This window comes from Equus caballus, chromosome 1 (assembly GCF_041296265.1).
Source record: "Equus caballus isolate H_3958 breed thoroughbred chromosome 1, TB-T2T, whole genome shotgun sequence".
Lineage (NCBI taxonomy): Eukaryota > Metazoa > Chordata > Mammalia > Perissodactyla > Equidae > Equus > Equus caballus.
The window spans coordinates 179,729,688-180,018,045 of record NC_091684.1 but is presented as its reverse complement, the minus strand read 5'-3'; the positions used below and the strand labels follow the sequence as shown (position 1 = coordinate 180,018,045).

The 288,358-nt window shown below is 34.7% G+C and overlaps 1 long non-coding RNA gene across 1 annotated transcript; it reads left to right on the top strand.

The window, feature by feature from the left end:
* Window positions 1–74,130: 74,130 nt before the first annotated feature.
* Window positions 74,131–249,780, top strand: LOC138925124 (uncharacterized). Its single transcript, XR_011440913.1, has 3 exons — window positions 74,131–74,235; window positions 212,087–212,152; window positions 249,481–249,780. It is a non-coding gene; the product is annotated as an uncharacterized lncRNA (long non-coding RNA).
* The last annotated feature ends 38,578 nt before the right edge of the window (window positions 249,781–288,358 follow it).

The window sequence follows — 288,358 nt, the reverse complement described above, 5'->3', positions numbered from 1 at the left end:
TGCTGCTTCTCTCTCTTGGAATCAATTACCTCTGCTCAAATAACTTACTTCAGGAAGCTTTAGGGCATCTGGTAAATTCATTTACATACTCTCAAGAAATGATTAGCATCCTGGTGGAGTAATGGAGCACAGATGACTGATTTACCTCACTGTTTCTTTCCTTGTGGCTATTTGACCAAATATAAGAGTTCATATATGTCGAACTGGGACCACTGGTCTCTTGCGGTATGTGGAAAGAAAACTTGCTGAGTTAATGAACTGTGGCTAAGCAGCAAAGACAATAAGGCTGGCATAATGAATGAAGCTACGAATCTTTATTCCTCTCTTTAAGTCACCTCTTTACCCTGAGACCACTCAGACTCATCTAGGCCAGGACCCAGAGAGAGTACACTGCTTCTGTTTAATTAGTATAGGTCAGGCTCATAGTATTTTCTTTTGAACCTGTGGCTCCTCATGAAAAGATGAGCTGACCACAGTGTAGCCCTCTGGATATGAAATAGAGCATAATTATTTCAGATATTCCAAACATGTGCAACTTCTGCTTTGATTTTACACTTACTTTGTCCTTTTTTTCCACTTAATTTTCTAGTACACTGCACAGCTATGCTAATTTGGCACGGATGCTAAATATAAGGTCAGAGCATCTCACTTTGGTCTTTACTTGATTGCTTATCACCTTTCCTGAATGCCATTTCTATTTACTCTGTGCATCTGATCTCATGTCGGCACTGCATCCCCTTGGCAGGCTGGTGTTCTTGTTTTTCTCTCTTTCCAAGCAGCTGTTCAATAATTTCACATGACATAATGTAAATGTATTTTCTATTCATGAGGGAAGAAAGTGAGTCCCCATAATCTCAGACCATCTTCCATCACAGATTTCTTTTATCCAATGATCAGAACAGGTTCTGTAGTTTTTGCATTTATAATCACTGTTGTATAAGCATTTTGAGGAGAATTATGCAAATATTTATATTCTCTTTTTTTCATCACATGGTAAACTCACAATATATTTTACAAGTCATTTCAATATTTATTATAAACCAATGGACCCATTCCCTGGCTTCTCATTCATTGACACCTGCAAATAATCAGTGAAGATAATTAGGCACATGAATAGACATAGTGCCACAGAAATTAGTTTGGAAGCATCCTTCTATGGGGTAGACTTGGAATAATTATGTTTCTATGTGTAACTTTTATGTGAAGGGAAAAAACCTCCCTGGCTCTTAATACAATTCTTGGTTTGTGCAGTTGATTAAAAAAAATAGAGTAAAAGTCAACTATTAAGATGCTTTGGCTTCAGTTTTTGGCACACAAAGAAATCTCCATGGTCCCCGAATGGAGAACAACATTAACCAGCATGCTCTGATTCTGTCTATACAATTTCTAACACTACTTTGACTTGAGGTTTTAAATACCATATGGCAAATTCATAAACACTCTGAGTGAGCAGGTTTTTCTGAGAAATAATATGAGATTACCACCTACCTGAGACTTAGGGAAATAAAAAAAAACATGCATTTTCTGGATGCCTGGATTCTGTTCGTGATTTTAGGAAATTCTGCCAGGAGCTATTTAAGAATTCTCACATTGGTGCCTGGTAAACAAGAACCATACAGAATGTGGGCAATATATGTTTCCTAAAGAAGTAATATATAATTCTAAGGATGGATTTGATAATTTTATTTATTACTTTCTATTAAGTTAAGAAAAAATATCATAAATCTATTGAAATGATAATCAATTAATTGTACTATTTTCATAGTTGTATTTCTAGAATAAAATTATGATCTGGTAACATCTCTGATTAAAACATAATTTCCTACACAGAAAATTCTAATCTCTTTTCTTGCCATCCAGTTCTTAATGTCCTGGTCCCAAACCATTTTAGAATTTTGTTTTCTATATTTTATCTGGTTTTGGTCATATATCTTATATTACAAATTATTTTCTAGTCCCTAAGGTGGCCATTATCATTGTGGTTTCTTTTCTCTTTCCTCAATCTGGATCTCATATTTATAATTATAGCCCAGTTAAAAACAAGACAACAAAAACTATCGAAATATCTTTCATCCACCTCCTAAACTATGAGTTATACACTTAAAGATAATTAATATATTATGTCTTTAAATCCATCTACCAGTGCTCTCCAAGATTCAGGCACATAGTAGAATCTCAATATACGGCTGCTTGAAAAAGAATAAATGGATGAATTAATGGTATTTAGCCTAGTCTTCATGTGTAGACATTTCATTTCCAGAGTAAAGTTTGTCAAACGCTAAATAATTTCCAAATACAGTAACTTCTGACTTACTCAGAGGTCAGATTTTGAGTAATCCCCCAGGAGCATCTAACATTATGAAACTATTTTTGCACTAGCATTATCTTATATGCTTTAAAAGAAACCCTTATACTTTTAACCCAGAGCTAAATTTACTTTTATTTAGTATACATGACATCAAACATTTGGATGTAGTTTTCATAGTCCAACGTATATACAAAGCCAGCAAACTTGAATGACAGAGCAGGGACAAATGAAGAGGGATTAAAAAATGACAGCTGAGACTATTAAAACAAAGCATGCTTTGTTTAAAATACACATTTTAGAGCAATAATTAAAATTCACAATGGATGTTCTGAGTCATCGAGAAAAACCTTGTGTAGATCCTACATTTAGGGAGGAAAGAAACAAATACATTATAAAACTGTACCATAATAATGGTTAAGGTAAGCAAAGTCGGCACGCCTGAATTTTAAATTTTAAATGCTTTTCTAGACAATTTATGTGAAATATCTCATTGTTCAAAGATACCAGAGATGTTGGGAAAATATAAACTGGGAGTTGCAGAAATGACTAACCAGGTATTGCTGGAATGTCCTGAAGCACAGATGCTTCTGAACTTTTATTGGATTCAAGAAGCCACAGGAACTCTGAACTTATAATGGATCCAGAAAGGTGGTAAGGCAGATTTGTGAAAGTTTTCAACTCAGAACCAGGTTTAACTACTGCGTGAGCTACTAAGGTCAACATGGAAAAAATCCTAGCTCTGGCCATGATATGACAGAAAAAACAATTACGTGAATGCAGATGGCTCCGTCAATAGGACTATGGCACAAAGCTCTGTAACAGTGAAGCAATGGAAATATCTTTATGAATAACTACATACATAACTTGAAATGCGCATTTTTGTGTTCTCTAACTGGATCTGAGGCACTTTAGGGGCAAGACTTCTGTACCATTTGTTCAGTGCAATGCAGACCTAATGCCAAGCACAGGACCTTGCACAAGGTAGGTTCTAAGTAAATATCTGTTGAGTGAATAAATAAATGAATGACTTATACAAATATGTTAAAGTTATACATTGTTTTTACTGTAAACTGTTTTATCACTGATGGTATTATAAACTCAAAACACATTGTTCAAAGACAATTTTACTCTTTTAGACTAATGAAAGATAAGTATAAAGATGAGAAGAGTTTGTGAGCTTAATTGGAGCTCACATTTGTTTAAGTTATTTCCATAAGCAATCTTTTCTTTTTTCTTAATAAGATAACTTTAAAAAAGGAGAAATAGCCATTTACATCTTTTTTTTTTACATCTGTATAATAATACAAATAGCAAAAGGCATATTTAGAGATGTTTGTAGGGTTATAGAAGCCAAAATGGCAAAGACTGAAGGTAGTAATTTACTCCATTACTGGAGGAGTAATTTGCTCCAGGGTTACTATCAGAACTATTACAGAGCTTTTGCTGCATTAGCGCAACATTTCCCTAATAAAGAACCCTTTTACAGAAGCTGAAGTTTCAAAGCATTCTGTTAGCAAATCCAATTACTTTATTCAAAAGAGAAGCTCACTGTACACTTAAAAAATTAGTCATTCGTGTTTCTCAGAGAAAATTTTGAAAATGATGAAAAACGGGAGACATTACCATAAACCTGCTACTTAAACACTACTATTATCACATTGCGGTATATTTTCTTTCTTATCTTTATCTTTGTCTATCCGTATGTAAGCATGTGTTTCTTGATTTTTGTACTTTTTAGTACAGTCATGCATTGCTTAATGATAGGAATACGTTCTGAGAAATGTGTCATTAGGCAATTTCATCATTGTACGAACATCATGCAGTGTACTTACACAAACTTAGATGGTATAGTCTAGTATACACCTAGGCTATATGGTGCTAATCTTATGGGACCACTGTTGTATAGGCAGTCTGTCATTGACTGAGACCTCATTATGTGATGCATGACTGTATATTAACAGATTTTTTCTTGCCTGTATATAATCAGTTACTTAAAGAGTTGTTTAACAGTAACTCTGCTTCTGGCCAAAATGGAGTAACAGGACTAGATACACCATCCCTCCCAAAACAATAAAAAAAAGGACACAATGTATTGAACAGTGATTTTCAAGACACGGGACTTAGGCAATAAAAGACAGTTATTTGTGAGAGACTGGAAACAAATGAGATAATCTCTAAGATTTCTTTACCTTACTGCCTTGAGAAAACTTCCTGTCTGTGGCACAGGGAGGGAGAAACACACAGATCCTGGCTGACTCCCTGACTTGAGGAGATGGACCACAGAGACTGGGAAGACCAAATGCAGCTAGAGTTCTCAGGCAAAAGTAGCAGATAGGAAAGAGCTTCAGAGATAGCACTGCAGAGTGCAGAGAGCTACAGAGTATTCTTGTTAAATATTTAACTAAGTGCTGATCAGTACATGTGTGAGGGACATGTGTTAGGAGATCACATGTGTGAGCTTAGAGAAAGAACCACCCAAAAGCTTTAGAGGAGAAAAATCAACCAATTAAAACTGACCCAGAACTGAAAGAAATGTTAGAATTAGCAACATATTGACCCCTTTATTATGTTCTAGCATATTCCTTTTGTTCTAAAAATTGAGGGACATATATATATATATAATCTCTGTCTATATATACAACTGAATAGACCTCTAAAGATGAAAACATCAAAGTCTGAGGTGAAAAAATACAGTGGATGAATAACAGCAGATCAGACAAGGCAGAAGAAAATATTAGTGAATTTGAAGACATAGTAATAGAAACTACCCAAAATGAAACACCAAAGGGAAAAGATTGAAAAAATAAAGAGAAGATTGGTAAGCTGAGGAGACAACTCTAAGTAACCCAGTATACATGGAATTGGAGTCCCAAATGAACAAAAAACAGAGAGGAGGTCATAAAAATATATTTAAAGACATAATGGCTAAAAAAAATTTCCAAATTTGATTAAAAGTATACCCCAGTTCTAAGATGGCTAATAAACCCCAATCATAAGAAAAATAAAGAAAACTAGATCGTCACATTATAATCAATATATCCACAATGAGTAATAAGGAAAAATTTTTAATAAGAGACAGAGAAAAAACAATTTATGTTACACACAAAGGAGCAAAGATAGGTCTCTCAGCAGATATCTCATTGAAAAGAATGGAGCAAACAGCATCTTTAAATTACTAGGAAAAATTGTTATTGTAGAGTTCTTTAATCAGCAAAAATGGAGAGAAAATAAATATGTTTTCAGATACACAAAAGGCAAGAAAATTGATACTCAAAGACCACACTATAAGATATATTAAGAACGTTCATCAGGCAATAGAAAAATAATTCTAGATGGAAATATGGACCATCATAAAGAACAAAGAGTCTCAGAAACGGTAACTACATATGTAAATATGAAGGATATATTTATTATTTTTTAAAGTTTTTTAAAAGATAATGGACTATTTAGAGTGATACCCTCAATAAAAGTACACTCAACAAAAGGAAAAAATAGGTAAATTGAGATATATGCATAATAGGATTAGTGTCCTTATGAGAAGAGGAAGAGAGACCAGAGACGTATCTCTCTCTCCATGCAAGCACAGAGGAAAGGCCATGTGAGGATATGGAAAGAAGCTGTCTGCAAGCCAGGAAGAGAATCTTCACTAGATACTGAGTTTGCTACCACCTTGATTGAGGACTTATAGCCTCCAGAACTGTGAGGACATAAACATCTGTTGTTTAACCCACCCAGGCTGTGGTATTTGTAATGGCTGCCTTAGCAGAATAATACACTCCCTAAAATCAAGAACAATACCAGAATGTCTGCTCTTGCCACTTCTATTCAAGATTATACTGGAAGTTTTAGCCAGAAAAATTAGGCAAGAAAAGAAATAAAAGGCATCTGGATTGAACAGGAAGAAGCAAAACTATCTCTATTCACAGATGACACGATCTCATAGATAGAAAACCCTAAAAAGAAATGCCAAAAATCCTATTAGAGCTAATAAACAACATCAGCAAGATTGCAGGATACAATATCAAACTAGAAAAATCAATCGAATTTCTGTACATTTTCAATGAACAATCCTAAAATGAAACTGAGAGCCACTAAAATTAATGAAACATTTCTAACAGCATCAAAAAGAATAAAATAATTAACAATTTAACCAATCAAGTGCAAGACTTGCACACTGAGCACTACAAAATATTGTTGTGTGAAATTAAAGAAGATCTAAACGAATAGAAACACATACAGTGTTCATGGACCGGAAGACAAAATTGTTAAGATGGCAAGACTACCCAATGCAATGTGAAGATTCAATGCAGTCTCTATGCAAATTCCAACTGTCTTTTTTTGGAGAAGTGAACAAGCCGATTCCAAAATTTATATAAAATGACAAGGGAGCATGAACAGTAAAACAACCTTGGAAAAGGAGAGCAAATGTGGAATAGTCAAACTTCCTGATTTTAAACTGACTACAGATCTACAGTAATCAACACATTGTGGTACTGGTATAAGATAGACATAGAGATCAATGGAATAGAATTAGAGTACAGTATAAATCCATATATAATAATTATATATATTATATACTATATATAGCCTGCTTTTTCAGTTTAGAAAGCACAAGAAGATGATAAATAAAAGGTAAATGAGGGGCTGGCCCCATGGCCTATTGGTTAAGGTCAGCATGCTCTGCTTCAGTGGCCTGGGTTCATGGGTTCAGATCCCAGGTGTGGACCTACACCACGCATCAGCCATGCTGTGGCAGTGACCCATATATAAAATAGAGGATTGGCACAGATGTTGGCTCAAGGCTAATCTTCCTCAGCAAAAGCAAAATGCAATTAACTCATGTCTGGGAGCACTGTGAAAGTGGAAGGGCTGACAACAAAAAGTAAAGAAGTAGAGAAGCTTAGAGATATAACACTATTCTTATAAATTCCACAGAGTATTTAACCATGCAGCATATTTCTAAGGAACCTGTTCCATTTTATGCTTAGAATATTTTGTGGTAGCAGGATGCAGCAATCGAACATCTATCTTACGAAAGTGGCATGCCTGCTAGGTGGTGAGACAGTGGTAGCTCATTTAAAAAAAGAAAAGAAAAGTAGGAGAAAACTGACTTTTCTACAGGAATATAGATATTTGAAAGCTATCAAAACAGCTAAGATTTTAATGTGGGTGGGAATAAGGAGATAAAATAGTTGGTCTGAGATACTTCCACTCCCTTTACTGGAGGCATGCCTCAGGGGAAAGAAAAGAAGGTAAGTGACCTAGCAATTTTTCTTGTCAATTGGATGTCTGGGTAAATAGATGGCTGATATTTTGAAGAAGCAAGAGAGCTTATCTCTGAATGCCCCTAGAAATATGTGTAATAAATAGAACCAAGGATCTGTGATGCATAGCTATGTGGAGAATGTTTAAGCTTTATAGCATTCTGGGGGTATAGAATGAGGAAGCTGCTTATGCAACTGCTCCCACTGAGTTAGGCAGTTCCATGAAGATGTGTGTCTGACAATGGAAGATGGGACCTGGGATGTTCTCTTCAGTGGTCTAGACCTTTCTCTGTTTTGTCAGTGCCTACGGACTGTCTGTATTCTTGAAATTATTAGTAGAGCTTGATACTGGGTCAGAACTCTGATTCATGTGAGTCTGACACGCCAATTCGATCCTGGGGTAGGTCAGGTGAAAGAACAACAAAAATGTATAATTGGACTTTTAATTCTATGTACTGTAGGTTTATTTTCAAGGTCATTTTCTCATAGGAAAATCACATTAGATTAGTTGAACTTCAGAAACATCTTTTTATTTTAACTTTTTCCTAAATTTTTACTTATTTATTTATTCACTCATTATTTCAAAAAAATAACAAACAAAAAATGACACTAATTTCTCCTTCAAGGATCTCATAAGTGTGAAAAATAAATTAATGAACAATTTTATATTTTGATAAGTTCTTGATTGTGAGGTATGTATTGTACAAACTATTATTCACATGTAGTTATCCACTCTTCAGAGTGGTAATCATCAAAAAGAATTGCCTAGCCGCTTCTGTATCCAACAGGCAATCTTAATTCTTGGAGAAATTAAGAATTCATTCAGAAAAACAAAAATGAAGACTGCTTTTTCAAAATATCTGTAGATCGCATGATTATAACTAATCATTGAAACATGCTCTCAAAAAAGTTGAAGATTTTCAATGTGTTTTAACATGTTGTCATTAGAAAATAGCATCCAGGGAGATCTCGTCAAGATGGCGCTGTGAGCAGATGTTGAACTTGCCTCCTCCCATGAACACAACCAGGTTACAACAATTTTGGGAAGAATCACCCTGGATTGAAAACTGAAAACTGGATAAAAAGAACCCCCACGACAAGGGACAATCCTGATGAAAGCAGAAGAGGCAGTAAGTCCAGCTGGAGAGGAAAAAAGCCACCTTTGAAAGCAGTGGAGCTACTCAGCTGGCCAGGCGGGAGCCACCCTAAGGTACGAGCCCTCCCTGGAGGAGTGAGGTCCGGAGCAGGGGCAATACTGCTATAGCCATCCTTCGGACTCAGCCCAACTTAGGTGTGGGTCTTACTGTCTGGCTTTGCTGGCTATTAACTGCAGTGAGGACGCCCCCAGAAAAGCTATTGGCAGAAAGCCGAAAAGATCCGTGTCTTAAAGGGCCCACGCACAAACTCACTCATTGCAGCAACCTAAAATCACCAGAGAGAAGGCTGACTGTCCTTTGGTGAAACAAGACTCACCTGGTGGGCTGTGGGGGCATCTTGGTGAGAGGAGGCTCCTCCCCAGAGACTGAGACATTGGTGGGGGCCATTGTTCTGAGCTGGTCCAGGTGTGCTGATATGGACACCCAAGGGTGGAGGCCATTGAGGTGCATCCCTTGGGCTGTTAGCCCAGGGGTCTGCTACACCCACTAGAGCACAGATTTAATCCAGTTCAGCCAGGGCAAGCAACCCTCCCTAGGGACTGGCCCCACCTAATAGCAAGCCCTCAGGCTACTTTTCAGCCTGCATTGACTGAGTGCCTTGATCCTCTACAGGCAGGCAAGGGTGTCTGCCTCTGTAGCGCAGGGCCTGTGTGAGGAGCAGGTGAACTGTGGGGGGCATTGGGGCAGAGGTGGAGGCCTCTGCAGTGTGGTGTTGGGGTATACTCCAGGGGGTTGAGAAGTGTGACGGACCAGGACTATGTTGACAGTGTATGTGTTCTAGTGGGGAGTGAGGCTTATCAGCGGCAGAAGACTTGTGCTTCACAAATAGCCATAAAAAGGGTCAGCCCCACCTTCCAAAGCCTGAAACAATTGAGTGCCCCCATGCCAAGGACTAGCCTCACTCAGCTGCACTCCTAAGAGAACTGAAAACAGCCTTGTTGGCCTCAGGCCTATCACAACTGTATGCCCCTGAGCCTAGCAACCAGCTACACTGGGAACCAACCCAATTAAGAGGACAATTGCAATAAGAGTGTGTTGATAGACTTTGTAGCCAACACTGCTGAGGCCCCACCAAACCGGATTTACAAACAGCTGGCCAGGGAAGGAAAGATCAGACTCCCTGTGTACCTGCAGTGGGAGCAACCCTGCCACAGCAGAAGAACACAAGTAGCCCACAAAGGGGTCACTCCTGGTTCTTATGGTCTGGTGATGAGAGGGAGCACACTGCTGGGCCTCATAAGGCATCTCATACATAAGGCCACTTCTCCAAGATCAGGAGACATAGCCGACTCACCTAGTACAGAGAAAATAGCACAGAGAAAGAGCCATAATGAGGAGGCAAAGGAATATTTTTCAAGTAAGGGAATAGTACAAAACCCCAGAAAAAGAACCAAGTGAAACAGAAACGAGCGACTTCCTCGACAAAGAATTCAAACAAAATATAATGAGGATGCTCACAGATATGCAGAGAAGAATGGATGAACACAGTGAGCACATCAGCAAAGAACTGGAAGATATAAAAAAGAACCAATCAGAAATGAAGAATACAATACTCGAAATGAGAAATTCACTATAGGGACTCAATAGCAGAGTAGAGGAAGCAGAAGAACGGATCAGCGAGCTAGACGAAAGACTAGAGGAAATCACCCAAGCAGAACAGAAAAGAGAAAAAAGAATTAGACAGAATGAGAACAGTGTAAGGGAACTCTGGGACAATATCAAGCATGCTAACATTCGGATTATAGGGGTCCCAGAAGGAGAAGAGAGAGACAAAAGGGCAGAAAATTTATTTGTCAAAATAATAAAGGAAAATTTTTCTAACCTGGGGAAGGAAACAGACATCCGAGTTCAGGAAGCACAGAGAGCTCCAAACAAGAGAAGCCCAAAGAGGCCCACACCAAGACATATTATAATCAAAATGTCTAAAATTAAAGACAAAGAGAGAATCCTAAAAGCAGCAAGAGAAAGGCCACAAGTGACAGATAAAGGGAAGCCCATCAGGCTATCAGCGGACTTCTCAGTCGAGACTCTACAGGCGAGAAGAGAATGGCATGACATATTTAAAGTGCTAAAAGGAAAAAAACCTACAACCAAGAATACTCTATCCATCAAGGCTGTCATTCAGAATGGAAGGAAAGATAAAGAGCTTCCCAGACAAGCAAAAATTACAGGAGTTTATCACCAAGAAACCAGTTCTACAAGAAATGCTGAAGGGACTTAAGTGGGAAAGCAATGACCACAAATAGAGATAAAAAAAATTATCAAAAAACCCCCAAACAACAACAACAACAAAAAAACAGGCAATAAAATCACTTGTAAGGTAAAAGTATAATAAAGGCAGCAGATCAACTACCTGTGAAAATAATATGAAGGTTAAAAGACAGATGTACTAAAATCACCTATTTCAATGATAAGAGGATAATGGATAGACACACACTAAACAAAAGACTATATATGATGTGACAAACATATAATGTGGGAGGAGGGGAGTGATAAAGTAGAGCTTTTAGAAAGAGGTCAAGCTAAAGAGTCTATCTACTCAGTATAGACTGTTATATGCATAGTATATTAAACAGGATCCTCATGGTAACCACAAACCAGAAACCTATAACAAGCAGGAAAAAAAGTAAGACAAAAGAAATCAAACATATTACTAAAGATAGCCATCAAACCACAAGGGAAGAGAGCAAGAGAAAAAGAAAGGAACTGAGAAGAACTACTAAAACACCCCCAAAAAAGAAAAAGTGACAAAATGCCAATAAGTACATATTTATCAATAGCTACTTTAAATGTCAATGGACTAAATGCTCCAATCAAATGCCGTAGGGTGGCCAACTGGATAAAAAAACAAGATCCATGTATATGCTGCATGCAAGAGACACACTTCAGACCTACAGACACTCACAAACTGAAAGTGAAAGTATGGAAAAAGATATTCCATGGAAATGGCAAAGAAAAGAAAGCGGGGGTAGCAATACTTATATCAGACGAAATAGACTTTAAATCAAAAACTGTAATAAGAGACAAAGACGGGCACTACATAATGATAAAGGGAACAATCCAACAAGAAAATATAACACTTGTAAATATCTATGCACCCAACATAGGAGCACCTAAATATATAAAGCAATTATTAACAGACATAGGAGGAGAAATAGACAGGAACACAATAATAGTCGGGGACTTTAACACTCCACTTACACCAATGGATAGATGATCCAAACAGAAGATCAATAAGGAAACACTCACCTTAAAGGACACATTAGACCAGATGGACTTGATAGATATATACAGAACATTCCATCCAAAAACCACAGAATACACATTCTTTTCAAATGCCTGTGGAACATTCTCCAGGGATTGATCCCACATTAGGCCACAAAACAAGTCTCAATAAATTTAAGAAATGGAAATAATACCATGCATCTTTTCTGACCACAAAGGTATGAAACTGGAAATCAACTACAGAAAGAAAACCAGAAAAGCCACAAAAATGTGGAGATTGAACAAAATACTACTGAACAATGATTGGGTCAATGAAGAAATCAAAGAAGAAATAAAAAAATTTCTGGAGACAAATGAAAATGAAAACACGACATGCCAAAATCTGTGGGATACAGTAAAGCGGTTCAACGAGGGAAGTTTATAGCAATTCAGGCCTACCTCAACAAAGAAGAAAAATCCCAAATAGACAATCTAAAAGTGCACCTAAAGGTAGTGGAAAAAGAACAACAAACAAAGCCCCAAATCAGCAGAAGGAAGGAAGTAATAAAAATCAGAGCAGAAATAAACGAAATCGAGACTAAAAAAAAATAGAAAAAATTAACGAAACCAAGAGCTGGTTCTTCGAAAAGATAAACAAAATTGACAAACCCTTAGCTAGACGCACCAAGAAAAAAAAGACAGAAGGCTCAAAGAAATAAAATCAGAAATGAAAGAGGAGAGATTACAACAGACACCTCAGAAATACAAAAGATAATAAGAGAATACTATGAAAAGCTATATGCCAACAAATTGGATAATCTAGAAGAAATGGATAAATTCTTAGAAACATACAACCTTCCAAAACTGGACCAAGAAGATGTAGAAAGTTTGAATAGACCGATCACCAGTAAGGAGATCAAAACAGCAATCAAAAACCTCCCAAAAAATACAAGTCCAGGACCAGATGGCTTCCCTGGTGAATTCTACCAAACATTCAAAGAAGACTTAATAGCTATCCTTCTCAAACTCTTCCAAAAAAATTGAAGAGGAGGGGAGGCTTCCTAACTCCTTCTACGAAGCAAACATTATCCTGATACCAAAACCAGACAAGGACAACACAAAAAAAGAAAATTACAAGCCAATATCACTGATGAACATCGATGCAAAAATTCTCAACAAAATGCTAGCAAATCGAATACAACAATACATTAAAAAGACCATACAACATGATCAAATAGGTTTCAATCTGGGGATACGGGGATGGTTCAACATCTGCAAATCTATCAATGTGATACACCACATTAACCAAATGAAGAATAAAAACCACATGATCATCTCAACAGATGCAGAGAAAGCATTTGACAAGATACAGCATCCATTTATGAGAAAAACTCTAAAAAAAATGGGTATAGAAGGAAAATACCTCAACATAATAAAGGCCATATATGACAAACCCACAGCAAATATCATTTTCAATGGAGAAAAACTGAAAGCTATCCCTGTAAGAACAGGAACCAGACAAGGATGCCCACTGTCACCACTCTTATTTAACATAGTATTGGAAGTCCTAGCCAGAGCAATCAGGCAAGAAAAAGAAATAAAAGGTATCCACATTGGAAAAGAAGTGAAACTGTCACTCTTTGCAGACGACATGATTTTATATCTAGAAAACCCTAAAGAGTCCACTAAAAGACTTTTAGAACTAATAAAGGAATACAGTCAAGTCGCGGGATACAAAATCAATGTACAAAAATCGGTTGCGTTTCTATACACTAACAACGAAGTAGCAGAAAGAGAAATTAAGAATACAATCCCATTTATCATTGCAACAAAAGGAATAAAATACCTAGGAATAAACTTAATGAAAGAGGTGAAAGATCTGTACACTGAAAACTATAAAACATTGTTGAAAGAAATCGAAGAAGACACAAAGAAATGGAAAGATATTCTGTGCTCTTGGATTGGAAGAATTAACATTGTTAAAATGTCCATACTTCCTAAAGCACTCTATAGATTCAACGCAATCCCTATCAAAGTTCCAACAACATTTTTTACAGAAATAGAAGAAAGAATCCTAAAATTTATATGGAACAGCAAAAGACCCCAAATAGCCAAAGGATTCCTGAGAAAAAGAACAAAGCTGGAGTTATCACACTCCCTGATTTCAAATTATACTACAAAGCCATAGTAACCAAAACAGCGTGGTACTGGCACAAAAACAGACACACAGATCAATGGAACAAAATTGAGAGCTGAGAAGAAAACCCACATGTTTATGGACAGCTAATACTCGACACGGGAGCCAAGAGCATACGATGGAAAAAGGAGAGTCTCTTCAATAAATGGGGTTGGGAAAACTGGACAGCCACATGCAAAAGAATGAAAGTAGACCATTCCCTTACACCATGCTCAAAAATCAACTCAAAATAGATTAAAGACTTGAATGTAAGACCTGAAACCATGAGACTTCTCGAAGAAAACATAGGCAGTATGCTCTATGACATCAGTCTGAGCAGCATATTTTCAAGTCCCATGTCTGACCGGGCAAGGGAAACAAAAGAAAAAATGAACAAATGGGACTACGTCAAACTAAAAAGCTTCCGCACAGCAAAGGAAACCATCAACAAAATGATAAGAAAACCTAACAATTGGGAGAAGATATTTGCAAACCACATGTCAGATAAGGGGTTAATATCCAAAATATACAAAGAACTCATACAGCTCAACAACAAAAAAACCAACAATCCAATTAGAAAATGAGCAAAAGATCTGAACAGAGGTTTCTCCAAAGAAGATATACAGATGACCAACAGGGATATGAAAAGATGCTCTACATCATTAGCTATCAGGGAAATGCAAATCAAAACTACAATGAGGTATCACCTCACTCCGGTTTGATTGGCTATAATTAACAAAACAGGAAACAATAAATGTTGGAGAGGGTGTGGAGAGAAGGGAACCCTTGTTCACTGCTGGTGGCAGTGCAAACTGGTGCAGCCATTATGTAAAGCAGTATGGAGTATCCTCAGAAAATTAAGGATAGATCTACCATATGATCCAGCTATTCTACTGCTGGGTATTTATCCAAAGACGTTGAAAACACAAAGGCATAAAGATATTTGCACCCCTATGTTCATTGTGGCATTATACACAATAGCCAAGACTTGGAATCAACTTTGGTGCCCATCAAGGGACGAATGGATAAAGAAGATGTGGTGTTTATACACCATGGACTGCTACTCAGCCATAAGAAATGACGAAATCCGGCCATTTGTGACTACATGGATGGACCTTGAGGGTATTATGCTGAGTCAAATAAGTCAGAGGGAGAAAGTCAAATACCGTATGTTCTCACTCATAAGTAGAAGATAAAAATGACAAAAAAAAACCCCACATAGCATTGGAGATTGGACTGGTGGTTACCACTGGGGAAGGAGGAAGAGGGGAGGGCAAAAGGGGTGATTAGGATCACATGCGAGGAGATGCACTATAATTAGTGTTCGGGTGGTGAACGTGATGTAATGTATACAGAATTGGAAATATGATGTACATCCGAAAAAAATAACAATTTAGAAAAGAAATAATAATAAATAAATAAAAAAGAAAATAGCATCCAGTTTGTTTATCTCTTCAATAAATATTTATTGAGGAGCTACATATGTGCAGTGATTCACTAAACAAATGCAGTCATTCACTAAAGGAGAAATGATAGATACATTGCACTCAAATTGTAACTATTCTCCTGAGAAGTAAAGTTGGAAGGTAAAGCAGACTATGGGTGGTTCTTAATCTAAGGTTTAACCATTGAAATTAATGTTTGCTATTTTACTTTTCTTTTACATGTACGGTATGATATTCAGTTATGTATAACTGAATTATGAAGTCAAATATATTCAAAGGGCCTGGCTCATATTTACAGTATTCTTAGATTGTTTTCATTATTAAGAAACATTAATTTCCCCAAGACTGATTTATGATAAAAAGAAAAACATTATGTAAAATTACACTTGAGATTTTTCAAATATCATCTTGTATGGTCTCAGAACCTCACTGAATCCACGGATTAATCATAAATTTTTATATTTCTCTATTAATTTATCACTCTTTTTACTGATTCTTACATGCAGCATTTTCCATAGTGCCCTTGTATTTTTGTTCAGGCTGTCCCTCTCATCTTCATAGTTGCTCAGCAGATCGAGAGATCATCTATTCTTTCAGGTTGAGGGCATAGATGCCACATGGTTTACAAATATTGCTTTAAAATCCAGCCCATATTGATCAATTTGTATCTTGAACTCCCGTTTTTACAGTGAAAATCATGGTCAAACAATTAATAATCTTCTAATAATTTTACATTAAAGATTGGATAACTCAACCACATTGTAAATATTGATTTATCCACAGAACAGTAAAAAAATATTATTACTTATTAAATATGTATTAACTTATTTCCATGTCAATTTATACTTCAGTTTTCTTTATTGATACTAATGATGATCTTTTGGATTTTTCTGTATTCCAAGAAAGAGCACAATTATTTTAAAATTATTTTAACTCCTTCAGTTTTACTTTGAAAAATGATAATAAATCTCAGTATTATTCCTTTAGCAGTAAACAACAAATGTCTACAATATATGATTATTAATGACAGGTTTCAGATCGTAGCTTGTGTTAATCCAGCAACATGACTAATGAAACTGTCAACTTCTAATGTTAAAAGTTTGTGAGCCAGTCGAACTATTGGTGGTTGAATTGAAAGCTGATTTAGTACAATCTTGGTACAGGAAAAAGGAATATAAATGCAAATTCAAAATATGAACTTCACATGTATGCACATTTACATATAGAGTGTAAATACAATTACACACGTATATCAAATCAAGCTTCAACACGCCCGACTGACTCAAAGACATACCAAGTATGGATAAATTGCAAAGGATTAGTAAGTATATTGATCTTTTATTATAAAAGTGAATATGTTAATACTTATATCCTTATAAATTCAAAATCGCATGGGAATTTATTCCACAGTTATATACCACTTATAACAGAATAGTCTCTCATGGATGGATCTTTCTGGGAAATACTTCTCAGAATGTATGTATATTATCTCAGAAAAATTTATATTATTTATATCATATTAATTATAATGTTTTAATAGAAAGTTATAAAAATCCTCATCTTTTACATATGGATAAAAATTCCATATTTATTTTATAGCATATTGATAATATTTTATTATTAACAATCTTGTCCATAACTTGTGTTGGAAATATTTTTTTGTTCAAGCATCATTGTTCATGCAATAATATAGCAAATATTTATTCAGCACACAATGTGTACAAGAAACTCTGGTATAATAGAAATATAAGAAAATTATACACTTTGAGGGAAGATGAATATATTTTGGAAATCCAAGTAACACTACAAAATGAATTAAAACATAAATTTTCCCTAGTTCTGTTTATAACAATGTCTCCAGACTCAGACTGAAGTATTGTACTATTTCCATCATGTAAACATAAGCTTTCCAAATATAATAGAAAGCAGAAGATTTTACAATTAGTCTCAACAACTTCATACTTAAATATAATATTATCTTAATATAAGTTAAGCACAGTCTATGATATACTTTTAAAAAATTCTTCAAAAATTCTACATTTAAAGCATAAAAAACTGACTAATAAAATCAGTAGCTATTAAACTATAGTGCACATTGGTTCTCTATATTCTTAAATATTTAATACTGACAGTTATGTTTAGCAACAAGAAATCAAACTTGAGTTGCACTAAATATTTAGATTTCATCTCCACCAAATCATTTTTGAAAGTGAATGCAGAACTCTTTTGCAAAACATGGAGTGCTGTAAGACTTCAAAGGTATTTGAAAGTGAAAGAGACATTGAGAACAGCAGTTCAGCAATGAGTACATGATATGCTGTTCCCTGTGGTTCAATCAAATACTGGAGAAAGGCTGAAAGGCTGAGGTAAGATGTTTACTGCCTGGAGAACACTGATATTAAGCCCAATTATCAGCCTAGTTCTGTATTTTCTGCCTTCTTGCAAAGCTTGTGCAGTGCCAGTCACCATTAATCCTTTTGGAAACTCTGCGGAATCTGCTGAAAAATCCCAAAGAACATAAATTTCTTTGAAGAGATTGACAAGGCCATATCACATTATGATTTAGAGCCAAATGATTTAAACCTTTGCATTTTCATGAACTTCTAGTGGTTGATGATGACACACTGAAATGATTGAAGTGTTGTGAGGGAAATAAAAATCTTGCAGTGCTAGAGGAGGAGTGATGTATGTATTAACTATTTCTTGGCTCTTACTACTGTTGTAAAGATTTTGATCAACTTTAAAAAATAAATGAAGGCTGCTGATTTTCTTATCAGCAGCTCCTTTGACACCACTGCTCTTCTAGAAGTTGAAGGAGCAGTTTAGCCAGGCTCTTGATAATTGTGACTATTGGCTGGGGTGGGAGCACACATTTGACAATTTCTATGGAAATATTGAAGCAATGAATGGTGAAAACCTATGTAATTTCATCTAGTCATTACACAAGGTGGATAGAGTGTTTATAAGGTTGCTCTTCTGTTTCAGTATCAAAAAGAGCTAAGGTTGACTAGATGTCTTGTCCAGGACCAAAAGGTAGAATTTGTGCTTTGCCACCCTGTGACTATTAGATGACTAAGCATAAAGTAAATTTATGCCTCTTTCAGTTAATGCCTAAAATCCTTTAGACCACAATAGACTTGGACTTCAACTACTTTTCTATAAACACAGCATGATGTCTTGAAACAATTTTCCTCCCCAAATGTGAGCGGAACTCTAGACTTGACTGAGGTTAATTCTCAATCTTTTGTCTGACATTCATGTAAAATATTTTAATATTAGCATACTGGAAGTGTATCCATCAAATTTACTCAAAAAGCATCATTAAGAAATGATCATATGACAAATACTATGCTAAATACCAGAAATTCCAAGAAGTTATAGTGATGCCTCTGGAGGGTTCTATCTAATAAGAGAGAGAGAGAGATGCAATGATGTAAAGTATGAGAAAAGCACCTTGACAGATGCCAGCTAGGGGAGTATGATAAAGCATCACACAGCGGGGCTATCTGAGTTAAGTCTTAAGGAATAATTAGAAATATATTTGATGAAAGAGTTTCAAATGCATTTGCCAAAACACAGATACAACTTATAATTTAGTATACTCACTTATATAGCATATGTATAACATAGCAGGTGATTCCTGATCCTAGCTACAATTCTTACTGACAGATGTCATTCAAATTTGTCTGTGATAATGATAAATTAAGGATCACATTCCATCCGGATAACATTACTACTAGATTATAAGCAAGTTAAGAAGAATTATTATACAATTTTCAATATGAATTAATGTCATACATTGGATAATGAATTTGGGAGAAGTAAATGGAAAATCTAGATAAAGATATGTTTTTTGGAAATTGAATCACTACGTATTACCTATTATTACTGACTGACATATAGCTTTGAAACCACATTACTACCAATATGTTCATAGAATTATGTTCACATTCATGAGTGTGTGTATGTATAAGCACACAAATGTATATTTACCATTTCACTATCTTTGACTTGAACATTAAGTTATTTGTTGTCCTTGGCATTTAAATTGAAGAAGCAGTCATTTTATTTTTGAGACATTTCATAATGAACTGTTAAAATGTCGATTTCTTTAATAACACAAGGCTAATGACAGAGCTTATTACAGCGTATGCTTGGGCCTATAGTTATTCTGGAATTATTCCATTCAAAGCTATCTCTAGTTAAGAATTCTTAGAAGGTGTATGTCTGATATAAAATTCTCCAGTGAATTCTAGTTCAGCCATGGTAAACATAGAGACTTCCAAAGCTTCAGGGCAAACATGAGATTCATGTGTTGATCAAAATTTACTGAATGTATATTTATATTTCCTATTTTTTTCAGATTCCCTCTCTCTCTTCCTTGCTTCATTATATTCCAGTGCAGCACTTAATATTTAATTTTACAATCATATATTGAATGCCTATTCTTTGCTGGGCACTTTTTTGATGCTAGGAAACAATGTGAAAAGATATACCGGCCCCCTTTCCTTGGGAAACTTTAAGTTGCTCATGCTTTCAATGATAAGCACTCAAAAGAATAAGGTATTTAAGAATTAAAAAGTACGATATATGGAAAGATTGAACCATAGTGCCCCCAAAATACCCGTTTTTGAATATTTTCATTTCCTTTTTTATTTTCCATTCCTTGATGTTATGTTAAGGCTTAGAAAAAAATTATTCCCAGTTTTTAAGGAGGCCTTCTATCATCTGCTCAGGTAAATAACATTATGAGTATTTGCATGGAAATGGGCAGGCACATGTTGAAGAAGCCCGAATTTTTTAACTGTAATAATTTGGATCTACACCTTATTATTTCTTGGAAACTAGCTCATCTTAGTACCAGCACCTCTACATCTGGATAATTTAGCAAATTACAGATTTACAAGGGTAATAGGCCTGCAGTTCTGGTTTGCAAGAGAACAGAAGGAAACTAAAAAAAAAAAAGAACTTAGCACAGCCCAGATTCTTCCATGTAGCTCTTTTATTTAATGTGGTAAAAAAACACATAACATGAGATCTACTCTCTTAAAAAATATTTAAGTATATGCTACAGTATTGTTAACTATAAGCATAGTGTTCTACAGCAGATTATAACTTCTTCAACTTGCATGACTAAAACTCTATACCCACTGAATAGCAACACACCATATCTCCCTCTCCCCACAGTGCATTGCAACTATCATCCTACTTTCTGTTTCTGAGTTTGAGCACTTTACATGGCTAATATAAGTGGGATCATGCTATATTAGTCCTTCTGTGACTGGCTTATTTCACTTTAGCACAGTATCTTGAAGGATCATCTATGACATATGGATCATTTTCAGATGACAGGATTTCCCTTTTTTTATGGCTGAATAATATTCTGTTGTATGTATCTACCACATTTTCTTTATCCATTCATTCCTTGATGGACATTTAGGTTGTTTCCATTTCTTCCCTAACATGAATAATGTTGCAATGAACATAGGAGTACAAATATCTCTTTGACATCCTGATTTCAATTCTTTTGGATAAAGACACAAAAGTGGGATGCTGGGATCATATGGTAGTTCTATTTTTAATTTTTTGAATAATTTCCATAGGGTTTTCTGTAGTGGCTGCACCATTTTCATTCCCACCTACAGTGCATGAGAATTCCAATTTCTCAGTGCCAGCCCAATGGCGCAGCAGTTAAGTGCGCATGTTCTGCTTCTCAGCGGCCCGGGGTTTGCCAGTTCCGATCCCGGATGTGGACATGGCACCACTTGGCACGTCATGCTGTGGTAGGCACCCCACATATAAAGTAGAGGGAGATAGGTACAGATGTTAGCTCAGGGCCAGTCTTCCTCTGCAAAAAGTGGAGGATTGGCAGCAGTTAGCTCAGGGCTAATCTTCCTCAAAAGAAAAAAAATAAAGAATTCCAATTTCCTTACAACCTCATCAACATTTGCTATTTCCTGTTTTTTGGGTTTTTAAATTATAACATACATCCTAACAAGTGTGAGTTGATACTTCATTGTGGCTTTGATTTGCATTTCATTTATGATTGGTGATTTTGACTACTTTTTCACATATCTGCTGGCCATTTAGATGTCTTTAGAGAAATGTCTATTGCAGATCTTTGCCTAGTTCTAAACCAGGTTATTTGATTTTTGCTACTGAGTTGCAGGGGTTCCTTATTTTTTTGTATGTTAACCCCTTATCAGATACATGGTTTGCAAATATTTTCTTGCATCCAGTAGGTTGCCTTTAACACTGTTGATTGTTTCCTTTGCTGTGAAGAAGCTTTTTAGTTTGATATAGTCCCACTTATATATTTTTGTTTTTGTTGCCTGTGTTTTTGAGTCATATCCAAGGAATCATTGTCAACTCCAATGTTATGCATCTTTCCCCTATATTTTCTTCTAAGAGCTTTATATTTTTGAGTCTTATGTTTAAGTAATCTATTTTGAGTTGATTTTTGTGTATGGTGTAAGAGAGGGTCCCATTTAATTCTTCTGCATGTGAATATCCAGTTTTCCTAATACTATATGTTGAAGATACTATCCTTTGCCGTTGTGTAGTTTTGGCACCCTTGTCAAAATTCATTTGACTATATATTTAAAGATTTTATATCTAGGTTTTCTATTCTGTTCCACTGGTCTATATGTCTCCCTTAGTGCCATTAGTATGCTGTTTCGATTACTGTAACTTTGTAATATGTTTTGAAATCAGAAAATGTGAGGCCTCCAGCTTGGTTCTTCTTTTTCAAGATTATTTCAGCTATTTGGGATCCTTCATGGTTTCATGTCAATTTTAGGATTATTGTTTTTATTTTTGTAGGAAAAATGCCATTGGAATTTTGATAGGATTGCATTGAATCTGTAGGTCATTTTGGGTAGTGTGAACATTTTAAGAATAAGTCTTCCCATTCGTGAACATGGAGCGTCTTTCCATTCATTTATGTTTTCTTTAGTTTCTTTGATGAATGTTTTCATTGTACAAGGCTTCCATCTCTTTAGTTAAATTTATTCCAAGTATTTTATTCTCCTCGATACTACTCTACAGGAGATTGTTTTCTTAATTTCCTTTTTGGATTGTTCATTTTTAATGTGTAGAAATGCAACTGATTTTTGTATGTTAATTTTGTATCCTGTAACTTTACTGAACTCATTTATTAGTTCTAACAGTTGTATGTGTGTGTGTGTGGAATCTAGGGTTTTCTAAATATAACATCATGTCATCTGCAAACAGAGACAATTTTAATTCTTCCTTTCCAATTTGGATGCCTTTTATTTCTTTGTCTTGCCTAATTTCTCCAGCTAAGACTCCTGGTATTATGCTAAATATAAAAGATGAGGTCATTCTTGTCTTGTTTCTGATCTGAGAGGAAAAGCTTTCAGTTTTTCACTGAGGAGTATAATATTAGCTATGGGCATGTTATAAATGGCCTTTATTATGCTGAGGTAATTTCATTCTATCCCTAGTTTGTTGAGTGCTTTTATCATGAAAGTCTTTAATTTTGTCAACTTTTTCTGCATCTATTGATATGAGTATGTGATTTTTATTTTTTATTCTGTAAATTCTGTTAATAATCAATCACAATGATTAATTTTCATATATTGAAAACACATTGCTTCCCAGGGAAACATCTCATTTGATCATGGGGTATCATCCTTTAACATGCTGTTAAATTTGTTTTGCTAGTATTTTGTGGAGGGTTTTTGTATCTATATTTATCAGGGATATTGGCCTGTAGTTGTCTTTTCCTGCAATATCTTATTCTAGCTTTGATATCAATGTAATGCTGGCCTCATAGAATGAGTTTGGAAGTATTCCCTCTGTCGGTGTCGCAATCCAATGTACACATCAGGATAGATGTGGAGAGGGCTGATGGCCACTCTGAGTTTATTATAACCAGCGTTTCAATATATACATAGCTTACGTCTGTTAAACATACACAGGTGTTCTGGACAATGTAATTAGCGAATGCCAAGAATTCTTAGTGATTTCTCAAGGAACCTTCCCTTGGCCTCTGTTTTGATATTATCATGTTATTGCTGTGCTGGCACATTTTATCTCGGAGCAAGCAAGGCCTCCTAGGCAACGGCTCCTCCTGCTCCCGATATCCTGTCTCCACCTGTAGCACCGGGCGAGCGATCCCTGGCTTAGGTTGCCTCCCCTTGGAGGTCTTACCAGTCATTGGCTAACCGGCCTTCTCACCTCCGGGTCAGGTCACAGTTTGCTGGCAAGCCTTTTCCCATGATTATTAACCCTTCCTGTGTCAGGGGCGGCTACACCCTCCTCTTCAATTTTTTTGGAAAAGTTTGAGAAAGAATTGGTGTTAATTCTTCTTTACATGTTTTGTAGATTTCAATGAAGCCATCATCCTGGGTTTTTATTTTGGGGGAGGTTTTTGATTACTGCTTCAATCTCTTTACTTATTATTGATCTGTTCAGATTTTCTGTTTCTTCATGATTCAGTCTTGGTTGATTATATGTTTCTAGGATTTTATCCTTTTTTTCTAGGTTATCCTTTGTTGGCATCTAATTGTTAATATTAGTCTCATTTTATAATCCTTTATATTTCTGTAGCATCATTTGTAATGTCTCCTCTTTCATTTCTGATTTTATCTATTTGAATCTTCTCTCTTTTTTCTTAGTTAGTCCAGCTAACATTTTGTCAATTTGTTGATCTTTTCAAAACATAGCTCTCAGTTTGTTGATTTTTTCCTATTGTTTTCTCTTTTCTATTTTATTTCTTCTCTAACCTTTGTTACTTTCTACCTTCTGCTAACTTTTGTCTTAGTTTCTTCTTTTCTACTTGCTTGAGGTATAAAGTTAGTTTTTTACTTGAGATCTTCCTTCTTTTCTAATGTAAGAGTTTATCCTTATAAATCTCCCTCTTAGTATTGATTTTGCTGTATCCCATAAGTTTTGCTAAGTTATGTTTTTGCCTTTCTCAAAATATTTTCGAATTCTATTTTAGATTTCTTCTTTGTCCTTTGGGTTGTTCAAGAATGTTTTGTTTAATTTCCACCTTTGTGAATTTTCCAGTTTTCCTTCTGCCAATAATTTTGTGTTTCGTTCCATTGTTTTTCGAAAATATACTTAGTATGATTTCAATCTTTTTAAGTGTTTTCAGAGGTTTTTTGTGACTTTTCATGTGATCTATACTGGAGAATGTTCCATGTGTGCTTGAGAAGAATGGATATTCTGTTGCTGTTCTGTGGAATGATCTGTATATGTCTAAGTCCATTTAGTCTACAGTGCTGTTCAAGTCTACTATTTCCTATTGATCACCTATATGAATGTTCTATCCATTATTGAAAGTAAGGGTTAAAATCCCCTACTATCATTTTATTTCTGTCTATTCTCTCATCAGTTATGTCAATATTTGCTTCATATATTTGGGTGTTGTGATGTTGAGTGCATATGTAGTTATAATTGTTAAATTCTCCTGTTATACTGACAGTTTTCTAAGTATGTAATGACTTTCTTCATCTTTTGTGGCAGTGTTTGACATAAAGTCTATTTTGTCTGATATAAGTATAGTTACCTGTACTTTTCTTTGGTTACCACTTGCATGGAATACTTTGTCCTATCCTTTGCTTTCAGCTTATGTATGTCCTTAAATTTAAAATCCTTAAATTTAAGGTGAGTCTTTTGTAGACAGCATGTGGTTGGATCTTATTTTTTCTTTCACATTAAGCCACTTTATGCCTTTAACTGAGGAATTTAATTTATTTACATTTAAAGTAATTATTGATAGGTAAGGACTTACTGTTGGCATTTTGCTAATTGCTTTTTCTTGTGGTTTTTGTAGTTATTTTTTCCTTCTTTTCTTCTCTTGCATTATTCCTTTCTGGTTTTTGTAGTGCCATGCTTTGCTTCCTCTCTCATTTTCTTTGTGTCTCTTCTATAGGCATTTTCTTTGGAGTTACCACAGGGCTTACTTAAAACATCTTATAGTTATTGCAATCTATCTTAAGCTGATAGAAACTTAACGTTATTCACATACAAATATTGTGCACTTTTATTCCTCCCACCACACTTTGTTGTTGATGTGGCCAATTCCATTTTTATATTTTGTGTATCTATTAACATGTTTTTATAGTTATAGCTATGTATATGCTTTTGCCTTTTAACTTATGTACCAGATTTAAAAGTTAATTGTACACCATCATTGCAGTATTGCTAATTTGTATTTGCCTATGTATTCACTTTACCAGCAAGGTTTATACTTTCATGTGCTTTTGTTTTTTTGTTCAGTGTCCTTTTTTTCAACTTCAAGGACTCCTTTTAGCATTTCTTCTAAGGCAAGTCTACTTGTGAACTCTCTCAGCTTTTGCCTGGGAAAGTCTTTACTTCAATTTAGAAAGATCATTTTGCCAGATATAGTCTTCTTGGCAGATTTTTTCTTCCAGCACTTTGGATGTATCAGTTTTCTTCCTGCTAGACTGCAAGATTTCTGTGGGGAAATATGTTTATAGTCTTAGGCTTCCCTTGTATGTGACAAGGCACTTTTCTCTTGCTGCATTCAAAATTCTCTGTTTTTCTTCAAGTTCTGATGATTATTTCTTTAAGTAAGCTTTCTGTCATTTTTCTTTCTTCTCTCCTTCCAGAACTCTCATAATGTGAGTACTGATCTGTTCAATGGTGTTCCATAAGTTCGTTGGGGTTTTTCACTCTTTTTGTTACTTACACTAGCTAATTCCTAATGACCTGTCTTCGAATTTGCTGATTTTATCTTCTGCTTAATCAAGTCTGCTCTTGAACTCCTTTGATGAATGTTTTGGTTCAGTTAGCATATTCTTTAGCTCAAAAATTTCTGTTTGGTTCATTTCTATATTTTCTATCTCTTTGTTTATATTCTTATTTTTGTTCATGAATCCTCTTCTTGAGTTTGTTGAACATCTTTTGATGGTGTTTTTGAATTGTTTGTCAGGTAGTTCACATACCTCCATGTCTTTAGGATCAATTTTTGCATATTTTTTTTGTTCCTTTTTTGGGCCATGTTTCTTAACGTGTCTCAAAATTACATGTTGGCTTCCATTCATTTGATGAAAAACCCACCTCTCCCAGTCTTTATGGATTGGCTTTGTACAGGGGAAGACCCTCACCAACCATCCTACCTCAAGATTTTTTGGGTCTCCGAAACGTTTCTTTCCAGGATGGGGGGGAATGCAACTTCTCTTGGCCTGTGAATGCAATTTCTCAATTAGAGAGGCTTACATGTCTCTTTTTCCAAGAGCTTGTAATCCTTGCTCCCTCTGGTGCCTGTCTTCAGCTCTGAAAGTTCTTTAGTTCTACAGCACTAAGCCACCACACTTTCCCTTGCTTCAGCGACTACCAACCATCCAAAATATGTTGACTTCTCATCAACACTCTGAATCAAGTAAGATAGACACCAATTCCTCAGGCAACTCTCTAAAAACCTGGAAGCGGGGCACTACTCCAGCCCCAAGCCTTCTCCCCTGAGGGAGGGGCCTCAAAAGTGTGCTCCTTATCTTGATTGTGCCAAGGCTTGGTGGCCACAGCAACCTTCCCCCAATATTCTTTTTTTCTCCAGACAGTCAAAGTATACTTGTTCCATCAGCACTATGAGTGGGGCAAGAGAGAATCCAGGCCCGCAGGCAGCCCTCTAAAAAGCCCAAATATTGGATGCACTTTCTACTCTTCTCTTTTCCCCCAGGGAGAAGTGAAGAGCTGAGTGTTCTCTCTTGGCATTGAACTGTGCTGGCTTGGGGGAGGGATGGATGTGTGTAAAGTGAAATTGCATTTCTTAGAAATTTCAATGTGACTTTTCCTGGCTTCTGCTTGCCTGGAGTACCGTAACTTCTTAATTGGATTCTAGAATTCTCTTAAAGGTATTTTGATCTTTATGTTGTTGTTAAATCAATATTTTTATGGAGGAGAAAGATCCTGGACATCTTATTCTGGTATCTTGTTGATGTCACTTCTGCTTAGTTCTTAAATCTTGGTAATGACTATGGCATTTAGATACTCTTTAGGAGATGACAAATTAAGATTGCCATACTATTGATTTATTTAAGCTTTTCTTGTTGAGGTGATTACAAACGTGATAAGGGCAAAATTTTAGATTATAAATATGCCAAATCACTACAAGAAAAAACGGTTGCATAAGTTTAGGTTAAAAAAAACAAAGCAAAGCAAATCTTCTATACTATAAACTGTCCCAAATAAATAGCAAATAAATAAATTGTAGAGAAAATGCCATTGCCCAATGAGAAGCATTGAAACTTTATGCTTCAGATGTTGAAAAGTACCGTGCACATATCAAATAATTGGAACAAAATGAATTAACAGGCCTTTAGAGTGTAATACACACATTCTCTTCTCGATAAAGTAGTGCAAATTAGGGGAAAATAGTAAAAGATAATATGAAAATCACCATTACTCTGATACGGAGAGAGTAGAACTACAGATTTATGCAAATCAGAGAAAAGATTCAGAATGTCTCTGTCCCATAGATTTCTTTCAAAACGTACAACACCCCTACAAAGAAAAATTATTCACCCACATTTTCTTTCCTTTGGTAGCAAAGGAGGAAAATCACATGGCTATGTAAAGCAAGGTTTAGCAGTAGCAAACAAAGTCTACTGAGTAAAGGGAAAATTACACACTGGTACAGCAACCCAAAAGCTTATGGTTTAAAGGACCACACTTTAAGATGGTTTCTCACTGCAGTGATGATTTACCCTAAAAAAGGAGAAGAAAACTCAATCTTTGAACTCCACAAGAAAGTATAGGTCTCTAGTTGGTAATGCTAGACCCATTACAGAGGGGTTTATTAATTTATAAATTGAGTAGACCTGAAGTCCCTGTTTGTAGATGATGCTGTCTCTTTTCTAACCATACCAGCAGATAATAGCTGAAAAGAGAATTTAAAGCACCCAAATCCTATGTTCTAAATTGGAATTCATTTATTGCCTAGGTAAATATTAAATAGGTCAGTAAGAATTCACTCATCCTATTTTCAGTAAATGGCATGTGTTGAACTTAAATGAGACAAAACACTTTCTTCAAACCGATGAGTGCTATAACACGCTATTAGCAGATAGTTAAATATTGCTTCCTATGAGTCAGACATTGTTTTGCGCTGTTTTACATTTATGAACTCCCATAATCCTCAAAACAAGCTTGAGATAGGGAGTATTGTTAACATCCCCTTTCAAAGATGAGGATAAGAATAACAGTGTTGTTCGTGAACATACTTTAAAGCCACAGAGCTACAAAGTGACAAGACCACAATTTGAAAGCACTTAGTCTGGCTTAAAAGCAGCTTTATTATTATTAGTTTCCTTAGCTTAAGTATCTTAAAGTGATTGCAAATATCATAACATCTGATCCCTAAATCATTTAGTATTTATTTTCTAAAATATAGAGCCATTTCCTTCTTAGACAAAATGATATAATCACACCTACTTAGCAATAATTCCTTGATGTTATCTAGAAGCTAGTTCATGTCTCTAGTTATCTCCAAAATGTCCTTTACAGTGGGTTTTGCCAATCCAGCAGCATGAATTGTGCCTGGTTGTTATATTATTTAGATGTCTTTTAATTTAGAAAAGTCATTTATTAATGGCACTGATAAACTGTGGAGACCAGTTTAACAGAAAATCCATTTTTTTTATTTCTATAATTCTTTCCTCCTGAGATCATTTATCTTATCCCCTAAACCTCTACTATTTCCTGAAAACAGGAAGCTATACCTAAGACTTGGAAAGATTCAAGTTAAAATTGTTTGGCAACATTAAGTAATTAATGATATTGTACAGTTCACATTGTATAGTTTATATCAGGAAACTCATTCCATCTGGTTGTCTTACCATCAATAGTACTAAAGATTAACCAGTGATTCCAGGTAGGACCAATACCATCCTTCTTTTGTTATTGAATTGTTTATTTGAATATCCAATTCCACATCAACCATTCTCCTAATGATTTTAACATCAACTAATGAAACTTGTCTGAATGAATTTTCTTAGAGTTGTATATTAATAATTTTCTACTTTGATTGTTTCTTGCACATTTATTAGCTAGCAATTTTTATGTTTAAGTCTATTTTTCCTTTAACAGATTGAAAAATATGATCACCATGAAGCACGATTCCTACTAGAAAGGAGATTATGTTAAATTTTTTCCCTTTTCTACTTTTCGAAATGAAACATTGGATATAAACATTTTATGTGATGAGAAAGATATTTTTCTGATTTTCTCTTTTTGGAATATCATTTGAAACTTCTGGATATTCATAGAATTTAAAATTTTTCAATCAATTAAAATCCTTGTTCTTTTCTTTTTCAATTATTTTATTGAGGTCGTAATGGTTTATAACACTGTGTAATTTCAGGTGTACATTACTATTTATCAATTTCTGTATAGACTGCATCTTGCTCACCACCAGTAGTCTAATTTTTATCCATCACCATACATGTGTGCCCCTTTACTCCCTCCAGCCACCCCCCAAGCCCCTTCCCCTCTGGCAACCACTAATCTGTTCTCTTTATCCATGTGTTTGTTTATCTTCCACATATAAGTGAAATCATGCAGTATTTGTCTTTCTTTGCCTGGTTTATTTCACTTATCATACCCTCAAGGTCCATCCATGTTGTTGCAAATGGGACGATTTTGTCTTTTTTAAGGCTGAGTAGTAGTCCATTGTATACATATACCACATCTTCTTTACCCATTCATCATCTAATGGGCACTTGAGTTATTTCCATGTCTTGGCTATTGTGAATAATGCTGAAATGAACATAGGGGTGCATAAATCTCTTTGAATTGTTGATTTCAAGTTCTTTGCATAAATACCCAGTAGTGGGATAGCTGGATTGTATGGTACTTCTATTCTTAATTTTTTGAGAAAACTACATATTATTTTCCATAGTGGCTGCATCAGTTTGCATTCCCACCAGCAGTGTATGAAGGTTCCCTTTTCTCCACATCATCTACAGCATTTGTTATTTTTTGTCTTGGTAATTATAGCTATTCTGACAGGTGTAGGTGATATCTCATTATAGTTTTGATTTGCATTTCCCTCATAATTAGTGATGTTGAACATCTCTTCATGTGCCTGTTGGCCATCTGTATATCTTCTTTGGAAAAATGTTTGCTTATATCCTCTGCCCATTTTTTGACCAGGTTTTTTGTTTTGTTGTTGTTGAGTTGTATGAGTTCTTTATAGATTTTGGAAATTAATCCCTTGTCAGATATATGATTTGCAAATATTTTCTCCCAGTTAGTAGGTTCCCTTTTCATTTTGTTCATGGTTTCCTTAGCCTTGCAGAAGCTTTGTAGACTGAAGCAGTTCCATTTGTTTATTTTTTCTCTTGTTTCCCTTGCCTGAGTAGCCATGGTATTTGAAAAGATGCTGCTAAGACCAATGTCAAAGAGTGTACTGTGTATATTTTCTTCTAGGAGTTTCATGGTTTCAAGTCTTACATTCAAGTCTTTAATCGATTTTGAGTTAAATTTTGTGTATGGTGAAAGACAATAATCTACTTTCATTCTTTTTCTTTGGCTGTTCAGTTTTCCCAATACCATTTATTGAAGAGATTTCCCTTTCTCCATTGTATATTCTTGGCTCCTTTGTCAAAGATTAACTGTCCGTAGATGCATGGTTTTATTTCTAGGTTTTCAATTCTGTTCCATTGATCTGTGTGTCTGCTTTTGTGCCAGTACCATGCTGTTTTGATTACTATAGCTTTGCAGTATATTTTGAAGTCAGGGATTGTGATGCCTCCAGCTTTGTTCTTTTTTCTCAGGAATCCTTTGGCTATTCGAGGTCTTTTGTTGTTCCATGTAAACTTTAGGATTTTTTGTTCTATTTCCATGAAGAACGTCATTGGGATTCTGATTGAGATTTCATTGAGTTTGTAGTTTGCTTTAGGTAGTATGGACATTTTAACTATGTTTATTCTTTCAATCCATGAGCATGGAATATCTTTCCATTTCTTTATGTCTTCTTCAATTTCTTTCAATAATGTCTTACAGTTTTCAAGGTATAGGTCTTTCACTTTTTTGGTTAAATTTATTCTTAGATATTTTATTCTTTTAGTTGTGATTGTAAATGGGATTGTATTCTTGACTTCCCTTTCTGCTAGTTCGTTATTGATGTACAAAAATGCAACTTATTTTTGTAAGTTGATTTTGTACCCTGAAAATTTTCTATAGTTGTTGATTATTTCTAGTAGGTTTCTGATGTATTCTTTAGGGTTTTCTACATATATAATTATGTCATCAGCAAAGAGCAAGTGTTTAATTTCTTCCTTTCTAATTTGAAATCATTTATTTCTTTTTCTTGTCTAATTGTTCTGGCCAAAGCTTCCAGTATGATGTTGAATAGGAGTGGTGAGAGTGGGAACCTTTGTCTTATTTCTGTTCTCAGAAGGATAAATTTTAGTTTTTCACCATTAAGTATGATGTCGACTAGGGGTGTGTCACATATGGCCTTTATTATGTTGAGGTATTTTCCTTCTTTATACCAATTTTATTGAGAGTTTTTATCATAAATGGATGTTAAATCTTGCCAAATGCTTTTTCTTCATCTATTGAGATGATCATGTGATTTTTATTCCTCATTTTGTTAATGTGGTGTGTCACATTGATTTATTTGCAGATGGTGAACCATCCCGAAGTCCCTAGTATAAATCCCTCTTGATCATGATGTGATCTTTTACTGTATTCCTGTATATGGCTTGCCAATATTTTGTTGAGGAATTTTGCATCTGCATTCATCTGCAATATTGGCCTGTCATTTTCCTTCTTCATGTTATCTTTGCCTGGTTCTGGTATCAGGGTAATGGTGGCCTCATAGAATGAGTTAGGAAACATTCCTTCTTCTTCTATTTTTTGGTATAGTCTGAGAAGAATAGATATTAAATCTTCTTTGAATGTTTGTTAGAATTCTCCAGAGAAGCCATCTGGTCCTGGACTTTTGTATATTTGATTACCGTTTCAATCTCTTTACTTATGATGGGTCTATTCAGATTCTCTATTTCTTCTTGATTCAGTTTTGGGAGGTTTTATGAATCTAAGAATTTATCCATTTCTTGTAGCATATCCACTTTGTGGGCATATAATTTTTCATAGTATTCTCATATAATCTTTGGTATTTCTGTGGTATCCATTATAATTTCTCCTCTTTCATTTCTAATTTTATTTATTTGAACCTTCTCTATTTTTTTCTTAGTGAGTTTGGTGAAGGGTTTTTCAATTTTGTTTATCTTCTGAAAGAAACAGCTTTCAATTTCATTGATCCTTTCTCCTGTATTTTTAGTCTCTATTTCATTTACTTCTGCCCAATTTTTACTATTTCCTTCCTTCTGCTGACTTTTTTTCTGCTGGGCTTTTTTGGTTCTTCTTTTTTCAGGTTCTCTTAGATGTAGCTTAAGATTACTTATTTGAGATTTTTCTTGTTTGTTGAGGTCGTCCTGTATTGCTATGAATTTCCCTCTTATAACCACTTTTGCTGCATCCTGTAAGAGTTAGTATGGTGCATTTTCATTTTAATTTGTCTCCAGGTATTTTTTAATTTCTCCTTTGGTTTCTTCTTGATCCAATTGTTGTTCAGTAGCATGTTGTTTAGTCTCCACATATTTGTGAACTTCCTAGCTTTTTTCTTTGAGTTGATTTCTAGTTTCATAGCACTGTGGACAGAAAATATACTTGAGATGATTTCAATATTCTTAAATTTATTGAAACTTGCCTTGTTTCCAACATATGGTCTATCTTTGAGAATGTTCCATGTGCACTTGAGAAAAATGTATACTCTGCTGTTTTTGGATGGAATGTTATTTATCTATTTAGTCCATCTCGTCAACAGTTTCATTTAAATGTACTTTTTTCTTGTTGACTTTCTGTCTAGATGATCTATCTATTGATGTAAATAGGGTATTGATGACCCCTACCATTATTGTGTTGCTGTTAATTTCTCCCTTTAGGTCTGTTAATAGTTGCTTTATATAATTTGTTGTTCCTGTTTCAGTAGTAAATATATTCATAAGCGTTATGTCCTCTTGATGGAAAGTCCCTTCACTTATTATATTCCACCCCTCTTTGTCTCTCCTTGTTTTTTTTATCCTGAAGTCTACTTTGTCTGGTATGAGTATGACAACGCCTGCTTTCTTTTGTTTGCTGTTTGCTTGGAGTGTCATCTTCCATCCCTTCACTCTGAGCCTATGTTTGTCTTTAGAGCTGAGATGTGTTTCTGGAGGTGGCATATTGTTGGTTTTTGTTTTTTAATCCCTCCAGCAACTCTGTCTTTTGATTGGAAGTATCAATCCATTTACATTTAGAGTGATTATTGATATATGAGAGCTTAATACTGCCATTTTATCTCTTGTTTTCTGGTTGTTCTATATTTCCAATGTTTCTCCTCCTTTATATATATGACTGCCATTTCATTTTAGTGGTTTTCTGTGATGGTTTTCTCATTTTTTTATGAACTGTGGCTCTGCAATGATTTTTTCTTAGTGGTTACTGTGAGGTTTGTAAAAAAGATCACAGAGATGATATAGTCCATTTGCTGATAGCCTCTTATCTCCATTAGCCTAAGGAAGTTCCATCCCCTCTCTCTTTCTCTTCTGAGTTATTGTTATCATAAATTATTCTATTTTTTGTTGTGAGGTTTGTGACTAAGTTGAAGTGCTTATAGTTACTTTTGATGCTTTCCTTCCTTTTATCTTTTAAGTTATAATTAAGTATTTGCTGCCCTGTTCTGAAAGACAGATGCAGTTTTCTGATTTTGTCTGTCTATTTATCTCCTTGCTCAAAGCTTTGTAGACCTTTGTCTTTTTGTTTCAAGTATGAGGGCATCTTTGATCCTTTCCTGTAGGTGAGGTCTAGTCATGAGAAACTCTCTCATCTTTGGTTATCTAGGAAAGCTTTTATTTCTCCATTGTACTGGAAGGATAGTTTTGCTGGACAGTATTCTTGACTGAAAATTTTGGTCTTTCAGTATTTTAAATGTATCATTCAATTTTCTCCTCACCTGTAAAGTTTCTGCTGAGAAATCTTCTGAAAGCCTGACAGGGGTTTCTTTGTAGATTATTTTCTTCTGCCTTGCTGCCCTTAATATTTTTCTTTATTTTTGGCTTTTGCCAGTTTTACTATTGTATGCCTTGGAGATAGTCTTTTAGCATTAATGTAATTAGGAGTTCTATTGGCTTCGTGTATTCGTAAGTCTGGTTCTATCCGCAGGTTTGGGAAGTTCTCAGCTATTATATTTTTGAACAAGCTCTCTGCTCCTTTCTACCTCTCTTCTCCCTCTGTGATACCAATAATCCTTATGTTGCTTTTCCTAATTGATTCAAATATGTCTCAAAGGCTTCTTTCATTTTTAAAAAATCCTAGTTCTCTCTCCTCATGCACCTGAATCATTTCTATGTTTCTATCCTCTAAATAACTAATTATTTCCTCCATATTGTCAGCTCTATTTTTTAAGGATTCTAAATTATTTTTTATCTCATTAATTGTGTTGTTCATATTCAGAAGTTCTGCTTGGTTTTTATTTATAGTTTCAATCTCTTTGGTGAAGTAGTCCTTCTGCTCATCAATTTTATTCCTGAGCTCATTGAACTGTCTTTTTGAGTTTTCTTGTAACTCTTTGAGTTTCTTTATGACAGCTATTTTGGATTCTCTGTTGTTTAGATTGTAAATTTCTGTGACTTCAGGATTGGTTTTTGGAGACATGTCATTTTCCTTCTGCTCTGAATTGTTGCTGTAGTTTCTCATGGCGTTTGATGAATTAATCCTTTGCTGTTCATTTGTGATAGTATCAGTTCACAGATTCCACCTGCTACTGCTGGCAGGAAGCAGGAGATGTGTTTCTGATCCTGCCTCATGTGCTGGAAGTTGTGGAGTTATGGTGGGCGTTCCCACCAGCAGGAAAGCATTCACATGTGAGCTCAGGGCTACCACTGCCTCTTCTTACAGTCAGGCTCAAGCACATTCCCACTTGTGGGGCTGCAGCAATATGATGGTTGCTCCTGCTGCCTGGGAAATTGTTCACTCATGCACATAGATCTGCTGCCACCTCTTAAGGTTGCACCAGATGCTGTGTTTTGTGGGCATGGCTTCTTCTCAGGGTCCAAGCCTAGGCCACTTTTTGGGACTGCAGAGGCATAATGAGCTCTCTTGATGGCTGAGAAATTGTTTACACATGGGCTCAGGGCTGCTGCTACCTTTTCTTACAGTTGCACTGAGGTATATTCTCACTTGCAGGACCACGGTGGCACTATAGGTGCTCCCACTGGCTGGAAAAAAGTATTTGCATGTACCCACAGGGCTGCCAGGGAAGGGTAAGGAGTACTCATCTATCCCCACTACTTCCCAGGGGCCCAGTTCATCCACCTTCAGATGTATAGCTGTGTGGGTCTCTCAGGCATCCTGTTGTGCTGTGTGGGGATCCTCCACTGGTCAATGAATGTCTATTTAGTTGTAGTTCAAAGGGGGAAGAGATAAAGGGAACAGTTCACTTCACTATGCTGCTGACATCACTCCCCAATCCTTGTTCTTTTGATGATCAAATTGTCACATCTTTCTTCACTCTGGGTCCCTTGAAGTTGGCTTATGGATCCTTTTATCATGGTCCCATTAATCTTTAAAAGGTCCCTTGTTTTCTGTGACAATAAGATATCCCAAGCTGTTGTTCTTTTCCTTACAAAAACCTGCTTATTTTTATCTGTAAATGGTTTTGAGGTCCAAAATATGACATTTCAGGTACTAATTCCAAGGGAATGTAGTTTCTAAGCCACTTTAATGTTCAAAGTAAGAAATATGTATAGTTAGAAATTATGTTTTTAATAATATTTTCAGTTTAATTTTAGCACCCAGCATAACTACTTTGATTGCATATTTTTTTCTATTACTGAAAATATTGATTGACAGCATTAGCTTATTTATTTTTTCCTAAAATGTAGAAAACGTATCAATTCCTACATACAAATAAACTGGAAGTTAGAAATGTAGAATGACGTTTAAAAATTTTTGAAGATCGTTTTTGTCCTTAGAATATATCTACATAAATATATACAACTATAGTACTGCCTCATTTACAAAGACTACTTTCTCTGGTTTAGTTTCTAATTTGATGCATAGTTAGCTTCAGATTTGGGGGAATTCTTTTGTGCTTAAGGGATTTCTTTATGTTTGGATTTTTGCCAGTTGAATAGTTGAGAAATGTTATCTTAGTGCTTTTAATCTGTATTTCTCATGTGATGACTGAGTTTGAGCAGCTTTTCATATGTTTAATATCATTTGTATCTCTTTCAATGAATTTCTGTAAATATCAATTATCTATATTTGTATTGGGCTATTCAGAATTTCTGGCTTTTTTATTTTGGGGTGATTACCTTTGTCTGTGATGTAAACGGTAAATTGTTTCCAAGTTACCATGTATCTTTTGACATGTTAATATTTCATGCTTTTGGCAATGTAGAAATTTTGATTTTAGCTAGTCAAATTAATTTTTTTTCTCTTAATACCTTCTGAACTTCAAGTTAGAGAGACCATATACACTTCCAGGGTTTAAAGCAATTTATCTGTACTTTGTTTTACTAATGGTATGATTTTATTTATTTATTTACTTATTTTACTTTTTTTGGATCTGTATGGAATTTATCTTGTTATACATTATGTGGATCAAAATTTACGTTTTTTGAGATGGCTATTAAAGGTTGCAAAATTTTTTATTAAAAAGTTCGTCTTTAACCCAGTGATTTGAGATGCATTGACCATGATCTTGACCAATATTCCATACTGACTATCATAATGAAGATACGCTAGCCGTAAACTTTAATACTTGAAATTAAAATCCATTACCATTTGTAAGTCAAATTTCAGAATTACACCTGCAAATGGACAGATTCCCAACCATAGTGGGAGATTTTTGACCGCCTTCTTTCAGTCTTTAGATTTTCCAGTACACACACACTTAAGAACCTGAAAAATTTAAAACATAAAAAATATGTTCTAGAAGTGGAATACTTTGGATTAATTTTTTTCTCCATTATATATTTCTGGGCATAGTTTTATTCTTACAAAAACAGGCAAGCATTTATATTTATATATTCACAAAATAAAGCTATTTATATTTAATATTATACACACGTAACTTCTGATTTTAAATTATTATTATTATTATTATTATTTTGAGGAAGATTAGCGCTGAGCTAACTACTGCCAGTCCTCCTCTTTTTGCTGTGGAAGCCTGGCCCTGAGCTAACGTCCGTGCCCATCTTCTTCTACCTTCTATGTGGGATGCCTACCACAGCATGGCTTGACAAGTCATGCCATGTCCACACCTGGGATCTGAACCGGTGAACCCCAGGCCGCCAAAGCAGAATGTGCGCACTTAACCAATGCTCCACCGGGCCGGCCCCTGATTTTAAATTATTTTATTGTCTAAAACCTTGGATCAAATATATAAAATTTTTCTTCTATGTGAACATGACTAAGTAATTTTAATAGTAAATTGGAATCTGTGCCATACTTTGGTAAGCCAAAAACAAATGTTTCACTTCCAGAAAAGTGTTAATTGAAAATATTTTAGTTTTAAGGAATAAATATAGATTAAAAATAAGATGCTCACACTTCATTAACTTGGACTGAACCAAGTTAAATTAGCCAAACACCTCAAGGACTTTATGAAAGTCAAGTAATTCTTAGTCACCAATTGCTAAAATTAGGATTTAAAGTAAATCATTTAAAACAGGGAACCTATATTCCCCCAAAGTCTTATCAATGAAGAACTAGGTGACCTTGATGTCCAGTTTTCTTGTTTTTAATCAGTCAGTATTATATCTGGTGTTATGGGATAACTATTTTAACTTGTTCTTTTAGGTTTAGTATTTATAGTCTTAGTGAAATAGATCTCAATAGGAATGTAATCAAGTGTACCTTTTATTATTAAGGAATTAGTTCAGGAGGAGTTATAAATTTTTTTCTTGAGATTTAACAGAAAATGGTCAATTTCCAAAAGAACAAAGAGAAAAGAGCAGGCTGGAATGCAATGTGAATGCTATGCTTATTTGCATACTGGAATAATAGAAATAAGTAGTATCTGTTTGCAAAAGGATGCAGTGGAAGAATGCCCCTCTGAATTTTGCACTCAAGTTCATAGGAAATTTATGAGTAATAATTCTAAGTTGAAAAACTTATTAAAGAAAAAATTAAATCTATTTCTGTCATTTGAACAAGTATTCTGATAGAAAATCTAACACACATAGGAAATTGTGGGATTTATAGGGCATATTCACAAGTATAAGAAAATACTTGATCTTTGTTTTCTCTCATTCTGTAACTTTAAAAAGTAAAGATGAATTTTTTCTGTCTTCAAATATTAAATAAATAAATGATTTGTAGGTTCATGTGAGGTATAGCCCTGTAGGTTCATGAGAGATACAGTTTATCATTTCAAGTTTTAGAAGGTAAGGCAAGATTATAATGCAATTATTAAAAATCTTGTTTATTATGGTGAGTCAAAGGCAAATGTTATTATAAATATTTGCTAAGTTTTCTGACTTGGAGGCAATTTGAGGCAACAAGATAGATATGTACATAAATAATTGTAATTCATTGCAGAAAAAGAGAAAAACAATGGAATTGTGATCACCAAAAATGGAATATTTGATAATTATTGTTGAATATAAGGAACATTTCTTAGAAATGACCTTTTACTTTGTCTGTGATGCATAAGTTGGATTTCAAAGCTGAAAATGAGACAGTGTGTATATTTATGAGAAAGGGGAAGAGTTGGGTTCTAGCATCAGAGATAAAGAGGATGTGTAGGAAAGGGAGAGTATTTCAATCTTAAAAACAGGTCAAGTAAATATATAGAGACAGGAAAGTTGAGGATGTAATTCCAAGAACGTATGCTGTGCTTGTTATGACCATGAAACAGAGGTATGGGGAAATCTTAGAGAATCTTTCAAGGCTGAAAATGAGGGTTAAATGGTCTTGAAAGTTGACTTTATTGTTATTAGATTATTATCGCAAATGAAAGATCTCAGAGTGTGTTAGTCATGGTTCTCCAGAGAAACAGAACCAATAAGATATATATAGAAAGAGACATTATAGGAGATTGGCTCACATGATTGTGAAGGCTTAGAAGTCCCACCATTGGCTGTTTCCAAGCTGGAGCCCCAGGAAAGCTGGTGGTGTAGTCTAGTCCAAACCCAAAGGCCTGTGGACAAGGGCAGCCAGTGGTGTAAGTCCCAGTTTGAGTCTGAAGGCCTGAGAACCAAGAGTGCCGATAGCCAAGGGCAAAAGAAAGTCAGTGCCCCATCTCAATCAGAGAGCAAATATGTCCTTCCTCCACCTTTGTCTTTTATTTGGGCCCTCCATGGATTGGATGATGCCCACCAGCATTGGTGAGGGCGGTCTTCTTTACTCAGTCTACCAATTCAAATGTTGATCTCTTCCAAAAAGACTCTTACAGACACACCCAGAAATAATGTTTTACCAGCTATCCTGGCTTTACTTAGACTAGTCAAGTTAACATAAAATTAACCATCACACAGAGGTTTTTTTTTTTAAAATTGTAGTAAAATATACATAACATAAAATTTACCATTTTCACCATTTTTAAGTGAAAAATTCAGTGGCATTAAGTACATTCATGACGTTGTACAATCATTACACAATCCATTAGGTGAATAATTAATAGTGCTATTGTATATTTTAGATATTATTTATAATCTTTCAAAACACTTTGATTATGTTTCTTATTCTCTCTCTACGTATGAAATTTATTTAGCTTATGGGATGTCTTCACATATATTTTAAGAAAAAGCAACACCAGATTTATTTTGAAGGCTGGAACCTAGGATGTTCCACATCCTCATACCTTCTGTGATCATGGATGAGCCATTTAACTTCTCTGGGTTCGTGCTTCCCCATTTGTAAACTGGGAATATTAAAGTACGTAATCGATAAAATTCTGTATATATACAAACAGAGTGTATGACCTGTGCAGTCACAAAAGGCTCCAAGCTTAGAAGGACCTTGCAGTTGGATTAATGCCACCTTAAAATTTTTAATAATTTTGAATAAGAGGTCTTGCATTTTTATTTTGCACTGGGTCCTGCAAATTCTGCAGTCAGTTCTTTATGAAAATAGGTATGAATTTTAGGATTAAATGAGATCCTTAACCTGGGTGAGATCTTTAAACATATCCTCCCTATTATCTTTACCATATAGAAAGTAAATTTTCTGAGGAAAGAAGTGAAAAGAAATAAAAATCTGAAAAATTCAGCTCCTGCACCTCTATTTCTACACACACAGCACTGTATTTAGGACTGAAATTATATCACTTTGATTGGCTGCCGAAAAAAGTGAAGCATTTTGATTTACCAGCCCAAGAGCTTTCTAAATGTTCTTTTCAAGCAGTATCTTTAAAAAGCAATACAGTTATGACAGGTTGGATTACAACATTTAGCACTTTTCCAGGAGTTTTTAGATTTTACATGCTTTCTGCCTTTCAGAAAGGTCTGTGCCAGACATCTCAGATATGAAATAAATATATTTTATTGTGTATTCTGGAGTGTGTGATGTCACCCAAGCATTGACGGCAAATCTATTTTCTCCTAGCAAGAAAACTTGAGTAGTCAAGTGATCTCAAAACATTCAATTCTCTCTACACATGAAAGTGTAAAATAATCAGTCTGAGAATGTATATTCATTGGCAGAATATGAGCATATACATAGTCTGTATTTTGAAAGTTAGATTGAAATAAGGCTTGTGATAATTTATATCTTGGAATTTGGTAATTAAAGGAACAGTGCTAAACTAATGTGCTAATGAGTAAATAATAGCTTTTGCATGCCTTAGTGAACAGGGAATTATCACGAGTTTCTGCTTACGATATGAAAGCTGCAGATGGTTAATTACTATTAATACAGAAAGACTTGTTATAATAAATCTGTTATTTTAAATTTCACAAACTTCTTCCCACATTGCTATAGTCACAATGTTTTGAAATAAGTGAGATCTAAGAACATTCACAAACATGTTTCTACCAACTCATTTTGCCTCTTGATATTTCCACCATTTTGAGCAATTTCTTCCCTCCCTCTCTTTCAAGACTACCAGAAATATAGAATAATCCAATATTATTACCACAACTCTTTAAATCACATCCTCCTCCTTAGAAAGCATGATCTCCTTAATGTTTGCAATCTAGCTTAACTATGATTTTCTCTATGACAAGAATGTTCTTTCATTATTTCTATAAAAATTTACTAGGCACTGACCATATGCCATATTTCATGCTAGATGTCAGAAAAATAATGTTGTACATTGTAATCATAGTCTCTGCTCTCAGGGAGCTCACAGTCTAGTTTAAGCACATACAAATCTTTCAAATAGTCCATGACATAATTGCCCTTTTGAAGACACTGTGCAAAAGTTCATGGTAAAATTCCATGTCTTACAAAAACTTTGTGCATGAAATATTAATGTTCTTCCTAATTATTTTGTACATTCATAAGGATGTGCATTCTCTGAATTTAAAATCTTGTCCACTACATTAAATATACTTATTGGTTGACTGATTAAAAATACATACAGGTTCAATATGGCAGAAAACAAGTACTTTGTGATATTTTCAGGTCAGTCTCACTTTAAATAGCTTCCCGCTGTGATGGCAAAGTTAATTTATGACCAGTGCAGTATGACCTAGGCATGTCATAACTTCTTAAGACATGTTATACCTTCTCTTCTAAAAGAGTTTAATGGTTGCTGCTGGTCATGTGATCAGAGGGAAATTTTATAGTTTTCCCACAAATTAGATAATCTTGCTGATAGTATATTCTCTAAGGATATTTATTAATAAAATACGTACATTATTCAGATATACCAGACATATTGTAATGAAAGAGTTAGAATGTAGATTTAAAACAGAACCAGTAAGTGAAAATGTATATATTGAATTATGTAAAACCTCAGCTCTACTTTTCTTCCCTGATCCCATCACATAACTTGCCAAGCATATGCTCCATTTTCTCCCACCTTCAGTTAAAGTATAGAATGATTCTCTTCTGGAGAAGTAGAATGACCTCAAAGAAAACTTATACACATCCTGTTAGCTAAGAGGGCTCTAATGAGAAAGTACATGATTACCCTATAATAAATCCCAGGAGTTGTCAAGCCTTACCGTGTATCTAGAACTCCCAATTATCTTTTTAATTCCCAACCACATTGGTGGAATTACCTCAAAATTTGTGATAGAAAAAGCTATTGTGAAATATTCAAAACTCAATTGTATATCATTTTATATATGTATAAAATTTGTATCAGTCAAAGAATATTAAAAGACTATTTGATTCCATCAAGTTAAATAGAAAATTAATTTACATATTTTAGGATATCATAGCATGCACAATTTTTTGCATCATTTGAAAAATATTTTATGTACCTAAAGAGCTGAAGAAATGCAAAAATCTAGTAAAGTAATCAGTCCGAGTGAGAACTTCAGGCTTCTTAAGTGGACAGAAGAATTACGTATACAGTCATGCACTGCATAACGTATTTTGGCCAATGATGGACCACATATATGATGGTGGTCTTATTAGATTTGTACCATGTAACTTAGGTGTGTAGTAGGCCATACCATCTAGTTTGTGTAAGTACACTCTATGATGTTCGCACAAGGACAAAATCACCAAATGATGCATTTCTCACAATCTATTCCATCATTAAACAATGCATGACTGTATATGAATGTAAAATTGCCTAATAACTATAGGGACACCGATTTTATAAACTCCAAGACCAATCCCTCTTGAAATTTGGAAGCCTGAAACAAAGCAACCACAATTTAGAAAGCAATTTCAATTAACTGAGAACTGTTTTTGTTAGTATATAAAACCATGGTAAAGATACATTTGTGTTAATAAGGAAACTGTGCATTGATATTATTACTAAAGCCAATAAGGTTTATTGGAGTATTGTTTACATGCAGAGAACTCTGTAGCAAAGTGCACATGATTCTTTGAGTTCTCATTATCCCACAGAAAACCTTGCCTAAGCCTGTCAGAGAACGAATATGGAAGAGAAGCAATAAAGGGAGCCCATTCCTGTGTCCATGTGTATAATCCTAAGGGGACTGAAAAGGGCAGGGAACACCTAATTGGCTATACAAAAATAGGAGCTCCTTGATGGAGGAAATATCCTTGTTGGAAAGGTGGACATCTAAGGAAACTTGAGTTTTTCTACTGTGCTGCTTTAGACCTGCTGAGCTTTGTATTTGCAAAGATGCAGAAAGGGGAAAGGAAATGAGTCTCCTAGGCTATTTTGGTTTTAACTACATTTATGGTATTTTATACACTTGTAATCATTAAGAGAATTTGGCCTAGTAGAGTGACAGCCTTCTAATTACTATTAAATAACTGATTTAATTTTTTTGATTTAAAGATGTAATCTTATTAAGTGTATACTCAGTATTAAACTCTGAGATAATTTTAGATTAATCATATTCATAAGTTTACTTTATTAGATTTACGAATCATTTAAATACACACAGAGATTTTGTTGGAATCAGACACTTGAAGTAAATTAGAAGGAAATTGAAAATATTACATGTATAAATGCAATTTAAAGTTTACAATTAACTTCATTTGAAATTGAACACATTATTCAAAGATTCCTTCTAAATTTATAATTGATCTATAAAATGTATTTAAAAACTTAAAGAAATTAAAATAACATTAATAAATTGAATATTAATTCTTAAAAATAAAATATTTTCCTTAATAGGCTTTTATGAATATAAAATAACCTCTAGGTCATAAAATCCTCATGACCAGAAACATGGATAACAAGATATTTGAGGGACCCCTCCAACATGAAAATAGGCACAAAACAAGCAAGAAAACAAACAGAAAAAAAGAAAAGAGAGAGAAAAGACAAGTAGCAGAATCACACCTTAAAGAAACCATAAATGAAATCATCATAAAGAAGAACAAGGTATTATGGGAAAGGAAAAAATAATGAATAGAATATGAGAGATCCTTGTGAATTTAAATATAATAGTCAAATTTTTTTACATACAGTTAAAATATAAAGCAGGACAATTAGACATAGAGATGAAAAACATGAGAAAAGCAGAAGCAAATCAAGGGAGTAATTATGAAAATATAAAAATTATATCCATAAGACTTCTACTTCTGGCAGACCTGTGGGTTCAGCACAAGAAGGAAGCAAAGGCTAAAGCAGACTTGTAAATGGCCTGGCTAAGCACTGAAGGATGCTCCAATGTAGAACCAATCTGCAAAGACAAGAAGAGACTTTTTTTTTTACTGTTTTTTAATTTTTGACTCCAGACATTCAAGAAAATCTCTCTCAAAACATTGGCTGACCACAAGCTAAAGGAACAAAGACTTCAGTGACAACTCATCACAATGAATACAGATTTCACAAAATAGTTTAGAAAAGTCATTAAACAAACCACTACAATCACAGCAAGCAACAAAACAAACCCTAAGGGGGGGGGGAAGAATCTGATTTCTCTAGTTAGCATATTGTAATATTAAAACTGTTCAGTTTTCAACAAAAAATTAAAAAGCATGCAAAAAAACAAGAATGTAGGGGCTGGCCCCGTGGCCGAGTGGTTAAGTTCGCGCGCTCCGCTGCAGGCGGCCCAGTGTTTCGTTGGTTCGAATCCTGGGCGCGGACATGGCACTGCTCGTCAAACCACGCTGAGGCAGCGTCCCACATGCCACAACTAGAAGGACCCACAACGAAGAATATACAACCATGTACGGGGGGGGCTTTGGGGAGAAAAAGGAAATAAAATAAAATCTTAAAAAAAAAAAAACCAAGAATGTATAGCCAACTTATAAACATCTTTATTGAGATATAATTGGCATATAACATTGTGTAAGTTTAAGGTGTGCAATGTGATGATTTGATACAGGTTTCTATTGCAAGATGCCTTGACTTCTGAAGGGATATAAATGCAGTTTTGCAAGCAAGATGCTAGTTGCATGTTAATTTCTCCAAGATCACAGGTATGACAGTACCTTGATAAGATCCTCCTCTGAAGAGTTTCAATTCACACACTTATTCAGAACATATGAATACTCACAAAGGAGCTCACAAAAAAGGAGATGCGCCATTGGCTCACACATAATGCAAGCCTCTATCATCTAGGTTAAGTTTCTGAAAATTATTTGATAAACTGAGGGCATCTTCATCTCTGACACCATCAAGAAACAGTTTTGACCCTCTCAGCACGCACAACATCTTTTAAGCCTTTCTGGGTTTTGGAGGCAACATTTTCCACAATTATGTTTTACTTAAGCCATCTATGCTGTTGAGCCCAACTTGAATGGAACCCTCCAATAAAAGGCTCTAGAATCTGTCCAAATTGAAATACAACAGGCACACCTGATAGTGCCTGAAGGAATCCCAGATACTCCTTCATTTTAGAAGATTTAGTAACAACCTCTCATGCCTCCTGTAATCTCTGGACTTCTCATTATGACCGTAATTTGCCCATGGTTTTCTGAGGAAAGAAACTGTCCACATTTGTCCCATGCTATGTGCCATTAGAGTGGTAATTGCTGTGCATATAGTAGACTTTCCTGGAAATAGAAGCTCTCATAGATTCTAAGCCTGTGACTGTCCCCACCTAGCTGCCTATTACATGTTGGGTCATAGAAGCAGCACTCTATAAGCTCAGCATGGCTACCAAGGCCTCTTCACTACATGATGGAGCCAAACCTGGGTGCTCTAGCATATCCCACCTGCAGGAGGGGACAGCTTCCCCTGTATTCAGTCCTTTGCCAGAAGCATTAGCATTGGAGGACTCTTTAGCTAAACAGACAACTCCTTGGGATTTACTGAGTAACTAGCAAGGGGAGTTCATGTACTTATACGTAGCATCATCACATGTGATGGAACTCAGTAGAGAGTTGCTGTTTTTCATCCCTAGGAAGTCCCTGATAAAGGATGAGACTCAAGGGGCAGTACGAATGGCCTAACTTCAGGCAATCATCTCAGCACTGGGACGTTACAAATAGTTTAGCTGTTGGGTCCAGCCAAATGCAGTAAAACAAATTCTTGTCTAAATTTTCCCTCTTTGGGGTAAAGAGTTTGGGAATTCCTTGCCTCACAGATACTCCAAATGTAAATCAAGGTCACACATGCCTCTCTATATATTAAAGCCATAATACAAGCTCTCACTAAGACATTCCTTATCCCCTTCGGGATTTCAGACATTAAGATCATGACCAAGGCACTCATTTCACTTCTCAGAATACATAATGTTGGGTGCTTGAACAAAACCTTCAATGGAACTTTCACCTACTTTATAGGCTTCAGGCTGAAAGCCTCATAGAGCACCATAATGGCTTAAACAAGTTCAAATTTAATTAAATAAAACATGGCATATCTGGTCATCAGTAAACATCAGCAGTGTAATAAAGAATCTGACTCCATAATTTAATGTTTGACTGCTGACAGCTTTACTCTTCCCTCTTCACATTCTGCCCCACATCTAGACAAGATGATAAGAAAGGCTGCATGCTCACTCTTTTGGTATGAGCAGGAGATTCAAGCCATGCAAGCCCCTGCCCGCATGTGGGAACACTCACCCTGGCCTCACCCCCTAACTCAATAAAAACCCCAAGCAAGTCTCATTTCCTCACTCCCTCAAGCCATTATGGACGTGCTTGGGAAACCTGATCTGATCTTCTCAGAAAGCATCATTATGCAAGTAATAAACATTTTCATACACTCTTGTTATGTGTGTGACATCATAAGTGTTGCATGCAAAACCAAATTTTGGGTGTGGGTCCATTCTGCTTCTGCAGAGTGGCCCAAATACTTACCAACTATAAAGTTGTAGTATTTAAGTCAATGGCATTGGCAAACAGATGCAAAATTAGAGCAAATGAAATAATAGGAGACCTAGAAAGAGATCCACGTAGACATGAATACCTAACACCTCAGAGAGATAGTGCTGCAGATCAACGTGGACAGGACAACGTTTTCAATAAATTTTTTTATTAAAAAAATAAAACCTGCCCTAAACCTCTTATCATAAATCAAAATCAATTTCAAGTAGATTGAAAATCTTAATTGTGAATGGAAAAACTAGAAAGCATTTAGAATGTGATATGGTTGAATAAATATATGAGAAGATGCTCAATTCATTTATAATCAGGTAAATGGAAATTAAAACACAATGAGATAGCATTACATACCCACCAGATTGGCAAAAATTAAAATATCTAAGAAAATTTAGTGTTGGCAAGATTGTGGAACATTGGATACTCAAACAGTTGACTTTAACACATCATTAAGATACACTTTGGCACTAGCTGGAAAAATTGAAGATTCACATCCTCAACACCCAGCAATTCCACTCCAAAGTTCTGCATATATTTAAGAGGATATATAACAAAATTATGTATAAAATCTTCTATCTAAAAATATATGTTTATGTGTATATATATTATATATAAAATATGTGTGTGTGTATATATATATACAAGAATATTTCTTCTATCACTATTTTTATATGGAAAAAATAAAATCCCATCAGTAGTAGAATGAATAAAGAAATTGTGATATATTAAAACATGTAATAATAAATAGCAATTAAAATGAACAGATTACAAGTACATCCTTCAACATAGATAAATCTCCAAAACAAAACAATTTTGAGCAAAAGAGTAAAATATTCAAGTCACAAAAGACTAACATACTTTATGATTCCATTTTCAAAATGTGATAAAAAATTAAACTATAACTATAATGATTAGCAATACATACACGGATTGTAAGACAAAAGAAAATCAAGAAAGTGATTATGAAAAAATTTTATATAATGGTTACCTCCGGGGAAGGACTATACAGTAATTAGGGAAGGGCACATCACGATTTCTGGAGTGCCTGGTATTGAAGGGAGTGTATAGGACGTGGCTCAGAGTAGGAACTCAACGAGCATTAAATGAATGAAACTGACTAGAAAGCTAAAGTGAAGGATGAGTTTAAAAGTGAGGAAAAAACAGACATTTAAAATGAAAACTTAGATTTTATTCGTCAGGAAAACAAATTGTGCAAAGATATTTCAAATCTTGATTTACATTTATAGAAAGATAGATGTCCTGCATCATAGGAATTCTACTGATTGTTTCTACTTCTTAACTATGATGACCTAAAACAAAGCTAAATGATGTTGAGTGTACTCCTGTTAACTCTAGATAAGAGGCAGTATGATGAAAAAGAATATCCTAAGTAACACCGAACCTCAGTTAAAATTCACTGAGATCTTAAAAACTTATTAACCGTGGCTAGGGCAGGGATTGTTCAAGGATATGGTCAAGATAAGGACATATTTTAGAAGGGTCCACTAATTATATAAAAGATAATTACTACTTATTTCTTGTCATACTTCCTAAAGGAGAAAAGTCATCTTTGAGTAGGGCAATAAGCAGAATATCAGGCAAATATTAATCAAGATATTTTCATAATATCTTGTTTCCTATCAAAGCAGGAAGACTTATTTGTTAGTACTTGTTTCTTTCTATTGGCTAATCAACATACAGGTGTAAGTTTGATTTAGTAATTTGAAAATAAAATTTATACAGAGTCACACTTTAAAATAGGGAAATATTAATTCGGCTTCAAGCCTGATTACAAACCTTACTCAAATTATATAGATTATGGTGTACCTTGGCCTTGACAGCTATTTTCAGGTATTCTAACATGTTTGTCTTTAATATTTTTATTCTCTAATAGGCTATCCCTACTGTGATTTTGTTGACAGAATAAATCAACATTATTTTTTTCTTCTCAATGGTTGGGAAATACACAACTTATTATGCATGATTGGTTCATTTATAGTTTTTGGGAACTCTGATTAAAGGAAACAACTTGCACTTGATTGAAAATGTAAATATACGTAGGAAGCGTGTCCTTTGCAGAAAAGGTGGAAGGGCATTTTATGATGGAATGGATGCAAAACTCTGAGAAGCCCTGTGGTGGCACACGTTTATCCAGTTGATAGAAATCACACACGGGAAATATTGGATTAAAGTATAAATTCAACATGTGGCCTAGGCCATTCCTTTTATAAGCAGATATCTTTGGCTTTTCGCTTTTTCCTTTATTTTAATGTCAATATTTCAAAGTCTCAAAGTTCAACTCAAGTTATACGATAACTTTTAGGTATATTTAGGGAACTAAATAACAAAAGACTTGAATTTTCATGCAGAAATTGAAAGAGTCTATATTTTAAATAAAACACAGTCAAATCAATGGCACAGCAAGTCTGCAGTACAAATCATCCATTATCTTGTCTTTTTCTTCTCCCATAAGGCTCCCTATCAACTCTAATTCTTTATCGAAGCCTATGCTTGAAAACTAAATACTATCTTGGGCCCTAAAAGCCACTAAGTGGAAAAAATGTCTTGGAAGAGTGACAAGGTGATTGGCTACCTCGGATCCAAATTTTTGCCCATTAGAATCCTATTTCACCCTGTCTAGACCTTGCAATCTTGCTTCTAAAATAAACCTAAATACAGTCTATATATTTTCAGGATCTTGAAATTTGTATTATAAGATCTCCTGTCTATGGCAGCTTGCAATTTACCCAGCAATATAAAGTGTTGGAAATCCATTTCCTAACATATTATTGTAATGAAATATAAAAAGTAACCAATAAATACATAACAAGTTGAACACATTCTAACCATCCTACAAAAACACATTCAGTAGCAATTGTAAAAACCTTGATGAATAAACCTTCTTAAAGCTGCAAATCAGAAATATATCTTTTTTACGTTGTCCTTGCCTTTTCTTTTTATGGACTCTTGGGTTACATATAAAATCTGTCTTCAGGTTTCAACCTATTCTGCATTCATATGACTGTTTTGATATAGTTCATGCTTAATCAAAATTATAAAATATTTAACTTGAGTTTCTTAAGTAGAAATCTTAGTTCATGTTTTGATTAATTTTATGCCTCCCCATACTCTTTCATTATCTATTGTCTTGTTTTACTTTTTACTCTGACTTTTAAAAATTCCATTATTTTGACTTGCTTTTCTAGCAGCTGACATCTGGCGCTGTCAGTATATCTGGAAATGGCCCAGAAAATATAGCTGCTAGAAAAAATGGTATATAAGAACATTGTCTCTCTTTTGTAAAGGTTAGGTTCTGATCCTTTCCAAAACTAACTAACCTTTCTACTAGTCCCTTCTTAATAAAGTCATTTTATTGATAAAAATGGCCTTCCTTTAGGCTCCTGTAACTCTTAAAAAAATTGATAGAACATGCGTTTATTATCATTTATTTAATGTTATTAAGATTTAAAACATTATATATTGTTACATAAAAATCTATCCATATCTACGAATTTTATATTTAATGTCTGTTAAATTATGCACAACTAGTATATCCATCAGTAATGTCTGACTTCAGATTCTACGACACCTGCGATGATAGAAATAAAGAGGAATCTACGGTAATTTCTTGCTATAATGACCCATCCATGACATTTCACTTTCAAAGCCAAAGTACTGAATAAAAAATGATTCTTTTAGGCCTTTCATAATAGTACTAAAATATATAAAAAATGAAAATACTTTAGAAAATGTCTTTAATTCTGCATAATCAGCAGAGACTCAAGAATTAAACTTGAGAAACTCTATAGCTGTCAGGGATCATTTCAGGAATCATTTTATGAATTGCTACCATTTTAAACAGAAAGTTATTTAATATAAAGAATTGAATGACTATAAAATAACTGGAGGAGTGGGAGGAGGCTCTAGATTGGTCCCCAAGAACATTCAGAAATGTATGCTGCATCTACCATAGGAAGTGGAATCTGAGGCTAGTACTGGAACCGATCAGTTCAAGAGTATCCCACCATAGCTACAATCCAAGTATTAGAAACCACCACCACCCCTGCTGCAACTTCCTCTTGATACCTACATGGCCACTGACCGTTCATTAGGAGGCTGAATCCTGTCATCACTGCTGTTATACGTGCCTTTATTACCCATGAAGCTGAACACTGGAACATTGCAACACAACTGAACACATCCATGAACTAATTTAGTAATAGCAGTAGACGAAGTGGCAGGAAGTTAGCTCCCAACTTATTTTTACCTTCCAAATATTGTGTTCAGCTATTTAATTGGTGGGAACTAATTAGAATCCAGAAGTCTGTCTGAAGAGGGTCTCAGAATTCCAAGCTTTCTAATGTTGGAACCACAGAAATTCAAACCGAAAGAAATCTGGGGTGAGAACTTGCAGAAGGACTGAAACGTGTTTCTGAGGTTCCAAGAAGGCAAATGGCAGGTTCCCAGAGGATCTTGCTGTAGAGCTAATTGATACAGATTGTTTACAATTGCACCTTACAATTAACCGAAAGAAATTCTGTTATAAAGCATGTCAATAGATTGAAAGATCTTTCCATGTTAGATAAACATTGTGAGAACAAATCAAAGGTGTGATGTTCAAGCAAACTTGATTAGCCAGCCATTTGAAACAGAACTTTTTTCCTGTACTAAAATGATGTGTTTTATACCTGTAATGGAAAAAAGTAAATTTATTTAACACCAGTTATGCAACAGGAACTGAAGTTGTTTTTGCCTTACTTCTCAGTACAGTGAGAAACAAGGCAGATTTCTAAATAAGCCAAAAAAAAAAAAGAGACTCAATTACATTTGTCATATGACAGCTACTGAAGTAGAAATATAAGCATCTAAAATAGATTTTTTTAAACCACAAATGTGGGGACAAAAAGTATTCTTAAAAATTCTTAAAAAGTTAGGGGCTGGCCCCGTGGCCGAGTGGCTAAGTTCGCGCGCTCCGCTGCAGGCGGCCCAGTGTTTCGTTGGTTCGAATCCTGGGCGCGGACATGGCACTGCTCATCAGACCACGCTGAGGCAGCATCCCACATGCCACAACTAGAAGAACCCACAACGAAGAATACACAACTATGTACCGGGGGGCTTTGGGGAGAAAAAGGAAAAAGAAAAAATTCTTAAAAGTTAGATGTGGATTTTGGGGGGAATGGTTAGAAATTTAATACTTAACCATCCTGTTTACCCATCTGGAGTTTAGAACAAACTGACAGAATTAGGAGTCAGGCAAATAGAGATCAAATATACCTTTCTTATCAAAACTGTTTCTGGTGAACATGATTCAGGTTTGAATTTTTGTTTTTTTCTTTTTAACACCATGAGGGATCCCCATGGGCTTGCCGGGTGCCTGGTCGGGTTGATGGAGTGCGGGGTTTCCTAGGAAGGTAAATAGGGCCCAGGTGGAACCCATAGGGTGTGCTGTGTGACTTTGGGTGTGTTGGGGGAGCAGGTGCAGGTCCTGATGGAGTGGCAGTGTTACAGGCGCTTAGTTAATATCAGCCTTGATATTGGTTTCCCCAGAGTGAACCTGGCATGTATGGGGTTAAAACTAAAAGCATACATTCCCAGTTCCCTGGGTCTTTAGTTACAGTCATATGTAAATATTTGTTTCTTTAACCTCTGGCTCCCTGAGCTTTTCAACCAAATAGAAGTTACAAACTGTTAAAGCCTAGATGGCCTCAAACTGGGCTCCCACTAAAGTTATAGCTAGTCCCAGGACCTTGAAGTTCTTTTACAGAGAAACTAATGTCCAGAGAATATCAAGAAACTGAAGCTTTCCAGGCCCAACTCCTTGGCTTCCTTACATCAGAGTCTACCTTCCATCATGGAGATAAACAGCCCAGGACACTCATCTGAGAAATCCTTTGTCTCTTCCACTGGAAGCAGCCCCAGACACAGGCCGATGGGAAAATGCTGACCAAGAAAGCCCTGGCCCCCCTGCCCTACCTAAAACCCCAAATAAAAACACCTACCCATTTCTCAGTGGGGAACAAGCAATTTGGGGGGTACTGGCCCTTGCTTTGCTCCCTCTGCCTGGCAAAGTAAAGCCCTTCCTTTGCACCAAGACTCTGTTCTCGTTGTTTGGATTGGCATTGGGATCAGAGACCGAACTTTCAGTAACAGCAGGAAGGGTAGGAGCTGGGAAGCACTGAGTGTCAAGGGTGGCTCAGAAAAGGGCAGAATCCGGCCTGAGGTGCTGTAGCTGTGACCTCTATTGCCAGAGGAAGCCTGATCTTGCAGGATCTTGGAAGATTACTCAGCCAGCAAGGGAGTCCAGGGATCAGAAACATTTGGGTGCTCTGGGTGTTGGAAGCCCCTGTCACAGACTTGTCAGTAAGGAGAATGGCTCACACCATCTATCATGCAAACCCCAATTTTTGTGGATGCCTCGTCTCCCGTCACAATAGTCAGAGTAACAATGCAGATGGCAGAGGCACCTCAACCAAAGGCCATGCCAGGTGCTAGCTCTGGCCCAAAGCTATGCAGAGGAGGAACTGCCTGAGGCCGTGAATCGTGGACACCAAATGGGTTTGCTAATCTTTCTGTCCCACAAATTTAGACCTTAAGGCAGCCAACCAAATGGAAAGATTGAGTGTGATACGTTATTGGTATAGTGGAAGAAATGGGTACTAAGCAAATCAAGAAGCACTCAGATCTCACCAATCAGTCAGAAGGCAATAGAGAAATGAATTGAAGATAAGTTCCACTGGGAGTGGCTAAATTAAGTGGGATGTGTACTATATGAATTATGGTTTTCATCCATATTGAAATTGAATGTATCAATTAACTATGTAGGAAAAGAAGGCTATAGTGTATAGGAAACACCCCTTAAGACAAGAGAGTAGATGAGTGAATTTTAAATTGTGTAGTTTAAACCATGAAATACATGAAATTTCAAATATAGGAGACATCACTTAAAGTATAATAATATTGGATTATAATAGAGATAATTCAGTGACTATGTTAGATGCTTTCTACACCTTTTTCCTGTCATTAAAAACTACAGTAGTATTTTTAATTCTCATAATAATGCAGCTGTGAAGGAGTTTTTCTATCCTCATTTTTCAGGTGAAGAAACAGTACTAGAAATTGTAAATGAATTAGGAAATAATTTAAAGTGGTGATTAAAATCTCGTATGTAGAGTCAGACCACCTGGATTCACATCCCAGCTTTGTTATGGACTAATTGTGTCACATTGGGAGACTTATTCACCTCTTTAGATCGCAGTTTCCTCATTTGTACAAGAGAGATCATAATCATAGTACCTATCTCATTAGTTTATTATGAGAATTAAATGATATAACCCTTAGCACATTGTCTGGTAATTAGTAAACCTTCAACAAATATTCATTATTATTCTTATTATTAGCAGAGCTCATGTAGCTAATGTGTTGAGGCATGGATTGAAGCCAAAATTTGTATCTACTACTTATGACCACATTGCTGTTATACAAACTTGCTTCAGTGTATGCCAGGTGATAGATGACCAATAAGTATTTCTTGAACTGTATTAAACTCTGGAGTTGCTGAGAACATCAGTTGAATGAGTCATTTCATTGCAGCACCTTTCCATACACTGTCAACGTAACTGAGGATACCCTCCATGTTAGGATGTCTTGCTCTGACGAGTAGTAGCTTTTTCTGAGTTGCATTATCTGTCACAAAATATATAACCCCATGTATGAGGGCAAAGAGGGCACAGAGGAACGATGTCTGATTTGCAGCAAATCTATGGACCATCCTCTTCCATCATCAACTCTATAGCAGTTTCTGTGGAGAAAAGTCTGTTATAAAACTTAGTTTTATCCAATTGTGCATTTTTGCACTTTTTGGGACTTTTTCTTAAATATGAACCTTTGTTAAGCACGCCTTTCTTTTATCCCTAAGTTTTGCCCTGAGGCTGGTTTAAATTGCAGCTGTCACATTTACTTCCTTAAATGCCACAGCTCTATTAATACGTCTAGCAGTCTCATTGTCCTACTGCCACAGCCTCAGAGAATTTTGAAGAAAATGCCGAGGAGCTGCATTCTACTTAGACAGCGGCCCTTAGATACTGTCACTCTGTGACTTTGACCATATGTTCTGCCTCTAGCTATTGGTCCTTCTTCAAGACCCTGATGTCTTTACTACTCAAGGTCAATAGCCCTGTTTTATTGAATAAAAACATAGATTTATATTTGGTCAAATTATCAATTACTATGATTATTTTACATTTACATCTAGTGAAATTATTTATTTTTATTTCTCTTTCCATGCACAAAAATCTTTGAACATCCACCAGATAGAAGATACTGAGTTAGGCTTGGAGAGATGCACAGATTAATTTAAGACCCAGTTCCTGGTCCAGTGAAATCACAGAATTGTAGGGGAGGCTGAGAAGATGCTTGGATACCTTACTTTGCACCATAAAATTTTCTCACCAAGTGTTTATTTAGTGCTAGCTTTACTGTAAGAAAGGAATTTAATGTAAGAAAAGTATTGAACATTCTCAGTGCATGCCAAAAAGTATTTAAAAAATGTTGCAAAGGCTAACACTAGAAAGACAAGTTGTGCAAAGTTTTGAAGGGCTATATTCCAAAGATATTGCTATAGAGAGTTGTAAAAGAGAGTTGCCAAGAATTGTTCCGGAAAATTCAAGAAAATAAGAGCAGGTTCATTTTTTTTTTAATTCAACAGCAGCAACATTTATCCATGTGTTCATGCACTTACCATTCCATAAACATGGGATGAGCACCTACAAGCTGATGGGTATATAATGGTGGATATAATAGATCTGACTCTGCACTTGTGGAATTTGTAATGTGATGACAGAGAAGAAAAAAAAAGTGAGATGAAGCAGAAAAGTTTTATCTCATCTACAAGTTGAATATCATTTTTGACTCCTTGTCAATTTAATCATCAAAAATTTAGGAGGAATGTTTTAATTTTGAGGCCTTGATATTTTATGAGAGTGTTTGTAGTGAAATTCTTCCTGATAGAGGCTGAGAGGTAAGCCTTGGGAAAGTCTGAAGGTTATCGTAAGAAACTGTTAGTTCTAGTCATGGTACCTGCTGCTTGGTGTCAGATGGGACAGGGGAATACTGACAGTTTAGAGTGCTCTGGACAACTGGATGAGAGCCCACTGTTCATCCCAGACTTCTTCAGTTGTATGTATTAAAGTCCTTCTTTGAGAAGCTTCAGCCCACCCAGTGCCTGGGTTAATGTAAACCAAATTCATACTATATCTGGACTTTCATACAGCGTTTGTAGGCATCACATGTACTTTGGAATTTGGTTTCTCAACCACACCAGTATTTCTGCACAGGCTCCTTGGAGCTGAGTACCTGTTTCCCAGTTCTGGATTTGCATCTAACTTACTGCTAAGCTAGAAGCTGTGCCATGAACTTTAGCCACATCTCTAAGACACTGACCACCAGCCAATTCCTTACTAGCTAACCTACAGGATTTAATTTTTTTGCTAAATGACCTATTTGGGTGTACATCTACTTCAACTTGGAAGAATTCCTTAAAGCTGAAACAATCCCAGCCACCTGTGAGTGCTTACCTCCACTTCAGAGAGATTCTCTTTCCATGTCCCCATCCCACAGATTAGACCCTTTAGACATGAATTCTATCCCTGGTCATATACTCTCTTTACTTGGATATTGTAATGTGAACTGACCATGTCCTTGAGAATACATTACTCGTGGCTAGTGAATCTTGCACCAATTTTCCCAGTTTTTTCATGATTGCCAATTGAGTTTTCATGAAGTTATCTGAACACCAATGAAGCTAAGGATTTGTATTTAGGAAACAAATAGGTCAGGCAATTTGTGGACTTTTATGTCAACCTTTGAGCCTTCTCAAAATTCTGGAGAAAATAATTAACATTTATTGAGCACAAGTGTGCCATTTACTTTGTCATTGGACTGAATTACCTCTTTTAATTTCCCTCAGATTTTTTTTTTTGCAAGGCAGATAAACAAATGTAAAACAATGAAATCATCATAGGCATTTGAAACAACTTCTGAAGGTCATCTATCCCTTTTTACTCTATCTTTAAATAGTATGTTACTGAAGCCATTTGAAAAAAATGTGGGTTTCTTTGAACCGCTGCAAAGTCTGATGTTTGAATATCAAGTTTAGTAAGCTATTTCAAATCAGCAAACATGTGATGTTTTGACCATGATTCCTCTTTGAAATAACTGCACTTGGTTCATTACCAGCAGATTTCAATTGACACTGTTTAAAAATTCAATTTTATATAAGAATATATATAATTCATGGAGATTTAATTTTGAAGTTATTTTCTCTGCTCAAGTCTCAAGGTTAAAGCTGCTGTTCCCAAGCAGTCTGATTCAATGAATACTGCTGTGTATAGTGTATGGTACGCAGTAGACCAATAAAAACAATCTGATTGATCTATCTCGTTATGGACTTGATGGCTTCCAAAGCACTAGCTATAAAATAAGCTAACTGGAAAATCAAAGCTTTAGTGACCTCAGAGGACTCTTCATCACGTAGCGCAGTTTAAATCATGTTACTTTAAATTTAGATATCACATGCACAACACATTTTATGTAACAAACCAGAGAAAACTTGTAAACAGCATTTTATTTTCCACCTTTCCAGGCTGGAACACTTGCACTAGTAAATAGCTTTCCAAGTACCAATCTTCTCTATGTGTTTAAACTTTAGTTTTGGCTGGATTTTCAGACTCTTGAGCCCAATTTTCCAGTACTTCTACTCTGCTTTAAATGCGTCACTCCAAAGAGAACCACTAGTCCTCTCTATATAGTGAGCTCTCTAGTCAATTTATTTAAATCTAAAAATCATTAGTCTAATTCCCAGATTCCAATTTGGCAAACGTGACTGACAGATTTCTTTTCTTTACTATTTGTAACTGACTATCCATAGGCTAGCGGAACAAAGAAAACAGTTTAGTGTAGTGAGATGGCAGTGACCAGTTGGTTTCATTTCCCAGGAAAGGTAGTTATTATTGTAACAACAATAGATAGTTATTAAGTTCTTAGTTGAATCCATTTGATCCTATCAGACAAAACCGTGAAATTTACATCATCTCTTAGCATCTGATTTTTAAGGTATCTTTTTTGTCTCTCATAGTGTTCTCACCTCCATCTCCCTCCTCTGATATCCAGTGTCCTAATGGTGTTCTCTACATATCTAAGAACTGCCTTTGCCTATATTTCAACAACTGGGTAGATTCCCTACGCTTAGTGACTTTCTCATACTTCTCTTATTTTCAAAATTCCTCTATTATGTACCCCATTTTTAAGGACCACCTTATCTGCTAGATGGCCATGAAACTGAGTTGTAATGAAATAGCAATGAGTGATGGTGGTATTTATTCATTAATTTATTCTTTTAAATGATGTATTATGAACCAATTGTTACATGAGGCACTGGGATATAGAGATGAAAGACAGATTTCCTCCTTTTAAGGAATTCTTAATGTTAAGGGGGATATAAACAAGGGAACGTGATGATATAGAGGGAATTATTTTAATAGAGGAAGTCACAGACTGATAAGGCACTAATAGACACCAACATCAATTGGGAGATTTCCTAGAGGTAGACAAAATGGACTTTGACAGTCTTGAAGGGCAAATAAGCTGTAACTGGCTGACAAAGGGTAAGAGAGACATTACTGCTAGAGGGACCTCATGAAAACGGCATGAAAGATGAGCGCAAGATGTCAGCAAGAGACCTAAAATATATTTAACATAACCTGAGAGTGTGATATAAGAGAAATGTTTGAGAAATGAAGGCTGGGAAGATTTCAAGGGGCAAGACATGCAGAGACTCGTATGTTGTACTAATAAATTTGAATTTAGTGAGTGTTGACTCTGGAGTCAGATTAAATTTAAATCCTATCTCTGCCACATACTGGCTGTATACTTTGGGGCAAGTTACTCAAGCTCTCTGTGCACCAGTTATCTCATCTGTAAAGTGGAAGTAATATAACTTACCTCTTATAGTCAATATGAGAAATGGTTTAATGCATACACAACTCTTAGATCAGGAACCATCCTATAGCAATCATTCAATAAATCACCATCATCGACATGACAATTATTGCTATTACTATTATTAATCAACTTGGCAATGGAGACACATTGAAGAGAATTCCCCATAATAAAATATGTCTAAGCATGAATCCTTTTTGATCAGATATGTTTTTGAAAGTTCATTGTGGCAGCAGTAAGGAAAATGGACTGTATGTGGCAGAGCGGAAACTAGAAATAGGAAAATCAGGGGCATTTGCAGTGTATCAGTTGAGAGATGATGATGGAAAGAGAGCCTGACCCAATGGTATAACAGTACAGGGAGAGGAAAGAGATGAATACAAGAGATTTTAATGAGGAAACTTTACGTGGTACAGTTACTGATTCAGGATATAGAGTAAGCAAGGCTACCTACAAGGTTTCTGACTAGATGGCGTATCATTCATTAAATCAGGGAATGTAGGAGGGGGAGTAGGTCTGAAGGAGAAGATAATGAGCTGAGTCTATGCAGATATATAGTGACCGCTAGATAATGGGTTTGGAGCTCAGAAGAGATCCTCGGGAGTCATCAGTAAATATATGTTAGATGAAATCATAGGAATGGATTATTAAAGGAGAGCGTGTACTGCAAGAAGATTAGAGGGTCTACAATGGAAACCTTATGAAGCACCAGTAATGAAGACAAGGGCAAATAAATGCTAAAATAATCATAATGTTAGGCCCATTTTCTAAAGGGACATGGAGAAGAGGAAGTGCCAGTTTCACCTTAAAAATGTGAATTAGAAAACCCCACTGGCTTTGATCAGGACACTCCAATAGCTTTCTATTATAATTGGCATAAAATCCACACTCTTTATGTTATCTTGCTTTCACCAAGCTACTCCTTGATCACTCTGCTTCAGTCACTCCATTCTTCTTTCTCTTCTCCAAACACATCATGTTTGTTCGAAGTCGGGGCATTTGACATTGTTGCTCCCTTTGCCAGAAGTGTCTTCTACTAGACTTTCTGCCATTTCTTAGTTCAATAGAATTAGAATAGAATAGAATAGAATAGCAAATAGAACCTTCTCAGAGCGGCCTTCTCTGACCTACCTATCTAAAATAACCCATACCATACTGGGAAATAGTCTTTCCCAGTCATTCTCTGTCAAGCTGCCCTGTTGTGTTATCGTCATATTATTCAACACTTCCTGAAACTGATTTTTTCGCTTATCTGTTGCTTCATTGTTGTCTGTTTTCCCACACTTGAATGCAACCTTCATGAAAACAAGGACCTGCTCTATCTTGCTCACCACTGGATCTTCTGCACCCTAGAAAGTATCTGGTGCACAAAAGAAATTCATTAAATATTTGATGAATAAATGTATGTTTGAAGTAGTGGGAAGGGTAGGCAGTAGATAGAGGAAAGCCAGGAAAAAGCTATATTACAACATTCAGAAGGGAGACTAATGGTGCAAAAAAACCATAGAAACAATAGTTTTTATTGAATTTAGCAAAAGGAGTCACAGGCAACACTTGTAGGAGTAGTTTCAGTAGAATATTAGAAGCAGAATTCAAATACATAGGCTTGAGGAATAATAGAAAACAGATGAGTGAAGAAAACAGATGGATTCTATCCTTTCAAGAAGTTGGACTGTACAAAAAGGAAGGAGATGAAGAAATATTTAGAAGGGTAGCTGTTTAGAAGTAAATACAAATAAGCAAACAATCCAAAAACGACTGTCATAGTGTTAGAGGCACATTCTGAAAGGTATAAGGTCAATGTTTTTGTTTTGTTTTCTTTGAAACATTTTTGAACTTCAAAAATTGCAAGAATGTTTCAAAGAACTCCCATATATTCTTCAATTAGCATCCTCATTCAAGTTTCACCAATTATCCCACATAGTCTTTACAGCAAAAGGATCCAATCCAGGATTTCATGTTATACACAGTTGTCTTGTAATGCTAGACTTTTTTTTTATGAAATAGTTCCTCAGTCTTTCCTTGACTTTTATCACTTTGGTATTTCTGAAGACTGCAGAACAGTCATTTTGTAGAATGTCCCACAAATTGGTTTATCTGCTGTTTCTTCATGACTAGACCCACACAGTACCATTTGGCTGGAATATCACAGAAGTGATGCTGTCTTTTTCTCATTGCCTCCTATTGAGGGATACATGATATTGATTTAGCCAATTACCGGTGATTTTAACTTTCATCATTTGACTTTGTAACTATAAAGTCACTTTTTACCCACTTTTGTGTCATGTTTAATTAGAAAACATTTCGTGGGAAGGATCTTTGTAATTGTACAAAATTCTATTTCTCTTCCTACGTTCACCCACTATTCTTAACATTTATTGGAATTTATTTCTTGAATTAATCATTATTTCAATGGTTGCCAAAAGGTGATTTTTCTAATTCAAACTTTCCTTCCTCATTTGTTAGCTGTCATTCTACTGTAAGGAAGAGCAGACTTCCTCCCATTTCTTTCTTTCTTTATATCAATGCACACTCATTAATTGCTATTTCATTTGGTTGTAAATATTACTATCATTATTTATTTTGATGGTTAAATTGTCACAGATTTGGGCATTGGGGTGATTTTTTAAAATAAATAGAGGAATAATTTTGAATGCTTTGTGTTTTGGGAAAATGAGCCAATTAGAGCAGTGGTTTCAAATCTTGACTGCACATCAAAATCACCTGAAGAGCTTTTAAATATTCTGGTGTCCAGGAACATTTCCTACCAATTACATAAGCATTTTTGAAAGTGAAACCTAGCAATAACCGTCTCTTAAGCTCTCCAAGTGATTCCAATTGTAAGCCAAGTTTGAGAGCCACTGCAGGAGAAAGTGGCATCTTAGGAATTCGGGAGAGATAAGAGATAACTGATAAATGAAATGTCTGTGAAGATTGGAGAAAACGAAATTCATATGACAGGAGGAAAAATTTGCCCTGAAAAAGAGGCTATAAGGACATAAATATAAGAGAAGTTTCCAATTGGTTTTCAGTAGAGCGACATTAGGAAGTTGAGGGATATCCCACCTAGTAGCTTCTATTTTCCTGAAGAAGCAGGTGAAATTGTATGATAAGATTTAAAGTTAATGATGATGGAGACTGGTGAGGCTTGAAATAGCTGTTGTGAGGAATTAGAAAATAACATGACCACACCACGGTGGGATCCTATTGAGATGTTGGAGAGCCTTTCTTGGGAGCTAACACAAAATTACTGATACTTTTGCCTTGAATTTGCATTTAGTTAAGTAGATGCAGAATGATAAGAGATCCAGAAACCAAAGGGCTATGTTGACTTACAGGCACTAAGATTCACAGAGAGGAAGTGAGTATAGGAGACTCAGTGTGGGAATATAGGCAATGTCAAGAACATGGACATCTAAACGTCTTTAACAAGAATGGTTGGATTTTCACGCATTGTGACAGGAATTGGATTTTGGGCTACAAGAGTTATTTTCAGCAGCTTTGAGTCACCTTTCTCTTCAATAGACTGAAAGTGGAAAAGAGGTCAGTGTTATCCCATTTGCATATGCTGTGTTCAGGGATCTGCCATGTTTAGAACATCTGAGGTATGCCATAGGCTTTACCTGGCCTTCTGCCTGTATGACTTGTGATTTCATATTTTTGACATCTAAGATTTCTTAGCTTTATCCTTTTATAGTTCCAGCTGGCCCTAATCTGGTTATTCAGCTTTTTGAATTCAGTGTGTCTTTGTTTTTATCATGAGTGGGTATATACTGCCTAAACCTTTCCTGGTAGGTAAACTCCATGGGTAGGCTATTTTAGGAAAACTGCTATGCAACCAACTCTAATGACAATCCAATTGAACAAAAAATATTCTTTTTAATTATTCTTTTTTTAATAAGCTTGTCATGAGAAGACTGATTTTATTTTCTTAGTAGAAAATAAACATTACAGTCCAGGTCTGGGCCACAGTCTGCAGATATAAGATTTCCAGTGTGAGTAGAGCCATCACACTAGAGTTTTTCAATATTTCTTTACAATTTTGTATTATTTATGGATGTCTTGTAAAAAGATAACAGTTCTATTCTGGCTAAATAGAATTGTTTTATGGTCAAAACAAAATCACTTTTTAGCTGCTTTTTAAAAATTTTAAAGCAATTGGTGAGAAGAAATAAAAATGAATAATCACATATATAACTATTTAAACAAAGGAAAATTTATTAAGATCGATATTGGAGAAAACTTCTAAAACTTAGTATCCAAGAATGTGATGAAAAATTACTGTGGCAATGAAGCCACAATATTACTACTGTAGGTAGTTATAGTGCTTCTGTACTACACATAGCTCTGGCTGCTTTGACTTGAGAGGGCAAAGGTACAAACCAAGCTGGACTCTTGAGAGTTTAAAGGATGGAGAATTGCAGAAAGACATGAGCAGCCAGAAAAGACATTGTCCAACTAATGAGGTTGTACAATTAAAGCAGCTGGTTGCCCCAGGGCAAAGAGTCTAGAAATGCTACTATTGATCTGTACACATAAATCTTTTAGAGTGAGTTTTTTTTAAATAATGCCATTTTTCTATTCTCCTTACATTTGACTCTTTTCTTTGGCATTTCATCTGTCAAACATCAAGCAGACTTATCTCAGGAAAATTATAACTGTCATTGGTGAAAATCCAACCTGACCAGATTTTGTAAATTTCTTTTCTGGGTATACGTGGAGTGGTAATTGGGAAGGTAAGAGTATCAGTTATTCTGTAACCATTTTCTGTATTTTGGAAGTAGGACAATGGATAGTCAAGTGTACTCCTATTTTAACATAGTAATGCAAATATCAAATGATGATAAATAGTGGTAGGGCATTTTTCCCTACTAGAGATTTAATCATATATAAACAAAAATTTTGGAGAAAAGATCTTGCTCTGTTGCCCAATTTTTCTCCTTTGTAACCCATCATTTTAATGAACTTCATAGAAATGTCTTTATTATTTTATCCTTTGATCAATAACATCAATAATGGATATGGAAAAAATTTTACCTCCTTAATGTACCAGATCTTATAATAGTAGCTAATACTAATATCATTTACTATGTGATATGCAGTATTCTAAGTGTTTGACGTATGTTCACTCACTTAATCCTCACTAGAATCCAACAAATTATTATTATCTCCATTTTACAAATGAAGAAATTGAAGAATAGAGAGGTTAAGTAATTTTCTTATGATCACAGAGCCCAGACTATATTTTATATGAGATTCTACCAATGGGCTACACGTTGAGTAGGATTAACCAATATTGAAAAAGTATCAGATCATATTTTCATTCTATGATGTAAGAGATGTGCTTGATTTTGATTAATTGGTATTTAATGATGTGTAACTTAGACACAGAGCTTTGAATTGGTGCTTAAATTATTAACTGACGTAAAATATAATATTCATATCCACTTAATATAGTGTGCACAGCTTTCCTCAACGCCTTTTTTTTTTTTGCCAAGGAATATTCACCCTGACCTAACATCCACTGCCAATCTTCCTCTTTTCGTATGTGAGGTGCTGCCACATATGGCCACTGACAGATGAGCAGCGTAGGTCCGTGCTCAGGAACCACACCTGGGCTGCTGAAGTGGAGAAGCCTGAACTCAATCACGAGGCCACTGGGGCTGGTCCCTCAAGGCCTTTTCCTTCTCCCTTTATTCCCTTCAATCCAGTTATTGCTATAAATTGTACCCCTCATCCAAATAGAACAGATAATAGTTGATTTGAACTCAGCATATGGAGAACAAGACCTTTACCTAGTTCCAAGATTAGTTCCCACAAAGAATAAAATGAGCTAACCAGCTTCACAATGATAGAAGACTTCTGAATAAAGAAAGCAGCATGTACAGCTGTAGCTAATTACAAATTTGGGCTTCACTTTTGTTAACAGCAGACTAATGTTTGCATACAAAGCACTTGTTGTAAATAAATAGCTTTAATAAGAGGGGAAAAAAGACAGTAAGCAATACAATGCCAGGGGTAATTACAGCTATGTTTGCAAAAGCCACAAATGCAGTATATAATTATCTTAGTAAGAAAAATGGAGATTATTTCATATTTTAAGCTCTTTATTAGCAATAATTCTAACATTTGAATATTTTAGTATTTGAGCAGTTGTCTGATCCTGACAATTTTCTTGATATGCTACTTTATGTAACACCTAGGAACACAAAATAACATAGCTTTAATGAATAAATCCTTATTTATGAAATATGATATTTCAAAGCACATTTGATTGCATATTTACAGCTTTTAGTTTGATATGATTTAGTTTGCTATGATTTACACTTAACCCAATTAAGTGTAGTATTGAAAGGCTGTAGAGAGGTCATATAGCTCATCTCAAGTATCCCCTCCATTATTCTCCCCTCCCAAATAAAGGTAATGAACACTTTTTATTCTGTCATAATAATAGCAGTGTAGAGCTATTGCATTTCATGGCAAGACTGATAGGGAAACCAAAGACCGCACAATACCTGTGGAGTCAGAGAAAGGGATTCTGTAATCCTCTGAGTTAGCCTCTATCCTGAGAGGCAAACTAGAATTAATACAGAAGATAATTATACATTGACCATCATGTAATAGTAATCATAACTGAATTCGACATTCTGGTAAAAGAAGGAAAAACAAATAAATCCAAAATTATTGGTAAAATCTTATGATTATCCACACAACAACCTCCACAGGAATATTTATAGCAGCTCTATTCATAATTTCCAAAATTTGGAAGCAACCAAGATGTCTCAAGAGGTGAAAGTGATAAAGAAATTTTGATACATCCTTACAATGGAAAACTATTCAACAATAAAAAGAAATGAGCTACTATCTAGCCAAGAAAAGACCTAGAGGAACCTTAAATTCACGCTGCTAAGTCAAAGAAGTCAATAGGAGAAGGCTACATAATGTATGATTCCAACTTACATGACATTTTGGAAAAGACAAAATTATGTAGACAGAGAAAGGTCACTGGTTGCCAGGGGTTCATGGAGAGGGAAAAAGGGATGAACAGATGAAGCACAGATGACTTTTAGGAAAATAAAACTATTCCGTATGATACTGTAATATTGGATACACATCATCCTATGTTTGTCAAAGTCCGATAGAACATTCAACACAAAGAGTGAACCCTAATGTATTCTATGGATTTTAGTCAATAATAGTATATCAGTCTTGGCTCATCAGTCGTAACAAATGTGCCACACTAATGCAAGATGTTAATAATAGGGGAATCTGTGTGTGTGTGCAGGGGTGGGGAGGGTAAGTGTGTAAATATGAGAACTCGCTGTATTTCCACTCCACTTTTCTGTAAACCTAAAACTTCTCTAAAAAAATTGTCTATCAATTTAAAAAACTGTGACTAATATTTTAAAAGATGGAAAGAGATTGTTTAAAGCTCAACAACAGGAAGTCTGAAGTTACCTTATTATGTAAGGTAAAATTAATTTAAAATCATTTCTAGTGACAGTGCCTAACGTTTTCTCCTAAACTCACACTAAAATATTTTCAATAGAAAAAATATTAATGTATAAAACACTGAAAATGAGTATTGACTTCAATCAATGCTCTATTGATTCTGTTAATACTCATCTATTACCGGAAACTGTTATTACTTTTTGTCAGGTATAAGTTCCATGGAACTGGAATGAGAAAAAATTGTACATTTATTATTTTTGCCTGGAAGCAGAGAGGCAAAGGGAAGAGGACACTACTGATAAAACTAACGGATATATTTCAAATTAGACACATAAATCAAATAGTATTAAACAATGCCTTTAAACAACAACAATTACATAAAAAACTAGATAATAAAGAGGAGAAAATTTAGACTTAGGGAAACAGAAATACCATTAAACAGAACTAAAGGTTTGCCTTAATTTTTAATAGGAATATGGTAAAGAAAAATTTCAGTTCAAAAGCAGCCTTTGAAACAAATAGGGTTGCAGCATTAGATCACAAATTAGTATACAGACTTGCTGTTCTAGGCCTAATTAGTAAACTAAATGAAGACAGATTACCTGAGCTGTATGATACCTTTCTCAAAGCTTTAAAGGAAATCTTTTGCTTGATAATATAACATTATTCTCTAAAACAGCAAGAAGCACACTGGGCTACAGAATACCAATTTGTAGGGCTGCTAGATAAAATTCAGGATGACCAGCGAGATCTAATTTCAGATAAACACCATATATTTCTTTTTAATATAAATATATCTCATGAAATATTTAGGGGATTTTTATGCTAAAATTTATTCTTTACTTAAATTAAAATTTAGATGGACTTATTTTTATTTGTTAAATCTGACAACCCAATACTTTGCCAACCTTATACATTTGCAGTTCTTGAAGAAGGTACAATTTTACCATTTAGTCTCATTTGCGCACGTATTCATTTTTGGAATTGTCAAAAATAACGATAATGAAATACTTAAGCACTGATTTTTTGAATGCTTACTTGTTGTAAGATTGTGCATTAAGCTAGGTTGGTAAACAAAGATTCTGTCTCCATAGAGGATGTAAAGATGAAACACAGGAAGATGATTATAACAGACCTATTATTTTTAACTTGATGTAAAATTGCATATAAAGAGGAAACTATTGCATATGATTGATACAGACTTTCAAGAAATCTTTGATAAATGTCTATAGCAAAGGCTATTTAAATAAAAATAGCTGTCAGAAGCTAGGGGAGAAAATCTCACCAAAAAGAATCAAATAGGATAAATAGACACTTCTCTGGCAGGAGCAACATAAATATCAACAGAGACATTCACCAGAGATAAGGATTTGGCCAGTTCCATTTAGCATTTATAGGCACTATTTGTTAGAGGAAATGCACAGTGAAATTCCCAACTTTGATTGAAACGCCAAGCTGAGTAGGATGAACAAGGTATTTTCAGGATACTGTTGAGTATAGTCAAAACATGTGGTAACTGAATTCCAGTGTTGGATATTTCAGTGCAATGCCTTATATAAACACAGATTTAAGTTGTATTTTTAGGTTGGTGCTCTCCAAATTATTTGTTTTGCAAGGTTGCTGGGGAAGAGTCATTGTGATTTCCTGAAAAAAATCAGACCTCTATGTCGCTGTGAACAGAAATGCCCAAGAAAATTCTTAATACCATAAGGTGAGTTATTATAAAGAAAATTAAAAATATTATTCTACACTTACATTAATTCATAGTACATTTATCTCTGGATTTTGATTTAGACTAATGCATCCAAAGAAAGATTTAATAAGATTGGAGTTTGTCCAACAAATTGGGGATGGTCCAAGAACAGGATATTGTTGTCACAAATGACAGGATTTCCTTCTTTTTCCAGGCTAATATTCCATTCCATTTTCTTTATCCATTCATCCCTTGATGGACAGTTAGGTGCTTCTGCGTCTTGGCTTTTATGAATAATGCTACAATGAACATGAGCGTTTGGATATCTTTTAAAAACCTTGATTTCAATTCTTCTGGATATACCAAGAAGTGAGATTGCTAGATGACATGGTAGTTCTGTTTTTAAATTTTTGAGGAACTTTCATACTGTTTTTCATACACACCAATTTACACTCCCCCCAACAGTGTATAAGGGTTCTCTTTAGTCCACATTCTTGCCAACACTTATCTCTTTTATCTATTTTTTTACAATAGCCATACCAATAGATGTAAGGTGATATCTCACTGTGGTTTTGATTTGCATTTCCGTGAAGATAAGTGACATTGAGCATGTTTACAAACTCCTGTTGACCGTTTGTATGTCTTCGTTGGAAATGTCTATTCAGGTCCTTTGCCCATTTTTTTTGAGTTATTGGGTGTTTTTTTTGCTATTAAGTTGTGAGAGTTAATATAATATCTGTTGGATATTAACCTCTTATCATATATATGGTTTGCAAATATACTTGGGAGAAATCCCATTCCATAGGTTGCTTTTTAATTTTGTTGATTTTGTCCAAAAGCTTTTTAGATTTATATAATCCCATTTTTCTAGTTTTGCTTGTGTTGCCTGTACTTTTGGTGTCATATCCAAGAAATCATTGCCAAACCAATCTCAAGAAGCTTGTTCCCTATGTTTTCTTCTAGGAGTTTTACAGTTTCAGGTCTTACATCTAAGACTTTACTTCATTTGAGTTGATTTTTGCGTATGGTGTAAGATAAAGGTCCAATTTAATTCTTTTGCAAGTAGATATCCACTTTTCCCAACACCATTTTTTTGTTTGTTTGTTGGTGAGAAAGATTCGCCCTGAGCTAACATCCATTGCCAATCTTCCTTTTTTTTGGTTTGGGGAAGATTAGCCTTGCACTATCATCTGTGCCCATCTTCCTCTACCTTGCAAGTGGGATACTTCCACAGAATGGCTGAGTAGTAGAGTAGGTCCACACCTGGGATCTGAACCCATGAACCCAGGCCACCAAAGCAGAGCGCATGGAACTTTAACCACTCAGCAATGGGGCCGGCCCCTCTAAACACCATTTTTTGAAAATACTATCCTTTCCCGATATGTAGTCTTGCATCATCATCAAAATTCATTTGACCATGTATTTCGAAGTTTACTTATGGGTTCTTTATTCTGTTCCGTTGGTCTATATGTTTGCTTTTATTCTAGTACCATACTGTTTTGATTACTGTAGCTTTGTAACATGTTTTAAATCCGTAAGTGTGAGGCTTCCAGCTTTGTTCTTCTTTCTCAAGATTGTTTTGACTATTCAGGGTTCTTTGTGGTTTCACATAAATTTTAGAATTGTTTTTTTCTATTTCTGTGAAAAATAACAGGGATTTTGACAGAGATTGTACTGAATCTGTAAATGACTTTGGGTAGTGTGGACATTTTAACATTATTAAATGTTTCAATCATGGACATGAGATGTTTTTCTATTTATTTTTATCTTTTTAAATTTCTTTGGTGATTGTTTTCTAGTTTCCAGTGTATAAGCCTTTCACCTCCTTGGTTAAGTTTATTCCTGTTTTATTTTTTATAATACTATTGTAAGTGGAAGTATTTTCCTAATTTCCTTTTCAGATTGTTTTTTATTTAGTACTGACTTTTGTATATTGATTTTGAAACTGCAACTTTACTGAATTCATTTATTAGTTCTAACAGTTTTTTTAGTGGAATCTTTAGAGTTTTCTGTATATAACATCATGTAATCTGCAAACAGATAATTTAAATTTTTTCTTTGGATTTAGATGTCTTCACATCTTTTTCTTGCTTAATTTCTCTGACTAGGACCTCCATTACTATGTTGAATAGATGTGACAAGAGGGGCATTCTTGTCTTGTTCATGAATGTAAAGGAAATATTTCAACTTTTCACTGGTGAATATGATGTTACCTGAGAGCATGTTATTTGTGGTCTTTATTATGTTAAGGTAATTTCCTTCTGTTCCTAGTTTGTTGAGTGTTTATAATGAGTATTTAATTTTTTCAATTGCTTTTCAAAAAACAACTCCCAGTTTTGTTATTTTTCCATTCTTTGTTTGATTTATTTCTGCTTTAATGTTTATCACTTCCTCTGTTCTGCTGAGTTTGGACTTTTTGTTTTTTTCCTATTTCCTTGAGGTGTAAAGTTAGGTTTGTATTTGAGGTCTTTCTTCTTTTTTAATATAGGCATTATAGACATTTATTGCAATAAACATCACTCAATAATGCTTTCACTGTATCCAATAAGTTTTGGTACATTATGTTTTCATTTTTGCCCCAAGATATTTTCTAATTTCCATGTATATGTGAATTTTCCCATTTTCCCTATATTATTGATTTGAAATTTCATTCTTTTGTTGTTGGAAAAGATGCTTGAGATAGTTTCAATCTTCTTGAATTTACTAAGACTTCTTTTGTGACCTGATAGATGATCTATCCTGTAGAATGTTCCAGGTGTGCTTTAGAAGAAAGTGTTCTGGAGCTCTGGGGTGGAATATTCTGGTAAGTCTGTTAGGTCCATTTGCTCTATACTGTTGGTCAAACCTATTGTTTCCTGATTGATTTTCTCTGTGGTTGTTCTATCCACTATTGCAAGTGGGGTGTTGAAATCTCCCACTCTTACTGTGTTGCTATGTATTTCTCCCTTCAGATCTGTCAATGTTGTTTTATATACTTAGATACTCTGATGTTGGGTGCATATGTGCTCATAATTGTTGTATCTTTCTGTTGAATTCACCCTTTTACCATTATATAATGACCTTCTTTCTCTCTTGGGACATTTTTTACTTAAACTCTATTTTGTCTGATATAAGTATAGCCACTCCTGCTCCCTTTTGGTTACCATTTGCATGAAATAACTTTTTCTCTCTCTTCACTTTTAGACTATGGTGTCCTTAAATCTAAAGTGAGTCTCTTGTAGACAACATATAGGTGGATCTTATAGTTTTATCCATTCAGCCATTCTATTTCTTTTGATTGTGGAGTTTAATCCATTTATATTTAAAGTAATTATTGATAGGTAAGAATTTGTTATTGCCGTTTTGTTATTTTCTGTCTGTTTTGTGGTTCTTTTGTCCCTCTTTTCTTCTTTTGCTGTCTTTTGTGATTTGGTGATTTTTTTATAATGATATGATTTGATGGCTTTCTAGTTTTCTTTTGTGTATCTTCTTTGGATATTTTCTTTGTGGTTCCTCTGAGACTTACATAAACTATCTTATAATTATAACAGTCTATTTCAAGCTAATTATAACTTCAATTACAAACAAAAATGTTACACTTTTACTTCTCCCCTCTCATACACACTTTGTTGATGTCACAATTTTCAGTTTTTGTATTTCATATCCATTAACGCATTTTCATAATTATAGTTATTATTAATATTTTTGTCTTCTCTTATGCTTGGATTAAAAGTGGTTACAAACCACGTGTACAGTGTTACTTTATTCCGTATTTGTCTATATCTGTGCCTTTAACAGTGAGATTTATACTTTCGTATGCTATTGCATTGCTATTTAGGATCCTTTTGTTTCAACTTGAAGAACTCTCTCTAGAACTTCTTGTAAAACAGGTCTAGTGGTTACAAACTCTCAGTTTTTATTTCTCTGGAAAAGTTTATTTCTCCTTGATTTTTAGAGGACAATTTTTACTGAGTATAGTATTCTTGGTTGGCAGCTTTTTTTCTTTCAACACCTTGAATATATTATCCATTGTTTCCCGGTCTGAGAGGTTTCTGCTGAGAAATATGGTAATATGAGTATGAGCCATACGAGGGTTTCTTTGTATATAACCAGTCTCTTTTCTCTTGTTGCTTTCAAAATTCTCTCTTTGTCTTTGATTTTGACAATTTGATTATTATGTATCTCAGTATGGATTTCTTTAGATTCAACGTATTTTGAATCTTTTGCACTTCATAAATCTGTATATCTATTTCTCTCGCCAGATTTGGGAAGTTTCCAGCTCTTATTTTTTAATAAGCTTTCTGCTTCTTCCTCTTTCTCTTCTTCTCCTGGGACTCATAATATGTATGTTAGTTCACCTCTGATGTGCTGTAAGTCTCATAGGCCTTCTTCACTTGTTTAATTTGTTTTTCTTTTTGCTCTTCTAACTGGATCATTTCTAACGATGTATCTTATAGTTCACTGATTCCTTCTTCTGATTGATCAAGTCTGTGGTTGAATCTCTCTGTTGAATTTTTCCATTCAGTCATTGTACTTTTCAGTTTCAGAATTTCTGTTTGGTTCTTTTTTTATGGTTTCTATCTCATTGTTGAACTTATTTTGTTAACGTATTGTTCTTCTGATTTTATTTAGTTGTCTCTCTGTTCTCTTGTAGCTCACTGAGCTTCTTTAAGACCACTATTTTGAATTCTTTGTCAGGCAATTTGTAGATCTCCATTTTTGGGGGGGTCAGTTGCTGGAGTTTATTTTATTCCTTTGATAGAGTCATGTTTCCCTGCTTCTTCATGTTCCTTGTAGCTTTGCATTGGTGTCTATGCATTTGAAGAAGTAGTCACCTCTTCCATTCTATATGGACTGGCTTCAGGAAAGAAAGACTTTCACCAGACAGCTTGACTAGATATCCTGGGGGGGGGGGGGTCTCTCAAACCTTCTGTATGGATATAACCTCTCCACTCCTCTCACTGCCTCCTGGGGGACAAGTCTTAGGACTATGTGCCTTCTCTCAATCCCACAGAGCTGTGCTGACTCCTGAGATCCACCAGCTCTTTTTCCCTAGGGCAGTGCTCTGAAATGCCAAGATGTGGGTAAAAGCTCCATTTCTCTCCTTTCTTTTGAAGGAGATATCTTAGGAATGTACATCTTCTCCCTATCCTGTAGAGCTGTGCTCAATGTTGAGAGTCACCTGCTCCTTTTCCTTAGGGCAGTGCAGCCAAATGCCAAGATGATGGACTCAAGCACCACTACTCTCCCTCCCTCCTGAAAGAGCTTTTTCAGAGTTGTGCTCCTTCTGCCAGTTCTACAGAAGTTAAGCTGACTGCAGAAAGCCATACTGGCTGCTGAGATGCACATGCCATCTGTGGGAGTACACACATGCCAACTGTAGGGGCACATTCAGTCTGGTTACTGGGGTCCATGGGTGGGCTACCTTCTGTGGTACTCAGGCTATCCAGCTGGTGGAGTCCACAGGTGGTCTGGCAGGGTCCACAGGCTGGTTGTTGAGATCTGTACAGTATTTCCTGTGAGTTCTCACCTCTTTTCTTTGTTCTTGGCTCCTCTAGATGACCCCACCATGTCTATTTCCTTGGCATTCTGGATGAGGTGAGACAGAAGAGGACCTCTCAGGCAATACCCTGAAAGACTGGGGAAATTGAATACTCACCTCACTGTCTTTCTCCCCTGCAGGTAAAATCACTGGATAAGCAGGTCAGTCTGAGCCTTGTCCTGTGCTAGCTTGAGGGAGGCTTGATATGGGTAAAGTGAAACTGTTCTTCTTACCCTTTTCAGTGTGGCTGTTTTTGGATTATGTGTTCCACAAGCATGTTGCAACTTCTAAACTATACTTCAGAACTCTCAGAAAGCTATTTTCATCTGTGGGAGTTGTTAAATTGGGTTCCTGTGGGAGAATAAGTGCTGGGACCTCTTACTGATTTTATTCCCTTGCCTGCTTTTCAATTGGGTTGTATTTATGCTTAGCATATTTCAGTGATAATCATTTGCCAAAATATATATATATGTTCTCTTAAATCTATCATTTGTCTTAATAATTCATTTATAATTTCTTTTGTTTATTGAAATTTTGAACTTATTAAAATCAAATTTATCAAACTTTCTTTCTTATCACTTTTTTTTTTTTTTTTGCTGCTTGTGTTCTGTTGAAACCTTTCACCATCCTAAGATATCAATTTATAAATTGGTTCTAATTTCTGTCACAAGTTTGAAAATTTTAGGTCTTTATTCACCTAGATTTTATCTTTGTGAATGTGTATGGAAAGCTACACAACATAATGCATCCAAACAGGATGGCTAAGACTTCCTAGTAAACTATGTCTTTTTATATTATCATTTCTTAAGCCTAAAACTGCTTTTGTACCTTAAATCTGCATCGTCATCTGTGAATGCTGTAAATGTGCTTATAACTATTTTCTTCTACTTAATGTTTGCCTCATATATCTTTTATATAGCTCATAACTGGATTCTTCCCCTAGCAAATCTTCTATGTTTTTAGGCTTCAGTAAATAATAATATAATCTGGAAATATGGATCTTTTAAGAGGTGAGCTTAATCTATTTTCATTTATTGTGATTATAGATAATTTTATTTTATTCTTTACTTTCTTTGTGTCTTTTTTCCTTTTTTTCCAATGAATTAATCAAGTTTTCTTTATTTCTCACCTTTGCCTGCAGATAGATTGGAATATATGTATTTTATTGGTACTTTAAAAAAAAACTGGTTATCCATAATTTTAACTCAAATTTGGCTGAAAATAAATTAATATTGTTGACTCCCAAATGATATAAAGTCTTTGGAACTTTTTAATTCCAATCTTCTGTTACATTGTCACTGTAATCTTATTTGTTATTGTTTTCTAGCATTTTGTTTCCAATTTTTTTCAAATTGCTCAAGATATTTACTATTATTATTTTATAGAATCAATTTTTAGTTATAACAACTCAACTCATACTTACTGATTTCTTTACTCAATATTGCATTTTTGGCCTCATTTTTTCCTTTTGAGTTGAAATTCCTTCTTACTGAAGTTTATCCGTTAGCAATTTTTCCAGTGACAGTTTGTTAGTGTCAAAATCTTTCTTCTTTTGATTGTCTAAACATGTCTCTCATTTGCTGTCTCTATTGAATTATTGTTTACCTCAACTTAGAATTTGGGTTAACATTCATTTTCTGTCATTACTTTGTTAATTTTATTCCATTGTCTTCTCACTTATGCTTTTGCTGATGAGTTTTTTTGTTTGGGTAATTTTATTTTTAAGGTACAGTGATTTTTAACTCCATTTCCCTGAAGATATTCTCTTTGTGGTTTGTATTCTAAAGTTTTGCTGTGATCATCTAGTCATGGATTTATTCTGTGCATCCTATTCAAAATGCCTTGTAAATCCTTAATATGAAAAGTCTCTGCTTGTTCTCTTCAAATATTACCTTTTCTTTCTCTATTATTTGTTTTCAATTCCTTCTATCATCTATTTAATCATTTCATGCATGACAGATAATTTACTATCTAATGATCATGGTAGTTTAATATTAATGTTATTTGTATCTTAGAACTCTCACTCAAGGTTGACAGTTTCACTGTGTGTTTTGAAATTATAGATGGCATCATCTTATTGGGAATTGAAGTGAGAATACCAGGCAACTGGTGGGGAGGGTGCTTCCTTTCACAATAGTTATGCATTTGCTTCTATTCCAAATACTTTAAATTTTTCAAGGGCCTGAGTCTGCTATTTTTGTTCATTTCTTTGCCTGGAGGGTCGCAGACCATGTAGTGTTTAAAATTTAACCCCAGATCTGTTATGGTCAAGTGTATGGTTTTAAAATCTCAGGAGAAGTGTGTCAGAGCACAGCCAAAACAGGCTACCTTCCTGGTCCTTATTTTACCAGAGCGCAGATATTTTTCAGTCTTTCATTAAAGTTGCACCCCTTTGAGGATCCTGCTTTATATGAGAATCTCAGTCTTAATTCCTTGTCTTAACTTGCTCCAATGTTTCATCTCCTGTCCACATCTTGGCATTAAAACATAAGCTCCTGGGTTACTTGGGATAGTGATTCTCAAGCACATTTGTTACCACCCTCTAAGCAAGGTTTGGTTGTCACAATGACTGAGGCCATGGCAGGTGTTCTGAAATTGGGAGACAGAGATGTTAATCATCCTAAAGTCCAATGACACATGACACAGAACCACAAATTGAAGAATTGACCTGCCCTAAATATCACTAGCACCTCATTGAGAAATATTGACCTTAAACCAACAAGTCTTCCAGGATAATCACTGTGTCAGCTCATACTCTTAACACCTTCATTTTTAGTTCTGTCTTCATTTCTGGTCTTTAGTAATATCTAGTAATATCCCTTACTTTCTTGTAAGCTCATCTAGTCACATAAATCATATAAGAAAAAAATTTATAGTGTAATACTTATTATACAACTTGAGCTTTTTCCAACTTGTCTAATCTGGTAGATACCAAAATCAGATTTATGAATGTATACACACACACACACACACACACACACATATGTAGAAATACAGATGAATGAATGCAAACATACATATGAATATACACATATATAGTGTATGCGTGTGTGTTTATCTACTTATATTTTTATCTGTCTATATATCTACATATTTACCTATTTATGTCATCTTGTCTTCCTATTTTTCTGCTTTTAACTATGCATTGAAAAATACTTGTACTTATATTGACCTAATGCTAATAATGGTTATTTATGAGTTGTAAGTTTTCTTGTGATTTCCTTGAGAATTTTGGAGTTTTTTACAATGCTTAAATTCTTTATAATATTTACACATTTTTTTCTTTTAAGACTTAACACTAGTCATGCTGAATGAATATATTGGTTATAATTGAAGACTATAAAATCAGGAAAAGATATGGTGAGCACGGCTATTCATTAAATTCCAGAAACCCAACATTAAAGATATAGAGAAATGCAGTGTGTCCTTTGGAAATGGACAGGGAACAAATAATGGCTCTATCTTTAACTCAAAAAGGCAGTCTTCAAATTTGCCCACCAAAACATCGTTCACAACCACTTCTTTTCCTTGCCTTCCACTCTAGATAGGCCAGGAAACTGAAATCTCAACTTTCTATCATCTCTCACAACTAGGGGATCTCATATGATCTGATTCTGGCCAAAGAGATTTATGTGAAAAATTTCCTGGTAGAATTGAGGGGAGTATACAGAAGTCTGTACTTAAAAGCTAAAGATTGCCAGGCTTAAAGGTATGCCTAGATGATCAGTTTGACTGTGTTTACATGTAAAATGAATTGACCAAAAGCATAAAGACTGCAACCTGGCTATATTTTCGACAGCAGAATTTTTGAAGAAACTCCAGGCCTGGCCAGCTTCAGACTCTGGTTGTTCAATCCCTAATATGAATACTGTATCACTGAATTTACACAAATTGGGAAAAAGCTGATGTAGCGAGTCAGGTCGCAGGAAGGCTATCTCCATCCCCTTTGCCCAAGGTGTTACCTTGAAGGATAACGTAAAAGGAAGACTTTTGCACAGAGGAGACGTGAAAGCTTCTAGTATGTCTCATCAGAAAAATTTTCCATTATAGACCAGAGAGTCTCAATAATCCTATCAGCTAGTTCTGATACATGTTGATTTTTATATGTGATATAGATTGAATACTGTATGTTTTTCATGCTTCCTTTTTTCAAATGGAATTTTTTATTATAGTTACTTGCTTTTCAACTATTGTATATTGTGGATGCTGTGGGCAGATAAGTTATCTTTTAAGCATGCAATCTAGATTCAGTGACTGGATGAAGTTTTAGCTGTCTATCTTGAATAGTGGATGAGAGTGTTCTATGTGATGGGGAAAAGGATATATATGAATTTTGAATAAACAGGATGTAAATAGGTGATCAGCCTCCTGTGAAGTCAGAATTGGGTAGACTTGTTCCAAGTTTGGGTGAAGTGGATGTATCCTGAGTGTAGCTTCTTTGAAAACTTGCTTGATGTAAAAGGATAGACTCAATAGACAGGGTCTCATATACCCTTTGGCTTTTATTTATTCTTTCCTTTAGTTAAGATATGTTATCTGGATATGCAGTAGTCTTGCTGTGAATTTTAGGTAATTAGCACAAGGATAACATCATGGTCTCTTGATGCCATCATTGCACCACTGAACCAATTCTAGTCTCTCTACCTCTGGACTATTAGTTAGGTGTTCTATTACATGCAGATAAAAGTATTCCTCATTGAAACATCCTAAATGGAAAGTTTTATTAACTTAATATTATTACTTTTTATTTTGGTGAGGAAGATTGGCCCTAAGCTAACATCTGTTGCCAATCTTCCTATTTTTGCTTGAGGAAGATTATCCCTGAGCTAACATCTATGCCAATCTTCATCTGTCTTGTATATGGGACACTGCCTCAGCATGGCTTGATGAGCAGTAAGTAGATCCATGCCCTGGGCCGCCGAAGTAGCCCCTATCTTAACTTCTTTAGGAGCTCATAGCATGAAGATGGAAAGTATTCTTGGATTCCCAAGACCTATGTCCAATATTCACCTGAAGTTTGAATAGGACAATCACTGAGTAGTGATTGATGCCACTTCTATCCCTTTTGTCTTTCTTCCTTCTTTGTGCATTTCTTTCTTACCCAGTTGAAATATTTATTCACTTAATGATCATCTGTTATCATCCATTATATTAAAATGGTATTTTATAAAAGCATTTTGCTATGGACCTACTTTATCACATCTAGCTCAGATTTGTTGTGAGGATATACATATAACATAATGTATTCTGTTACTTTGCACTTACTTTTGTGTTCCAATTGTAGTCATAATTATTTTTATTGTTAGAGTTTCAAGGGTTATATAGTACCCTTCTTTAATGTATGCCTAACAAATTTGTAAATGAATGATACTCTGAAAATATCATGTATTCCAACTTTAACTAACACTTATTGAATGCTACTTATATGCTACATACTATGACAGAGATTTTTTGCATGTACATTTCATTTAATCTGTGCAACATTCTGAAGGCTGATCTCTCTTGTATATATTATGAAAATAAAATTCAGGAAAGCTGTGACTTAATCAAGATTCTATTCTCTGTTATTGTCAATGTACTAATCACTGTGGGAACAGAAAAAGATTTTGTCCCTGCTCTGTGACCTCATAGTTTAAAAGGGAAATTTGTAGGCAACATGAGGGGTGCAATGGAATCCAAGAGGAGGAGGATCTAATTAGTCTACTTGGAGGAGACTCAGGAAAGGCTCTTCAATGGAGGCAATATTAGAGCTTAATTTTAAAGATGGTGCTACAATTTTACCAGATAGAGGAAGGACAAGCCCTCTCTACAGAAAGAGAGCCATTCACATGCATGACATATTCAGTGAATGGGTAGTGTTTCCATGTAATTAGAGCACGAATGCCAGGGAGGCAGAATGGAGGCAGGGTGGTAACAGAGTACTATAAACTAAGCAGAATGGTATTTTGAACTCCATTCTAAAAGATTTCTATTTGACTGTGTAAAAAAATGTGGTAGTATTGAAAGCTTTTAAAATGAAGGTTGGGAAAGGTACATGATGAAATTTACATTTTAGAAAGAGTCTGGTAATGGTGCAAATATTGAATAGAATATGGAAGAAATGAGAAATTTGAAGACTAGATAAGCTGTTGCATTACTTCACAGAGACCTTTGCAGAGGTACAGTCAATAGGACTGAGAGTGAATGCTTGAGGAAAGTGAGAAATCCAAGATGACCTGAGGAATCCAGAGAGAAAAGCATTTTTAGAATAGAGATGGAAGAAAATGGAACACCTAGATATTTACTACACAGATCAGAATAGGTTCTTTTTTAAGTTTCTACTTTAGAAATAGCTTCTAAATTACCTGCCTTGAACACTACTAGGATTTTACATTTGTAAAATAATATATTCAATTACGTTATGCTTTCTTTTGTGTTTCAATTTTAATCATAATGTATTTTTGTTCTTTGAGTTTTGAGGGGATTTTAAATATACCAAAAATGCATGAGTTCTGACCCAATTGAATAATAAGACACGTGCTTGTGATATTAAAAACAAAATATCACTTCATTACACCTAAAGGCAAACAGAGAATGCAATACAGCGTCAAAATTCGCTTGTAAACACTTCTTCAGTTGAGAGCTACCAACAGTCTTCTAAGGGTAAACTGTCTATAGATGAGAAACTCTTTGCCAGATGGCTGAGACCACTGGTCTTTTGGCAAAAGAAGGAGGAAAAAGCCCAATCTTGTCATGCTCTGGGCCTCTGTTAGATTAATTCTATCCACTAGAAAACCATGGGCTAATTGCTATATGCCAACTAAGTAGGAGATTAGTCGCACTTCTTGGAGAAATAAGAGGAGTAGGATTTTTTGGGGGAAATTAATCCTCATAGAACAAAACAGGTGTGAGGCAGGAGCATTCCCTCCTAATGGTTCTCCTGTGGTACTTTCTACTATTTTTAAAAATCTTGGCACATATTGGTGAGCATTCAAATGAAAGCTGTGGTTCAGGAACTTGCTGGATCACCAGGATTACCTGAGGAAAAAATTTAGATATCCTACCCCAGACTTAATGAATCAGAATTTTAAGTGGTACTCGGAAGATCTATAGTTTTAAAAGCTCCTCAGAGACTTCTGTTTTGGATAATCATCAATTTCATATATCAATCTCCAGTCATACAAGAAGAGTGAAAACCTTTGCCTCTCATTATCATTGCAATCATTGGTTCTGCCTGTAATTGTCACAATCACTATTGTTCTATAATTCACCTTCTGCCCATTGATAAGAAGTATTGGAATTTCCTCTCTCAGAGTTCTCCTAAGAGTGGACAGAGGAAGCCCAATTCCAAAGAAATGCTTTGAAATTTGAGCATTTGCACATATGTCACCGAATGTGCCTAGTAGGGCTTCAAGTAGAAATGATATTATTCTGGAAGAAAGAAAAACAATAAGTAGAAAACTCAGCATTCCTAAAATTTCAATTGTTTGACCAGTTTTCCATACTATCTCAGCAATAAATTAATCAAGTTTAATTTTATGGATCAATTCTTGAATACGAATTTAAATTAAAGACAATTTCACATGAAATTTCCCTATTTGTTATCCTAAACTATATTTCCAAGATAATTAACATATGTTGAAAGGAATGATTGTTGATACATTTTAACCTAATACTGTGTTTAATCTTGGAGCTTCAAATTTGAGATATTGACTACATCATTAAAACAATGTATTTTAAAGAAAAATAAATATTAAGGATGTTGTTGGAAATAACATTAAAGATTCATATGGCATTCTTTAATTCCCTTTTTGTTTAACATAATGATATGAGTTTGTCAAGATCAGTGTTTTCTCAAAAAGATGTCCTTTCTGCTATATTTTTCCTGTCCATACTATATCGTAAAATGTCTATGTTATGAAAAGAAAAATTCTACTTACAAGCTAATGCAAACTAAAGAAAGGTTCACTTTAGGTCTTTCCTGACATAAAGAGAGAAAAAAGCAATCTAAAAATCATCAGTCTGAATATAAAATTCTAAGAAGAAATGTACAGTCAAGTAATTATGAGTGGAATTTGAGTACTTGCTCTGCTTAAGTTCCAGGCAAGAATCTGTTTTTAAAAATTTCATTTGGAATCAAACTATCTATTAGAAAGCTAATTCTTCCTAGGTAAGCAAAATTTTTTAAATACAAATAATCTTTTGAGTACTAAAATAAATTCAACTATAGTAGGTAGTAAAAATTTACTAATACTGGCTTTGGCTTCATCTTGGCAATAAGCCCATAGGATAAGATAAACTGTACATCTGAAAAAAAGGTAATATGTTATCTTCTCTAAAGCTAGTAAATTATGAGGATAAGGTACTGATTTGAGTGAAAGGGAGAGGGGAGGGCAACCAAGAACAAACCATAAGAAATTAAAGCCTCGGGAGAATTTAATATACAACTTTCATTGAAATAAAGATATAACTTTTTAAAAGCCAACAAACTCAGAATTTAGGTGTAATTTAATATTCCTCTTTGCATTTGTTCAAGGAGTTGAGACTCTGGAATTGCACTTTGGTCCTTTTTATTGGTTTTTGAATTTTCTAAGATTTTAAGGAAGGGTGCATCATAAAATGGTGACATTCCATGATTTAAATGTTCTCTGCTCTCTGAGGGGACTCAGGTACCTATCTTAGAGAACTTGTCTATTATTCTGGACCAGGGTGTCCATTCCTGAGGCCAAAGAAAGAATGTGGGAGTCTCACAGGAAGTCCTAGCCCTTTCCTTATTTCATCCAGGATTCTTGAATGCCTATATTCCTTAATTTTTAGTAAATCTGGATATCTGGTAAGTTCTCTGACCTATGGGAGTCTGATTTAACAAGCTGATTGTTTGTGTTAGCTCAACTGTCAAGAGCAAAATGACAAGGAGCAAGTCTTGGAGCATAATTTGTATTGATATTTCTACTGATGCAACATTAGGTTTGTTAGCAATAATAGAACTTATTTAGAACCAATAAGGGAGCACAAGATTCGCAACTAATGATATAGCATAGTTGACATTTCTAGACTTATTAATAGAACATAGAAACAACCTTGAAAAATCTATATCCTCTTGCTGATTAAAATTTAGTGAGAAGCATATTATGGTTGCAGATGTATGGTCCTTCAAATTTAGCGTTTTTATTTCTTGATGTTGAGTGTTACAGTACTTTTGAGGAGGAGATAAAAGAGTTCAAATTCTCTTACAGGGAGAAGGGCTATTGCTCCCCCCGCAAAAAAAGAAAAATAATTCCAAACTTTCTTTTCAAAATCTTATTCATTTTCTTCTTCCTTTTTTTTCTTTCAAATTCTACAACCATCAGAAGCGTAATTCCTTGAGTAAGATATTCTGAAATCTGCACTCCGGCACCACAAGGTGAGGCAGGTGTCAACAGTACAGGCACCATGCCTCGACTGGGGACTCATTTATAATGTTTGCCAATCCTTGATTTAAGCTGGTCGACACACCGCAAGGTCAGCTGGAATTAGATAAGCCTGTTTCTGAAAAAAACGTGGTGATCTACCTTCAAAGATAATCTATAAGTTGTTAAGCAATTCTTATTCTGACTTTCAAAGGCATAGACCTTTCAAAGAGTTAGAGAGGAAAGTGAAATAACAACTCCGACAGTAGAATTTTCAAAATAATTTACACAAAATGATTGGAAACTGCAAAAGACTTCTTTTTTTTCTGTTCTCACATGTTAGATATTTATACAGCAAATCAAAAGAAACATCTTGGGAAAGAAAAAGGGCATATTATTGAAAAGGCTTTTCCCTCAGCCTCAAGAGTCTGCTCAGAGGAGGCCTGTGTTAGAAATTCCTCAAGAGGAGAGTCCTTTTGAGGTTGGTCTCATCTTCTTAATTCATTTACAGCAAACCTCTTGGAACTTTGGTAAGTAACAGGGTGAGTAACTTCATCGATAGGTCCTGAAATTGTCTACAGGCTGCTGAATATGTGCTTAAGCGGTTTCATCAGAAATTACTTCCTTGGAAAATACTGAGGCGCTTGACTGGAAATCTTTGATATGTTTTTTCCCATTCTGAGAGAGTAGGAAAAGTAACACTGTATTCATAATTGAATATTCTGTTTTAAACATTTGTTTTAAGAGTTTTCTATTTAAGAATTCTGTTTAATATCAGAATAAGACAGATTTGGTTTGAATCCCAATTTGACTGTATGACTTAGAGTAAATGATCTTTCTAGGATTAATTTTCCTCTTCTGAAAATATAGGCAGTTGAAAGACTACCTCATAGGTTTGTTTTGAGATTATAAGAGAAAAATTAATGAAAATAATGTATCAACTACCTTAGCACATGGTAAGAACTCAGTAAACATTAACAATTAAAATTACCATGAAAAATGCCTCCTTGGTTAGGGTTAACATGTTTAATACAGAGTAGAAACCCTGTATTAATTCAGAGTATTCTTATCTTGGAAAGCCAACATGTGCTGATCACCTTGATTTCAGGGAGGCAGTTTAACACAACATAGATATCATTTATTTTATTTTCACTTTTGAATAGTGTTAATAATCCATTGATTATCCCAGTTACCAATAGTATACAACATGAATGTGTATAAATATAGCAATGTATATCATATACAGCAACAACAATCCTTTATTAATGGAAATTGTTTTTTCCTCATCTGGGCTAAAGGATCTTGACCTGATATAGGTACAGACCATACCTAAAGGGACTTATTATAAGGAATTTATTTCAGCAACCTAGTTATTCATTTCTTTTTTCAATCAAATATACTTATCCTGTACCTATTGTTAGTCATATATTGGGGAGGCAATGATTGGCAAAACATGAGAATAATTTGTTAAGGATAAAAAAAACCCCAAAACATCCAGACCATCTTATTATATACATATACAATATACATAAAAAATGTGGTGGTCTGGCATCAATTCTTGTACATACTCATAAAGAATTAATAACGATCTTCACCAGTGTGTTAGGGAATGGCGTTATGATGTTCAATATGTATTCTCTTCTGTATCATTTTTTGTTATGGCTTGAAGTGATACAGTCTCAATTTGTATGTAGCCTGTCTATATTACCACCCTTTGTTTCAATTCCAAAGAGTTAGTTTTGTTTGCCAACCAGAAAAGGCTGCGTAATTGGGTACTTCTGACTCTAACCTACGATTTCTGTCTCTGGCAATTGTGTTCTCTTAGTCATGGGAATGTTTTTGGGTCAGAAAACTGTTATATGATTATAGTCATCTTGATTATAGTTTTAAAGTCATGTGTATTGGGAAGGGATTATTCATTCTTCGTGTCTGAGCCAAAAATGAATTTCACCTTTATGAACACCTTAAGACGACCAACAGTCCTGATTTTCCCAGGACTAAGGAAGTTCCTGTGATGTAGGACTTTTAGTTTTAAAACTGGGAAAATTTGGGGCAAACTGGGATGATTTAATCTTCCCAGAATCACTGTGATACTTTTTGTGTAACATTAAACGTCCTTCTGGATATGAAAGATGTACCCTATATGATAAGTACTTTTCTGCTATATTCATAAAAACTTGAAATAACCCTGTGAAGTAAGTGTTAGAATATTTTAAAAGTGAGAAACCTAAGCTTTGAGAGGTTAAATAACTATCTGAGATCTATCTTTATATATCTAACTACTGTCATGCTGTATATGTTTTTCCTTCCGTAAAGTCTTATTATTCATATTGAAATTATATGTTTTCAAGTTTGGCTGTTGCTTTTTCATAAAGTCATGGTTTTAGAGTTTTAAACGTTCTTCTTGCCTGAGTACCTCAGTTAACAGAATAGAAAATGCATTATATATACAAATTGAGACTGGATTACTTCAAGCCACAACAACAACAAAAAAAGAAGAGAATACAGACTGAACATCATAACACCATTCCCTAACACACTGATGAAGATCATTATTAACTCTTTATGAGGATATACAAGAACTGATGCCAGCTATTTATATAGGGTTATAAAATTACTAAATAGCATAGCTGGGACCCATATTGTCTTAGCCTAGTTTCCCCAGAAGAAAGGCCAGAGAAAGAGGCTTGATGAGGGTAGTTTATTTGGGAGGTGATTCTAGGGAGGGGGAGAAAGAATTGGGGAGTGAAAGATTGAAGGGTAGAAAGCCACGCTACATTTCATTACCCACTTGGCCACTGCTACGGATCACTGATTCTTGAGCCCAACTGTCTACTCAGGGGCAAATGGGGCACGTATTTATCCATTGGCCTTTATACCCCAATGGTCAAATGTGGCCCTAAGAATTTAACTCCCTCTTATTTCTGTGATGCATATCATGAATGCCAAATATTTTCCCACTGATGTCTCATGCCAGTGTGTCAGAGATTCCTGAGAAAAATGTGCAAAGTAGGTGGCTCATGCAGACGTGAAGCATAGACTTGATCTATCACTCAGAAGCTGATTAAAACGTATGCATAACTGGTGACTATAAACCATGGTTTGGAGAAAGAGGTAAGGCTGAGAAGATTTTAAGTGGTATGTAGAAGCATCTGATCATCATCATGGGTGATTTAATATAAATATAAATCTATATATATGAGTAATCTACTTGTCAATTAAAACTCTTCTCTAGTATATCATGCTGCATCTACTGGATTCCCCAAAATCATTTTCATTTCGCATATTGACAATTCAGCCCATTTTCATTTTGAAATTTGGAGTAGAAATTGCAGTAGTTTTAATGGAAGTCCTGAAATCCATGATGGAAGTCCATGAAATCATAGAATGTTTTGGAATTTTCATTGTGTATTTTTCCTAGATTTCAAAATTTGTATCAAATATGGCTGCACACACTTTTAAATATCCAGTGAAATACTTCACTTATTTTTAACTTACATTGCATTTGTTTTGCCAATCATCCCAAACATTTAACATTTCTTTGTTTCTCACTGACTTCTGCATATGCTTTACTTTTGCACAGGAGAGAAAATGCTAAATTAGTACAGTCCTTCTAAACAACAGAAACTGAAGATCTTTATCTATTCCAATTACAAATGCTTTATCTGTCTAGAGATTCAAATTGTTCAAACAGACAAAGAAAATTTTCTGATCAAATTCCATATGCAAAGGGTAACCAAGAGCACTATGCTCTATTAGAAATGCAGGTGCTTGACACTGTTTAATGGAACACAGTGGTGTCCCACAACGTCTTGACAACCTGAAGTGTGCCTCCTGAATAGACTTGTGAAAGTTTAATTGGATAGGAGACTACTCCATGAGGGACTGCTAGCACTTTAATAGCTAGCTGCAGACCCCTAGTGAGGTTGAATAATTACAATCAAGGAGCTATAGCCGTTTCCATGACTGCACTTATACTTCTGCGGAAAGGCCCATTTTCCCCTACATGACAGTTCACTTTGTATTAATTATAGATTACATGCTTCAGTCCTCTATCATTATGCTAGCATATTCTCATAAATGATGGTACATTAACCATGAAATACTGTGTTCATTGCATGTATGACTGTTCAACTCCCTGCACTGGGTGTGTGTATGTGGAAAAAAGGGAAAAAGAGGTTACTATATAAATGTCAATGGCACCAGATGTGCAAATAACAAATCAAAAGGTAGCGAAAGAGAGGATGACACACTCTCAAACTAAAACGGAGCTATCACGTGTACTTTACCCTCTATTTCCATTTTCCAACACATGTTGATTCAGAATGCAGCAGGCTTGAAATACAGTTAACATTAGATAATTGAATTATTCCAATTCATTGGGAGTTAAGAATTATCTACAAAGTTACTCCTAACTGTCATCTTCAAACGTCTCTTTCTGTGAACAGTGACCATAGATCTTGGTCTGGGGAAGGAAACTCACGGAGACAATTTACTCTGAGCCCATCACTGAGATAAAGGCTGAGCCTACATAATTTCATTATGAACAACTCTCTCTAAACGGGGAATTATTATACTCACTATACAGTAGGACTAAAGGGAAGCACATCTGAGTTAAACTACATTCTATGTCAGGGGTGAGGAGAACTGGATTCAGTTTCCAGGCCATGTAATGGCAGCATCTGTGCCCATTTTACTGCACCATCATTTGTCCAGGAATAATAAGATTGAGGGACGTAGAGCAGTGTTGACAAATTTTCCCTTAAGTTAGTAAAACAGGCTCTATGCATGATAAAATTGCATCATGATTTCTAAAAATGGAACTCAGTAGATCAATTGGGTTTTAATACGAATGTTTTAAATGTACTGTGTCACAAGTATTTCAAATGTATCTTAGCTATCTCAGTGTAAAAAGTATTAACATTTCCTCAAACTTTTCAAAAAAGTTTACCCTAATGCTGTTTTCCTCTAATAACATATCATGTTGAGGGTTAGGCAGGTTGCTAGGTATTTTCTATCAAGTTTTCTATATCTGTCTTTATCTTTCTTATTTCTGAATAACCATTTTCCAGAGAGGTGTCAAAATCAGATATTGTAGCTTTTGAGCAAAATATAGTTTGGTCAGCCAGCCATTATAATTTTATAACAAGATCTTGTTTTCTACATCCAGAAAATTTCTGTAACTTTTTATTATAAAAAATTTCAAAAGCAGAGAGAATATTTCAATGCTGATTTTCCCATTTACCAATTTTACCAGTTGTAGAATAACAAATTGATTCATTAATGTTTGAAAGTAATACTATAAACCCATAGATTTATAATTATAGATAGATTTCAATACGTTATAGCTATGTCTTTAATGATGCTTGAAATGTTCTAACTTTGGCCTGTGGAAGCTCCTCAAGTTATATCAAAAGCCCCCTGGCCATAAAATCAGTACTCTTTTATAATTTCCTTGGTTTCTGGAATAAAAACAGAGTCCAAGCTTGTACTGTAGATTCTTGCCACAGACCTGGGTCAACCATTTCCCCCAGAAAGCCCTGGCAGAGAATGGTATTTGGAGACTACAACCCTGGCCATAGAGATGATGTTTGCTCATGAATTTATTATTATTTCTTCATCTTTTGAGTTGCCAGCAATAAGAAATCTGTATTATTTAAAGGAAAATGTATCATGAGTTCCTACAGATATTTTCAGTTCAAATTTACATTTATGGAGCTTTTGCTTAATTTTGTTGAGTTTTTCAATTGTATTTCTTGTCCCATATCTGAAAATTTTTGTTTCTAAGGGCATTGGTGTAATTCTTTATCACAATACAATATCATTATCAGTATTAATGATATAATTACTGAAAAAAATGTAAGGAATTTGAAGTTTTTGAACTTTAAAAATCTCACCATGTGGCCACAACTCCTCTCTGTGTGATTTGCTACCAACTCTGTACACTATAAGGCTCATTTGTTTCATTTTTCTTTAATTTTATTGTATTTTATGGATAGACATATGTGTGTGTGTATGTATATATTTCATATATACGTTTATATTTCACAAAATGTAGACATTTATAGGTTCCGAATTTAAACCTACAATATAAGTTAAAATTAAAAAGAAGTCTCACTTTTTATACTCATCCCCCTTCACTTGTACCTATTTATTCCCAACTCCAAGGTAACTTTTTTTTACAGTTCTTATGTATCTCCACACTTTCTTAGAAAAATAGTAGCTTACTTGAACTTACTACACACATTTTCCTCCACCTTGATGTTTTTCACGTGTATATCAGGGAGGATCTGTATAGCAGTAACTAGAGATGTTTCTTATTTCTTTTTACAGCTGCAGAATACTTTATTGTGTAAATATTTCATAGTTTACTCAATTAGCCTCTTATTGATGAGCTTCTGGGTTGCTTTTAATTTTATCTGTAATGGTTAGTTATTCTAGCAAATTTTAAACATCAACTTCTTGACTCAAACTCATCTAGTTGTTTGTAAAGGCAATGGTTGGATGAGGTCATCTATAACAGATTTGTTAGATAGTTCAGCTCATCCTGGATTGATGACTGATGAAATTCAGCAAAACATGTTTCTGTAATAGTTGTTTGTTTTTACATTTATATATTTAGTATACCTGATGGGCAAGTAATGCAGAAATAAAAGCTACAGAATTTGTTGGACGGTCTGTCTTTATCACGATCAGATTTGCATAGATGATTGCTAAAAGAGTGTCTTTCCTTTGTTTAATTTTATAAAGCAAAAGAACGTGAATGTTAGGAAGGGCAACTATATTTTTCCTTGATTCTGACACTGTTTCTATCTCCTGAGGGAAGAGTAAAGGGATATTAAAAAAATCAAATTCCTCCTGTCTTGAAGAAAGGTTAGGCAAAGTGTTTCTTGCAGCAATGGATAACCAAACACTAGGGAATCTCTTCTTTCTTTTTGGGGGGCGGGGATAGGGGCTGAGGAAGATTGGCCCTGAGACAACATCCATTGCCAATCTTCCTCTTTTTGCTCGAGGAAGATTCTCACTGACCTAAAATCTGTGCCAATCTTCCTCTATCCTGTATGTGGGATGCTGCCACAGCAAGGCTTAATGAGTAGAGTGTAGGTCTCTGCCTGGAATCTGAACTGGCAAACCTCAGGACACCAAAACAGAGCATATGAACCCAACTACTATGCCACTGGGCTGGCCCCAAGTTCTTCTTTCTTGAGATGAAGTTTTTCACTAATGGGGTTGCAAACTGATCATCTGATTGCCAAATTCAGCCTGCAGACATGATTTGTGCAGCCAAATCCCGTTGTTTTCATTTCTCTTCATTTTTACCCACAGCCCTCACCCTTCCCTATTACTTGCATTCTTGCTGCTTCATGTGTTTATTATAAGTATCTGTCCTTTACAGGCATTTGAGTTTATAAAGTATGCTTGAAAGAATTAGAGTTTCCCTCAGAAAGTGTGAAGTTAAGAAATTATAAATTTAGATTCTACTTTTGAAAACTTGATGCAACTTATGACACAGGATTTAGTGGTGGAACTTAGTGTATAACTGACATAGTACTTCATAGAATTAGATCCTGAGGGTGATTCTCATTAAGCATGATGTATGGACATTTAGAAAATTCTCTAGGTATTTGGTTATTGGAATAATTTGAAGATTTACTAATTAGGTAAATGTTATTTGTGAAACTTTTTTTTATAATAATAGCTCAATATAATTTTATATGTAAGCCACCATTCTAAGAGCTTTACCTAAAATAGTATTCAATTCTTTCAACAACCCTATGGGGTACTATTATATTCCTTATTTTATAGCTGAGGAAAATAAAGTATAGAGAAGTTAATTAACTAGCTCTCAGTTGACACAGCTACATAAAAAGGGATTTGAACTCAGGCATATTTGATTGAGAGTCCATGCTCTTAGCACATCACTATGCTGCCTCTTCATTTATTTCATAGTCTCAAGTTGAAACAATTCTGGTTAATTCTCCAAACATGCCAGTATTCTCTTTTTATGGCTCTGCTTGTGAAAACATTGCTATAGCAACTGTGAGGTATGTGATAGGAGAAACTTCACAGATTTGACTCCGTTAATCCCTTCCTTCTGTTCATGGCGTTAACATTTTAAAAATATTTCCATTAAGAAAACTTAAGTGTTAGCAAGATCAAAGAATAAGAATTAGTCACTGCCCTTTCAGGAATTGAGTTATTTTACACAAGCTTCTTGGAAGAAGCAAATTTTATTATGGCTCTCCTCAGAGTGCTTTCAAGACTTTCTAATCCAGGGAACTCAATGTAACTTCCCAACATGAGCCTTCTATCTGAGAAGGCTGGCTCCTTATTTCTCTTTTGACTCACTTTCTCACCATGTCTCCGTGCCATCCACCAGACACTGCCTCAACCTGAAGTGCCCTTTCTCTCATTTATATGCTTATCAATATCTAAAACCATGTTTTTAAGTTCAGGAAAGTCTGAACTTTATTCTTCTTAAGTCTACATTATTTTTCCTCTTCAAAATATTAGGATACATATTGTTTATTTTATTCGATTATTCTGTGTCTTACAAACATGCTTCTCACATTTTTATTTAACTACTCTCTGGATGAATGTCTCATCTCCTTTGTAGGCATCTTCAGGTGATTAGATATATCTTATTCTTTTATCTGTGCCTTACCCCATAACTAGTGTAGTTACCGTGATGAGGATACATTCGCTAAAACATTAACTTTAATTGAAAGGAAGATTATTTCTCAGTGAGTTGAATTAATTCCATTTCCAGGCCATATGTGGAGCAGATATGAAAGTCATGACCGTAAACACCAGAAGATTTGCTTTTCAGAAGGTGTAGTGTGTGAGTATGGAATTATTTGGCTATTATTTATATATATTATATATAAATTCACTTTTCAGAAAACATGTATTATGTATATCTACCACACACTCCCTCAGCATCCACTCCTTCAGAAAAGGTATTTACACATATATCTACCATACACTGTGTGTGTGTTTATACACATGTGCACATACACACACACACACATATTCAAAGAGTAGTAAAGCAGAGTAGGGATTATGCCAGAACAAAGCCCGAGCAACTAAAAACAAAAAAGAGCTTTCATAACCTCTTATGTTGGCTATCTGAAAATACCACTCTTTCCACTCACAGCTGCATTGCTAATTAAATTGAATGGGTTCAATTTTAGCTGAACATTAATGGTATAATTGCATTGCTGTAAGTAATTAAAACCTTATCCTACTTATCCTGACAGATGGTTTGGTTGAAAGTTTCAATTGCAAAGGATGAAATTTATATAAGTGGATTCTAGAGAATAGAATCATTTGCTCATATTTTGATTGCCTGGGAAACAATTCCATAGACTTTCATCCCACTGAACTTTGCTATAGGAGGTAGTTAGATTAAAACTCCTCAACCAGTAAGACTCTACGGATAATCGTTTCTTTACATGAATTGATTTTACCTGTTTTGATAGCTTCACTTATTGTGATGGCTCAAGAATTAATTTACCATGACACTAAATTTGAATCTTAGAACTCAGTCTAAGGGAAATGTTCTTGTTTAGAGGAACAAGCATTTTATTTCACATTACAAACACCTCTTTGACTCAACTGTTCTTCCAAACTTGTTTATTTTAAACATGTTAAATGGATTAAAGGAAAATTAGCCCTGTATTATATTAATGGAATGTTCCAGTCTCTGTGGAATTTATTCATCAATTGCACATGGTACCAAATTTGCACCATCTTATTAAAAATGTTCTACTCTATCACACAGTTATTTTACAAAAATCTTGTTATTTTTGAACGGGAGATTTATTTTCCTATTATATTGAAAATGAGAGCTAATAATTAGATTGAAGTATATAAAACCTTAGAATTACTTTATTCAGTGTGTTGTGCGGGACGCGTGTAATACAGCCCATGGCGACTTCTCGCTCTATCCTTCTTCTCCTTCCCCTGTCTTTCTCTCTCTCTCCTTCCCTCCTCTTTCTTTCTTTTTTTTGATTTACTTTAATGTACTGCATCAGTATAAATGCTGAGAGACAAATCACATCTACCCAGAGGTTTCCAGATCTGTCCTGGAATTTGAAGTGTGTGAGAAAGGGTCTGAAACACAAAGAAACCCATAGCAGAAAGATAGCCAAACTGAATAAGCACAAAAACTATCGAGTTCTCTTCCAGGTCATTTCACATTTTTGTCTAGTGAAATCTCCTCTAGATCTGGATCTTGTTTTTTAAAATTTGGTAAAACTTTCTTCTTCTCCTTTAGATACCTTTTAGAAATCTATTATAAAAATTCTGAATAACATTGCTGATTTTTAGTCATCACCAGGAACATAAAGTTTAAAATCAACTATGAAAAAATGGGGTGATTTTAAAATATATATAATATTTTTCTCTTAGTAATCGTATTGTAAATGAGTCTTTTATAATTAACTTCCTCAATTTCTGTATAGACAAAAACTGCAAAATTTTTCGCTATTTTGCTAGAATTATAGGGATTAATATAGTTTCTGGGTATATTTTCTTGTGATTGTCATCTGAAACATTTGAAAAAACACTAGCAGATATCATCAAGAGCTTTGGAAAAACTAGCACATTCTTAGATGTTAGCTCAGCAACAAGCTTCCTCAAGCAAAAAGAGGAAGATTGGCAATGGATGTTAGCTCAGGGTCAATCTTACACACACACACACACACAAACAAAAAAATTAGTGCATTCTTTCCAAAGTATTTCAAAAATGAACTTTGGAATACCCGTAGTATAGCTAATAATATCTAATTTGCTCTTCTTGGAATTGTGCATAAAGTAATTGAATTTAAGCTTTTTCTGTTTTGTTTTTCTGACAAGTTGCCAAACTATTCCATGTAACCAGATGATAACTGCAAGAGAGACTTTAGTAATGGGGAATCATTCACATTTAATATTCTGATAAGGGCACAAAAAGTGTGTAAATTGTCCCTGCTATAGTAAAGCATCTCAATTAAGTCCAAGAACAGAAATTCAGGCATACTTTTATGATGAAATTATACTAGCATCTGAAAGACCTCCAATCACCTATTAATTATTGCAATTATACATGAACTGTTAAAATAGTCTTTCTGACAGGCACAAATAATATGCATGCATGTATTCTTTTTTCTAGAAATATAAATTTCTTGACTGCCTGTCATGATTTGTAATCTTTCCATGAGCAGGTTTACTATTTTAACTATGTCCATTTACTTAACTGTTGGGCACTCAAAACTTTTACTCCCATACAAATATGAAGATCAAAAATATCAGAGGCTGGCCTGGTGGTGTAGTGATTAAATTCATGGGTTCTGTTTTGGCGTCCGGGATTTGCAGGTTCCGATCCCAGGTGCAGACCTACACACCACTCATCAAGGCACGCTGCGGTGGCATCCTACATACAGACTAGAGGAAGATTAGCACAGACATAACCTCAGGGACCCTCTTCCTCCAGCAAAAAGAGGAAGATTGGCAGCAGATGTTAGCTCAGGGCCAATCTTCCTCACCAAAACTAATGTATATAAAGATATATCGGAATGTTAGTGTTTGTTCTTCGTTCCAAACAATTGTGCTACACTTATTATTAAGGCAAAATAGGAAGTTTTCTTTTAACCCTTTTATTCTTGAGTTGAACTGGATTTATCACAGTGACTACCCTACTTTCCTCCAAAAATGATTTGTAATAAATGTAAGAGTCAGTTTAAGGAAACATTATCGTCTTAAGATTATTTACTATCCATCATGAAATAAGTCTTTTTTTTGAGTACCTACTGTGTGAAAACCACTGGTATTTAACTGAATAATATGAAGATCAAGGCTTGGACTATTGCTTTTAGAAGAATTATATACTTCATTTGAAACGAGTTGATCAAAATTCTATCCCCACATGAATTTCACACATACATATATGACTACTTGATATTTGTGCTTTAAAAATATGTCATTTGAAATTCATGGTGCAACCACAGGATATGATCAATTATAAGAGGGTAGTGTTATCTTACTACTGCCCACATTCACTGACCCATATAACTAATATTTACTAAACACTTACTATATGCCATATAACTAATATTTACTAAACACTTACTATATGCCAGGAACCTGGATGCCAAGAATAAAATGAGAACAAAACATCCAAGGTCACTGCCATAATAAAACTTACCTTCTAGTGGAGAAGACAAGTACTAGATGTAAGCAAACAAGAGCTTAAGATAGAAAATAATGAGGGAAGAGTTCCCTTAGATGTCTATATGGTAATGAAGGAGTTCTTTCAGGGTGTTTGGTAAGATGAGTGACATGTACCAGTACTAATAATGTCTGTGGGCAACTATCTACAAGAAGTTTGAAAAAGTTGCTTGCTCTGAGTAGGTGAAGTAAAATGCAGTTCTCACTCTGAAAATGCCTACTAGAGCCCGAATATTTTTACTCAAATGCTAAAAGTAATGGTTAGGAAATAAGGTGGATATAGGGGAAAGTAATTTGATAGAGTGTGGAAAGACTGACTAGGGAGTTTGAAAACTGTTTTCAGAGACACTATTGATTTGTTTCACAAAGGAAAAGAGTAAAACCAAACACAATCATTTGAGGAACAAACGAATCAAGAAAATAGTGGGAAATGAAAAGACAGCTATTATCAGCGTATAATTCTCCTTCAATAATACAAAAACCTAATCTTTCTTTTTTAAACATGATTGGATGGGTAATTCTATTTGTGATTCTTTCTCTCAAAGAGTGCTCCTCCAAATCCCAGAAATAAATGTCTTTAAAGAAATTTCGATATCTATAATACCTTATTTGCAAGTTGGGATAAATTAACTTAAATTAGCCTACATATAATAAACCTATTGTAATGCAAGTTGCCCTAAATATCTTGTTGCAAAGATATTTATGTATGCTGACCAGTAAATTATTTAAAATTGTTTAAATGTGAGCATAATAATCAGAAATAAAATGGAAGAATATTTTAATTGGGCGGACAAACTGAGAGAAATCTACACCTGGAAGTCATCACATTTACTAGATACGGAAAGACAATTCACTTTTACAGCCAGAGTTTTTACCCATATTGAAATGGCAGCGGTAGGATCAGTTAGACACGTGTTTAATAATAGAAGTACATAATGTGACCATAGGAGATCCTAAGAGGAGACAACAGAGCAATTATTATATGGGTCACTCAAATTAAAAATTGAGCTAATTAGGCTCTCTTCATCAGGAAAGCCTGTCTACAGGTATTGGGGCTCCAAATACCACAACAGAGATCAGAGATAAGATTTCTATCCCTTAGAGAGAAACTGGCAAGAAAATCAGAGGGGCTGTTTCAACATTTTGTGCCCTCAGGAACAGGAGTCTGGGTATGAAACTTGGACCATAAACAGAACTATTAGCAGAACTAGATTAAGTGCTGTGCCAAAAGTGGTAGTGATCTTAGAATACTAAAGAAAGTTACAAATTAAACCAAAAGCAGAAAACAAATTATTGAGATTTGGATTCAAGTTTGGGAGTAGGTTAACATTTGACACTAATTCCTAGAATGTGTAGCTAAAGGATCTTAAATACCTGTGCTTTCAGGTCAGGACTGGTCCTAGGAAGTTGTCATAGAATACTCACTCTACATAGTCTCACCCAGCAACTTTCATCTGCTGTGCAATACTCTTGGTAATAAGGATGCAGAGATAAAATAAGTTGGTCTCTACAGACTAACAGCCTATACATAATAAAATACAAAACCGGCTCTTATTTTGTGTAATAACCATTTTTGTTCGTGTGTCCTGGTTATTACTTATCTTAGTAGCTTGGGCTGCTATAACAAAATGCCACAGACTAGTTGACTAAAACAACAGACATTCATTTCTCACAGTTCTACAGGCTGAGAAGACCGTGATCAAAGTTTCTGTGGATTAGGTTCTTGGTGAGGGCCCTCTTCCTGGCTTGTACACACTGCCTTCTTTCAGTGTCCACACATGACACAGAGAAAAAGCTCCAATGTCTCTTTCTCTTCTCTTGAGGGCAGTAATCTCTTCAGGGAGGTTCCACTCTCATGACCTCATCTGAACTTTATTAACTCCCAAAGGCCCCATGTGCTAATACTATCACATTAGGGGCTAGGGTTTCAACATATGATTTTTGGGGGGATGCAAACATTCAGTTCATCACATTACTGGAAACCCACATGGTAGACAAAGACATTATACATCACCAAAATTCAGTACAAAAGGACCAACTCAATGCATACATAGAAAAAATACTCCACTTATTAATTCTCACCATACTGTGTTTAAAAAACAAGAGTTCTCTTGCTTTGATTGATCAGCACTGCGTTTTGGGGGAGATGGTTTCTACATCTTATGTAACTTGACATGGTAGCTAAAATATCATGTTGCACTCAGTTGGAGCTCTGTAAATCCCTGAATAATTATAACTTTTATATCCTTTGATTTCCTAGCAAATATGCATCTATGTGCGTAATAGTTCCTGGGTAATTTCATAGCATTTATACAGCTTCAAATACTTAGGAAGAAAGTCAAAAGAAATATTCTCTAGGAAAAGTTCCTCTAAAGAAAAATATTTTCTCTCCTGGAAATAGAGAATTCTCTTAGACAGGATTGGCTCAGAATTTTGTGTAGGGAAAAAAATGAATACTGAGATAATGATTCTTTTTCTGCCAATAAGATTTTACAGAGTACAAGGTAATGCTATACTTTTTCTGACTTCTCTGATTCCTCAATACACAGAGTGCAAGAGTGCATTTGGTTTCTTAAAAAAAATGTTAAGAGGCTGGCCTGGTGGTGCAGTGGTTAAGTTCCCACGCTCCACTTTGGCAGCCTAGGGTTTGCCACTTTGGATGTTGGGTGCGGACCTACGCACTGCTTGTCAAGCCATGCTGTGGCAGGCATCCCACATATAAAGTAGAGGAAGATGGGCACAGATGTTAACTCAGGGCCAATCTTCCTCAGCAAAAAGAGGAGGATTGGCAGTAGATGATAACTCACGGCTAATCTTCCTCAAAAAAAAAAAGTTAATTCACATTAGGTTCAGGATCTGAACAAATGCAGTCTTAATTATAAGTCCCAGGGATACGTTAGAAGGTGAGCTTACTTGATATACAGTGTAAGAAATGGGCAATCACAGAAGGGAGTCTTTTTTATCCCCTCTGACTCAGGAAAAGGGGAGAAAATCCTTTAAACATATCCTTTAACTGTGATGAGGGTACCAACTGTTCAGATTTGCCTGAGACTGAGTGAGGAAGAGTGTTTTTGTGAAAACGATGACTGGATCAATTGCCTATTGTTGCAGTGATTCTGCATAACAAACATCGACAACATTTTAGTGGCATTTAACATTACACACTTATTCCTTAATCACAGGTCTGCTAGTCAGCTGGAGTGACTGTCTCAAACTGTGGGTCTCTCGGCTTAGCTCTACCTGTTTCATTGCACAGGAACATATTCTTTTCCTAGCAGAGGGTGGATTCTCCCAAAAGGATAAGTAAAGGCATTCTCAACTTCTTAAGACCTAGGCTTTGTCACAGTGGAACTTGCACACATATGGCATCAACCAAAGAAAGTTAACTGCTCAAGTCCAACTTCAAAGAAATGGAGCTGTGAATATCTGCTAAACAACTATCTAATTTACAACAATGACAAAACAGATATCCTAATTCAAAAGGAGATATCTTTGTTGTTTTATTCCCTAGTAGATTAGTATACCAAAAAGTTTTGTGCTTCTTTAAGCAGTAATTCATTTTTTAATTTACAAGATTTCGCTACTCCTTACATGTATTATTTCTAACTAATGTATTATTTCTGAGTTTAAATGATTTCTTGATGTAGTTATCTGAATTCAATTGCCTTGAAGCTATCTAAAATTTTTCCCTCTCAGTTAGCATTGCCAGATAAAATATAGGACACCCTAGTTAAATTTGAATTTCAGATAAATAAGGAATAAATTTTTCATATAAATTATGTACTGAATTTGTGGTGTATACCTCAGATTCAAATTTAACTGGACATCCTGTATTTTTATTTGCTAAATGGGGCAGCATACTCTCATTTAACCAATGTATTTGACCAACATCCTTTCGATTACTTAAGTTCTCACAAAAAGTCAGATACTTCCAAGGATACAGAGAGTACAAATTTCTGACCTCAAGAAACTTAAACTGAGAAATCCACGATTACACTACTATGCTTGTGATAAAGTCTGTGAATGGCTTAAGTACATTATGCTATCAGAGCACATGAAGAGGCACTTGACCAAGAGTGAGAGGTTAGGTAAGAGTCTTTTTTCGTGTATGTATTTTGTGAAACACATAGGACAAATTAAATATCAGGTATAACCGGTACGTGAGCCTAATAGGCAATTCAACTGTCCATGACAATAAAACAGTTAATGATTTATGCTGTAGAAGGTGTCACTACATGTTTATATGGCAAAAATATTTTATTACTAATTGTTATGTAGAATGTTGCTTTCTTAAATTGTCAAGATTGAAAATTTTGTTTGATTGAGTTCCAGAAATCTCAATTTCTCCTTCCTCTGCTTCTTCTTTGAGATTGTCATCTTCTTGGGGTTTTGTCATTGTTGTTACAGTTTACATTACCATGACCGTTGTTCACTTTTTACTGGTATAATATTTTAAAAATGACTTTCATTTACATTATTTAATTTAACTATGAAATAACATCTCTGTGAAGAAGCAGAGAAGTTGAGTATTGTTATTGCCATTTTGTACTGAATAAGCCAGAAGCCCAGATAATCTAAAAAGTGTACTTTTATTCACAAAACAAATATGTCTTAAGCCTTCATTTTAACTCAAATCATCCGATTTAATTAACTTTGTCCTTTAAGTTACGTTATAAGGTCTTGATTCTCCCTCAGCTCACAGTATGATAGTCCTACAAATATGAATCATATGAATTTGGGGATATTAGTCAGTGAAGAGAACAACCAAATTTCTTTTGCAAAATTTGGTTCCAGACACCAAACATAGTATGCAGCACTCATCAAAATAATTGGACTTTTATTATTTTCAGCTGTCAATCTCAAAGCAGCTTAGTTGGTACAAATGTAAGAAAGGAGAAAAAGGTTTGTGATCTCATCAAATTTAATTATTTGCTGGGCTGGGATTATTACATTTTACCAACCCTATTGCATTTTTATTCCCCTCTTGGATTTTTGTCTAATATATTTTATGACATTACTGTAGAATCAAGATCTAAAGAAATTATCGGAAGACTACATGTAAAAACCAATTTTGAGTGGACTGTGATACATTATCTTAAAATTTCATTTTAATTGTTAACTGCCTTAAATGAAACTGAGTTCCTCAACTTACAGAAGTAAAATCTAGAAATATTATCTAATGTGTTTAATATTCAGAATGCATAACCCAGTTTAATCAGTTGTGAATGCTAGACATTCAAATGAATAAACTGCACATACATAATCAACAATATATTATTTCTAATTGACTTAAATGCCAAAATGAGTTTAGCTTATTCTGCAATGTTGAAAATGTTTGTAATTTACTTTGAAATGAATTCTTCTTTACTATGGGCAGAATTATGAGAAACTAGATTTTGGCTAATCATATGGCACTTCTATTTTTTCAGAGTTATTTAGTTAAACTACAGGAGCTTCAATCGTGCAGAACACTGTACAGTACTTCTATACATTAAATTGACACCTTACTAAAAGCATACATTTTAATTGAGATTCTTTAGTTCTTTTATGTTCATTCGGGCTTCGCTAAATTTCTCTTCTTTCCTTCCTTCTTCTTCCTCCTCCTCCTCCTCCTCCTCTCCTCTCCCTCCCGTACCGCACCGTCTCCCTCTCTCTCCTTCTCTTTCTCTCTCTCACTCTCGCTTTTGTTTTCAAAATGTTGGGTTTTAAAATATGAAGTGAGTGATTACACATTGTGACTTGGTTAAAGTTTATTACCTCAATATTTGTTTTTAACTTTTAAGATTGCAATATGTCCCTATAAAACCAGAAAAATTAGATGGCTGAATCGATCTCCCTCTTGAGAAAATATTAATGTCTATGATTTTATCATTTGCAATCATTGTCCTCAAAATATTGAAGTGGGGCAAACATTTCTTATGCTGTTAACAAAATAGTTATTAGCATTACATTATTAAGGGACGATTCATTCATGTGCAAAATGTTATGAGCTTCTCTAATGTTAAGAGCACAGTGGGAAATATTGTAAGGAACTTAAAAATGAATAGGACATGATCCTAAATTCATGAAACTCACATTCATTGTTCCAGTAAGGGCTTCTGCAGTTTGAAAAAGAAACGTAAACACGGAAAAAGACCAGACATGCCAATGGTAATAATTACTGAGTAGGATAAAGGAGCTTAGTGGAAAGGGGGTAGTATATATGATGTAGCCTAGAGAATAAAATGTACAGCATTTTTAATTTCACTGAGAATATTTCATAAGTAATGAGTAATATTAATCAGGAAAAAATCATCCTATGAATTGTGAGATATTGGACTCCATTTTCAAAAAACACTATGAAATTTTCTTTCAAGAACTTTTACAGGTTTATGGCTGATTATTATATTTGATAATTAAAAGCTATTCAGTTTAAAAATCTATTTGAGTAATACTAAGTTGAATGCTTTGAGAAGTGTAAGAGAGACATATAAAAATGTCCTGTTTTGACCTTAAACATTCATGATGTCACTTAAAAATACAGAAAATGAAAAATACAAAGTAATTTACCACTGAGTTCCAATAAGTATGGTAAAGAAAAAGCTGTAGGAGATCAGGGTATGGAAAAAAACTGAAAACTATTATTCACAAAATATTTGTTAAGTATATACTAAGTGCAATCATTGAGATAGATGAAAAGGATTTTTAAAATCTAATGCACTCTCATTTTATAGATGACTGACTCAAAGATCTTTTTGACAGTCTCCCTATAATAAAAAAAAGAAATAAAACTTTTGTGTTTTGCTATTAATGATAATATTCAGCCATATTTAGACTCTCAAAATCCCCACTGGACCTAAAATCCTTAGACCAATTAGTCTTGCAGTCTTTCACATTATGTGATATGATAGGAAGAGATGTCTGTAGAAAAAGCTCTCCTATAGTTATCGTCACAGAACAATTTCTCTGGTACAGCAAAAGCACTGAGAACATACTAGTGATATGGTCAAATTCCTGTCAACAGAGAATTCGCCTTTCATTAATAGTCCAGCTTAGAATTTGTGAACTTGAGGGATGGGCAGTAAGAGATCTCTTCTTTAGAAACTTCAGGGAAATATAACATCAACTATCAGAGCTCAAAATGAGTCATCTTCAGATCTCTAATATCAGAGTTTTTTCTGTTGGAGACCGTGATTTTTCTCTGATTAGATACTTGCATACACACTCACTTTTTCCATAGGTCTATTCTGAAATATTCATCAGTTCTCTTTGGTATTCTAGCCTGAAGAATGCACCAAGCGAAGTGACCTGTTTCAAGCTTAGTGGAGTGAAGTAGTGATGTAGACCTGATCGAAAATATACTAAATGTTAAGTCTCATATTTGTTCTACCTCTACCTGAGTAGCGTGCCATTAATTGCTCTTTGAAATAATGACCCTTTAATAATAGATTACCATTTAACAGAATTAAAATAAAATTTGAAAATGTCATCATAGTGACCTTATAGATGTAAAACAACTATTCCTGAGATTCTTTCTTATTTTTAGACAGTTTACCTAGGCATAATCTGGTTACTTGAGCACTGTTTGTTACACTAAACTACTAGTTCTATGCATTTTTACTGAAACTTTGTTACATGACTACAAGAAAACAGAACTCAAAATAGTGTTCTGCACTTGGACTTCAGCAAAAGGAAATTCCCTGAATAGAATAACTGACATAACAAAGTAATTTCATCTACAATATTAGAAAGTCAATGAGATTTGATGGTAGGTGTAGTTGACTAGAGTCAGGACTGGGTTCCAACTCTTACTAAATTTATATTGCTAAGTAATTCTTGTAGGCTTCCCCTTTCATCAAGAGTAATACCTTCATAGCTCAAAGAATTCTGAGTCTCAAATGACATGGTGTATGTTGACTTGAAAACTGTAAAGTACATCAAATACACATTACTGCCATCCATATTTTTACGGAGAATCTCTGTTGCGTAGATCTCGAGGAAAATTTCAATGAATCTTGAACTTGTTTGATGAGAAAAATTACTAAAATCTAAAATGTGTGAACACTTTATATTACAAATTCATTATTTATTTCCTGAATGCTACTAGTTATTTTATTTTCTTTCATGATATTAGCTTCCTATCCACTGACATAGGAAGACTATAGTTTAGTTCTGTAAAACAGATGGAATAGAGATCAAACTTTCTTGGACTTTGCTTCTCTTAACTATTTCTTAATACCATACAATGTACTAAAAAAGAAACAAACAGTGACCACCTAGCATTAAACAACAATAATGAGCAATGTTGAATAGACTCTAAACCAAATTGCATTTGTCTTTCTCTCTTGTGGTAAAATGGGAAGATTCCTCAGGCTGGAGCCATTTCCAGGATTGAATGCGAGTTTCATTATGTTGACTTATAAAATAAGGCACCTGTGAGATTAAGTGGCTATACACACATACACACATATTCACACACATCAAATGTAAGTTAATAATTAATTATTTTAAATTTTGGGAAACATAAATATATAATTATAGCATCATATAAAGTAATACCCAGAGCATTAAACAATACCAAAATCTCTATTGGATCCAAATTGTGGAGAAACTTGTAAGTAATATTGAGATTGGATAAACCCACACACAATATTGAGTTTAATCTGCAGAGTCTGACAGTAGTAGTTGAAATCCCTTGACTTTGATGCTCAGATTTCTCTTTTTTGCCTTTCCTTCCCCTGTGTACCTCTATCCTTTGATCATCCCTTAAATGATGATGTTTGAGGACTCAAACCCTTTTTTACTGTTCTGTTCACTCTACATGGTGCCTTTAGATGAGACAGTTTTAAAAACTGTGTCCTCCCCAATGACTTCTCTGCTGTCTTTCAGACCAATATGACCCAAGTTCTTAATATGTCTTTTAAAATATTCTATAGGCACATTTATGTGTCTAGAATGAGTGAACTATCAACCTTCCTCTACTATTTTCTCTTTCTGTATTCATAGCTTCATTGGTGAATCCAATGTAGTGGTATTTACCCTCATGTCTTTGGATAGATTCATGGAACCCACGAAATAGCATGAATCCATTTTAGTCATAGGACATGGGTTAATCATATTCTTAAACAAGTCTATGACCTGCAAAATATTAAGAACAGCTGTGTTATAGAAATAAACTAGAAACATGGAGCTATTCTACTATACTCCATATCACTAAATCCCTATATTTTATCAAGTATCAACATCTATAGATTAATATCTGAATCCTCTGCTATATTCCTATCATCACAGTCTTAACTGAAACTATCAGTACCTCTCATTTGAATTAGTGCAAATGTCTTCTGACCAATCTCTCTACTGTCTGCTTCTTTGATCTATTCTCATGCTATAGCTAAAATGCCCTTTCTAAATTTCATATTTGACTATATCATTTCCCTGCTCAAAATCTACCAATAGGCCCCATTTAGCTTTCTGAAAGTACTTTAAAAATCAGAAGCTCTGTAGTGTCTGAGATTTCCTCCTGTAGAATCATTGCTATAACGAGATGCAGGTACTAATTGAAGTGTGTATTTTTCAGGTGAGATATACTGGATAAAAAATGAAAGATAAGGTTACTCATATTATTGGCCTCTGCCCACCTCTGTAGCTTTATTTCTCACCATTCAGATTTATGCATTCTTTCATCCAGTCACATTGAACTTAGTAAAGTTCTTCAAATTGATCATATTTTTTCACTGCCTTTCAATGTGTTGTTTCCTCTGGGCATGTCCTTCCCAAGATTATTTATCTACCTAATTCCTAATGGTTCTTTACATTTCAGCTTATGTTTTTCTTCCTTCTCTAGTCCTCAGTATTATTTAGGTCCCCACTTATGTGCTCTGAGAATAATGCCTGCATACTTGTACCACTGCACTTATTACTGTGTTGTGATTGTGAATTAATATTCTTTGTCCTTCAATAGACTGTAAGCTGAACAGAACAGAGACCTTGGTATCTGCAGTAATGTTAGCACTCAATAAATTTTTGTTGAATGAATGATGAATTTTGTTTTATCATTCATTGACTATATAACCTTAGGTAAAAACCTAAATTCACTCAGTGTTATCTTTCTCAATGCTATTTTTCTTATCAGTCATATGGAAATAATAATAATATTTGCTTTAAAGAGCTATTTTAAAACAAATTAGATGATAGCAATCTATTATGAGATGTCACACCATCACTTTCTAATAATGTTTGCAAGTGATTTTTACTACAAATTAGAATAGATTCAAGATAATCATTAGATATTTTTGTCTTCTCATTCACACATTGTTATTTGGAAGGTGGATGTAGTTAAATACTAGATGTTCCTGAAATGCACACCAGAATGAGCCACATAGGAACCTTTTCCATCTCCTGCAACATAGCGGGGGAAAAAACGGTAACTGCTTATCTGCCTTATGATTGTGCTCCTTAAAAGTGTGTTATTTCCTCCTGTCCTTTACAGCCTTATTTCACTTTCTCGAAAAGTTTTATAATGAACAAAATATGTTAAATGATTATTAAAACTGCAGAAGCATTTGTGAGAGTGGAGAGGGTTATGTTTGAAAAGCAACTGGAAACTGATGTTAACAATGATGCTTTTCTTAGCTCTTAAGTTGCATACTTCAAATTTCAACACTTTAGCCAGATAAGGAGATCCTACAAACTGGTCCAATTACTTTAGAATATTTGAATCTCCTGATAGTTTTTTTTTTACTCAGCTTCAAGAACAATGAACAGATTTTTTTTTTAACATTAAGTATAGAGACATAAAGAGAAGACAGATAAAATGAAGGAGTTGGGTGAAATATAACATGAGATAGGAATAGGAGTGAGAATTTTGTGAGCCTTGTAAAGCATTGGTACCTTGACATAGACCACAGTGGAAATACGTACATCATGAAAATTGGCAAATACTACAAATCAGGAATTCCCTTTCTCTTTCCAAGAGCCAGTTTACCAGCACCACCACTGACAATTAGGAGAAATGGAAGGGACATTCTGAAGAAATAACAACCATGGCTAAATCTTGAAGAATCTGAATTCCAGCAAACTTCATTATGCCAGATATATACTCTTGGCTCTTCCCACCTAGAGTTTTGTTTATAGAGGTTATATGAGCTTCAAACTCAGGAGTTGTTTGCCTAATAAGTATACCGTAACTCAACTAAGACTACGTTATGCTTTTATGCGTATGGATGGAAAATAAAAGCTACCCATTTCTGAAGAGTTACCTAAGAGGAAAGGATAAGAAGACAAACTCGAATGATTTATCTTGACCTATGTTACTAGTAATTATCATCTTTATAATAAACTTTATTTTTTATAGCAGCTTTAGGTTTACAGCATATTGAGCAGAAGTACAGAGAGTTCCCACATACTACCAGCCCCCAAACAGGCACAGGCTCTCCCACTATCAATATCCCGCACCAGGGTGGTACATTTGTTACAATCCATGAACCTACATGTATTATCACCTAAAGTTCATAGTTCACATTAGGGTTCACTCTTGGTGGTGTATGTTCTATGGATTTTGACATATGTATAGTGACATATATGCCCCATTGTAGTATCATACAGAATATTTTCACTGTCTCTGAAATTTGCTGTGCTCTGCTTACTCTTCCTTCCCCCCCACCATCTAACTCCTGGAAAACACTAACCTTTTTACTGACTTTATAGTTTGCCTTTTCAGAATGTCATATAATTGGAATTATACAGCGTATGTAGCCTTTTACGATTGGCTTCTTTGACTTATTAATATGCATCCATGCCTTTTCATGGACCAGTAGCTTGTTTTTTGTTAGTGTTGAAAGTATTTCATTGTCTATATATACCACAGTCTATTTATTCACTCACCTACCGAAGGAAGTCTCGGTTGCTTCAAAACTTTGGCAATTATAAATAAAGTTGCTATAAACATCTGTGTGCCAGTTTTTGTGTGGATATAAATTTTCAACTCATTAGGGTAAATACCAAAGAGTGCAACTGCTGGATTGCATGGTAAGACTACATTTAGTTTTATTTGAAACAGCCAACCTGTCTTCCAGAGTGGCTGTACCATTTTGCACTCCCACCAGCAATGAGAATCTCTCCTGCCCCAAATTCTTGCCAGCATTTGGTGTGGTCACTTTTCTGGATTTTTGGAATTCTAATAGGTGTGAAGTGGTATCTCATTATTGTTTTAGTTTTTATTACCCTAATGACCTATGACATTAAGCATTTTTCCATATGTTTCTTTGCTATCTTTATATCTTTTTTGGTGAGGTATCTGATCAGATCTTTTGCCTTTGCTAAAAGTAGGTTTTTCATGTTTTTATTGCTGAGTTTTAAGAGTTCTTTGTTTATTTTGGAGAGCAGTACTTTATCAAATATGTCCTTTGCTAATATTTTCTCCAAGTCTGTAGCTTGTCTTCTCATTCTTTTAATCCCTGATACATTTTACTCTGCCTTCAAAGATTATATATTTCTTCTTGTTACAAACAAAAAATATCCAGCGTATAATTTAAAAACGATATTGAATACTAGAGTTCCTAAAGAAATATTGGTTTGAACCATATTAGTTTGCTCTTTTTGTAGGTCAAAAAATGATAGAAAGTCTTAGTGTTTATGAATTTAATTCTCTAAGGTTTGGAATTTTGGATTTCTTAAGTAAACAGACTAAATTTGAGGTGTGGATTAAACATGAAAGAAGAAAATATTCTAAAGTAGATTTTCTTTCCCTTTGCATTATTGACATTTTGGACTGAATGATTCTCTTTTGTGCAGGGTTTTTCTGCACTTTGTAGGAGGTTTAGCTGCATTCCTGGCCTCTAGGCACCAGACACTTCCCACCCAAAGTTCTAACAACGAAAAAGAGTTTACAGAAATTGCCAAATGCCTCCTGAGGGATAAAATCATCCTCAATTGAAAACTATTTTTCTAAAGATAACCTATTTTGATAATGACTTATTTTTAGAAACATATTCTTATCTATCACACACTTACAAGGGCATTTCTAAACAATTTTTTGAGCTCTTTTAGATCTTAACCAGGAGTTCTCAATTTTTAGGAGTAAACTAATTAAAGCACTTATCTCATCAATGTCTTTAAATTGAAAGGAGACTAAAGGAGTTGGTAAATTTTGACAGTTTTGGTCTTTGGCTTTTTTCCTATAATACATATTGTTTATTTTTTTCAGCATTATTAAGGTATAATTGAAAAGTAAAATTGTAATGTACAATCACTAATTTGCAACATGACGATTTGATATATACACACATTTGGAAAGAATTCTAACCATCGAGTTAATTAACACATCCATCACAGTATTATCAACCACAGTAAACATGTTATACATTAAATGCTCAGACCTTATTCATCTTATAACTAAAAGTTTCTACCCTTTTACTAGCCTCTTCCTATTTCCTCATCCCCCAGACCCTGGCAACAACCATTCTACTCTCTGTTTCTATGTGTTCAATTTGTTTTTCTAAGATTTCACATATAAATAATTCCATACAGTATTTATCTTTCTCTGTCTGATTTATTTCTCTTAGCAGAATTCTCTTCAGTTTCATGCATCTTGTCACAAATGGCAGTATTTTCTTCTTTTTTAAGGCTGTGTACATATATATTCTTCATACACACCATTGAGTATGATGTTTAGTGTGGGCTTGTCACATATAGTCTTTATCATGTGGAGGTAATTTCTTCTAGTCGTAGTTTATTGAGCTTTTTTTCTTTTTAAATCATGAAAGGGCATTTGATTTTGCCAAATGCTCTTTCTGTATTAATTGAGATGATCGTATGATTTTTATCCTTTATTTTGTTAATGTGGTGTACCATATTTATTGAATTGCATATATTGAACCATCCTTGCATCCCAGGGATAAATGTCACTTGTTCATGGTGTATGATCCTTTAAATTTTCTGCTGAATTTGGTTTGCTGGTATTTTGTTGAGAATTTCTTCATCTATGTTCCTCAGGAATATTGGCCTGTAACTTTCTTTTCTTGTGATGTCCTTTTCAGGCTTTGGTATCAATGTGATGTTGGTCATGTAAAATGAATTTGGAAACGTTCTTCTATTTTTTGGAAGATTTTGAGAAGGACTGGCATTAACTCTTCTTTAAATGTTTGGTAGAATTCACCCATGAAGCAATCTGGTCTTGAACTTTTCTTTGTTGGGAAGTTTTGGTAACTAATTTAATCTCCTCATTAGCGTGGTCTGTTCAGATTTTTTCTGTGCTGTACCCGCGAGTATAGCCTTGGGGGGGGGGGGTGCTTCTGCACACATTTAAAAACTGGTCCTTTTTTATTTTCTATAGTCCTTGGGACTTGTGAATGAAAGCCCTGTTGACTGTCAGAGTTTGGTGATTTTGGAACCCATCCCTCAGATGGCAGTCATAAATATTGGAGCTCTAGACACATAAACATGCTCTTTCCAGGGGGATACTGGCAACCTGTTTTTGTCATCTGAGCAAGCTGGAGGGAGAAGGCAGGGAAAGTGTCCATCAACTCTTTTGTACTCTGGGAAAGAAGGCTTACGGTCGGGACCTAGATGCATGCTAATTATAAGCTGGACCCTAAGGTGCAGTTTGTAAAATATGCAGTCAAATCTCTTACAAGGAAAGCTCCCTCTGTGCTGCCATGATGAGTATTCATGCCCCATTAACAATTGCTTCTTTGCTATAGTCCTGTGGGACCATGAACACAAGCCTTGTTGGCTTTCAGATCTCAGTGTTTTACGGGCTATCCCTTGGCTAGGAGCCTTAAAAGTCAGAGTGTGAGGTGTGTGGTCCAAATCTTTCACTCCTCAGGGAGAAACAAAAGTCGGGGGTTCCCTTGGTGTGTGCTGGGGGTGGGGTTTGCGGTGATATCGTGTCTCAGCCTTTCCTACCCATTTCAATGTGGATATTTTCTCACTTTCCCTCTGTGTAGAAGTTACTTAGTTAGTTCCTGGATTTCTCTCAGAGGAAATGTTCCATGTATACTGTATATTTGGTGCTTCTGTGGGAGGAAGAAAATTCAGCAGCCTCCTATCTGGCTATCTTGACCCAAAATCTGATAGTTTTGATAATAAGTGCTTTATCTTCGTAATAGAGAATTCTCTATTCTTCACCTAGCCTGTTTTCTAAATAATATCTCTATAAATAATTTTTCATGAGTCTAAAGTAAGAAATCAATACAACTAAAATGAAATAAGAACTTACCACTTTTTTAAACTCAACACTAAAGAATTTACTCTTAACTTGATGGCAATCTAAATTCTCTCTTTCTATCTGCTATTTGCCATATATAAGAAAAATATATGGCCTGTTTCCTCATTGTTAGGAGCCCCATACATTGTCATTGATATTTCAAACTATATATAGGTGTATACTATGAGACTTGGGGTTTTAACTATTTCTTTAAAATCTGCGAAATCTTTTAGAGATAAGGATACTGCTTTGTGGTCATTACTTTCAGTCCAACTAGGCATTAATTTCTGAAAATTCCCATTACCAAACACGAAAAGACAATGAGAGATAGGAAAATAATTTAAATGTTCCTGTGGTGCTTGTAGGATGGCAGTGCTGTGCATCCTTATTTCACTGCAGACAACAATTCTAGATACCAAGAGGATAATTTTTTTTCAGGAGACTCCAGCAGATAAATTTTTACTGGTGTAAATAATTCAGCAGCTTGTTATAATGAAACCACTTCACACTAAGCATTTCCTTGCTCTGTCTTAAATGACACAGAGATATTCCACTGGATACTACTAATATCTGGTGCAAACTGGAGGTTTCCCAGTTTATGATGAGTTGTAGCTCTTCAAGGAACTGAGCCCATTGCTAAGGGACTTGGTTAAGCATTTGCCAGAAAAAGAAAAGCTAAGCAGACTGTAGAATAAAGGAACAAAGAAAATAATAGAGCTTTGTTGGTCATTATGTTGATCTGAGAGATTTCACGGGCACAGCACATCTGGAGGTTAGTTTTCAAGTTGGTCCTTTAGGGACCATGAAGGAGATTAAAATTTATATAAGACAAATATAATTCTCAATAAAATTTAAGGGACAGTAACAAGTATCCATATTTGGTAACTCTCTTCTTAATGCTATCATGTATAAAATGGACAATATACAAAAGCAAACTTTTTTCTTCTCATATATAAAGAAGAGTTCATTTAAAATCTGAAAAACATGTTTTTACGGTAGTCTATAGAGTTCTTCCTGATTAGCAGCTTAATCCTGTAAATCTTTTTCTGAGAACTTTTTCTCTGAGGAGGTAGCACACTTGCCTAGTGACAAGTTCTTCTTGGCTTGAGTTGCTCTCAGCTTTACTGGCAGCATTCAGACACTGATCCTGGAGGATCTATTGCCAAACTTTCCCCAACAAGCCTGTCCCCTCCCTACTTTCATCACCACTTTTGACTTACAACAGGCTTCATACTGATTCCTGGCATACTGTAATTTGAGTCTTGTTTAATATTTTTGTGCTTGTCTAGTTATCACAGGAGACTCTCAGGATGAATTCCCAAGGGGGACATTTCAGCAAATTCAAATACACCTCATAAATATTTTATTCAACTTGTGATTTAATGTGATATCTGGCTTGCAGCTCTTGATGCCGGCTTCCTTGACTTTCCATAAGAATACATTAAAAAGAGAAAAGATATCAATATTCCTAAGACTGACAGTTTACCTAAGGCTGATATCTGGGAGAAATATAAAATACATTGAATGTTCGTGAAGCCAGATTGAGAAAAGCATGTTCACACCACCTGAGAAAAGATAGATGTCAGAATCCTCCTCTATTCTCTACACCCTGACTCAGTGTCTTCATCAACCAGAACATTAAGCAACTGTACCTATGCCCCTCAGGACCCAATTTCTGAAGCAGTCTGATTAGTATGGACCTCCCTGGCCAGCAGTTATTTTTAATTGCGTTAGTAATAGACAAAATCTATTTTCATTTATGAATTCAATGTCTATTGGTAAAAGAAAAAGATTAACTTGTCTCTTCAACCACATTCTCCCTGAGGTAATCCCTGTTACTAATTTGGTATGTCATTGCACATCATTTTACTCTGCATTTACATATATATGAATATGTGTACATAAACAAAGATACAATAGTATGTTTTTATATTTATATACGTACATATATATACACAACAATTCTTTGTTTCATAAATAAAACCATATAGTATGCATTACTTAGTATCATTTTCTTTGCTGTTATTTTTTATTAATAACATATTTAATGTCTTGGGGAATCTTTTTGCCAATAGAAAAGAACTTCTATCAATGTCCCATGGTTTCTTTAACTACTGTCTCGTTTACATAAAGACTTTAAGTTGCTTTCTAATTTTTTTAAATTACAAAGATATAATGCCTAAGTCAAGACTTTTAGTTTGCATGCATAAATATTTCTGTAGGAAAAATACCTATAAGCTGCCTTGTGAATCTACCTTCACCCCAGAAATGAATGAGAATATCCATTTATCTGTATACTTACCAAAATAGAATCTAATGAATATTTTTCTACTTTTGCCAGTCTGAAAGCAATAATACATGTTTTAATTTCTTTTTTGTCAATTTATAGTGAAGTTAAGCATCTTGCCATTCGTATCTTTTTGTGTGTTTGCCTGTTGATATTCTATGTCCATTCTTTGATTAGATTATTTGTTTTTTTCTTACTGATTTATTAGGATTCTTTTTAGATTCTGCTGGTTATCTTTTATGCCAATCAGAAATAGTAATTCCCAGAAAACAACTAACAGGAAACGCGGATGGGGGTAGGGATTGGCAATAACACATTATATTCTGGGAATTTTAGCTCCACAAATAAATCATCACAAGTGGGGGTTCAGATGAACCACAGTACCAACTAGACCTGGAAATGAAATGTTTTATGAATTCAATTTATTCAGTGTATGAGAAAATCAAACAGGAGTGAAGGAGAAGACCCACCAAGCAAAACATATTTGTTCATGAGAATTGGATGAGGTACTTATTATACATATCCATTTTCCCTCTGGCCATAAACCTGAGTGGAAAAGTCAGCTTTCATGAGTTGAGACTAAAACAAAGGGTGACCCTTCTTATTTGTAGATTGATAAATAGAAAAAGTTTATGTGAGCAGAGAGTAAAAACACATCATGACAACAGGAATACTAAGAACTTGAAATTTTCATAACTAAAATTGGATTTAATTCAATTAATATATTAGGGACCACTGTTGACTGTATCATGATACAATTAATGTCATCCATACAGGGGGAAAAACAGCATTGTTTGAGTCATTTTGTGCTTTTAAATGATAATGTAGAGAACTGTGATAAAGATGATAACATATAAGGAGGACTGTACTAATGATTGTGGTAATGGTGAGAGGAAAGAAAAGCAGTATCTTAAATAAATATACTCACAAGAACCGATTTTCTCTCTTAGCTCTGATGGTCAGAGCAGAGATTCTCAAACACTAGTGTGTATTAGCGTCACTTAAGAGCTAATAAGAAACACAGAAACACAGGCTCAATGAAATAGGATGGAGGCTGGATCTTTGTATGTTCACCAAGTTTCCTAAGTGATCCAACACTTAACAAGGTTTAAGAAACACTGAACTAAAGGAATATGGTTTTTAAAAATCATTTGAAAATCTTAAAAGAATGTGGCCTGGCCTCCTATTTTCTAATATCCCACCCATGAAGTTTACACAGAGGAGAATATTCTGAAATCTAGAGGAGCCTCACTATATACATTTGGGGAGCTTAGGGTTTATGTAAAAGTAGCACAAGTTTATGCAAGGCATCCCTTGCCTATAGTTAATCTCATGCTGAGGAAAAGATCTTTTTTCTGGATGTTCATCTTGTCCCTTTCGTGGAAGATACTACTCCCATTTATTCATTATGTGGATGCTGTGGTCAACTGACATCACCGGTGCTGAAACGGATACAGTAGTTAAAACAATGAATGTTGTAGATTAAAGCCTTTTAAATGTTGGTTTGCATAAGAGTCTCTGGGTAGACTGTTAACAAAGCAAATTTCAAGATTCCATTGTCAAAATTCTCATTTAGTAAGTCTAGATGGGGCTCTCCATAATTTGCATGTAAAAAAAAAATCATTTTCTACAGAAGCTTCTTTGAACCAGGAACTTCATAAACCAGTTTCAGAATCACTGTAATAGCAATTCATCAATACAGATGAGCACCTAATGATGATAACATAGCAACAAAGTAATGTCAATGACTTGCTATAAAAGTATTTTTGAATTAGGAAATTGGGAATTCCAAGCACCAATTCAAAGAAAATTTTGCTTTCTGTTTATTTTGTTTTTTAACATTGTAACAAAATATCAGGAAAGAAAAGAAAATCTTAAAGCCCAGCCTTAGAATACTTAATTTCTTTTTTAATAGAAGCTCTGGATCTATACTGCCCAATGTGGTAGCCAATAGATAGGCACATGTGACTATTTCAATTTAAATTAGTTATTGAAAGAAATTAAACATTTTAATTAGTGGCACTATCACATTTTAAGAACCCATTGCCATATGACTAGTAGCAATTTTATTGGAGTATTTCTGTTATCACACAAACTTCTGTTGTATAGCACTGCAAAAAGAGAAAGGAATAGTTAAATCTGAACAAATAATACAAGAAAATATTTCTGAATGGAAGAAATTTTGAGAGTTTCAAATCAAATAACTCAATTTTAGGTCTAATTACTTCAGTAAGGTATACTCTAAATGCATGCAAGCTTTTTCTTGAAATTAACGTTGTTTAATATGAAAAAAGCACAAATATTAAAAAATTAAAATGACTCACATTTATCATTGACAAACATGAGATTAATTTTGCGACTGTATCATTATTTATCTTGTAATTATGAAGTAATGAAACTGAAGGCAAGAAGCCACAATGGAATTTGTCCTATTGCACTATTTCATAGTTTTATGTCTGTTATAAATTTGCTTTTCTGATCAGAGCAGACTATGACCAATTTTTAAGAAAGCCTTTATTAAATATATGCCAGAGAGAAAAGTACACAAATCAAAGAATAAGAATTTACGAATTTTTGCATAAAGAACACATCCATGCATCAGCACCTGGATCCACAGCTCAGCATCTGGATCTATGCATCAGCACCTTCATCCACGATTCAGCATCTGGATCCACGCATTGGCACCTGGATCGGCACCTGCATTAGAAGAGTGTCAGCAACTTGGAAGTCACTCTCACCCACTTGTTCAGTCATCATCACCCAAAAAAGGGTCACCACTAATATTACTTCTAACACCATTAGTTTTGGCTGTTTTATACTTTTATGTAAATATACTAATAGTTTTCTTTGGTTTAATATTATGCTTTTGAGATTCCTCCATAGCATTGCTTATAGTAGTAGTTTATATATTTCATTGCTTCATAATACTCTATTGTATGACTAGATCACAATGTATCCATTCTACTATTGGTGGACATAAATGTTAGGGCAGTTTTTCATTTTTAGCAGTTGTGGATGGTCCTGGTATGAACATTCTGGGTCATGTCTTGTAGCTAGGAGTAGAATTTCTGGGTTAAAGGGCACGTATAAGCTTAATTTTAGGTAGATATTATTTTTCCAATATTTACCCTTCCACTAGCAGATACTTGGAATGGTTCCATGTACTTCCTACCATTTGATAATGTCTTTGCTATTCTTGATCGGTCTTGCTAGAGGATAAAAATTGTATTAATCTTTTCAAGTACCACCTTTTCACGTTGTTAGTTTTCTCTCTTTTTTTTTCTTTGAGGAAGATTAGCCGTGAGCTAACATCTGCTCCCAATCCTCCTCTTTTTGCTCGGGAAGACTGGCCCTGAGCTAACATCCGTGCCCATCTTCCTCTACTTTATATGTGGGATGCCTACCACAGCATGGCTTGCCAAATGGTACCATGTCCGCACCTGGGATTGGAACCCTAGAACCCCAGGCCACGTAAGTGAAATGTGCAAACTTAACTGCACACCACCAGGCCGGACCCTAAAGTATTCTATTTTTTAACAAAATCATTTTGAATTATAAATTTATCATTAAATTCTTTTTTTCTAAAGCCCAAAACTTCTGATATGGTGTCTGTCTGTTTGCTTTTCCTTCAACTGATATATTTTTTAATTGCCCCAAAGAATTCTTCTTTTATTCATGGATTTTTTTAGAAGACTGTTGATCTATTTTTAAATATTTTGGGATTTCTTTGATATCTTACTGTTGTTGAATTTTCATTTAACTCTCGTGATCAGAGAACATTCTCTGATAACACTCTTTGACTTGAATCAAAATCTACTTTTCTAATAATAAAGAGTAGCCATGTCAGCTTTCTTTTTCTTACCTTTTGCTTGGTTTATCTTTTCCTAACTTTTTACTTTCAAAGCATGTCCCTTATATTTTAAGTGCTTCTTTTTGAAAAGCATATAGTCGGACATTGTCTTGTTTTGTTTTTTCTTTTAAATTCCAATCTGATATTCTTTGAATTTAAATGGAAATGTTCCGTCCATTATCTTAATGTGATTATTTATGACTGAGAATAAGACCACAATCTTGCTGTTATTTTCTATTTTTTCTAACTATATTTTATCCTCTGCTCTTAGTTTCCTGAATTGTTTCCAATCAACTTAAAATTACTTAGTATTCAATTTTCTTTCATCTATTGGCTTTTCACTATACCTATTTTTATTTTTTTTAGTGTTGTACTAGGGATTACCATATGAATTCTATCACATTCTACTTAGAGTTAATATTGGACTTCACACTAAATGGAAGAACTTACAGAAATACACTTCTGTCTTAACCCCGTTCTTTTTGTTATTGTTGTCAGACATCTTTACTTAGACATACATGATGACTCTCACAATAAGATATCAATGCTTCAAACAGTCAGTTGTCTATTGAGCAAATTAAGAGAGGGGGAAAAATAAAAGCAAAGATAACCTTTCAGAGTTATCTATGTATTTACCATGTTTGGTGTTCTTAATTCCTTTCTGTACATCTGAGTTTGCATTTGGTATTACCTCTCTTCAGCTTGATGAACTTTCTTTGGCATGTGTTATAGTGTACATCTGCTGGCAATGGATTATATCAGGTTTGCATATTCTGAAAAGTCTATATTTCACCCTCATTTTTTTTTGAGGAAGATTAGCCCTGAGCTAACTGCTGCCAGTCCTCCTCTTTTTGCTGAGGAAGCCTGGCCCTGAGCTAACGTCCATGCCCATCTTCCTCTACTTTGTATGTGGGTTGCCTACCACAGCATGGCTTGCCAAGTGGTGCCATGTCCGCATCCAGGATCCAAACCAGCAAACCCCAGGCCGCCAAAGTGGAGCGTTGCGCACTTAACCGTGGCGCCACCGGGCTGGCCCCTCGCTCTCATTTTTGAAGGATGTTTTTGCTAGCTATAAACTTCTGGGTTAGAAAGATATTATTTTCCTTTCAGCACTCTAAATATTTTGCCTGTTTGTCCTATGGCTTGCATAGTTTCTCAAGAGAAGTTAGTCGTTCTACTTAGAGTTGTTTCTCTCCGTATCATATGATTTTTTTCTCTGATTGTTTTTACTATTTTCCCTTTATCTTTTGTTTCCAAGAGTTGAAATACTGTATGTATGTGTGCTTCTTCATTCTTAGGGATTACTTCTTGGCTCTATAGATTGTTTCTCTGAACTTTGGGAACTTTTCAGCAAATGTTGTTTTATCAAGTATTTCTTTTGTCTAATTCTCTCTTCTTCTTCTGAAACTGACTCGCATTTCTTATTTTCACTCTATTTCTCATGTCTCTTATGAATTTTATGAATGTTCTGATTTTATTTATTTATTTGCATCAGTTTGGATATTTTCTATTGATCTATCTTCTAGTTGTATAACCCTTTCTTAAACACAGCCAGTCCTTTCCTAAGATTATATATTGTGTTTTCTCATTATATAATATTCATTTTGTTCTCTTGCCTTCAATATTTTTATTAAGGTATAATTTAAATACAGTGAAATGCACAGATCTTAACATATAGTTCAATGAGTTTAGAGAAGTCCACACATTCATGTAAACGGTGCCCCATCAAGATATAGAATAACATCATCTCCTCAAGAAGTTCCCTTATGCCATTTCTGATGCATCTATGTTCGTGTGGGTTAAAGTATGTAATTTTCTGTTTATTTTTTTAGATGCAGTTCCTTGTGAAATACTCCAACTTTTCCTTTATATAGTCCACTTTTTCCTCTATTCTCTCCAGCAGATTCTATTAAAGTGCTTCTCTGCTCATTCTTACATCTGGACCACTTGCAGTCTGTTTCTAGTTTATTTATTTCTCTTTGTATGGTCCTGTCTCTTAGCATGCCCATTATTATTATTTTTTTTGTTGCCAGATATATGTTGAATATAAGAAAAAATTGCAGAGGCTTCAGATGGTCTTCTGATTTTACTAGAGACTATCCATCTTTTACTCTGCTAAGCAGATAGATAGAGACTGATTCCCTTAATCCAGTTAGAGGTAGAATTGATTTGAGGGGGGCTTGCAGTTTGGGTAAGGCTCAGTTTCTCTCTTTTAACCTTGTTTCAAGGTCATAGCCCCACAGACCTTTCAACTGAAGGCCTGGCTTTTTCACTTGGGCCCTTTCCTCTGGCAAGTCCTAAACCTAAATCTTTGTTTTGACAGCACTACAAGATTGCCAAAAGTTCAAATCTTTTTTTTTTTAAGAGTATGTCAGTTTAGTCTTCAGCCTTCCTTGTCCTTATGGCTTTAGAATTCCACAAATGTCTTCAGAAGGAAAAATGTTCAAGGTTGAGACCCCTATGTGTCCAATTTTATCTTCCTCCCTGTTAGAATGCCAAGATTAAGGTGGTCTCTGTTCTCCAGGAGTCACCACTGTTTAGTCAAAGATTGATTTCTCAGCCTCTTGCCTTTTGCTTGGAATTTGCAAATATTCCCAGCAAATAATTATAGAATACCAGCTTCTCTCACATTTCTCCACCATCCAGAATCTTGTTATCTGTAGTCTTCTTTACTTTCCTGCCTTTAAGTATTTTGTATTGTACTTTGAGAAATATTGGTCTGCTACAAAGTAATCCATCCTATGTTGTCCAGTTGAAGTTTTAATATGCAGATATAAAAACTAGTGTAACTGGGGGCCAGCCTGGTTTTGTAGCGATTAAGTTCACGCTCTCTGCTTCCGCAGCCTGGAGTTCATGGTTTCAGATTCTATGTGCAGACCTACACACCACTCGTCAAGTCATGCTGTGGTAGCGTACCACATACAAAATAGAGGAAGATTGGTGCAGATGTTAACTCAGGGCCCGTCTTCCTCATCAAAAACAACAACAAAACTACTGTAACTGTTGTTATTATAATATTGTAAGTTATTAGACAAAAATTATACCAATGAATGGCAGACTGGCAACAGAGCTCTGATCAGAGTACAAATTCTTGAAAACTAGCTTTATGAGAGATACGAATTATGAATATAGAATTATATATCCACTTATTTTTCTTTGAATATATATGAAAAAATATTTTACTATGCAAAAATCCATAAAATATGTGGGAATGTGTAATGCCTCTGAAGAGAATAAAATTAGGGAGACACCCCAGCTGAATGAATAAAAAGAAAGAATGAAATACTAGAACAACAGTATGTTGAAATATAAATGAGCAATAAAACTTGTAAAACACAATTCTATATAGTGTTTAGTGATATACGTGTAAAGGTAAAAGTGGTGGTTAAGAGATTTTTATTTTATTTTATTTTCTGTGAGAAATATTGGCCCTGAGTTAACATCCATTGTCAATCTTCCTCTTTTTGCCTGAAGAAGATTGTCAGTAAGTACCAATCTTCCTCTAACTTATGTGAGATGCCGCCACAGCTTGGCTTGACAAGTGGTTTGTAGGTCCATGCCCGGGATCCGAACCTGAGAACTCAGGGCCGCCAAAGTGCAGCACGTGAACTTAACCACTACATCACTAGGCCGGTCCCAAGAGATCACTTTTTAAATCAAAGTTATATTACAGGGCAATTTTTCATGATATCAAAACACAATTTTATAATATAAAGAATACAGAAGTCAAAGGGAGGACGTAAGTTAGGTAAAATTATGCTTCAAGTATTGTTTTCTGGAGGGAGAAAGAAGGGCTTAAAATGTATTGAATAGTCACAGTGATAGGAAATAAAAACAGTGATTTCCATTAAAATTAAAAACAAATGTGCCACCAACAGCACTCTTCTTCCTTTTCCTATTCTTTCTGTTCTTCCTCCTATTTATTACTATTATTATTATTGTTATTAAGGTTTCTTTCATAAATCTTTATTCTAACAGGGAAAAAAATAAAATTGTCTCTAATTATGGGCACTTATAAAGAATTCAATTATTTCGTTGATATATTATTTTTTCTTAATGAGAATCAACTGAGAGTTATTAGCAATGATAATATCAGTACAAATATAAAAGATTTTTAAACACATGGGAACATACAAATTAACAGCTTTGCAATTTACCAGAAATAAACCAATACTATTAATTTGAGGAAAATGCTTAGCATTATAGAAAGAAAAAAAACCCTTACAACAGTTAGAAATAAACCTTATAATAAATGTAACAGAACCATGTATTATAAAAATTTATTAAAGTATCTTACATAAAACAGAGATAAATGGAGAGACCTACCATTTTACTGAAAAAAATTGTTTGAAGTCAATATTGTGGAAAAAACTCGTTTGTGATTGATTATCCCATATGGTCAATTCAATTTAGGGATGAGTTGTATAACTTAACAAATTGACAAAGTTCATCTGTAATTTATCAAGAATATCCAATAAATTGGAAAAACAGACTAATTAGGGACATCAATGAAATACCACTAAAGCTATAGTTAAAAATAACTAAAAAAACTCCTGACACAATAAAATATGCAAAGCAGAGGGTTTTAGTGCAAGAATGTAAAAACAAATGGAAAGACCAAAAATAGAGCAAGCGTAGTTGAAAATTTGGTGTGTGGGAAGGGTAGCATTTTGTCTTTTGGGAAATGTTGGCATTCCCCAAAGTGTGATTTATATAACAGCAAAGGTAAACAAGATTGTTTTATGTGGTTTAGAGGAGAATAATTTAAATTTTAAAAACCATTTGTCATTTTAACCTATATAAGAAATTTATATAAGTGCCTCAGCTCACCTGTCCACCCAAAAATCATGAACACTATAATTTAGAACAAAGCTATATGAAAAAAGGAGTTAAGTTAAAGCTCATTTACAGAAAATATTAAATAAGTTATTGTGCAGATGAGATGCAGATATATTAAAATGGTAAATATGTATATAATGATAAAGTTTTAGAAGACTTGCAATATTTACTGAAAAATGATGAGCAGCCACCATTTGGAGAAATTTTGATTTATGTACATACTTTAGAGCGTATATCAAATTTGCTCCAGAAGCAATAAATTTCAAAATATATTGATAATATACTACAAATTAACAAAAAATACAGAAGACTCTTTTTATGGTCTTGGGAAAGACTATATTTCAGACAGACCTGAAACTCATGTGCCATATAGAAAATAATTGCCAGACTTTACTCCAAAAACATTTAAACATATTATCTGAGGAAAAAGATGAGCGTAGTTAAAAGAAAAATATAAAACTGGGATAAAATAATTGCCATATGTAAACAGAAGAATGAGTAATTGCTGTGCTATATAAAGAGTTCTACAAATGAAAAAATACATAATTAACCAAATGGAAACATGGACAAAGCCTTTGAAGAGGTTATTTACACAAAAAATACCAATGACAATAAGCATACAAAAGATGTTCTGTCACACAAATGATAAAAAATGCAAACCAAAGTAAGAAGATACTATTTCACTAATAATATTAGGGAATATTACATTCTTAACAAAACACAGGGTATTCACAAAAGGTGAACTTTGTAGTAAATATATGAAAAGGGGGCAATACTTCACTAAATATCAATTAAATGCAAATTAAAACAAATATAATTTTCAAGTAGCAGTTTCTCAAAGACATGTAAAATTGAGAATATGCAATATTCTTATCTTGGTGGAAAGAAAGTAATTTCATTAAAATGAAAGAGTAAACTATGCCTCTATTTCATGAAGGCAACTGGCAACATGTATAAATGAGTTTTATTAGACTGACTTTTAAGCTATGTTTTACTTATGCAAAAGAGTACTAGGAAAACACAGGGATGTCCAGTGTAGCATTTTTGTTTGTTTTTCTGACATAAAATTTACATAACATAAAATTCACCATTTTAATCATTTTAAAGTGTACAATTAAATGAGTTTTAGCATATTCAAACTGTACAGTCACCACCTCTATTTAATTCCAGAACATTGCTATCGCCCCAAAAAGAAAACTTGTATCAGTTAACAGTCAATCCCAATTTCCCCCTCCCTCCATTTCCTGTCACCTACTAATCTACTTTCTGTCTCTACGGTTTGCCTATTTTGTGCATTCATAAAAATGGAATCATACAATATGCGGCCTTTGTACCTGGCTTCATTTATTTAGCATAATGTTTCCAAAGTCTTTTCATATTGTGGCATGTATCAGAGCTTCATTCCTTTTTACAGCTGAATAATATTCCACTGTGTGGATACAGCTCATTTTGTTTATCCATTCTTCAGTTGATGGACATTCGGGTTTTTTCCACGTTGGGCTGTTATGAATAATACTGCTATGAACTTTCGAGGAACTGCTTAACTGTTCCCACAGCAGCGTCGCCATTTTACATCCCCAACAGCGATGTATAAGGGTTTGTATTTCACCACACCCTTGTCAACAGTTGTTATTTTTGGTTTCTTTGTTTCAATTATTATTATACTTCATTTGGTGTGAAGTGGTCTCTCATTGTGGTTTTGATTTGTATTTTCCTAATGGATAAAGATTTATAACATCTTTCCATATGCTTATTGTCCATGTGCATATCTTTCTCGGAGAAATGTCTATTCATGCCCTTTGCAGATTTTACAAATTGGGTTTGTCTTTTTATTGTAGAGTTGTAAGAGTCCTTTATATATTCTAGATACTAAACCTTTATATGAATTGCAAATATTTTCTTTCATTCTGTTGGATGTCTTTTCACTTTCCTGACAGGGTCCTTAGACACTCAAATGCTTTCACTTCGATGAAGTCCAAATTATCTTTTTTCATTTGTTGCTAGTGGTTTTGCTCTAACGTTGAAGAAATTTTTCCCTAAGATAAGACGATGAAGATTTACATGTATACTTCTTTCTAGGAATTGCATATTTTCAGCTCTTACATTTACATCTTTGATCCATTTTGAGTTAATTTTGGTGTCAGGTCTGAGGTAGGTATCCAACTTCATTCTTTTGCACGTGGATATCCAATTGTTCCACCACCATCTTTTCAAAACATCATTCTTTGCTCATTGAATGACCTTGGCAATCCTCTCAAAACTCAATTGACCATAAATACATGGGGTTTTTTTCAGATGACCAGTGCAATTCCATTTATCTGTATGTCTATCCTTATATTAGCAACCACACTGTTTTGATTACTGTAGCTTTGTAGCAAGTTTTGAAATCAAGAATTGTGATTCATCCAATTTTGTTCTTCATTTCCAAGATTGTTTTGACTATCTGATGTTCCTTACATTTGCATTTGCATTTCACGATCAAATTGTCCATTTCTGCAAAACGGCAGTTGGAATTTTGATAGGGATTGCATTGAATCTGTAGGACCATTTGGTTTCTGTTGCCATCTTAAAATGTTGAGTCTTTTACTCCATGAACACGGTCTGTCTTTGCATTTCTTCTTTTAACAAAACTTCATAGTTTTTAGTGTAGAGGTGTTTCACTTTCTGATTAAATTTATTCTCAAGTATTTTATTTATCTTCATGCCATTTTAAATGGAATTGATTTATTAATTTCATTATTAGATTGTATACTGCTAATGCATAGAAATACAATTGATTTTTGTTTATTGATCTTGTGTCTTGCAACTTTACTGAGCTCATTTATTAGCTCTAAGTTTGTGTGTGTGTCTGTTCTTCAGAATTTCTATATATAAGATCCTATCATCTGTGAATAGAAATAGTGTTACTCCTTTCCTTCCCCCTGGATAACTTTATTTCATTTTAGTGCCTAATTGCCCTGGTTAGAACTTTCAGGACAATGTCAAATAGAAGTGACAAGAACAGATATCATGTCTTGTTTCTGATCTCAGGGCAAAATTTTCCATCTTTTATCATTAACTATGATGTTAGCTGTGAGTTTTTCATAGATGTTCTTTATCACATTGAAGAAGTTACCTTCTATTCCTAATTTTTTCAGTGTTTTTAATTCACTTAATTTTGTGTATTTCTGTGTTTATTGAATGCTTTTCTGTATTTATTGAAATGATTGCTTTTTCTTCTTTTATTTTATTAATATGGTGTATTACATTAAATATTTTTCATGTCTTGAATAAACCTTGCAAACTAGGATAATTCCCGGAAGGTCATAATCTCTAATCCTTTTGATATGTTGTGGGTTTCAGTTTGCTATTGATTTTAAGGATTTTTGTATCAATATTGATAAGGAATATTGATCTGCAGTAGTTGTTTCTAATTTCTCCTGTGACTTCTTTTTTGCCCCATTCATTACTCAGGGTGTGTAATGGGAAGAATAATATCCCTCAAAAAAACAAATGTTGAAATCCTAACAGCCACTATTGCAGAATGTGACCTTGTTGGCATGTAGAGTTGTTGCAGAGGTAATTGGTTAAGTTAAGATGAGGTCATACAGGAGTAGGGTGGGCCCCTAACCCAAGATGACCAGTGTCCTTATAAGAATACAGCCAGGTGGAGAGAAACACACGGGGAGAATGCCTGTGAGAATGTGGCACTGATTGGAGTTATGTAGCTGCAACTAAAGGAACACCAAAGATTGCCAGGAGACCGACAATAACTAGGAAGAGTCAAGGAAGAATTCCCCTACTGGTTTCACAGGGAGCATGGCCCTGCCAACACCTTGATTTCAGACCTCTACTTTCTAGAGCTGTGAGACAATAAACTTCTGTTGTTTTAAGTTTACGACACTCTGTTACAGCAGCCCTAGAATGTGTGTAATACAGACTGTGTTGTTTATTTATTTTTATAACTTTATTGAGGAATAATTGAAAAATATAATTGCATATATTTGAAGTGTATGATATGATGATTTGATAGAGATTACACTGTGGAATAATTACCAAGATCAAGCACCTCACATAATTAACATTTGTGTGCATGTTATGTGTGCACGTGTGTGTTGAGAACACTTAAGATCTACTTTCAGCAACTTTCCATTATACAACACTATTATTAACTACGGTCACCATTCGGTACAGCAGATCATTGGAATTTATGCTTCTTATAACTGGAAGTTTGTACCCTTGACCTAAATTTCCCCCCTCCTCAGCCCCTGAATCACCATTCTGTTCTGTTTCTCTGAAATAGGCTTTGTTTTTTAGATTCCACATGTGAGTAACACCATACAGTATTTGTCTTTCTCGAATTGGTTTCATTCACGTAGCATAATGCCCTCCAGTTTCATCTATGTTGCCTCAAATTTCTTCTTTTTTATAGCTTAATAATAACACATTGAATATATATATATCACATTTTCTTTATCCATTCATCCACTGAAGAACATTTATGTTGTTTCCACATCTTGGCTATTGTGAATAATGCTGCAGTAAACATGAGAGTGCAGAATCCACTAGAGAGATTCTTATTTTGTTTACTTCACATATATACCCAACAGTGAGATTGCTGGATCATAATTTCCACATGTGTGTGAATTTTTCAAATTCCCTTCCTAATAATTTCTAATTTAATTCTATTTGTTTAGAGAAATGCTTTTAATGATATTAATCTTTTTAAATTTACTGAGGTTTGTTTTGTGACCTAATATATGATCTGTCCTGGAGAGTCTTCCATGCATACTTGAAAAGAATGTATATTTTGCCGCTGTCAGGTGGAGTGTTATATAAATATCTGTTATTTCTAGTGAGTTCATAGTGTTACAATTTGCTGTTTCTCCTCTCAGATCTGTCGGGTTTGTTTAATGTATTCTGGGACTCTCTTGTTAGGTGCATATATGTTTATAATTGTTACATATTTCTGATGTATTCACCTTTTTATCATTATATAATGTCCTTCTTTGCTTCTCATAACAATTTCTGTCTTAAAGTCTCTTTCGTTTGATATTAGTATAGACATAGCCACACCAGCTCACTTTTAATTACTGTTTGTATAAAATATCTTCTTTCTGTCCTTTGCTTTTAATGTATTTCAGCTATTGAAAATAAAAAGAATCCTTTGTAGATAGCATATAGTATATTCATCCACTGATTATAGCCAATAAAAAGTACTATGGAACATTTTATATTTAATTTTATAAATATTTGTATTGTTTGAATGTTTTAATCAGCATTGATTACATTTATAGGAGGGAAACTAAGATATTTCTATTAAAACAAATAGCTTCTAAAGCACAGGAGAAGATGAAAGCAAGGTAACACAATACAGATAACAAATGTTTGGAAACAAAGAGAAAAAGCATGGATGCAGGAAGAGAGTAGCAAAGAAAATGACAGATGTTGGACCAAGTGTTCACATTAAAGCAGGCATACTCTGCTGTTGACTAGTGCCAAAGGGAGCCCTTTGTGGGGGCCTTCAAAAGTAAAATTTGGGGATGTGAACAGATCTGCCACCTGGCCAATGACAATGAAAACTTACTAGCTACAGTGATTAAAATGATGCACATATGTGTTCTGTGTCTATAATATATTATTACTGGAGTAAAAATAATGTATCATGCATCTGTGTGATTTTTCCTTTCTACTTCATAACTGCTAAAGATCTTAAGGAGATAGGTAAACTTTAAAACTTGTGAAAAATTTAATATTCTACATGGGGAGAATTGAGCAGATATGAGTTTCTGACATTCTTTCTATGTGTTTAAAAATAACAAAATAACCTTGGATTATTATAGGATCCTTAATGAAGAAAAGAGATATGAAACTACATGTATATCGACTATCTGCCTAGGAAGCCAGATGTTTTGTTCTTTCTGCTATTAGGTTGCATACTTGATCCTACTACTGTCATTTTACCATGTTTTTACAAAGGATGTCTCAGATTAGTCTTTAAGAAAATGTTATCTTTAATTTTATTTTCTGTATTTATCAATAGATGACATTTTCCACTTTAGAAATTAAAGACTAGTGGACAAAAGACAGAAATCTGATATCTGATACTAAAAGTTTCTTGAAGTTTGTCTTGTAATAGGTATATAATTGTTGTGAATAAAATATGTTATTGATCATTAAGAAAAGTTTACAACGGTATATTTTACTTTTAAAATTATAGGATACTTAATATACTATTTAATGTACTAATATAATATCCTTAATTAAAATATCATAATAATTAATCTTTTAACAAAATTTTTTAAACAAAGGAGTAGGACATTACAATAGACATGGAAGTTCTCTTTTTCCCTTTCCTTGGGCATATCCCCCACCATCCCTAGGGGAAAACTCTCTGATTATACTTGTATATACTCACCCAGTCCATTTAGTAATATATATATTTACATAAATGGTGGTGTAATATATGCAATTTTAGAACTTGATTTTTTTCATTCAACAATTTCATTTTCAACGAACATTTCAAAATGTTATATGCTTCTAGTTAAACGTGACAGATTAAACACATATATTAATTTCTATTTCTTCCTTAAACTCCAGAAAAATTTTAGTAAAGCAATATACCCAAAGAACAAAGGGAATGTAAATTTTGGTGATAGCAAAGAGAATGAGCCAACAAAATGTGGGTTTAAAGCAGATGGGTGAATGATGGCTAATTTAGCAAACTGGTAAAAGGTAAAACCTAAGTCTTCGGGATGATAGAATGGGGGGATGTCCAAAAGAAGGACTTCAATGAGGCAAAATCCTGTACTGTTGTACCTCTGTAAGTATGGATTTAGGCTGAAAATAGATGAGAAGCTGAAGGCCACTGTAAACAGCTGAGTTGGAGGACAGGTAAAGGATTGATTATGAAGAGGCCTCACAAAGGAATCTTTGGAGTGATAGAAGTCTTATACGCAGTACTAAGGTGGTAGACACAGGATCCTGTCCATTTTTTAAAGCCCATACACTTGTATACCACAAAGAATGGAGAAAAGAGCAATAATAACAATCTGATTTTAGGGTATACAGGATAGAATGCAGACTGTGACAAATGACTATTATAAATATATAATATAATCTTACTGAAGGGAGTAGAAATAAAAGCTGATGTAAATCACTTTGGAAAGCAGTTTTTTAACTGTATATTTGAAGACTAAATGTAAAAGATTGTCCATAAATACCACACTGTCACTGGTACAGATTTTTCTTGCAGTAATTCTAAAATTACATGTATACGAGGAATGAACAAATACGTTAATAAATTATATTAATGGGAGCCAGGTTTCTCACCTTTGGGAAGGGGGAAAAGGTTAAATTAACCCTTTGGTTCTCACTGGAATGAATTTGGAGACCCATATGAGCTCATAGAGATACAAAACACAGAAATAAATATAGATGTGTGTGGATGTGCTTTCATGGGTTAGTAGACATCATATATTTTCTAGATCTCTCGACTGACAAAGCCTAGAATCAATGATTTCTTGCAGAAATGGTTGAGTCTAGCACTGTGGAAGCAAAATTAGAAAATGAGTCTGGGGTATAATTGTATTACCAAGAAGTAAAGAGAAAAAAAAGATGCAGAGCCCCCCCAATTGCAAAATCTTGGATGATTTAGTCAAGAAAACAAAGACAGTATTATATCTCAAATAATAAAATAATATCTATGAGTGCATACTGATATAAATGATTACATAGATAAACGAGGAAGAAGAGACAAACAGTCCTTACAGAAGAAATGCAAATGACATATGCAGATAACTTTCACCTCTTCTTACCAAAAAAAAAAAAAAATCCGTTAAACTTAGTGTGATTTTAAGAAAACTTCAGTCAAACCAAACTGAGGGATAGTTTGCAAAATACCTGATCAGTATTCTTCCAAAATGTCAGGGTCATGAAAAACACAGAAAACCTGAGAAACGTTCACAGAAAAGAGGACACCAAGGGAACTAACACATTACTGCATGATTGACTAAATGCAATATGGTGACCTGGATTAGATTCTGGAATGGTAAAACACAGTAGCTTAAAAACTGATGACATCTGAATAAAGGTTGTTCTTTATTTGATAGTATTGTATCAATGTTATTTAGTTAGTAGCCTAATACCAATGTTAATTTTTCAGTTTTAGGAAATATACTATGGTTATGTATGCTGTTAAAATTAAAGGAACTTGGGCGAAGGGTATACAAGAAATCTCTGTGCTACCTTTCTAACTTTTTGGTAACTAAAATATAAATATAAATTTTGTAATTCCAAAATAACAAGAATGAAAATATTTAATGTAGGGGTGGGAGAAAAGTAGTGCTATGAACTGTAGTATCAAATAGGAGAGTTAGGGAAGTACTTACCGTGAAGTTGACATTTGCATCAAGACCTGTTTGAGGGAAAGGCATAAGTCAGGTGGAGACGATAAATGTCAGAGGGCAGGAAGGAGATCTGTGTGTCTGGAGAGAAGTGAGAAGAACGAAAGCAATATTAAATTGTATCCATGAATGAGTGGGGAGCGTTGATGGGAGAATTTCATATAAAGCCTTCAGGAAGTGTTTATTTCGTCGGATTTTATGGCAAGAGAGAGCAAGTCAATAGAGGGGTTTAAGCAGAGGAGTAATGTGACCAGACTTTATATTTTTAAAGTATTCTTCTGGCTGCTCTGGTAAGAACAGAGCATAGAGAGGCAAGAGTGGAGGAAGAAAACTAGTTAGGAGGTTTTACATACAGTAATCAAGACAAGAGATGATGTTTGGGCAGTGGTGGTGTGAAGTACGTCATGAGAAGTGGTCAGATTTTTTTTTTTTTTGAGGAAGATTAGCTCTGAGCTAACATCTGCCACCAATCCTCCTCTTTTTGCTGAGGAAGACTGGCCCTGAGCTAACATTTGTGCCCATCTTCCTCTACTTTATATTTGGGATGCCTGCCACAGCATGGCTTGCCAAGTGGTGTGTAGATCTGCACCCGGGATCCAAACCAGTGAACACTGGGCCTCCAAAGTGGAACATGCAAACTTAACCACCACACCACCAGGCCAGCCCAGATATGGTCAGATTTTGTATGTATTTTAAAGGTATGTCTTTGGGCTGCTGCAATAAAAAGTAAAGAATTGACATCACCAAAACAGAGAAGTCTATAAGTAGAACAGGATTTTGAGGGAATATTTTTAAGTTAATTTTGAACACGTTACATCTGAAATAGTTATTATAGTTCTTTTTTTTGGGGGGGGGGGGGTGAGGAAGATTGGCCCAGAGCAAAAATCTGTTGCCAATCGTCCTCATTTTTTGCTTGAGGACAATTGTTGCTGAGCTAACATCTGTGCCAATCTTCCTCTATTTTTCTGCATGTGGGATGCTGCCACAGCATGGTTTGATGAGCGGTGTGTAGGTCCACGCTCTGGATGCAAACCCACAAACCCCAGGTCTCCAAAGCAGAGGACATGAACTTAAACTCCGTGCCACGAGGCTGGCCTGGTTATTATATTTCTAATTGGAGATATAGAGTAGCCTGAAATTTATATTTCATGGGAAAGTTCCACACTCAAGATCTATATTCTCAAGTTTTTTAAAAAAATATAAATGTCATTTAAAAGGTTGATATTGAATCTGTTGACCAAGAGAGTGAGAATGAGTAAAGAGAAGAGATTCTAACACTTAGTCCCAGGTACACTAAAGTTTAGATTACAGGGATTTGAAGAAGAACCAAGAGAGAAGACTAAGAAGAAACAGCAAGTATAGTAGGATGGAACAGAATGCTTGAATCCAAGCGAAGAATCTGATTCCTGGAAGGAAAGAGCTGCTCTGTTTAGTAGTTTCCGATTGACAGGTTGTGTACAACGATGGCCACTGGACTGTGGAGGTCATTGCTGACTTAAGAGCAATTTCTGTGGATTAGTGTGAGGCAAAATCCTGATTAAATTGGGTTCAAGAGAAAAATAGAAGAATTAGACACAGTGAGTACAGATCGCTACATTTACTATCTGTATTAAATATAATGCCGCATCAACATGATTATTTCTTGCGAAAACAGTAGAAAATGTCTCCAAGTATTTTAAGAGCTTACTAAAAATAATGCTACTGAAATTAGGTTGAAGATAAATGATGCTTCCTATTTAATGAAAATAGTAATCTAAATAGTGATTCCAAATTCACAAAATGAAGTAGGAGGATTTGATAAAATCTTACATTTAAGTTTAAAGTTGATGCTTAACTTGAAGTCCTATTCAAAAAGCATTTTCATTGAAGTAGATTTTAACAAAGAGATCTATCTTGGTCCAATTCACAACTTATGTATAACCTTGACAGCTCGGCCACTGTAGTAGTGGGAGAAGAAGAATAAAGTGAAAAAGCTGGACAGTCAATAATTGAATTTTGCAAATATGATGAGAAACTGATCATGTGTGAAAATTATGACATTTAGTTTCCAACACATACTTATGTTATACATCTCTCAAATCCTTATTTAAAAAGTGACTCAAGAACAGTTAAATGGATATTTCAAAAGCATTTCAAATGGCTGTTTTGTATTTATTTTATTTTTAAACTTTTCATTAGTTGCTAATGAGTTGAAATCATGTAGTTTTATATAATCCTCACAATTTTGTCAACGAAGGACATCTCTTTTGCAGATGCAAAATATGATATTTCCTCCCCGTATCATAGTGTTTATGCATTCTATATAAGTTGAAAGTTAAAACATTTTGTGAAACATATTAAAAGTAATAATATAAGAATTTTTAGGGCATTAGTAGTATTGAATCTTTAACTTTCACATTGAAAGTATACGTAAGTGAAATATAATATATTAAGAGCTTTGAATGAACACCTCATATTGCTAAAGTGTTATATTTGGTCAAGACACATTATAATCCTGACATTCATTTTTAACAAAGAAAGGTGGGTCAAAGATTTATAAATGACTAACATACTTCTTTAGCTAAGTCTAATAAATACACAATTATTTGTGCATATTTTAACTCTTCTGTTTTTGTCCTAATGGTTCATTTACTTAACTAGAGTTGATTTATAAAATGAGACTGGGAAATTTTTTCATGCTTTGGCTGTTGTGAGAGGACTAGCTTCAAACCCCACAAAATCATTTGTGAGCTAATCCTTATACCAAATATACTAAGGGAACCATTCTCAAAAAGGCTGAGTACCAGACAGCTCCATTGAGCTAACTGTGTGTGAGTCAGGATGGTGATTGCTGTATGTTGGGAAAGAATAAGCAGATCAGGGAAAAAATGCTTTAACAGCATATTGACACACACAAGAAAATAACATAGTGTTTTAATAACTACATAGAGATTCTTAATGTTGTATTTGCCTTGTTACAGATGCATTTCTAATTCCAGATGCTGCATACAACAATTACCATGGACTTGTTAACACTAAGCTGCATTTTAAAATTATTTTGGAAAAGAAAATCTTAAATTTGTGGGTTATTGAAAACCACTTTTATGAACAAAATGATGCACAGCTTTGTAACGAAGATCCGGCACACACACGCACATATTTTTCCCCAGAAAATTCAAGAAATGATGGCATAACAAAAGCCTATTTCATGAAACACATATTATTTTGGCATCGATGCTTCGGTAATTCCTGATGTTTCTCCTGATAATAACTCAGATTGTTGCAATGGAGACGGTATGTTTGATTATTTGGATACCTGTCATGCATAACTGGAGGACGGCTGTAAAAAACAGGATTAATCAAAGTAGGATTATAATTTTCTGCAACACCTGTTTCGACCAGCTGCCTCTGATTGTAGATTCTATTCTTCTAGTCCTCCCAAATTACACAATAAAGCAATTTAGAAATCAGTGGAGAGTCCAGTGTCACCGTGCCAGAATGGAAGTCAAACATTAGTGCAGAGGAACCTTTGAGCTACCTGATTTAATTTGTTTAGATTATTCCAGAAAGAGAAGCACAAGCAGATGATATAATATATTGGAATAGCCCCCAAAAAGTTTTCATTTAAAAATGTTTATACCATTTGTTTCTTTTTTCTTTATTGTTAACTTCAATTTGATTTAAGAAGTAACTTTGATCACTTGCTAAATACTGAGTTATATAAGTGAAGTGTGTGGCACAATGTCAGTCCTGAAGCTTACCACGTTGCTGGGGAAACAATAGTTTAACAGATATATCAAATATTCCAGTTTACGTGTACCTAAAGATGTCAGAAGAGAAGAATGAGTGAAAAGGATAAGTAAGATTTCTTATGTAAAGAGCACAGTTCGTGTTTGAGGGCCCACACTAAAATGGATGCAGTGCCACAGGAGTATCTCTTTGCTCCTGACATATGGCATAATTGAGCGTTCACTGTCACAAATAATTTAAAGTATATTAAAAGATATTGAAGATTTCTGCCATATGTGTGAGATCTATGACCTGTATTATTCATCTTTCTCTATATATGTGTATGTAAAAAGAGAGATACATGTATATGAAAGTGACAGAATTAATAGTCATATATTTTAATTTTAAAAATTTCACCCCCATCTATTTAATATGCTTTCAAATGACATAATGTTAAAATGTCAATCTTCAATTTATCTTGTTTACTGGTCTCTGTGTTTCATATCTTAATTTAATTTGGAAGTAAACAAATATTCTCAAGTGCCTAAACCTACTGTTCTGAAATGAATCACATTCATATTCTTTCCTATACTTTGAAATATGAACTAATATAATTGTCTTTTTTAATATGATAAAAATGCTAATTATCCAGTTAGCAGAAACAGTGATTGGCAAAGAGATAGGTATATTCAAGAACTGAGCTAAGATTTTACTTTACCTCATTAGATTAGTATTTAGTGTTGCTTCTATTATAAAACTACCCCTCCTTTTTGTTCATTAGCCTCAAAGGATGAAGTGAAGAATAGCCCTTAGCATAAGTGCGTTTACAATTCCTAGTTGCTCCCTATGATCACAAGTATGTGGACTATGAATTCAGTTAGTCGTGAACTGAAAACACAGGGTTGCACTTGAAATGTAATTTAGAAGAAAATTCAGAAAACACAATTTTCAGATCTACTTTATTTTCAAAAAATTAAATTAATGATAGAATTTGAGTTGTATAAATTTCTATTTCATTTTTAAGGTGAACAATTTGGACTCCATAATATGCTTCTGATTTATGGACACTTTTGTAAATTAATTTTAAATATCGATGTAAGTAACAGACTATAACTGAAACTAACTTTCTTCAGAAATCAGTAACATAATATATTTGGACCTGTTTAGATAGCATATATTTAGCCTAGTTGTTAATTACATAATTGCCTCAGGGAAAATCCTGGGGTATAATAGAAAGACAACTGCACCCAAAGTTGTGAGACCTGTATTCTTCGCTCCCTCTTTTAATTTGGTATTCATTCAGCATACATTCCACAAATATTTGGTGAGTATGTTTCACGTCCTTTTATGTGCAGTGCACACAGTCAAGGTAATTCTCAAATGCGTGTGTGTGTTACACTCTGGTTTCCTCACATGTGAAGAAAAAAAAGGATTTGACTCAAATCACTTTAAGATTCTCTGCATTGTATAAGGGTGAGCTCAGAAAATGGTAATGTCTTAAATCTTGTTGACAAATTAAAACACAATAACATATCTAAATACATCTCCCAAGAATGCTTAAGTTCTACTCAGGGATCTGTGAAAAGAGAGACTATGTTAAATGAGTTTCCAGAGTAATATACACGGGAAATGAAATGCAGAATATTGTGTGTGTGTACGCACACACATGTAGAGTATACTAAAGTTTAAATACACATCATCATTTCACCGATGTATTTTCTTTATTCATGAATCCGCCACATACTGCCTGCATATCATAGTGCCAGGTACTGCTAAATAAAAATGACAAGCACAGCAGACTGGGGCCAGTACATAGAGCTCAAAAAGGAAGATCTCAACTCTAGTTGACACATCTATCAATTAGCTTATTCCTACATTCTCCAAAAAAGTCTACTTCAAAATGTCTCTGCTTTCAAGTTTCTTACCAAAATACACCATCACTTCCTCTTAGCACTCAGCAAATCACGTATTTTTTCCAGTTTCAGTGAAAATTAAGACCTGTAAGGCAAACATTTTCTCAAATTCTGAGGATTATCGTGATATGCTCATATAATAATATTTTTATAATTTCCAGGTTTTTGAATTTATTCAAATTAATCTAGTATAGAATCCCTTTTTTCTAAAGGTACCCTGATGTTGGAAACGATCAATCTTCCTCATTCCTTGAAAATTTTAGACCTTGTTCATGCTAACTCTCTCCAATAATTTCTTTTGTTGTTTGCTTGTGTGTTTTAAGGTTTTTTTTTTATTGTGGTAAAATATGTGTAACATAAAATTTACTATTTTAAAATGCCACAGTTCAGTGGCATTAAATATATTCATTTTGCTGTGCAATCATCACCATCATCCAATCAATCTCTAGAACTATTTCATCTTCCCAAACTGAAATTCTGTACCCGTTAAACAATAACTCCCCATTCTCTCCTCCTCTTAGCCCCTGGCAACCACTCTTCTACTTTCCATCTCTATGAATTTGCCTACTCTAGGTACCTCGTATAAGTGAAATCATACAATATTTGTATGTTTATATCCGGATTATTTCACTCGCATAATGTTTTCAAAGTTCATCCCTGTTGTAGCGTGTGTCATTTTTTTTTTCTTTTTAAGGCTGAACAATAGTCCAGTGTATGTATATACCACATTTTGTTGATTCATTCATCTATGGAACATGGGTTGATTCCACCTCTTAGCTACTGTGAATAATGCTGCTATGAATATGGATGTACAAATATCTACTCAAGCTGTTGTTCTAAATTTTGGGGGGTATATACCTAGAAGTGGAATTCCTGGATCGTATAGTAATTCTATCGTTAATTTTTTCAAGACCCTCTATATCATTTTCCACTGTGACTATACCACTTTACACTCCCACTAGCAATGCACAAAACATTTCAATTTCTCCACATCTTTGCCAACATTTATTCTATATTATTTTATTTTTAATAATAGCCATCCTAATGGTTGTAAAATGGTCTGTAACACTTTCTGTCACAAATTTTGTTGATTTCAATGTCCACTTAGATGACATTTTAAAATAATTGTCCCTTTAGCTCCTTCTAAAGATCTTGTTTACCCTCTTTCTTTAGGCGCTCACTCTTATGTTCCTGATCATTACCAATGACAACAACCTCTACATGATCTTAATCCAAACATCCCAATCTCTGCCTTCCACTTCCTGACTTTTTAGCTCACTCCTAGTATGTCAACTTTTAAAATCCTGTGACCCTACTAGACCTATAATCTATTGATTCTATCTTCTTTTCCCTGTCCTTAATCCCCATGGAGGCTCGCTCTTCTTCTACCCTAGCTTCAATTTCATAGATAGTGATTTATATCATTTACAGTATATACACTTTTCTATCTTGATCTTCATTTGCTTTGTAGTCCTCACTTGCAAAAGTCAAAACCCTGCTACTAAAACCAAACTCTCAGCTACTTTGTAACCTCACCTGGGAAGTTAGGGTTAGGGTTAGGGTTATGACTGGGTTAAAATACACAAATCATGTTTACTGACTTTAAATTTGCAAATTCCACATACAAGTGGACCATTAAAGCTATCTATCAGACCATTTTTTTTCCTTGTCAATTCATTCTTTTATTCTCCAAGATAACTGTCTTAACTTATCTTCTCTTACCTCAAATTTTCAATATTTGCCTATTTTTGCTCTCATTTAATGCCTTTAATTCTTATTTTATGAAAAATCTAATAGAATATTGGTTCCTACCACTGTAACCGCCTCCTATGTGCATGCCTACCCATATATTCTATGTGATCGTATGGAGAGGTTCCCGTTGCTCCCAGCCCACGTCAACATCTCCACCAGAGCACTTAATCCCTCTTCATCTCCTCCTGTTCATTGTTCCACCAAATATCCCATCTCTTTCTTCAGTTATTTTCCCCTCACAGTAATCAATCGTTCCTTTAAAATTCTATTATTTCTCTCATCTTTAAGCAATGACAACAAACATTTCTCTGGTAACCCAATACTACTCCAGTTACAACTCTGCTGCATCTCTTCTTCCCTTACAACAACTACAAAAATCTTTGAAGAAGTTTTCCCTAAACTGTGCTTCCAATTCTCTTCCCATTCAATTTTTAAACAACTCCAGTCAGGCTCTTGCCCCATGACTGTTCTCATCAAGATCACTAGTGAATTTTGCATTGCTAAATGCATAGTCGTTTTTCAGTTCTCATCTTGCTTAACCTAACAGAAACATTTGACAAAGTTGATCCTCCTCTCATTCTTGAAATACATTTTCACTTGGGTTTCAGTAGTCTTGCCAAGATTAAGAACTCCCTCTTTGGATGCTCCTTATCAGTCTCCATTGGTGGTTCTTCCTAATCTTCATGACATCTAAACATTACTGTGACCCATACATCAGTTTTTTAATCTCTTATTTTATGTACTCTCACTTTGTTTATAATCTCATTCATACAACAGCTTTAAATACCACCTACATTCTGATGAATACTGTATATTTATCTCTATAGTTGACCTCTTCTCTAAACTCCAAATTTGCATGTTCAACTGTTGAGTTGATATCTCTGGAAGTAAAATAAGTATTAGAAGTTTATATGCCCTAAACTAAGGTACTGATAGTCATAAACACCTTACCCCTCCTCCACACTTGCAGATTCTTCCATTACAGTAAATGAGAACTCCATTCTTCCTGATGTCTGGGCATAAATCTTGGATTTATTTATTTATTTTGAGGAAGATTAGCCCTGAACTAACTGCTGCCGATCCTCCTCTTTTTGCTAAGTAAGACTGGCCCTGAGCTAACATCCATGCCTATCTTCCTCTACTTTATATGTGGGACACCTACCACAGCATGCCTTGCCAAGCAGTGCCGTGTCTGCACCTGAGATCCAAACCAGAGAACCCCAGGCCGCCAAAGCAGAATGTGAGAACTTAACTGCTGCACCACCGGGCTGGCCCCTGGAGTTATCTTTTGAGTATTTCTCTTGTACTGAACTCCCACTCATCAATAAATCCTTTAAAGATATCAGAATATGACCACTTCTCACAGTGTTTACTACTGTCACCCTTGTATAAACCAGCAATATTTTTTGGTTGGATTATTACAATAGTCTTTTAATTGGTTTCCCTTCTTCTGCTCTTTCCCCCTTAAGACAAAAGTATTCATAGTGATTATGTAAAACACAAGCCAGGTCACTCTCTCTTCTACTCAATACCTTTTAGTGGGAGGTAGGATTCTGATCTGGTGTAGTGAGGAGCTTGGCAAATAATTTCTCCAGATAACTATAAAGCTAAACAAAATTAACCAACAGTCATTTTAAGTCTCGAGATTGACCAATGTCAACAAGAAAGTTAGAAGCATTTATTCATGAAAAACTTCTGATCTCCAGGTAAGAACAATGAGTGTCTGTGGCTTTCTTACCTGGTGTTGCTCCCACTCTCACCAGCTGGTAGGATGGTAGTTCTACCAGAGTGAGGTATGCTGAGAAAGCCAGTAGCTTTAGTGCTAGAAGGATCTCACTTAATTTAGAACAAAATTTGGGTGAAAAAACTGAAAAAAGGAATATCTGGTGGCATTGTCAGAAAAAGTAGCAATCTCAGTGCCAGGCAAACAAGGAAGGCTAGAAGTTATGTTAGTCTGAGGTTGCATTACCATTCGGGACAAGCAATGGACTATCAGACTAGCCAGCTATTTAATAATAACATCCTGGGAAAATGACAGCTATATAGACAATGATAGACTTTCTTCACATACGACTGCCTTCTGTGTGCATGTGCAGGGAAGAATGGAGAGGGTCAAAGCTGTGTGCATATTCTTAGCTGATCAAAAGTATGCACACACAGGCACAGGAGACACATACAATCCACACACAGATCTATCAGGAAATAGTAGGTATACTATTGGCTTGAGATATTTAAGGACAACAACTCACCAGTCACTGGTTGACTCTGAAGCTTTGCATACAGAAGGACACATTATAGGAATCCAGACTTAAACGTATAAATGAAGTGGAGACATCAGTGGCCAGTCACTTCAAAGGAGACAGACTCCGCAGAATTAGTCCTGATGTATTTCTACAGCAGCAAGCAAACAAAAAGCAACAAAAGCAATTCTTAATTGGAAGAGAAGAAGAATCCAGGGTTATTACAATATATTATCTAAAATGTCCACTTTTCAACAATAACTTACAAGACATGAAAAGGAATAGGAAGGTGTGATCCTTACTCAGAAAAAAAGCAGTCAATACAAATAGTCTTTGAGATGGCCCAGATGGTGAACTTAGCAGACAAAGACTTGAGGAAGTTATATTATAACACGTTCAACAATATTAATGAAACCACGTGCACAGGAAAACATGATGACATTGACTCAATAAAAAGACAGTTTCAATGTCGAGACTGAAAGTATTAAAAAAGAGTCAAATGGTAATTTTGGATGTGAAAAATACAACTGAAATTTAAAAATGCAGATTTGAAACAGGGGAAAATAGAATAAATTAACTTGAAAACAAAATAATAATAAATCTAAATGTCCTAGAGAAAAAAAATGAAGAAAAATGAACAGAACCTCAGAGACCAGTGAGACATGGTCAACATACATGTGTTATGAATCCAATCAGGAGAAGGCAGGGGGAAGAGAATATTCAAAGAAATAATGGCAGAAAACTACCAATTTGATTTATAAAAAAGAGTAGTCTACAGATGCAAAAAGAGCAACAAACTCAAAGAACGATAAAGATATCCACATGTAGACACACCATGCTCAACTATTAGAGCACGTGCATGGGAGAGAGACTGAAAAACTTGAAAGCTGCAAAGGAAAACAACCTTTCAGGTAAGTGGAAGAACACATTCAAATTGCTGAAAAAAATGTTATTCTGGACTTCTGTATCCAGTAAAGCTATCCCTGAGAAGTGAAGGTAAAATCAAGATATTCTCAAAGATGAGAGAATTTGCTACACACAAACTGCTTTATGAGAAATACTAAAGACATTAAAAAATCGTGAACATCTTGAACTCCTGATTTATGATTATTTTAAAATAAATGTATCAGATTTTTTAAATAAATGTATCAGAAATTATACATCTGGATGAATATTGATGGCTTCAAAGTAGTTGCCTTCCAAAACTATATATTTAATCCAACAATCATCTCTCTTACAATTTTTGAAAATTTCCTTTTTGCATTTTAGAAAGATCTATGTTTCTTCCATTTGAATACTTTAAAAGCATTGTCTTTGAGGATAATTACTGATTTTTTTAAACAGTCATTATAACAAAGCTAATTAATAAAATAGGTGATCATTTTAGGCAATTGGTTTTTTTGTGGCAAAAATCAGGGAAACTGTGATAATAAGACTGATTCTCCAAACCCCAGGTAGAAGAGATCACTCTATTCATAATTAGATAATTTTATATTATATAGTCGTATTACATGAAACAGTATAGTAGCCAGAAAAAAAATAACTAAAATTTTAATTCACTGTATATTGATATGGCAGAGAACTTTAAGGATTTAAAGTATATTTATATTAATGTAAATTTTCACTTTCCGTATTCATTAAATTTTAACCAGTATTCTGATTTGAAGTGTCTCTTGATAGTAACAAGTAGAAGTACCTTATTAACCTTTTGGAACTCATTAGTGAGATAACATAATTAAGCTGTGTTTTGATAATTAATTAAATGTGTATTCTCTTCGTGGTTTAACCAAGAACCCTTTTAAAAGGTGAAATGTTACATCTCTATTATAAAAATGCATTATTTTTTTGTACCATTCTTCCTCAGGTAAGAAATGATGTTGGTCATATGATAAAAACTTTAAAAAGGAGGAGGATTTGGGGTTGAATGTTGCTTCTTCTTCTTTTTAGCTATATAATTTGAGTATGTTACACAACCTTCTCTAAAACTCAGTTTCCTTATCTGTAAAATGAGGATAAATGAGATTCTATGCCTTAGAGTAGTGTGGCAATTAAACTATATACTGAATGTAAAGCTCTTAGAATACTGCCTGATTTTAATTTTGTCTTCATTTTGTGAAAAGGGCAGAATAGTAAAAGTTTTCAGACGCCACGGAGTTTGGACTATCTAGTCCAATTGTGTAATGCCGATATTTATTTTCTAAATGTCTTTTATTTCATAGTTCCAATTGAATTAAATTTAAAGAAATACTATTTTTTTCCCCAGTAGCATAAATTTAACTTGGAAGAATGAGTGAATAAATTCAATTTGAGAGTAACAAATTCACTTTTTTCACTTTCAAGTAAGGGAAGAATAAATAGATTTCATTTAGATAATCAATTCTATTTCTAAATAATTTTCTTTTAAATTTACTTTTCTAGATAAAAACATCTTAATAACAAAGTCGAGCTCTTAAAATAAATCATTACATAAGCAATATAGTATTATTAAAATAGCCACAGACTAAGAAACCACGTGATTTAGAATCTAACTTTAGTTATCTCCCTCCTTGACTTTAGACAAGTTATAAAACATCCTGGGATTTGCTTTCTTTATCTGTAAAATGGTAAGATAATTTCTAAGGCCTTTTTCACAACTAACATGCATAGTTCTTACGAATATGGGTTCTGCACTAAGAGACACCAAGATATTCTAGACCTGTTACTAACTTAACTTCAGGCAAGCGACTTAATGTGCTTCTCTAAGCCCTGGGTTTCTTATTTGTGAAATATGATTAATAATACTTCCTATTGCATAGGTTTTGAGGATTAAAAGAGGTAATGTAGGGGCTGGCCCTGTGGCTGAGTGGTTAAGTTTGCACACTGCACTTTGCTGGCCCAGATCTTCAGATCCTGGGCTCAGACATGGCACCGCTCATCAGGCCACGCTGAGGCAGCGTCCCCCATACCACAACGAGAGGCACTCACAACTAGAAAACACAACTATGTACTGGGGGGCTTTGGGGAGAATAAGAAGAAGAAGAAAAAAGAAAGATTGGCAACAGACGTTAGCTCAGGCGCCAATCTTTAAAAAACAAAAACAAAAAAAGAAGTAATGTATATGAAACATTCAAAATGGTTCATGAAACTTAAAAAATGTTTTAAAATACCCTTATGATGACAATACATTTATTCTATCAGCCATGACTTTTGCCTTCTTTTTTTCTGTCCACAACATGAGATGAATAAAAACAGAAATACTCATTTCTTCAGATAGCCCAAATGTAAATGACGTTGGCAAGCTACCTTTAGGGTAGAGAAGGTTGGACAATTATAATAGTTTTAGTGTGGTATTAATGGCTCTGAAATCTTGATTTTTTTGGATGGTACTGTTGATCAAATGTATTTTAGTTGATAATGGATCAGGTTTTAATTTCTTATTTCCAATGACAATATTTTTGGAATTACTTACTTTTAGCAAAATCATTTCGTAAAGACATGAGGAAGGTAGTGGTAATAGTAGCCACTCTTTGTGAAGCTGCACATTTAGGGAAATGTCCAAGTTCGCTCACACTGACTGCAGAATTTGTAACTTGGATGATTCTGTTGAATGTATGTTCTAGTGTTCCTCTCTCTGTTATAGACAATAATGCAATTAACCACAAGTACCATAGAAAAGAATAGCTTATTTACATGAAATATGTCATAATTTCACTCTAAATTCTCTAGAAATTTTATGCTTTTTTTATTCTAAGTTAATTATTATTGTAAGCCTATAGCAATATAGTAACTATGTGGCTTTGTTTAAGACACATTCATTCATCATTCACATCCCTGAAAAACGTGAATAGCAATAAGTTAGTTTAGACATTTGTCATAGTTCTAGAGACATGGTGTTTATATTTTGATGTATATATTTATGTATATACTTATACATATGTGTACATATATCTATAGCCTTCCTCCAACCCATATCTGCTATTATTATACATAACAGAATCTGTTCAACTTACAAAGGAGAATTCTATGAGTCATCATTCTTTATAAAAACAAAAATAATCAAATTTTAGAAGTTTGATTGCAAGGAACTATAAAGTTTCATTTGATTATACATAAGGTGAGCATCACCTTTATTATGATTCCTATTTATTTTGTGCATCATTCAATGTAACTTCTGGGAATCAAACTTTCTCTATTTTCTATTCTCACTTTGCAAATTATTATAAGGTTAATAAAGATGTTCACAAAATCCCAATTCTAATTATTTAGTTATCAGTACCACTGATTTCCTTGGAGGCTACCAAGCTAACTATTTCCTTTTTTTATTTTTTCATTAAATATCATTATAGTTTTTCTAAACTCTAAGTTGTATTTTTAACAATATCTAGCACTTCATTTATTCTTTAAAAAATTTTTGAAGTTATATGTAGAGTTTAATGAATTATTTTCTTATTTTAAGATAGTCTGAACATTTTATTAGAAGCATAATATATGAATCTAAGGATAATCCATAACCTATGAAGATATTTAACATTTTAACACAAAGAAACATTGTATCTGGATTTTTTTATATTGAAAGCTTTATGTTGAAGGAAAATTACTCTAATTTGTAAACCCTATTATTAGTTACTACTTGTCCAAAATAATACAAACGATTCTTATCTAACAATACTCAACTCCATGCTCCTTGATTATTTATTGATATTGATTAAATTGGATAATTTAAGCTAAAACTTCTGAGGTAAATTCTTTCTTGTAATATATAAATATGATATATTCCTTCATTCTTTACTAAAAAACCCCTCCTATTTTAAAAAGAAACTGATCTTGACAAGGATAAATATCTCACTTCAAAAAGCATTATATTTAAAAGTAATTTTTTCCTATAATACCACAGTAAATAATTTAGTTGTGAATATAATCTGTTCACGGAAATGTTTCAGTAATAACTTTTATAATAACCAAGATATTTTATATTATACAGGCATTCAAAAATACAAATTGGAAGTTTGAAAATAGTGTTTGCAGTTCCTATACCCAGACTATATATCAAACTCATACCAAAATCTTACCAATTTTTGTCAAATCAGTGGTTGAAAATATAGGTAAGGAAATTTGAAGTTGTCATTATAAATACAGGTATAATTAGATATTTCAATAAATAATCCTTTTGGGAATTAAATATAATTTTTGTAGATCCATTTTAATACACACACATTCTAATTTTAATAAATAGATACAATTAGAAATCAGTCCTTATTATTAAGGGCAAATACAAATATTATTTTTATTACTTTTTAAAAGTCAGGTTTATTAAGGCATAATCCAAATATAAAAATATTTGCCCTTTTAAGGTGTATATTTCAATTAGTTTTGATAAATATATACAATTGTGAAACCATCATCAAAATAAAAACATAGAACACTTTCATTAAAACAAAAAGCACACTCATGCCACTTTGGAGTCAATACTCTCCTCCAAATCATACTCCCTGACATGCTTTTATCTATTTTCCTCCATTATAGATGTGTCGTCTATAAAACGTCAAATAAATGGAATTATACAGTATGTAACCCATTGTGTGTAGCTTCTTTCACTTAGCATAAGGCTCTTGAGATGTATCCATATTGTTGCAAATGTCAGTTCATTCCTTTTTCTGAGTACTATGCCATTTTATTGAGGTCCTACAATTCTTTTATTCAAACAAATTGTACTTACGTTTATGATCCATTTGAAGTTAGTTTTTATATATGGTGTGAGATTGAGGTTGATTCTTTTCCATATGATTATCTGTTGGGGCACAATTGTTTGAAAAAGACTATCATTTTTTTCCCATAAACTTACACATTTAACCACACCATTTGATCATATATTTTTCGGCCTACTTTTATCTAAACGTTTATACTCATGTCAATATCTCAGTCTTGATTACTATATTAAAATCAGAGCAGGCAAGTCCGCCAACTTTGTTCTTGTTCACAATTGGGTTATTCTAGACATTTCTATTTCCACATAAATTTTGCAAACAGTGGCAACTTTTACAAAATGATATTATTTTGATAAGGATTATGTTAAACCAACCAAAATGGGGAGAATTGGCATCTTAACAATATTGAATATTCAGATTCTCTCTATTTAGGTCATCTTCAAACTTTCTCAGCAATGATTTGTAGTTTTCAGTGTACAAGTCTTTCAGATATTTTGTTAAATATTTACTGAAGTATGTTGAAATTTTGTTATTATAAATGATAAATTTAAAGTCATCTTGAAATACTCATTGCCACTATTTAGAAATACAGTTGATATTTGTATATTAACATTGTATAGTGAATTGTACTAAACATACGTACTAGTTTTACTAGTTTAAATTTTTTTTAGATTCCTTGGGATTTTATACATTAAAAGTCATCTTGTCTACAAGTAAAAGGTTTTTAATTTCCTTTTCTTGCCCTTCTGAAATAGCTGGAATCCATTATACAATGCTGAATAGAAGTAGTAAAAGCAGGCATCCTTGTTACTCCCAATCTTAGGAGAAAACATTCTGTCTTTCCGCATTTTTAAGTATGATGTTAAGTTGGGTTTTTCATAGACGCACTTATCAAGTTTAGGTTGTGCCCTCTAACTCCTAGTTTGTTGAAAGCCTTCCCTCCTTTCAATTAAGAATCTATGTTAATTTTTTTTCAAATGCTTTTTTGGCATCTTTTGAGTTAATTACACTTTTTAAAATTTTTAGTCAGTTCGTATGGTAAATTACATTGATTTTTGAATGTTGACCCAAACTTCCATTCTTGGGGTAAGTGCCATTTTCTTGTGGTATTTATATCCCTTATGTATATTGATAGATGCATTTTTCAAATCTGTTAAGACTTCTGCATTTGTATTAATTAGAAATTTTGGTGTGCAGCTTCTTTTCTTTTAATTCTGTGTCTGATTTTAGAATTAAGTTTCTTTAGTCTCATAAAATGCATCGGAATAGGTTCTCCTATTTTTTAAGGGATATAGGTTTTATTTTTCTTCTAAATGTTTCCTAGAATTCACTGGTGAAGATATCTGATTCTGGAGTTCTCTTTGTCAAGAAAGTTTTTAACTATGAATTTAATTCATACATATGGAGCTATTTAGCATGTCTCTTCTTGAGTGAGTTTTCGTAGTGTCTTTCAAAAATTAATCCATTTAATTTGAGTCCTTGAATGAACTGGCATAAGGTAACTCATAATATTCTATTCTTTTTTTAATATCTGTAGAATCTGTAGTGATATCACGTTTTTTTTCCCCCTGATATTGGTAATTTGTGTCAACTCTCTTTTCTTATTAGTCAAGATAGAGATTTTAGTTCCATTGATTTTCTCTATTATTGTTTTTTCCCCATTGATTTCTGCTCTTTTCTTTATTGTTTCCTTTCTTCTGCTTCCTTGAGTTTAATTTGCTTTTCCTTTTCTAGCTTCTTAAGTTGCAAGCTTGAATCATCGATCTGAAACCTTTTTTACTATTCCATTAACAGAATTTAATGCTTTATTTTTCCTCATAAAAACTATTTATCTGCAACCCACCCACTTTTATAAATAGTTTTAACTTTCATTCAGTTCATAATGTTTCAAATGGAATTTTCCAGGTGTATATTTGTTATTGGCTTTGAATTTTTTGCTTTGTTTCCATGTAAGAAATTATTTTCTATGTTTTTATTCCATTTGAGGTTGCAGAGATTTGTTTTAAAGCTCAGACTATGGTTTATCTTAATGGGTGTTCCATGTGCACTTAGAAATAATGTATATTCTTGTCAGATGACTCATTCTACAATTGTCAATACAATAAAGTTAGTTAATAATGTTGTTCCTGTCTTCTGTATCCTTACTGAATGTTTCATCTGCTTGTTTTATCAATTACTGAGAGAGGTGCACTGAAATCTACAATTATAACTGCGGATTTGCATCTTTCTCCTTTAATTTTATAAATTTGAACTACTGTCATTATGTACATACACATTTACAATTGTTTTGTCTGTTTAATGACCTCATCTCATTATCATTATGTTGTTGATATCTGATAATTTTCTCTTTTTTGTGAAGTCTACACAGCTTGTTTTGATGAGGGTTTGCATACTTTTGCCACCAAATAGGATGTCTCTTAGTCTTCTCATCAGTACTTCATAGAAGACCACTGACAAAAGCTTATAAATTTTGTTCAGGGGCTCCTCCAGTTTCACAACTGTCATGCTAGCCCATATTCTAACTTTAAGAATTCCCTAAAATTTCAGTTACTTTTGTTTTGCCTGCTTTTCTGGCTTTCACCTCCTCCTTCCATGCTCTGACAAAGGTGACATAGTTCTTAGGTCCCATCTCTCCTCAGAGTTTTATCACCCTTTAGAATTCCATTCATATGTCTGCCTCACCAGCTCATTTCTCTAATGGGCTAAAAAGTGTTATAATTTTGTAGATTATCTGGGATTTTCTTGTTGTTAGGGAGAGAATAATGGTGTTTTTTTGTGTATGTGGATTTTTACATCCATAGTGAAAGCAAAGACACAAACAAAAATACTCTTTCAAAATAAAATTGTGTTATTATGTAGTATATTTGAATCAAGTATGTTATCTTAGTAATTCTCTATTTCTCATATATTAAAAGGTTGACTATACTACCAATAAAACTCAATAAATTGCATGTTCATAAGAATTCTCCCATCAACACCTTCAATTGATTTGTTAATAATATTAACCGCTAACATGCCTGAAGTGCCTACTCTTTGTGATACACTATACGTACTACATTAACTATAAGTTTGTTAGTTCATTTTACACCACTGAAGAAGTTCCTATTATTATCCTCACTTGATATATAAGAAACTAAGACTTAAGAGTTATCAAACCTTTTGTCTATATAGTCATTAAACGGCAGAGCTAAGATCTGAATTTGGGCAGTCCATCTCCAGACTCTAAGTGTAAAATAAAGATGCTGTGCTAGCCTAGAGAGCAAGAATTTAGAAACGTAGGTCTTTGATGTGGTTTTAAGTAGTATTAATGTAGAGACACATTGATATACTTTGTTGGGAACCATGTCTTTCTACCAATGCAAGATCTGAGCATTTTAACTTTGGGTCCCTTCTTCCTAGATGCCCTAAGCAGTGGCATAATAACACAGCATGTGTTCTCATGGATAGAGGGAGAAAAAGAGTAGTAAGAGAGCTTGCTCTTTATTTTAATTAATGTATTTGGACCTTGGCTCATTATCCTTTGTTTTTGGTTCTTTAACTACCAAATATGGCCAAATATTTTTTTTAGAGCAGTGACTTTCAAACTTTTTTTGTCTACTATTTATGGTAAGACATACATTTTCACTCATGATCCATTTCACGTCTAAACTAGTAAATACTTATGTAATGAAGGCTTCAGGAAATAGCAGTTCCTTTTCCATATATCGTGCATCATTCTGTTCCATTGTAGTTCATTTAAAAAATGCTGACTGCAATCTACCAAATTTATTTTATTTTATTTTTCTATTGAGATATAATTGACCCATTCTGTGTAACATTGTATAAGCTTAAGGTGTGCAATGTGTTGATGCATTTATATACTATTGCAATGATGATTATTACTGCAGCGGTAGCTAACACTATTCTCATGTCACATAATTATTCTTTTTTTGTGATGAGAACAATTAAGATCTAGTCTCTTATCAACTTTGAAGTTTATAATACACTATTATTGACTATAATCACTATGCTATGCATTAGATCTCCAAGACTTATTCTCTACTAGTTGCAAGTTTGAACCCTTAAACAACGTATTCCCCAGTTCCCCCACCCCCTGTCCCTGGTATCCACCATTCTATTCTCTGTTTTTATGAGTTTGGATTTTTAGATTCCACATAAAAGTGACATCATGCAGTGCTTGTCTTTCTCTGTCTCATATCTCATTTAGTATATGCCCTCAAGGTCCATCCATGTTGTCATAAATGGCAGGACTTGCTTCTTTCTCATGGCTGAATAATATTCCATTGTATATGTATATATATCTAATCTTTTTTATTCATTCATCTATTGATGGACACAAGTTGTTTTCATATCTTGGCTATTGTGAATAATCCTGCAACAAACATGGGAGTGCAGTTATCTCTTCAAAATCCTCTGTCATTTCCTTTGGATATGTACCCAGAAGCAGAATTGTTGGATTATATGGTAGTTCTATTTTTATTTTTTTAAGGAATTTCCATACTGTTTTCCAAAATAGTGGCAGAACCAATTTACATTCCTACCAACAGTGTACAAATGTTCCCTTTTCTCCATATTCTCACCAACATTTATATCTTGTCTTCTTGAGGATAGCCATCCTAATAGGTGTGAGGTGAAATCTATCTCATTGCGGTTTTGATTTGCATTTCCCTGATGATTAGTGATGTTGAGCATCTTTTCATGTGTCCATTTGGATGTCTTCTTTGGAAAAATGTCTGTTTAGCTCTTGTGCTCATTTTTTAACAAGATTTTTTTTTGCTATTGAGTTGTATGAGTTCTTTAGTTATTTTGGATTTTAGCCCCTTATCCAATATGTGGTTTAGAAACTATTCTGCAGGTTGTGTTTTCATTTAATTTATTGTTTCTTTTGCTGTGTATAAGCTTTTTAGTTTGAGGTATTCCCACTTGTTTATTTTTGCTTTCGTTGTTTATGCTTTTGATGTCATATCGAAAAAATCGTTGCTGGGACAAATGTCAAGGAGTTTCTTCCCTATGTTCTAGGAATTTTATGTTATGAGTTCTTATGTTTAAGACTTTACCATTTTGAGTTAATTTTTGTGAGTGGGGTAAGATAGGGATCCAGTTTCATTTTTCTGCATGTGCTGATCTAGTATTCCCAAAACCCTTTGTTGAAGAGACTGTCCTTTCCCCATTGAGTGTTCTTGGTTCCCTTGTCAATTAGTAATTGACCATATATGCAGGGGTTTATTTCTGGGCTCTCTAACCTGTTCCATTTTATATTTATATTAGCTACATCACATAACTACCCTTATAAAGTGCCTCACATAGAGTCTATATATAATGATTAACTTTATTTTCTCCATTATTTCTTCCCTCCTTTCCTTTCGGTGTATACCATATGTCTATTAATATGTTATCCAACTTACCAACTTGGCTAATTTAGGTGATCTGACTGGAGAGAGAGGCAGCTATTTTCTTCAGTTGTTTGCCGATCATTGTATCTTTCTCTTTAACATCTTCCCTCTCACAACTTCTGTTCATATTGCTAAACACATAGGAAAAAAATAGTACTTTTTATTTGTAAAGTGGCCATTCTTTGGTCAAAAGTAAAGAGTATAAAACATTTGATGACCAACCATGCTTTATTTTGTTTGTATCACTAAGAAATATGCTTTATTATAAAAATTGTTCATCCCTCAAATATCTGATTTATATTTTGATTTATGATTATGATTATATTTCATTATGATTATGATTTATATTTATATTTTGAGCTATTCTTAAAGATATATTTCACAGAATATAGTTTGCTATAACTTTACAAAATTTTGGTGAACCATACTTACGTCTGACCTTCAATAATATGGTAATTTATTTAAATGTGCTTTACTAATTAAGAATATTTAAAATAGGAGTGCACTTAAATTACTCTTACCAATTATCTATATAAGAAATTATTGAAATGATCAATTATCTTAATCAACAATCATTACTGAAATAAGATAATAAGCATCTTCAAAATACCGTCTGCCTGAATTTTTTTAAATTGTTTTTTTGGGGGGGATTTGAATTTGTTCCCTAAGCACTTTCCTTTAGAAGGTTTATGGACTATAATTTTTATATCATAACACGAACCAAATATTCTACTAATGTCCCTAATGTTTTTCAGGCAAAAATGATAAATATATCAAAAAGGAATATATGCATTTTCTCTTTCAAGTGTGAATTTTTATCATCCTTGTACTTGGAAATTGAAAGAATGTAAGGATCTTAGTCTCATATCCTCCCTGCAGGCAGTTCTAATAATTGAAGCAGATTGTTGTGATTTTTTTCTTCAAGCTCTTCAGGGACCCAAATTTTATGACCTATATCATTAGCCACTAAGCTATTTGTCCCTTAGTCAGTGACTTGAGTTTTTTTCTGCATATCTAATGGAATCTCTCTCATTTTTAAAGAATCATGTCATCTTACTCAGTGACTATCATTACCATTACCATAATAAGCAATCTTTCATATATTCCAAAGCAGTGATTATACTGCCAACTGGCCTTCTCTATTCTGAGCTAACCAATGTATGATTTACTTTTCTATCTTGTGGACTTTACCCATTTACCCAAAGTTTTCTAAAATTTTTTTCATAGGCTTCAATGAGCCAGTGGTCTCAAACTGAATAGTATATAATTCATAGACAGTGCAGCAAACAGGTATCATTCTAGATATTTGAAACAATATGACTGCAATAATGTAAAGACATTTGGTGCTTCCAAAATGGTTACAAAGGAGAAGTCATGGGATATTACTGGAGAATATCACCTCATGCAATCCAGAGCTCAAAAAGTTTCCACAGTCCCCATGCTATCATCAAAATCTCTCTCACGAGCATTGACTTGCTGAGTCTGGACAGCGATTTTGAGTGTGGCTGCTGCAGTTGCCTCCCAACTCTCACACGTCCACAACTTTGACAGCTGGCATCAAGAACAATAAGAATATGGCCTCATTTCACTTCCTCCTCCTAAACCTCACATGAGTGCCTCTAATGGGTGAAACTTAATTTGTAAGTTAGGGTTAAGTCTGCTAATTTGTGAAGATAAAAAAAAAAAAATACAGCAATTGGAGAGAAGGGCACTGGCAAGGCAGAGCAATGGCCAAACTGAGACAGAGTGAATAACATAGGGTCAATAGGTATGTGGTCAATGGGCATTTCTCTGACATGACGCGTTTCGCTGTGTTATTATGATCAGCTGCTACTATTTGATGTCATAGAATATTAATGGGCTGAAAAGTTCATGCAATGAACCAATGAGTCTTCTATATTATATTGACATCATTCTACCGTGTGCCAATTGTATTAGCTAATTAATTTATCAGAAAAATAAACAGTATACAATTAAGATGTTAGTGCAAATTAGTGGAAAATTAATTCCAGAAAGATAACATGAAATAACCAAGTATTAGAATAAAATATAAGTAAATATCTGTGTAATCTTAAAGAAATGTGCCTAAGTACCTCATTAAAACTATAAAACACATTGGCAAACACTGGAATTGACTGCATTATAAATTTCACTTTAGTATTGAAAGTAAATCAATTTTTGATTTTTATTAAAGACAATCAACAAATTGTAAATGAGTTTTTGAAATATAGTTGGAAAAGACTGACTGCCCTTCATATATAAATCACTTCTTCATTTTAGTTAAAAAGAGAATATTGCTCTTAAAAGATATAAAGTTACACAAGGAGAAATAAATGCATAAATATTTTATGTTTTAAAAAAGTTTAATCTCACTAGCAATAATACACATACAAGTTAAAAAGTAGACGTACTTTTTCTTTGATTATTTCATTCTAACATCCACATGTATATTATTCAGTGGATGTTAGAATTGGTAGAAAGCAATTTTGTATTTATATGGAAATAATTTATAGAGGAACTCTTTATTGAAGTATAATTGACATTTAACATTTTATTAATTTCAAGTGTGCAAAATAATGATTCTATATTTGTATATATTGAAAAATGATCACCACAATAAGTCTAGTTAATATCAATTACTTACAGAATTACAATTTTCTTTCTTTTGATGAGAACTAAAGATCTACTCTCTTAGTAACTTTCAAATATGCAATATAGTGTTATTAACTATAGTCACCATGCTATATTGGTATATTACATCGCCATGACTTACTGATTTTATAATTGGAAGTTTGTACATTTTGGTCACCTTCACCCATTTCATTCACCGACCCCACCCCACCCCCAATCTGTTATCTGTACCTATGAGCTCTTTTTTTTTTCCTGCCTCTACATATAAGTGAGATCTTATTTGTCTTTCTCTGTCAGACTTATTTCACATAGCGCTGTCCATATTGTTGCAAAGAGCAAGATTACTTTATTATGACTAAATAATATTCCATTGTATGTGTGTGTGTGTGTGTATATATATATATATATATATATATATATATACTACATTTCTTTTATCCATTTGTCTATAGATGGATGCTTAGATTATTTCCATATCTTGGCTACTGTAAATAATGCTGCAATGAACATGGGGGTGTGTATATCTTTACAAGTTTGTGTTTTTGTTTTCTAGGGATAACTACCCAGAAGTGGAATTGCTAGATCATATGGTAGATCTATTTTTAATTTTTTGAGGAACATTCATACTGTTTTCCATACTGCCTCAGTGCACATACTTCAACAGTGCACAAGGGTTCCCTTTCTCCCCATCCTCACAAACGCTTGTTATTTCTTGTCTTTTTGATAATTCTAACACATGTGAGAAAATATCTCATTGTAGTTTTGATTTGCATTTCCCTGTTAATTAGCAACATTGAACTTCTTTTCATACAGCTGTTGGCCATCTGTATGTCTTCTTTGGAAAAATATCTATTCAGATCCTCTGCCCATTTCTTTTTCCTTTTTTGTGAAGAAGATTGGCCCTGAGCTAACATCTGTTGACAATCTTCCTCTTTTTGCTTGAGGAAGATTGTCATTGAGCTGACATCTGTGCAGGTCTTCCTCTGTTTTATGCAGGATGTCACCACAGCATGGCTTGACTAGCAGTGCTGGGTCCCCACCCGGGATCCAAACCTGGGCTGCCAAAGCAAAGCAGACAAACTTAACCACTATGCCACCGGGCAAGCCCAGCTCTACTCATTTCTTAATCAGATTGTGGTTTGTTTCTGTTTGTTTTTGTTTTTGCTTTTTTGCTACTGAGTTTTATGGGTTCTTTGTATATTTTGGATATTAACACCTTATCATATATATGATTTGCAAATATTTTCTCCCATTCAGCAGATTTCATTTTCACTTTGCTGATGGTTTTCTTTGTTGTGCAGAAGCTTTTTAGATTGATGTAGTCCCACTTGTTTATTTTTGCATTTGTTGCCTTTGTGCTTTTGGTGTCAAATTCAAAAAATTATCACCAAGACCCATGTCAGGGAGTTTACCACCTATGTTTTCTTTTAAGAGTTTTATGATTTCAGGACTTAACATTCATGACTAATCTATTTTGAGTTAAGTTTTGTATACAGTGTAAGATAGTAGTCCAGTTTTCACAACACCATTTATTCAAGAGCTTGTCCTTTCCCCATTATATATTTTGGCTCCTTTGTCATAGATTAATTGACCTTGTATGTGTGGGTTAATTTCTCGACTCTCTATTCTGTTCCATTGATCTATGTGTCTGGTTTTGTGCCAGTACCATACTTTCTTGATTATGGTAGCTTTGTAATATAGCTTGAAATCAGGAAGTGTGATGTCTCCAGCTTTGTTCTTCTATCTCAAGATTGGTTTGGTTATTTGAGGTCTTCTGTAGTTCTACACAAATTTTAGGATTATTTGTTCTATTTCTGTGACAATGCCATTGGAATTTTGGTAGAGTTTGCATTGAATCTGTAGATTGCTGTGGGTAATATGCACATTTTAACAATATTAATTATTTTAGTCATGAGAATAGAATATCCTTCCAATTATGTCTTCTTCAATTTTCTTCATCAACATCTTATAGTTTTAGTGTAAAGGTCTTTCATTTCCTTGGTTAAATTTATTCCTAGGCATTTTATTCTTTTTGGTGCTGTTATAAATGGGATTGTTTTCTTTATTTATCTTCCTGATGGTTTATTATTAGTGTATAGAAATGCAATAGATTTTAGTATATTGATTTTGTATCCTGCAACTTTAATGAATTTTTGTTGAATTGTTCTAACAGTTTTTTGGTGGAGTCTTTAGGATTTTCTATATATAATATGATGCCATCTGCCAATAGTGACAGTTTTGATTCTTTATTTCTAATTTGTATGCCTTTTATTTCTTCTTATTGCCTAATTGCTCCAGCTAGGCCATCCAATATTATGTCGAACAAAAGATACTAGGGTGGGCATTCTTGTCTTCTTCCTGAAGTTAGAGGAAAGGCTTTCAGCTTTTTATCATTGAGTATGATGTTAGCTGTGGGCTGTCATGTATGGCCTTTATTGTATTGAGTTACATTCCCTCTATACCCACTTTGTTGAGAGTTTCATCATAAATGGATGTTGAATTTTGTCAAATGCTTTTTCTTCACTGTTGAGATAATCATATGATTTTTATTCTTCATTTTGTTAATGTGGTGTATCACACTGATTGATTTGTGGATGTTGAATCATCCTTGCATCCCTGGAATAAAATCCCACTTGATCATTATGTATGATCCTTTTAATGTATTATTGAATTCAGTTTGCTAATATTTGTTGAGGATATTTGTGTCTACGTTCATCAGGGATATTGGCCTGTAATTGTCTTTTCTTGTGGTGTCTGACCGTTTTTAATATCAGGATAATGCTAGCATCATAAAATGAGTTTGGAAGTGTTCCTTCCTCTTCAACTTTTTGGAAGAGTCTGAGGAGGATTTGTATTATTTCTTCTTTGAATGTTTGGTAGAATTCACCAGTGAAGCCATCGGGTCCTGGACTATTGTTTGTTGGGAGTTTTTTGATTACTGATTCAATCTCCTTACTGGTAATCAGTCTGTTCAGATTTTCTACTTCTTCATGAAATAGTATTGGTAGGTTGTATGTTTCTAGGAATTTATCCATTTTTTTCTAAATTGTCTAAAATGTTGTCTTTCTCTCTGTATGGTTCTCTTTTCTCTCAGTCTCTGCATATACACAAACACACACTCATAAGCAAATAAATATGTGCTCAAAACAAAGACTGGAAGGCTGTACATCGCAGTGTCAGTGGTGATTATTTCTGAGAGTTTGAGCCATTTCCTGCTTTTTCTAATTTCTCTATTGTTTTAAATTTAATTAATTTAATGTGTCCTCCTTTGTAAATTAGAAAAAATAACTTCCATTTTAATAAAAGTATATTCTGGAATTATTGAATACAAAAGAAAATAACCTAATTAATGGATAATTCTACAAGCTTATCCTTTGAAGAAATTAGTAGAAAACATCAACAAATCCAATTAAATAAAAAGATTTAAAAAATCAAATATAGGTGACAGGGAATATAATAACAGATATGATAGAGGTTAGAAAAATATTTAAAAATAACACATTTTTACGGTAATAAAATAGAAAATACATACACATTATTTCCCTTTAAGCTGATTCAATACAATATAAAAAACCTTGAGCAATAACTGTAAATATTGGTATGAACATTCAGTTAGATAGAAAAATGGTACATTACATTTAAAGGAAATTATTTGAAAAATTTTGAGGAACAGGCTAAATTTCCTTTCAACAGTAATAGGAAAAGATGAACACTATGCAAACAGCTGTATGAACACTATTATAATGTAATTGTTGAACCTGACAAAGAAGCAAACACGTAAAAAGTAACATGGTAAATATCACATTGGAAATGGTATTTTAGGAAAATGGATTTGATTAAGAAGTGTGAAATGAATTTCATGTGGGGGAGGTTAAAATAAGAAACCAACTAGGAGTCTCTGAATTAAAACTGAGTTGAATGAAACAGAGGAATAAGAGAGGCATTTTGGGAAAAAACACAGCTGGAGAGTAGGACATTTGACTAAGTTCTGCTGAATAAACTTGGACAAATCATTTTTCTTCTCCATGATCAATTACTTCTAATACAAAATCTGAGTTGCATGAAATTGTTGGCTTTACACTTGAGTTCTCAGAGTTCCAAGAGATCTATGGGTTTAGATTAGTATAACTACAACTGTCTTGGTATGTGTGGTGGGTAAGGTGAGGTTGAGAGGTAAGACAGAGTAATGGAGGTTTCCATTCCAACCTCAGCCAAAATAGGACAACTTTTACTCATTTTATATAATAGTTTTTGGTATATATGAGGGTTTTTTGGGGTTTTTTTTGGCTGGGAAAAATTCTCCCTGAGCTAACATCTGTTGCTAATCTTGCTCTCTTTTTTTTTTCATCTCCCCAAAGCCCCACTACATAGTTGTATATTCTAGTTGTAAGTCCTTTTAGTTCTTCTATATGAGCCACTGCCACAGCATGGCTACTGACAGATGAGTGGTGTGGTTCTGCACCTGGGAACTGAACCCAGGTTGCTGAAGTAGAACATGCCAAACTTTAAGCACTAGGCCATCAGGGTTGGCTCAGTTGTTTTTTGGTGGTCTATTCTTCCCTGAAAGGGTCAAAAGTTCAATGATGGAGATACTGGCTAGAGTTTTCACACAAGAACAATTTTTATTCCCTCTTGAAAGCCATCATACCTCATTTCACCTCCACTCTGTCTAACAACTTACCTACAGCTTGCTGAGCCTGCTGATATAGAGGAACTTATGTTTTTTTATTTCTCTATCCTTTATATTTTCTTGAGCTCTCTCCCTTCGCTGTCTCTTTCCTCTCCTCTCTTTCTTTTAGCACACATGAAATAACTGGACTGATTAGAGACCTCCCTTATTTTGTCACATAGTAAAATCTGGAGTTCATATATAACCCTTCTTTGAATCTATTGTATTAGTTTCTCCCTCATCCTCCATTCATCCCCTGTCTCCTCTAACCAACTACTATTATGGTTTAATTTTATATTTTATTATTTTCCCATTCATGTTTATAATTATTTTATTACATTAATAGATAAACATTATTTGAATAAAAAATGATACTCTAAGGCAAATAACCTTCTTATGTATTCCCAACTTTGTTTTCTTTTTATCTCATCTTTAATCTGTTTACTCTGATAGATACTTCCATATTTATAAACAATATTCTTCAAGTACTCTTTCTATTGATCAATTTTTGACATTTTTAATTGATTTCCTACCAGAGTAATAAGAATTTAGCCTGCTTAACTACTACCCTGAAGTTCCTACTGAACCCCCTTCCTCTTCCCGATAAAGTATATTGAGATCTTTGATTAAACACATATGTATTGTTGACCTTATATTGACTATGACTGACTACTGTCAGACATTAATGTACTAATGTTTCTCCTCCTTTATTTTCTGCAGTTTACAACCACTTGCTCTCTTTGCTTCATTTTTTATGTAAATTCTTCCAAAATTTAGAAGAGAATTGTAAAACATCTCTGAATATTATCTTACACATATTTAAACACATTGGAGATTCTACAGGGGCTTTGTGTGTTTGGTTTTTTGTTTTAGATTTTGCTGAAGACATTTTTCTTGCACCCTACTTCTAATCTGGTGATCTGGACTGGTGATTTCATACTATGTCCTTCTGTTTCTTGGTTTATATCCTACTTCTATGAAGAACTACCTCTGGAAATTCTGGAGGTAAATTTTTGATAATTTGCTTATCAGAAAACAATTTTAGTGTACTTATATGCTTAATTGATTATTTGCCTATTTTCACATTTCTAAGTTAATTTTACCCTCAGAATAGGAAGGCAGTAATCTGTTGTTTTGGTCCTTGTTCTATTTTCTCTGGGATTTTTTATGATCTTCTCTGTGTCCCTACTATCCTGAAATTTCATGGTGAAATGCCATAGTGTAGTACTGTAGGACCTCAGGGACACTTGCCAAATCCTTTAGTCTGAAAACTAACATCCCAGGAAATTTATTTAAACTCTTTCCTTAATAATTTGCTCTCCTTTATTTTTGTCTTCACATTTTCTGTTATTCAGCTTCTGATATTCCTGGCTGACGCTGTAATTTCTCTAATTTTTCTCTACTTTCCATTGATTTAATTTTTATTCTAATTTTAAATATTATTCCTCAACTGTATCTTCTTTCTTAAATGTGCATAATAGGGCTTATGAGTAGAAGGTTTTACTATAGAAAATTCTCTCTGACACTTTTCAGTCTCTATAGGTCTTTCTCTTGGGCCAGTTTGCTTCTCCAGAAAGGATGTCCCCAGTTCTCACTTGGAGGATATGAACTTGAATTCCAAAATTCTTGGAACATCATGGCATAAGTGGCTAAGCGTGTTAATATTGTGAAAAAAGAGGGACTGGATGAGTTTTAAATTCTAGAATTCTTTGTCTCTAAATATTAAAGCTAGGTGACTGATGGAATCAAACCACCCATAACAGAAATATGGAAATTAGGGATTAAAACTATTTTGAGAGCAAGAAAAATGTCCTTCACTGTTGCATTTGAAGTGATGTTGAGAAATCAAGTGAGAATATCTGTCATCTGGAAATAAGTTTGGGCGTATGGGTGTTACTTAGGCAGGATTAAATTTAAAGTTAAAAAGATGCTATGTTTATTATTAATTACTTACGGTTATCTTAAGCTGTGTGTGACTATTTTAACGGTTAACTATTCTTTTTCAGTATGCACTGATGTCTTCAAAAAAAGCATGCCTAACGTATTTCTTCTCTTAAATACATACACGATATTCTAATGGCCATTAACAGTAGATATTATCTCAGAGTACTACTTTATCTAATTATAACAAAACAATGAAAACACCAGAAAGCAAGGTTTAAAATAGAAAATGCACTGGCAAATTAGTGCAAAGACTGATCCATTTAAGCTATTAATATAAAGACTGTGGAGCCTTATTTTCACATGAAGTGTTTAGTAGCATCAGAACATCAGGGCAGCATGCACAGAGGGCATTCTTTCTCAGCAATGAGGATTATCCTCTGCATTTGGCCACTGCTACAGTTTAGATGTTCACTGTGATGCCATCTGTTAAGGTTGATTGTGCAGTGACCTTAGGCAGTCTGAAACCTGTTCAACTGAGCCCATATATAGAGTTCTGGGTGCAAACCAGAAGGACAGATGGTAGGGTTGGAGATGAGGAACTTGTTTGTTACAGCTGATGAAAATCATTCTTCTTGCCAAAGCCATTAAATGTGATATCCTTGGCACAGCATTTCTCAACAAATAGGGTGTCCCACTTGCTGGGTTAGCTGCAGGTGAACTGAAGCATTCAACAGTCTCCAACTATGTAGGTTTGCCTAGTTCTTCACTTTTATATCCCTGATATCCTAAGATTAAGTCAATATTCAGTAACAAGTGCTGAATATTGTTAAGTGCAGTATTTCACATACGTAGTTTTTAAAATATACACATGCAATGGGTATTAGAAACTGGACTATAATTCTGCAGCCAATTAAAAGAGTTTATGAATATCTTCAAATGAATGGAACCAAATAAAGAAGAAAAACTCTTATAAGGAAACTGAATAAAACATTCAAATAAATCAACTCACTTTTCACATCCATGTATCATAAAGACTTCTCAATTCTAATTTTTTAAGAAAATGCATTCAAATCATTTTATAGGAAATAAATGTGTATGATCAGACAAAATAATTACTTCAAAGTGGTTTTTACAACTTAAGGAGCAAAAAACTTTGCCCACCCACATAGCCTTTCCCTCTGCATTTTGACAGCCGTAAAATGCTACTCTCTGGTAGAATTCATATCTAGGCTTTGTAACTAAAGGATAATTTGAAAGCATTTTCTTAAGAAAACTTTTTTAAATAAAAAATTCAAAATTCAATATGAAAAAACTGAACATTATAAATTATATTAACTTCTGGAATTAAAAAGAAAACAAAGTCTGGAAGTGCCTTTCAATAAACAAATCTTCTGTTTCCTCAGAGCTTTTACCTAAAGCATATCAGACATAGGTCTTATTTTAAATATAGCTAGGGAAGTACTATGACAACAGTTGGGCAATATATTTCAGGAGTCTGTATTTAAAAACAGACGTATGCTACCAAAGAAATACATACTTCATTTAATTTTTGTGCAAATACCTTTATATTATATGTAACTTTTTTCCCTTTGATTAATATATCTTGGATATCTTCTTGTCAGCCCACTGAGTTCTTACTTTAGTCTTTTGAACTGCTGCATTCATAGCATCCATAGGAGGATGTCATGTAATGTATTTAGCCAGGTCCATGTGAATGCGCATGTTGGTTGTCTTCAGTAACTTTTCCTTTTCCTTTGGTTATTATTGACCATATTTCAGGGATATTCTTATATATGCTTATTGTACACGTATTTGAATATTTTCTAGAAAAAACCACATAGAAATGTGATTTTTCTAAAAAAATATAGATGAACATTTAATATTAGTGTTTTAATATCTCCTGCCAAAGTGGCTCTGTCAGTTTTAAACTCCCAGCAGCTGTGGATGAGATTACTATTTTCCTGCAAAGTTGCAAACAACTAATCTTAACAAAACACTTTGATTTTTGCTAATTAGATGTATGAGAAATACAATCATTGTTTTTATTTGCATTTCTTTATTAAGTGGAATATGTTGCCCTTCCTTCTTTAACTGATTAATGTGAAAGAACACCCATTTATTCATTGGTATGTGTGAACATTCGTTATCTGTTGACTACCTATTTTGTATTAGGCACAAATTATATAATGGTGAGCAAAGTAGGCAAAGCCTGACTTCTTAGAACTTATAATGCAAAGAAAATGTTAAAAAATAAATCAATTTTATTGATAACTTTACTTTATTTATAAATATTTAATCTTCTCCAACCCTGTGGTTATTTCCATACTTATTCTGTGATAACTGTGGCTTTGCTATTTTTTTGCCCTTGGTTTTATTTAAGAAATTTTGTGATTTCTATGGTTCTACTCAAAGAACAAGCTCTCTATTTTATATTTTATTAGCAAGAAATAACTAATTAATATGTTGTTTTTTCATTATTTTCTTAATTTGTTTCTGTATTTTATGCTGTTCTTTCTCTAGATTCCTTAATTTGAATACTTCATTAATTTTTTGATTGTGTTTTGGTATTCTAAGTTTATTGTTAAAAATAATTTTTTGATTATAAATTTTCCATTGTAAATTTGGTTATTTACTCCTTTAAATTTTTATTAAATTCTCTGCTCAGGGTCTTTCTAGAGGTTGTACTCATTATGTACACCAAGGCTGCAGTCTGAAGGGGCTGGAGGATCAACTTTATGAAAAAGGAAGAGAAAGTAACACCTCACTAACTCTAATGACCTAGTCTTCAAGACATATACCATAACTCTGCCTTATTCTAGTCCTTAGAAGAAAGCCACAAAATCCCATCCCTGAAATACCAGGAGGCAGGGATCAGAGAGCCTCTCCTGGAGGCTAGCTTCCAAAGTGTATATGGAAATTTTGTTTCTCTGAATTTTGTGAGGATAAGTTGGAATCGTTGTGCTCCTTCACCCCTAAATATTTCAGCATGTAATTCCAAAGAACAAAGACTTTCTCTTTCATAATAACAGTACCTCTATCAAAATCAGGAAATTTGATATTTGTACCGTACTATTATCTTATGCACAACTCTAACCAATATTTAGATTGCATGAATTATCTCAATGATCTCCTTTACAGCTTTCTAAAAACATCTAAGATGCAAAAAAGAATGCAAAAATCTAAGATACAAAATTTGTTTTAGTCTTGCCTCTTTGGTCTCTTTTAATAGAGAATATCCCTCAATTTTTTCTTTGTTTTGTTAACCTTGAAATTTTCAAGAATAAAGGACAATTACTTTGTATGCTGTCCCTCAATTTGTTTTATTTGATATTTCTTCATTACACCATTCAGTTTATGCAAGAATATCACAGAAAAGGTACTGTTTCCACGTGGAGGCACATGATGCTGGTTTGTCCCAATGAAGTTATCATGTTAATTTGGATCACTTTCTTAAGGTGGATATTGTCAGGTTTCTCCTGAAACTTTATTGTTTCTTTCTCTAATAAATAACTTATGGGTAGATATTTTGAGACTATGTAAATATACTGTTCCTCATTCATTAAACTGCCATTCAGTAGTTTTATCACCTTATGATAGTTCTCTAACTTCATCTACTGCTATACTTGTTATCCAGTATTCAATAGTAAGGAAAAAAGTATTCTTTTCTCCCATATTTACTTGACTTTTCATGCATTTGCTTATAACAAGGTAGATTTATATCTTTCTGTTTCTTATGTTGGGTTATTATTCATTACTGTAATTCTTTTCATTATCAAATTTTCCAAAATTTAGGCAACAGGAGTCCCTTCAAGGTAACTTTTATGTCCTCTTTATATTTCTAGATCATTTGGGGAGCACTTTCTAATTTTCACATGCAAAAAGTTATTCCAGGCTCATTGTACTTACCCTCTCCCCTAGCCTTGAAATCTTGTTTCTCCAAGGAATCCTGTTTCTTTTTAATGAAATGTGGGATTTAGTAAGCAAGTGCTAGATAAGTTTAATGGTACTTGTGTGTCATTGTCTCTAGACTTTCAGGAAACGGAGCTAGGCTATACACATAGACATTACATGTATTAAAAACCATGATTTTACACTAATACATCACCTCTGACTCCAAACAGCACAGAGACATTCTAGTATTCTGCTTTTTCATATTTGTAACACTTTTTTTCCAACTGCAAGAGACATAGTTCCCATAATCTTTAATATATTTATTTATTTGCTCAGCTGATAATACACAAAAAATGGTTTCAAATGTTTTAAACTTGCTACTTTGAAAAGGAAATGTACTCAATAGAGTTCAATGTTTCTTTTCAGGAGTTTTGTTAGGTTAAAATTATATAAAGTGAAATGCGCAATCTGAAGCTTACAATTTGATGAATTTTACAAATATATACATCAGTATAAACCATACCTTTTCAACATAAAAATATTTTCATCATCCTTGAAAGTTCCCCTTGCCCCGTCTGACTTAGTAACAACCACTGATATGTTTTAGAACTTCATATAAATGAAATCATACTATACTCTTTTGAGTCCAGGTTTTTTTTTTCTCTAGCATGTGTTTGAAATTCATCCATGTTGTTGTGTGTTTCTTCTTTTTATTTTGGAGTAGTTTTCTATTTTACAAATATACTAAAATATTTTTATTTTGGGGCTTTTGTGTTGCTTTCAATTTTTCTATTGTGAATAAAGCTGCGTCGAATATGATTTTACAAACCTTTTATGTAGGTATATGTTTTTATTTCTTTTGGAAAGGTAACTAGGAAAAGAATTACATGGTCATAGAGTAGATGCATGTTTAGTTTCATAAGAAATTGCGAAAATGTTTTCCAAAGTCATTGTACTCTGTTATGCTACTACCAATAATATATGTGGATCTTCACTAAAAATTATTGCTGTCAGTCCCTTTAATTTAGCCATTGCTGAGTGCATGCGGTTTTATGTCTTTGTGGTCATAGTTTGATTTTCTCTGATGGCTAGTGGTATTTAGTACATTTCTATGTGCTTATTGGCCATTCATACATCTTTATTTATGAACAGTTTGTAGAAGTCTTTTCTGCTTATTTTTAAAGGTTTTTTTTGCTCTTCATTATTGACTTGTAGGTGTTCTTCATATATTCTGAACATAAGACCTTTGTCAGATATGTGTGTTGTGAATATTTTCTCCTTGTCTGTGGCTTGAGGTAGCAGTTGGCATTCCTAATAGTAATAATGATAATTATAATTATAATAAGATAATTTATCATTTAGTGAAGACATTACACACCAGATGTTAGAATAAGTGCATCAGACACACTATGTCATGTAATCTTCATGATATCAGAAAAATTCTGAAAATTTAGTTGAGAATATTCTTCATTATTAATACAAATTTGGTCTTATTTTAGTTATCACTTCTATTTTTTCCATAATACTTCTTTATTTAAAAAATTTTAAGTTTATATTTTTTGAAAGGATAGAATTCTTTCTTTGAGAATTTTTCTCTTTTTAGGAAATGGTAAGCACATGGATTTTTCATGCTCATAGTTTTTTAATCTTGTCTATATTCTGCAATAATTTATCATGCCAATCTTCACTGTTTCCATTAAGTATTGTTGGCTTAAGTCCATTGAGTCTATTTTCTCAGCAATCATGTATTCATCTGTGTGATTGTCTTTTCTTAGTTTTTTCCCCATAACTTCTTTTTTTATATACATCCAATTTCCTTTTGAATGACATTGAAAATGTGAACTCTAGGACAGTTTTTTTCATTTCTTTTGCTAAGTTCTTTTCGAAAAGGGACATTTGTTAGGATTTTACATATTAGACTCTCCCTTTAAACTCCTGAATCAGCCTGCTCCTTCTGTTAGAAAAGGGTCTACAATTGTTCAGAATATGGAATTGATGTGGATTTAAGATTAAGAATCTTAATCTTGCATAGACAAAATGAAAAGGCAACTTTCTAATGATTTTCCATCTGCTTATGAATTTTGTAGTCTGTACTGAGTAAGGAAGGATATATAGGAATGGAGAATACTTCCAAAGTGGTTGCCTAGTCTTCCAAGATTACCGTAGAAGCCTAAATTAAATAATGTGATATTCCCCCTTTAATTGCCCTTAACAGGCAGCATCCATGGGAAGGCTGAACATTTACAAGAATGTTGTTTATAATATGTGAAAGATGTAAGTACTGCGTAGAATAGGGTTCAGAACCTATCCAAACTAGTGTGCTTAGAATAATTGTTATAGATTCAAATGCAACAGATCCAATATTTGCATTCCACTCCCTGCCTTACTTATTTAGCTCCCCATACCCTATTCTGTAAGTCATGGGCCCTGTCATTATCTTAGGAATAGCAGAAAAACAAATGTTATCAGAGTTAGAAAAAGATGCTTTGGACAGACATCCCTCTGGGGTGATAAGGCCCTCCCCGCAAGGCACACGGGCTTGGAGTGCAATCTGGATTTCAAAATCCGAGATTTCAGCACCCAGTCTGACTTGAGCCAGCATTTTATATAAGCTATATTATGACCATTAGTGGGAGTCCCTGCTTTTGACCCTTAGTCCCAATGCTCATTTTCAGGCAGATTCCTTATTCTCCTCTGCTGATTGTTCTATCACTCTGTTTTAATTTATATCCAATTTCTTGAAATGTCAATATTTGGATGATAGGCTTTGGCTTCTTGCTGGACTATATAATTTGTCCTATTAAATTTATTTGATCGGTTAAGTGGATTTTAAACACATGAGCTCAAACTTTTATTTTGGACAGAAAATACTTTAATATGCAGAGAGCATTTTATAGAATGTTATTTTTTCCTTGCAATAAGTATATTTTAGAAAGATGTTTTTGACTCAGAAAGTTTGTCCTCTATTAACTGTCATATTTTCTCATGAAACTAGTGATTTTTCACTGCTAGCGACTCCTTGTATAAGGAAGGCCGTGTTCACCTAATTTTGACTTACAGTTAAATTGGAGATTTGCGTAGGTTGAATATTTCAAATTTAAAGAGGAATATAATCTTGACAGTAACTTTGCTTTATTATTACTGAGATCCAGAAGGCTTAGAGAAGTGAGGAGACAGGTGGAAGCACAGAAGTGCCTTAGTCTCTGTTTTCTGGGCTTGGTAGGAGTGCTCACTAAAAGAGCAAGGGTTAGCAGGAATTGCTCTCTGCTCAGGATGACCCTCACTGGAAGAATAATTCCTGGGATCATAGACCCCTGGTGGGATCTAAATCTTATCCATTTCCAGAGAGCAGGAGAATTGTGTGTCTCCAAAGGACCCTGCAGCCTAAACCTAACTCTCTGAGTTACGAGATGTCAGCTAATTGCTACCAGAGTCTATGTCCTTGACTTTGTAGTTATCTTGCTTTTCACAGAAGGATGGTTTTTCATTAACCCACTGTCTGTTGTTTGAATGTAATATCAGCTGCAACCAATTTGCCAAAAAGTCCCCTGAAGTTCTGATTTGTGGAAGGTACTCAGGCAGTTTTGAGTTCTGGAATGGAGCTGGAAACTACTTGTGTATTTGGTTTCATTGGCAATAAATTATAGAGGTTACATAGCATGAATTCTAAAATTTGACTGCCTCCATCTGAATTCAGGCTCTGCATGTTATTTAGCTGTCTGGACTTGGGCAAGTTGTTTAATCTTTCTATGCCTTATTTTCTATATTTGTGAAATGGGCATAATAACCATATAATAGAGTTGTAAGGATTAAATGAGTCTATTTAAATATACATATATGTACATGCCTATATCTATCAGTGCGTAGTACATAATATATGTTATGCATTACTATTTTGATCATTCCCGCTGGAATTTGAGTTCACAGAACATGTGGACCTCCACTTTCAACTCAGACATGTGAAGAGAGCTTGGGACAAATCAAAATAAACAAACAGACACACACACACTACCTAGGCATATCATATTCAGACTGAAGAGACCAGAGACAAAGAGAAAATCTTGAAGGTAGCCAAGGTGAAACAAAATATCTTAACTGTAGAGGAACAAGGATAAGAATTGCATCCAATTTCTCTTCAGAAACCACGCAAACAAGAAGAGGGTAAAGTGATATATTTAAAGTGAAAAAAAAAAACCCCATAAAATAACAAACACAGAAAACCCTAGAATTTTGTATGCAGTGAAATTATCCTGTAAAAATGAAGGAGAAAGACTTCCCCTTATAAACAAAAATTGGAAGAATTCATCATTAAGAGGCTTGCCCTGCAAATTATGTTAAAAGAAATACTTCAAAGAGAAGGAAAATGATACAGATCAGGAATTTAGATCTACATAAAGAAAGGAAGAGTGTCAGAGAACAAATGAAGGTAAAATGCAATCCCTTATTTTTCTTACTCAATTTTATCTAAAATATAACTGTTTACAGCAATAACCATTGCAATGTATTGGGTGATTATATCATTTGGAGAAGTGGAATGAATGACGGCAATGTAACAGGGATAGGAAGGAAGAATTGGGAATACTCTGTTATAAGGTACATATACTAGATGTGAAGTCATAAAATGTTTTTGAAGGTGGACTTAAATAATTTAAAATGCATGTTGTAAACTCAAAGGAAAACAGAAAAAATATAAAAGTATAAATGGAATGCTAAAACAGCAGATACAATTGAATCATATTAAACTCAATTAAAACTAGAGAAGATTGAAAAAAAGAAACAAAGAAGAAATGCAACAAATAGAAAACAGTTACAAGATGGTATATATTAATCTGACTATCTTAATTATCCCTATAAATCTGAGTGATCTAAACACAGCCATTGAAAGACAGACATTCTCAGATTAGATAAGAAGATGCTCTACAAAAAATAAAAAGTCTATTAACTCAGATAGGTTAAAAATAAAAGGATTGATAAAGACATACTATGCTAATACTAATCAAAAAAGAAGAATATGCTCTTATTATTGCCTTATTCAGAACTCTGACATACCCTTCCTTCTTTTGATGTTAGGGAAAAGTTACTGATGTATCTAGTATCATCTTTGAAGTTACTCTTCCTGCTTTTCTTTTTTAAATAACATCATCAAGATTACTCATAGTTGGTTTTCTGATCTGCTTCTGACAAATTGCTGCATTATTCTTAGTTGTTTTTTCTTAAGCTTAAAATTTATGCCTTCTTGAAGTCTGATTTAACCACTTTCCATACATAAACTAGCTAGAAGTTTTAATAACTGTGATTTCAATGAGCGTCAACAGTGTGACATGGCTGTCAAAAGACAGCTAATGCATTATTATGTTTTATTAATAGAAATGTAGAGTTCATAATAAAAACAAATGGTTCTATTGTCTTGTCCATTAATCATACATCATCTAGAGTATCATTTCCAGTTCTGGGAACATTTAAGAGGATATTGGCAAGTGCATAAACATGTTCTGAAGTGGGTGACCAAGATTTTGAAGCCATTTCAAATGAAGACAGTTTGAGTAATTGAAAACTGAAATATTTTAGGGAAGGAGTATTCAATGTCTACATAAAATCTGATGAACTGCCATTGTGGAAAAGCAATTATACTCAGGTGGATGTAATAAGGGAGGAACTTTCATCTCAGAATAAGGAGAAACTTCCTAATAATTATAATTGCCCAACTTTGGAATGGACTATGTTCTAAGATAATCATGAGCAACCAGTCATTGGAAGCATCCAAACAGAGAATGGATGCCAACATACCTGGGATATTCCTATACGGGTTTCTTAGCAGCATTGTAGAAGTTCAGCTTGATGACCTTGAAGGTTTCAACCAGCTCCAGTGCTCTGTGGTTGTATTTGGAAAGCCTTTGATTCTCTGCATTTGTGTTGTGTGTTGCATATACATGTTTCTACTCTATTCAAGAGACTATCTTTCATAAAGTAATATTGTGGAAAAGATTCTTATGCTGGAATAAATAAATGTTCCTAAGTTTCCAAGGGAAAGATCTACCAGTCAGGGTTCAAAAGAATCACTAAGAAATTAAATAGCTAGACGGATCGTTAGCAAGATATGGATATAGATCCAATATAAATATAAATGCCCATAAGTATCTCTGTATATTATACTCAGTGTCAAAAGTTAAAAACAAAGAGAGAATCTTAAAAGCAGCAAGAGAAAACAACTTGTTATATACAAGGGAACCCCCATAAGACTATCAGCAGATTTTTCAACAGGAACTTTGCAGTCCAAAAGAGAGTGGCACAATATAGTCAAAGTGCTGAAAGTAAAAGACTTCCAACCAATAATACTACACCCAACAAAGATGACATTCAGAATCGAAGCATAGATAAACACTGTTACAGACAAGCAGTAACTAACAGAATCATCATGACTAAACCAGCCTTACAAGAAATATTAGACTTCTTTAAGCTGAGAAGGAAAGGTGCTAATTAGTGAAAGGAAAATACATAAAAGTATAAATCTCACTGGAAAAGGTAAATATATAGTAAATGTGATGGAATAATCTCTTATGAAGCTAGTATGAAGGTTAAAAAACAAAAGAAGTAGATATAACTACAATAATTAGTTAAGGGATACACAAGATAAAAAGATGTAAGTTGTGACATTAAAGACATAAAACATGGGGATGAGAGTGAAAATGTAGACCTTTAGAATGCATTAAAACTTAAGATGTTAGCAACTTGAAATAGACTGTTGTAAATATAAGTTTTTACATGTAAGCCTCATGGTAACCACAAAGCAAAATCTGAAGGAGATATACAAAAGATAAAGAGAAACTATTCTAAGCATACAACTATAAAAAATCATCAAATCACAAAAGAAGACAGAAAAGAAGAAGGAAAAGAAAAACTACAAAGCAATTAACAAAATGGCAATAAGCCAATATCTATCAATAATTTCTTTAATTGAGAATGAGACAAATTCTCCAAGCAAAAGACATAATAGCTAAATGGATAAAAAACAAAACAAGACCTACCTTTGTGCTGCCTACAAGAGGCTCAATTCAGTTATAAGGATGCACACAGACTGAAAGTGAAACGATGGAAAAAGATATTCCATGGATATCAGAGAAAGATGGGGTGGCTATACTTATATCAGACAAAATAGACTTTAAAACAAAGACTGCAGTAAAATACAAAGATTGGCATTACATAATGATAAAGAGGTCAATCCAACAACAGGATATAATATTTGTAAATATTTATCCACCCAATATAGAAGCACCTAAATATAGGAAGTAAATATTAACAGACCTAAAAGGAGAAATAGCAGCAATACAATAATTGTAGAGGACTTTAATACTCCATTTACAACAATGGATAGATCATCCAGACAGAAAACTAATAAGGAAGCATCAACCTTAAATGACACATTAGACCAGATGGACTTGACAGATATATACAGAACATTTCATCGAAAGCAAAGAAATACACATTCTTCTCAAGTGTACATTCTGAAGATAGATCATATGTTAGGCCACAAAACAAGTATTAATAAATTTAAGAAGAATGAAATCACATCAAGCATCTTTTCCAACAACAATGGTATGAAACTAGAAATAAATTTCAAGAAGAAAACTGGAAAATTCACACACATGTGGAGATTAAACAACATGCTACTGAACAACTAATGGGTAAAAGAATCAATCAAAAGTTACCTTGAGACAAATGAAAACGGAAATACAATATCCCAAAACTTATGGGATGTGGCTAAAGCAGTTTCTACCTCACAAACAAGAAAAATCTCAAATAAACAATATCTAACTTTACGCTTCAAGGAACTAGAAAAAGGAAAGAACAAACAAAGTCCAAAGTTAGTTGAAGGAAGGAAATAACAAAGATCAGCATGGGAATAAATGAAAGAGACTAAAAGGACAACAGAAAAAAATCAATGCAACTAACAGCTTGTTTTTTGAAAACATAAAACTGACAAACTTTTAGCTAGATTCTCAAGATAAAAAGAGAGGACTCAAATAAAATCGGAAATGAAAGGTGAGATGTTACAAGTGATACCACAGAAATACAAAGGATCATAAGAGACTACCATGAACAATTATATGCCAATATATTTGACACCTAGAAGAAATGGATAAATTCCTAAAAACATATAACGTACTAAGTCTGAATCATGAAGAAATAGATATCAGAACAGACTAAATTACTACTAACAATACTGAATCAGTAATCAGAAACCTCCAACAAACAAAAATCCAAGAACAGATGGCTTCACTGGTGAATTCTTCCAAACATTTCAGGAATTAATACCAATCCTTCTCAAACTCCTTCCAGAAATAGAACAGAAAAGAACACTTCTAAACTCATTCTACAAGGCCAGCATTACCTGGATACCAAAACCAGACAAGGAGGACACAAGAGAATAAAATTACAGGCAATCATCCCAGGTGAACAGAGGTGCAAAAATTCTCAATAAATCATAGCAAACCATATTCAATAATACATTAAAAGGATCATACATCATGATCAAGTAGGATTTGTTCCAGAGATGCAAGGATGGTTAATCATTCAGAAATCAACCAACATGATACACCACATGTACAAAATGAACTAAAAACCATATCATCATCTCAATAGATGCATAAAATGCATTTGACAAAACTAAACACCCTTTCATGATAAAAACTCTCAACGAACCAGGACTAAAAGACATTACTTCAACATAATTGAGGCCATAATTGACAAGCCCACGGTTGCAGTCAATTTACAGCAAAGGAACCAAAACAAGGGTACTGGGAAAACTAGACAGCCACATGAAAAGAATGAAACTAGACCACTATCTTACACGATACAGAAAAATCAACTCAAAGTGGATTAAAGACTTGAATGTAAGACCCAAAACCATAAAACTCCTAGACAAACATCAGTGGTAAACTCCTTGATATCAGTCTTGGCAACGATTTTTTGGATTTGACAATAAAAGCAAAAATAAACAAGCATAGGATGTCAGCAACATGGTGGAGTGAACAGTTTTCTTTGTCTCTCCCCCTTCAAACTACAACTAGTTGGACATTCTTTGATCAACGGAGGATACTCACACAGTGCTTCAGGATATCTGAGAGACCTGCACTACTATAAATCAGAAGGTGGATGGACTACCCCCATACAGGAGGTGAAGATAGGTGAAAACTCTCTGGCCCCCAGATCTGTGAATGACTCTCTCCCAGCTGACACGTTCATAGCACCACCATGGCAAGGAGGGTGAGTGTGAGCATTTGTGGCACGAATGTGGAAACAGGTGAGAGCCCTAAGCTCCCTATGATTACTCCTTGGTCCAGTGGGAAAATCCATGGCTTCACAGTGGCCACAGGGAGAGTCTCTGGTCGGCCCTAGTGGTGAGACCCCACCCACCAAACACAAAGGCTGGGAGGCCTTGGGGCAGGAGTGGCTCAGCCAGGTGAGCTACCCACTGGCCCTGCTGTGGCCCCAAGGGGGCAAGTGAGATCCAGTGGGACTGCGCATGCAGGCAGTGACAATCCAGAGCCCCAGCGTGACTGCTCCTTGATCCAGGGGGGAAATCCATGGTCCCACAGCTGCCACAGGGAGAGTCTTTGGTCAGCCCTAGTGGAGAGGCCCCACCCACCAAACACAAAGGTTGGGTGACCTCGGGGCAGGAGTGGCTTGGCCAAGAGAGCTACCCACCGGCTGCACTAAACACCCACAGCTCTGCTGCAGTGTCAAGGGGGCAAGTGAGACCTAGCAGGACCATGTGAGTAGGTGTGGACAATCCAGAGCCCCAGCATGACTGCTCTTTAGTCCAGTGGGAAAATCCATGGTCCCACACTGGCTGCATGGACAGCCTTTACTCAGCCTTAGAGGAGAGGTCCAACCCACGAAGCACAAAGGCTGGGCAAACTGTGAGCAGAAGTGGCATGGCCTGGTGAGCTAACTACTGGCTGCATTAGATGCCCAGAGCTCTGCTGTGGCCCAGAGTGGGCAAGTGAGATCCTGCGAGACCAGACAGTGGCAGAACTGTGAGGCTAGGTGAACCAGCTCCTGGCTGCCATGAAAACCCATAACACTGCTGCAGACCCTAAGGAGGGAGCTTCTCTAGGCGTGTCTGTGAGAGCAGGCACCAGCAACCTGAAGCCCCCTTGTGACTGTTCCCACAGCTGATGGGAGATCCCACAGGGCCACTGCAATCCCAAGAAGGGGCCCAGGCTTGGTCAGGAACAGCTGACAGGGATCCTAGTTGGTGCAGGTTACACAGCTGCTGCCCCCTCCCCCACAATGGTAGCAAGTGGAAGTAGTAACCAAATTCTATCTTTATGTGGAGGCACAAATCCATGCCATAAAGCAGTATACAAAATATATTAAATCTCCAGAACAGAAGGAAAATGACAAGTACCCAGAAAACAATGCTGAAGATACAGAAATCTATAACCTAAATGACAAAGAATTTAAATAGTTATCATTTAAAAACTCTATAATATATAAAGAACTCACACAACTAAACAAAAAAAAAAATCAAACAACCTAATCATAAAATGGGCAGAGGATATGAACAGACATTTCTCCAAAGAAGATATACAGATAGCCAATAGGCACATGAAAAGATGCTCATTATCACTGATCATCAGGGAAATGCAAATCAAAACTACACGAAGATATCACCTTATACCCATTAGAATGACTAAAATAACCAAAACAAAAAATAACAAATGTTGGAGAGGTTGTGGAGAAAAAGGAATCCTCATATACTGCTGGTGGGAATGCAAACTGGTGCAGCCACGATGGAAAACAGTATGGAGAGTTCTTAAAAAGTTAAAAATAGAAATACCATATGACCCAGCCATCCCACTACTGGGTATCTATCCAAAGAACTTGAAATCAGCAATTGAAAGAGATCCATGCATCCTTATGTTCATTGAAGGATTATTTACAATAGCCAAGACATGGAAGCAACGTAAGTGCCCATCAACTGATGATTGGATAAAGAAGATATGGTATATACACCCAATGGAATATGACTCAGACATAAAAAAGGATAAAATCATCCCATTCACAATAACATAAATGGACCTTAAGGGTATTATGTTAAGTGAAATAAGCCAGATAGAGAAAGACAATCTCTGTATGACTCCACTCATACGTGGAAGATAAACACATGGACAAAGAGAACAGGTTAGTGGTTACCAGGGGAAAGGGGGCGTGGAGGTGGGCACAAAGGGTGAAGTGGTGCACCTATAATATGACTGACAAATAAAAATGTGCAACTGAAATTTCACAAGGTTGTAAACTATCATAACCTCAATAAAAAATAAAATTAAAAATAATAAAGTATTACTATATCAAAATTTACTGTTTCTATAATCTGATAAATTAGATCTTTCATAGAAATTAATTACTAATACATGTCTGCATGCCACTATGGAAACACAATTATAGTAAAAGAAACATAAAAGGAAAAGTTAATTGCATATGTAACACCAAAATGATGTAGCTGTACATGTTTCCAGAGGAAATGAATAGATTTCACCCTGATGTTTTATATGGGATTGATTTCATAAGATTTCCCTGTGGCAGAGTTTTGTACAGAATTTTGAAGGGAAGGTAGAGGTATGAATTTGCAGAAGAAGGAGACAAAAATGGGTGGTGGTAAGGCTTGTAGGAGGGAAAATACCATTTGTTGGCTAAACAAAAACTTGGGCTGGAGCTTATAATTATGTGCTAGAATACTGTGAGTTTATATATTTACTAAACGTACAACATTTGACTGAAATGCTATATGCAGTCTATACTTTCATAGTTATTTTTCATCCCCATTCAGAGGTTCGCTAGCTGACACAATCTGAGAACTAATTTTCTGTTTCTAGTAAACAAAGCAAGCAAGTTCTACGCTAAACAATAAGGTAGAATTATTATAATCTTTTTTTAGAGTAAAGTTGGAGTTGAAATTTCAGCTCAGCTTTTCAGTCCTTCAGATTTTCAGTTGCTTTCCACTGTGCTCCTTGGGGGGCCCCCATGCATTCATCTTTCAAAAGTTAGTCAAGAATTTGAAGTGAGTTTATTTGTCAATTTTCAACCTCCATTCCCTGAACTGTCTTCCTCTCTGAGAATTTTCCTCCTCAATTTCCAGCCTTCTGGCATTCCCAGATTCTTTCCTCTGATGCCTGAAGCCAAAAAGTCTGGAGTTTTCTTCTTGAGTTTAGCTGATCCATTCCATGTGGACTGAGAAGTGCCCTCTGAACCATATAAATATAGCCCTTACTCTTATTTTGTTTCCTTCTTTCAAGGGTCAAATCAACTCCAGTTTCTGCCAGTATTTAGTTGCTCTCCAATGCCTTCAAGTAGCTGAGTTTTAACATATTTTGTCAAGAGTTTACAACTGATATCAGAGAAAGGTTTAGTCTGATATAACTTATTCTTCTATTACCAGAACCTGAAATAATTTTTAACTTTGCACATATGATACAATTGCCTTCTGAATTCCATTTTTCGCTAATGAGCAATACACTTTAGTCTAATTATAATTCTTATAGGTAAGTTCTGATTGCTTTTAAATTGCACTCATTTTCATTGGTTTTCTTCAGTTCCCCTCTAAAGTGTTTAGCTTTAAGGTGTGTGTGTGTGAAAGAGAGAGAGAGGGAGAGATGACTCAGTATACTGTGTCAGTCTCAGGACTAATTTCTTTCTTAATTCTGCAATGTTCTTAATTATTCCTTTGAACACAATCTCTCCCAGTTTTCACTGTTCCCTGTTTTGGGAATTAAATTACTGTGGTAGCCTTATAACTGGTCTCCAAATTTCTACCTGCCTTCCCTCAATGATCCACTCCCAATATACCAGCTACAATGATCCTTTAACATAAATCAGGTCTCAGATCTATTCCTTTGCTTTTCGAGACCCTCAAATGCCTCTATAAATAATTGAATCCCTTTATAATTCTTACAATTTCTTACATCATATGGTATCTGACCCCATCTTCTATTCCTGTTTCTCACCATCTCTCTAATCTGACCTCCTTGCTCTTTGTTTGAACACACCGTGTACGCTCCCAACATAGGGCATTTGTTCTAGTGCTTCCCTTCTGCCTGCAGTACAACTCTCATACTATCAATCTGACTAAACCCCTTAGTCCTTTCAGGATTTCTCTCAAATTTCTTCTTCTCAATGAGTCCTTTCCTGAACACCCTCTTTAATACTGGTTAGGATGTAAACTTCTCAAGTATAGGACTCTGTCTGCTTTGTTCACAGGTGTATTCCAAGTGCTTTGAATGGAGGCTAGCACATAATAGAATATAAATGTCTATTGAATAAACAAATGTGTGACAGATCTCCTCAATATATCCACCATATCTCTTAATTGTTCTTTTATAGTTTTCATATCTATGTGTGTTGCATTCTGAGTGATTACCAGAGCTGTGTACCAATGATCTAATTCTTTCTTCCCCGGATCTAGTCTGCCATTTAGATCATTAAGATATCTAAAATATTTATAACCATTTTATAGCAAGATTTTCCCTTTTTTCTCCATGTTTTACTTTTGGTTTCTATGTCTTGTTATTTTTTTTCTTGTGGATGTTAAATATACTTTATTTTGTTATCTTTCAAACTGTTTTATGATGTTTAGTTCTTGATGTGAGGGTTATTCTTCTTTGTTTCTCCAAAGTGTTCCTTCTTAATAGTGATATTTTTCATAATGTGGTTTGTAATTTTTGACTGTGAACTCATCTTTAGATGAGTTATTTTGTATGGAATTACCATAGTTGCTGTGTTCTAGTGGCGTTTTTATCACCCCTATATGATTGTGTTTATTTCCCACTGCCAGGATTCTGTGTATTTACTCCATTTCTGAACTGGTTTTGAATTAATTTATTTGCTTGGGATAACTAAAAAATACCTCCTAGCTTTAAGCAAGCATGAGGAAAGAGCCTCTTTTGTCTTTAAAATACTAGCTCTTTGCTCCTGAGGTTTGTGCAAAGTTTCACTAGCACCGTAATCTTATAGGTTCAGTCCTCTTAACCTTATTTCTCCCTGGCACATGGAAGTTCCTATTTCTTGGTTTAACATTTGGCTATGTATTTTTGAAATACATTTTATTTTATTAAATATTTCTATGTGTTTGAAGTTTGAGGATAACTTTTCCTCATGAAAAGTTTGTAAAAATTCTCTTCATAGTAATTCACCTATCTGTTTAGCTACACATTGTTATAGCTCCCAGTGTATACCGTTGGCACAATATTCTGCAATCACACTAAACTCATTTTCAAAAACATCATGAGCATTCTTTCCATTATGACTTTATACATGCACTTTACTCTTCCTCTAATTGCTTTCTTTAATTATCTTTTCTAAATTCTTCTTGGAAAACTCATATGTATCATTAAATACCAAATGAAAAGACTCCTCTGTAGAGGAATCACTGAATCTCCCAAGTACAGTTAATTGCCCTATACCTGTTATTTATTTGTCTGCTGTCGATACCCTAAGAGCAAGAGAAAAATGCTATGCTTTTCTCCATAACTGCTCATCACAGTTACTCAATAAATAACGAATAAAAAATAAAAATGCAATTTAAAATGTAAATCAATTTTGGGAAGCAATATTAGGAATAGCTCCTCTTCCTTCAAATTTTAACTATTATGGAAAAATGCAGTTCTGAGAAAGAACATTCGTTTGTATGTTCTAGTTGTTGCCATGTTTGCCTTTCTCTTTGTAGAAATTATAAGCATGCATTAACTTTCTAACATGAACTCAAATATTAAATAAAGGATAATATTTCTACATATCCCCAAAGCTAGAGGAAATAGATAGTTACTGATTATTCTACCTCTGTACTTGTTATGTACTGTACAAAAATGTTAAAGAGAATAACAACTCTAGTTTTTTCCAATATTAGCAAAATTAAGTGAAGGCTTAAAAGATCCAAAAAGGCTTAAATTTGGATGCAATTTAAATTTATAGAATTAGAACAGATTGCCCCAAAATATAGAAGCACGGTATATAGATTGCCATTTTCAAGTAACAGGAAAATCAAGCTCTTTTTATTTTAAATACAAAGATATTGACTACCTTCTCCAATGATAAATTTGTTTCATGAGAAATTTTAACTTCACTTTAAACTGATCTCTTGCTCCAAATGAAAAATGAAATAACTAGGTACAAAAGTTATGTTTTAAGAATTATTCCGAGGCTACAAATGTAAATGTACTTTTCATTTCACATAGTAAACTCAGAGTGAGTTTAAAGAGAAGACTTTGATTGGTTTGGACATATCTCAATGCATAATATCAAACACATAATGAAGACTGACACGTAGGCTAATGATGATGAAAAAGGGTTATATCTACTGTGCACCCAGGCATTTCCATAGAGTAACATCAACTTAAATACTTATATATGGACATTTAATTTGTCAGTTTATGCAAAACGACTAATATTCAATTTCTCATTAATTAAAAGTTATCTTAGTCAAATCCCTATAATATTTATATGTTTTTCACACATAGTAAAATTACTATATCTTTGTGTTTATGTGTATATGCATATATATATGTACCCAGAGTCAAATCAATAACTGAATCGTGGAAAGGAAGACAAACAAATATGGCTTTTCCTTACCCACTTCCAAACAGATTCTCAACCTTATCACCGCTGTGGGGAAGTGAGATGCCAGACTGTCTTTAAGTGGTTTGGAGCACCTGTGTTGGGCTTTCTCTCCAGGGCACTGGGTCAGAACCCAGAGATATGTGTCACAGAGGACAGAAGAAAGAGCAGAAAGCTGGAGATACTGGGAAGAGGTTGAAATACAGAGACCTTTGAAGCTGTGAGCAAAGATTCTATAGGCTCTACTGAAGGTCATCATTTTCCTTGGTCCCTAAGAGACCATTGAATGGATGTACTGGGTTCTCCCTATTAATAGGAATTACTGAAACTCAAGGAGTAGTGGAAGATAAATTCTTTTCATACTATGATATAGGAATTTGTGCTTTATTGATGACAGCAATACAAGAAAATGTAAATAGCATAACAGTAGAATAAGAGGCTTCAAAAATTAGAAGGGAAATAGAACAATTAGAATTTGATCAAACCATCATTTGTATTTTATTGAGGTTATGATAGTTTCAAACCATTATTTTTTTTAAAAAAAAAAAGAAGTGAAGGGCTGGCCCAGTGGCATAGTGGTTAAGTTCACGTGCTATGCTTCAGCAGCCCAGCTTTCCGGGTTTTGATCCCGGGTGCAGACCTACACACTGCTCATCAAGCCATGGTGTGGCAGCATCCCACATGCAAAACAGAGGAAGACTGGCACAAATGTTAGCTCAGGGACAATTTTCCTCACCAAAATAAAAAAAAGAATAAAAAATGAAAACAATACTAACACAAAACTTTTAAACGTGCATTTAGATAGTAGCAATAAATCTAACGTGTGTCATTACATCACATATGAAAGCTTTGGATTTTCTTTCTGACAGGAAAAGCTACATTGCATTAAAAAATAAAATGCAGGGGCTGGTCCCATGGCCTAGTGGTTAAGTTCAGCATGCTTCACTTTAGTGGCCTGGGTTTGGTTCCCAGGCAAGGACCTACATCACTTGTCACCAGCCATGCTGTGGTGGCAACCCATATACAAAATAGAGGAAGACTGGCAAAGAGCTTAGCTCAGGGCAAATCTTCCTCAGCAAAAAAGGAAAACAAAAAATAAAATGCACTTCTATACTGTTACCAAAAAAACCCCAGTTAACACAAGTAGTAGAAAATGTTGACAATGAGGAGATACCCACAAACCCTTAGCTGTCTTGATTTCATTCTTTGTAATATATTTGATAAACAATATCAGAAGAAGAAATGGTTGAATAATTCATGATACGTTGATGCTAAAGAATACTGCATCCATTATAAAGAATGATACAGTGCTATATCACTGATTTTGAAGGATGTTACCAAAATATTTTTATTAAGAAAAACAAGATGCAGAAAAGTATTCATATTTGGTCACACTTGATATATAAAAAAGTGATAGAAATACTATATATTTGCATACTTTGTGTAAACATATGAAATACATAATCACAGCTGTTAACATGGGTTACCAGGTGATGAGGTTAGAAAATCACTGAAATTTAAGAACAAAATTAATAAATTTTTAAGAATTAAAATTCTCTCCTAAAAATTGACTAGCTAAACTATTTAAGAGAAATGTAACCACAAAAATATTAACATAGAAATAAAAATTATAAACAAGAATCAGTGGAATTTTTAGAATAGGAAAACATGATATCATAACTAAAAAGTAAACTGGGTGAATTAAATAGCAGAAAAATAATACCTATTGTTTAATTAAAGTGTTTAATTCATTAATATTTAGCACCTAAATATATAAGACAAATATTAAAAGACCTAAAGGGAGAACTAGACATCAATACAATAATGGTAGGGTACTTTAATACCCAAATTTTATCAATGGATAGATTATCAGACAGAAAAATCAATAAGGAAACATTGATCTCAAATGACACCATAGACCCTGGACTTAACAGATAGGTACAGAACATTCCATCCAAAAGCAACAAGATATTCTGCAGGATTGATCATATGTTAGGCCACAAAACAAGTCAATAAATTTAAGATTATAATTATATCATGCATCTTTTCCAACCAAATCATATTAAACTAAAAACCAGTTACGTGAAAGAACTGGAAAATTCACAAATATGTGGAGATTAAACAACATGATACTGAACAACTAATGGGTCAAAGAAGAAATCAAAAACTACCTTGAGGGGGACGGACCCATGGCACTGTGGTTAAGTTTGCATGCTCTGCTTTGGCAGCCCAGGGTTTTGCCAGTTAGGATCCTGGGTTGCAGACGTGGCACTGTTCATCAAGCCATGCTGAGGCAGCATCCCACATAGCACAACCAGAAGGACCTACAACTAGAATATACAACTTTGTACTGGAAGGCTTTGGGGAGAAGAAGAAATAAAAGATTAGCAACAGATGTTAGCTCAGGTGCCAATCTTTGAAAAAACTATCTTGAAACAAATAAAAATGGAAATACAACATCCTAAAACTTATGGGATGCAGCAAAAGCTATTTTAAGAGGTAACTTGGCAGCAATAAATTCCTACCTCATAAAACAAGAAAAATCTCAAATGAACAACCTAACTTTACAGCTCCAGGAATTAGAAAAAGAAGAACCAATAAAGCCCAAATTTAGTAGAAGGAAGGAAATAACAAAGATAAGTATGGAAATAAATGAAACAGAAACTAAAAAGACAATGGAAAAAATCAATGAAACTAGGCTGATTTTTTGAAAAGATAAACAAAATTGGAAAATCATGGCTAGGCTCATCAAGAAAAAAAGAGAAGAGAATCAAAGAAAATCAGAAATCAAACAGGAGACATTACAACTGATACCACAGAAATACAAAGGATCACCGATCATAAGAGACTACTATGAACAATTATACACCAACAAAGTGAACAATCTAGAAGAAATAGATAAATTCCTAGAAATATACAACTGCTAAGACTGAATCACAAAGAAATAGATATCTGAACAGACTGATTCCTAGTCAAGACATTGAATCAGTAATCAAAGACCTCCAATTAACAAAATTCCAGGACCAAATGGCTTCACTGGTGAATTCTAGCAAACATTTCAAGGCGAATATCAATCTTTCTCAAAATCTTCCAAAAAACAGAAGAGGAAGGAATAATTCCAAACTCATTTTACAAGACCAGCATTACCCAGATACCAAAAGTCAGACAAGGATGCCAGAAGAAAAGAAAATTACAGGTAAATATCCTAGGTGAACACAGATACAAAAATCTTCAATTAATATTAGCAAACTGAATTCAACAAAGCATTAAAAGGATCATACATCATGATCAAGAGGAATTTATTCCAAGGATGCGAGGATGGTTCAACATTCTCAGTCAATTAATGTGATACACCATGTTAACAAAAGGAAGGATAAAAATCATGTGATCATCTCAATACATGCAGAAAATGCATTAGACAAAATTAAACAGTCTTTAATGATAATAACTTTCAACAAATCACAACTAGAAGAAATTACTTCAACATAATTAAGGCCATATATGACAAGCCTACACTATATCATACTCAAGGGTGAAAAGCTGAAAGCCATTCATCTAAGATCAAGAACAAAATAAGACTGCTTCCTCACACTGCTTCTGTTCTACATAGTACTAGAAATCCTACCCAGATCAATTAGGCAAGAAAAAGAAATAAAAGGCATACAAATCAGAAAGGAAGAAGTAAAACTGTCACTATTTGCAGATGACATAACATATAGAAAACCCTAAAGACTATGAAAAAACTGTTAGACTGAAACAAATTCAGTAAAGTTGCAGGATACAAAATCAATATGCAAATATCTGTTCCATTTCTATATACTAAACTATCGGAAAGAGAAATTAACAAAGCAATCCCATTTACTAGTGCATAAAAAATATAAAATACTTAGGAATATATTTAAGCAAGGAAGTAAAAGATCTGTACCTTGAAAACTCTAAGACATTGATGAAAGAAACTGAAGATGACCCAAATAAGTGGAAAGGTATTCCATGTTCATGGATTGGAAAAATTAATATTATGAAAACATCCATACTACCCAAAGCAATCCATGGATTCAGTGCAATCTCTATCAAAATTTTGGTGCATTTTTCACAGAACAAATAATCCTAAAATTTTTATGGAACTACAAAAGACCCCAAGTAGCCAAAGCAATCCTGAGAAAGAAGAATAAAGCTGAAGGCATCACACTCCCTGATTTCAAACTGGATTACTAAACTGTAATAATCAAAACATCAAAAAAATTGTTTTGGCATAAAAACAGACACATAGATCAATGGAACAGAATAGAAAGCCCAGAAACAATCCACATATACATGGTCAACTAATTTATGACATAAGTGCCAGAATACACAATGAGGAAAGGATGGTCTCTTCAATAAACAGTGTTGCCAAAACTGAACAGCCACATGCAAAACAATGAAACTGGACCAGTATTCTACACCATACACAAAAATTAACTCAAATTGGATCAATGCCTTGAATGTAAGATATGAAAGTATCAAACTCATAGAAGAAAGCATAGGGGTAAACTCCTTGACATTGGTGTGGGTGACGATTTTTTGATTTGACCCAAAAGCAAAGTCAACAAAAGCAAAAATAATCAAGTGGGCCTACATCAACCTAGAAGCTTCTACAGAGCAAAGGAAACCCTCCACAAAATGAAAAGGCTATCTACTAAAGGGGAGCCAATATTTGCAAATCACACATCTCATAAGGGGTTAATATCTAAAATCTATAAAGAATTCAACAACTCAATAGCAAAAACACCCCAAACAATCTGATTTAAAAAATGGTCAGAGGATCTGAATGGACATTTTTCCAAAGAAGACATACAGATGGCCAACAGATACACAAAAATGTGTTCAACATTGCTAGTCATCGTGGAAATGCAAATCAAAACTACAATGATGTATTACCTCAAACCTGTTAGAATGGCTATTATCAAAAAGACAAGCTGTAATAAGTGTAGGTGAGGATGTGGTGCAAAGGGAACTCTTGCGCACTGTTGGTGAAAATGTAATTTGGTGCAGCCAGTATGGAAAAAAGTGTGGAAGTTCCTCAAAAATTAAAAATAGAACTATTATATGATCCACTAATTCTACTTCTGGGTATTTATCTGAAGAAAACAAAAGCGCTAACTTGAAAAGATATATGCATCTGCATGTTCATTGTAACATTATATTCAATAGCCAAGTCATGGAAGCAATTTATTGCTCATTCACAGATGAATGGATAAAGAAGTGGTATGGCTATACAATGGAATATTGTTCAACCATAAAAAAAATGAAATCTTGCCATTTGTGACCACAGAGATGGACTTTGAGGGCATTATGCTAAGTGAAATAAGTCAGACAGAGAAATCTCACTTATATGTGGAATGTAAAAAAAAAATAAAGCTCAAAGATACAGAGAACAGATTGGTGATTGCCATAGGGCTGGGAGGTGGTGGTAGGCAAAATGGGTGAAGTGGTCAAAAGGTACAAACTTCCAGTTATAGAATAAATAAGTCATGGGGATTTAGCATACAGCATGATGACTATAGTTAATAAGACTGCATTGCATATTTGTAAGTTGCCAAGAGAATAGATCTTAAAAGTTCTTATCACAAGAAAAAAAACTTTTTGTTAAGCATGTATGGTGACAGACGTTAACTAGACTTATTGTGATGATCATTTCACAATATATACAAATAGTGAATCATTATGCTGTATACCTGAAACTTATATAATGTTATATGTCAATTATATCTCAATTACAAACGAAAAAATTTAAATAATTCATTAACATTTAATGTAGTTATGACTCTGGATGAATTTGGTTTTAATTATTTTATTATTTTTCTGTGTTTGACCCCTTTCCTATTGTTATCATCCTCCTCTATTTTGTTAATGTTTTCAAAAACTAGCTTTGCTAATTTTCTCTATTGTTTGTTTTCTATTTCACTGATTTCTACTCTTATCTTTCTTATTTTCTTCCTTCTAATCGCCTTAGGTCTGCTTTATTTTTCTGCCTTCTTAAAGTAATTTTAGGACTTTTTAATGACTTTTCTTCTTTTCTAATATAAGCAATTAAATATATATGGTCATTGAGCATAGTCATGAGAGTTGCTTCAAAATAGTTGTCTGGGTTATGTCAGGTCTGACATTCTTTGACTATCTTTTTCCTTGAAACTTAAGCACGTTATTCTGGTTCTTTGTATGCCACGTACTTTTGAGTTGTATTATTTAAATCTGAATGTTTATTTGTGGAGACTCTGGCTTCCTATTCCTTCAAAGAGTGTAGATGCTTTAGTTTTAGTAGACAATTAACTTTCTTAAACGCACTTTGCAACTTCTGTCTTTCCTGTCATGAGCAGCAGTTAAAAAATCAGCTTTGTCATTTTTACCTTGGGTTAAGCTGATTTGATCTGTTTCAACACTACAGCATTTGCAGCTCCCCTAGAGAGTTAGGAAGAATTCATACAGAATTATTTGGTACTCTTCTCTAGGTCTCTCTTTTTTCAAGTCACTCCCTCTTCCCTTTCTCGCTGTTCGTTACCGTGGTCTCTGTCCTCTGATCTTTGAGATTTGAAATTTGTAGGGCGTACTATTATCTGAGTTTTTGTATCCTGCACTACTCCACACCTATTGTCCGCCCTCAAGAAAAAGTCAAAACTTGGGAAACTCATCATTTGTCAGATCCTTCTTCAAAATTGAGACTCCTCTCCAAAATCTACCTGCTTTTTCTTTCAAGACATTGTGCAGTTTCACTTTGTATTTTTTCCAGAATTTGTATTTATCTTTTGGAGTTGCTTAGTTGGCAATAATCTGTGATACTAGAAACCAAAATCTGGGAGCAATTCTTTAAAATTATCTTTTGTAGAGAACATGGCATTTTCCCACATGAATTATATAGGAAATAATAATAATATACTAATGTCATCCTCTAACACCTAAATTTATTGACTTTTTAAAATCTATTATAAGGTAATCTGTGTATTGATTTTTTCCAAATGGGAATAAGAGATATTAAAGCAATGTAATCTGGAAAGATGATGGGTTTGCTAATTCATCTGCTATTGGAAAAAATATATAATTGTGGTCTCTGTAGTATAGAGCTACCTATATTTCTTTGGAACAATGTTGGACTTCTCATTTTTACCACAGTAGCTTAAACAGTAAGCTTTAAGGTGAAATATCACAATCATGTTGAAATTTAGATATTCCATTCACTTGCATTAATACAAACTGCATGTAAAGTTGAATTGAATATATGTAGTAAAATATATAGTAAATTAATACATAAAGTGGTATAAGAAAGGGCGTTCTTGGTATACTAGCATATATTCTCATATTTAGACCCCTATAATATTATTTGGTGATATGTTCAAACTCATCTAGAACATAGAAATAATTTGTAGTTATCATATGCAAATGCATAATTGTTAATAAAATATTATTTGAGAACAGTTTTACTTTAGCAAAAATTTATTCTTGTCCAATATTAAGTTTTACAATTGTATATGAAAGACTGAGTTTCAATTTCACATAGTTAACAATTTTCAGTTTTATGAAAAATTATTCTTTATCTTATAATAATTTCTTCATAATTTATGAAAATGAATCAAGATTAAAAAAGGAAGAAACTATAAGCCATATTTGGGCATAAAGTATTAAACTACACTACTAAATTTAGGCTATTTTAATAAAAACATTCTCATAAGCATTTCATCGATTCTTCTATTTAATTCTGTTCCAGTGGAATACAAAATGGTATCATGGTAGAATCAGATGGTCGAAAGCCATTATGTGGGGAAAATAACTCATTTTTATTTGAGATTAGAATTTTTAAAAGTTTTATTTGCTTCAAATTAAGATTATTTATAATATTGCAAGCATTGGAATGACTTACCTTCTTAGGCAAGATCACAATGGAAACAACAAAGTTGAGAGAAACATTGTTTTTAATAAGAGCTTTCCAAAGGACAGGCTTTGCCATGTGTAGATGGGTGGACTAACTGAACTAAGCACATTATTATCTTCTCAGACACTGGTTGAATGTCAGCCAAAAATCTTGACACATAGCCACTGAGTACAAAGGATCAAGGACTAACCATTCCATACATAAAATGGCAGTTCATTGTTTTAAGACATAATTCTAGTGAATTGTACAATTTATAGTATCTTTCTTCAAGTGGTGGTTTTAGTTAAGTCCCATATGTGGCTGTTGCATTAAAAATTTTTTTAATTGCATAAACAAACTCTTTACCCTACCTTGCTGTTTCTCTATTGTTATGTGATGAATTTTTCAGCTAAGAATAGAAATTGAAAAGCCTCAAAATTGGCCTTTTTGTTTTGGTTTTTGGCAGATGGAAAAAAAAACAGCAATGAAAATAAATTGGGATGTTTAGCCACAAGATAGCATCAACACAGGGGGAATAGAGAATATAAATTTCTGCTCAAATTGATATAATAAGAAAGGCATAATAGCCAGATAGACTTCATCTCCACTTTAAGCATTCTTGCTAATTGGAAATGGAGTTTAAGTTGCCCGGAATAAGGTCAAGTTATATGATCCAAACATAATGGTGTATAACACTTGAAAAAAACAATCTGCTTTCTAACATGACAAGAATGATTTGCAGTTAATAATAGAGGGGAAAAGGCCAGTCTTTTCAGATACCCTTGACTTCACCTAGGACAAAAAAGAAATCACTTCTGCTGCTGTGAGCTACTTACTTTCTTCCTGGTCATTATTGCTTAGTTATATTTTAGTGATGAAATCTATCATTACTGACTTTATTGACATTAAAGTTGATTTATTTGTGTGCCTAGTGAATAAAAACAGCCTTATGCCTGCATTCATATTGCTGAGTACTTGAGAAAGCAAGTGTAGCTCCAATTTAATTGTCTTTTGCTGGTTCACTTACCCCCTAATTTCAGTTTGAAAAAAAAAGTATTACTCCTTTACCAAATCAAGTGATAATGGAGAACTGCCAGCCCTAAAGTGTTTGCTTCTTGTTGTTGTTTGATGCTGTAGATCAAGGAATGTAAATTCATTTATAATTTTCAAATATTACCACCAGAAAGCCATACTTATTTTTAAGAGAATTCTGTGTTTTAACTCCTTTCCAATTATTCCTTAGATACCAGAATTTGGTAAAAGGTAAATAATAAATTGTGGCCAAATGTCCCAATTTACTTACATTGTTGTATTTTTCTTTGGTCTAATAAAAAGGCCAATTTTTGAGGTTTTTCCACATCTATTATTAGTATAAACAAACAAATATGTATTAATAAAGAATTAGTGACTTTTCTGGTTAAGAATGAAGTTATTAATCTGTCAATACTTGGCTTATTGGATAAATGGATGTTTGATCTCTTCCTATTAATGTTTCTGTGGGAGGAAAAATAAATTTCTAAGAATATACTCAAAGAAAAGCGTTCCCAAATCAGCCAGTTCTGAAAATGTTGGTAGATTTCGTAATAGATTTGACGATGGAGGACATAGATATTATCTAGAGAATTTACTTTAAAGTTACGTTTCAGATTAAAAGGGAGGCAGCTGGGATGACTGGAATAGCCATTAGACCGTGGTACAAGAGTGACTGTCTCAGTCTTCCTAGCTCTCTCCTATTTTCTTTCACAGGCATTTATTTCCTTTATTAAAATTTATTCAAATGCAATTCTGTCTTGGCATCTGCTTTTTGATGAACCAAGACCAACTTATCTACCATGCCATATTGATTTCAGAATTCCTAAGGGAAATCATGAGACTAGTAGTGATATTAAAAAATACTAGTACAGTACAGGCATAAGCAAGTTAAAGTGGATGCCAATCAATCAAAATAGCTGTAAAAGACTCTGATAGCTCAACTAGTGAAGAGTGTCTTAGATAAGAATAATTATTGTGAGATTTGAGAGTAAAACTGAGCAGAAAATACTGAACTAGATGATTTCAAATATTCAGTCAAGTGATGGAATTTTATGAGCAATATCAATATTATTTTTGCGTAATATTAATAAATTTCAAGGAAACACTCCTTTGATGTAACTTGATTTCATTGTACATTCATTTTCTATTGTGCTTGAAAGGGTCTCACATTTAGTGACCTGCCAGCCATTTCTCCAGACACTCAAATATAAATCTTGATTATTATATAGGGAAAAAGGAGAAAGAGAAAAAGAGAGAATGAGAATGAATGAAAGAACTAAAACAATCATTTAATTGACATCAAAATCCGATTCTCTAACATCTTTGCTCAGTCCTCAGAACAAAGCTGCCTCTATTGTATAAATCTCTAACATCATTTCAATTCTTGATGAAATTTCAATTTTCAGGTCGCGAAGGCTGAGAATTAGGTGTTCACAATATTCTGTAATAACACAAGAGTCCATGCTGTGAGATTAGACAGAACTGGTTTGAAATCTTGGCTCTCTGATTTAGTAGATATATGGCCCATGGCAAGTTACTTAGCTTCTCTATGCCTCACTTTCCTATAAGTAAAATGGGGAAATAATATTGCATATTTTTAGATGTTTTTTGAAGACTAAATGAGATATTACATGAAAAATGTAGAGCACGGTGACAAAATACATGTTTAATGCTAGCCGTCATCACCGACATCAGCATTATCATCATCAACATCACCATCATTTCATTATGCCATCTAGCTGAAACATGACAAAGAATATTAGTCATATTTATCAGAAATTTGAAATTCTGAGTAATAAATAACATTGTTGCCTGCATTTGAGCCAGCTAAGGACAACAGCTACTCTCAGTTTATAATAGACAGTATAAAGTGAGGTTCATTTTTTTCTATTTGACAAATACTTTTTTCTATTTAAAAGACTCCACGTTCAATTTCCAAAGAAACGGTATTAAAAATTTTTATTCTTGCTGGTTTAAACTTAAGAATTTTCCAAGTGATCTATGTCTAAGAAAAAGAAATGGAGACTGATTTTACAATGAACTTTCTTAGGCAATTCAAAAAAAGTTTGGCAAGTATATTAGTTCATGGCAGCCAGAACAATGGAAAATAGAACGTTTTGAAGGAAATGGTTCATAGGAAGTTATCTTTACAGTCCTGGTGTTTTGTGATGCTTTCATCTGTAAAGAGTATAAATGTTATTGAGTGTCTAAGATGCATGGGCTTTTAAGGAACAACATAACTAGAAAAAATACAAATTTGAATAAGGAATATGGACTTGTCTATTCCATAGTTGTAAAGGTTATATCTATTGTTTTTTGGAATGCTGCTTGTGCTTTTGCATAAAAAGTAGGCTTAATTACTTTCCAAGTGCTACCTGAAGATCAAAACCCTGTTTAATCTTGAGTCAAACTCAAAAGGTACGATCATGTCCTAGATCTTCCTTTTAAACTTGAAGGAAGTTCTAAGGCTGTTATAGGTTACTTTGTTTATTCTATTGTAGGATGGTATTGGGTTCGTAGACTCTAAACTCAAAAGAACCAGTACTAGACCATGAGAAGACTGCAAAATCCAGGGTGACTTAATTTGTTTGCTGGAGCTTCTCACTACTGCAGACCAGACTGAACTGCTCCAAGTTCCCAAAGGCTGACTTGATGCTGCCTTAACCTGTAAAGAATAAATTACCATTCTCCTTGACGTAGTTTCACACTTGGAAATTGAGAAGCTAGGCACGTCAGTGAATAAGTGATCTAAAAGAAAACATATATCACAAAACAACAATCGATATTGACATTTTTATTAATGTATTAATTAAAAAATGTTTGGATATTTCATACATGAAAGGCATTGTGTTAGGCATATTATTTTGTTGTTGAATTTGGACTATTTTTTGTTGCTATACTAACACATATGATAACATAATGTGTAAGGACTAAACACCAGTATGCATTTGACAAATATTCATCAAAAGTGTCTTTCACATTAGGTCTGTGGAATGGGGAGAAATTGAAAATCATAATAGATCCTGCCCTCAAAGAACTTGAAGGCAAATGAATGATGAGATAAGACAGCAATATACTGCAAGCAACACAAAGTAGGCAATAATAAGTGTTGCGGGAGAGGTACTTAACCTGATGAAGGGACAGAATAGACATCAGGATTACTTTGTGGAGATGCATAAGAAAGGTAAAAAGGTAGAGATGAAAGAAAGTGTCATCTAGGTTGTGAAATATGGATCGTATGGATGCTCATGGCACATGTGTGTACCAGAAATATCATTTAGTTGGAGTATAGAATGCATGATACTATATATGACTGATCATTAAGGATTTCACCCAGACTTCACCAGCATCCTGAAATATCACAAAAAGTGCAGTAAAAACTCTGTATAAATTCTGTATTTTATTTTGTATACTGATAGGGAGACACAAAAGATTTTTGTAGATAGCACAAACATAATAAGAGATATGCTTTAGCAAGATTAATCTGGTAGCAGTGTGTTAGATAAAACTGGAGAGGGTAGAAATTAGAGGCTAGAAACACAGAGAAGTAATTATTGTCAAAACAAGATTAAACTTGGGTGACGGTAGTTCCATGTTTCACGGATTCACATTTTAACATATCTGAAGTAGCAATACAGTTATTTTTTGAGGGCATATTAAAAATGATCCTCTTGTAAGTATTGGCATCTAGAGTCATAGTTTACATGTCTGTATCTTCTAGAAGCAAGTACATGACAGTCTCTAACCAGTGATCTATTCTCAGCCATAATTATGTAAGAGGTATTGCCAAGGTAATAGCATTCTGCCTGCCTAGTCTAGTCTTGGTCAATTCTGCTTCATTGTGCCAAAGTCCAACTGTGTTTTTTGTTTTTACTATTATTAAAGTATGAAGAATATAAGCATTTATATTTTCCTCCTTGTTTTCTCTTTCTAAACATTGTCTTGGTGACTTGTATAATTCCCTGGAGTTCACTGATGTCAAAAGATGAATCGTGACACATCCCCTTACTGTAATATAACAAATTTAAGTTTTGAATACTGTGTACACCCAAAATTTTCCTATTTTTAACATATCTTTAAGAATAGAGCCAATTTTTACTTTGTTTCATTTATTTTTCATCATATTATTTTACTGTCATGTCTGATTACTAATACAAGAGTGATGCTAACTCTATTTGAGAATTATTCAAAATAAATTACAGAAAATATCTTCCAAAGAATTCCCTTCACACCTCTGGAAACAATATCTTTTGATTACCATAAATAATTTTGATCTACATTTTTCCTCTCATTGTTGGGAGAGTGCCAGTCACATTCTCTCTAAATTTCCTCTAAAAATGCATTTTCTTGCCACTTTGCTTTAGTGGATGGACTTTATCATTTACTTTTTGTTTCGGTCTCTCCAAATGCCAAAAAGAAGGTTTTACCCAGGGCAATTAAAATGTCCTTATATTTTAAGATAGGAATAAAAACAATTTGCGGTTTGAATGCTTTACAATTAATTGCATTATATATATATATATACTCCAATTACCACTTACTACGAATACCTAAGTAGATTCAAATAAACACACAGAAATGATATCCAGGGTCTACAAACCATGATTTTCAAGTGGAAACAAACAATAGACAGATTTGAGAAATGGAAGGGCTCTACTGAAATCAAGGTTTATCTTTGAAAGATCAAATGTTAGAAGAAGTTCAAATCACAAAACAAAAATGCAATTATATTTAAAACACAGTTGAAAAGATAAAGACTTCAATACAAATTCAGGAGACTTACCATGGGAAAAAGAAGAAACAGGAAACAGAAGAGGAAATCATAGATAATAAAATATAATTTCTCTGTGAAAAACTCCATTAAAAACTGAGTTTATAGATCAAAGTGGCTCATCAAGATCCAGGAAACATTGATAGATAAATATTTATGCCTCAGCATTTTCTGGTGTAATTCCAGTGTGTGTGTGTATGTGTATATATTATATGTACATGTATGTCTCCCTATATATTTTGCCAGTGCAGATTTCCTACAAAGGAAAAATAAGCAGATAGTATCAGACTTCTTATCTGCAAATCTGGCAACTAGAAAACAGTTTGGAGCAATCATAGACTATTAAGAGAAAGCTATACATACTCCACATGTCATTCACTTGTCAGAATAAAAGGTATTAACAGACATGAAATGTTCCAGAGAGTACACCAGTTGCTTCATCTAAGAAAATTCTTGATAAAGAATTCTAAACAAACTACACATGAATTACATCAGAGACCTTGAGGTAGAGAAGAAGAAAATGAGATAAAACGTTGAAGGATGATATGGTTGTATCTCAAATATATGAGTATACTCTCTTAAGTCAGGATACTAGAGAGGAAATAAACATATTTCAAGAAAAATTCTAATAATAATAATTAAATATGCTAAACTGTCTCATAATGACAGGGAACAATAATATACTTCAAATGTCTCATTTGCAAAGCACTAAGAGAAAAGTGGGAATGAGAACATATTCTAAAAGGCTTACCTTATTTGAGGGGAAAGCAAAAAGAGCAAACAGATTAAAACACCTTTGTGGGGGAAATAATTGGTATCTTCTTACTATGTAATAGTAGAGAAATATGTATTTTATAATGAACATCATGTAGTTCTCCTGATTAACAAGGGGGAAATTCAAGGGAACAGCAACTTGATTCAATCAGTGAAGAATAACGGAATAAAAGGGAAAAATCCTTTAAAAAGTGATAAACACAGAGTAAGATGAAATAAAGAAATTCTTTTAAACTAAATAAGAGAAGGCTGAAAGCTCCAATTGAAATATGGAACTTATTGGGTTGTCTAAAAACAACTCAGCTATAAGCAACAGAATTAAAACAAAGAGATACAGAAAGATTGAAAATGAAAATGTGGACAAAGAGGTACCAGTTAAATGAAAACAAAAAAAGCAGCAGCAGTGATATTAATATCAGATAAGATTACATTGAAAGATAAATGATAAAAAGATATATAAACCTTTTTCATTAGCAGTAAACATAGTCATCCATTTATTCAACAACTATTTACTGAGCATCACTTTGTGCTAGGTAATGTCCTTGACACTGGAGGTACATCTGCAGGAAAGATCAAACAAACAAAAATCCCTGTCCCTATGGAGTTTATATAATAATGAGTATCACGTGAAAGTGTATTAAAGGACAAATAGAAATTTATTTGGTTTGACAACAAAACAATCTGGGGGAAGGTAGACCTGGCATTGTTTTAGCGATTCATGATAAAAATCATGTGACTATCTCAGTAGATAAAGAAAAAGCATGTGACAAAATTAAACATCTTTCATGATATAAACTCTCAATAAATTACAACTAGGAGAAATTACCTCAACATCATAAAGGCCATATCTGACAAGCCCATAGCAAACATCATACTCAATGGTGAAAACATGAAGCCTTTTCTCTAAGATCAGGAACAAGATTAAGGTGCCCACTCTCATGGCTTCTATTCTACACAGTACTAGAAATCCTAGACAAAGCAATTAGACAAGAAAAAGACATAAAAGGCATGCCAATTAGAAAAAAAATTTAAATGTCTATTTTCAGCCGACATAATCTTATATATAGTAAACCCTAAAGACTCCACAAAAAGAAAAAATTGGAACTAATAAATGAATTTAGTAAAATTGCAGGACACAAAATCAGTATTCAAAACTCTGTTGCATTCCTATGCACAAATTATAAGCTATTAGAGAAATTAAGAAAACAATCCCATTAACAATTGCATCAAAAAAATAAAATACCTAGAAATAAATTTAACCAAGGAAGTAAAAAATCTGTGCACTAAAAACTACATGACTTTGATGAAAGAAATTAAAGACAGACAAATGGAAAGATATCCTACGTTCATATTGGAAGAAATAACATTATAAAAATGTCCATACTATCCAAAGCCATCAAAAGATTCAATGCAATCTCTCTCAAAATTCCAATGTCTTTTTTCACAGAAATAAAAAAAAAATCCTAAAATTTGTATGGAACTATAAAAGACCCTGAATAGTTAAAGCAATCTTGAGAAAAAAAAAGGACAAAGCTGGAGGTACCACACTTCCCGATATAGTCTGTACTACAAAGTTGTAGTAATCAAAACAGTATGGTATTGCCATAAAAACAGACAGGTAGACCAATGGAAGAGACTAGCCCAGAAATAAACTCATGCTTATACAATTAGCTAATTTTTGACAATGGTGCCAAGAATGCTCAATGGAGAAAGGGCAGTCTCTTCAATAAATGGTGTTGGAAAAACTGGATAACCACATGCAAAAGAAAGAAATTGGACACCTAAATATTCACAAAATGGATTAATGATGTAAACCATAAATTAAATCATAGATTAAAAATATAAACCGTAAATCTCCTAGAAAAAAGGCTCCTTGACATTGGTCTTGGCAATGTTTTTTTGGATTTTTTGTATACACCAAAAGCACAGGCAACAAAAGCAAAAATAAATGATTGGGACTATTTCAAACTAAAAAGCTTCTGGATAGCAACAGAAACAATTAACTAGATGAAAACATTTCTATGGAACAGGAGAAAATATTGGCAGTCATATTTCTGATAAGGGATTAATATCCAAAATATATAAAGGAACTCAAACAACTCAATAGCAAAGAAAAAAATAACCAAATTAAAAAATGAGCAGAGAACCTGGATAGACACTTTTCCAAAGAAGACATATAAATGGCCAACAGGTATTTGAAAATGTTCTCAACATCACTAATCAACAGGGAAATGCAAATCAAAACCACAATGAGATATCACCTCACACATGTTAGGATGGCCATTATCAAAAAGACAAGAGATAACAAATGTTGCCAAGGATGTGGAGAAAAGGGTATCCTTCTATAGTGTTAGTGGGACTATAAATTGATACAGCTATTATAGGGAACAATATGGAGGTTTCTGAAAAATTAAAAATAGAACTATAATATGATCCAGGATTCCTACTTGTGGACATCCAAAGGAAATAAAAATCAGTACCTCCAAGAGATATCTGCAGTACCATGTCATTGCAATATTATTCACAATAACCAAGACATGAAAACAACCTAAGTGTCTATTGACGGATAAACAGATAAAGAAAATGTGCTATACATATATATTATATATGTGTGAATATACATATATATATATGTATGTATAATGGAATATTACTCAGTCATAAAAAGGAAGGCAATCCTGTGATTTGAACCAGAATAGAACTGTGGTTTCCAGGGGCTACAAGGTGGGGAAAGTGGGGAGATGCTGTTCAGTGAGTACTAACTTTCAGTTATAAAATGAGTAAGTTCTGGGAATCTAATATACAGTATGGTGGTTATAGTTAATACTACTGTATTGTATGCTTGAAAATGGCTAAGAAAGTAAATCTTAAGTGTTCTCACCACACAAACACAAATGTGTTAATTATGTGAGGTGATGGATGTGTTAATTAACTTGATTATGGTAATCATTTCACAATGTATATATATATTAAATCATCACATTGTACCCCTTTAAAAAAATCACATTGTGGGGCTGGCCCCCTGGTCAAGTGGTTAAATTCACACGCTTTGCTTTGGTGGCCCAGAATTTTGCTCATTCAGATCCTGGTTGCAGACTTGGCCCTGCTCATCAAGCCATGCTGAGGCGGCTTCCCACATAGCACAACCAGAGGTGCACACAACTAGAATATACAACTATGTACTTGGGGGCTTAGAGGAGAAGAAGAAGAAGAAAAACAGAAGATTGGCAACAGATGTTAGCTCAGGTGCCAATCTTTAAAAAGAAAATCACATCGGACAACCTAAATATACACAATTTTTATTTATACATCATTCCTCGATAAAGCTCGAAAAAATAAATAACGAGTATCTTTCTTGTTACTTATTTATGGAAACATTTACAAAAATGCCATAAGGAAGATTTTTATCATTTTTAAAGTAGAGATTTTATAGCCCCATTCTTTGAACACAACCAAATATAATTAGAAATGCATAAAAAAAGATAAACACAGAAATCTTTATTAATTGGAAATTAGAAGCAACCTCTTACATAACACTCAGATCAAAGCAAAAATAAAATAATTAGCACATCTCTAGAAAGCAATGAAACAAGGAAAATTTCATCCCAAAATTTGTAAAACAAAGAAAAGCCTGTACTCAATGATAATGTTTAGTTTAAATACCTTCATTATTAAAAAAGGGGAGGTCTCAACATAAAGGAAACTGATATTTGTCTTAAATTAGAATTAAAACAAACAAACAAAAAACAGCTAAGAAGGATAATTTAACAAATTTTGAATAAACAAAATAGCAACAGTAAAAGTGGTAGACGGAAGTATCATGTATAAGAGATTAGCTGGAAATGAGAAAATGGGGGACTGCAGATATTTTAGAAATCAAAGAAAAAAGAAGAGTCTGAGAAGGATCAGTCATAGAAATAAGAGCAAAAATTAGAGAGCCAAAGAAAGAAAAGGGAGAATGTGAAGACAAGAGAAAGTCAAGGGTATAGTTTCATGGTGAAGATGGATAAGAGAGGTTACCACTATTTTTCAAAGGAAATTACAGCCTATTAGAAGAACTCTATATCATAGAATTTATAGTAATTTATGAAATATATTTATATGAACAGTTACTTTATGATGGATTAGAAATACATTTTTAAATAAAAGTATTAACAATTTTCCAACTTAGAAAAGTTAGTAGGTAACCTTAGATCCTTCTCCTTCTCCAATATATATTTGCTTCATGTATTGGCAAGAATTAGGGTGATAGTTGTAGTGCCTTGGCTTTTGGACAGAGAATATTATATTCGAATAACTCATTGAAAAACTATTATGATCATAATGATAATGCAATTATATGAAACGTGTACACTGCATGGAAATAGTATTCCCTTATCAGTTCACGTTTTGTGAAAACTTTTTAGTGTTTCAGGATAATCAGCACGTTCCTGACTCCACTATAAGTAGAGTAGTCAAGGGAGGAAGTGAAATTATCATTAAACAGTCACTGACCAAAATCTATTAGCCCACCTACAACATTAATTAAATAGCTGGCCTTGTGTGGTGAGCAGCCCTTGATATGTACCTACAATGTCAGAAGAGTGAGATATAGTGAAACGATATGAACTTTGGTGTCCAACTAAACTCCAGTAAAATGCTGGCTTAGCCCCTGATAAATTGAACTTGAACAATATGTATAATTTATAATCTTATTTTCCTTATCTGTAAAAGAAATATAATGACCATATCATAGAGCAACTGTGAAGATTTAATTGATCTCTGTTGTCTCTAACACACAGTAGGTGACTAATAAATGGTAATGGCCTTTTTTCCCTCTGGTGTATTGGGTAGTGTAAGATGTTGTCATTGATATAGATTTGGGTTTTCACAGGGAAGGAATTTTACAATGTGGAGTAATGACAATGTTCCCCTTTTTCTATATAAGTATAAACCTCCATTTGAACATATTGTAAACATTAATAAAACATACAGTATCTGCATTTATGTGGAGCCATCAAGGGGAAAGCCAATTTGGTTCTGTTCTCTTCATTGCCCTCCTCAGTTCTGTTTTCTTTCTGATTTCCTCTACTTGCTTATTTTAATACTGTATTGCCAATAAAAGCCAACTTGTAGCCTTTTTATCTTTGAAAGCCTTGCACAAGATTGCGTGGAACCCCTGCCTGCCCTAACTTGGTTCCATGCCAGTGTTACCTTAGTATTGACTGTGTTGTGATTTCTCCTGCTGGCCTTACCAGAGAAGATTCATTTAACTGCATTTATTAGACACCTGCTAATTAAGTAATCTATGGGAAAGGATCCTGCCTGGTATTTTGTCCTCTGGCTTGGTTGAGTTTCTCTGGTGCTTTCTTTAAACAGACATTCGCCCACTCTTTTTTGTCTCTTAAGAGTTGTGTGGGGACTCTGCATAAAAGAAATTCTATATAAAAGAAAACTTGACATGTTAACTGAACTCCATAACTTCTGTTAGTCTTTCTAATCTCATTTTACAGGGAGGGCTTACTTTCTAATTCACGTGAACCTTTTAAATAATATTGTAAAGAGAACTGAACAAAACTGTTTTAAGTTACAAATTTGTGGAGTTTTCCAGAAAGTTGAAGTCTTAGTTCATTTCTGTAGGAGTTCACGGTCACTCATGAAGATGCCAGGGAGAGAAGAGTAATTCTTTGCCAGCAGCACTGTGATATTAACAGATAACTGTTGCAAGGGTCAAATATAAGCATCTTACAAATTTTGTCATTGTATTGATATTTTTGCAATGGTCCTATAATAGGGGCTATCAACTGCATAGCCCACTTGGTAAGCTCAGGTCTGTGATACTCACCAGGCATTATTCAGTGGCAAGTCAGGATGTTGGGTGAAGTGTTGATGAAAACCCACAGTAATAAAAATCTCACAGATGTGAAGTCAATTACAGTATCAAGTGAAGTTTGTTATGAAGAGATACTTGTTATTAAAGTATCCACGACTCAACAAGGCTGACTAGGATGTCACAAGGCATGAGATTTTAAAAAAATCCAATAACAAGTTTCCCCACTGTGGTTTCAATTGCCTTTTCAGATCTCCCACAGTGTTCTGTTTTAGTGTGAGATAATGCAGACGGTTCTGGTCCTCAGAGGGTCAAAGTGGCTTGTATTTTAGCTAGAGTAATCATAGAAAGGATTTCTATGTCAATCAAATTATCCAGATATATTTTTACTTAAATCTTTCCTCCATTGGGCTTGCATAGACAAAGTTTTGAACTGCAGAAATTGAAAACTTTTTTATTTCTGTATTTTTCCTAATAAAATTCCTCATACATGCTAAGGGCTCAAAAAATAGTTGTGCCATTCTATTGAGGAAGTTTACAAGAAGACTCAGATCATTTGACACTTCATAGTATTGCATAAAAATAAGCATATGTATACCTTAAAATGGATATGTTCAGTTATTTCTCCTGTTTGAAAAGATCTGGCTTTGAAAACTGAGAGAAGTGGTGCGATGTCACCCAGAACACCATGACCTTTACCCACCAGTGTCATTTACATGCTCCTCTTCAGTGCCACCCTAACAAACCAGTGCATATCTTCATTATAACCTTGTTATACTTTGTAATAATTTTCAGTTTACTGTTGTGAGTCTCAACTATATTCTAACAATTTGGAACAGGGGAAATATTTTGTTTTCTTATATTTTCAGAGTTACATGCCGAACATACTGTAGTCACTTCATAAATTTTTGTTGAAAAACAAAATAGTATTAAACAAGAAAAATATTTATTAAATGATGTTGAATGAGTCCAGGACAAAACTTATATTTTAAGCTATGAAACTCCATGTCTATTTAATTTGCTGAATAAAATTGTCTATTATAAAAAAAAAAAATTGAGACTTTTAAAATGTGCTAAATGGAAGTTGAAGAAATGATGACAAATCTGAAGGATTTTTAACTTGGCATCTTAGCTCTTAAAATTTGGAATACCACTTGTCTTGGTGAGTCCAGGCTGTGCTAGTTATAGCCTATGATACCATAGACTGAGTGGCTTAAGCAATAAACATTTATTTCCCACGTTTAGAAGGCTAGAAAGTCCAAGATCAGGGGGCCTGCAGATTAGGTGTCTGATGAGAGCCCTCTTGTTTGGTTTACAGAAGCCATCTTCTGGTTGTATCCCACAGGGTAGAGAGAGAGAGATCTCTAGTCTCTTTCTCTTCTTTCAAGGACACTAATCCTATCATGAGGGCTCCATCCTTGTGACCTCCTCTAAAGTTAATTACTTCCCAAAGGCCTCACCTCCAAACATTATTACACTGGGGACTAGAGTTTCAACATATAAACCGTAGGGCGATACAACATTCAGTCCACAACAACACTTGATTAGAGTGAGATACTTCTGGCTTTGTGTGTATATATGTATGTGTGTGTATGTGTGCGTGTGTGTGTGTATATTTTCCTGTGTTACTCTTTCTTCTTAGTAAGTTATAAATCCTGGAGTAGACCTCCCAGTAGATTGCCTACATGAAGCAGTGAGTGTGAAGTCATAGGATAATGGGACTCAATTCTCTTCCTCTTATAAATGCAAATACCTTATTCAATTCTGTCAGGGCAGTGGATTCCAGAAGGCACTAACTAAGCCTGATAAAATTCCACCTGCAATTGTTTAATATCACAGAACAATGCTTTTCTCTTGCCTATAGGTTCATTGTTGTTGCTGTTTACTTCCCTGTGCTCATTCTCCAATTTTTCTAAAATGACATATTCTACGTGTATAATCATAACAAATTGAAGGCAATAAATTTAGGAATACAGAACCATCAGTAATTGTCTTGAGTTACACAGTGACTGTTGTCTATATGACTTGAATACAAAAATAAAAAAATTAATTTTTAACCTCCTGTGATTTTTTGAGTCTGAGCTCCCTGTTTCTGTTCAGAAGTTAAGAACATATTCTTGCCATTTTGGAGTATGCACAGACTGATCCAGAGATATTTTACTAATTGCATGTTTAGGAGATTAAAAAACACTTCTGATTTACCAGCAACTTCAGTATTTGTCAATCTTGTTGGGGTATTTTGACCCAAAGCAAAAGAAAAGAAAAATTTTCTAAGTCTTTTGTGAGAATCCCAAAGATTAAATTTTAAATGGACAGAACTGTGTAGTAAATAGAAGAAAATTTCACAATTAAAGAAATCTTTTTAGAGCTTGAGAAAGAAAAGAAAACATTAGAATGCAACCTTGCAAATACCTCCTCACCTAGGAAAACTAATGACTCGTGCCAGATGAGGAATAAAGAATTTCAACTTCATTTACTACTGTGGTTTACTTCCTAAAGGGATGGCAGCCTGGTTTAACATGTAGTCAGTTACGAATGCAACATAAATAAACAAAACTCAAATTCTCCCAGATGAGACATTCAGATAAGGATGCAGGTGGAGAGCATGAGGAGATATACAGAGCTGAGTGGTACCTAACTCAAAGTGATAGTTTTGCAGAGAAAAAAATCCCCTTCACATACAAAAGAAACAAGCATTAAGAAAGAAAATAGGAGGTATCTATATTTTTTCTGTCTCTACAGATGATTAATAGAAAACTCTTCTATATGTTTTTAGGAATTGGAAAATAAGATGTATAAAAGTTATTAAATGTGACACAAAGTGGATATTGGAGACTTTTGTATATCTATTTAATCTCTATACACCTTCAACTTAAAATGTTGAACAGCTATGTGGCTGGCATATTGAAATTAATATCATCATTTGTAAACTTGGAAGGAGTTTCTGGTCAAGTATTTTAAAATGCCTAAAATTGCTTTTTAAAAAATGTTAAGATAATCATGATGATAAGAATGAATTACTTTTGCAATTTAATAATACATTAATTGGTAGTGAATAATAAGGAATTAGGTAGTAAAAAACTCATCTCTTTCTATTACTATTTTTAAAGGGCAAAAAAGTTGTAGACACCTAAATGAGGAACAGAGTTTAATTATTTATAATATAGTCTAGACACTTTACGGACTGCAATATACCAAAATCACAGCACTTTTGTTAGCTGTGATCCTCAAAAATTGGGATTGAATGGAAAGGCAACCCTGAGACTCATGCTGTTAGTTGTTAAGTTCAATTGCACTGAGACCAGCACAGCTTTTGGTTGGGAGAGACTTTGGAAAATAAGCTGTTTGTCTCCAGACATTGCCAGGCCACGGTGAAACAGGGCAGGCTCACAGATGCCTTTGCAGTAGCCCCTGGCTGTTGTAAAACAGAAAGTCCCTGGTTCAAAGGTTGTTTCATCCTGAAACTAAGATGCTTTCATTTTATTCTAGCTGAGAGAAGCTGAGTGTTCTTTCCCATAAAGGTGGACGTTAAACTCATTTAGGAAGATAGTGAAATCAATCTGGGAGAGAAGAATTTGACAGGTATAATTTTGGCTGATAGTTTGAGGTAGTAAGCTAGAATAAGCAGGAGTCGAAGGAAATAAAAACCATTCCCAGATCTATTTCTCTAACTTACCAGCCAAAGGTATTCTTCCATATAGTTCTCAATCCACAGAAATGAAAAGAAAGGGAGAGAAAGAAAATTGCATAAATTTGAGTTCGGTTTTCTTTGTACTTCTGCAGAAAATTTAATTTATGTAGCATCTTTTTGCCGTTATCTTGCATATTTTTTTAACTAAAAGAAACCCGATGAGAAGGTGTGCTTTTGTTAACACTCTAAATTCAGCTTGTGAAATAATTTTAATGTTTAAAAACATTCTTGAATTTTGACGTACAAAGCTTGTTAGTGTAGTTGGTCAAAAGAGAGGACCCTGCAAAATTTCTTCAAATTCTATGCCCAAGGTAGAGAAAGGAAGCCTATCTATTCTGTAGCACTGTTCCCGTCACTCTTTGCTGATTTGCATGCTGCAAAAGCCTGTATCACAGACTTCCATATTTGGTGAATCACAAAGCCTCTGTCCTCATCAATCTTATTTTCATCAGTGGTTAAGACAATATGAAAATAAGTCAAATTCTAGGTCTCCAATTTGGAACTAGCCATGCAGCACACTGCCACAAGGTGGGAGTAAAAGGTTTGATTGGTTTAAGAATCAGCCTTTGCTTTTTTTTTTCCCCCTCCAGCTCAGTGTGAACAAAGACATTAAACAGGCTTACTTTAAACTTGAATGAAATAACACCGGTTATTTATACCTTGTTGCTAATATGCATACCTTGAGAACTGGAATGTCTTTTTACTAAAATTTGAGGATCAAATATAATAAATACAGGTATAGACAGTGATTTAATAGCGATTTCTTTATTTCCTTTCTTTCTTGCCAACTTTAGTGCCTTTCCAAACTATATTTTAAGGACCAAAAGTAAACCATTTGAACATAAGCGCTACTAAAACATTCCCCGTTTTATATAGATGATAATGAATATTACTAATTCTCTGTACTAATGAATATTTTGAAGATAGTCTCCCTTCATAAATTTTTCCTATCATTTCCTATCTGCACAGTAATGAAGGCAGCCGTGTAAATGGTAACAATAAATTAAACAGTCCAAGAAAAATATATAATGATCTTGACCTTTCTGAGGAGTTGAATGATTAAAATGAGTTTTTAAATATTGCTTATTCTAGAATAAATACAATGCGGGGCCACTGCAGACAGTTCTATTGCTTTTGCTTGCTTTGTGTTTGAATAGATGTACTAGTTATGCTTTGTGTGGTGTGTGCTTATTAAATTCACTTTGAAATATTGGATTCAAACTTGGCAATATAATGTGTTTACACTGGGGTTGTAAATACAGGTAAACACACACACACACTTTGAGATAGAATACCCGACACTTAGGCTAGCAAGATGAGACATCTCAAGGCAGTTGAGACTCACCAAGGTGACAGCAACACACTCAAGGGATCCTGAGAGGTGCTAAATGGAAAGGGCGCCATATCCCTCGAAAAAAAAAAATGAAAGCTGAGAAAAGGCATAAATTGCCTTGCCAATTTCAATTCTTTGCCTCCCGCTGCATATGAATCAAGAGTGGGCTAAAGGATGGCACTCTTATCACTACTACTGATGTTAGATTTTCTGGAAAGATTTACCCAAACAGGTCTTTTTATCCTACTTAGTTCTGAATCTGAATACACAGCAAACCTAAGGCCACATTACTTACATAACTTTTTTCAATTTTTCCTCCAATGATAACAATGACAAAAAAGACCAAAAAATGCTTAAGTTCATGGAATTGATGCTTTGCTGGATGGAAGTTCAAATAAAATAATACAAAGGTCTCAAGCATAAATTTCACTGTCTAAAGTCAAAAATAATATTACATTTGTATACCAAAAAATTTTTCCTGACTGGGTAGATATTTTTAAGGTTTAAGACACATGGAGAAAAATCTATTCACCTAATGAAATACACCTACCATACAGTAGGTAATTTTGGATGTCGCACTATAAAAATCCACTTGAGTCTCTCGTAGTTAATGTTGCACAAATCACTGAGTATTGTGCTCATGATCTGGCAGATATAGTCTATTCCAGAGTCACTGTTTTCTCTCCTAAACATGTAATTTGGAGAATTGACTTATAGGAAAAAACAATTGGCTTAAAAATTTTACTGAGTGGCTGAGATTGAGTCTGGGTAACTCAGGAAGGATCAAGAGCTTCAAGTGTTAACCGCTGCTTAAAAAGGAACATTGCACATAATCTGACCAGTGGATTCTCCCTAAATCTGACATATTCTTTGGTATCTACCTACCATGTTTATTGACTCTAAGATGTCATTAATGGTAAGATGTACCATTATTTTTTATGTTCATTAAGAAAGAAAAATCTTATTTATTAAAATATGAGAGATCATTAATTATAAGATGTATGTGCATTTCATATATGAAAATGTAGAAAGAAAGAGAGAAACAAAGAAAGAAAGGCCTTAGAAACCATGACGTCAAGTCACTGATAGAGCCTGAAATAGAATCAGACTTGCTGGATTGTTCTAAAGTCTCCCACATTTTGGCTGAAACACCTCATTGCAGGAACTAGAATGGTCTTTCCTGAAGCCTGTGTGAAATGATGGGGGATAGACTGCACAGTGAGATTCATTTCATTCAAACTCAAAAGTTTACCACTGTATCTTAAAAATTAAAATTTAAGAAAGTGGTATAATGAAATGTCCCAGTGTTTAAACTTTCCATACAGGAATCTCATTTTACGTAACTAAATCAAAACTCAATTATAAAGCAGAGTTTTAATGTATGTGAAAAAACGTAATGGTCTTGGAATCAGGGAATCTTGAATCTACAATTAGCCATGAAGGGGTACTACTTTTCATATTTTGGTTTGTACTAAATCGTCTCTTCTAGTTCTACTTTTTACATCAGTGCATGATCTGTTTAAGCTGTATCATTATTTTTTTTCATGTCAACATGTCAATTAACATTTGTTGTCTACATTTTTAAAATTTCAATTATTTATTAATCAAGTAACATTTTACTTCCTGAACAATAGTTAGGAAAACGAAGCAAAAACATTTAGCTCTTAAATTCCATGTCCTGAGATAAAATTGCATTATACATCCCAGAGAAAACTTGTACTAGATTAGCTGTCATTTAATTGGTTTAACAAACTGCAGATGGTTTACTTTTATGAAAAACCCCTTAACAAAATACCTAAAATACCAGATCACTTGTACCCAGCTAGGTATAGCTAAGTGAAAAGTCAAAATTTGAGGAACCCAGGGAGATGAATTAATTTGAAAATTGGACTTTCCTAATGTGGTTAAAAAAAAAAAAAAGGAACACAATCTTTGCCTCAAAATGTCAGAGGAAAAATAACCACCATTTTATATCATTGATAGTAGTGTTTTGATTTATTACTTGAAGTAAAAGATATTCTTCATAGTTAAATAAATTCCTATAAAAATATTAGGCTATTTTCCCCAGTATCATAATTGATTCATCCACCAGAGGTTGCAATAGGGCTTTTTGCAGATGAAAGACGATGGGAAATAGCAGGACTGTGCAGAATATGAGAAAGCTAGACATCTGTATACTGCTATGTATCCACCTATACATCTTTGTAGGTAGAACAGATCAATTAATAAGTAAAAGTGACAACTCCCTTAGACATTAGATTTGGCTTAATCTAATTGAATGAAACATGAATTAGCAAGACACAATCACCTTATACTTATTTTAAGTTCTGTTTCAGATATCATTCTTTTTTTACAGCCAAGCGTGACTTTCTAAAATTCATTTAGATTTTTAACCACTCTTTTGAATTACCAGAGAGCTAATTTTTATGTGAACCACATTTTGTCTCACCAGTAATTTCTGGCCCCTGTGGTCTGAATGTGTGAGAAACATTATTTTTTGCAGCATGAGGAAAGAAGAGTATTTCCAGGATACCCTGGGAAGACACTTTTAAAAGAGATTCTTTTTTATTTCTTTTCATGCAAAGTATTTGTGAATAAGTACACATGCATTTGCTGAAAAGAAAATAAAACATTTGGTCCCAGCCCGTATTCTCAAGTCATTTCCTTATTGTGAATTATCATACAGATTGAGTTGTTGGTATCAAAGCATATTTGAATTTTTTTGATAAAAAGCTCACATCCAATTCAATAGGAGATAGGAGATACATTTTGTGCTTAATAGCATTTCTCTTTAAAAGTGCAACTGTAATGAGCAATGGGATGAAAAAAGACAAAAAAAAAACCAACTATCAAATATTACAACAACCAGACACAAATTAATCAGAAATACTGCCATGGACAAAGAAATGTAAGCCCGGAAGCATTAAGTTTCTATGCGTACACAGTAGCACTTTTGGATAGCTCCCAAAGGCATAGGGCTTACTACTTCCAAAAAGTACCCACTATTAAGGTGACTTAGGTCTCGTCCCTTGAGCCTCCTTAAAGAAACAACAACTGTTCAGTTGCAGTGTAACAGATGTTAAAAAGAATCATTAGCAATCTAAATGTTTTTCTGAGCAGATGTCCCTCTTCTGCGATGGTTAACTTTGGGGGGAGTGAAGTAGGAGGCAGTGAGAATGAGAGAAAGGATGAAAAGATGAAAGGAATCCATATAAAGCCGATCTTCATAAGAGTTACTCATTTAATTATGTCAAAAAGAGGATTGAGGTGGGGTGTTTTTTAATTGCTGCTGCTTGATAAAGAAGGAAGGTAAACAAGCCAAGGGGAGAATTAAAACTCACTTTGCTCCATTGACTTGGCAAGTAGCTTTGGATCAATGAGGGGAAAAGAGACAAGCAGTATATAAAGAAATTTAATGCTAAAATTGCAGTTATGTACTTTTCAATAAATATCAATTGGAATCAGAGGCTAAAAAAATCATTGAAAAGAATGAAAATGAGGAAAACCAGTCCACCTGTGAGAGGAACCTATGAAAGGAATAAGAGAAGTTATTAGATTAGGTGACTTTGGTCGTAACTTTATTTCCTTAGGGGCAAAGACAGGAAGATTTTTCTCAAGCATTATTTTCCCTTGAAATACCTGAGCTGGGAAGAATTCTCTATGTAGAGAATTTGCAACTTCAGCGTCCTCATCCGAGTCTTTCCTTATTTTGAAATGTGCTTTCTACCCAAAGAAGACAGAATGTAGAAATGTATGTTAATTAATTATTCCCACCTTCAAAGAACCTTTCCTTTAGTGTGTGAGAATAAAGGGGAAAAAATACTGGAAGGGTATAGTCTTTCTTATAGTTCTAGCTTTCAAATGAGTAAGCAAAATAATTAAGGCTATAGTAAGCTCATGGTCATTTATACTATTGGAAACTCAGTGAAAATATAAATTATGCATTTGAGATATTTTATGCACCATGAAATGCATTTAGTAACAGTTTGACTTTGCGTGTACTCAGATCTCCGATTCAATCATTTTAATAAAAGATTTTATGGCAGCAACAGAAATTATTTCCAGAATTAACTAGACATTTTTATACATTTAAAACGTGACTATGGATTGTATTTGTAAAAATTGAAGAACCCAAAAGGCAAATCCCAGTTCTGTAACAGAAATTCACATTTACTAAGTCATATTCTACCATTTCACTTTTTGCTGTCTCAATAATAAAAGGCATGAGGACAGAGGATCATGCTAACGCCATATTGGGGGAATAAGTAGTTTTAAACATCGATTTTGAGTGACAGATGACATTTATTCATGCAATCATTCAACAAATACTTATTGGAAACCTACCCTACACCAAGCAGTGTGTTAGAAGCTAAGAATTACAAATATTAAGAAAATGTTGTTACTGCTCATAAGTGGTTCAGAGTCTAATGAATGAGAGGCTCCAACCCTAAGCAAGACAATACCACAAATGAGTCATGCACCTGGGGGTTAGTGAGCTCCGAGATTGCAATGGAGGCCAGATTCCTCCTAGAGCAAGTGAGGAAGGACTCAGAGAGAGAATGAAGTTTCAGTTCTGGTAGTCAACTGAATTTAAAGTTAGCTGAAACGTGGAAAGTTTTTGTAATTCATCATAAATAATATATCAACTTCATTAAAACACATCCACCAAACTCCTCAAAATACAATCTTTTAAAAACAATTGGATCTTGTTTACTTTCAACATTGATGTTTCTAGTAACTCTATCCGCACTGTTTGAGAAGTGCCACCACACAAGAGAAGCAATGGTGGCAAGATAACTCAATTGTTTAAATTACAAAGTCCTCTATGATTTGCAACTTTCTGATTTCTCCAACATTACCATCCTAATTTAGCAAAGATAATGCAAAAACCACTCAATTACTGATCTAATGTGGAATCTTAATATGGCATGGTTTCTGAAACTGGTATTTTTTTGAAATGTAAATAATTGGAAAAATAATTCAACATTCTTAAGATTAGCGCACTTAATAAGAACTGCCATAATAATAACCATCACAATAATAACAGCAAAAGAAGCAAACACTTAAACAATACTTAGCATGTGCCAGGTATCCTTCTAAATGCTTTATATACATTAATTCATTTGATCCTCACAACAGCCCCATAAGGTAGGTGCAGCTATTATCTCCAGTTTATAGATAGATAAACTGAGGCAGATTGGTTGGTGTTACTTGTCCAAGGCTACGTAACTAATAGCTGGTGGAGTTATATTTAAAAACCCAGCCTGGTTCTAAAGTCTGTGCATTCAACCATTTCACTGTATCTCTGTGCTGACTAAAAGACACAGAAATAAAAGAGGAAAAATCCTCCATTTAAGGTAAATATGGGTGCTAGGAGAAAAATAGAGTGCAAGAGGAAATATTCACCCTATAACATTGTGGAATATCTCTTAACTGTTGTCATTATTTAAAAAATAAATCGAGCAATGGAATATGTAGTAAAGGAAGATTATTTTTAGAGATTTAAGCAAGCTCACTAAGGAAAGAATATAATAAAATGCAAGTTCTTTTAAAGTTAAAAATTTGTGGACAGGTCCTAAACACCGTTTCTATTCTCTAACCACAATTCCTTGAAAAGAAACTTTGGATCTTGAGATGAAAAAAGATCTATTAGGTCATCTTGTCCATCTCACCGCCAGCAGAGAATTGCTCCCGACAGTAAAGAAGTTAACTTATTGACAGCACTCTTTAAGCAGCAATTTACCAGGTGAATCCCTAAAGGCAAGAATGACTTCTCTGGTTTATCTTTGCCTTCTTATCATCAGTATAGTTAGGAGACCCATTCAATCTTCTCTGCTGGATGAGGAAAGGGGACAGGATTCTTGAAAATGTTTCTAAACTGCAGTAGATTAAAAAATGTAGCTTATAGCACTTTAGTTTAATCTAGGATCATTGCTCGTCTTGCATATTTAGGCCAGCATGTGCACATGTGTGTGCACATTTACATAAGAAATATTTGACAATAGAATTCTACAATATCAAAATTTATTTTATAAAATAAGTTTAATATTCTATTTAGTGACTGGGAAAATAAAATGTAAAATGAGCTGACAAATATGGGAAAATGAATGGCTAAAACACGTTCTGAACAAAGAAGTCCCATTTTCTAAATTGTGAATTAGTCCTTTAGAATGATAAGAAATTAGAAATGTACTCAGATTCCTTCATTCAGTTTAACTTTGGTGCTGCTATCATCATTCTCTCTATCTATATTTCATGGGATTATTTTAGGCAAAGCAGTTGCAAAGAAGTAGATTTGTTATAGCTGTTCAAATAACACTAGTTTCTTTAATTTCAAGACCCTTTTTTTTTAAAGGTGAAAACAGTACCTCAACTCTGACTGGATGGCCTAATCTCATTGTCACTGCTTAGATATGTTTGGTTTTAACTCCCACTCACTACTCTTCAGAAAGTATGTTAATAAAAGAGCCAGTAGTCTATACATTGGAACAAGAAGCTATACATATGCTATATGAACTGCCGAAAGGGCTTCTTGCTTCAAAATATATTATATTCCTGCCTGTTTTTGAACTAATGCATTATATCCAGATACAGCAATAAATGTGAATATTATACATTGATCCCATATCTTATATATGGCAGACTCCCAGGCTACTGTATAACATTAGCAGAGAATGAAAGAATCTCAGAAATAATAGTAGGGAGATGGGGCAAGAGAAAGGTAATGGGCAAAGGGTTCTTCGGGAAAGGATTCAGATGAGTTTCAGAGGAAGGAACAGGGTGATGAGTAGGGAAAAAGGAAGAAATGAGAGTGTTAAGAAGAAAAATAAAGAAAAACTTTTTTGCTTGTATTTTATCTAGTACTTTACATGAATGCCAGGAACTAGAGCCATGAGATTGTGGGCATCAGTCACTGAGGTTATAACCAAGGTTATGTACCTTTTGGTTTTAGCTTTAAAATACTCAAGGACTTTGGATAAGACTACAATGACTTTAACCTGGGAAATCTCCTTCTCTCCCTACCTTCACTTAGCATTTGGTTACTGGAATAGGATTGTCCCTGGCTTCACTTTAATTGCTCTTGCATGACTACATAATAAATTTATAGTCAACAGCACTTAACAGTTTCATGCACTTACGACAATGTTTCAGAAGTAGGGTAAAGATTGTTATACCATAGAAATACTTGTTTCCCAGTGGTTATTTTTCCATTTCTTGCAGGGGTAACTGCAATAGCATCATCATCTCTCCGTGGTCAAGCAGAAGGATGGAGCAAAGGGATAAGTTGTAAGTCGATTTCTGATGTCAATATTTGCTACCATTCATATTTTGGTAATAATCTAGAAGACGGGAGCAAGGATGATTCCAGTTTCTTGCCTTAGATTAAGCCAGTATCATTAAGTGAGGCGACACATAAAGAAGGAGAAAGAGCACTTAACTTCCTTTTGTATATATATAGTGAGTGTGAAGTTCTTGGAAGATATCTAGAGATAGATTTCTTGTGTATATTTTACTATGGTACTAAAAGAAAAGAGATGATGATACAATCACCAGATGCAGGAAAGAATTGACAATCTGTGAGATATAAAGTAGTTTATAATGAATCACTACTTTGAAAATATTTCAGATCAATTTTTTTTTTTTGGTTGTTTGCTGGGGAAGATTTGCCCTGAGCTACCATCTGTTGCCAATATTCCTCTTTTTTGTTTAATATGTGCTGCCGCCACAGCATGGCCACTGACAGATGAGCAGTGAGGTTCCATGCCCGAAAACTGAGCCCAAGTTGCCAAAGTGGAGCGCTCTGAACTTTAACCACTAGGCCATGGAGGCTGGCCTCTCAGATAAATTTTTATAGTGTATTAATAAGCATTCAGATTCAAGAGAAGGACATATAGAGGCTATATGTGGCAATTTTAATAACTGGCAGGTTTTCATAATTGTTTTTTAAAGAAGATTACCCATAACTTTTTAAAAGTCACAAATTCAGGGCTGGCTCGGTGGTATAGTGGTTAAGTCCAGTTCACTCTGCTTTGGTGGCCCAGGTTCTCAGGTTTGGATCATGGGCACAGACCTGCACCACTCATCAAGACATGCTGTGGCAGCGACCCACACACAAAATAGAGGAAAGATTGGCACAGATGTTAGCTCAGGGCCAATCTGCCTCACCAACAAAAAAGAAAAGTGACAAATTCAGTGGAATTTTTTCCAACGTTCACTTTTCAAAAAGGGAAAATCATAGTCATGTTACTGATCATGGTTTTGGTGACTAATAGGAGTGGTACACCTTTTTCATTTGGAAGAGTAAGAGGACATGTCACTGCTTTAGTTGGAATCATTGAAAATTCTTATTTGCCAATTCGCTATGTAAAAATACCATGAGTAAATTCTCCATGTGATAAACTGAACCTGGGAAGCGAAAGCAGCACAATGATCAGTAATTCTTGGGATTATATTATTTCCTGTATTGCCTGCCATCTATTGGAAAGAGGGCCTCTGGAAGTGCACCAAGGTCAAATCTTAAGTGAGGGCATAAATCTAAGCCCTGGTGTGTACCCTATAATCTAACGAGGAGAAGATATTTGTTTTTACAATGAGTCCTTTTTGGAGGAGATTGAGTCCAACCTTAGACCTTGCTTCCTAGGTAGGACGTCAGGTGCTGCTGCTGAGATAACAGGGCCAGCGCAGGTGACCTCTCCCAAAACTCTGAAGGAAGAGAAGACTTCTTCTTTAACACTTGCTGTGTGATTGTGGGTCAAAAGAGGCCCTTTTTCAATTGTCTCAGAGATTAAATTCCAGTTCTGAAATTGTCCTATCCCTTTGAATCAGAGTCAGCTTACCCTTGATTGCTAAAAATGAAAATCGTAGTCTTTACCAGATTGAATAGTATGGCTATATCTGGTTCATCTTGGACAATATTTTGCTGATGTCATTGTATAGTGGTCATTGGTCCTCTCTCTGTCCCGTGTATGGCTCCATTAGTAAGATTTCTGTAAAATGCAGCATTGTTCACATTGATCCATTAAACCATATATCTGCATAACGTCTACTAGTTTAAGCATGGAAAGGTGGTGAAGTCCTAACTAGTCAGCCATCCTCTTGAATTAGACATAAACTTGCAACAGACAACCAGTATGGATTGTGTCCAGGGTCCCCTAATCAATGTTAGGGGGCCAACACCCCCCTCCACACTTGGATTAACGGATTTCTTAGCATTATTGAAAACTAGTTCATGGCATAGAGTAGAAAGCTGTGCCCAGTAGTGTATGTGCTTAACAAGTGTTTGAGCAGAATAAAAGATGGGCATTTTTAACCAGTGCTTCACCTTTAACAGCATATTATCACTAAAAAAAGAAAATGACATTTTGCATATTCACAGTTAGGCATTAGATTTGTATTTTAAGTTGCCAATAAAATCAAAGTTAGTACGTGATAATTCAGTGTTTTTGATCTTGTGGTCCTTTTCGTTCTTCAAATAATTTTATTTTTTGCTTGAGAAAGATTAGCCCTAAGCTAGTATCTGTGCCAATCTTCCTCTACTCTGTATGTGGGTCACTGCCACAGCATGGCTGACAAGTGGTGTAGTCCACACCTGGGATCTAAACACATGAACCCTGGCCACCAAAGTGGAGCATGCTGAACTGAACCACTGTACCACCGGACCAGCCTCCAAATAATTTTTTTTTAATCTAAACTTTTGTACACCCTAACAGGAGTAGCTAACATTAAATGTCAGCACACCATTTCCGCTATAGCATAACCTGTATATACTAAGCAATATCTCAGGAGATGCCTGTCTGTATCTATTTCTTTTTAAAGAGAAAGAAAAATACCTTTTATTTTTAAAGATTTTATTTTTCCTTTTTCTCTCCAAAGCCCCCCAGGACATAGTTGTATATATATTTTAGTTGTGGGTCCTTCTAGTTGTGGTATGTAGGACGCTGCCTCAACATGGCCTGATGAGCGGTGCCATGCCCTCGCCCAGGATCCAAACCCGTGAAACCCCGGGCCACCAAAGCAGAGCACACGAACTTAACCATTTGGCCATGGGCCGGCCCCGAAAAATACCTTTTAAAATTTTTTTATTCATTGTTCTTTTGAGAGATGCAAAAATGTCACTTGAACTCTGAGTAGAAGAAAGAGCACTTGATGAGGAATCAGGAAAACCGGGATCCAGCCAGGCTTCTCTTCTGATTCTGTGGCTTGGCCCAGGCTCTCTAATGACTAAATTCATTCACCTATAAATTTTTAATCTTAGGAATCATTCAGTAGCAAATTATCAGGCAGGACTCCTTTTCTGTTACCCCCGTCTATAAAGTCTGTTTGTGTGGGGAGAGACTGCATACTCTAAAGCCGAGTATTCATGATTCTGTCCAAAATAATAACCCAAGGTAAAACACCTCTATAAAAATTCTATTTTTGGTCAATTTGCAAATATTTTGAGAATGAAAATCCATTGTATTAAATTTTGTGTTTTAAATGGCTAAAATGGCAAATACAACGTTAATAATAACTATAATCTAAAAACTCGGTTACCTATCAAATACGCTGATGAGTAATTAAATTTGAATATCTGGAAAGTTTAAGACTAACTTAGTCCATGTTTAATTAAGCAAAACTTCAGATGCTTAACCCTGGACACTATGAGTGTGCAGATCGTGTACTTTTTTTTTTTTTTTTTTTACAATAAGCCTATTGTCTTTCTCCTCATTGATTTAATTTGACAGTCTGTGTGGTGAATGTAAATCTTTTCTTCTATGCTCTTTATACACACACGTTTTTGTTATAGACATTTTTCAAAGCAGATCATTTTATATTTATTTCTTTTTATGGGGTGGGGGTTGCTTGGTATGAGTCTTTCCTGTCACTGAACAAACGTATACCTGTGAATCCAATCTGGAGAGAGAGGGAGGAAGAACACAAAAGGGAGAGAATATAAAGCATATCTGCGTTTAGCAGAGGACAATCAATTAGATTCATTATCTGCTCTACATTCCAGTCACTTCTTTAAAAGAAAAGAAGCACATAATACCATGGCAACAGTTAGACCTGCAGTCCGTTATGGTATATAATCATTAAGAGGTCTTCAGCCTCGCCTGAAAATAGATATGAAAAAAATTCACAGTGGCTGCACAAACTCCCTACATTTATGCTGATTAAATGACAAGTTTGTAATTTACAGGTGTCTTATTGCCATGGGAATGCAATCATACAATTCCATTTTAGAATTCAAGGGCTTTTGAAACATGCTGCATGACTGTTAGCTGGGCTGCAAGCTAAGATTAAATTGAAAGGGTGGCATGTAGATTTTAGAACATGGTGTTGACATTTACTGGCCAATCACATTTTGCAACACTCCTGCATGACAGCAGATGTTGACCTTTCAAGCTTTCCCTATCTGCTTTCACGCATTACCTGCAGAAATTAACATAACTCTGCTTCCTGCTCTATGCTGCTGTTAATGTCTTCTGGGAATTGAGATTCATGAATTCAGTTATTACCCAGGCTTGAGACCCATTTTATACTCTAAGCACAGAACTAAGAGCTCCTGGGAGCTGGTATTTTTGGATGTTGCTTCAACTACCTTTGTGGTTGAGGGATAGCTAGAAGCTATGGAGTAAAAAATGTCATAGGGAACAAGAGGAGAAATACACGGAGGAGGACAGCTTCAAGGAGAATGCTAAGGGCCAAATAATTGCAGAAATATGGGATAGGAGAGCTTAAAACACGACAAGGGTACATTTTAAGTAAATCAAATAATGGTGTGAGTTTCACTTCTCTTGTTAACCGAACCATGAAAATGATACCCCTTAGAGTCTGTGTGCAGTGAGCTTCAGGGTTTGCTCCACAATGCCTGGGGCCTCTATTATCTATGATTTAGGAGAGAAACAATCTGAGATAAAGATGTCATAGGTAGCCCTCAGGAGTTCTGTGCATAATTGTGAGCCACATTCTGCAGTGCTTCCTTCTAAATAATAATCCTACCATTCTCTATCTTGTCAGCTATTTTTTGTTCAGTTTTTCCTAAGCAGAGAAGCTTTGCTTCTTAAATATTTGGAGGGGACAATTCAATGGGGGAATGAAATTCTGAGATACATTATTTTCTGGGACAGGAATTAGCACTTCTTATAAGTCCTGTTAACACAGATATCATTACAATGTCATATCTCTAGAAATTGGAGGACAAAGTTATAGCATTGTTCATCAAAATTTGCACACTGTAAAGGAGGATTCTGAATTTTGTTTAACCTCTTCTCCAGGTTAGCTATATGGATTTAGTAAATTTCCTGTCATTCTGTCTTTTAAAGTCCTTGGAGAGCATCTATGAAATATCTAAGTCACAGTTCTGTGGAATCTAGTCTTTTGAGATACAAGCAGTTGCATTTATCTCAAATAGGAATTGATTAACAGAGCTCAAGATGTCACCAATGAGATATGCATATACAGGCTACTTCAATGGCATTCCTCTGACTTACCCTCCAGCAAACATTCTGTGCTGATTTGCATGTTTCAGCCACGGTGAATTTTCCAGCAGTTTCTCTGAAACCAGCACCTTTTACTGCATATATGAAATACACAAGCAGCATGATTTGAAGGGCCAAGACCCACGCTTTAAAAATATCTTTCCAACTCATTTCCACTGTGCTTAAGGGTCTATGTTTTGAAATTACTTTATATGTATGAATTAATATTTTCCAAAAATTGCTTAAATGCAAAGGAATGCTCCTGGGATGGGTGATAACAGTGTTGCTAGTATTTTCCTATGAATAAATTGGCCTGGTTTCTTTCTTGAGAGGAAAGACCAGTGAAGATACAAATATCCAAATTCCAGATGGACATCCCCAACTGGATATCCCATAAGCACCTCAAATTAAGGGTGTCAAACCTGAGCTGATCATCTCCACCCCACCTCAATCATTGAATTTACTTTTCCTTCTAAACCAGAGAATGTGAGGTACACATTCATCTTTGTCCTACACTATACCAGTTGGACTTTATCCTGAGGAAAATTGAGAAGGATTGTAAACAGGGGAGTTGCATGATAAAACTAGCATTAAAAAATTATCCTGAATTATAGGCTGAAGGATTGGATGGAGATGAACTGAGCATGGGAATGCCGCAAATAAGGGAGGGACATCTGGGATGTTATTGAAGTAACCCAGAGTGATGATTTCCTCAAACAATTTAGTAGAGTGGTGATCCTGAGAAGTGTCCAGGCTTGAGATTTAAGAAGGCTGAATGGAATTTGAAGATATATATAATGGGTGATATGGATAAGGGTGGAGTAAGGGATGAATTCCTAGTTTTTCTCCTTAAAACACAGTAGCTGCTGGTGTTTCTCATTGAGGAAGGGGACATATAGCAAAAAAAAACTTTGGGGAAATATGTTTATTTCACTTTTAGACATGCAATTTTGAAATCCTATAAGATAACCAGCTGGACCTAATTCTTTAAGCTCCTCCAGCCAAATACATTTTTCACAAACCACCACATAAAATGGAATCTCCAGCATTCTTTTTGTTCATGGTCCAAATTGGCACTTGCTTATTCCAGGCCCTTCTAGAAGGCGGCGTTCTAGTGTGGCAAAGAAGGGCTTGGGTTGTGAAATGCAAAGTAGTTGGACCCAAGTCCCTGATCTGTGTTTTGCTTGTGTGATCTTGGATGAAACACTTGGCATTTAAATTTCTTTATGTTTAAAATGGAGCTGTTACAACTCGTATTGGCATATAATGAACACTCAAATAGGATATTTTCTATTTTTTAATACTCATTTTATCTTTAGTGATTTTTTTTCCTTTTGGGGGGGGGGCTTGTTTTTGTGTTTTTGCTTTCAGCCTGATCTCATCATCAACTTTTGCAGGCAGGACCATCTTCTAGATAAGACTTTCTAGGCTTCCACATGTTGCCCAGGCAGTTCCATTCTGTTGCAGGGCCCTCTACCTCACTGCTTAGCTACCCTCAACCCACAAAATAACACTTTAACAGGATTGGATGGGAACTATTCTGTGTAACTAGAGGTCAAAGCAAGTAGATCAGACACTATAAATGTAGATTCCTAGCCTGCTAAACTTTGGTTGTTTATTGAATCTATCCAAATGAGAAATTATGATTCTGTATATGAATTTAAATTTTATTGCTGTCGTAATTGTTTTTTTCCTATTTTTCCACTAAACAGTACTGAGAAGAATAGAGATAATATAATTTTATAAGAGGAATGTAAAGACATTCTTCTAATCTATGGATCCTGACCAATCGTTGATTATATACAACATTATGGAGATGCACCATCGTCATATTGATTTGCCTTTAGCAGCTTCTAAAATATTTCTTCTAATGAAAATGAGCCCCTCTATACTTTTCTAGACCTCTTAATCAGGATTGTCCTACAAGAGGACCTGATTTTGGAAGGCAAATAATAAAGCATGTATATACTAAGGCAGGGCTTTAGATAGGTCAGTGTTTCCTAAGAAAAGAAATGATTGGGTTTGCATGATCTATGTCAGAGTGTAATTAATTAAGAAGTATTTATGAACAAATGCCCAAAGTAGGAAGTTACATAAAAATAAAGTTCTTAGGTTAAATTTTCAAGCGTGATTTAGTTAATTTTTGGAAGTGACTTTCCAAAATGCCTCATTGATATAAATGTTGAAATATGTAAAAATAAATTATCTTTAACAGATATGTATTTAGTGTCTATTATAAGCCAGGTGGTAGAGAAGGGAAAATCCCTTCCTTTCTTCCCACATTTCTTCATTCTTCAGCAGAAGACACGTTTCATGTTTCTACTCTCTTTCCCATGCTTCACCCATACCGTCTACCCTCTTACAATGTTCACACAAAACCTGATTTCTAAGATCAGCCATGTTTTACTAGTGTGATTACTTTGCCTTAGATGTCAAAGCCTATCAGCAGTCTCTCTCTTGTGCTGCCCCCCATGGAGCAAGCTCACTTGGGCAGAGCCTGATCATACTCTGTCTTCTTCTATCTCTTATTCACTCACAACAGAGTGAAAAGGTGATGCCAGAGTTACCTAGGAGACTTGGCTATCTTTTTTATAATGGTACAATTGGTTCATGACATTATATAAATTTCAAGTATACATCATTATATATTTTGATTTCTGCGTAAATTACATCATGTTCACCACCCAAAGACTAATTACAATCCATCACCACACACATGTGCCTAAACACCCCTTTCTTCATCTTCCCTCACTGCTTCCCTTCTGGTAACCACCAATCCAGTCTCTGTTTCTGTATTTGTTTGTCATTGTTTTTATCTTCTACTTATGAGTGAGATCCTACAATATTTGACTTTCTCCTTCTGACTTATTTCACTTAGTGTAATACCCTCAAAGTCCATCCATGTTGTCACAAATGGCCAGATTTCATCATTTCTTATGGCTGAGTAGTATTCCATTGTATATATATACCACCTCTTTATCGATTCGTCCCTTGATGGGCATCTAGGTTGCTTCCAAGACTCGCCTATCTTAATTGCGAGAGGAAGGGGAAAGAAGGAGAACACAACCTAAACAGCAATCTCCTTTCCAAGTGTATGGAAACTCTTTATTCGGAGGGATGAGTACTTCCCCTGCACTTGGTAAAGTGGTATTTTGCTTCCATTTGATTATTGTTCTTTGAAAATAGCTTTCTCAGCAGGGAACTCCTAGAATAGAAGGGTTTAGTGGTAAGAACATGAAAATCTCTTCTGAATCTTGTTATCCACTGTGTTTTAACCAGCATTAGGCAGAAACATCCAAGTTCAGTGGAAACAGAGCAGCAGCTTATTCCCAAATTTCCCTACTTTTTTGTGTGAAAATCATACAAGACCAAAAAAAAAAACCTGAAAAAATATAAACTACTTCTTCAATGAGACTAGTGCATGCAGAACATCCACACTTTAAGCGTGGTCAAAAACAAGACAAGGACACTTGATGTGGGCAGCCACAATTGTGTGCCAGTGTGCTAGGAAGATCAACGTGTGTGTAGGGGCTTAAGATTGAAAGCAAATATATTCTCCTGGAAGATACATAATTTCTGAGTCTGAGGTGTTGTGAGACAGATTGAATCAAACAGTGCTCAATCCCTGGAGAAGTAGGAGAGAAAGAAGAGGTAGAAGGAGTCTGGGGTCCAAGACTTAACTCATGGAAGAAAGGAATGCCTTAGAAAGTAAAGGGAACACTTGAAAAATAGAGGGTATCCCTTTTGTTAGCCCAGAGCTTGAGATAACGTAAGAACAGAAGGTCTCCCAATCCAGATCAGATCTAGAGTGAGAGGTAAACGTTACATGGTCACCCAGAACGGCCATCTTTTAAAGAATGTGTCATTATAGCAAAAGAAGAAGATGTTGAAGAGAGAAACTTGATAAAGTCTGTAGCCTCTTCACCTTTTCGGTCATATTATCTTAATATATGACCCAGATAAATTTAACTAATTAAAATACAAATAATAAAAAAGTATAAATATAGTATCCTTTAAAAAGATATTACAAGCAAAGCAGAAATAATAGCATCCAGACACCAATGAATAAAAGCAAAATTCACTAGAAGTGTATTTCATTTGAAAGGCATACAAAAAGTACAGGCAAAATATGCCCACATAACTTTTAAAAAAATACACCTTAGTGAAATCATTACTAAGAAGTAAGTTTTTAAAACAGAAGTATAAACACTCAGGGAAGATATGGCTAGATATCAGAAAGAAGGAACCATTAAGATTTACGGAAATAATGGAAAAAATAAAAAGACCAAACTGTTTCATAAATTGTCTAAATTAAAAAGGGGAATATGGAAAATAAACTCCTGAAAAGCACAGGAAAGAATTTGTGAGGTAAAATTGAGAAAAATCAACAAAATGAAATAAGTGATATTAATGATCGGGCAGAATATGAATTTCAGAATATAGTCAAAGGACATTGATTTTCACACAAATGGAATCCACAAAAAAGAAAACTAAAACAATAAAAGTAAATAAATGTAATGCAAACATTTTCCTTAAAAAATATGAATCTTTATTAGGGCACAAAACATTAACCAAGCTGAAATATTTTCTAGTAAATTTAGTAGGTTTATTAAAAAAATCCTTTGGACAGTCAGAAAAATAAAATAAAATTCTCTTGTAGGGATGAAAATCATCCTGACATCAGATTTCTTCACGGCAACATTTAATGTTATAAAGCACTAGTGCAACACCCACTAGACGCTAAGGAAAGAAAACGTGAGACAAAGATTTCACCACCAACCAATCTCTCCTTCAATCGTATGGGCTATAGACAAGCAGCTTTGAACCTGGAACATAGCACATAGAAAAGACTCTGTAGGATATGGAACATTCTCTAGCATGATTAAGTGAAAAACAAGTTCAAAATAGTGTGTGTATGTGTGTCTGCATATTACATTTTCATAAGAAAGAGGGGGACTAGAAATATATATTCATATATGCTCACATTTGCTTAAAGAGACTATAGAAGGATGCACCCGGAAACTAACAAAATGGTTATCTCTGGAGGTGGGGGATGAGTTAGAAACAAGGTAGATGGGGCAGGATGAGCCTAAGACTTTGCAATATATAATTTTCTTATGTTATTGTGTTTTTTGAATCACATAATGTATTACTTACTTTGAAGTTAATCTAAATAAAAACAAAAGCAAAATAAAAAGTGTTACACAGTTTTGAGGGATAAAACATGTACTCTGCTCTCAAATGACATCTATGTAATCATGAAAAAAAGATGATTAAAAATTATTGTAATACATGGTGAAACAAAGAACAAAGTGCCATGAGATTTCATCAGATAGGTATTCATATCTGGGTAAGGATAATAGAAATATTCTTAAAGGAAAAGTAGCATTTGAGGAGGACCAGCTTCACAGGTGGGAGACCTGTGCTGTTATTTAGAAGGGCCCTTCCCTTGGTTTAATGCTCCAATGTTGCTATCTTGAAATTCTAAATAACTTTTTAATAAGTGGTCCTATATTTTTGTTTTGAACTGGGCACTGCAAATTATGCAGCCAGTCCAGCACTGGAGACAGAATTTGGAGTTAACATTTCCTCATTGATGTCGCCGAAATCTAGCATCTCTGAGAAGCCCTCTGGACTAATGTATAGGTGTGCTATAAAGGGAAAGCAAGAACACGAAATATTATGATTCACATTACTCGGTAATTCTGATTATTAGAATTTTATTTTAATATCTGATTCCTATTTTAAAATCTTTCTTACCCATTCTATACAGTACTTACATAATATGACATGGTAAATGACAAAGAACAGAACGCCTACAGGTATTTATTATTTTTAACAATGGAGGTTAGAAAGTCAGGACTCCAAAATTTATATTAAGGGGAGACATAGGGGCAACAGTGGGATTAAAAGGGGGTGGGTCTGCTGGATTTCTTTCAAAGTTGTATTTGGTTAGCGATCAAGATCATCTTAAAGTCCCCTTCAAGGTTGAGTAAAATTTAGACAGGCTTCCTTCTAATTCTAGACCCCTGATTTCCCTTATCTTAGAGAATTTACTTTAGAAACCTTGTCATTGTAAATTCTTTCTCTGCCCCTTTGAGATGTACATCTTTTCAAAATCTTCTCACCAGTTCTACAACCCAGGAACATCTTTCTCAATGACTCCCAGATAGCCCTTTGAAATGTGAACATCAAGGAAGATAGAGCCCCTATCTCTCAGTTTCTGCGGGAAGATAGGAGCCTAATTTCTGGAAGGTGTCTTGCTCCAAGTTGTAAAACTACTTCTTGTAATGAAGATATAACAAAGTTTACTTTTCCTTTGGGTATAACCAATTAGCAAACACAGATGGCCTGTGATGCCCCGACACCAGCTTTTAAAAACTTTCCAGCTTTTCGTTTCAGTGAAGTTGAGCTCAGACTGAGTTCCGATCTCTAGGCCCTATTGCAACATCCTTGAGTAAAGTCTTCCTTTTCTGCTTAACTTTGTTCTTTATCCAGGCAGTTTTCGCTTTGATACTAGCATTTTACAAAGGTTGAGAAAATGTCAGTTTTCCATGTCAAAAGTGAAGTGCTGATAAAGATTATGGTTTTGTAGAGGGGATGTGGAAATTGGGCTAAAACTTTATCCCCATATCTGATAAATCATGTCTTTGAGGACCCTGGGGTGTAATGCAATTTTTAAAAGATTTAATATGCTAATAATTAAGCAAATATTTTATTAGTAATACTATCTAAGACATCCACAACGTTTATGTTTCAAAGCAGATTGAAAGTGAAACGAGATTAGGAACATTGTCCCAGCCTTCATATGAGATGGTCCCTTTCCCGGTCCTTGTAGCCAAGACAGATCAATGAGTTTTGTTTCCTGGCCTGCTCTCTGCCAGCAGTTGCCTGCTGGTGATTTAGCTTTCCTCTCTGTGCTTGATGTGATGCCATATTTTTCTTAAGGTCCTCTGCATCTCAGATGTGATTTTTCAAAGCATTCGTTTTTCAGGCAGAGCTTTTTCTGCAGGTCCCCCCTCCACTTTCAAACACACAGTATTATCCTCACTGCTCCCAAGAAATGGACCTCATATTTCAACACCTCATCTAATAGGATTTTTGTTTCTGCTCTGATGAAATGTGGCTTAGATATATTTATTTTCTGTACTCCTCTGCCTGCTAGGAAAGTGCATACCAAGTAATGTGAAGGCATTCTTCGTTTCTGGATTGAAGAGTGTTTACAAAGGAATAAGAGGGACTTTGTATGCAAATGAAATCTTTGGCACAGAGTTCCACCTAGTTAAACACCTAAATATGCCCCCTGCAGAAAATTAGGTACTGAATTGTGCACCAATGTCCTTAAAGGCATTAATTAGACCTTTAATTTTATCATGTGGGAAATGTGCTCCAGTCAAGAAACACCTGGCGAAGACAAATTGGAAAGGAAACAATCAAATTAAAGTGTCTCAATAAACAGCACCAAAATATTAAACAAAATGCATGTGCTTAAACAAACATGGAGTTACAGAGGTAGAGGAAAAGGAAAGAAAACCTATACAGAGGCTTCGAACTTCAAGTAAGAAATAAAAAAGTGAATTGCATTGTTAAAACAAATGTTCCCAGAAAGGAAAGAATTTGCCCTAATTCTTGGAGAAAAATTCATCATGGACTCATTTAAAAAATATTAATACCTGTTATTTAACGGATTTTGGTGCCCTCTCCAATTTAAGTGGCCTTTTTCTCTTGTTTACCTAATACAAGTAGGTGGTTTCTTTCTACTGAACTTAACTAATATAGAAATTATTCCTACTAAACTTTGCTAATACAGAAATTTAAGAAATCCTTCAAGGCAAAACAGTTATGGTAATTCAATGTTTCTAAATATAGTAACTAGTCAAGAAAGAGTAATAGTAAAAATATTTTCTAATGCTAAGTATATGCAAACCATATATGTCCACATATATGTATACCATATATACATATACCATATATATACATTGTATGTCCACATATATGTATACCATATATACATATACCATATATATACATTGTATATACACATATATGTATGCAGTCATTATTGTTACTGGCTTTTGATGGGGAAAGTGATATTTCTGCATGTTATTTAATGTTCTAAATTGTGCAAACTCCACTCCCCAACCCCATCCCTCTACAATCTACAAATCATGTGGGCGGCATTCCCACTGAAGGGCAGAGGCAGTTCCAATATTGGGACTCCTTAAATTATCTTCAAAAGATATTAGTAGGGAAAGAACACAGGTGGGAATCAAGTTCCTCCTCAGAACATACGTTTATAACTCTGGCTTTATGAAATACAGTAACATCACATGTCCCAGCAACCTAGAATACCTTTTTGAACTTAAGATGTAGTTTTCTTCATTCTTTTACTCATTTCCTTAATTTCCTTCATTCTTTCTTCCAGAAACATTATTCATTTTGTTGATTTATCTAAAATAGTGACTTCAGTAACCTCTTGGTATTGAGATTACTGCAATAGCATTACAGAACAAATAAGGGTGGAAAAGTCATATGTTTCATCTCTGTAAATAGAGGTTGCAACTCTATGTAAATGAAATACTCCAGATACTTAGATATTAATAGGAAAAGGCTATATTTTAATATAATTTTCACTGTTTTGATTGCTGTGTCATTTTTTAGCAAAGGAAAAAAATTATTTCTAAGGCAGGATCAGCAAACCTTTTACTAAAGGGCCAGATAATAAATTCTTTAGGCTTTGAAAAAGGCATAAAGCCCTAGGCCTGCTGTTTGCCACCCTCTGTTTGGTTGGACTGAGGGGAGTGATGACCAATGATGAGGGAAATAAACAAGCCCACAGAAAATCTAGTTCATTGAGAAACTTGTTGTGTCGGTTAAGTTGCTTTCCTGAAGACAAATCAAGCAGAAATGGCTTAAATCTCAATAGGTTGGATTTAGGTTACACATAAGTATAAGCCTCTCATCAAACGAGGCCTCTCATCAGATACATTGTCTTCCCTAATAAAACTTAACTCAAAATCCGTAGCATCATGTCCTACATGACTTTGTTCCTTCCTATCCTCCCACCTTTCGCTGCGTACTCTTTCATTTAATGCTTTGTTCCACAGTTCTGTTTATTTGCCATTATTTAGATTGCCCCAGTTTAGCTCACACATGCCATCCCATGAGTTAATATTCTGGAATAGTATCAGAACTGATGGTTTGCCTCTTTTCATCCCGTAATATTCTCCTTATAAGCTAACTCCACTGGAAGGAGGCAATGTTTACAACCTTTCCAAATTGGATTAGGTGTTTCTCTTAGCTCCTCTAATAGGGTATTTATGGGTTGACATGTCACTTAAAAAAATTTAGAACAGTTTTAGATATATGGAAAAATTGTGAAGACAGTAGAAAGTGTTTCTACATACCCACACCAAGTTTCCAAGATTATTAACATCTTAAACTAGTATGGCACAATTTTTAAAACTAACAAATCTATATTGACACATTATTATAGACTAAAGCCCATACTTCATTCAGATTTCCTTAGTTTTTCCTAGTGCCCCTTTTCTGTTCCAAGATTTCATCCAGGATACATATGACTTTTGTTCATCATGTTTCCTTAGCCTTCTCATGACAACTTCTCAGACTTTCCTTGTTTTTGATGATCTTGGCAGTTTTGAGAAGTACCAGTCAGGTATGTTGTAGAATGTCCCCCAGTTGAGATTTGTCTCACATTTTTCTTGTGGTTAAATTGAGGTTATGTATTTTTGGGAGAAAGACCACAGGGGTAAAGTGTCATTTTCATCACATCACATCAAGGATACATACTGTCAACCTCGTATCATTGTTGGTGCTAAATTTTATCATGTGGCAGAGAAAATATGGATCAGATTTCTCTAACAGTAAAATTACTCTTTTATCCCTCTTTCGAGACTGCACTCTTTGGAAGGAAGTCACTATGTACAGGCCACACTCAAGGAGTGGTGAGTTGAGCTTCACCTCCTTGAAGGATGTGGCAGGTACAATAAGGCCGTCCACAGACATCCATGTCCTAATCTCCAGAACCTGTGAATATGTTATTTTACATGGCAAAGAGGAATTAAAGTTCAAATGGATTTAAGGTCACTAATCAGCTGACCTCAAAATAGGGAGATTATCTAGGATGATCTAGCTGGGCTCAGTTGATTAAAAGAGTCCTTAAAAGTGGAGAAGAGTCAGAAAAAGAGATGTGACTACGGAAGAATAATCCTTGAGATGCAATTTTGCTTGCTTGGATGATGGAGAAAGGAGCCATGAGCAAGATATGTGGGGTGACTTCTAAAAGCTGGCAAAGACAAGGAAAAGGATTTATTCCTCGGAACTCCAAAAAGGAATGCATTCCTGTTCACACTTTGAATTTTACCCAGTGAGACCTGTGTTGCACTTCTAACTGCAGGACTGTAAGAATGCTGGAGTATCTACATAAATCATTTGGAATTTTTCTGCACGAGACAATTATCACTTCTCCATTTACTTATTTACTCAGTCACATATATGAGTGTTGACCTGTAGATGTTTTATATTTTGGGTTATAATCCAACATAATTTTATTTATTTTAGTGTCCAACTGTCCGACTTTGATCATTGGGAGTTCTCTCAATTGGCTCCTATGTCCCCTTGACATACTCGCATTAGCGTGTGTGTGTATTTAGCACTTCCTATGTCAGACATTACAAGATATTTCACTCTTGTCTTGTATATTCCCGGTCCAAATCCTAGAGTCTGCCATTTCTACAAAGAATCCTGTTTTCTTTTACTGTAGAACAGTATTAGAAATCAAGATTTGGAAGGCAATTGCTTGTTGCTACTGGAGTGTCCTTCCTTCTAAGTTCTCTGCCTGACAAAGCAAGGATATATATGTGTGTATACTAACCTGTGTGTATAAACGTATCTATGAATATTTCTATATGTAAGCAACTATACTAAGGTGAACATGAGCTTATACTGATGTCTTCAGCTTAGATATATTAACACACAATCTTTCTAGCTTTCTCTCCTTTCTTGTAACCTCCCACTCCAACAGTGAGAAACATAGCACCCAGCATCTGTCATCATTCACTTACTTGTTTAATTCCAGTACATATGTATATTTGTATCAGAATTGTTAACCTATATCCTCTTGGAAAACAACTTTACCTGCTACAGTATGGTGCTTATATGCAATTTATTTTGCACTGAGTCTTAGAGATTCTACTCATTTCCAAAATAACTTAGCTTGGCATGTTTTTTCCCCACCCCATGCAGTGAGGTTGTTTCAGACATTTGTAAGTGAATGTTTTTTCAGGTCCCATAATATATTAGCATCAAACATGGCATGGTGAAAATGTACAGGATACACTTATATTAAAAATATGTCTTCCATTGTTTACCTGAAATTCAAATTTAAGTGGGTGTCTTGTATTTAATCTGGCATTCCTACCCCTTCTGTTCTGTGAATGCCTCATGTGCATTGGTAGTAACTTCGATCTAAACCTAACCCAAGCCCTAATTACATCCACAAAACACTAAATTTTATATACGTATTGACTGAATGCATCAAGGAATCCTGACTAAAAGAAGGGAAATTCCCTTAGTGTGGTTTCTCAAAGTCCCACAGAAGTACACTTTTTTAAAAAACAAAGAAATAAATAAAAAAACAACATACCCAACCATAATTTCCTCATAAATATAAGATAATTAACAAGAAAATTAAAGAACAGCTTTCTTGACCAGGAGATTTGCAAAGATGTAATATCAGTTGTGAAATTTCCCAAAAGGATATAATAAATTAATGTCCCTAGGTGAAAATTAAACACAGCATAGGTTGTTCGAGTTAAAATCATTAAGATAACACAAAAGCTTTTCAAAGCATAAGTTGATCAGTGGAAATATTTTCCCATTAAATAAGAAAGAAGACTAATAAAGTTCCAAAAGTTTTTTAAGCTTATTATTTCAGAAGTTTTTGTAATAAAATGATTAGAGCATAAATCCCTATGAGAGAAAGTGAAGGGAGTCAAGCTGGAATAGGGAAGATTATTATAATTTTTTTAAATGTTGTGTTTAAATCATCAGTCTCTGGTAGCTTTGCTATTGTTGTTTCAAGAAACTGACTATGTCATATGACTTCTAGATGTTATTTTTGACAGTTTTCTGGAGGTGGCCTAAGATTCCTAAGATTCAATATGAGTGACTAGAAAATATAGGACTGCTCACTAAATTTGGCTACAAAAAACTAAATTCAGTCAATCAATGGATATGCCTGATCTGCAAAGCTCTAAGCAAGAGGCAATATAATTGTGTGCATAAAAATTAGGAAAATTCAATGCAGTTGAGTAGGAGTGATGAAGCGGAGTTAGGAGGTAAGATGGTGAGGAAACAGCAGACTTCATTCTGGTTGGGGTAGGGTGGGTGGGTGAGTGGGTGTTGTTGAATTCTCTGTTCCAAGTATTTTGAAGCTAAATGGAAAACCACTAATGTGTCATAGATATTCAAAAGTTTCACCTGACTGTATAGTTTCATTCTTTCTAACTATTTGCTCTTATCTGAAGGGGGTTATTTACTTTCCATTGTTTTGAAACTATTCTTGTTTTTCTAGAAAACATCTAAAAATAATAAAATTGGGCAATCATATCCAAAGCTTTGAAAATGTTCTATTTAAAATAACCTCTTCAACAATTCACTTACTTATTTTGCCTGTAAAATTCCAATATCGTGCAGAACAACCAACTGCTCATATATCTCTCCCAGATGGAAAGTTGAGACAAATTATTATTTAACGGCAGTATAACAGTGCTTTAACGGCAGTATAACAGTGCTTTAGCTTTTCTATTTGACCTCATTATCTGTGGTGAGTCAGTAAACAGTTTTTTTTACATAGCCATGCTGTTGAAAAATGTTCACTTTCAAACATTAAGGGCACTCACTAGATTTCCAGACTAGCTGTATCCCTTAAATATATTGAATGCATTAAGCAAATTTTAAAGAATTTCTTTTAATGTTACTCTTATGATTTGAATTGTGTCCCCCAAATATTCACATATTGAAATCCTAAGTCCCAACACTTCAGACTTTCTTTTTAAATAGGATCATTGCAGATGTAATTAGTTAAGATGAGGTCATACTGGAGTAGGGTGTGGCCCTAACCCATTACGACTAGTATCCTTATGTGAAGATGGTCCTGTGAAAACAGAGAGACACCCAGAGAGAATGCCAGGTGAAGCCAAACGATTGAAGTGATGAATCTACAAGCCAAAGAATACCAAAGATTGCCAGCAGACCATAGCAGCTAGGAAGAGTTAAGAGAGGATTCCTCTACAGTTTTCAGAGGGAACGTGGCTCTGCCAACATCTTGATTTTCGACTTCCAGCCTCAAGAACTGTGAGACAATAAATGTCTATTTGTGGTACTTTGTTACAGATGCCTTAGGAAAGTAATACAGGTGTCAATATATTATGGATGAGTTTCTGGATCTTCAGGTTTTGTCCACTGATCTATTTGCTATCTTGACATGAATAACATTCTGGCTTAGTTATTATAGCCTTATAATAATGTTTTATATCCATTTGGGTAAATCCTTCAACTTCTTTTTTCTTCAAAGGAGAGGAAAAACTTGGCTATTCCTGGTCCTTGAGAATTTTATATAAATTTTTGAATCAGCTTGTCAAGTCCACAAAAATAAACCTATTGAGATTCCAATTTAGATTGCATTGGCTCCATAGAAAGTTTGGAGGAGAATTGATAACTATACAATATTGTCTTCCATAGTAATAGAATAAGTTTTATTCTCTGTTTATATCTTCTTTAATGTTTTTGTATATTTTTAAATAATTTTTCTCACGTGTGACTTTCATTAGATTCACTTCTATGCAATAAAGTTGATGCTAATTTAATAAAATTTATTTTTTATGTTTATTATTGATAGGATATAATTGAATTACAGGAATACATATAGTTAATTTTTATATACTAATGTTATATCTTAAAAATTGCCATCCTTTAAGTTAAATTTTCTGTTCCAAAATTTTTTGTATAAATTATTTAAGTTTGTAAGTTTTTGTTCCAAATGTATAGTGGATTCTCTGTAAACCTACTTATAACCTGCAAATAATGGCAGATGGTTTCCTTTTTCCTAATTTCCTTCTTTTTCTTTTCTTAATGACCCGGCTACTACCTCCATTACAACGTTTAAAGGACGTTATGTGAATAAGCACCTTTGCTGTACTTCTGATCTCAAAGACAAAGCTTTCAATGTATCAACATACATAAAGAAGTTTGTTTTAGGATTTTGAAGACATCTCTTTTTTCAGGTTAAGTAAATTCTCTTATATTCTTAGTTTGATAGGAGTTTTATTGTGAGTCAATGTAGAATCATTTTTTTATCTTTTGAAACTACCGTAATATTTTCCAATTCTTCTCCTTAAACTTGTAAAAGTGGCATGTTGCTGTTTCCTGCAGATGTTCTCACACTAATTTTTTTTCAAACATTGTAAACGTATTTTACATTCTTTACATTATTGTGATCATTTTGATATTTGAATTTTTAGGGGATCTGTTTATGCTAGCTTGGGTTTTTCGTTTTTCTTATTGTTTTGTGTTTGGTAATATCTGACTATGAACGTCTGACCATTTCTCTTGAAAAACTGTCAGCCTGACCTCTTAGAGACTTAAAATGAAGGTTCATCCTCTGTAAATGGTTTGCGTTTGTTTCTCCCAGGCAGCTGGATACATTACTAGTCTAGAAACACTTTAAACTAGAAAAAAATTGGCTTAAAGTTTTTTTTATACTACTTAGTAGATGTTAACTGAGGCTTCGCGTGACATTCTTTGGTCAATAAAATGTAAGCAAAAGTGACCTATCGCTTCTGAGCAAAAGCTTTCAGAGTAAGACCGTAGTTTCCCACCTTCCTTTCCCTTTGTCACAATACTCAGCAATGTTTCACATTGACTCTGCTCTATCAGCCCAGGTTCCAAGAGGAAGAAAACCTGGATGCAAGCCATATTTTACCTAAAACACCCTTGTGGTGTGAGTAAGAAATACATCTCCGTTGATATAAGCCATGAAGGATTTGAAATGGTTTGGTACTCCCACATAACATAGCCTATTTTTGACTCATAGAGGCAATGACCAAGGTCAATAGGGAGGCACAAGAGGATGAGTCTTGGTACTCTCTGAGGTGAGAGCTAATAGACCTCCTACTATAATCCAGAATTTTTCCATCTAAGTACGGTTGTTTGTGAGAAGATTGCATACTGAGGCTTGATACTATGTCATGTAATGGGGCTCCCAGGGCACGACTCCTGGAGCATGGCGACTTACATGTTGCTCACAGGAGTCTGCTGTGTCTTTTAAAGCTTGGAGAGATGCATGGCTTTTCCCAGATGGTAGCTCACCAAAGCTTAGCTCAAGAAACCTTCTGAAGCTCTTCTCCTTCCATTCCTTAATGCAGACAATAAAGCATGCAAAAAGTCAGTTACTTCACTATTAGACAAAAAGGCACACATAAGCATATTTTCCAGCTTCTCATCTAAAGCCTCCCTAAATCTGATAATCATCCATGAAGAATAACTTCTAAAATATAAAACATTCATTTTTCTTCATGTAAGTGTCCCATTTCTTAACACAATGCTCTTTAAATCCCTAATTTAAATTAAAGTTTTTGCGATAATTATTTTCATAAACATAAGCATAAAACATAAACATAATTTATGTTCAAGACATAAAGGGTCTCCATTTTTTGGCTCTTTAGTTTTGACTCCTGTGTTTTCCTTTACATCTATAACAATGGAAAAAAAATCTGTCAATATAGATAATACAATTTTTTTTCTTTTGTCACTGTCATGGCCTGCCCTTTATAAAAGGTGAACAATACCTAGAATCTGAAGGACTGTGCCAGCCTGTGATCTCCATTCAGGTTAGTTTCAGGGGAGCTTTATCCAGATGGGTTCTTTGAATTCCAACAGGCAGGTTGGCCCCCAGCCAGTGTAAGTCTATGGAGCTGCAGCATTAGGCGTTGTCACCAGCTGCAGAATCGCAGTGCCTGTTTGCAGAAGCTGTCAACTGTCACCCGTTCTGAAGACCACTTCCCATCTTGCTTTTGTTAGCAAAAAATAAAATTCTATGTCTGCCAGTTAAATATGAGTGAAATTCAACAAATGGCTGCAATGTTATAATAAAAACGTCTGCTCCATGGCCAGTATTTGAAAGGAAGAGAGACTACCTGAGAGATCAGTGCTGAATCCATGTGTGTGAAAACACCTCACTGTCCCTTTGAATTTAATCTGTGTCAATGGTGTGCTGTAAGAAACAATTCTGAAGGAAACGGTTTCGTGTAAACAGTTACCCATCCTTATAGTAAAAGATGGAGAAATATCATTTGCCTTTTTTTTGCTTTAGGTTATCTAAATAGGTACCACAATAGGTGATGAAAGGAACAAAATCTGAACAGAGGTAAATTGAATTTCTATGCCTAGAATTTTATATACAGTTTTATGATTTCTTCATTAGATATGTAGTGCTCTTGGTTCTAGGTTCCTATAAAAAACAAGTGACATATACATAGTCAAACATTCAGCAGTAATCACTACCAGTTACTCAGGTTTTATTGAGTGTCAGCATTATACTAAGCACTTTATAGCTCTGTGTTGGTGCAGAGATTCTGAAGCCCATGTGACCATCAGATTGCTTGCTTGGTATGATCATCATATATGACACAGAGAAACAGCACTGATCTCTGTTATATACTGTGATAGCTGCTGTGTGAATTATGGAGAAAACAATGAAAGAAAAAAAATAATTCATAAGCGTGTTTCACTTTGTTGTTATTTTAGATTATTTCCATATAGACACTTCATTACTATACTCATAATTGAAAATTCTTTTAGAAATACTTATTTTGGGGGCCAGCTTGGTTGCATAGTGGTTAACTTTGTGTGCCCCACTTCAGCGGCCCAGGGTTCATGAGTTAGGGTCTCAGGTGTGGACCTACACACTGCTCATTAAGCCATGCTATGGCACATCCCACATACAAAATAGAGGAAGATTGGCACAGATGTTAGTTCAGAGCCAATCCTCCTCGCTTAAACAAAAAATTATAAAAACATTTATTTTGAAGTCAAGATTTACAGGAGGAAAATCTCCCATGTATACCTAATTCTTTGCTTACATGCTAGCAAACTAACTGCCTATGAATTTTCATTACAATAATATTCACCAGCTTCAGGACAAATTGAATGTAAGGCAAAGTAATCAGTTAAATTTTAACTCTTTTCAGAATTTTAAATAATGTCAAGAAGTAAAATTTTTTTCCGCTATCTCGAAAATGCAACAGTTTTTGATGGGCTGAAGCTTATTCGTCAGTTAAGGTTGCTACTGAAGATCACAGAGTACAAAGCAAGTCCTTGGACCAGTTGCACACAAAGAAAGTCCAAGACAAAAAGTTGGTGTTTGCAAAGAGAAACTATGTTGCTTATAAATGGGAAAGTTCCAGTTTATGATGGCATACCGTGACCATGCAATATCTGTCAAAGCAACTGTAGTGAGACAAGAAGTTTTGTCTTATTCATAATTCTAGCTCCACCATCCAACCCTGTTTTGGATGGTGTTAATACCAGCAGCTGGTCCACCTGCTAAGTGAACAGATGAAGTAATGCCAGTAGCTGCTACATCTGTTAAAATGGCAAACAACTTTCATTTGGCTCTCGCCATTAACTTTGCAAACCTGCATTCCTGCCACTCTCCAGATTGCTGCAGCCTTCCAGGAAAATGTACTGCTTTGTCTGTTCCCCTGCTCGGTAGGCTAGAGCACAATTAGTGGTGGGAAGTAGCACCAGAACAACCAGTTTAAGCCCTTAACTAAAGACATGGGATATAGGTAAAAAAAAAAAAAAAATATATATATATATATATATATATATATCTCTCTCCAGGCTTTGGAGTCTATTTGGGTTCAAAGTCCTGCCCTTACACTTTTTAACTGAAAATGTGTGACTCTGGATCTAGTTGTTTGAACTATTGATACCACAATTCTTCATCTGTACAATGAGAAAACACATTTAACTCACGATGTGTCCATGAGGGTTAAAAAAGAACATGTACATAAAAGCATTTGATATTCAAAACCAGAAGCTCTTTCACAGTTATCATGGTGCCAGTTCTCTAGCAGGTCCCACTCTTGACCTGAAACAATATCAGCCAAGGGTAGACATTTTATTTTACAGGATACAGTTTTAGGAAACATTGTAAGTTCACAAACCAAATAAAACAGAAGTTTTTGTTTTTTTTTAAAACTTTTGCTTTTTAAATTTTTTCTGGGAAGGAAGGGTGACAGAAGACAGGAAAGGCAGCTAACAATTGGCAGGAGATCAGAGCCTGGATTGCAGAATAGGTGGTTTCTTTCTTTTTTTCTGATGAAGCTTCATGCTGAGCTAACAGCTGTTGCCAATCTTCCTCTTTTTGCTTAAGGAAGATTCACCCTAGCTAACATCTATGTCAATCTTCCTCTGTTTTGTATGTGGGACGCCACTACAGCAAGGTCACCAACAAGTGGTGTAGGCCCAAGCCCGGGAACCAAACCCAGACTGCCAAAGTGGAGAATATCGAACTTAACCACTAGGCCACAGGACCAGCCCCAATAATGGTTTCTTTTAAGGAAAATTATCAAACATTCATTTTTAAATTATTTTTATTTATTTAAAGTTATTTGTGATAAATCTTTTTTAAATACAGATATTCAATAAAGTTTAATAAACAAATGTCTTCTATGAGTATATACATTTCTGTGTGTGCATGTGCATGCATGTATTTATAAAAGAAGGAAAAGGATTTCATTCCACAGTTGTGTTTATGCAGTAAGGCACAGTGACAACACATATGTCCATAGATGTGTGGTTCTATTTCTGAGCTTTCAGCTCTGTTCCATTGTTCTGGGTGTCCGTTTTTGCACCAGTATCATGCTGTTTTGATTACTATAGCTTTGTAGTATATTTTGAAGTTAGAGAGTGTGATACCTCCAGCTTTGTTCTTTTTTCTCAGGATTACTTTGGCTATTCGAGGTCTTTTGTTGTTCTAGATACATTTTAGGACTCATCGTTCTATTTCTTTGAAGAATGTCATTGGGATTCTGACTGGGTTAATAATAGGGGAAACTGAGTGTGGGATATGCCAGAATTCTTTGTACTATTTTTGTACCCATCTTATAAATTAAAAACTGTTCTAAGATAAAATGTTTACTTAAAATGATAGGGAAATTACAGAAGAAACATTTTCTAACTAATGTTAAAATTTAGAACACTTCTTCTTTAACCACTGAGTAATGTACTATACGTTAGATCTTTGCACAAAGTGTTACACGTTTTATCCCATTCAATCATCATCAAAATCATAGGAGACTAAATTAGTTTGCTACTGCTGCCATAACAAATATCATAGACTGCGTGGCTTAAACAACAGAAATTTATTTTCTTACAGTTCGGTAGGTTAGAAGCCAAGATCAAGGCATCAGTAGGATTGGTTTTATTCTGAAGCTTTTCTCATTTTGGAGATGGGCATCTTTCCCTTAGCCTTAACATGGTCTTCCCTTTGTATATGTCTGCCTCTAATCTCCTCTTCTTATAAAGAAGTCAGTTATATTGGATTAGGGCACATCCTATGTGCCCACGTTTAATCTTAATTACCTCTTTAAAGACCCTATCTCCAAATGCAGTCACATTCTGAGGTACTGGGAATTAGGACTTAAACATATGAATTTTGGAGGGATGTAGTTCAGACATTAACAGAGACTAAGAAAAGGAAAGTTACTAGCTCAATGTTATAATGTTACTTAATGGTAGAGCCAAGACTCAAGTCTACTTCTTTTTTAATTTTTTTTTTTTTTTTTTTTAGGAAGATGAGCCCTGAGCTAACTACTGCCAGTCCTCTGCTTTTTTTGCTGAGGAATCCTGGCCCTAAGCTAACATCCATGCCTATCTTCCTCTACTTTATATGTGGGACGCCTACCACAGCATGGTGTGCCAAGCAGTGCCATGTCTGCACCCGGGATCCAAACTGGCGAACTCCGGGCCGCCGAGGAGAATGTGTGAACTTAACTGCTGCGCCACTGGGCCAGCCCCTCAAATCTACTTTTATCTTGAATGCCTAGAGCTTTAAGAACTATACAGTTTTATCTAATCTTTTTAGGGAGCCTACTGGTAAAACACAATGAGGGCTGTCTCTTAACTTGTTTAAAAATGTTTATAGATTTCCAGAATCTGCTCTAGATGCATATCATTCAACTATTAAGCTGATAGATACATAATCTTTTCCCTTGAGTGGCTTAGTGTAGTTGGAAATGCAGACGTAAATAAATAATTGTTGTATTTTACTATAAGTGCTACACTATAAGCATGGATAAGGTGCTAAGTGGAGAAGAAAGAAAGGTTGCCAACTTGATTTGAGAGATGGGTGGGAGCTAGATATGGGGAAGAGTCAAGAAATCTTTAAATAAGTTGATGCTTAAGTATTGTGGGAAATAAGTAGTAATTCACCAAGCAGATTGGAGTAGCTGGTGTAGGAAGGATATTTTAAGTCCCATTGTACATTATATGTGACTATTTGAAGACCGGATGCCTCATGATCCATTTCATTTGTTGTAGTCGGAGGGAGGTAAAATAGAGTAGCAGAAGGAGATGAGTTTAAAGGTTAAGCAGAGTAGCTGGATGCTGAAAGTCCTCTAGGTTCTGACATGGGTTTTGATTTTAATTCAAGGGTAATGGATTTCAAAGATGATTTTAAGCAGGGAAGCAGAATGATGTTTATTTTAGAAATATTGTACAGCTACATGAAGAATTTTTGAAGTGGCTAAACCGAAGGCAAGATAATAATTTAAAAGAGCATTTCTATGATGATTAGATGTGATAAAAATTTTAACCTTGATAAGTGAAAAGGAAAGCATATTAATCATAAATGTTTAAGAGACATGTAGGTGATATAAATGTATACATCAGATACCTATTTCCCCACTCCAATGGAGTAACTTATCCAGTACAACCTTACCACTTCTCAGACAAAATAGGCTTTAAGAAGAATTAATAATGATTAAGATGTACATTTCATAATTATAGCATGCTAACTCAATAGGAAAATATAAGAATTCTAAATTTATTTGACATAGTGTGTGTGTGTATAGCAAAAATAAACAATTAAAAAGGAGAGGTCGAAATTGTTTGATATTTTAAATAAATTCTCATAGTAACTGATAGAAGAAGAAATCAGTAAGTTTTAAAAGAATTTGAACAATTCAATCAACCAAACTGAAATAAGTGACATTTATAATACTTGATATTCAACAGCTGTAGAAAACCAATTATTTTTGAGTATACAAAATAAACCATATGCTGACCTATAAAGCTAGCCTCAATAAGTTTCAAAGGAATGGAATCATACAAATTTGTTCTCTAACTGCCATGCAACTAAAAATAAACCTTCCATTTTTGGGCCAGCCCCACGGCATAGCAGTTAAGTTTGGCACCCTCTGCTTAGGCGACCCAGGTTTGTGGGTTCAGTTCCTGGGCGCGGAAATACACCACTCATCAATCATGCTGTGGTGGTGACCCACATATGAAATGGAGGAAGATTGGCACAGATGTTAGGTCAGGGCTGATCTCCCTCCACAAAAAATTGAATAGAGAAATAAATAAATAAATAAACCTTCCATTTTATTTTGTTTGTGAAATTACAATGTGTCTCAAGTAAGTAGAAGGAAGAAAGTAATAGATATAAGAACAAAAATCAGTTTTAGTGAAATAGAAAGTGTGTATACAATTAAGAAACTCTAGATCTAAATATTTGTTCTTTGAAAAGATTAATAAATTTGATAAACATCTAGCCAGATGCATCAAGTAAATAGAAATAACAAATTATCAATATCAGGAATAAAAAAAGCTTACACATGCTTAAAATATGAAGTTATTATGAAAAACTTTATGTCAATATATTTTACAATGTAGCTGAAATGGACAAATTACTTGAAAAGTAAAATTAGCAAAACTGACACACGAAAAAATAGAAAATCTAAGTACTCCTAAATCTCTCAAATAAACTTTATCTTTAATTTAAACCACATCATAAAATCTCCCTCCCTGACCAGATTACTTCACTGCTGATTTTTTCCAAATATTTTAAAAAGTATTAAAAATATTTTAAAAAGTATTAATCTCAGTTTCAAACTGATTTTTTTCTGAAAATTGAAGTAGAGTGAAAATGTCCTACCTCAGCATAATCTTATATGTAAGACTGAAAAAGCAATGCAAGAAAGGAAAATTAAAGGTAATATCTCTGCAAGCAATATGAAAAATTCTAGATAAGATATTAGCAAATTGAATCTAGTGATGTACAAAAAAGATAACATATCACGATAAAGTGAGATTTGTCTTAAGAAAGAAGAAATGTATAACATTTGAAAATCAATCACTATAATTCAATATATTAATGAAAAAAGAGAAAAGTCATATATTCTGTAGAGCAGAAGCATTTGAGACCATTAAAATTACTTTTGTGATTACAATAACAACAATAAAAAAATCTTCTCAGCAATCTTAGAATAAAGAGGGACTGACTTAATCTGACAAAGAGATCTAAAAAGCAGCAAATTTTAAAAAAGGAACTAGCACTATACTCAGTAGTGAAATATTGAAAGCTTTCCCCATTGGAGTCTGAAAGAAGAGATGTCATGATGTCATGATTCTCAAATGCAGAAAATTCTAAAGGAACTAAGCATATGCTATTAGAATTAATAAGTAATAATAAGTAAAGGTAATAAGACCTCTTGATATAAGATAAAATAATCAATATAATTTCTGTACACCAGAAAAAAGGAACTGGGAATAAAAATTAAAAAGACATTTGCAATAGCACAAGTCACATAAAATTCCTCAGAATAAATCTAACGGAAGATGTGCAAGCCCTCTATCAATAAAATCAGTGAACATAGCACTGAAAAATTAAAGAAGACCTAGGCAAATGAAGAGATATAATTTGCTAATGGTTGGAGGACTCTAAGATGTTGCTGTCTCCAAACTGATCTAATATGTTCAATGCAATCCAAATAAAATATTCTACCAGGATTTACTTGTAGAGATTGATAAGGTAATTTACACTTATATGAAATTCAAGAAACCAAAGAGTCAAGATAAACATAAGAAATAAATTGGAGTGTTTACACTACCTGGTGTCAACATTTATTATAAATCTACACTAATTAATATAGTTTGGATATTGACTCATCAATAAACACAGAGAACATTGGAGCAGAGCCTAAAAAATATAATTCCATGTAAAGAGTCACTTTACTTATTAAAAAGATGTGCCTGGATTCAGTAGTCAAAGGATGGTCTTATTAACAAATATTTTTGTGTCAATTGAATGCCATGTTATATAAAAGCATCTTGATCTTCACCTCACATAAGGCACAAATGAACACTGGGTGAATTTTAAATCTACATGTATATGGTAAAACAATAAAGATCCAATCTAAGTGATAATGTTGAAAAAGATAATAATCTTGAATTATGCAAATATATGTTAAACTAGTAAACAACAGCAATAACTATAAAATAAATGTTATTAAATTTATTAATTTCAGTTATCAGAAGATACATTATTAGAGTATAAAAAGGCAAAACATAGAGCAACAGAAATTATTTGTATCACATGTATTCACAAAGAGCTTATATCCAAAATATATAAAGAACTCCTACAAAGAATAAGATAAAAGCAAATATTTAATTTAAGAAATGAACCAAAATCTCTAATAGGAAATTCATCGGAAGGATAATGTATGAAAGCCTCCTTATTCATCAAAGGAATGAAAATTAAAAGCATATAAGATATCACTAATCATCAGAATGTCTAGATTAAGTTTTAAAAAGACATGAAAACTTATAATATTAAATATTTGTGAGAGTGTGAAATAACTGACATTTTCATACTTTTCTGATAAGAATATAAACTGGTACAACAACTTTGGAAAACTCTTTGTTAATATCACTAGAGCTGAGCATGAACATGTCCTATGATCAGCAATTCCACTCTTAAGTATATTCTCAACAGAAATGCATTCACATGTTCACCAAAAGACATGTATCAAAATTTTCATGGCAACACTATTCAAAAGCACCAAAAACTGGGTAAAAAAATCAAATATGCACCAAGAGAACAATAAATAAATTCATTGTGGTATATTTATTTAATGAAGTAATAATATAAAGCTATGAGAATTAATAAACCATAAGAGCACACAATATAGATTAATCTCATAAATTAATTTTTCAGTGAAATAATCTAGACACAAAGTAGAACCATACTGTATGATTCAATATATAAATTTCAAATCAGTCAAACCAATCTAAGATGAAAGAAGGACTGAAGGGAAGATAAATATGCTCAATTTTGTTCATCTTGAATTTTTTTTTTTTGCTGAGAAAGATTCACCTTGAGCTAACATCTGTGCCAATCTTCCTCTATTTTGTATGTGGATTGTCACAACAGCATGGACACTGACGAGCGTTGTAGGTCCACACCCAGGAACCAAACCAGGGCCACCAAAGCAGAGTGTGCTGAACTTAACCACTAAGCCATAGTGCCAGTACCTTGTTCATCCTGATTTTAAGAGAAATGTAACAAGAAACAATAGGGGAGAGATAATACATTTTTCTATATCAAGAATTTCCAAACATTTCTATTTTCTTCCTAGCTACTCCCTAAGAGACAAGAAGTTACCAACCTGATTGATCACTTCAGGATATTCATTGAGCTATACTTTAGTAAATTGGGTAACAGAGAATTAAAAGGCCTTTTATTATGTGTTGCTTCTCTTCTCTTACAGTTCCTGCTTCCATGCCATCTGTTAAGGAGAACTAGGCAGGGCCTGACAACTTAAGTTCACAAGTGATCAAGTGCCATCCTTTCTTCTTTATCAACTCCTCTTGCATAAAGTGGTGGATATATACTACAGACCATATTTATTCATTGTGCAAAATGAAATAAGATTTTGCTCAATGAACAATGTGCTCAGAGAAATATTCTCTTCCTAGACTGTCTTACAACTTGCAGTAGATCCTTGTGTCAAGTGGTTAAATTGTAGATATATTTTGAAGCTGGATTCAAAAAGATTTCTACCAGGTATGATATGAAATACGAGGGGAAAAGTAACAAAAGATGATAACAAAGTTGTTGAAACAGAACAATTAGAAGGCTGACTTTATCAGCAACAATGATAGAGAAGAAAATGATTGAGTAGGTTTTGGGGAAAAAATTGGGTGTTCCTCTTCAACATGTTAGGCTTGAGGTTTTTATTATCTAGCTAAATGGAGATGTTAGGTAGGCAGTCAGATATACGAGTCTGGAGTTCAGAAGAGAGAAGTGAAACCCAGGGAATTTCAGCATTGACAGGCTAAGGAGAAGATGAAAATCCAGGAAAGGAGACTAAGAAGAAGTGATTAGTGAGATAGGGAAGAAAACAAACAAACAAATAAGAGATATGGTTTCCTCAAAGTCATGTGAAGAAAGACGATCAAGGATCAGAAAATAATCAACTATGCCTAGTGCCTTTGTTGGTAAAATAAGGTGAGGACAGAAAATTCCTCATAGGAGTTAACAAAATGGAGGCCATAGATGATCTTTTGAAGACGTTTCAATGGAATGGCAAAGGCAAATGGCTAATTGGAGCTGAGTTTAAGAGAAAGTAGGAGATGAGGAATTTGCACAACAGTCTTAGCAACTTTTTTGAAAAATCTTTGATACAAAGGGAAAAATGGGTGGAAGAAATTAGGCCAAGAGAAGTTTGCTATTGTTGTTGTTTTTCTTTAACGTATTTCAGATAGGATAAGTAATAACGTGGCTATATACTAATGGGATGATCCAGTAGACAAGGGAAATTTTCTGGGGATGGAAAAAAAGGAAAACATGGCTGAAGCATTGCCCTTGAGTAGGTGAAAGGATAATGCATTAAAAGGGAAATTAGTTTTTTAGAAAAGAGCCTGAATACGTCCTTTATGGAAACAGACACCTATGGGTGTAGATGCTCGAAGCTAGGAGATAAGGTGGTGGAGTCTATAAAAGCTCTCTTTTGATTGATTTCTTACTCCTCCCTAGTGAAGTAGGAACAAAATCATCAGCTAAGAGTTAGAGTGGAGGATGAGGTGTCAGAGATTTGAGGGCAAAGGGAAAGGTGTGAAATAGTCATCTGTGCAGAAAGTATATTACAGCATTGGTACATCGGTACATTAGGAATGGATAGCACGATTGCCAGGTGCCACAAAAGGCTCATTTGAAGTTTGTGTTCATGAATGTAATTCAAGACCAGTTAGTGCTATCTCTAGCCCTATTTAACTGAATGAATTCAGAAACCCAGTAGATGGAGTTGGGTTGTGCTTTGTTCAAGTAAGCAGAATAGAGCAAGAGAAGTATAAAGAGTGTTTGTATTGATTGGGGATTTAAACTAGGTAAAAAGGGGAGAGAGGAAATCAACAGGGTGAGGGGCTGTGAAAAGGTGATAGAATCAATGCATTGGCTGTGTTTTTGGATAAAATGATTGTTCGGGATGAGGTAAGAGAGTGACTTGCTGATATAGGAGGTGGTGATCTGAGAGAGGGATGCATGATTTGAGATTACAGAGGGATTGAACTTATGGGAAATGATAAATCTATGGTATGAGCATGACTGCAGTGAGATGGAGGACAAAGTCATCGGAGGAGAAGGGTTCAACACATTAATAAATAAGCAGTTTGTATGTAGATATTATCAGGAATTGAGATAGAAATAATATTGAAGAGAGTGAAATTGAACCAGGACCAGGCTGGTAGGTATGGCAGTAACAATGAGGAACAGTCACTGATAAAATCTGTTGATAAAGACATTGAGAAGTTGGAGGTGGGGGGGTGCAGTACCAAGACCCAAAACCCAGTGCATGTGGGCTCCTTAGTCTCACAAGGGATGATTTGATGATTGCGGCAACACGTCTGGCTTGACAATCCTTCAATTGTTCTACTGACTATTTTCATTTTCCACATCAGAACACAGAAGTAAGTAATATGATGTTCCAAGGCCATGTTATACCATTTAAAAGATTGTAAAGCTTAAAAATGTCTTACACTACCTTGTAATAACTATCCCATTTGTCTTCTGGTTCAGCCCCATTTCAGCATACTGACATCACATAGCTCATAATTAGCAGTGGAGTCTCCTCTTGAGAGAACCGAATATTGTAATTTTTGCTGCTTCTGTTTTGGGGTTGTAATCAGAATTCTCACTCAAATTCCAGGCAATACAAAGAAAATAAAAGGAACTATTTGGGGAGGATGAAAAATTTGGGCTAAACCAGGGAAGCAGCTTTGAGAAATTTAATGACCGCCTGTGGATTCTAGACAATGTGTCAAAACAAATGAAAAACCAACCCTAATTTTACACTTCCACTGTAAACATTCTCACTAACCGTTACTCAGTTCTAAATATCAATGTTTGGCACTTGCTACTATGAACTCCATCCCCCTTAAGCCTTACTTTAACTTTTTTTGCTTTACCTTCCTGGCACAGTACCCTCTCCATCCCATTTTCCTTCTCTAATCCTTTCTTCTTCTGACTTTCCTTCTATTAATGATTAGAGCCTGATCAAGTTACTCAATCTCACTGAGACAAAATTTTTGATCCATCAAATCTGCAAAATTACTTGTTCTATGGAAACGTTGGGATGATTAAATGAAGTAATGGAGGCAAAACGCCCAACACAGAGCTGACCCATAACACATTTTACTTCTGTCTCTTTTCCTTTCTTTCCCTGGCTCATCCTCCTTTATTTCACTTACTTGGAAACATTACCCATGTCTCTGTTCTACACCTCCATCTTTCTCAGAGAACTGAGTTATTTGAACAGCTTAAATATTACGTAAATGTGAATGATTCTTTTTTTTTTTTTTTTTGAGGAAGATTAACCCTGAGCTAACTGCTGCCAATCCTCCTCTTTTCACTGAGGAAGACTAGCCCTGAGCTAACATCTGTGCCCATCTTCCTCTACTTTATATGTGGGACTGAATGATTCTTAAGCCTACATATCCAGTTTTGACGCAGAAACTCTGGCCCCATAATCTCTCATTGTCCATAAAATTTTCACTTTTGTATGCCAGTCACCTTCACACCAATATTAAAAAAGTCAAATTAATTATGTCATTTCAGCCCTGCCAAGTCAATCATCTCTCCCTTGTAAACAGCTTATTTCTCTCAGTGGCACTCTCATAACCTCAGTAACTCAGGCTGAGGCTCCTAGGTAACTTTTAGTTCTAAAAATGTGATTTTAATTAAAAAGACAGAAGAGTTGGTAGGGTATTTAACTTTTATTTGTAGAATAGTTAAGCTTCCATTCTAATGAAACTTGAATGTTCAAGTAAATCAACTACTGAGTTAAAATTTAAATACAGAAGGGTTACTCATTTGAAGTGCAGAAATAACTCATTCGATATATTGCATTTTAAAATAAATGCTATCTCTTGAAGGGCAGAAAAAATGGTGTCACAGAGCAAAACAGATACCCTGCTGAAAAGAATATCCAAATTCAGAAATGCCAAGCTGTAGAGCACTGAATATGCTGAAAAGACAATTACACATAATTTAGAGGTATTTTCTAGTTTGCTGTGTGGATCACGCAATAACAAGAGGCTTTGTGTGCATTTATAACTGCCTGGAGAATAGACTAGAGTAGAATGGTAATGTGTGTATATTATAACGAGCAATTCTTTTGATAAACCTGGGGAGGAAGATGGAGAATTAGAGAGGCAATGAGAGGGCCTTCTGTGTGCTGGGAATAGCTGATGAACAGTGCCGCTATTGCTTCCATTTGGATAATGAGGCTATCTCTGACCACTGTTATCTACTCTCAGGGCAGCTGGATAACAGGACAAAGGTAAAACCACTCTATTTCTGCATGACAGAAAAGTCTCTCTAAGCTCTCTCTCTAACAGTCACTGAGTCTTTCCAAATTGCAGTGAGAAACATCACTCATCTAGTACAAGCCTACTTGCCGTACACAGTAGCTTTGAACAACTCCAATATATTCTCCTGAAACATACAGACATGTGCTCACTTCTTCACAATGCTCTATCATTAAAGGAAAGTCATGGAAGATAAAATGCAGAATAGCTGGACCTATAATGTATAATAGCAGGCATCTCTGTAATAGCCAAAGTGCCGCATGTATTAGAAGTCGTTTTCTGTAAGAGCTCACAGTGAAAAGGAAAGGAAATTATAACATGAAAATGAAGGTGCAAAGTGGACGATGCTTTAAAGCAGTGATGTGCTGTTCCACGCCGTTGGTTCACCTCACCTGTTTCTTTTTTAATGCAGAGTGAAAACTTAAAACATTTACTCAAAGTGACTGAAATGAATTCAGACTTTTTCTTTTCTTTCTTTCTCCCTCCCACCTATCATTTCTTCTGCCACGATCATTTGGAATACCATATCTGGGAAGAGGCTTGGGGAGTACTAATTCTCGTCATTTTGAATATGCACATATAAGTATGTGCACACATGTTTATGCATACATTTGTGAGTATGCACATCAATAGTTCACACACAAACATACATTTATTCTGAACGAAAAAAGTGTGCGATTTTAGGGAGAAAGAGTGCCATGGAGTACATTGAGCCTGGTTAACACAACTGGCCATTAGTTATTTTTATATTTTAACTAAAGGGCTAGTTTGGAATAAGAAGGGAGAAGCTACTCATAGGGAAATATATAGAAAGTACTTTATAAATTTGAGGATATTTGGTGTTACTTTTTTAGAAGATGCAATGCAATCACAGGACCAATTCAGACTCCTATCTGAACGAGGTGACTAGTAATAGTAAATGTGATGATGTCAGTTGAACTACATATGGAAGTTTGCAAAGGAGCAATGTTAGAAGGTACACACAGGAATCTGTAATCAATAATCTATAAAGTTCTCTTTTTCTATATATTCGTGTTGCTTAAATGTATTTTGATCTCTTTTTTTTGAGGAAGATTAGCCCTGAGCTAACATCTGCCACCAATAGTCCTCTTTTTGCTGAGGAAGACTAGTCCTGAGCTAACATCCATGCTCATCTTCCTCTACTTTATATGTGGGATGCCTGTCACAGCATGGCTTGACAAGCAGGACCATGTCCGCACCCGGGATCTGAACTGGCGATCCCGGCCGCCAAAGCAGAACATGTGAACCTAACCCCTGTGCCACTGGGCCAGCCTCATGATCATTTTTTATTTTATTTGTATGTAGGAAAAAGTGAGAATTACTATGGTCCCAATCTGAAAATATGGAGAATTGAGGCCGAGGCCAAACACCATACATTTTGAATAACTGCCTGTGATTCTGTTTACATGTTATGGTCAACATCCTTCTGAAAATAAATTTTCAGGATTTTAAAGCAATGTTACTTTTATTTTATATTTATAATGTATCCATCGATTGCCTGCTGCTCAGAGAATTTGTTTCACATATTCCTTTCTATTTTTCTGCATCTTCTCTTCTTTTATGGAATAAAAAAAGAATAGCCACAAGCTCAGTTGCTTTTGTCATTGATCTGAACCGCATATGAGATGTTTACCTCTTCCTTAATCAATCAAATTACTCTGTATCTCATGGTTCTAGTGAAAATCGTGTCATAAAACAAGGCAGAGTGAGTGAAGCTTACAAATTAATTTCTCATTCAAAAAACTTTGTGGCACTTTGGAAAAACAAGTATTTAAATACTACACAAGCTCTATACATTAAGAGCAAGTATTTGAAAATATATATTTTTTCATAAATTGGGAACTTAGCTTCTATTTTTGCCGTTGTTTAAACTTTGATGAAATATTAAGAAGCCCTTGTTATTAGAGAAGAGTCGTGTTGTGGGCCCCTGGTTCATCAAGGAATGATTTAATTACAGTTCATTGGGAAAAGTCAGTCGTTACTAATATATATATAGATATAAATGGATCGGTGTCTGGTTTATAGTTGAGGTAATGAGCTCAGAGGGTGCTTTGAAAGTGACAACAAAGGTCCATTAGGTTAGCTAAGCAGAATCTATACCTCTTTAACAATTAGCCAGTTTAATATCTTCACCCTTAAATCAACTAACCAAGTCGCAAATAAGTCACCATCAGTAATACATATGAATCAGACTGATTCTAAATTATTCCATGTGTGGTGCATATACTCACAGCATGCCCATCATATTTAAAAATGTCATCCTTGTACAAATTGATTAGTGACCTTGAGATGGCCAAGATCATGATCTTCTTGTGACCCAAAGACCACTAGGGCTTCTGACTTAGTATTCATTCATTCATTCATTCATTCATTGGTTCTTAATCACTTATTACATTTTGGGGACTGAGCTAACATAGAGCATAAAACAATGAATAGAATATGGGTACCATTTTTCAGGACTATAATTCTAAAAGGGAAGACATTTTTAATCCCAATATTATAACGTCAAGTGATAAGTACTTGAAGAGATACTCATAAAGTGCTATGGACATATAAATTGGTGACAACTGTCCCAGAATTCTCAAGAATAACTTCACTCAAGAGGGGACACCAACAGATTCTAGATGAAGGGTATGATTTTCCAGGCAAAGAAGCTAGATGAGGACTTAGGAAGTGAGCATTTCAAGAGGAAGGAAGAGTTTTATATACATGCGTGCATGTATGCATGTTATGTGTGCATACACGCAGGCCTGTATGTATTTACCTAGTCTGACAGCAAATACAGTTCTGAGTAGAGGCTGGTTATTACTAACAAAGCATCTTAGCAGCAGTTCCTATTCTCCAGTTACCCAAAGAGTAATGCAACGAGGGCCAGATAGTCACCTGTGTTTGCAGCAGGGTTGCACCACTGGAAAGGATTCTAAAATTATGAAACCCAAAGCATATATAGGGAGGCTAACACACCTCCTCCTCCTCCCCTCCAGAAAGAGGGAGTAAGAATGAAAGACATTTATTTTGGAATATAAACAAATGTTTTCCTGTTAGAGGAGAGGAAGTTCTCTACTCTGGAATGAGAGCAAATAAATCTGGAGAAGATAAGTCTCTAAATCTAAATTGGCACAATACGTTACCTCTAACTTCTAAGGCATGTTTCAATCATTCTTTAATCTTGTTTTTCAGTGCTCTTTGCTTGGAAATCCTGGACTGTGCAGAAACATGAAAATATTTGTGGACAACTTCTTCCAACAGTTACCACATGGGAAAAGACATGAAACCTTGGAGTGCTACTTGTATTTAAGGAACATGTTTCAGTGCTGACACAAATGATCCATATGGTTCTTATTCCATTCTGGAATAATATTTGAAAAAAAGAATGCAAGATATTTGAATTCAAATTAGAGAACATTTCCAATAATTTCATGGTAGTTTCTTATCCTTTCAAATGAGTCATTTGCTGTATATAATGTGCAATAAACACAATCAACCCAAATAATGTCTTCACTTTTGTGTACCTAATAAGTTAATTTTGGGTTTACTTTTTATCTAATGGCAATAATTCTCATAATATAAGACATTTGAAAAAATATGATGTCATTGATGAAAATAATCCATAACCAATCTATAAATTAAAATTGGGTTGAGTTTATTCTAAGCCAAACCTGAGGACCATATAGCCCAGGGCCTTCCTTCCCCAAGGAAGAAAGGGCACTCAAGAAGTCAGGTGTACAGAGTGGTTATACACCCTCAAAAAGCATGTTTCACATATGATTAAAATGTCCAGTTTACAACAGTCATGAGACTGCTCTGTTGGCACACAGCTATAGATGGACACAGCAGGTAGTAGGTCTGCTGTCTCAGTGGCCACAGCAGGGTGGCAGTTCTGTTGTCTGGAGCTGGGTGGTCACAGGGGAGCACAGCAATCCATTCCTAGCCTAGGGAAAGTTGCTTATCCTTAAGGAAATGCCAATGTAGGGGAAGTTGCACCTTTATCTCAAGGGCATTTGTTCTTGTCTGTGGGACATAGCAAATGCTTAAACAGATATACAGTGCATGTTCAACGGCCATGTCAGGCCCTTTTGGAAAAACAAAGTCAGGCTGGATTAAGTTTACACCAAATGGCTTCCTCATATACTCCAGTATATCCTATTGCTTGCCGTTTATTTGTCAATGTCATTTTAGTAAATGAAAATATGAGAAGAGGAGAAAGTCAGCCTGTGAACATTGGCTGCAATAGCTCTTTGCTATCAATGTAAATCGATAGAAATTGTATTCATAAAGTCATCGTGGTAAATGTGGATGCAAACTTAGCTTGGACTCAATATTCTTTGATCCAGCTTCCTTAGAAGATAAGGGTAAGATTTTAGCTATGTTACCAAAGGTATTTCCTTGACCCAAGCCATATGTTAAAAAGGGAGTGAGTTAGAGGTAGGAGGCAGGGTGGAATTATGATGCTGAAAACTGGTAGACATAAAAGAGATTCTGACCTCGGGCATTATAACAGATAAGGTTATTTAAAGGAAGCCACATCTCTGAGCAAGAAGGCAAAAAGCAAAAGTTAATCTCCACATCTCCTATTTTTTCTTTTTTTTTTTTATCTATTCTCAATTTTTTTTTCCCTGAATCCATTTCTGTTTCCTTTTATACTGAGATGCAGCAACACGGGTAAAAAGAGCACTGACCTTGTCTTTGTACTTAGCACAGGTTTCTTATCTATGTGACATCTATGGGGGTATTAATCACTTCTTTACAGTGTTGATATGAGAATCAAATGGGATAACAAATGTGTAACCAATATACTGAATGAACACAGCTCATGTGGTATATTTATAAAGCATCTCATTTTTATCTCACACTATCATTCTAAGTTTGTTCCCAGGGTCCAGTCCTGTTTCCCTAGATGAAAATTCCAACAGGGCCCATGATTTTGCTGTTTCTTTAACTCAGTGGTTCTCAGTGCTGGCTAGAAAGTAGAATAATACAGACAGCTCTTAAAAACACTGATGCCCAGGCCCATCAACGGAACAATTAAGTCAGAATTTCTGCATGAGTTTTAAAAACTCCCAAGGTGCAGTTAAGGTTCAGAACCACTGTTTTTACATAATAAACTATCTCACTATCACTTTCATTCACAAAATACAATATTGATTCTGATATGTCCAGTCTAACACATCAATCAATATTCTTAACTGGATTTAAAGTTAAATTTTCTCTTCTCTTCTTGCTTGAGGCAGCTATGCGTGGGTAACCCTTTGTAGGGAAAGGCATACAGTTGGTTGCTTGTTTCTTTGCAACCACCTTCTTCCTGACTTGTTCAGGACTAGAGGGCAAGAGAGGTGGTGGGGAAAGAACATTCTGAATAGACTAACACCACAGTACTGACCTAGCATATAGCATCATGCTATGGCCTTGGCAGATGTCCAAAGCTGGATCTCCCTCTGTCAGTGATGCCACCATTGGTCAGAGTGGATACATTTCTGTTCTGTTAGGTCACTCGCTAATTTTCTATTTCTTCTGCTCCAGTCTCTACCAGTTGGTGGTTAACTGCTTTCCAGCCAAAGCCCTTAGGCAGACTCCACACAGTTACTGACTCATTTCCGGTTCTCACATATTTTCTGTGACATACTCAAGCATTGTTTGCCCTGACAAGACCCAGTGTGCAGCCCCATCTTCAGTTTGGCCATTTGTGTTCCATCCGGTCCATTAGAATTAAGCCAGTTTGTCTCTTGACTTCAAATTTTCCAGGCAGGGGTCAAATACTAGGTCACCCTCTGTCCAAGCATCAGGGGACAAGCGTTAGGTTGAAGCCCCTTTCATAGGTCTGAGGTGAGATCTACCTTCCTCCTTGGGGCTGCCTCTTACTGGGAACCAGAGCACATCAGCTCCAAAATCCTGATTCACAAATCCTCCTTCTAATTATCAGATCCACATACTTACATAGCCTCAATGTGGATAAGGGGTTTAAGAGTCAAGTTTTTGAGCACTGAGATTTTTACATTCTCACCTAAGTCTGGTACTGCATTGTGGAAACCAAATAATATGCAGATTTCTAGAGTTCTCGCCAGAATTTTCACTTAAACTCCTATTACGTATGGAAATCGATTAGCAAATAATGTCATCAACAAATATTAATTACTGACAATAACTATCATTAATATGTTTTATTGACTTAGATACTGAAAATATTAATCATGAGTAAGACTATGTTATAAAAACATAGTGCCAGTGTCATTTGAGAAAATAATATGTAAGATTTATCACTCATTGGAGATTTATAAAATTCAATGCAAAGATCAACAGTTAATATTCTGACACAGAGGCACAGTTCCTTAGAGATCTTTGAGGATTTCTGGTTCTTTTTGAGTATTTCCCCTGGATTCACAAGCAAAAAAGGGCTTTATTCAATAAGCTACCAAACATCACTGCTACCATGACATCCCTGCCTTACTAAAGTAACAGGTACCTACCATTTCTTTAAATAGTCCTAATTGTTTAAACATTTAAACATCTATTCTAAGATGTGAAGGTAAATGGAGAAGAAATATCCACATGAGTTTTTACAGTGAAAAAGGAAAATTAACATATGTACAAGTATTCCTCTGAAGCATCGATGGAGAAGTCTTCCAGGATTTACATTAATTTATCTAACCAGTTGACTCCTGTTCCTAACTAGTTGATCCAAGAGTAAATTAGGGCCAGCCCCAGTGATCTATTGGTTAAGTTCAGCATGCTCTGCTTCGGCAGCCATGATTCAGTTTCCTGGCGTGGACCTACACCACTCGTCTGTCAGTAGCCATGCTGTGGTGTCAGCTCATATACAAAAAGAAGAAGATTGGAAGAAGATGTTAGCTCAGGGCAAATCTTTCTCAGAAAAAAGAAAAGAGTAAATTAATGTTATGTGAAGAAAGAGTAAAGGAAATAAGAATCCATTACTGTATACTTTTGACATGACAAGAAATATTCCATATTAATCACTTATGGAAGTATACCAAGGGCAATTTGCTTTAATAATTCCCTCTTGTCTTTTCACAGCCTTTTTTCAAAGGAAAATATTTTGTCTTTGAACTATTTTCCAGTTTATATTTGAAAAAGACAAAACGTATGCTAGCAAATGAATAAACAAGAACAAAGTTGATATCAATGCACCCTTAATATACATTAAATGGGGTTTGCCAGTCTATTAGTGGGAGGTCGTAATTGGGTGGGGCAGACAGCAGAAAGCAGTGGGAGCAAAAGAGAATAATTAGCAAAACCACAAATAAGACTAAAAACTAATGACTCTAAAACTGGTCATCATGCAACCACTCCTGCTTCATTTTCCAAACATTTGGTTTGTAGCATTTATTTATAAATGTAAGTTAGCTCAAGGGAAATAAAATTAAAAAGTAGAAAGAATGTCTATGAACTGGTGACAAATACATAGATCTTGTAAATATTTATGTAATTTCTTTAAGAGCATCCTTATTATGCCTTCCTGGATTACAAAGTCAGTAGATAAGTAAATTATATAACTATTTATCTTAAAATTTCTTCTTCCTTAAACTTACCTCCTCCCAAAATAAGGGGGCTTTACAGACTACCAAGAACTTATTTCTGTTTTCATTGCTCTTGAAAGCATTGATACTTTATACATGTTAATAAGTACAATGAGTTAATAGGCATATGTCATTGTATCCTATTAACTGTTCATATTGTCACTTTATAATTTTCTATTGTCCATATCACAAGAGTTTCTCATTTAATTGGTTGGTTTTCTTTTGGTGGATTTTTGCTGTCAAGGGTGTTATGAGACAAAGTGAATGTTTATTCAATTCATCACTTGAAATGTCGTGGATGCATAACCAACAAATGAAATTACGCTGAGGCAATAAGTAAACTCACATACATTTTTTTTCGCTTTTTCTTCAGCAAATAGGAAAAAAGACACACCTAAAAGCTAAGTATCCTGCCAAGTTTGTATCAGCATTATTTTAATAATGGCAATCTTTAACCTCAGGTTATTTTTCAACTTGAAGATCAATAATCAAAAACCTAACTACTCAGTGCAGAGATCTCATGAGTGTGTGGAATGACACTTATTGTGAGGATAAGCACCCATCTTCCCCCATCTGGGGATGCCTCGCTGCTGTCCAAGAAGAAAGCGGGCACATCATTGCAGAATTTTCAGTCTCAGAACTCAAGACTCCACTCTGCTCTCCTTTCACCTGAGAAAGAGCTTTGTCTACTTCAGGGCAGGGCATTTTCTTCTGTGGAAAGTAGCCATGGTGAGGAAATATAGCTTTGTTCGGTCTCTGTAGTCATCTTTAAAAAGAGAATAGGAGGTCCTATTCTCTTTGATACTCTATCATCACTGCTTTAAAGACATATATTAAATTTATTAATGTAAAAATTTTAAATGTCTGTGAAATATTCATTATTTACAGAATTAGTTGACATAGGGTAGGTTGTTTAAAGAATCCATTCTATCATTTATCTTTTGACTAATCAAACACAAATAGAATCATATGAATGCCAATAAGAATTTTGTTAAATCTAAAGTGGGGATAAAAAAATATATTCAGTTTTAAATATTAAAACATTGTGTTTGATGTTTACCATTTGACTGCTGGCAGATAAAGAAAAGTAAAAGATAAGTCTAAACCCATGTTTCAAATATTCCATTAAATGTTTTCATTTTCTACAGTATTTCATAATAATAGACACATTTTTGGAATGTATTTCCTTTGTTCATATCATTTTACCTTCCTTGATGTAAATGTCCCAAACAGACTTTTTTTTTGTAGGACCAGTTTAATCTTAAAAAAACAAGGATGATTTTATAAAGAAAAGAATATTTTAATAAATTTATATTATCATAATACATAGCTTCACCAAAAATTACTAAAAGGTGTACGAAGACGACAAAATTTTATAAACACAATTCCCCAGTGGGATTCATGCAGATAGTGTGAATTTATATAAATATATATTTAACAGCTACTGTGTTTCAAGCTAGGTTTAGGGGATACAGCAGAGAACAAAACAAATCTAATGTGACAGTTAAAATAAGCTTTGCTGCTAATAGCAGAGGATAGAAATAATAGTGGCTTAAATAGGACAATCTCATTTTCAAAATAAATCTGTGAAATATGCATTTTTTATCTTCATTTTACAGATGAGAAATTGAGACTTAAAGAAATGCATTTGGCTCTACACGACAGCAACATCACTCCAAAAATTTGGGGAGTTGGTTTTTCTGCCAGAACAAGAGGTCAAGAAGCAGACAGTTGAGGGGTTCATGCCCTTGCTTGAGGCAGTCCTCAGGACTCAGCCTCCTTTTATCTCTCTTCTACACTACTCTTGACGTTCAGTTTCATCTTCATAGCTGCAAGACTTCGTTCTTCCATTAAATATAAGACCAACATTATAGGCAGGAAGATGTAAATGGGAAGAGGTAGAAGGAGGTCCTCTATCAAGAATGCATTTTCCAGAAATCACCCAGCTGACTTCTGCTATTGACCTCATTGACTATAATTGCATCACACAGTCACTCCTACCTGTAACAGAGGCTGGGAAATGGAGTTTTAAGTTGAGTGTGTTGATGCTTTAATGAAAATCAAAATCAGAATTCTATTAGCAAAGAGAAGGGAATGGTGTTTTGTATGCAATAGCAGTGTATGCTGCAGGAGACTAAGAAAAATGCCTCTGACGCAAAACTGTGGTGCTTAAAAGTGGTCAGCTAACATTTAAAAAGGGAGTCAAAGGGCCATCCCGGTGGTGCAGCAGTTAAATGCACTTGTTCTGCTTTGGCAGCCCGGGGTTCGCCAGTTCGGATCCCGGGAGCAGACATGGCACCGCTTGGCAAGCCATGCTGTGGCAGGCGTCCCACATATAAAGTAGAGGAAGATGGGCATGGATGTTAGCTCAGGGCCAGTCTTCCTCGGCAAAAAGAGGAGGATTGGCAGCACTTAGCTCAGGGCTAATCTTCCTCCAAAAAAAAAAAGTAGTCAAACTCCTTCTTATAAGGAGTGATTCGGTTTCTCCACACCATCACCAGCATTTGGTATTATCACTATTTTTTTTAACTTTTATTATTCTTATAGGTTTATACTGAAATCTCATTGTGGTTTTGACTTGCATTTTAATAATGGCACATGATGTTGAACGTCTTTGTCTGTGCTTACTTGCCGTCTGTAACTTTTCTTTTGGTTGAAATTTCTGTCCATATCTTTTGCCCTTTATAATTGGACTGTCTGGGCAAGTATTTTTTTTAATTTATTTAAAATCTGCAAGAAAACACAGGATACACTTGCAGAGTCAAATACAAACAATAAGAGGATTAGAAATCCATTCATCACTATCTCCCAATTTTAAATATTTATTGTTCCGATTTTAGTGATGTGCTCAATAATTTAGGGAGCCTTGAATAGTCTTCAGTGCAGAAACCCTCCATATTATCAATCTAATAAGCTAAAGCAGTGCTAGTACTAAGCATTCTTGGTATTCTTGTGATCACTAGTCCTCTTACTAGAGCTTCTGATTTGGCTGGATATTTTTTCATGGAATAATTTTTTTTTTTGCAGCTTTCTGGAGTGCTCTATTCCATGATAGTTTTTACATTTTGAAATGAGTGCTTGTTCCTTTTCTACTTTATTGACAACTTGGCTGGATACAGTACACCTGAATCATACCTTCTTTCTCTTAGTACTTGGGAGACATTGATCTATTAACTTCAGACAAAGAATGTGGCTGTAGAATAGTTTCCCCTTACCCAAATTTTTTTTCCTATTTTGCATTTCTCATCTTGGATACCTGAAGATTTTATATTTTTTGAATTGAATCACATGACTAAGATATAGCTGAAAGTTGATCATTCTGATGCAATATTTTCCAGCAATATTGAAGACATTTTATTATCTGCTATTTCTGTTCTGTTGTATTCAGGAAAATTATCTTCTATTTTAACTTGGCATTCTTTTTCAGTTTTAATTTGTTGGACTCTCCTCTTCAGAGAGTCCAGTAAATCTTTTGTGACTCTCCTCTTTTGTGCTACATAACAATTATCTTCTCATTCATTATTTTAAAAATCTTTTACCACCATATTATGCGATTTGCCTCAAAACTTTTGTCATTGTCAGTAATCTGCTTTTGACTTATGTCTATTTATTTACTGTTTTTCATTCTCAGTCTTTTAACTGTTTTACTTCTATTTGTCTACATAAAGTTTTAAACCAACCATAGGCATCCATTCTTCATTCCATATTCTTTCATTTAATTTTGAATTATTTCAATTGAAAACATTTTCATAAATTCTTTTATAGCACTTAAAATTCTTGGAGATGCTTCTTATTTTCTTTGGGTTATATTTGCTTTCATAATATATTCATAATCAATTGAAAATTTCTCAATTTGGCTTACTCTGTTACTTCTTTTTGCTTTAGTATATTTGCGTAGATGCCCTGTCACGTTTCCCCAAATTACTCATGCTTAAAATGAACAGCCGTTTCTAAGATTTTCTTTTTGTTGACATACTGCATGTGAATTTTCACTGGTTTCACCTTCTGTTTCTGAATTTTTCATCTTTTCTTAAAGGTTAAAGCTTCAGCAAACGGTACGTGGGTGAGAGCATGAGGCACAAGTATGGTGAGGGAGACAGCTCAGCCAGCTTTGAGGGTCACACATCATCTCTCCTTTCCTTTACCTTTAATATTTTCATGTGCCTAAGCTCATGCCACTCTCTGCGTGTCTCCTTCTCTAATACGGAACATCCTTAGATTTCAAGATTTCCTAACAATCTCTGCAGAGACTTAGAACCCCAGCTTCACCCACGGTCCTATACTGGTCTTCTCCTCTCCCTCTTTTCCAGCTTCTCTCATCCTTTTTAACAGCAACTTCTACATACCAAACTAGAAGAGGGAAAACGTTCATTTTTAACGCTATGTTCAAACTTTAGAAAGAGTTAACACATAAAGGTAAATGACCTGCTTGCACACCGGGGATGGAACAGTTTTTATCTTAAGGCACAGAGACAAGAGCAGTGGCTGGTATGCAGTTTCCTTTCGCACCTTGCCCTCTGGCATTCAGCATTCATTTTGGTGTGTTATTTGGGCAGGAAGGAGGGGAAGCAAGAAGGTCCAGGTGTTTCCAATTTGTCTCTAACTCTATTAATGGCTCTTACTCAATAGGTCAGGGAAACAATGTAGGGATTCCATCAGTTATCAAGTATTTCTCTTGCACTACATATCCTGGAAATGGATGTACACACACACTCACACAAACACACACACAAACATAAATTGGATGGGCCTGTGGTCTCTCTGGACCCAATACGGGGTAGACTCAAGTCAAGACTTTATGTATCCCCTGACTTCTATAAGCCCCTATTCTGATTGGTGGATCATAGTGGTGTTTTGTTTCTCCAAGGATTAGCATCAGTGCAGAGCCAGTATTTAATAACTGCCCAAAGGTCTGGATATTTACCTTACCCTAGTAAGAGTCACATGTATTTTGGGGGAAGCCTGGGGGAAGAGTCAGGATTACACCTGTATCTGCATTGAAGATTCCTTCCTTAAAGGGACAAGCCTTCCCCTGTGTTTGGATTTGTAAATAGTTTAGCTTTAGAAACTGGGTAAAAGACCATGAATTCCCATTCTGGCAACTGAGTTAAGTGTCTTTCCATCAGATCTAGTTTTCTGCTTGTGTGTGTTAGACTAAACTTCAGCCTATTTTATTTCTACATACTCCTTGATCACATACTCACTGCTATAAAGCCTTTCAAGTCACAGTTTCTCAACCTCAGCAACTGACTTATTGGACCAGATAACTCTTTGTTGTGAGGGGCTGTCCTGTGCACTGTAAGATGTTCAGCAACATCATTGGTATCTATTTACTGGATGACAGTGGTACCCCACACGCTACTTGTGATAACCAAAAATGTCTCCAGACATTGCCAAATGTTCCCTGAGGGCAAACTCTCCAGCTGAGAACCACTTTAGGTCAGAACACTGATTAATGACCCATTCCTTGGGGCATATATTTGCCAAACCTCTGAGAGTGAACAGCCACCACTTGGCCTCTACCATTCTGGGATTACATTGTTTACATTAAAATCTGAGAATCCAATTCAACTGCTGACTCTCCCACTGACATCTCTTGCCCAGAAGAATACCACTAGAAAGAATTTCCAGGATGCTGGTGTTCTCGTTGCTTTTGACATTTCTTAATAACTTGGTGAAGGGAGTTTATTCTGATCCATCTCTAATGGGAGAGACTAGTTTGGTTAGGAGATATCTAAGTAAATTTCAATGTAAATATTCCAATATTCCCATCTCTCTGTCTCCCAGCTCCTTCCTCTACAGCCCACCAGGGAAGTCCTCACATTCTAACTTCTCTCATTGTTGCTATCATGGAGGCCAGGCTTCAGTTAGATAGCTGAGTGAACATGGAGGGTTAAAGGTCAATATCTAACACAACAAATCAAAAGGGAGATTATCTTAGATGGATCTGACTTAATAACCTTAGCTCTGAAAAGAGACAAGGAACATCAATAGGCACTCTCCCTTTGGCCTGGTAGAAAGCAAATGGCCATGTTGTGACCTGCCTGTGGAGTAGGCCATATAGCTAGGACCTGAGAGCAGCTTCAGGAGCTGAGAGCAATCCCTGCTAATAGCCATCAAGAAAATAAGGTTCAGTCCTACAACTATGAGGAATTGAATTCTGCCAACAACCTGAACGGGTGTGAAAGAGAACCTGAGCTCCAGATGAGAATGCAGACCTGCTGATGCCTTGATTTCAGCTTTGTGGAGCCCCTGATCAGAGGATCCAGTTATTCTGTGTCCAGACATGTAACCTACAGAAACTAGGAGATAATAAATAGGTGTTGTTTAAAGCCACACACACACACAAAGAATCACTTTGGATAAATTGTTAAAAATGTAAATTCCTAATCCATTTCTGTGGAGATTCTAAGTCCTTAGGCTTCTTAGGTTTGAGAGAGGACCAGGAATCTCTATTTTTAATCAACATGCCACATGATTCTGATACACATGGTCTAAAAACCACATTTTCAGCAAATACTTATCATTTTAATATTCAATGTTGTTTCCTGAAAAAGTGCATAGAGTTCATATTTAACTTAGAGTCCTTTGATTTCAGGAAACTGAGATCCAATTAAGGAAACATAAAATACACACTAGACATAAAGGGTAAAACAACAGCTTTCTCTGGTGTCTTACTCTCTATACCTCACAAACTAGTACCTTTGCTGGACCACAGCTGGCATTTGTGCTGACATTGCATTTTCTCTATGAATATATTTTATCCCTTATGGTGTCATTTCTGGGTCACACCTCACTAATAATATTGCATTACCACTAGACCTCATGCTTTCGGAGCCTGGGAAACTGATGGGAAATAGAAGAAGGTGATCCCTGGGTATATACCACCATCTGAGGCCTTTGGTCTGATTTTTGAAGCTGAATATCGAGGCCTCATCTATTATTCTTACTCTACAATGTTGTTTTTTTTTTTTTTCTCTGCCTTTTTTGCCATTTCTTTTTTTAAGGACCTTTCATCTACAGCTACCATTTCTAATTGCTTTATTCTCTCCATGTTTTTCAATTCAGATTTCATAGAGAAATATGGATTGATCAAAATCATGCTTTGTTTTGTTTTTATCCAGGCACCATCAGTTCATTCTTCTGCCTATATGTTCGCTATCTCTGTGGCAAAAACCCCAGGCTAATCTAACAAATCGTGGCTGGGCCAAAACATTGACATAGGGTCTACCTTTCATTAGGGGACATGGACGGAGATCTTTCACCTAGAAACAGCTGGCAAGACCATGACTGAAAATCTAGTTTACTCATGAAATAAGAGGAAAGGAATATACCATCAATTTTATTTATCATTTTTTTCCAAGTTCATTCTTGAGGCCAAGGTCCAATGTCAGAAAAACATTCTGAACTAAATTCAAACAGAATGACAAATCCTGTTAGCTACTGAAAAGTTCTGAAAGTTTCCCACAAACCGAGAAACCGAAAGCAGATAAACTACTGTATATGAATCTGGAACCAAGCAAGGACAAGAAGGTGAAAGCAAGTGTGGCATTGCCTGGTACAATTACCAGGCATTTTTCTTTTATATCCATTCAAAATTGGGAAATGAGAGGGACCATTGAGTTTCAGATGAATATTAAGGAAGACATATTTAATTTTTCACTAGAGAAAAGCAAGGGTAAGCTCACCAACATGATAAGTAGGAAAAGAAAGAAAACAAAAACAAAAACAAAAACCAGAAGCAAAGAGAAATGGAATGTCTTATAGCAGTATTTTTTTAAAATAGGACTAATATGAAGCATTCTTTTTTATTATGCTGATTAGAATATGAAACTAAATTTCATTTGAAATAATCAAGAATAAACCTTCAGAGTAAGAGTTTATTTTAGAGTAAGAGTTTATTTAGGAGATCCACCCATTTGTGATTAAATTCTGCTTTTAGTAGTCAATGTAATTTATGCACAATTGTATGTGGAGAGCATTTATATGAAAGCATTTAAAATGTTCAATGACACTTTGTGGTCTATTTCAAAATGGAGCAAACCAACATTGAAAATTTTATAGGCATTCCCACTGATAACATTTCTCAGTTCAAATGGAAGAGAATTAATGAGTTTGACAAGCTCTTCCTTCATTGATAAGGGACAAGCTGAAGAAAGAGATTAGAAATAAAGTCAGAATACATCCAGTCTCCAAAGAGGAAATATTTTCATCTACAGATTAGATGATGACACTGATACAGTGTTACTCTACAACATGGGTTTGGCTGATGGGCCAGGGGAATCTTTTGAGTCCAGAGCCTTTGGGAATGAAATTCAGGAGAGTGGCTATGACAACTATCTTTCTCTTTTGTAATCTGTTCTGTGTTATTGTGTTTAGATTAATAGTATGCTTTCTGCTAGACCACTGGCCTATGTCAACAGGCCAGGGAGATAATACTAAAGTGAGATTTTGAAGACAGGCAAACAAAATGTGTAGCAGATGAAAATGACAAGGCAGTGCTGATAACTGGCATAGTAAAATGAAATCCATTCCCAATGTCCCTTAACAATAAATGTAGTATCAGAATGCTCCATTCTGCAGGCATGTTGGTCAAAGTTGATGAGAAACTCTAAAACTCTGAAAATCTCTCCACCAATAGCGAATTCGTAGGTGACCTTACAGCCCTAAATGTGCTTATCTCTTTTTCTCCATAAATCGTATTTCTCTTTTTCACCATAATTTATATGAATGCCGATTAAATGTTTCAGCAAAATAAAATTCAGTTTTACGATACATGACACATATGTTAATGGAAGAGTGTTGCATATTGATAAGGATTTTGCTGCAAATGTTTTAGAGAACGTTTCAAATTTCACACTTTCAGTTACATAAGCTTCTTGATTTTAATCATAACGGAAAACCATTCTACAGTTATTAATTAAACACCTACTATGTGTAGAATACCATGCTTGCTACTATGAGGTTATAAAGACAGCCTCAGGAAGTTAGCTCTTCTAGTAACCACAGGATTATTCATTTGTGTTAAAAAATAAAAACTTATCAGTGCACTTCAATATACCAGCTATACTTGTATTTCAGATAGATTGACAGCATGTAGATAAATCACATAGCGATGGTTTGAGAAAATTATCTAAATAACCCAGGTTATAAAGTAGGGAGTTATGAAGAAAAGAGAAAAGGGAAAATCCAACTTAATAATTTGTACTTATTTTCAACTGAATTTGAAGTAATGATTTTATAGTACAAATCTAAATTTTCATTTGCTTAAGCAGAAGATAGTACTTGTTCTATTTTTTTAACATAATACTTTATTAGAAAGTATCATGCTTGATTTTTTTAATTAGTTGACCTTTGAAAATGTTCAGTTATGGAGAAGTTGATTTCAAGTTTCTCTAAATTATTCTTTAAATATGATCTTCTATTAAATGTAAAGTTCTTAAAAATAAATAGTGTGAGCTACTCTTGGTTGTGCAATGCTCTTTGAAGTGAGTTGTGTTCTAATTCTTCCTTCAAAAGGAAGATTTCCTCTTCTCCATATTGAATGTGCACAGATTGTAAATTCTTTTTTCTATTTTATTCTTTCCTCTTTTGCTATTTACACTAACAATCCTAAAACCAAAGAAAGTTTCTTCTCCACTTTTTGGGTTACACTGGGGATTTTTGTGATTCCATATGCAATGAACCTTTGTGTTTATTTAGGATTAGGAAAAAGTTTGTGGGGATTGAAGGATAGGAAGACAATCCATTGTTTATTCTCTTTTTCCCCAGCCACCAATATATTACACATATATCCAAGCCTTTTAACGGGAAATTTATAAAACTACATAATTAGAGCAACCAACCATCTTCTAACAGCAACATGCATCCTTCAAAATGAAATCTAAAATGAAGAGTATTTTTCTGCTGAATTTGTAGCCAAAGTCAATACATAGAAAAGCTGAAGTGATTTGATAAAATCTTGTCTGAGAAATAAATGCAAGCAACCAGTGTAATAGAAAGACAGAGTGTAAAATATAAGATAAAAAAAATCTTCAAAATCTTTAGAACAATCACCTCCAAGAGCCTATATGAAAGAGCCTTAGGGAAATATCTCAGATTGTAGGAAAATATTCATTGCTGTATCACCCTCATTTTATGACTGTCTCATTCCCATATTCCTGATTCTGACAGAGAAAAATCAGATCCTGATTTTTATCATGCTTCAGTCTCCGTAGACTCACAAGATATTTGAATATGTTCCCATTACCATTTGAACCCAGCTTCTGACTTCATTTACTTGCAACTTCACGTCTCTTGGCATAGCATGTGACATTGTTTGAACTATAGTTTCAAAGCTCACTGAACAAAATCTGTTGACCACAACCTCGAAAACACATATAGGAAGAGAGTTTACAACATTCATTGCCAAGGGAACTAATGAGTATGTACGCCATTTTTCCCATAAATATATAGCAAATATTTATTGAGTGATTCCTATCCTACATGCTAGGATCATAAAGATTAATCCCTCTATCAGTTAAAATAATTTTGACTGAAAATAAAACTCACAAATGTATGGGGTTTGTTAAATAATAAGAGGGAATTATTGTCTCATGTTAAATTGTAAAGTCTGCAGGTAGAAATAATCTATGGGGAGAGTTGATCCCATGGCTCAACATGGAATAATTTTCTCTCTCTTGCTTCTTTGAAATCTTAGTATTAGATACATTCAGAATTTAACTTCCTTCATAATTTCAAGACAGCTTTCAGGGATAAATGTTCCCTTTTCCTTGCCAAAGAAAAAAGGGTTTTTAAGCCAGCACTGCTAGTAAAATTCCTGAGTCTGCTGACAATGGCTTATGTCATATTTCCTTACAGGGATCACCAAACTATAGCCGTTGGATAAAATCCAACCAGTGACCTGTTTTTCAATGGGGAAGATAAGAATGACTACTACTATTTTTAAATAGTTGTAAGTAAAAAGCACGAAGGATATGCAACAGTGAATTTTGTGGTTTACAAAGCCTAAAATATTTATCATGTGGCCCTTTTCAGAAAATGTTTGCTGGCTGTTGCCTTGAACAATCAAAGTGGTTGGGTAACGTGATAAACTAATGTGCTTACGGTTGGGGCATATGCCAATATACGTTGCCATAACTTATGTTGATCAAAGTGTTGAGTTGTGCTGATAGGAATTGGGAATCAATTCCATGGACACTGAATGGCTGAATTAGGGAAACAGGTAAGTTTCCAGGCTAAAAGCAAGCATATAGATGATGGACAAAAAGTGAAAAGTTGTCCACTATGCCACCCTTGAGGGGTTTCTGTAGTGCTAGATAAATAAATAAACACAACAAGTAAAACATGACAAACACCATGCTGGAAGTAAAAACAGGATGCCTAGTTTTTTAATTCAGGTGAAGGAAAAAAGAATTTCATACAGATAAGACAAGCAGATTTCATTTGGGGAGACAGGTAGTTCAGAATTCAGACTGAATGGATAAAGATATGGAGAATTCAAAGGAAATCTTGAGAGACATAGAAGATAGGTGGAAGGAGGTCTTAAGTATTCACAGCTAACTATACTGTAGTTGCAATAAACAGTCTTCCAAGACATCAGATCCAAAAGCTGTAACCTGCTTCTGCTTTTACAGAAAGATCACAGGAGACATCCAAAGCAATGTGGACTAGCTCTTTGGTATCTGGGTAGGTAACTGAAGAATCTGGGCATAAACATATTCAACCTCTTCCTTAAGACTGTTTATGGAAATGAGGAACTAAACCACATGTTATAATAATGATGTCAAATAACATGTTTTACGGATCGAGTCTTTAGTGACCGAAATCATGGTTTCTATAAAGAAATAGAGTATTCTTCATAAGAACTAATAGGAATGTCTAGGAATAGAAGGGACTTTCCTCAATATGATGGAAATTTTGAAAAATCCACAGCTAACATCATATTCAATGGTGAAAGATTGAAAGCTTCTCCTCTAACATTAAGAACAAGAAAAGGGTGACGACTCTCACCTCTGCTGTTCAACATTGTACTGGATGTTTGAGCCAGAGCAATTAGACAAAAAAGAGATATAAATCACCCATATTAGAAAGGGAAAAATAATCTCCATTCACTGATGACATGATTCTATATTTAGAAAACTCTGAAGAACCCATAAGAACTAGAGCTAATAAATTCAGAAAACCTGCAGGGTACAAAATCAACAAACAAACATCAGCTGTGTTTTTATACACCTATAATGAACAATCCAAAAAGAAAATTAAGGAAGCAATTTCATTTACAATAGCATTTGAAGAATAAAATACCTAGGAATAAATTTAAACAAGGAAATGAACGACTTATACACCAAAAATGGAAAAACATTGCTGAAAGAAATTAACAAATACCTAAACAAATGGAAAGATATCCATATTCGTGGGTAGGAAGACTTAATGTTGAGATATCAATACTACTTAAAGCAATCTACAGTTTAAATGAAATGCTTATCAAAATTCCAACAGCCTTTTTCACAGAAATGAAAAAGCCAATATTCAAATTCATATGGAATCTGAAGGAGCTCTAAATAGACAAAACAATCTTGAGAAAGAAGAACTAAGTTGGAGGACTCAAACTTCCTGATTTCAAAACTACAAAGCCACAGTAATCAAGATAGTGTGGTACTGGCATAAGGATAGACACATAGACCAACGGAATAGAATTGAGAGTCCAGAAAAAGACATACATAAATGGTCAATTATTTTTGACAATGGTGCCTAGTCCACTCAATGGGGGAAAGAATACCTCTTCAACAGGTGGTGCTGGAAGAACAGAATTTCCACATGCAAAACAATAAAATTAGAACCCTACATTTTACCATATACAAAAATTAATTGAAAATGGATCAACAACCTAAATATAAGAGCTAAAATGATAAAACTCTTAGAAATATGGGTAAACCTAAAATTTCACAATAGATTAGATAAGACACCAAAAGCACTAGCAATAAAAGAAAAAATAGATAAATAGAACTTCATCAAAATTAAAATCTTTTGTGCCAAGGATATCAGAAAGAAAGTGAAAGACACCCTACAGGATGGGAGAAAATACTTGAAAATCATATATCTGATAAGGGCTTAATATTTAGAATATATAAAGAACTATAATTCAACAAGACAAACAACCCAATTAAAAATGGGTAAAGGACTTCAATAGACATTTCCCCTAAGAAAATATGCAAATATCCAATAAGCACATGAAAGATCCTCAATATTCTTAGTTATTAGGGAAATGAAAATAAAATCCACAAGGAGACATCACTTCATACCTACTAGGATAGCTAGAATATAAAAAAAAAAAACAATATAACAAGTGTTGGTGAGTATGTGGAAAAATTGGAATGCTCATGCATTGCTGGTGAGAACATAAAATCAAGCAGCTGCTGTGGAAAATAGTTTAGTGGTTCCTCAAAAAGCTAAATATAGAATTATCATATAACCCAGCATTCTACTCTTAGCTGTACACACAAATGAATTAAAAATAGAGACTCAAAGAGATACTTGTATGCCAATGCTTGTTGTAACATTTTCCACAATAGTCAAAGGTGGAAGCAACATAATTGTACATTGACAAATGAAAAGATAAGCAAAATGTGGTATATAAATACCATGAAATATCATTCAGCCATAAACCGGGATGGAGTTCTGATACCTACTACAACACGGATAAGCCATGAAAACATTATACTAAATGAAATGAACGAGACGCAAAAGGACAAATTTTGTATAATGCCACTTACACGAAATATCTAGAATAGGAAAATTCCAAGAGACAGAAAGTAAATTAGATGTTACCAGGACCTGGGGAGAGGGGGGAAATAGGGAGTTTTTACTTAGTGGGTACACAGTTTCTATTTGGAGTGATGAAAAGTTTTGAAAACGAATATTGGTAATGTTCACACAACAGTGTGAATCTAATACCACTGAATTGTACACTTAAAAACAGTAAAAGTGGCAAATTTTACGTTTTATATATTTTAACATAATAAAATAATAAAAAAGACAACTAATAGGAATATGTTGGCAAAATCATTGCAGACCTGATCGAGACATTTTGAAAAGTAGTTTTTTCTATTTATCATTATATATTATATAATATATGCATTATCATTGCAAGACAAATAGAGAAAACAGATAAATAAAAAGATATAAAATTACATGGAATCTATTTCCATAAATAACTACATCTGTCCAGGCTTGTTCTTTTTCATGTATGTCTGTGCATGCACACACACACAACTATGTGAAATGAACTTAATAAATCCTGGGTCTCCACATGACCTAGTTAATGGACAGATCCATATTTAATGAAAAAAAGTTTGACTTCATGATCCAATAAACTTTGAAGAATTACGTAGCCCTTTACTGATTTTATTCTTAAAATGTCCTGTCTGGGGGATTTTCAGAGAGAAATAGAGAGCTTCCTAAAAATCCTCAATAAGTTGTTTCTACTTCTGATATTTCCCAGTCAGGAAAACTGCTGGAAGTCTCATCTGTGCTCTCTTGTCCACGGTGTTGCCATATTAATCTCTTGTTCCATTCTTCGATTCTACATTTCCCTCATATGCCATATAGTCCTCCTCCTGGCTGGAGGCAGCTCCTAAGACTTTTGTTTCCCACAACCTCTCCACCCCAACAAGACTTTTCTAACAGCACTGGGATTGCTCCATACTCTCTGTATGACCTTATTCTTCCTAGAGTGAAATGGGGAAAACTTTAAGAAACATAGCCTTGTCACCCTTTGAATCTTATTCTTGATTTTTAAAAAAATTATCACAAAATAAATCAGTTGGAAAGAAAACGCCATATAATAGCTCTTTCCAATAAAAACTTGGTGGCGTGTGCAGCAGCGAGCATCATGCTTGTTTAGGACTTCCAGGGGCTCTTCTATTTAAAGTATACCTGATTATCTCTTTACATTCTTCACAATGTGATGCAAAAGACAGTGGTGAGCTAAGCTTTATTGTATCATTTACATTTGCTTCTTGAAATTTTTGGAGCTGGGGAATGAAAACAAAAACCTAGTGTGCAATTATGTTAGTATTAAAATTTATTACCCCTATATCATAGATTTGTGTTTCCTGTAAGTTGAGGAGTATGCTGCAGCCACTGAGTTCTTCCTGTCAGGAAAAGAATTACATTATTTTAGGTCCCCTCGAGGAATTTGTATGTAATTTGTTTATTTAGGTGGTTATCCCTAGAGGCACAGTAGGGAAAAAAGTGAGAAAGAGAAAACAGAAAGACAACAAAATATGTATTAATAATCAAGTCACCACTGTGGGCCACTAAGAATGAATCCCACTGGAAACCCTTAAAGAAGCTTTGTAGAGTAGGTCTCATAATTTTCCTACAGAGCAAAAATTTAGTTGACTTATTTTTCACTTTTCCAGTGACTCCCAATCTTCACTAGTTGAGGATTGTTCATGGGGTATTAAATACCTGACGTTTCTGAAATGTCATAAATATGATATGACCAAGCTCGTCTGGCACTGAAGAAATCCCCAAGATGGTCAAGCAGAGAGACACAGGGCCTAGAATTGGGAAGCCATCAAGAGTGCTAGCAATGTTTACCACACCTGTTGGTTAACTCAGAAGTGGCCTGAGGGGATAGGGAGTGTGATGTCAACAGAGAAGTATCTCTACATAGTCTACTCCACCCTGTCCTTTGCTGCCACACTTATGGCAAGTCTGGAGTTCTCGCCAAAGCCAAAGTTTGAAAATTTCAAGAGTGATCACTATATTGGTCCCAATTATGTGCGTGGCCCATGAAAACTTAGGGATAATTGTCTAAGGAACCAAAATAATTTGGTTTATGCATACTTTTCTGCCCAGAACCTGAAAATTAGCAACCTTAGGTTCCAACTTAAACTCAGGGCTGTTCCTTGGGCCTTTCAGATTGAGATTGTCCCCACCCATCCAATAGCACTTCACTTGTCTACTTCAGTCTCAAGGGATTGGGGCAGACATTCATTTTCTTATGTTCCCAACTCTGCCTTGACAATATGGGTAGGAGCTCCATCCGCTGGTTTTGTAATACAGAGTTGCTAGTGTTCCTTTTCCTCTTCCTGAAACTTGATTAGCAAACATCAATATCAATCACAAGTAGGGAGTCCACATTTTGAGACTCTCTGGTCTACCTCTGAAGAGCAATATTATATATATTTTTGTTTGCATAGCTGAGCTCAACAGAGAGTAAAAGAAGTATTCAGCAACATAAAGCCTTATATTTTAAGCTCTTGAGAAATTACTGGGAAAATAATGCATTCAAAATACTGAAATAGAAGAACGGGGGACTTCTAGTTTCATCTCCAACATTTAAAGAGCTTGGAAGTTGTCACTCTTATCCCTACCGCAAGAAAAGCTGAACAAACTAAAACTCACATCTTTCTTGTACCCATCAGAAAACTAAAGCCTCAGGGAAAACTGCCACGCAAATAATCTGGAGGGATAGAAAGATCCAGAGAGATATGGAAAAGAAGTTTGCATTCATGGAGCAGAAACCACTGTAGCATAAAATCACTGGTAGGAATGCTAAAATTGTAATTTTTAGGAATTGATAGAGGCCGAATGTGAACTCCCATGAGAGTGAGAACTTCCTGCAGAACAGTCTTAGAGGAGCAACCATATGACTATGGGCATTACCTCCTGGAATCCCACCAACTTCAAACATTGTGATAAAAAAAGATCCCATTGTGGCCCTTGCAGGGAGAAGGGAAGGTTATCATTATGAAATAGGCCCAGGGCCTTCTCTATGAGAAATGCCTATTATCCAGGGTAAAATAATTTAGTAGAGCCTTATCAGAGCTAGGGAAAATGTCCTTTCACCAAACCTTTCTTCTCTTACCCAAAGGAAGAAGAAAAAAATAGTCAACTGGGGTCAAAACTTCAAATAAATTGATTGGGAATCTTGAAGTCAGGGAAGAGAGTAGGGGTCAGTAGGGAAAACAATCTAAACCACTTGTAAACCACTTGTATGTTTCACAGCCCCAGGACCCAAGCCCACTAAAACACTGAGATGTAATCAAAAGATTATAAAATATTCCTCTTCTCCAAACCATACCACCACACCAATTAGGTCTCATTATAATAACAGAGGATTATAACGGAGAGACTTGCAAGACACAGATTGTCTCTGACGAAGAGTGCTTATGGAAGCAACATATTAAGAGTGGAGACAAAAACACAAACACTAGAAGTGTTTGAAGCCTCTACCACCTCTAGTTACAGAAAACATTAAACATAGCCCAACTCCTAACCAGATTAACATAAAATTTCACAGAGGAGGCCTATTTTCCTTAGTTCCTATTAGCTAATACAACGTCTTACTTTCAATAAATAATTGAAAAGAATACCAAAAGATAAGGAAAAAAACACAGTCTAAAGATACAAAACAGGTATCAGGACTAGACTCAGATGACACAGATACTGGAATTATCAGACAAGGAATTTAAAATACTAAGATTAATGTGTTAAGCACAATAATAATAAAAAAAGTAGACAACATATAAGAACAGATAGGTAATATAAACGGAGAGATGTAAACTCTAAGAAAGAATCAGAAAGAAATGCTAGAAATAAAAAAAAAAGAAACATAGTAACGGAAATGAAAGGAGTTCCTGATGGGCTCACAAGTAGATTAGATAAAGCCAAGGAAAGAACCAATAGGTCTGAATATGAGTCATTAGAAGCTTTCCAAACTGAAAGGCAAGAATCAAAAAAACAAAGTGGGACATCCAAGGGCTATGGAACAATTTCAAAAGATGGAATATACATTCAATTGGAATTCCAGAAAGAGTTGAAAAAGAAAATAGAGATGAAATAATATTAAAAGTAATAATGAGATAGAACTTTCCAAAATTGACAGACACCAAACCACAGATCCAAGAAGCCCAGAGAAGACCAAGCAAGATAAATGCCAAACAAAACAAAGCCAAAAAAATAGGCATAACATATTCAAACACAGAAAACTAAAGAAAACTAAAAGCTTGAAAGAATACAGAGAAAAATAAGAAAACCTTATCTATGGAGAAAAAAAGAATAAGAATTATAATGGACTTCTCATTAGGAATTATGCAAGCAAGAATAAAGGGAAGTTAAATATTTATAGTGTTCAAAGACAAAAACTCACCAACCTAGAATTCTATATGCAGAAAAATTATCCTTCAAAGATGAAGGCGTACTACTTTCTGAAACAAACGAAAGCTAAAGGAATTCATCCCAGCAACCTGCAAGAAATATTTCAATAAGGTCATGAACCAGAAGGAAAATAATGTAGATTAGAAATTTGGATCAATATAAAGAAAAGAAGAGCATCAGAAATGGAATAAAAGAAGGTAAAATAATTTTTTAATTCTTAATTGATCTAAAGGATGATTATGTTTATAGTAATAATAGTAATCGTTTATTGAGTGATTTTAGCAAACAGATATGTGAAATGAATAAGTGTCACATAAGACAGTTGGGAGGAATAGGAAATACCCGTTATAAGGTAACTGTACAACATATAAAGTAGTATAGTGTTATTTGAAGGTGGACTTTTAGATTAGACAAAAATGTATTTTGGGAAATTTAGTGCACCTAACAAAAATTAATAAAATAAGTATAAAGGTATGCTAAGAGAGTAGGTACATAGAATCTTATAAAATTCTCAATAGAACCTGAGAGGGCAAAATAAAAAGTGGAAAAAAAAGAAAAAAGAACAAACGCACCTACAGAAAACATGAACATAGTAGATATTAATCCAACTGTATCGATGATACTTTAAATGTGAATGGCCTCAAGCGGCAACTAAAAGAAAGAAGTATTAGAGCAAATAAAGAAAGCAGACCCAATTATATGTTGTCTACAAGAAACACAATTTATTAACAATAAAAATATAGACAGGTTAAATAAAAAAGGATGAAAAAGATATAACATGCTAACATTAAAATAAAAACAATCAAAAGTGGCTGTATTAATTTCAGAGAAAGCAGACTTCAAAACAAGGATGATTCTCTGGGATAAAGAGGGGCATTACATAACAATAAAGGGGTCAGTTTTCCAAGAAGGCATAACAATCCTTAACAAGAATGTACTAAACCAAAGAGAGTCAAAATACATGAGGCAAATCCTGATAGAACTGAATGGAAGTTAGAAAAATTCACTGTTATATTTGGAGACTTCAATATCTCTGTCACTAAGTGATAGATCAGGCAGATAAAAAAATCAGCAGAGGTATAAATGATCCATTGGCTCAATCAACATGATATAATTGACATTTTTAGAATACTCCATCTAAGAATAGCAGAATGCATATTCTTCTCAAGATTGCATGTTTCATTCACCAAGGTATACCATAAAGCACACCAGAAAAATTTAAATAAATAGAAAGCTTAAAAAACATGTTCTCAGACCACAATGGAATTAAACTAGAAATCAGTAACAGGAAGATAACTATAAAAATCTCTAAGTCTCTAGAAATAATCTTTTAAATAATCCAGGGGTTAAATAAGAAATCTCAAGAGAAATTAAATAAATATTTTGAACTAAATAAAAGTGATTAGATTATTTGTAATCTAACTGTATTACAAATGTATGAAACAATCTCACTGAAGGGGATGGAAGAAAACATGGTGTTCTATGCAACTTCGAAAAAGACTGAAGTGAGTAAGACTAAAAGCAAAATTGCTGTTATCAAAAAGATGAGAAACAACATGTCTTAGTGAGAATATGGAGAAAAGGGAACCCTTGTGCACTGCTGGTGAAAATGTAAATTGGTTCAGCCACTATGAAAAACAGTATAGAGTTTACTCAAATATTTAAAAATGGAATTACCATATGATCCAGCAATCCCACTTCTGGCTATTTATCCAAAGAAAATGAAAACTAACTCAAAAAGATACATGCACCCTCATGTTCAGTACAGTCCTATTTACCATAGCCAAGATATGGAAACAGCCTAAGTATCCATCCATGGACCAATGGATAAAGAAATTTTGGTATGTGTTATTCAATGGGATATGATTCGCCATAAAAAAATGAGATCTTGTCATTTATGACAACATGATTGGACTCTGAGGGCATTATGCTATGTGAAATAAGTCAAATAAGAGAAGACAAATACCATATAATCTCCTTTATATGTGGGGGGGGAAAAAACAAAAACAGAGCACATGGATACAGAGAACAGATTGGTGGTTGCCAGGAGTCAGGTAGGGGATGGAAGAAATGGGTGAAGGGAATCAAAAGGTTAAAAAAAAAAAGATAGAAACTGGCGTGACATACATATTTAAACTGTTACTCTCGACTCTACTGTTTGTTCTAAAGTAGCAATTATTTTAAGCTATTTAATAGCAATTAAGACTAAAGTCTTAATGTCTAAGAAAAAAAGCAGAGAAATTATGAAGCTATTTTATCAATGCAGGATAGACATTCATGGTAACTGTTGAGGTGATAGGCACTGGGATTTAGCTAAAAAGGTATGTTTAGCTCGCCCTACTGATTGATTGGGTTTGAAGTGTAATAAGATTATTGGATTAATTGAGATTGACTCAAACTTTTTACCTAATTTAACTTGTGAATGGGGGTGCTAGTTACCAGAATAGAAAAGATCCTTTGATAAATCAAGATTGGCATGGATGGTGACTAGGAATCAAGAGTTCTATTGTACACATGCCAAACTTGAGATGCCTATTACACATCCTCCGTAGGTATTGATAAGCCAGTTTGATATATAAATCTAGAGTTCACGGTTCATGGAAGTGGTTGCTACTACAACTAGTAACAGATCTCTTTGGGTCTCCTGAGCTTACTTGTTAAAACCTATAATGAGAAAATTGTCTTGAAAAACAAGTTTTGTGGCAAGAATAGCTTTTCTAAATGCCAATAATTTCCTTCACACTCTTTTAATCTAGCTATACTCTAAAGTAAGAGGTAAGAATTAACTCATATAAGACTAGTTCCCTGCCAGCTAGTCTCTAAGAAAAAGAGTTAGCCTTTTGTAAAACCTAATGGAACTTGGTTATGACTCAGAACTTGGACCTCAGACCCCTGACCATGTCAGAAGAAAGCCTAATGCCCTCTCTTCTCTTTCTCCAACCATGTATGAACATTGTATTGAAAGGCAGCTAAAGCAAAACTTTGCCATCTTAAATTTTTATTTTCTCCTGGCCTCCTTAAGTCAAAAAGCCAGAAGTCAGGGTTTCATTTCCAGAGTCTGATGCCAATCATGCTAGATATCTATGTGGTGCCTCAGAATGAAAGGGCACTGGACACCTGCTCTGATCACTCTATGAGTTAACCCAAAGAAAGGCTATTCTACTAGGTCTCATGCATATTCTGTCAAGTCATTTACTGTTAGTTGTAATAACATACAAGAGGTAGAGAGGATATAGAAAGTGAGGTAAGGAGAAAAAGAGAATGATAAACCTTCTTGGAAAGAGAGAGAGAGTAGGTATAGGGCAGAAGAAACACATATTTTCTGACTTCCCACAATGGATGTGGAATAAAGAACGAAGGCAGTGAGTGGTGAGAAGAAGGTTGCTGTCTGAAAGAACAAGATATTTTCAAAGAATTGAAGAGGAATAGGGCTTGTCTTTCAGTTTTTCAAACCCAGACAGGGAATATTTTAAGTTTCCTTAGATGAGCAAAACATCTAAAGGGCACCACCTCAGATAGAAGATTGGAAAGGAAAAAACAGCACAGTTAGATGACAGAAGAAATTATAATAACTCCCAAGTTTCTCATGGTTGGATTAGCCCCATGAGGTTTCCTAGGTTCTACATGGGCCTAGTAAAGGCTGTGCATGGGGATTCCGTCATAAGAAGAGAGGCTATCCTTTCTTCTGCCTCTGAGTTCAGGAGGCTACTCAGTGAAGAGAACTCAAGTAGAAATTGTAGGATGCACTGATTATAGGAACAGAGGATATAGAGCCACAATTTGATAAGATCCCCGATATTAGGAAGCTAGAGAGGGCAGTCCCAGCAAATTTCCCGAAGGTTATCCAGGATTTCAGCAATAAAGCCAATCAGCAGTGTCAGGCACCCCAACCAAGTATGGTCCTCAGCAGCCAGAGCCAATGGAATGCAGTTTACGTGTTTCAGCAGCCACACACTTTAGTGAGAGCATAGAAAATCTTTTAGATAAAAGCAGATGCCATCTCTCAGACAATGACGAATGAGGTTCAAGAGGACACTCTTGAATGTGAGTTCTCTCTATATCAGGCTGATGCATAAGCTTTCACCTACATTTGCATACCAACCAGGATAGGAGAAGGGTAGACAGGAAAGACAGGAACTGTGAAAAACTGCATATTTAGCCACAGTAAACTTTGTTAACTTGAAAAAGATTGCTTTAAAGAAGGAGACAGATGTCTTTATGGCAATTTCAAGGCCCATGTAACTCTTACTTCAATATCTGGTAAGAGGATAATTGTATGAATAAAGATAAAGGCAATTATGTAAAAAAAAATCAGTCATGCATCACATAATGACATTTCGGTCAACAACAGACAGCATATACAATGGTTCTCCCAAAAGATTAGCACCATATAGCCTAGGTGTGTAGTAGGCTATACCATCCAGGTTCGTGTAAGTACACTCTATGATGTTTGCACGACAAAATCACCTAACAACACATTTCTCAGAATGTATCCCCATCATTAAGTGGCACATGACTGTACAGTGCATACTTTCAAAGTCTCAGTTTTAGTCTGTAAAATTTTGACCTCTTTATAAGTTATTCCCACATGAACTTTATTCAGAGACCTCTAAGGTACCAGGTCTTTTCAAATAACCTCTAGTGGACAGTTAAGGAGTAATTTTTTTCAAAATGACTACAGAGTCTAAGGCTTTTTCTCCCTAGGAATGATGCCAATTCATGAATTTGACCCATAAATTCCAGCAACTGTCCATTCTTCATAGACTCGATCTAAGGTAGGGAGGCTGTGCCCTAAAGAAACAGAATTTTATATGGGTTTGGTTCTATGAGTAATGCCAGGTAGTCAAATCTGCAGCCCCAAAATGACCAACTAAGGGATTATCTGCAGACCAGATTTGGTCTACAAATGTGTTTTTGGCAAACCTATTATTTTAATAATTTTTTTAGCTGCCAATATACAAAGATTCAAATATTTCTCACAAAATCTGGATTGCTGACTTCTGGCTTTATTAGAACAGATGTCAAAACTGGGCATGTATTCCTTCATAGCAACAAAATCTGTTGCACAGCAACTTCCTCTTTAGCTACGGCAAGAAATACTAAGTTCACTACTATCTCCACCACTCCCTGTTAGATTAGACTCAATCTTTTCCTTATTTATACTACCTGCCTGGCCCTTGTAGGCATATAAATTTGTGGACCCTTGGCATAGATCCTCAGTTATATGTCAGTGTATCTCTGGACAATTTTTAGTCAAGTACTGATGATAATCAAAGTCCTATACTGAGTTTCACAGCATGATATTTCCCATTAATTTCTGAAGTTTATGAGAGAAATTTATTTTGTACCATATTCCCATAGCCTCATTTATCATAGGTCCTATAGTAGCTGCTAGATTCTCAGGAGTACTCAGTCTCAGGTGGAGAATCTGTTTAGCAGTCTGGACCTATTATGAGAGTACCTGACAAAGACTTTTCTTACTATCAAAAACACTATTTTTTTTCCCCTGATAAAATTTGTCACTTGAGGTGTGGGTAAAAAACAACTTCATAACATCGCCTGAACTAGATCTGTGATGTGAAACGTCCTAGTGCTATCTAGACCATAGTACTACCAAAACAAATTTATTTCTGAAATAATTCTGACTCCACTGTCACCAACTCTGTGAAGTCTCTTTGACTTTTCATTTGTATTTACAAGACTCACGATAGCATGTATCTAATAAACCCACACTCCCTTTACCTTGAGCTTTCCAGTTGGAAAGTCACAATCAAAGACCCTCTTAGCTTAAGTATAAGGTTAAACATTTAACCTACGAGGTCTCTGAATACGACTTACAAGGTGTTAAATCCAGACATTAGCCCCCAAACACAAGTCTAACAAATTATAGGGTCCTTTTCCTAGTTCACAGACATATTCAGAAGAAACGCATATCTGACTGAAAAGTACCTTGAAAATTAATGTAGATATTAACAGGTTTTCTTTAAGGGTTCAATTGACTTGTATGCTGAGCACCCTTGAAAAAAGTTTCCTAGATATCACATCTAAACTTAGTTTCCTCTCCCAAAGCCAACATTCTTGGCAGCTACTTATCTATTTCACTCTTGGTCAACCATGAAATTTTCTCACCTCCTCTGGACACTTAATTTTACCTCCTCCATTCTTCCTGTCACATTGCACCCTTCCAGACCCTCATTTCCTTGCCACCATCTTTCCTAGTCCACTGTAGCATGACAGAAGGGTGCGTCTGTATCACTAGGTCTTATCTGCCTGTAATTGGTACTAGACCCCAGGGCGACTAATCTAAATTTGGGGGCCACAGCCGTTGACAATGAGAATAGAACTGCTAGAACCATTACTTAGAAAAAAGATCCACATAGAAACCAGATGGCAGGCAACATAGGATAAATAAAAGACCATGGTACGAGGGAGTAAAATTTTGGAAAAGAAAATGGCACCAATTATTAAAGAAAAGAAAGTAGTCCATAAAGACAGAGAAAAAAAATCAATATAGATAGTTATAAAAGACATGTGATGAGTTGCTTTACTTCCTGTAAATTTTTCTGTATTTTTGAGTTTGCAGCTTTATTCTCTACCTGTCCTTCCAGTTGTAGATGGAGAAATATTCTGAGATGTTTAGACGTTATTTCTCTCTCTCTGTTTCCCTTTCCCTTATCTATATTCAGCAAATATACAGGTCTGTGCACATTACTTCAAGAGAGGTATGGGTCTCAATAGGGTAGAAGGGAGATATAGCTTAGAGGTATATGTGGTTTTTTGTTTTTATCTTTAGGTCCCAAAACTGTATATCAGGAAAACTTTTTGAGTTTTCTGGAGGAGTTAAGGGGAAATGAATATATGGGCATAAGTGAGGCATCTTGGTCACAAAAGAGAAATAATATGTAGTTATCAAAAAAAGTAAAATAAGTCTACCTTTCCTATTACTCCAGGTTGTACAGGTGAGAGAGAGAAAGAGAGAGCAGTAAGTCTGTTCCTTGGCACCCATATGACCTCATTTTAATGACCTCTATAAAGCCCACGTCTTCAAATATAGTTACACTCAGAGGTACTGGAGGTTATAAATTCAACATATGAATTGGAGGGGGATATAATTCAGTACCCAAAAGACCTAAGAGTAGAGGAGCATGTGTATTAAGAACAGGCAGTGCCACCAGGAAATTTGAGGGCAAGCACCAGAGACGATATACTATGTAGCATGTCTTGACAGACAGGTCCACAGCTACACAGACGTCTTCTGCCCCAAGAGTGGTTTTCAATTGGCAGAAAGGCAAGATCTGAAGGGATCTAAGCATCAGTGACAATGGATGTCCCAGTAGTAGCAAGATGACTGATGATTGAGGGCCTGATTGTTTCCCTGTCTCCAACATCTTGACACTATAGAGGACCCTGAAACGGTGACATAAACTTGGGGAAGTGAAAGAACTGATGTTACAAACGTTATATTAGTTTTATTTTTCTCCAGATAAAAGGCAGCACAGGGTCAAAATTTAAGTTATTTTTAGAAAATAAACACTTATAGTTCTTTTAGGCCTAAGTTTAGGGACTGAAATTGAAAGCTGGTAACATAACAGGCTCCTTTAATACTTTGAAGTAACTCGAGTAGGCTTTATCCTTACAACCAAATGAGTCTAACTAAAACAGAAAATGAAATTTATGGAAAGTTGTTAACTACATTAGGTGGGGAAGTGGACAATCAGGAGATAGCCCTCTCAATCCCGTGCCCTCAATATATGGTGCAGTAACTAGTAATTAAACCGTGCACCTATAGTGTAAGATTCATGTGCCCGTTGAGTGTACGGTTCTGAAGAATCTTGTAGCTAATGTTTTAGAGAAGTTCCAAGAGAACAAGGCATGCACTGGTGAGAAACGGATTAACTGCCGATCCTGTTGCCTGCTGGAAGCAGATAAGAAAAGGCAGAGATAGCTTCTGACTCTGTTTCTAGAAACATTTTCTGCTTGTAGGGAAATTCTGACATCATTAAAAATTCAGGCCAGAAACAAATTATGTACATTACTGAGTTCAAACAAATTTCTATTTCTGCTGCAATGGGTAAAGTTGAATTCATAGTTATGCTGAAGACTATAATCTTGGTAAAGAAGTTCATGGGAGGGGTTAGACTCCCAGAAAATTCCAGCCTTTTTGAAACCTCTCTATCCTAACATATCTTTTGTACTAGGAAGGAGCAGCACAGTGAATGAAAACCTTTCTTTTTCCACCAGTTCAGCAACCAATGCATCCCTGATAAATACGTGTTTCAAAATTTATTGGTTAGGGTCTAAGACTTGAATATAATGAGAGCCAAGGAGCAATAGTTGAATATAAAGAAAGGCTCTCTGATGCTGTGTCTGCAAATCACACCCTTGTTAAGAACCCTGGATTATTTACATTACTAGAAAGATGGAGTTTTGAGGACTGAGTTGTCCCTAAGTAACACAAAACTTGTGGATATAATACTCCAGGCCCCTCAGCCACAGTTATGTTTCAGTGGTCAAATGAATATGGTTACGTGATGCATAGTTTACTGCATCAAAAGATTGACTCAAATCTTTACCCAAATCTTTATCAAATCTTATATGCTGTGCAATTTCTCGACCAGGTTATAAGAGATGCTTTCAGCAATCAAAAGTCAATACTGGCTGTAGAGGGGCTGGCCCTGTGGCACATAGCAGTTAAGTTTATGTGCTCACTACCAGGGCCCCTGGGTTCGCTAGCCCGGATACCTGGTGTGGACCTATGCACCGCTCATCAAGCCATCCTGTGACGGGTGTCCCACATATAAAGTAGAGGAAGATAAGCACGGATATTAGCTCAAGGCCAATCTTCCTCAGCAAGAAGAGGAGGATTGGCAGTGGATGTTAGCTCAGGGCTAATCTTCCTCAAAAAACAAAAGTCACTACTGACTGTAGAGCTGCCTTGGGAGTGGTGGGGAAATCAATCTCCCAAGTGCATGGAACTTGGGAGAATTAGCGCTGTGGACCAAAGGACAGACTCCACTGTCACTGAAGTGAGACAATATCCGATACCCATGGGATTCACCAGTCTTATACTGTGCCTCAACATTCAACAATGTTGATGTATTAAATAGGGGATCACATTGCAAGGCAAGTTATTATTCTTTGGGACAGAAATTCAGGTGGTTTCCTTTATATATCTTCAAAATGGCATTGTGCTTTATTTGAAAGATATATTAGTAGTGGTTAAATTTCCAATTTAAACATCACCTTTAGACAAGGTGTGGAAAATGTACACAATGATTGTTCCAGAAAAAGAAGATATATGGACAGCCTCTGGAGAGTGTGCACCCAGAGACTGACAGCAGATATCCACCTAGCCTGTGACTCTGCCTCTGCTGTCATCACAGCATTAGCCTTGGACTTCTCTTTCGGGAAGAGAGAGTATTTCAGTGATAAGTAGATCCTGTTGAGCAGGGATACATATGGGTTTGTTTTTGTGAAGTGAATAAAGAGTGTATATGGACAGAACAAAGGAGAATCAATCAATTCCTATCTAGCTCACGCCATCTTCAAAGGGAATCATCAACTGTCTGCTTCCCCTGATCCCTAAACAAACATATTCTTCACGATGTAACTGAGTCTCCCCTAGGCCACAGCTGACTTGACTAAGGGTTGGGTACATGAATTAAGGAGAGTCAATCTATAAATTGCCTTCTGCCGTTTTTGTGTAAAATGTGCACAGATGAGGTAGGAGGTCAACCAGATTCTTTCTTCAGACTTTGGACTTGGCACACTAAGAAATTGTCAGTAGCAGAGTAGCTGGAGGAAGAAAGATTACGTAGAAAGAGTATCAAAGAGAGGACTGGATGCAGTAATTCAAGGCTATGTGAAACCAAATACAAGGGAGCAGAATCTATGGGTGAGTAGAGAGAGGCAATTGGTGTAGAGAGGAGAATGTAGCAGGGAGATGAACTAAAGCAAAGAGACTGGGCCACACGACTCTGGGCTGCCTGTGCCATTTCTAGTCCACATGGTTCCTTAGAATAACTGCACTTCTGCCTGTCTCCGCTTATATTTCTTGAGGAGGTTTTTTCCCCCTTTTTCTGATCTATTCTAAAAACTAAAGCATACTAAGTAATGATTCTGTTTTTTCTCATGTAACCACATATAGTAAATGTGTCTTCATGTTAATATATACACATTTCCTACTCATTAAATGATTGTTTCTCACCCAAAAAATGTTGAAAATGTTTCTGTCAAATTTAAATTTGGAGCTGAGAGAAATTGCCTACTTCTAACCATGTAATTGGACACTCTGAATGGAAATATGATATTTAAAGAGAAACAACAGATGAGGAGTCCAATGATTGAAAGAAATATGTTACATGAGAGAAGATGTAAAAAGTATTTATATACTCAAGTCTCTACAGGCCACGGTGCAGCAATGCTGCAATAAATCCAGAAAATTTTTTTTCTTAAAGAAGAAACTATAATCCCCCACTTATCACTACGACTTAACGAGACAGATCCATGGGTCAAATTGCATGATGTGAGGTATCTCATGTTCCAATAAAACACATCAATTAGAAAGACTGAGAGTGAAGTCAGTATATAACAAAAATATAAATCTTATGTTGCATAGATGGGTCTAATATTTGGTGGCAATACTTAGATTATAATAAAAGAAAAAAAACAAGAGCAAGTATTTTGGAGAATAGAATAAACAACACTTGATCAGATGATGGGTATGGATGATCATTTCCTAATTAACATAACAAAATTTTAATCCATGCCTTTTAGACATTATATCAGTGTTAAACTTCTAAATATTATTAGGATGAATGACTATTTTAGCAAAAGCAAACAAAAGTACATATATTTTTTAACTTGCCCTTTGATGACAATTTACTTTCTTAAGACATAATAAACAGCAAGAAAACCTGCCAATTTGAATTTTCAATAAAATTAAGAAAAACTTCTTGATAAATTAGAAAATAGAAGCCTGGCAATAAAATGATCATGAAATTTTAATAGTCATTAACTTAGTAAAGGATCTGTGAGCATAGTAGGGCACATAAATTCCACTATAAGAAAACAGATTTTTTTTTTTTAATATGAGTAGGTAGCTAAGATTCCACGGTTGAAAAAGTGTAAGAGTATACCAGTACTCTGGAGATTCTCAAAAATAGATTTCTAACAATACATTTAAAAAGAGCATAAGGAAAGAAAACGAGATGGAGACTAAAAAAATAAAAACAAACAAACCAAAAACTAGAGAATTCCCTGAATTTAAATTTAAAAGTACACGTATACCAGGTTTATATGCTAATGTGCATTTAACCAAAAGGGAATCTAAGACTGACATACGAAGTTTAGAGTATGTTGTTAGGAAAAAAAAAAGCTGGAACAATCTAAGGATGGTAAAACAGTGTTCTTTAAAAGCAGAGTCCAAGGCAAAAGGGCAAATAAAGGGTAAGACTCACTTTATTGTGATGATGAGATAAAGCTAATCAGTGGCAGAATGAAAAGAGAATTACCCACTACTGTTTCTGAGAGAATAAATTTCAAAACTGGAGAGGATAGAATAAGCACATTTCAGAAGCAATTAAACCCATGAGAATTGAGCAAATAATATGAAGTTTCCAAACTGACTTCAGATTCAGATGAATTATATCCTAGACAGAACATACATTTATGAGAGTTAAACTATTGTCATCCATTCTTAAAGAATCACAAAAAACAGCACAGAATTTGACAACTGGGAGTCGAAAGAAGTTGCCTTTTTTTCCAAAATGAATGAAAAAAAAAATAGATTCTCAAATCTCTAAAATAATGAACTGCTATCAATCACTACAGAATAATTTAATGGAACTTGAAAAGTACATGGTTTAGCATAAAAGAAGGCAGCAGAACAAACACAAAGTAAGCCCTAGAGAGAGAATATCTACCCTCAAGAACTGGCTACTCCAACTATCATTTGCCCTGGAACAAATTTAGCTCCCTGTGCCCAGGTTGTCTCATCCGTAAAATGGGAAAAATAATGGTACTCAAGTCTTAGATTTGTGGAAAGTATTCAGTAAAATAATCAAGGTAAGGTGCCTAGAGCAATGCTTTGTATGTAATAAAATAGTCCATAAATTTAAGCCATGACTGTGAGTACTGTAACTATCACCTCTACTCCCACTCTCACCGTCACTGCTACTACTGCTAGTACTACTACTACCACTATGGTTTTTAAAAGTATGAAATATTTGATACTAACCTAGCTTTTTAAAGTAATATCCACAGCAAATTGTTTTCTTTCGGTAGTGATTCCAGGAAGGGATGTGAGAAATATACTACTCTAAAGGCACAATATACGTAGATTTTAGCAAGGCAGATGACCAAATTTCTCAGGCTATCCTTTGTAAATAAGCATATATGTAGCTTGGATGATAGTATGGCTAAGCTGATTTGTAGTACATTGAATTTACCTACAGGCCAAAGAATGCTAACTAGTGTATCAGTGCCCAGTTTGAGACATTGTTTGAATGTTATATATAGCAAATGCAAGCTGTTGCTATAGGGAGAGTTTCCTCAAAGGAATGCATAAGATTCAATGAGTGGTGTGTTCATAAGAAAAAACAAGAGAGAAGAAAAAGAGAGAAAGAGAAAAAAGGATGAAAGGGAGAAAAGAGAGAGAAAAAAGAAAGGAAGGAAGAAAAGAAAGGTTTTAACATGTAGAGCAGTTGACAACTATCATTGTTGTAAATACACTCTAATGGTCACTTTCAAACTACCAAACTATCAACAGGACCTCACTGAATGGGCAGTTGGTAAGAGATGCACGCAATTGGTTCTCATGAGCCAACATGAACTGGCAGTAGCACACTACTAGATTCAGTCATCCACAATAAAATTTATAGTTTTATTAACAGCATTTAGAATAAACTTACTGTAATCCAGATACTCTGTGTTATCTCATTTAATGCTCTTAACAACATTAGGAAGTATAACTATTAACATCTTCATTTTATAAACATGGAAACTAGAGATATCTAGATTAAATAACTTGCCTCAGGTCACTCAGTCAAGGGACGAGCCAACAGCTTTCACATTCAGGCCCAAGCTCTTGAGCACACCACTCTAAGTTTCTCCATGCTTGTGGTAATTTGGGCTTGTCAGAACCAGTGAGATGCTAATATATTGTATTATATCATCAAGTGGTCTTGATAGGTTGCAATTATGGGCCATCAAAAGATAAGTTAAAAATGTAAGGCAAACATAGATCAAAAATAAAAGTTGTACAAATAAGGGATGCAGAAGATATCTTTTAGAAATTAATGTGAAAATATTGAATTTTATTTCCTTCACCTCAATATGAATCAGCCATATGATTAGACAATTTAACAAAATCATGATATTTTTAGTGCTTTTAATATAAGTTAGACAAAGGAGCCATTTGTTATTCGGTACATTTGGAGTACTTTTGGGGCATGGTGCTGTTTTGGTTGCCATATTTTAAAACTTGACAAAAGTGCAACAGAAATGGGAAAGATAGTAGTCTGGATAATTGCGTCATGTAGAGAATAGTTGAAGGAAATGAGGATGTCTATCATGAAAACAAACAAACACAAAAGATCTCATAAGAGATTATCCTCAAATGTGAGATTTTAGCATAGAGAAGAAGAAAACAGATCTATTCTGCACAGGTTAACACATAAAAAAAATAGGTAAGTATTTTAGGCTTAATATAATGAGGAGTTGAATATATACATTTATCCAAAAATTATAAAGAATTATCTTAGGGTAACTAAAATCACCATTCCTAGCTGGGTTCAAACAAAAGCTGAAATCAACACAATGTATTAAGTATTCTTGCAATAGAAGGAGGTTGGAATGTATGATTTCTATGATCCTCTCAATGATTAGTAGAATTGGTATATTTTCTATGGGTTATTAGTAAATGTATAAATGACTCTGAAATGGATAAGTGTGATGGCTGTATATTTAATGAACCAAGGAAAATATGATCCACTCAAGCTTGGAAGGGTCAGATGTGACCATTCAGGCAGAAATTGGTGGCATCTGTTGTCAGTTCAGAATTTCACAAGTACTGAATATTATCGCTTATGTGACATATTAAATGAATGTGCAATGCTCACTGGGTAAAGTGATGAGAACTGTTATATATCAAATTTCTCCCTCTGTTAAGCCATAAAATATAGTTGATGATCAGTTGATTGTTAAGATGCTCTTAATGAGATCTTAAAATTTTGCATGAAGCTGAAACTAACACTGTATAGTTGATTTCCTAATTATTTCACATATATAAAGGATGAACAATCCTTATAAGTAATAATAATTTGTGGTAGGTAAGTGTGTGTATGTGTCAGTATGATGCAAAACACGTAATTCTTAATTTTTTCTGATTAAACCCAGAAAATTTCATAAAAGTTTTCCAGCTATGACTTAAATGGCAATCTTGTTTAAGTTACTTTGTTATGTTCCTGGGGCACAAGAAATCTACGATGGCATGATTCATTAACATCAAGAAATTATTAAGAATTGCAAAGCGAACAGAATATAAACAGACTAACTGCTGTGGAGAAGGAAGTGGACATAATTTGGGATCTTACAGTTGTTTTCTAAACTTTTGGGTGGAGCAATAAATGTATTTGAAAACAATATTGAAAAATAGCTGTTTACAAAGAATGGTGATCCCTTTTTTAAAAGTGGCAGAATTAGTCATCTTTGCCACATTCTCTTCTCAGAAACAATCTTCAAACAAGCAAGAAAACAAGAAACTGAAATAAAAACCTCTTCTTTGAAGAAACTATATCTGTAGTCCCAAACCAAAATATTATAGGCTGCCAAATACAGGGAAAAATCAAGTGAGTGTGGGAAATGTCAAGAAAGAATGATAGCAGCTGATTTCATATAGAGATGGCAGAGCACAATTCCGCAAAGCAAGCGGTATACCCTGAGGGCCAAAATAAGCATAGTGTGCACAGGCTGGTACTGAACGCTTCCCTGGACCCTGCTGGGTATCACTGAGTAATAGGAGAGGTGGCGCTGAATGAGTCAACACAAGTCACAATCTTTTTTAGGATTCAGCACATCAGCAAGGTCATTTTCAGTTGGTAGACTAACCAGAGAACAACCCTACAAATGCTAATCTCTTTTAGGTGGAAGAAGCAAGGATTAAAAAGACTTCCCTACGCATGCAGAAACACATCATTTGCGTTTCACAGGAAGAGTATTGTGTAACACAAACTAGTGTTAATTTCTGCCAGCTCTATCAATAAGAACTCAGTTTGTTCAAAGATAACATACTGAAGAAACAGATCTACACAAATACAACATAAGATAAGCTGAGCAAAAACCTCAGGAAAGAGAAAAAGCAGACAAAGAACAGATCAGAAAAAATATTGCCACTGAGCAAGTGGAAAGTGTACACAAGCGTGTCACCATGAACAAAGTTACTAAAGAAACCACTAAAGAATTCAAAGCAAGGAGAGAAGAATTAATGGAAATACTCAAGTTTTTTGCCCATTTTTATTAAAAACAAGGCTGTTTAGTTTTTTGTTCTTGAGTTGTAGGAATTTTTTATGTATTTTGGATATTAACCCTTTATCAGATATACGATTTGAAAATATTTTCTCCCATTTTAGGTGTTTCTTGTTCACTTTGTTGATTAATTGTGTCCTTTGATGCTCACAAGTTTTAAATTTTCATGGAGTCTAATTTGTCTAATTTTTTCTTTGGTTGATTGTGTTTTTGGTATCACATCCAAGAAATCATTGCCAAATTCAACATAATGAGATTTTTGCACTCTATTTCCTTCTAAGAACTTTATAGTTCTAGCTCTTATGTTTAGATCTTTGATCCATTTTAAGTCAATTTTTGTATGAGGCGTAAGGGTCCGACTTTATTCTATTGCGTGTGGATATTGAGTTTCCCCAGCATCAGTCATTGAAAAGACTGTCTTTTCTCCATTGAACTGTCTTGGGGCCCTTGTTGAAAATCATTTGACCATATGTGATAGAATTTATATCTGGGCTGTCTGTTCTATTCCATTGGTCTATATGCTTGTCTTTATGCCAGTATCACATTTTTTTGATTACTGTAGCTTTGCAATAAGTTTTGAAAGCAGGAAGTTTGAGACCTTCAATTTTGTTCTTTTTCAAATTCTTTTGGTTATCTGAAGTCCTTTGAGATTCCATAAGAGTTTTATGATGTATTTTTTTATTTCTGCAAAAATCACCATTGGTATTTTATTAGAGATTGCATTTTGAATCTGTAGATCACTCTGGGTAATATTTCCATTCTAATATTAAGTTTTTCAATCCATGTACACAGGTGTCTTTCTATTTACTTCTGTCTTTTTAAATTTCTTT